General features: G+C 43.1%; 5 protein-coding genes across 45 annotated transcripts in view; 3 read left to right on the top strand and 2 right to left on the bottom strand.

The window, feature by feature from the left end:
- Positions 1-21,467: 21,467 nt before the first annotated feature.
- On the bottom strand, positions 21,468-71,311 carry adat1 (adenosine deaminase tRNA specific 1). Of its 24 annotated transcripts, none has more exons than XR_013299755.1 (12): positions 71,075-71,311; positions 70,833-70,979; positions 64,820-64,888; positions 61,084-61,138; positions 60,817-60,947; positions 57,145-57,814; positions 56,647-56,792; positions 55,977-56,076; positions 54,065-54,151; positions 31,702-31,787; positions 31,505-31,630; positions 23,041-24,615 (listed from the first exon to the last, which is right to left on the bottom strand). XR_013299755.1 is itself a non-coding variant. In XM_077597323.1 (11 exons), exons 1-11 carry the CDS (start codon positions 71,094-71,096, stop codon positions 22,859-22,861), a joined length of 1,599 nt encoding a protein of 532 aa, XP_077453449.1. In that variant the 5' UTR covers positions 71,097-71,311; the 3' UTR covers positions 21,468-22,858. The 24 variants fall into 24 exon arrangements, 16 of the variants coding, with proteins under 16 accessions (XP_077453449.1, XP_077453455.1, XP_077453460.1 ...); XR_013299757.1 differs by having other exon boundaries at positions 23,041-23,783; XR_013299756.1 differs by having other exon boundaries at positions 31,505-31,594.
- A 9,459-nt stretch (positions 71,312-80,770) lies between these two features.
- Positions 80,771-88,049, bottom strand: cotl1 (coactosin-like F-actin binding protein 1). Its single transcript, XM_077596497.1, has 4 exons — positions 87,787-88,049; positions 87,139-87,221; positions 86,213-86,370; positions 80,771-82,842 (listed from the first exon to the last, which is right to left on the bottom strand). The coding sequence occupies exons 1-4, from the start codon at positions 87,861-87,863 to the stop codon at positions 82,732-82,734; spliced, it is 429 nt and encodes a 142-aa protein (XP_077452623.1). The 5' UTR covers positions 87,864-88,049; the 3' UTR covers positions 80,771-82,731.
- Positions 88,016-110,319, top strand: LOC144071416 (uncharacterized). 3 transcript variants are annotated; one of them, XR_013299627.1, is made up of 2 exons: positions 88,016-88,242; positions 91,254-91,793. XR_013299627.1 is itself a non-coding variant. In XM_077596496.1 (2 exons), exon 2 carries the CDS (start codon positions 107,609-107,611, stop codon positions 108,185-108,187), a length of 579 nt encoding a protein of 192 aa, XP_077452622.1. In that variant the 5' UTR covers positions 88,016-88,242; positions 107,145-107,608; the 3' UTR covers positions 108,188-110,319. The 3 variants fall into 3 exon arrangements, 2 of the variants coding, with proteins under 2 accessions (XP_077452622.1, XP_077452621.1); XM_077596496.1 differs by lacking the exon at positions 91,254-91,793 and adding an exon at positions 107,145-110,319; XM_077596495.1 differs by lacking the exons at positions 88,016-88,242; positions 91,254-91,793 and adding exons at positions 95,354-95,863; positions 107,145-110,319.
- A 10,761-nt stretch (positions 110,320-121,080) lies between these two features.
- Positions 121,081-213,529, top strand: meak7 (MTOR associated protein, eak-7 homolog). Of its 11 annotated transcripts, XR_013299536.1 has the most exons (15): positions 121,088-121,334; positions 121,552-121,606; positions 123,278-123,359; positions 129,594-129,744; positions 140,658-140,781; positions 155,048-155,247; positions 155,358-155,612; positions 155,677-155,821; positions 156,077-156,288; positions 156,914-157,100; positions 167,191-167,309; positions 175,392-175,571; positions 188,281-188,441; positions 207,792-207,914; positions 211,532-213,529. XR_013299536.1 is itself a non-coding variant. In XM_077595846.1 (14 exons), exons 4-13 carry the CDS (start codon positions 129,733-129,735, stop codon positions 188,398-188,400), a joined length of 1,554 nt encoding a protein of 517 aa, XP_077451972.1. In that variant the 5' UTR covers positions 121,088-121,334; positions 121,552-121,606; positions 123,278-123,359; positions 129,594-129,732; the 3' UTR covers positions 188,401-188,441; positions 207,792-213,529. The 11 variants fall into 11 exon arrangements, 8 of the variants coding, with proteins under 8 accessions (XP_077451975.1, XP_077451972.1, XP_077451973.1 ...); XR_013299537.1 differs by lacking the exon at positions 188,281-188,441 and adding an exon at positions 178,291-178,416 and having other exon boundaries at positions 121,081-121,334; positions 207,792-213,529; XR_013299538.1 differs by lacking the exons at positions 188,281-188,441; positions 207,792-207,914; positions 211,532-213,529 and adding exons at positions 178,291-178,416; positions 191,376-191,680 and having other exon boundaries at positions 121,081-121,334.
- An 11,195-nt stretch (positions 213,530-224,724) lies between these two features.
- The window catches only part of vps4a (vacuolar protein sorting 4 homolog A), a 131,591-nt gene continuing 120,143 nt past the window's right edge, over positions 224,725-236,172 (top strand). For 5 of the 6 annotated variants that reach the window (XM_077595858.1, XM_077595856.1, XM_077595853.1 and 2 more), the window contains exons 1-4: positions 224,725-224,949; positions 225,335-225,446; positions 225,541-225,685; positions 231,076-231,137. In XM_077595858.1, coding sequence (XP_077451984.1) covers positions 224,923-224,949; positions 225,335-225,446; positions 225,541-225,685; positions 231,076-231,137 — 346 coding nt within the window. In that variant the 5' untranslated portion in view covers positions 224,725-224,922. The remainder of the gene's footprint in view (positions 224,950-225,334; positions 225,447-225,540; positions 225,686-231,075; positions 231,138-236,172) is intronic. The other variant, XM_077595860.1, reaches the window with a different exon arrangement.

Genomic DNA, 236,172 nt, shown 5'->3' with positions numbered 1-236,172 from the left:
ATGAATACAATACAAACTTACAAATTATGTACAAAAATTACAAATGCAATACAAACTTACAAATTATGTACAAAGGGAATTCACAGATGGGAGTTTTTATTAAAACAGTAAAACTTTCAAATTATATTCATTGACTATGAAAACCCGGATCAGTATGCAAACAAAGTCCAGTACCTACAAGCCATTGCGTATAATTTGTAAGTTTTACTGTTTTAATAAAAACTCCCATCTGTGAATTTGCTTTGTCTTCTTTTTTATAAAAAAATTAATAAAATAATTTTACTTATTGCCTTTTATTTTAATGTATAAGTTCCGGGCTAAAAGTATACTAAGACTTTTATTTGTTTGATAAAAATGACCATATAAAGTATTTCAACACCTTGCCACCGGATGTCCGGCTGCTATTGACGGCGGTAGACATCTGATTCATGTTGACTGCTGCGTTATATATCCACTTGATGGAGCTCTAATAACAGAAATAGCATATGCACCTCAGTCAACATGAATCGGACGTCTACCGCCGTCAATGGCAGCTTATTGATAATGTGTTTGATTTCGGACAATAATAGTATAAAAAAGGCAAGTTTGTCTATACCAGGGGTGGGCAAACTTTTTGACTTGCGGGCCAGAATGGATACTAAAATTTGACAGCATTTGGACACGCAATGTAATTTATCAAACCTGGCGATTGAAATATAAGAAAACGACACAATTGAAGGTGAAAATTTATTTTCAAATTTACTTTCAACATTAAGAACATATTGTTATTCAACGAAGGTGAACATTTATTTTCAAATTTACTTTCAACATAAAGAACATATTCAACGAAAGAAAGCAGTCTTTAAATTGAGAGTGATGAGCGGTATTGCAGGGCAAAGGGAAATGAATGAGGTCATTGATTTTTACTATAATTTGGACAACGTCGGCGAGCCGGATTAAAAAGCCTAATGGGCCGTATATGGCCCGCGGGCCGTAGTTTGAAAAACATGTACACGCTCCAATACGAGCGAATCCGGGGGCGGGGCGAGCGAGCGAATCCGGCGACGAGTGACATGTACACACGCCAATAATACGCAGATATTTAGATATTAATGCTCTTACATTGTCAATACAATTACAAACTCACTCTCTCATGATTATAATTTTGAGAGGGAGAGATTACCTGGTTGATCGCGATATTTAGATATTAATGCTCTTACATTGTCAATGCAATTACAAACTCACTCTCTCATGATTATAATTTTTAGAGCGAGCGAACCCGGCGACGAAACGTCCGTTTGACGAAATGTCCGGCGGCAAATCCGTCGACCAAACGTCCGTTCGACGAAATGTCCGTTTGACGAACTGTCCATCGACCAAACGTCTTTCGACCAAACGTCCGGTCACGGTTTTCTACACATCCCCACCGGCTACCATGGCTCGGTACCCGAGGACCTCACACACAGGGTCAGGAAGCTACAGTTTGTGGACGATGAAGTCCAGTCACCCTCCCTCCACAGAGGTAAGGTGCCTTCCGACTCATTTATCCTGAAATACAAACCAGAATCATCAATAGAAAAAATTGAAACCTTCTTCTGCCATTTTTTAGCTTTTTTTGACCAGCCATATGTACCAGTGGACCAGTGGGTCAACTGATCCATCACTACGGTGTGTGCCCAACACTGACTTTGCTAACTGATCAGCCGCATGATTACCTCAACACAACGGCCCACATCAAATGGTCCTGATGACCACAATGTGTCCGGAATAGTCTTCAGCAGATCCTCTGTCTGGTGGTGATCAGTCAATTCCCTGCCATGTTCTCGAGTCAAGATTTGTTCTTCCAAAATGGAGGAGTTTAACAATGGAGTCTGTGGGTCAATCTGATAAGAGTCATGCATTTTGGAATAAGTCAGTCCTGGGATGTCAGTAGACTGCCAGTCAGTGACTTTAAGAAGTCCCCTGACCATTGGACCGAACTGCCGAGCTTCATGACCAGGAGACAGAGCCAAAGAAATGTGTGGGTCGGCTGTGTCCGACATTTTTTACCACACTTTTTGTGATTTATCCAAATCAACATATGACGCTACACCTTCGGGACACAACAATGTCTTGCCTAATCTCCGACTTCTTTTTTTTGCCCTTTGACCATGACTACACCCACCTACCTTGTACCTTCGCTCTGGATCCTCTACAGAGCTCCCGGCTATTGACCTCCACGCCACATCACCAACCTGCTATGCTACTTCTCTTGTGCCTTCGCTCTATCCAGGCACAGTATAATAGAGATCGCACGAACAAAGCTGTGTTTGTGCCTGCTTCGGGGTCCTCCAACCACGAACATAACAAAAATAGTACATGCAGCTTTAATCAGGAATCGCAAGACCTTCAGCAATGAAGAAAATGAAGTAAGTATCTGCTTCTGTGGTCCAACAAAGAGTATAGGAAAGGTCTGCATACCCTGTGCATTAACCATCTGCCAGAGTGGATGAGTGAGTATAGAAAAATCAGTTGCAATGGCCAAGAAAAGCCAGCATGAATTTGACATTTGTTGGTTTTGGGTAATGAAGGATATCATCTTTGTGAGAGGGAGACATTCCTGTGCCCTGGTGTGAACTCCGGCATCTGAAAAAGGAGTCCTGTGGTCGGGCAATCTGAAATTTGGACTTGAAACACTTCAATCCAACAGAGGCCAAATGAGAAAGCAAAGACCAGGTGGCTTCAAGACAAGAGGTTTCAGATGGAGCTGCCAGCAAGAGGTCCTCCACCTTATGCACCAGGAGAACACCAGGGGGCATTTCAAGTGGAGACAGCAGCTGATGAAGACTATTTTTGAAGAGTCTAGGAGAAAGGACAAAGCCTTGAGCCAGGCAATTGTAGGAATAACAAACACCATTCCAAGTGAAAGTTGTTATGGGTGTGGGCGAATGGCCCCAAAGCAGGCACACACACAATAACGGTTTATATTTATTATTCTTATTGTACCAGGGCCGGGCAAAGGTACAAGGGGAGCAGAGTGGCCAAGTCGGAGAAGGTGGCATGGAGGTCGAGAGCGGTGAGGTCCGTAGGAGAGTCCGTGGTACAGGTAGAGGTATAGACAGGTGGGTGGCTGTACGTGTACAGGTACAGGAGACAGATAGTAGATCAGGCAGGTCGGTGAATGTGGCGTGGAGGTCAATAGTCATGAGGTCTGTAGGAGGATCCATAGCGAAGGTACAAGGTGCATTGGCGCAATAGTAGTCGTGGTCCTAGGGCAAAAACAGGAAGTTGGAGATCAGGCAAGACGAACAAGAATAAGGTACTTAACAGTGAATTGATTACATACCTGTCAACCTCGGCCAATTTCTTCTGTGATTGAAATTCCCCTTTTCAAGTGATAATAAACCGTACAAACACAACACAGCACATATTTACTCACATGGGACGCACTTAAAAGTCTAAAAAATCCCAAAGTTGATAGGATGCCCAATCAGTCGGTGCGCTATCTCAGAGTATGACGCTGACAGCTTGACTGTCCTGGTACATTGCTTGCTGACCTGCACAGTGACCGAGTCAATCTGGATTAGAGCCGAAATGGGTAAAATGAGAATGGTTTTACAAAAATCATAATTAAAAAAAAATTCCCGTACAAAAGATGTTATATGGCGTACACAATTTGAAATGGTCAAAAATGTATAAAACACGGGAAAACGTATGAATTGACAGGTATGTGATTAAGACGATCCAGCGAGATGGTCAAGCTCTGGGTGGCTTAAATAGGTATGTGATGGTTGATGAGCCACACATGGTGTTGCTTAACCCATCTGGTGCTGGACCTGTGATTGGGTGACAGTTGCATCCACCCACCTGTCTGACCCTAGGCCTGACAGAACCCCCCCACCACCACCACACGGGCCACCTAGCACCTCAGGGTGGTCCCGGCAGAAGTCCCGAATGAGGGACCGGCAGAAGTCCCGAATGAGGGACCAGCAGAGGATCTGGCGTGCTGGGATTCAAGTGGCCTGAGAAGGGACTGTGTGGGTAAACGGGCAGACTGGGGGTGTCAGAGTGAGACAGGCTGGATTCCAGGCTGTCACCTTGGGACCTGACCAGTCAATGACTGGATTGTGTTCCTTGAGCCATGAAGGGCCCAGAACTATGGGCATTTCACAGCAGTCCAAAACATAAAAACTTGCAACCTCCTGGTGGTTCCCAAGTAAACGGAGAAAACTGGCTCCGTCCGGAGTTCTACTCTGCCTAGGGACTGCCTGTTGAGTGTGGTAGTCCTTACAGGTACACCCAATAGGCGAGTACTGATGTCCAGTTGGGAGAGAATGGACCGGTTAATAAAGCTTTTGTCTGCTCCGCAATTGACCAGTGCAGTGATCGCATGCGTCTGGCCCTTCCAGAAGAGCGAGACCGGCAGGAGAAGACGACAGGAGGATTTACCGGTAGCGAGGCTCACCAACATCTCCCTCTTTATTGGTGAGCCCTTGCTTTTACCGGGAAAACCAGGCATGCCTGTACAAGATGATCATTTTTGCCACAGTAAAACCATGGACCTGAGCAAAGACGATGGGAGCATTCTTCTTCTGAGATCCTGCCGTGTGTGAGACCAAACTCGCCGCTGTCGTCAGCATTCTTGGAGTCGACAGTCTTTTCTTATGGCCAAACTGACCAGTGCGTCGAGGATCCTGGGCTCGTCACGGGATGCCAACTCATCCTTCTGGGACTCGCATAGGCCCCCAAGAAATACTTCCTGGAGAGAACTGTCGTTTAAACCGCTCTCACCGGCGAGGGTGCGAAACTTTATGGAATATTCTGCCATGCTTTGGATGCCCTGGCGGGGAGACATCAAGCGTCTTGCGGCCTCCCTGCTGCCCACTGGGTGATTGAATATTTTACGCATCTCCTCAGTGAAGCTGGCATACAAGGAACAAAGAGTTCAGCCGCTCTCCCACTCGAGGCTAGCCCACGACAGAGCTTCACTGCGAAGACAGCTGATGAGGTAAGCAATCTTGGCTCGGTCCGTACTATGTGTGAAGCTCTGTTGCTCAAACACCAGGCTGCATTGAACGAGGAAGGCATTCATGTCATATGGGGCGGGCGGCGGCACCATGGGTTCCCTACTGCGGGAGCGGGAGTGCTTGTGTTCATTGTGCATGAGGCAGCGGCGTAAATTGTGCCTGCATTGGATTGGAACTTTATTTCATCCCGTATTCGGGAAATTTCCTTGGTTGCAGCTTTGTTGTTCTGTGGCCTTTGCGACTGTACTGTCTAACTTATAACTGTGCATTTCCTGTATCTGCATTCTCATCCTCTTGCTACTGTCAAAAATGAAATTTCCTGAATACGGGATAAATAAAGTTATCCAATCCAATCCAAGCACAGACCAAGCCACGCGACTGGGTCGGGTCGAGTCGCAAAGGTCGAAAAACAACAAAGCAAAAAGCACAAAGTAAAAGGCAAAATATATGGGAAGCATTAAGAAATATTAAAATGCAATTAAAAAATATAGAAAAGCAGCAAAAACACAAAACGAGCAAAACTAGCAACTGCTACCGGCTTCCACTTGAGCTGCGCCATCTTGGTTGCAGTAGCAAAAACAGATACAGACACAAGAAAAAGACATTGTAGAGTTAGATAAAACTGGAACCAAAGACAGGAAGTCTTCCACAAGGTGGGGAACTTCTGCAGACTGAGACCGAGGTTGAAAATATGCAGAATAACTCTTCCAAGCTTATCCGCACAGTCAATCAGTAGTCTGGAGCTGTAGAAGTGAAAGTTGTTATGGGTGTGGGCGAATGGCCCCAAAGCAGGCACACACACAATAACGGTTTATATTTATTATTCTTATTGTACCAGGGCCGGGCAAAGGTACAAGGGGAGCAGAGTGGCCAAGTCGGAGAAGGTGGCATGGAGGTCGAGAGCGGTGAGGTCCGTAGGAGAGTCCGTGGTACAGGTAGAGGTATAGACAGGTGGGTGGCTGTACGTGTACAGGTACAGGAGACAGATAGTAGATCAGGCAGGTCGGTGAATGTGGCGTGGAGGTCAATAGTCATGAGGTCTGTAGGAGGATCCATAGCGAAGGTACAAGGTGCATTGGCGCAATAGTAGTCGTGGTCCTAGGGCAAAAACAGGAAGTTGGAGATCAGGCAAGACGAACAAGAATAAGGTACTTAACAGTGAATTGATTACATACCTGTCAACCTCGGCCAATTTCTTCTGTGATTGAAATTCCCCTTTTCAAGTGATAATAAACCGTACAAACACAACACAGCACATATTTACTCACATGGGACGCACTTAAAAGTCTAAAAAATCCCAAAGTTGATAGGATGCCCAATCAGTCGGTGCGCTATCTCAGAGTATGACGCTGACAGCTTGACTGTCCTGGTACATTGCTTGCTGACCTGCACAGTGACCGAGTCAATCTGGATTAGAGCCGAAATGGGTAAAATGAGAATGGTTTTACAAAAATCATAATTAAAAAAAAATTCCCGTACAAAAGATGTTATATGGCGTACACAATTTGAAATGGTCAAAAATGTATAAAACACGGGAAAACGTATGAATTGACAGGTATGTGATTAAGACGATCCAGCGAGATGGTCAAGCTCTGGGTGGCTTAAATAGGTATGTGATGGTTGATGAGCCACACATGGTGTTGCTTAACCCATCTGGTGCTGGACCTGTGATTGGGTGACAGTTGCATCCACCCACCTGTCTGACCCTAGGCCTGACAGAACCCCCCCACCACCACCACACGGGCCACCTAGCACCTCAGGGTGGTCCCGGCAGAAGTCCCGAATGAGGGACCGGCAGAAGTCCCGAATGAGGGACCAGCAGAGGATCTGGCGTGTTGTTCTGTGGCCTTTGCGACTGTACTGTCTAACTTATAACTGTGCATTTCCTGTATCTGCATTCTCATCCTCTTGCTACTGTCAAAAATGAAATTTCCTGAATACGGGATAAATAAAGTTATCCAATCCAATCCAAGCACAGACCAAGCCACGCGACTGGGTCGGGTCGAGTCGCAAAGGTCGAAAAACAACAAAGCAAAAAGCACAAAGTAAAAGGCAAAATATATGGGAAGCATTAAGAAATATTAAAATGCAATTAAAAAATATAGAAAAGCAGCAAAAACACAAAACGAGCAAAACTAGCAACTGCTACCGGCTTCCACTTGAGCTGCGCCATCTTGGTTGCAGTAGCAAAAACAGATACAGACACAAGAAAAAGACATTGTAGAGTTAGATAAAACTGGAACCAAAGACAGGAAGTCTTCCACAAGGTGGGGAACTTCTGCAGACTGAGACCGAGGTTGAAAATATGCAGAATAACTCTTCCAAGCTTATCCGCACAGTCAATCAGTAGTCTGGAGCTGTAGAATCAACAACAACAGAGTACAACACTTCACATACTCCGGATTTCCAGCGGCATCAAGGTGTTGCTCTTTCTGTTGCATATTGTTCACAGCTGATCCCATGTGTATGACAGTGTAGGCATGGCTAAATGGTTCCAAAAAGGAACTAGCAGAAAGAAACCAAGCTAATAGAACAAAGAAAATTGTAAAACCATTAAAGTAAAAAGTATAAAGTACAAAGTAAAGTAAAAAGGAATATATTAAGAAATATTAAAATGTAATTTAAAAAAAAGATAGAAAGGCTGTAAAACGCAAAAAAATAAATAAGACCGGACAGAGCTACTGCCACTGGCTGCCGCCTGATGGCGACATCTTGAAAAAAAAAACCCTACTGTCTGAGAGATCTGGGATACCGAGGTCATGAGGAATTGACTTTTGCTGGTCAATAAGTGAGGGTTGATGTGTGGGAGTTCGGTCTGAGCCTGTGGGGTCCATACATGGTTAGATCATGCAGTTACGTTGGCAAAGGGCCCCGAAGCAGGCACACACACACAATCTTGACCAGGCGGTTTCTATTTATTGTTAATGTACTAGGACTGGGCGAATGTACAAAGGGAGCAGCGTGAGTAAGTTGGTGAACGTGGCATGGGGGTCGAGAGCCGTGAGGTCCGTAGGAGAGTCCGTGGTGAAGGTACAGGAGACGTAAATCAGGCAGGTCGGTGAACGTAGCATGGAGATCAATAGTCTTGAGGTCTGTAGGAGGATCCAAAGCAAAGGTACAAGGTGCGTGGATGTGATCGTGGTTGTAGTCCTAGGGCAAAATCAAGAAGTCGGAGATCAGGCAAGGCGAAAAAGGAGGTAGCGCGAGAAGGTACTGATTAAGATGATCCAGTGATATTGAAAAGCTCTGTGTTGTTTAAAAAGGTGTGTGATGATTGATGAGCCACATATGGTGTTGCTTGATCCATCTGGTGCTGGACCTGTGATTGGGTGAGAGACGGATTCACCCACCTGTCCGGCCCTGGGCCTGATAAAAGCAAAAAAATTGCTCCATCATATGATGGAGTAGAATGCATAATCAAGCATTAGTCAAGATAATGCAAGTGAAATGAGTGTGGGCTGATGTAATTTAAGACAAGGCTCTGAGTGAGGGTTTGGGACAGGCAACGTTGCATAGACCAACATCAGTGGGATCCTTGGACCACAATGATGTGGGGAGGGAGTCAAGAATTTGACCAGTAAATTCGCTATCAGTACTTTCACGGCCATGGTGCCTATCCAGAAGCTGGTGTTTCAAAATAGAGTGGGTAGGATTGCGTTAGATTGAATCGAATAGGCATTAAGTGATAGGGAATAGAGCAATTGAGAGTGAAATGAATCTTGCCAATCAGTGGCCTGTTTACATGCCTGGACAAACGGACCGAGATCCTTTGCGTGCTTTCAGGTGAGAGCATCAGGGAGAAATATGGGTGTCAAGAACGGTACACGGTCGATTGGTCCCCGGTCTTTTGGTCGCCTGATCGGCTGCTGCCACCTACTGTCAATTTAATAAAAAGCAAATTCACAGATGGTGTTTTTATTGAAGCAGTCCAATGAACCTTCATTCTCTCTATGGAGAACTTGCAATGTTGAAATACTTTAGATTAGATGGTCATTTTTATCAAACAAATAAAAGTATTAGTATACTTTTAGTTAGACAGTATTTAGATCGTTTCAACAGTATTTAGACTCTAAATACTGTTGAAACGATCTAAATACTGTTGAAACGATCTAAATACTGTTGAAACGATCTAAATACTGTTGAAACGATCTAAATACTGTTGAAACGATCTAAATACTGTTGAAACGATCTAAATACTGTTGAAACGATCTAAATACTGTTGAAACGATCTAAATACTGTTGAAACGATCTAAATACTGACAGTATTTAGATCGTTTCAACAGTATTATACTGTTGAAACGATCTAAATATCTAATACCAAAATATCAATAAGAGCACTCATTTAACACATCGGCTGCTGCCATTGACTGTCAAAGGTGTCCAATGAACCTTCATTCTCTCTGGGAGAACTTGCAATGTTGAAATACTTTAGATTAGATGGTCATTTTTATCAAACAAATAAAAGTCTTAGCATACTTTTAGCCCAGAACTTTGACATTATAATAAAAGGCAATAAGTAAAATTAATTTATTAAAAAGAAGACAAAGCAAATTCACGGATGGTGGTTTTATTGAAGCAGTAAAACTTAAAAATTCTAGCAACCTTCATTCTCTCTGGGAGAAATAAGAGCACTCATTTAACACATCAGCTGCTGCCATCTTCTTCTTCTTCTTCTTTTTCACCTCAGGTGCCTGAGGATTACCCTCAGCAGCGCTAGAGCTGCCACTGGAACACGGATAAGTTCATCCAGGGAGTTGCCCAAGCCGCGATGGTAGCGTTCGGTCATTAAGGCCGGACAGCGGAGCCATAAGTGTTCAGACGACTCTGTTTCCTCGTCGCACAGGCGGCAGCGATCCGAGTCGGATTTCCCCACAAGGTGGAGCCAACGGCGGAGCAGGGGGTGGTGTCCACTGCGGAAACGAATCAGGTCTGTGCGGTCTCCTTTCGATAGGGCAAGTTCTTCCTCTGTGACTTTTGTAGTGTAGGTCTGCAAAAGGCGGGGGTGGGAGAGGGGGGGGATGATCTTCACGTTGGATGATGGCACGTCTTGTGGCTGCGTCCGGGGGGTTATGGGTTTGGTCATCTAACGAGCCAAGTTTAGCTAGGGCATCAGCCAGGTCGTTTCCGCATATGTTGCAGTGGCCCGGGATCCACAGTAGCTGTAGTCGCTTAGGCGGAGGGAAAAGGGCGATGTCACCCTGAAGTCTCCGAATGGCGGGGTCTTGCGTATGGGGGTTTCCCATAGCTTGGACCAGCGATTTGCAGTCACTGAGGATAATTGATGTCTGCCAGTCTGCTGTTTCCCTCAGCCAGGAGAGTGCCTCGGTCAGTGCCACTTTTTCAGAGTGGTAGGAGCTGCTGCGGGTGCCAGTGGCACCATGCCATTGGTAGATGATTGCAGTCTCCTTAATGACGACAAAACCTGCACCACCGTCCGCAGTGCCTTCTTTGGTGGATCCATCTGTGAAGATCTGTAGGTCCGGTTTACCCATGCTTCTAATGAGCTCTTCGGCCTTATCTCTTTGGATGATGGTCGGCATGTGTTTAGAGACTGCAGTAAAGGCGGTTTGGATGGGGGGGGGGGGAATAGCCAGGGTGGGCAGGGGTGGGAAGAGTATGTGCAAGGGGTATGGAGTTCGAGAGCGGTAAGACGGGGAAGGGTCGAAGATTGCCAGTCTGGCTTCTTTTGTAACCACATTTTAACGTTTTCATGGAGGAGGCGGTGTCGGGGATCAGAAGGAGGCAGCTGGTTCCAGGCATCTGCCTTAAGAAGTGCTTGTAACTTGAGGCGGGATGAGAGGGGTGTAAGATGTGCCTCATGTAGGACTGCTTCGGTGGGGGTAGACCTAAGGTAGTGGGTTATGGCGCGGGCTGCTTCCATTTGGGCGGTTTCAAGGGATTTGAGGTGAGTTTGGGCCAGCCAGGGGGCCCATGCCGGTGCTGCGTACTCTGCGAGACTTCTCTGGGTGGCAATATACACCGTTCTAAGGTCGTTTGGTTGCCAACCCCAAGATGTGCCACTGAGTTTGCGGAGGAGGTTCGTCCTTTTGGACATGGTTTGGCGGACTTTTTTCGCTTGCTCTGAAAACGTGAGTTGTCGGTCAAAAGATACGCCAAGGAAAGTGGGGGTAGGGTTATGCTTGAGGGTGGCGCCATTTATTAAGATCTTTGGTTGCCATTTGGCCTCAGCTGAGTCCAGGCTGAAAAATGACGCCTCACACTTGGTGGTGTTAAGGTTTAGGTGTGCCTCGGAACTCCACCTCCAGACTTTTTCAACCTCCGCTTGAAGTCTGCTTTCCACCTCCTCTTTGTTCCTACCCCGACAAGCAAGAGCCAGATCGTCTGCATAGGCGCTGACCAGGGTGGAATCGTTGAACTTGTCGAGGTCATTAATGCAGATGATGAATAAGAGGGGCGACAGGACCGAGCCTTGGGGGAGCCCTTCTTTGAAGGTTCTGCTCCTGCCGACGGTATTGTTGATCGTTGATTGTTGAACTGCGACAGTCGCAGGGCCTGGTCCGTCGTGCTTCTTCCCTTTCGAAAACCGGCTTGCCAGTGGCTGAGAAGCTGTTTATCTTCCAACCACCAGGCGAGACGGTTCACGATGTGCCTTTCCATCGTTTTGCTAAGCGTAGAGGTGAGGGCGATGGGTCTGTCGTTCCCAACGTCCTTTGGTGACTTCCCTTTTTTGAGGAAAGGGATGATGGTGGCCACTCGCCAAGCTTGTGGACACCAGCCCTCTAGCCAGCTGGTGTTGACGATATGGAGAAGTTCGGGAAGGATGTTTGCCGGAAGATTTTTTAGAAGGTCCGGGGCTATGTCGTCGGTTCCAGCTGCCTTACCCGCTTTAAGTTGGGACAGCGCTGTCTGCAGTTCAGTATCGGTGAACGGGAGCTCGAGGACTTGTCGCGGTGAGCCGAGCAGTCTGCGGGTAGCTGTACGTAGAGAACGCACTGCTCGTCTGCTCCGCTTGTCACTCTTGCGTCCGCTAACCGAGGCATATTCCCTGATAAATGCTGTTGCCTTGGCTCGGTCACTCACGTACTCCTTGTTCTTGTAGACCAGGGACTCGCCAGATTGTTGTGTTTTGGTGCCTGAGAGGGATTTTACTAAGGACCAGGCTTGTCCCGTAGATCTTGTCTCGGCGATCTTGGCGAGGTGTAAGCGCCATGCGTTTCTTTTCGCTTCAGTGGTTTTTTGTTTGATCTGTTGACAGAGTGCTATCCATTCTTTCCTATTTTGTTGGAGGTCTCGACGTAGTCGATTCCTTTCGCGGATGAGGTCCGCGGTCTTCAGGTCCTGTGTCAACCATGGGAGCTCCTTCTGGCGGATAACTTTGACCGGTATTGTAAGTGCTGCTGCCTCTTTCATGTGTTGCACTAAGAGGGAGAGTTTTTCCGGGGCTGTGGCTGCTGCGGAGATTACGGGTATGCGATCCATGAGGATGGTACGATACCTCTTCCAGTCAGCTTTCGAGAAGTTGGGTCGTACTCTTCTTTGTTGGCATTCGACACGGAGAGCACGGTTCCACCTAATCAGAATCGGTCTGTGGTCGGAGGTCATCTCGTCGATGGGTTCCCATTGCAGATGTTCGGCCGTGGTGGGGTCAGCGATCGTTAGGTCGGGGGCACTCATGGCTGCTCCTTGTTGGTATCTGTCAGTCCGTGTCCACACGCCGTCATTAAGGAGAGTTAGGTCATGGTCATCGACCCATTGATGGATTGCGTTACCCCTGGGATCTGTCTTGGCAAGTATATCCCAGGTCGGGTGGTGCGCGTTGAAATCCCCGCAGATCATGCCATGCTCTGTGGGGAGCCAGTTTAACCAGGAGAAATCTTGGGGGGCAGGACAATAATCCGATGTCGCCGGGGGGATGTAGGCGTTGACCAGTGAGAGGTGCCGCCTGCGGGCGATGGGAATGTGGATATGCTGGAGTTCGAGGGGGCCTGATGGGGACGCTGGAAGGATGGAGTAGGGGATGCCGCATCTCAGGTAGACAAGGAGACCCCCGCCTCGTCGCTGTTTTGTGCCTGAGCCCTCACGGTCTTGGCGAATCACATTATAACCGTCGAGCTGAGGCGTCGGGTCTTCGAGTCCCAGTTTTGTTTCCTGGAGGAGGATGTCAATTTTTAGACGTGCCGTCACCTCTTTCAGTTCGGTAGCCATCTGCTGCCATCGACTGTCATAGGCGTCCAATGAACCTTCATTCTCTCTGGGAGAATCTCTCTTAAGGTAGAAAAAAATGGTTAAGAATGCCCAGAAAAGTGTTCCAAAAGCGGAGTAATAGTTTTTAAAACAGCATTTAATGATTAAATACAAATACTGGAGCTTTTCAGAGATTAATTGGGGGTGATTTTCCCGGGGGAAAGACAGCTATAAACCTCGGCGCGACCAAATGCGACGACCATTTGCGAAAGGGCCTAAATTTGACTAAAACGGTGTAAAATACGCACTTATTGATGAAATACAAATACCGGAGCTTATCAGACATGACTACCGGGCTCTGGGGGTGATTTTCCCGGGGGAAAGACAGCGATAAACGTCGGCGCGACCAAATGCAACGATGTGCGACCATTCGCAAAAGTGCCAAAAATGCACTAAAATGCGGTAAAATCAGCACTTAGTGATGAAATACAAATACTGGAGCTAAAATGACAGTCGATGGCAGCAGCTGGTGTGTTAAATGAGTGCTCTTATTTCTCCCAGAGAGAATGAAGGTTCATTGGATGCCTATGACAGTCGATGGCAGCAGCCGATGTGTTAAATGAGTGCTCTATTGATATTTTGATATTAGATATTTAGATCGTTTCAACAGTATTTAGATCGTTTCAACAGTATTTAGAGTCTGTTGAAATGATCTAAATACTGTCTGTTTCAACAGCTAAAAGTATACTAATACTTTTATTTGTTTGATAAAAATGACCATCTAATCTAAAGTATTTCAACATTGCAAGTTCTCCCAGAGAATGAAGGTTCATTGGACTGCTTAAATAAAAACACGATCTGTGAATTTGCTTTTTATTCAATTCAATTCAATTCAATTTATTGGCAAGAAAAAGCACAAGGCTAAGGGCCATGTAACAAAGATACAAGAAATGTGCAACAAAACGCGGTGTAGTCACTGGTTCACGGCCAAAACGTCATCCAGAGCCCTCTTGAACTGGGCGACCATCGGCTTCTCGACCACACTCTGCGGAAGCCGGTTCCAAGGACCGGCGATGCGCACTGAAAAAGCAGCCTTCCGCCGATTCAACCGGAACCTGCGAGGATACAGCTTCCACGGATGACCCCTCAGACCACGATCAGGTGCGGGCCTGAAGAAGAGGTCGCGGGGCATGTTGTAGATACCGTGGAGGATGTTGTAGGCCAGTATCAGGTCCCCTCGCAGACGCCTAGCCTCAAGGGTCGGCAGGTTGGGTCGCTGGCATCTTTCTTCGTAGGACATTAAGCTGAGGCCGCGGACCATCCTCGTTGCAAGCCTCTGGACCCGGTCCAGATGCTGGATGTCTCTGGCGAGGTACGGTGATGCGGCTTGGATCCCATACTCGAGAATGGGCCTCACCAGGGAAACATACAACGGAAGGAAGATGTCTGCTGTGATGATGGCAAAGGACCGGAACATTAGGAACAGCACTCCGCGAGCTTTGTTGGCTGCTTGGATGCATTGGGCCGTTGGTTTGAACGTGTCGTCGACAATGATGCCCAGATCTTTGCACCGTTGAGATCATTCCAGTTCCAGGCGTCCCGGTTCAAAGTCAAGAGGAGCATCAGGAGGAGCCCCAATAGCCAAATGACTGCATTTCGTGATGTTGAGCTGCAGGTCCCACAGGTTCGACCATCTCCACACATGATGAAGGCACCTACGCAGGTCCTCGTAGTCGCTCCGGGGAGCAACTAGCTTCACATCATTGGCAAAGAGGAGAACCCGCTGGGAGATGTGCTCTGGCAGGTCGTTTACAAACACCACGAACAGCAGTGGTCCAAGAACGGAGCCTTGGGGGACACCGCTGGGGGCGTTGTGAGTCTCTGAGAGTATGCCGTTGACTTGTACCTGAAAGGTGCGGCCAGCCAAAAACGCATCAATCCACCTCACGACCGCTGGGTGAATCGCATACGCTTCCAACTTGCGGAGTAGCAAGCGATGGTTGACCGAGTCAAACGCCTTGGCGAAGTCCAGGAAGACCAGGTCGGCAATTTGTCGATCGTCCATTAATTGAGTGACCCATTCCTCCATCATCAGCAAGTTGGTGAGGCAGGATCTCTTGGACACGAAGCCATGCTGACTATCGGAGATCGCCGGACAGTGTGAAGAGATATGCGAGGGGAAGTGCTATGGTCGGAGCGAGTGCCTGGAGGACCCTCGGGTGAATACCATCCAGACCATGGCTTTTAGTGGCGTCCAGACACATCAAGGCTCGGTAGACTTCAGGAGGTGTAATGGCAACTGCAGGCATTGGGGGAACATCCCGAGCAAATGGAGGTGCTGGTCGCCCATCATCGGCTTTGTAAATGCCTGCGAACACCCTAGCAAAAAGAGAGCTTTGCCCCTCTGCATCCGTGACACCGATTCCATCAGCATCCTTGAGTTTAACCACTTGATTGTGTAGACGTTTGTTGGCTTGAACATGGGCAAAGAAGCATTTGGGGTTTGCACGAGATGACTGCGCTAACCTCAGTTCATAATTGCTCCGCTCTTGCCTTTCAGTGAACACTGCCCTATTACGTTGCTGCTTGTAGACCTCATATGCTGCTGCCGTGCCTCGTTCCTGGAATTCGCGCCAAGCAACATCTCTGAGAGTCAGTTCCCGCTTCATCTTTTGCGTCGCCCAGGGTTTGTGCTTCTGGTGCCGTGGCATCGACAATGGTACTGAACGCGCAGTCACCCAGAGTATGGATTGTTTCAACAATGTCCACAGCTCCCCGACTGAAGTGATCTCCATGAAGGAAGCCCAGTCAACAGCCTCAGAAGCCTCCGCCAGTGCGTGATGATTCAGGGCAGAAAACCTTCTCTTCGGAAGCATCTCACTCTGTAAGGCCGGAATTGTTGCGTGCCAGTTGAACTTGAGCACCACATGGTCAGACATGGAGAGCGGCAGGAGGATGATGAGAGACGATACCGACGACGGGTAGCACGTGAGTACCAGGTCCAGAAGAGACGGGCGTTGGTTACTGCGGAAGCGCGTCGGAGCTGCAACATGCTGTGTTAAAAAGCAGTTATCAACTGTGTCGAGGAGTGCCTGATCGAACCGGTCGGCTGATGAGCAGACGACATCGCTCCAGTCTATTGATGGTGCGTTGAAGTCGCCAATAATAAGGCAGTCCTGGTGTGATGAGACCGAGCGAATTGCACTGATTACGTGGTTGTCGTCTTCGGCGGTAGCTTGTGGGGATCGGTAGACACCCAAGATAGGCAGACAGACTCCGCCCACAGTTATATTGCATCGCACAACCTCAAAGAAGTCGGTCTGTTGAGCAGCGGGAGGGAGAGGACAAAGGGAGGGCTTTAGCTCGCCCTTAGCATAGATTAAATTGACAGTAGGTGGCAGCAGCCGATCAGGCGACCAAAAGACCGGCGACAAAAAAGACCGGCGACCCAAAAGACCGACGACCAAACTTCCGGGCGACATAAAGACAGCGACCAAAAGACCGGCGACCGAAAGACCGGCGACCAATCGACCGCACACCGTCAAGAACGCATAGTAGGATCTGGAGGATCTGCCATCATATATCATTTAAGTTGTTCAGGAGTCAGGGAAACCAAATAGGCGACACCTGGTTTGCCTGCGAACAAATCACCCATTTTAATTCCCATGTGTTGTTTTGAATTGTCTGAAATGCCTCGCTATAGATCTGATCTCCTGAGCTGTCGTAGTACAGTGCAATGCATACAATCAGTTACCATATCATAAGATTTGAGAATCTGAGGTTACGGACCCAAGGTGACCAGAGACCCCAAAAGTTTTCAGCTTTGAGCCAGCCAGAGGATTCAATATCCACTGGTCGACCCATGAATTAATCTGCTTGGATACATCATGCACTCGGAACCGACAGAGGGAGATGAAATCACAGCAAAAGCGGTTCCATTCTGCTTTTTCAGATTTTGTCACCCAAACAGCAAGTTGCGTTTATGTCCTTTTGTGTTTGGTCATCTTAGGCTCTTTGTCTTTAGCATGTCTCCTCGAATGGTGTTTAAGATGTGACAACCACCGGTCACCCTCCGCACTGGGAAGATCCGTATTGGCTTCCGTGGTCTGTGCCACAGACTTTGGAACTCCCTTCAAAATGGATGCTCAGAACACTTGTTTTCAGGGTGTAATCAGTGAGCACCCAGTCAACAAAGGCTGCGGCCTCCTCCTCTGCTTTGGGAGCAAACACCCGATCTGCCATGAATGTTGGGGCTTCATCCGGAAATCGATCACCATTTTCTTTGTCTTACTGGCGTTGATGTAGAGATGGTTTCACCCACACCAGTCAACAAAGGCTGTTGACTCCCCTGTACTCCAGTTCGTTCCCATCCAGCACTCGTCCAACAACAGTGGTTTTGTCAGCAAACCTTTGGAGGTGGCAGATGTCTGTGTTGTGTCTGAAATCCGATGTGTAGAGGGTGAAGAGGCACCGTGCCCTGTGGGGCCCCCGTGCTGCAAACTACCACATCAGACATACAGTCCTTAAGTATCACATTTTGTGGCCTTTCTGTGAGGAAGTCGATGATCCATACAGCCAGGTGGTGCTGTTGTTTTTGTTGAGTCACCCGAGGCGCCTGAGAATAATCCTCAGAAGCACTAGACTGGCAGTTGGGAGGCTGGTGAGTTCTTGGAAGGAAAAACCCAGCTGCCAATGGTACCAGGCAGACTGGAGTGCATGGCACCGAAGCCAGAGATGCTCGGCCGATTCTTTTTCCTCGCGGCAGAGTCGATATCGGTTGTCGTCACACTTCCCCGTCAGGTGTTGCCATTTTCGGAGGGTTGGGTGGTGTCCGGACCGGAAACAAATCAGGTTGACGAGGTCATGTTTCAGTAACTGGGCCTCTTCCTCGGAGTTAGATTTGGTAGACAATAGAGATTGGATGCGGGGGTGGGAAGAAGGTGGATGTTTGCAGCTCCTGCGGTGTATGGCCCTTCGAGTCTGGGTATCAGGCGGAATGGGAGGTTGGCGAAGGGCTGAGCCAAGTTTCGCCTGTTCATCTGCTAGATCATTGCCTAAGAGATTGCAATGACCAGGTATCCAGATTAGTTGCACCCGCTTAGTTTGTAGGAAAGCCGCAGGTTGGGATTGGATTAAAAGGATGGCGGAGTCTAAAACATTGGGGTTGTTGAGGGCCTGGAATAGCGACTTGATGTCTGTAATGATGGAGGCGGAAGACCAGTCATTGTTCTGATTGAGCCAGGTGACGGCCGTGTTCAGTGCAGCTTTTTCGGCCTGGAAGGAGCTGCTAATGGTCCCCATTGGCAGCTTTTTCGGCCTGGAAGGAGCTGCTAACTGTCCCCGTTGGCGCATACCAGGGGTGGATCGTAGAGCCGCCTCGTCGGACCACCATCCTGGCCCCACCATTCTCCGTGCTGTTGAGCGTGGAGCCATCAGTATCGACAGACAGATCGGTCGGGCCATGTGCCACAAGCGTTTCTTCCCTTGCGACCAGTTGCTGGGAGCAGGATGAGAATTTCGGTATGGGTGTAAAATAGATGGTTGGCTAGGGCGGCAACGGCCATGAGATATTAAGTTTCTTGGTTACAGTCTCCGTGGTGGTTCGTAGCAGATTGAGATTAAATAGGGTTGGGGTGGTAAAAGTTCTCCAGTCACCGAGTTTGAGGCGTTTCGGGACATGCTTATCGAAGAGCACCCTTCTGTCGTGGATAGGGAGGTGGGCCCAGTCTTCGGCCTTTTTGAGACAGGCCAACTCTAGCCAGGATGAGATTGGAGGTAACTGGGCCTCGTGCAGTACTGCGTTGGCAGGTGTGGTTCGCAGTTGGCCCGTGATGGTTCAAGCCGCGTCAAACTTCGCTCTCTCCAGCTTGTGGATTTTTGTGGAGGAGGCCCGGGGTGCCCAAGCAGGAGCTGCATATTTGGCGATAGATCTGATGGTCGCTATGTAGACTGATCACATATCCGATGGTCGCCACCCCCAAGATGTCCCAGTCAACGTTGCGCGTTGTTTCATTGTCCGGCTCAGATGGCGTATGTGGTTGTTGAAGGTCAGCTGGCAATCGTACCGCACCCCCAGGAAGGTGGGAATGGGATTCACGTTGAGGCTCGTGCCCCCAATGGTGATGTTTGAGCACCATGCAGATTCAGCAGCCTCCATTGTGAAGAATGCAACCTCTGACTTCGAAGCACTGAGTCAGATGGGAGTCGGCAGACCATTGGAAGACCTTGTCTACCTCAGACTTTAGTTTAAGCTCCACTTCGCCTTTGTTACGGCCGCTACAGACCAACGCCAAGTCATCAGCGTAGGCACAGACGAGGGTGGAAGACTCGAAGGACTCTAGCAGGTCGTCGATGTAGATTGTGAAGAGAAGTGGCGATAGCACCGAGCCTTGGGGGAGACCTTCCTTAAAGCAGCGGCAGCGTCCTGTTGTACAGTTCACCCTCACATGTGCCGTACGGTTGGTGAACCAGGCATTGATCCACTCAACGAATCGGAGGGGTATGACCATCGCGAGCATTTTCTGGAGTTTGGCACGCCACACTTGATCATACGCTTTGCTGAAGTCGAAGAAGGTAGCAATGGAGCGTAGACGTTGCTTGGACTCGAACCCATCTATGACGAATTGGGACAGTTGTAAGCATTGATCGGCAGTGCAGCGGAGTACAAATGTGTTACTTTGAAGGGAAAATCTTTTTAAAAAATTGCGCGTGGTATTTCTGAGATACTGCATGAATCAAAAGCACATTATTAGGGTCAATATCATAAGGAAATTAATGTCTGTCTTTGTAAATGCAAAATATCAAATTATTCAATTTGAAAAAAAAGTATCTTGATGAGAACCTAATGCTTTTTAATGACTGAAATTACAATTTTCTTACGAGATGTTTAAGATGTTATGGCAGCCATAATGCTTCTAATGTCAAAATATCTTGATTCTTTCGATGATCCATATTACTGCATTAGGTGTCACTTTCGAACAAAAAATAAAGCGAAAAAAACATCAAAGAGGATTTTTTTTTTCAAAAACACAAATGTACTAGCATGCAACTAAAGCTCAATTCAAAAGAGAATTCACATGAGCGGTATATTAATATACAAGAGGTGTGTCTGTAGCGGTCTAATTTTCACCATCTCTGTGGGTGGGTGCAATAATAGCATGAGATACACATTGCGCAGGTATCAAGGCTGATATTTTAGCGATCGAGCGCAGGACCTTCGATCAGCCTCAACAACGATTGGGATGTGCTGACATGGTAAACGAGCACATTTATCAAGGTTATTCGTGTCTGGCCAGTCAGAGCATGTTTAACTAGGTAAGACGGCGGCGCCCTAGGTAAGATGGTGACGCCCTGAGCGAGATGTGACAGGCACAAATGAGTTTTTTTTTAGGTTTTTATGTAAGATAGGTTTTTTCCTGAATTTATATCTTAGACGTTAAAATTAATTTTGTTTAGCATTTAATATCTGTTTATCTTTTCTCTATTTTGAAATAAATGACCGTATCAGGAGCATTGTCCTGCATCACGTCATGGCGTTATGGTGTTGTGGCGTTTCATATTGTCACCTTGCAGTTTCGTGCATGTCGTCTTTTTATGCGCATATATCAGTGGCGGGCGGTGCATTTTCTGGTAGCCCCTTCAACGTATCAATCCAACCCTCAAAAACTATTTTATGGCTATAAAACCTCTACTGCAGCTACAGCTGCAACACAAAAAATAATCAATAAATTAATGCACAAAAATGGGGTAAAATCCACTTCCTAGCAGCATTTCATGATTAAACACAAATACTGGAGCTTTTCAGACATTAAAACCAGGCCAGGGGGTGATTTTCCCGGGAAAAGACAGCGATGAACGTCAATGGCATACGGACAAACATTGCCCGAAAATGGGGTAAAATCCAGCCGAAAACAGCATTTATTGATTAAATACAAATACTGGAGCTTTTTAGACATCAGAACCGGGCCCGGAGTATCATTTCCCCGGTAAAAAGACAGCGATGAACGTCAATACGTCCATTCGTGAAATGACAAAAAATGCACTAAAATACTAAAATTAGGTAAAATCCACTTCCTAGCATCATTTATTGATTGAATACAAATACTGGAGCTTTTGAGACATTACAACCAGGCCAGGGGGGTGATTTTTCCCGGGAAAAGACAGCGATGGACGTCAATGGTGAAACGCCAAAAATTAAACTGGGGTAAAATCCACTTCCTAGCAGCATTTTGTGATTAAATACAAACACTGGAACTTAAATACAAACTGTTAGGTTCATCCAATTGTAGGTTTATCCTTAGGTTTTTCCGTATTCAGCTTTCAATAAAAAGGCATCTGTAGTCACATCCACATTTAATTCTTGCAAGAGAGAATACATCCATCCGCGTCTCCGGCCAAGATCATTCTCACAACTCGAAGTCCGTTTCGCTAATTTAATCATAAGATTTTCACGCCATGCCCCACAGAAGTCTAAACATTCGTAGAGTTTCACAACAATTTTGTACAGTTATCAAAACAATTGTAGGACCTGTTGAATCATCTCACAACAATTCTGTACAGTTATCAAAACAATGTAGGACCTGTCGAATCTTCCCAAGCGAGTTTCGATGCGAACCCTTCAGCGAAGAGGGGCTTCCCAAAACAGTCCAAGGTTCCCAAGAGCGCTTGTTGTGAGTCCGTCTTCCGAAGCCGAAAACAGTTCGCAGTTCCCAAGAGCACCTGTCGTGAGTCCTCCTTCCGAAGCCGAAAACAGTCCTCAGTTCCCAAGAGCACCTCTCGTGAGTCCTCCGAAGCCGAAAACAGTTCGCAGTTCCCAAGAGCAATTGTTTTGAGACCTCTCCCTGCCCATGGCCATTCCCTGTCCTCTCGATGTGAACCACAGTTCTTACTTTAGCAAGGCATGCATTAAAATGGCTTTATTAATGCCAATAACTCTAACATAAAAGCACAGCGTTCAACACATATATATATTGTTTAATATTGTTACACATTCAGGATGATCGTTACTATTCCTAATAAGCAAATATATTGATTAATATAGTAAGCATGTTTATAATAAGGCTTTCTATTCCTAAATAAGCATTGCAAACACATTTATAATAATGATTTCTCCAACATTCCCCCCTATATTATAAATTTGCACATGATCTCCTTAATAAAACTTCCTTTCGGCTTTATTCCATTAATTCATTTTATGGCAAAAAATAGAAATGGGGAGGAAATGTCCGTTTCCGTTGGCTTTAGTTTTACCCGCTCACTGGCACGGCTGGTCTGAAAAGCAAAAAACAGAATCATTTTCGCCCAATTCATCCTCGCAATTACCATGCTCTTGAAATTCACTGCTCCCCTCAGAATGTTTGATCAGTAGAGGATATAATTCATGTAATTTAGAATTTGTAGGGGCAATCGCAGTGGTTATAAGTCGGCTTATCAAAGATCTTAAGCAGGGAATAATACAACACCCACATAATGTCAAAATTGTAGCAAAAAGGCCTACGGACATTGCAACAGATTGGGCCAAATTTTTATACTTCCCAAAGGACTTCTGCCACCAGCTGTCCCACGCGGATTCACTGACTCCAGAATGCTTCTTCATATTGCGGTTGAGGGTCTGCAGGCCACTAATAGCCTGGGTGAGAGACCCACCGGGTGACGTGTTGTTCGGTATGAAGGTGCAACATTGATCTCCAAACATTGCACACACGCCCCCTTGCTCCGCAAGCAGCATATCAACTGCTATGCGATCCTGGAACGCCATCAGACTGGTGGCTGCCAATTGTTCCTTTATCGCCACAAATCCCTGTTCAGTATAATTTCCAAGTTTTTGGACATTGTAATGCAGGTAATTTATCCGATCAACATTTTTGTTTGGAGTAACTAAAAGAAAAATAGACTCCTAACCTGCTGCGATCTGATTAGCCAGCTTATACTCATCTGGTACGCCCCGGGGGATGCCAATCGCATCAATGTATGTCGGATCCCCCTCTCTCCATGCCGATCGACGCCGTCGCGAGGGACCCGCCAACATACTGGATTTCTGCGCAGCCAATTGTATCTCCTCCACTGTAGATGGAAAAACAGACACTGGTAAGAGCAGTGAGACCAAAGCACATAGTCCCGCCGAATTTCGGCAGGAATCGTATAATTTATTTCCACCACACCACCACCACAGGTCAGAACGTGGAATCAGGGGTGCAGTCTGTTTTAGAATTCGAGCGCACCATGTCTCATTTATCGCGCCCAGCTTCAGACCAAGCCCTGTAAGATGCAAGCAGGTAAAATGATCAAAGGCAATATGTGTTGAAAAGTTAGGTTTGTCCTTTGCTGCTCTTGTAACAGGGTATACATTATTCCATTTTTCACAATTGGGGCTTACATTTCCATTTGTCATTACCTCCATTACACAATCAGGGGTAATTTGCGCGGGCACTACTCGTAAGAGAGGGCGGGGCCCCATACATGTTATGCAGGTTTGATTTATAGTATTAGCTGCATTTTCCATCAACAGCAACCAATTATTGCCCGTTTGGGAAATCCCTGTTGCAGAAATGAATTCATCATCTCTGGTCTTCCCAGATTTCAATTTTACTACGGCAGATTCGGGTGTTCCCTTCTCTGACGCCCCAAACTCGGCCTCCATAGGCATGGTTATTTCTGTTGAGACACAAATGTAAAATTTGTAATAAGGGTCTCCCAGACTTGCCCATGGACTTAGGAAAAACGTCAGACAAGGATCTTTTCCACAAGTGAATTTGTCAGTCCGAATAACCATTTGTAATCCCCCCTTCGCATGGGTTAATTTTATCAGGGGCCTGATGGCTTTTGCGCACGCGTCCGACATCCAAGCTTGCCAATTTTTACCAGTTTCTGCAACAAGGTGGTCCCAACCCCTCCTCAGGGCCGTTATGTACCACACATATCCTTTACCATAGATTGATCCCTTAAATGGCAACCGGGATCTCTTTACTTCTAAAAATATTTTCTCCCATGAAAGGAAGATTTCCGTAGTCTTATTGTATGGAAGACAAAACATTGTTTGTGTGCTTAATTGTCTGGGGGTGTCATCTCGAATGCATGTTTGGAAATTTGATTCAGTAGGTAATGTTATGTCCCATTTTATTGTTGCTCGTTTTACCCTGCCGCAAGAAGGTGTATCCTTAGTTGAAACGCATCCGCCTTTCTCTCCAACTGGAGAAAGTAGCCCTACTGTGGAGAGGAAAAGAGTCACAATCGTTAACATTGCCCCAAGAGCAATAATTGTTTTTGCCATTTTTGTTTAGGGAGCTTGAAACGTTTCAACTGAGATAACCTTCTTACTGTGTGAAAGGTGGATCCAAGTTCCCCTCTCGGCTATCTTTATAGCTGTTGGTGTCGTTAGCAACACTTGGTATGGCCCCTCCCACTTTGCGTCACTCCAATGTTTCTTTTTTATGCTGCGTATCAGCACCCAGTCTCCTGGCACCACCACCGTCGTCTCGTCCGTTTCCTGTTGAAAAGAAAAATCCCCTTCCGGTAATTTAAGTTCGATGCGTTTTTCTAAAGATTTTCTCATGTAGTCAGCCAGATTTGCCTCGTCATCCAATTCCCATTGTGTAGTGAATAATGGCAATTTGTAAGGTCTTCCAAACAGGATTTCATACGGTGTTAATCCGTTTGTACTCGTGATGTTAATATATAATTTGACTAAATCGATACATTTCGTCCACGGCCTTTTTGTTTCCTCCATGCATTTCTTTAGTCTATTCTTTATAGTTCCATTCATCCGTTCTACAAGGCCCGCCGATTGTGGATGGTAGGTGCAATGATTTCGTAACGAAATATGGAACCTTTTGCCAATTCCATCAATTATTTTGTTAACAAAATGGGTGCCATTATCACTACAAATGGTTTCTGGGATTCCATATCGTGGAATGATATCTTTACATAGTGCTTTGGCTACAGTTAATGCATCTATGTTTTTTGTTGGAAAAATTTCAACCCATTTTGAAAAGGCATCTACAATCACTAAGCAGTATCTTTTCCCCTCACTTTTACTTAATTCAATAAAATCCATATGTATCCCTTGAAATGGATATGTAGTTTTTGGGAATTGCCCACGTTTTGGCCGTATCCCCCCTTGGGGGTTATGTCGAGCACAAGTCAAACATGCCCTACAAAAATGTTTTGCATATAGATTAAATCCATACGTTTTGAAGTGCCGTTGCACCAAAGCAACCATTCTCGCCGTCGAGATATGCGTTTTGCCATGACTCAAAATGGCCGCCCATCTAAACAAATTTTTTGGTAAGATTGGTTGGCCTTCAATGCTCGCATAAACCCCATTTTGCAATTTTGCTCCTTTGTCAATCCATGTTTTGAATTCCGATTGTGGGCTTTGTAGCTGCATTTTTGCTAAAATGTCGTCCGATAAGACATTTTTTTCATATACCGAGTCTGCCATTCCAATAAAGGGTTTCCTTGCAGCTTCCTTTGCCGTCTTATCAGCAAAGGCATTCCCCAAGGACACCCGATCATGTTTTGAAGTGTGTGCCGCACACTTGCAAACAGCGATTCGTTTTGGGAGCTGAACTGCAGCTATTAGCCGTTGTAACAATTTGGAATGCGTTACTGCTTTGCCGGTAGAAGATATCATACCCCTATTTGCCCAATAACTAGCGAAAACGTGGCAAGTTGAGAACGCATATTGACTGTCCGTATAAATTGTAACGTCCATGTTGCCCATCAAAATGCATGCTTCCGTCAATGCAATTAACTCTGCCGCTTGCGCAGAGTAATTGGACGGCAAAGGCTCTGCCTTTAATATTCTAGTTGCGGTTACAACCGCATACCCCGTCTGAGTTTTCCCCGTATCATCTTTTCTAGCGGAACCATCAACAAAAAGGACTTCACCGCTGTCCAGCGGTTGGTCCATCAAATCTTTCCTACACCTTGTAGCCTCTTCGGCTATCCCTTGACAATCATGACGTTCTCCCTCCCCAGGAAGTGGCAACAAAGTAGCTGGATTAATTTTAGCACATCTTTCGAGCGTGAGATGTGGTTGTGACAGTAAAATGGCTATACAAGATAAATGCCTCGCTGGAGATAGACATTTCATGTTAGTTTGTAACAACAATGCAGCCACTGCGTGTGGAACCCTAAGGGTTAAAGAATGAAAAAGCACTATTGTAGCACTGCTTTCTACCGCCATAGAAGCCGCCACTACCGCCCGTACACAATGAGGAAGTGCGCAGGCCACCCTATCTAATCTAGACGAAAAATATGCAACCGGCCGCATCTTCCCCCCGAATTCTTGAGTCAGCACTGACGTCATATACACTCCTTTACAGTCTACCATTTGTACAAAAGGCTTGTTATAATTAGGCAGCGCTAAGGTTCCGCTAGCTACTAGCATCTGTTTTAATGTACAAAACGCATTTTCCGCCTCTGCTGTCCAATTCAAAGTCGAGCACATTTTCAAACCATCATCATTCATCAATTTAGCAAGGGGAGAAACAATTTCCGCATAATTTGGAATCCATGCCCTACAGTAATTAGTGAAACCTAGAAACGACATCATCTGTTTCTTAGTTAGCGGCTTAGGTGCGTCTAAGACCACTTTTTTTTTTTTCTTCTAAGATTTTCTTCCCTCCTTTGACGAGATTATGTCCCAAATACTTTACTTGTTCTTTACAAAGCTGCAATTTGTTTTTGTTTATTTTGTGGCCTTCAGCTGCCAGGTGGCCTATCAACGCTACAGTGTCTATCTTACAAGATTCCAAAGTAGATGACGCCACCAATACATCATCAACATACACAATAATTTGGCTTCCCCCCGGCGGGTGGAATCTCGCAACACTGTTACTCATTACCTGTGAATATATTGTGGGGCTTTCACAATATCCTTGCGGCAATCTCGTAAAAGTATACTTTTTCCTTCCGAACGTGAAGGCAAACCAATACCGACTGCTCCGATCTAATGGGATGGAGAAAAAGGCGTTACTTATGTCAATCACTGTAAAAAATGTCGCATCTGGATCCAAATTATTCAGAAGTGTGTGCGTGTCCGGCACACAAGGTGCACGCTGAATTACTGCAGAATTTACCGCCTGCAAATCTTGAACCATTCTCCATCCCACAGAAGGGGTCGCCTTTTTTACTGGAAATATGGGGGAATTGCAAGGTGAATCGTCACATTCAATAATCACTCCTGCTTTTAACAAATCCTCAATTACCGGTTTTATTCCTTCCAAGGCATCAGGTTTTAATGGATATTGTCGGACACAAGGCCTGAATTCAGTTTTCGGTCTAATTATTATCGGTATCACCCTTTTTACGAGTCCCACATCAGAAGGCCCTTTAGACCATATTTCGGGAGGAACCGTCGCTAACAGTTCCTCCTCCTCGTCCGATAATAGATATATCTCCTTTGCCGAATTCACTAGTCATTGAAGGTATATTCCCACTCCTACGCCCGTAGTGAGAAACACTGCTTTTCTGTACGTTTCCGTATGTTCGCTATATTCAAGCCCTGTGTCCAACGTCGTCCAATCGGTTGCCCCGCGGGCCATATGTACAAAGTTGCGCAGCACCTCCTTTCTTTGATTGTATGGTTTGTATAATACAATGTGTGGAGGTGCCCACTCGAGAAAAAGATTTTTATACCCGTCAGGCAACTCAACACCCCCCACAACTGTAGAAATACCGTCCGTATAAAGGTAGTCTATTTTAATTTCGGCCGGAACGGCTTGTGCCAATTTGCTCTCATACGTCTTATCAGGCCCCTCCGTCATTTTGCACCACATCCGCACATAGAGGGAGTCAATGTTTTGAATATCTTCCCGCGCCTCAATCAGATCAGCACTCGTAGTCAACAGCCCGCTTCCAACCCCCGTCGACGTACTATCTGACAAGTCCAGCGTATAATAAAAGAACGCAGGTTGGCATCCCTGCAAAACATTTAATTGGCCACTTAGAATTTCCTTTCGCCTTTTAACCACCATATTACCACTAGAGGAGGGGACCAAAGCTAGGTCCAGCTGTAATAGACCATCTCTACCCAATAAATTGACCGGACATTCAGGCACCACCAACACAGACATCTTACATGTCTCTCCTTCCGGATCTCTTATCCAAACCGGAACTGTCTCCGAAACGGCGGCAACCTGACCACCTGCTGTTGTCACAAATACCCTCCGATCTGTATGTTTAGCTCCTGGAACACTCATTCGAATTGCAGTTTTACAAGCACCGGTATCACACAAAAACTTTAATTGTATCCCATTTACGAACAATGTAATCTCAGGTTTAATCGTGTCTAATGCCAGTATTTCCGCTAAATTTAGCTGAACTTCTTCATACCCAAAGTTTTCATTTACTGTACTTTGAGCAGGCCCGCCGGCTAGACATGCTTGCCTGGCCTCTTCTCTAGAGGCCCTGTTATCTGGGCAATCTCGCGATATGTGTCCCAATTTTCCACAGATCCAGCAGACGTTTTTACCGTAAAGCGTCCGTTGTTTGTCCACCCTCCCCATATATCTTCTCCCTCTGTTATTGTTAAAATTTCTACGTCCCCATCCCCTATCTTGGTAAAAAATTCCATCCTCATTTGAGGATGACCCCCCTTTTTTCTTTCCTTTTTTCTTTAGCTGCTCCTCAGCATGCAATGCCTGATTCACGTATTGGTCAAGCGTGCCCGTGGGCCGGTCCACCCAATGTTTCTCAATCCATTCTCTAAGGGCATATTTTGAATGAGCATGGAGCACATTTTTCAGCTGCTCCTGATAAAGGCTACCCACCACGTGGTCCTCAGCGATGCCGCTGTTAGCCTTAAAACAAGCTGTCATTCTGATTTTATACTCCTCGAAAGGCTCATCATCCTTTTGCTTAGCTCTGCCAATAGCGGTGTAATTCGCCTTTGTTTTAAATTTGCTCGTGGCCCGTTCTATCAACTCAAGTACCCTAAAGTTTAACTCACGGCTGTCGTGAACTAGGGAGCCCTTTTCACCTTTTGGGCTCCAAGCACCTCTAATAACATGCCAATCACCTTTCAATGCGGTCATCCAAATTTGCTGTGTTTCTACTCCATTTAGGTGATACGACCGCCTAATGTCCTCCATTTGTAAAACAAATTCATCCACATCAATTTTGTGCGACGTGATGCCGTCTATAGCCTTTTTCACGTCGTCCTGTGTCCAAGTTCTATGGACTAGGATTGTCGAGGGTTGTTTATCCTCTACATTAGGGTTGGCGACCTCGATCATGGGGTATTGTTCAGGAAAAATATCATTTATCGGTGGCGCCCCAGGCTGGGCGGACAGCGCTCCTCCCCACACTGGCGGCGCCTCCAGCTGGGGGGATAGCGCTTTTCCCCACACCGGCGGCGCCTCAGGCTGGGGGGACAGCGCTTTTCCCCACGTTTTTGACCAATCCCTCACGGGGCCCCCCGACCTGGTCACACGGTCAGGCTCATATGTCGGAGGGGGCAGCGTCGGATACAACCGCGTCTCCTCCGCTTTTCCCGACAATCCCCCCTCTAGCTTTTCTTTTTTAAGGCCCCCTCTTTTTCCCACCGCGGCTGTCTCATCGTCCTCCTTTCTGTGGAACAAGACAGAAGGCTCTGCTTTTCCGGCCCCGCTGTCATCAACATTTTGGCTCTCACTCCGCTCAATTTTCCTAACGTTCCCATCACAACGCTTTTTTGCCATCAAGAACCAATAATTGGTATCCTCATATCCATCATTATCCATTTTACACAGATTACTCTTGTGCTTAGCGCGCATTTTATCTTGTAAATCCAGTATTTTATGCATATTCAGCTGTCCAGTAAACCCATACTCGTTTATCCATAAGTTTAGGTGTTTAACTCTTGTAGCGCTTTGACTCTCAACAAACTTCCAATCTTTACACGGCAGACGCTGTTTTGGATCGTCGTCGCCAGCCGCTTTTACATTTGCGCTACCCATTTTAGGAGGGAGCGCGCGCGCACTTAGTTATCAGTTAGCAAATTCTTTTTCCGCGGAACGACACACGTAACACACGCAACACAAATGTATACCCTAGCCTGATATACTGTCAGAGTTATATTTGTACCTTTCCGGACCGCGGCACAGGACACCCCGAACTGCCCCAAGTTTTATAGACTCATGCTCTGTCTCTTCACCTGGCATCGACTAGTATACCCAGGGTTTTACGCAGTCCCCCTGGACGCGAGTCTCATTTCAAAAAATGGACCTCACGTGCAATGCCCCTTCAACAAACGCAGACATTCACGTGGACTTACCAGATATGACTCCAGATGTCCCTTTCAGAGTGTTAGCCGTCAACCGTCGAGAACCAAGTCGCCTCGTCGAATAATCCAGCCCGGAAAAGGGTATTTAAGCGCCGTGCACGGTCTTTCCAGATATCGAACGGAAGCGACCTGGATTCTGCTCCGGTATCTTGGCCACAGGCTCAAAGGACCAAATGTTAGGTTCATCCAATTGTAGGTTTATCCTTAGGTTTTTCCGTATTCAGCTTTCAATAAAAAGGCATCTGTAGTCACATCCACATTTAATTCTTGCAAGAGAGAATACATCCATCCGCGTCTCCGGCCAAGATCATTCTCACAACTCGAAGTCCGTTTCGCTAATTTAATCATAAGATTTTCACGCCATGCCCCACAGAAGTCTAAACATTCGTAGAGTCTCACAACAATTTTGTAGTTATCAAAACAATTGTAGGACCTGTTGAATCGTCTCACAACAATTCTGTACAGTTATCAAAACAATGTAGGACCTGTCGAATCTTCCCAAGCGAGTTTCGATGCGAACCCTTCAGCGAAGAGGGGCTTCCCGAAAGAGTCCAAGGTTCCCAAGAGCGCTTGTTGTGAGTCCGTCTTCCGAAGCCGAAAACAGTTCGCAGTTCCCAAGAGCACCTGTCGTGAGTCCTCCTTCCGAAGCCGAAAACAGTCCTCAGTTCCCAAGAGCACCTCTCGTGAGTCCTCCGAAGCCGAAAACAGTTCGCAGTTCCCAAGAGCAATTGTTTTGAGACCTCTCCCTGCCCATGGCCATTCCCTGTCCTCTCGATGTGAACCACAGTTCTTACTTTAGCAAGGCATGCATTAAAATGGCTTTATTAATGCCAATAACTCTAACATAAAAGCACAGCGTTCAACACATATATATATATATATTGTTTAATATTGTTACACATTCAGGATGATCATTACTATTCCTAATAAGCAAATATATTGATTAATATAGTAAGCATGTTTATAATAAGGCTTTCTATTCCTAAATAAGCATTGCAAACACATTTATAATAATGATTTCTCCAACACAAACACTGGAGCTTTTCAGAGATCAGAACATGGCCCACAATTGAAATATTATTTAGGAATATAGCCATATTTTACTTACCAAAAATCCTTTTTACACAATATCCATCTTCCTTTCTTTCTTCCTTCTTTCCTATCGCCTTCGAAGCTAATGATGAAAGTCGAGTCTGTCCTGTGATATTTCCGGCATAGTCCGTTTTGAAAATGGCTTTAAATCAAAACAACAATATAATATTTGCTTGTGGAGCTAAGTTAGCACACTGAAAGTGCCGCACACACCATTTTCCCGGCTGTAACAGGCTTGCTAGCTTCGGAGTTGACTGCCCTTTCTTAATGATGTCCATTTTTTTTCTGGAAAAGTCCGTCTGAAAAATAGCTTTGTGAGAGAAATCTGCAACAGAATCCATTTGTTTTTGCCACTGTCAGCCATGTGGGTGGAGTTTGCGATCTCTGGCTGCTTTGGCCCGCCTACTAGCCAATCATAGTTGGTGAAAGCAATGACATGTCCCAGCCAGCAAAATGCTAACGCCTATGAAAAATCATTGTGGGGTTGCCAACTCGAAATCTGATTGGTTAAAAGCAACAGTCTAGTTTAATGCAGCAGAGCCCGCAAGAACTGATTGTGAAGGCTTTGAGGCAGATCTGATCTGGCAACAAATAATGGCTGAAATGTGATTGGTTAAATGCTTCAATATGAAAACACACATCTGGAAGCAGTGCAACCAGGGGGAAAAGCAATGAAAGGAAGCTAACAGACCATTTGGAATAATAAGTATTGATGGACAAAATATAATGATTCAGATATTTCTTAGGCCAGCTGAGAAGGCCTTGAAGGCCCGCCACTGGCATATATTCAGTCATCATTTTTGTCCGACAAATGCGGCTTATATGCAAGTAAATATGGTAATATCTAAAAATAATGTATGTGTAAAAAAAATGTAAATACAGTTGTACCTCTACTTACAAAATTAATTGGTTCCAAGACTTTTTTGTAACTTGAAAATTTCATAAGTAGGTGTACTGTAATGTAAATTCTATTAATTTGTTCCACGGTCCTCACATGACTACCAACTAAACCCTTTTAAAATTGGTCAAAGTGTCCAAATTTTGTATCAAAGTTGCGAGGAAACACAAAAATGAGAGAAAATTCAAGGAAATTAATGATTAATGTCATAAAATAAATAAAGCATATGAAAGGTGCCCTGTGCCACTTAAATATCTCCCTCCGCGGCCGTTATAGATGTAATACCCGTGTTTGTCCACCAGATGCCGGCAAGAACCCGTTCTACCAGGGCCGGAAGCCATCCACTTTGTAGTACATTTTAGACTTTTATGTGTGCCCTATGTGCGGGGGTGAAAATATGTGCCACGTTGCATTTAATAATCTGATAATAATTGGACATAGGCCCTGTCGTCAACATCAACAACAAAAGCCTAATTGTCATTTGTAGTTTTTAATTGCTTAATAAGGTGGATTCAAAATAAAATGACCGATGCATTTACTTTTTGGGGGATTTCGTAACTTGGATCTTATTCATATCTCGAGTCACTCATTTGCATATGAAAGTTTCGTGCTTAGAGGCATTCGTAAGTAGAGGTATGATTGTACTTTAAAAACTGAGGGGGGCCTGTCGGCTGAGTGGTTAGCACACCGGCCTCACAGTGGGGGACCTGGGCTCAAATCCAGGTCAGTCCACCTGTGTGGAGTTTGCATGTTCTGCGTGGATTTTCTCTGGGTACTCCGGTTTCCTCCCACATGATTGCATACTCTAAATTGCCCCTAGGTATGAGTGTGAGCGTGAATGGTTGTTTGTCTCCTTGTGCCCTGCGATTGGCTGGCCACCAATTCAGGGTGTCCTCTGCCTCTGGCAGGTTAATGGGAGTTTTAGTCCAAGTACTTGAAGGGGTTAGTAATCCAGGCTTTCTGGTTGCTCATCCAGTATGCAGGCAGCAAGCCCTTGATGTTAGTTGTATTAAGTTCATTTAGTTTTATTTTGGCCATGTCTGGTCTAAATTATCTGTGATTTGATAACTTTATTCATCCCGTATTCGGGAAATTTCATTGTGACAGTAGCAAGAAAAGGCATAGTTATAAGTTAGACTAGGGGTCTCAAATGCGCAGCCCCCGGGACAATAATTTGCGGCCCCCGTCTTAATATGAAAGATTAATGTTCATGCGGCCCGCAAGATTGATAGATTGGCACTTGTGTTCGGAGCTGAATGAACCAGTCATGGTGAGATATACGGCTCTGGAGGGCGGGACATCGGCCGGGCTGTCCAGTGCCTCGCTCACTCACTCATTCATTCCTCCAATCAGCTGGGCGGAGGAGAAGACGTGAAGCCGATCACTCCGCTCGGCGCGCACAGTCCTCCGCTACTCTCAGCATAGAACTGAATGAGGCGCTATGATCCGTGATCCAGCCTGTGTCTGTAGCCATTTCCGCGAGTGAAACTGAAACTTAACAGTAAGTGCGTTAACATGAGACTTGAGAAATTCAGAGAACTGCCGTAATCCAATACGATCGGAGAGTGAAAGTGCACATGCGCCACAGACCCGCGCGACTGAAAGTTAAAGTTCAACCCGAGACTCATTCCATGTGGAAACACATATTACAGAGCCCCAGAGATGTCTCTTTCAAAGCCTGCCGTGAAGAGAAAGGTCGGTGATGAGCACAGACAGTTTCAAGAAAAATGGGGAGTGCAATATTTCTTTGTTGAACACAGGGGCACCCCGACGTGTCTCATTTGCACTGAAAAAGTTGCGGTGCACAAGGAATACAACTTGAGACGTCATTATACTACAAGTCTTGCTGAGGAGTATGAAAAATACCAGGGAGATGAGAGAGCCAACCAGGTTGCCAGTCTTAAAACACGTCTTCTGAGGCAACAGGATTTCTTCAAGAAGGCTACCAAAGACAGTAATGCAGCAGTCGAAGCTAGCTACGCCGTTTGTGAGTTGATTGCTAAAGCAGGAAAGCCATTCACAGAAGGTGAATTTATCAAAAAGTGCATATTACAGGCTGCACATTTTGTCTGTCCAGAAAAGAAAAGTCAGTTCAACCACATCAGCCTTTCTGCCAACACCGTGGCAGAGCATATTTCTGACCTGTCAAGTGACATTTATGACCAACTGTGTGAGAAAGCACAATGTTTCAGTGTATATTCAGTGGCTCTTGATGAGACCACAGACATCACAGCCACTGCCCAGCTCGCAATATATGTCCGTAGTGTTGATGACAATTTTGAAGTGATGGAGGAGTTGCTCACAGTAATTCCAATGCATGGCAGACCACCGCTAAGGAAATATTTCACCAGCCGTGTGATGCCATTGAGAATGTCAGTTTGCCATGGAAGAGCTTTGTTGGAATAACAACCGATGGAGCCCCATCAATGACAGGGAGGAAGAATGGACTGGTAGAACTTGTTCAAAAAGAACTGGAGGAGGGTGTGGAGGAGGCCATAGCTCTGCACTACATTATCCATCAGCAGGCCCTTTGCAGCAGATGCCTGAAGTTTGACAATGTGATGTCTGTCGTTGTGAAATGCATCAACCAAATCAGATCCAGGGGCTTAAAGCACAGAAGGTTCCATGCTTTTTTAGAGGAAATGGAGTCAGAATATGGGGGTGTGCTCTACTTCACTGAGGTTTATTTCATTATTTTTTTGTTAAAAAATAAAGATATTTGATAACGTTGGAATGTTTTATCAGCGCTTTTCTTGTGGAAATCCTGATGCGGCCCAGTCTCACCCAGACTCTGCCTCTTGCGGCCCCCAGGTAAATTGAGTTTGAGACCCCTGAGTTAGACAGTACAGTCGCAAAGGCCGCACAACAACAAAGCAAAAGTACAAAGCAAATCAAAGTAAATGGAAACTGGAAAATGGAAACAAAAATTGGAACCACACACAGCAAGTCTTCCACAAGATGGGGAACTTCTGCAGACTGTGAGAGAATATGCAGAGTCACTCTTCCAAGCTTATCCGCACAGTTCCTCAGTAGTCTGGAGCTGAAGACAACAGTAGCAGAGTAGGGCACCTCGACTTCGTTGCTGGTAAGCGCCGACAGATCTTCCATCTTATCCCACGATGGAATGGTTGGTCAGAAGCGTTGCCTCTTCTCCTGGCACTTTTGTCCAGCTCTGAATCCCCGGCGGCACCGAGGTGTTGCTCCTTCCGCTGCGTATTGTAACAGCTAGTCACATGTGTGTAACAGCTAGTCCCATGTGTGTAACAGCTAGTCCCATGTGTGTGACAGTGTAGGCATGGCTGAATGGTTCCAAAAAAGAAGTGGCCAAAAGAAGCCAGGCTAACAGAACAAGGAAAGTTGTAAAAACATTAAAGTAAAAAAGTCTAAAGAAAAAATGAATGTATTAAGAAATATTAAAATGTAGTTAAAAAAAGATAGAAAGGCTGTAAATCACGAAAAACATAAGTGTACAGAGCTACTTCCACTGGCATGAACGGCGCCATTTTCGAATCGAGGAATTACTGTACTCATGATGTTGATCTGTACGTTCAGTCAATCTTTGATTAAAAATGTCCGGGAAGACATCCTCTTCCATAAAAACTTACTCCGGTAGATAACCATTCTCTTCATTTATGTTAAGCAACTCTTCCCCTATGTACCATGTTGCTGCCTGTTCCCTGCGGGGCCGGATTGTGGGGCAAACCTCACTTGAGGCGGCGCACCCACGCCGCCAGATCGCTGGCCGAATATTAGTCATTCTTCTGCGATGAAATTGTTCTTCGGCGCGTCATTTTTCTTCTGTGGTAAAATTCTTCTTCTTTGGCGCTGAGCGCAATCCAATTCAGCTCCAAAGAAGAAGTGGAGCACTGACTCCCGCCATTTTTCTTTTGGTTGTGATTTCAGCGTGAATTTTGACATTTTTGAGATTTTTTATTTTTAATATACAGTCATTCCTCTACTTACGAATGCCTCTAGGTACCACATTTTCAGGTTACAAAAGCTTTTTATATGCAAATGAGGGCCCTGAGATACGAAAAAGATGTTATGAAATCCCCAAAAGTAAATGCATTTCCTTATCCGTTATTTGCCTCCCAAGAAAATTACCAGTGCGAATGAAAAGTGGTCAGCAAATAGGACAATGACGAGTTGGTTGAGGGGCATAAAAACTAACTGTAGAGTTAATGATACACAAGCCAGATAAGGAGGAAGCAGCGAGCATTTCAGCAACAAAAATCCACTGTTAGCTTCCTCTTGTTCCCGTGTGTTTCAACACGGATAGATTTTTTATGCTTGTTATTTATTTTAAGACATTAATAAATCGTTTTCTTATAATGTTCTCTCATTTTTGTGTGTATATCACATCTTTCATTCAAAATTGGGACACTGACTAATTTTAAAGGGTTTAGTTGGTAGTTGTGGAACCGTGGAACGAATTAGAGAACTTACATATAAAGTACTCCTCTACTTATGAAATTTTTAAGTGACAAAAAAGTTCTGGGACCAATTAATTTAGTAAGTAGAGGTAGTACGGCATCTCTTGGAATTTTACTGTGTCTTTTTGCTGAGAAGTCGGCTTGTCTGGTCATGCTGATATACAGACGCTCCCCTACTTAAGAACATTCAACTTACGAACAACGGTACATACGACCATGTCTGCAAATTGCGTTTAAGTCGAAAAATGTTCGTAAGTCCAATTTTGTATTTTTTTCCGAGTAGTGCTTCTTTCCGCCGCTAATACCGACGCCTGGCGCTGTGAGGGCTCAGCTCACCCAGCATCTACCTTCTTAGTTGCAATGCGGAAGTGCGTGAACGTATCTCCAGTGGGCAAAGAACCTTTTTCATTTGTATCATTAAATATCTCGTGCATCCATTATTGAATATGGTTGGTAAAAAGTGAAATGCTTCTATTGAGGGAGTTGCAAGGAAGAGGCAAGCCATTTCATTTGAAACGAGTGGCAATAATAACGAAGCTTGATGCGCGTCAGAAAGTGGTGAGCGTTGCACGCGAATAGAACTTAAATCGTTCGACCGTCAGTAACATTTATAAACAGAAAGATCGAGCAGAAGGACCCAAATATTGAACGTTGCACAAAGTTTGCAAATCAATTGAATGATACCATTCAGTCCTACCGCATCATTTATGATGAAAAAAAAAAGAAGAAAACTGTGCAATCGTCGTTAGATCGCTTCTTTCGGCCAGTTTCTAATACATAAATCTCTCTATACAGTACTGTACATATTCTCTCCATTTTATTAAATGTTTTTTCAGTACAAACCAATGCGTGTTACTTATACAAGCCTTAAACATACAAATGCACTTATATAAACTTTCAATATACTTATATAGGCCTTAAACATAAATTATAATACAAAATATAGCACTGAATCAACTTACAAACAAATTCAACTTATGAACAATCGCTCGGAACCTAACTCGTTCGTAAGTAGGGGAGCGTCTGTACTGTTGTTTCCTGATAATTTCTTGTCTGGGCAGTTGCGTGAAATGTAATTGTGTAATTAGGGACAGTTTTTTCCCAAAGCCATCAGGGCTCTGCACTTGCATTAATTTTTCTTTTATGGTTGCACAGTCTTCTTCCTACTTCTCTTCTCATTCCATACCCTCTGCTAAAGCCATATTTACTGTAACCGAGGCCATGGCCTTTTTTCTCATAATAGATTTCCCTTTCCTCTGTTAGAAACAGAAACTTTTTTTCATCTGACACTGCAGTGTTTGTGTGTAATGCTTGGTTTACATCTTGCTCAAGAGGCCCAGTTGGTCTATCTACCCTTTGTTTGTCTATCCATTGATTAATTGCATTATTTGAAAGGGGAATGAAAGACGTTTTTCAATTGCTCCTGATATACCGTAATACTTTGACATACGAATGCCCTGAGATACGAGCAATTTGAGATACGAGTAAAAATTTTAGCAAATATTTACCCTGAGAAACGATACAAATTTTGATATACAAGCATACAGATCAAATCAAATCATTCAAAAGTCTTTATTGTAATTATACACAGCTGCGTATAACGAAATTGGTGGTGCTACTCCACAAAGAGCGTTTTCACAGTAAAAACATAAATAAGTAATATAAAAATATAAAATGTCACGTCCGGGCAAGGTAAATTCTAAAATATTGCAGAATCTAAGATGTTGCGCATTGTTATTGCGTGCCAAGCTAATGCAAGTGCAGAGCTGATGGCTTTGGGGAAAAACTGTCCCCAAGTCTATTTGTCCGTGCTTTGTGAGACCTGTAGCGTCTGCCAGAGGGCAGCAGCTGGAACAGGTTGTGACCAGGGTGGTATGAGTCCCTAGCAATGTTCCTCCGCTGAGGCAGTGAGGGCTGGCAATGTCATCCAGTGAGGGCAGAGAGCAGCCGATGATCTTCTGGGCGGTGTTGATCACCACCAGGGTGGTATGAGTCCCAAGCAATGTTCCTCCGCTGAGGCAGTGAGGGCTGGCAATGTCATCCAGTGAGGGCAGAGAGCAGCCGATGATCTTCTGGGCGGTGTTGATCACTCTCTGCATAGCTTTTCTGTCGGCTACCGTGCTTCCAGCGTACCACACTATAATGCAGTATGCCAGGATGCTCTCTACAGTGGCTCTATAGAAGGTTACCAGAAGCTTAGTGTCCAAGTTGTTCCTCCTGAGTACCCTGAGGAAATGGAGTCGTTTCTAGGCCTTCTTCACCACTGCCATGGTGTTGGTAGACCAGGAGAGCTTGTCCGTGACGTGGACCCCCAGGAATTTGAAGGACTGGACCCGGTCTACACATACTCAATTTATGAGGAGTGGGGACAGATCTGTGTTGCGTTTGCGAAAGTCCATGATTATTTCTTTAGTTTTCGTGGTGTTTAGTGTGTGATTGTTCACCAAACACCATAAAGACAGTTTGTTGACCTCATCTCTGTGGGCAGACTCATCCCCCCTGAGATGAGTCCAACCACAGTGGTGTCATTGGCAAATTGGATAATGGAGTTAGAGTGGTGGGTCGGTGTACAGTCGTATGTGTACAGGGAGTATAGAAGAGGACTCAGTACACAACCTTGAATGTAATGGAGGAAGAGAGGTGGGGACCAAGTCTAACAGTTTGTGGACGGTTGGTTGAGAAGTTCTTAATACAGCAGCAGATGGAAGAGGATAGTCCAAGGTGGGAGAGTTTGTCAGCCAGAATGTCCGGAATTATAGTGTTGAGTCCTCACTGGACTTGTTTGCTCTATAAGCAAACTGGTGAGGGTCAACTGAGGGAGGGATTGTATCCCTGATGTGGCAGGCGACCAACTTTTCAAAGCACTTCATGATCACAGGCGTAAGTGCAACAGGCCTGTAATAATTCAGGCTGTCAATGGATGGCTTTTTAGGGAGAGGGATAATTGTGGCAGATTTTAGGTAGGAGGGGATGATGGATTGTTGCAGGGAGCAATTGAAAATCTTTGTGAAAACCCCAGTCAGCTGGTCAGCACAGGCTTTGAGCACCTTCCCAGGTACTCTGTCAGGGCCAGCAGGCTTCCTGGTGTTCACAGTCCGCAGTACCTGTCTCACTTCATGTTCCTGAAGCTTCAGTGTACCGCTGCAAAGTGGTGGATATGTTGAGACTGAATCCGATTTGTCAGTCTCAAAGCCGACAAAGAAACGGCTCTGTCTGTGTTAACATAAACCTTATTATTGTCATTGTAAGTGCTCCTCAATTTTCCTTGTATATATTGCCTTGGCCTTTTTAATGCCTCTCTTCAGGTCTGCTCTGGCAGCGCTGTATTGTAACTTGTTCCCTGACCTGAAGGCAGTGTTACGGCATTTAATGAGTGCCTGTGTCTGACTGCTCATCCAGGGTTTTTGGTTAGGAAAAACCCAGATACATTTATTAACAGTGACAGTGTCCGTGTAGTCCTGGAGGTTGTGGTGTTCAAAAAGTTCCCAAATTGTGCGGGAAAAACAGTCCTGCATCTGAGAAAGAGCATCCTCAGGCCATGTTTTTATTATCTTTATTTGTGGCCTTGTTAGCCTCCGGAGTGGCGTGTATGAGGGGGTGAGGGACAGGCAGAGATGGTCGGATCCAGCAAGGTGTGGGAGGGGTGTGGCTCTATAAGCCTGTTTGATGTTAGAATAAATGTGGTCTAGAGTTTTATTTGTTATTTGTTACCCTGTTAATAGATGGCGAATCAGAACAAATAAATAAAATTCCATTCCGATATCCTGTTTTTTGGTGTTTTTTCAGAGGGTTGGATCGAATTAATTTGTTTTTAGTTCATTTTTATGGGAAACTTTGATTTGAGATAAGAGTAAATCGATATACGAGCTCAGTCCCGGAACACATTAAGCTTGTATCTCCAGGTACCACTGTACACCACTTAAGGTGTGATTTGCTCAAAAACGTGCAGTCATCCTGGATCTGTACACTTCAAATGGCTCATTATCTTTTTGTTTTGCCCTCCCAATAGCTGTATAATTAGCTCTTCTTTAAAAAAATTCTGTGGTTTGATCTATAAGATCATGCTCTCTAACAGTTAACTCGATTGTCTTGTGTTAGTGCCTCTCGTCCTTTTGGATCCTATTCTCCTCTTATGTTATGCTAATCTCCCTTGAATGCAGCCATCCAAAGTTGTTGCATTTCTACCCTATAAAGATGGTAAGATCTCCTTATATCTTCCATCTCTTGGACAAATTCTGCCAGATATATTTTATGAGACTTGATGGCTTCTACTGCCTTTTTCATATCTTGCGTCCATGTTTCATGCACCAAAATGGTAGTTGGCCGACCCTCTTGTATCTTTGGATTTGTAACTTGGTATATTGTCCCATAAAACTTATTCATTTCTGGCAATTTATTCATTGGCGAAAGTACTGGAAGGAGATTTTCACTCAAAATCTCTCGATACATGGCCCCATTCATTCTTTCCTTTACACAGATCAGTCGTCCTGGTCCCTTTGCAGAAAAACAGCCCCAAAGCATGACGTTTCCACCCCCATGCTTCACAGTGGGTATGGTGTTCTTCGGATGTAATTCAGTTTTCTTTCTAATCCAAACACGAGAACCTGTGACACCATTGGGTGAGATCTTGCATGGAGCCCCAGATCGAAGGAGATTATCAGTGGTCTTGTATGTCTTCCATTTCCTAATAATTGCTCCCACAGTTGATTTCTTTACACCAAGCGTTTTACCTATTGGCGATTCAGTCTTCCCAGCCTGTCTCTGGTGTCCTTCTACAGCTCTTTGGTCTTGGTCATAGTGGAGTTTGGATTGTGAGCGATTGAGGCTGTGGACAGGTTTCTTCTATATCGATAATGAGTTAAAACAGTTGCTATTAATACAGGTAACGAGTGGAGACCTCGTTATAGGTTAGAAGAAGTTAGACCTCTTTGACAGCCAGAAATCTTGCTTGTTTGTAAGTGACCAAATACTTATTCTCCACTCTAATTTGGAAATAAATTCTTTTAAAATCAAACAATGTGATTTTCAGTTTTTTTCCACATTCTGTCTCTCATGGTTGAGGTTCATGTGGACAATTACAGGCCTCTCTAAGAGGGAGAACTTGCACAATAGGTGGTTGACTAAATACTTATTTGCCCCACTGGATATAGTTGTACCCCTACCTACGAAATTAATTGGTTCCAGAACTCTTTTCGTAACTTGAAAATGTTGTAAGTAGAGCAGTACTTTATATGTAAATTCTCCAATTCGTTCCAAGGTTCTCACACAACTACCAACCAAACCCTTTAAAACTGGTCAAAGTGTCCCAATTTTGTAGGTGTCAAGTCAACTAACAGGAACATATGTTTGCCCCTTCCAGACCTACTGGGGGCAGAGAAACCCCAATCGGAGTAAAACTTTCCACACTTCCTGCGGGTGGCCAGGGGCAGTCCTACTGACCACAGACAGTATAAGCTTGAGTGGAGCAATTAAAGCAAGCCTAGTGATTCAACCAACACCAACAGAACAAAGAAACAAAATAACAAACCCAAAACACACTTCAGGTCCCGGTCATACGCAACTGGTAGGAAACGGACTTGAATACCACTTGGTTAATGATCAGTTTGTTTCATTTCAACCACAAGCTGTATTCTTTGTGTTTTTTCCTTTACCTTTGGATTTCTCATCAATTTTATACACGCACATCACCTGACAGTCTGTTCCACCATTCTGGAGTCTGTGCCCCTATCTGGCAACCCCCAGAAAAAAAAATCCTAAACCTGTCCCTCTCAAAGAGAGAGCGGAATAAGGGCGAAAAGATTAGGTAAGAAAAAATTGATTGAGAATGCAGGGTATTTAACCTACAGTGGACAAACGCTTATTTTTTTGTTATGTGCAAAGAAAAGGCTGTCTGTTTCATTTGTCAAGAGGCGGTAGCGGGATTCAAAGAAAACAATCTGCGGCGACACTATGAATCCCGTCATAAAGCCAAGTATGATAGCTTGCAAGGGCAATTGCGAGTAGACAAACTCTCAAAGCTAAAAAGTGGACTGTTAGCTCAGCAGAATACAATTGTATGCAAATATCAGCTGAAACAGTCATCTGTTCGGGCCAGCTTTCGGGTTGCTCAACTGATAGCAAGCAGCGGTAAATCTTTCACCGATGGAGAGTTTGTCAAGAAATGCATGAACGCTGTCGCGGAGGAAGTGTGTCCTGGGAACAAAGATGTCTTTAATGCAGTGGGTCTATTAGCGAGTACAATCACCAGGCGCATTGAAGAAATGGCGGGGAACTGTTTCGAAGACGAAAAAATTTGATTTTTTTTCATTAGCACTGGATGAGAGCACTGACGTGTGGGACACCGCACAGCTGCTCATTTTTATTTGTGGAGTTAGTGCAAACTTTGAGATGTGCGAGGAGCTGGCAGCCCTCCAAGGTCTGAAAGGGACTATGACGGGGGAGGATGTTTTTGGCAAAGTGTACCAAACCATGGAACAGTTGAACCTGGACTGGTCAAAGCTGGCTAGCATCACAACTTACGGGGCTCCTAGTATGGTGGGCATGTCTCGGCGTCTAATAGGACACATGAACCGGGAGATGAAAGAACAGAGTCTCACCGCCTCGCTACAATCCACTGCCTATTTCACCAGCAAGCACTATGCTGCAAAGTGTTGACATAGGGTCATGTCATGAATGTTGTGGTGTCATTCATAAACTTCATCAGAGCAAAGGGACAAACACAGGCAGTTCCAAGAATTCCTGTCTGAACTGGAATCTGCGTATGGAGACGCGCTGTACTACACAGAGGTACGTTGGTTGAGCCGAGGCAGTTTTGAGGCGTTTTTGCCTGAAATTAACGCGTTTCTTCATTTACAAAACAAAACGGTGCCAGAGCTGATTCACCCAGCATTTTTAATAGACATGACAGAAACGCTGAACAGCTGTAACTTGCAACTAAAAGGCCAGGGGGAACTCATTTGTGACATGTATTCCCACATAAAAGCATTTGAGGTGAAACCAGAACTGCTTTTGCGATAAGTGAAAAAGCACAGCTTCATCCTTCTCCCTCTACACAAAACCTCTGCAGAGAACCCACCGGTCCCGTTTCCAGCTGAAAAGTGTGCGGAATTACTAGAAATGCTGAAGGCGTAGTTTGGTGTGCGATCCTGGGAACTACATATTTATACAAGATAAATATGTCTTTTCCAGAACCCATTATTACCGACATTGATGAAGCCCAGCCTTCTCATCAATTTGAGTTGGCCGAGTTACATAACTGGGATGTTCTGAAAGACGCATTCATTTATTTTCTGACTTTTATTCTGTGAAGAATCTAGAAGGGGTTATATGATTGGGGCTTTCTGGAAAACAATACATTTTTACATTTGGGCACTCCTGCAATTGTCACACTTCCTGTTACAAACTAACTCCGGCCCCACATCATAGAAGGGAAAGGTTGTGGCCCTCACAGGAAAAAGTTTGGGGACCACTGGTTTATTCAATCAGCTAATGTACCTATTTACTTCTACTTTATTACTTTGAAAACTTTACTGCATGTCTTTAGTTAGTTTAAGATGTGACTAGTAAACTCAAGAGTAATACTTTGATCTGCTAAGTAAATTGAATTTAGGATAATGTCACGTTTCTTTCTTTCCTCTTTTTAAGGATTTCAACCTGATCACCTTCCTATCATCCTAAACTACAATAAACTAAAAATGGAGGAAGAGTGAGTTGTTCATGCGTTAGGAAAACCAGGGCCTATTTCCAGTTGGGGCAAAACTGAGGGAACTACAAAGGAAGTTGACAGTATGAAAGATGTGAAAAACACACAAAAATTAGAGAAAATTATAAAAAAATGTGTTGAAATGCAGGGGAACAAGAGGAAGTTATTATTTGTCAACAGAGGCAGAGAGCACACGAACACAATCTAATAAACATACAATTAAGAATTCAAAACAACATTACATTGAACTTTTATTTTTTTTCATTAGCATTTTATGATTTTTGGCATCAACTTTTTCACACATTTTTGAATCGCCACTGCTCCTTACCTGTTTGGATTTAAGTTCCCCTTCGGCAGTGATTGTTGACAGACATTTTGAGAAAAATCAATCTAAAGACAATTGCCTTAGACGACTTTTAATAATTTTTCTAAAATGCACAAGACAAATGTCGTCCAAGTGGGCGATTGCTCGACTTGTGAACACTTTCTGAATGTTTTTTTTCCATGAAGTCGGGGAGAGGCATGACTATCGCTCTCTCTCTGTGTGAAGTACAATGCAAAAGGTAACAAAGAATACTACTAATACAAACAAATTAGTGATTCTGCTACGAAATGCCAAGCTGTTGAAGGTGGGTCCCAATAGACTCAGGAGACAGAAATCATATAAACAATAATATTTATTAACAAAGGGAGCACAATAAATAACGCAAATTACAAGATATGCAAAATAAAAAGGCACAATATCCAGAAAACATCCAAAAGGTGTGCAATGTATATGCAGGTAACAAAGTACAACCAAGAAAGCACAACCAAGTTTGCAAGAAAACTAAAGACACAAAACAGAAAATAGGAACAAAAAAAAAAAAGATCACAAATGAAAAACAAGGCAGGAGAACTCAGAGGAGACAGTCACTGCCTGTGACAGGAGCCCTTAAATATTGAGTGCTCCTAAAAATATGAACATTGAAAATATGATCATATTCGGCTTACTTTTAACAAACCATAAGAAAGCATGGCATACTATATGGTTGGTTTTCGCAATGTTGGTGTCACACCGTGGTGAGGCTGTTACTGCTTCACTTCCTGTTGTATTTTGCGGCCCGGTGGCGCGAGTGGCTAGCGCGTCGGCCTGACAGCTCTGGGGTCCTGGGTTAGGGCTACACCTCGGACATCTTCCCCTCAAGAGAATTTATTTTTATTTATTGGCAGCATACAGATCACCACAACACGCTTGCATCTCTAGATGAGAAGTACTTCCTGTGTCTCCATTTTAACCGCACGGCGGAGCCCATTAACAATTATGTATAAAATAATGTCACAGTGTAGATTCATTTATGCCACACTTGTGCTACTCATTTAGCATATCAAGGAACGTCAATATTTAGGAGGAATTTTCAAAGGCGACAAAAAAAAGGCAAAATTCACCCGTAACAAAAGAGGGATGGTAAGAAGCAATGCCGCCAGATGGCCGGCATGCGCCGCCGGATGGCCGGTCGGCATATACCGCCGGCCCACCGGCCGGGAAATTAAACTTCCACTTCGCTCCTGCGTGACGTCCAACCGTCAAATTGCCGTCCAGGGAGCTCTATTTTCGGATAAGTGCAATGACATCGGCCCACAGCCTGGACTGAAATGATATCTCAACTTTCACCGCGGCGTCCCGCCATCCTCGCCAGCCCAAGTGCTCTATTTTAGGACAAGGCCGATGGCGTCGGGTCGTAACGTCAGATTAACGCCCACTTTTCCCTCCTCAGAAAGGATTTAAAAACGAAGTCAGATAACAATAAGGTGTCATTTCATTCAATAAAGCACGCTGGTGTGAGAATTGACCCCAAGTCTGTTTGTCTTGTATGTCTCTGTATGGCTTCCAAAAATCCCCCAGAACAGAAGAATAGCACACGGCGTTGTAGATATGAGGTCAAAAAAGAAATAACGCTAATAATACATAGGACGTCGCGAAGGCAGCTAATCTTGTCATACCTGCAGGCTGTGTAATCTAGCCTTTAGAGATAGGGTGAGAAGCACGGTAATCTGGGAGGGTCTTGGAGTAGAGCCGTTGTTGCTCTGCATTAAGAGGTGCAAGATGAGATGGGTTGGGCATCTGATTAGGATGCCTCCCAGAGATATACCAAGTGCGGTTTTCCTGGCACGTCGCACTGGGGAGAGGGGGCTGACCCAGATATGCTAGGGAAACTATATCTCATGGCTGGCCCATAAACGCCTTAGGGTCCTACTGGAAAAGATGGGTGTAAAAGCTGGGTGTAAAGGCTGTGGATAGGAATATCTGGGCTTCCCTGCTGAAGCTGTTTCCCCAAGCGACCCGATATCTAATTAGCGAGAGGAAATGGATGGATGGAAGGAGTTATACCACCCAAAACAGCCAATGGATACTTATGCTAGCAGATTGCAAAATTCTCTAACTCATTATGGGTATGACAGTCTATTCTGTTTGGAGATTTTTCTTTTGTGGGCAGGGGCAAGATCGCTGAGAAAGAACAATTGATTAGGATTTCATTTAATATTTAAGACTGTCACTTTATTGGATGGTTTTATGTCTAAAATATGGTTTGCTATCACTTTAACTTGCTGTAAAATTTTATAGAACCTTTAACAAAAATACTTTATTTTATTTGAAAAGAAGAAGGTCTCTGTCACTGCGTGGCCAAAGGGGGAACGCCTGATTGCGAAGCAGCTGCCAAGCTTTCTGGTAGATCTTGGATGCATCTTTGTAGTCCAAGTAAGTGTGTAGATCATTCCTTCTGGAAAATAAGTCATATTTTTATTTTGTTCTGTTCTTGCCTGAATTTAATGGCAATCAAATGCATGTTAACTTCTGCCAGAAATGTGCAGCTCAATTAATTTTTGGGGGGCTGAAAACTGCAAGGTGATATTGATACAAGCAATCCTACATTTACGCGCACATTTATAAGCAGAAGCAAACTGCAAAAGATGTCACAACAACTCTTAGTGGTGCTCAGATAGATACGGGGTGGAGTTAAAAGCACAATAATCCTGGTTCTGTCACACATCTGTGTGGTAATGCATGACACAATATAGGAAAACAGCTCAGGTGGTGGACTACAGTTTGAAATAAAAAGATTGTGCCATTTTGCAACAAGGCCAGAGTACTTAAGGTGCTAAGAGAACTCAAGTATACCCACCAACTGTGTGCAGTATAGCGGGGGACCCATTGAATTGGTTGCCCATCAGTGGCAGGGCGCAATGAGACGAAGAACCATTCACATTCACACTCATATTTAGGGAAAATTTAGAGGGTGCAACCAGCCTACCATACATGTTTTGGGATATGGGAGGAAACTGGAGTGCCTGGAGAAAACCCATGCAAGCACGGAGAGGACATGCAAACTCCTCACAGGAAGGTCGGAATCCATTAGAGATTGAACCCTCAGAACTGTGACGCGGAAATGCTAACCACTCTTTCTCCATGCCGCTCCTTACATTATTATTACAGTGGCACCTCTACTTACATACAAAATTGTCAGGTTATGAAACACCTCAATAGGAACATTTTGTCTCTTCATACAAGAAACGCAAAGTCTCAAAAATTCAAACATCGCTGGAATAGTAAATTACTATACTGCATTATACTTGCAGCAGTCTCTTTACAGCTATAGGTAAAAAGTTGTTGTTCAGACTGTTGGTGCGGGCTCTCATGAAACTGAGTCTACCAGAGCATAAGATGGAGAAGGGTGTGTGTCCTGGGTGGGCGGGGTCATCGCAAATCTTGGTGACCTGACAGAGGAGCTGACTCGAGTGGATCTCCTCAAAGTGTGGAAGTGAAGAGCCTGTGATCCCCTGGGCCAGCTTGATGACTCGCTGCAATCGATTCCTTTCAGATACAGTGCTGGTCGCATTCTAAACTGTACATCCATAGGTCATGACACTCCCTACTGCGCAGTGGTAGACGTTTGTCACCAGACATGGGAGTTTGTTCCTCTTAAGTATTCTTAAGAAGAAAAGACCCTGCTGTTTTTTTTAATGATGTGGGTAGTGTTCACAATCTAGCTCAGGTACTCTGAGATGTGCAGTCCGAGAAACAAGTTGCTGACACGCTCCATTTCTTTCCCATTGATGCTCAGGCTTGTGTGTGATGTAGACTTTGTCTTCCGGAAGTTAATGGTGAGGTTTATATTCTTGGTGTTTGGTTGCACATAGTTGTCACTTCACTAGGCCGCCAGTGCCTGGATTTCCTCCCTGTATGGTACCTCGTTGTCGTTACTGATTGTTCCAACAATGGTTGTATCGTCCGCAAATTTGATTAGGGAGCCATAGGTGGCAATACAGTCGTGGGTGTAAAGCCTGTATCGGACAGGACTCAGAATGTAGCGCTGGGGAACTCTGGCGTTGAACAATGGTGAAAGATGTGGATGTGCCCATCATGAGATGTTGGGCTCTGTTACTAAGGAAGTCCTTAATCCACAGGCAAGGGGACCTTCAAAGTTGCAGCATGGGCTGATGGAGTTGAATGCCAAGCTCAAGTGAAAGAAAACATAGGTATGTCTTGGAGTTTTAGATGTGCCTGAGGGCATTGTGAAGACCAATGGAGAAGGCATCGTCTACTGATCTGTTGGACCTGTAGGCAAATTGATGTGGGTCCAAGCAGGTGATATATGGGCTTTGATGTAATATAACACTATTCTCTCCATACATATCATAACCACCGGTGTCTGGGCCACAGGCCGATAGTCATTCAGTCCATGACAACAGAGGATTTGGGAACAGGGATTAGGGTGTTAGTGTTTAGGCAGGTGGGGACTTTGGCTTGCTTCAGCAAACGGTTAAAGATGTTGGGGAACACAGCAGCATGCTGATGGGCACATGATTTCAGCACCCTCCCTTGAACTTCATCTGCTCCTGGTGCTTTGGTGGTATCAAAGCCTCGCAGTACCTGACATTGTTTGATGGTAAAGGGCTGGTCATCTTCTGGTGGTGTCGTGTCCTCTGTCTCAATTTGAAGATGTGTGTCTTGCGCATTGTAGGAAAATGATGAAATGTTGTCAGGGGTAATTGTTGTTGGATCTATATTTTACCGAACATAACATAATTTTAAGTTGTGTTTACATGGGTGTACGTATATTTTCTCAGCTGCCAAATGTTTGCCTCGTCCTCCCTCAGCCACCACGAACTTCACTCAAGGTGTCTCCCGAGAGGCCGCCTACCGCGGCCTGCGAATCCAACACAACCACCCAGAGCTGCCACCCAGGAATATGGCGCCCTATGTTTTTCATCCAGCCGGAGATGTCCGCCCTGCCCCACACCTCCGGTTACTCCTCCTAAGGGCAGGCGACGTCGAGGAGAACCCGGGACCTTCCTGCCCGGGATGCTCTAAGACGATCCGTCGTGACTTCACCCCACTGGTCTGCAACGCTTGCCGACGAAATTTCCACAGGACCTGTGGCGGCCTGACCCGAACCCAGATATAGAATCATCAAGGCTTTCTCTGCGGATCCTGTTCCGGAAATGCCGTCGTGCCGCCACTTCCGCGCACAGCCTACGTGGGACAGAAAGAAAAATGCTGTCTGCAAAATCTCCTTTTCCCCTACAATCTCCCCTATCCCCTGCTCGAACTGCCCCAACAAATCCCACCGCTCTTGCTCTGGACTACCTCGCTCCCAAACTAATGCAAACTGGCTATGCCCGACGTGTTCACCACCCCTGACACAACAATCCTCCACACACCAAACAGCCATAACAATACACCAACCTATAAACGCAAACTGCCCCACCTGTAATAACAAATTAATCGTTTCACGCTCTCCCCTGACATGTAGATCCTGCAAACGTGGATTCCACCTCAAATGCGCCCCTGAAACCAGACACGCTTTAACCATACTTCGCAGGAACAATAACTGGTGCTGCCAGAGCTGCCTGAACCTGAAACCCTCCCACCCTCAACAACCCACAGATAGGATTGCCGATCTACCGGAGGCACGGAAAGCCGGTCTCACCATCCTGCAATGGAACTGTGACTACCTGGCAACCAAGACTACGTACCTTCCTCATAGATCGCCTACCCTTAATCTCTGCAGCAGCCACAGCCCTGGAAAAAACTCTCCCTCTTAGCGCAACACATGAAAGAGGCAGCAGCACTTACAATACCGGTCAAAGTTATTCGCCAGAAGGAGCTCCCATGGTTGACACAGGACCTGAAGGACCTCATCCGCGAAAGGAATCGACTACGTCGAGACCTCCAACAAAATAGGAAAGAATGGATAGCACTCCGTCAACAGATCAAACAAAAAACCACTGAAGCGAAAAGAAACGCATGGCGCTTACACCTCGCCAAGATCGCCGAGACAAGATCTACGGGTCAAGCCTGGTCCTTAGTAAAATCCCTCTCAGGCACCAAAACACAACAATCTGGCGAGTCCCTGGTCTACAAGAACAAGGAGTGCGTGAGTGACCGAGCCAAGGTAACAGCATTTATCAGGGAATATGCCTCGGTCAGCGGACGCAAGAGTGACAAGCGGAGCAGACAAGCAGTACGTTCTCTATGTACAGCTACCCGCAGACTGCTCGGCTCACCGCGACAAGTCCTCGAGCTCCCGTTCACCGATACTGAACTGCAGACAGCGCTGTCCCAACTTAAAGCGGGTAAGGCAGCTGGACCCGAAGACATAGCCCCGGACCTTCTAAAAAATCTCCCGGCAAACATCCTCCCTGAACTACTCCATACCATCATCCCTTTCCTCAAAAAAGGGAAGTCACCAAAGGACGTTGGGAACTACAGACCCATCGCCCTCACCTCTACGCTTAGCAAAACGATGGAAAGGCTCATCGTGAACCGTCTCGCCTGGTGGTTGGAAGATAAACAGCTTCTCAGCCATTGGCAAGCCGGTTTTCGAAAGGGAAGAAACACGACGGACCAGGCCCTGCGACTGTCGCAGTTCATCTCTGATGGCTTCCAGTCGACTCAACGACAACGCACGCTTGAAACATTCTTTGACTTCAGCAAGGCATTCGACCAGGTATGGAGAACAGGTCTCTTACAAAAAAATCGCAGACCTGGGAGTCCCCTACCGCTTCATCAGATGGATCGCCAACTGGCTCACAAATCGCACAGCCAGGGTCAGGATCAACAATACCGTCGGCAGGAGCAGAACCTTCAAAGAAGGGCTCCCCAAGGCTCGGTCCTGTTGCCCCTTTTATTCATCATCTACATTAATGACCTCCTCGACAAGTTCAACGATTCCACCCTGGTCAGCGCCTATGCAGACGATCTGGCTATTGCTTGTCGGGGTAGGAACAAAGAGGAGGTGGAAAGCAGACTTCAAGCGGAGGTTGAAAAAGTCTGGAGGTGGAGTTCCGAGGCACACCTAAACCTTAACACCACCAAGTATGAGGCGTCATTTTTCAGCCTGGACTCAGCTGAGGCCAAATGGTAACCAAAAATCTTAATAAATGGCGCCGCCCTCAAGCATAACCCCACCCCCACTTTCCTTGGCGTATCCTTCAACCGACAACTCACGTTAGCAGAGCAAGCGAAAAAAGTCCGCCAAACCATGTCCAAAAGAACGAATCTCCTCCGCAAACTCAGTGGCACATCTTGGAGTTGGCAACCAAACGACCTTAGAACGGTGTATATTGCCACCCAGAGAAGTCTCGCAGAGTACGCAGCACCGGCATGGGCCCCCTGGCTGGCCCAAACTCACCTCAAATCCCTTGAAACTGCCCAACTGGAAGCAGCCCGCGCCATAACCCACCACCTCAGGTCTACCCCCACCGAAGCAGTCCTACATGAGGCACATCTTACACCCCTCTCATCCCGCCTCAATTTACAAGCACTTCTTAAGGCAGATGCTTGGAACCAGCTGCCTCCTTCTGATCCCCGACACCGCCTCCTCCATGAAAACGTCAAAATGCGGTTACAAAAGAAGCCAGACTGGTAATCTTCGACCCGTCCCCGTCTTACCGCTCTTGAACTCCATACCCCTTGCACATACTCTTCCCACCCCTGCCCACCCTGGCTATTACCCCCCCCCATCCAAACCGCCTTTACTGCAGTCTCTAAACACATGCCGACCATCATCCAAAGAGATAATGCCGAAGAGCTCATCAGAAGCATGGGTGAACCGGACCTACAGATCTTCACAGATGGATCCACCAAAAAAGGCACTGCGGACGGTGGTGCAGGTTTCGTCGTCATTAAGGAGACTGCAATCATCCACCAATGGCATGGTGCCACTGGCACCCGCAGCAGCTCCTACCACTCTGAAAAAGTGGCACTGACCGAGGCACTCTCCTGGCTGAGAGAAACAGCAGACTGGCAGACATCAATCATCCTCAGTGACTGCAAATCGCTGGTCCAAGCTATGGGAAACCCCCACACGCAAGACCCTGCCATTTGGAGACTTCAGGGTGACATCGCCCTTTTCCCTCCGCCTAAGCGACTACAGCTACTGTGGATCCCGGGCCACTTAAAAGTCAAATTTTGCGCCCAATCGGTCGGCGCGTTTTGTCTGAGCACTCGACTCAACTTTTGTATGGCCCTGACCGCTTGAGTGACTGGTTTTATTTCTTGCCAGTACGCTACTTATTGCGATCAACCCAGCAGACGTTCACCCTAAAAATAGCCTCCCCGCGCATTCCAAGCATTATGGTAAATCTATGCAAAACATCCCAGGGGAGTGGCAAGGCATTTGACTTCTGTGTGCTTGCAGCGCTTTTAACCCTCAAAAACAGTCTCAATACTTAAAGAAACAGCATATCAGAGCTATACAGAGGAAATGCCTGGCATGAATGAAAACACAATGCGGGTGTGAATGCTTGGAAAATAGACTGAAGCCATGGATCGAACACAATTTAACAGCTTTGCTAACGGATTGCTAACAGATTGCTAACGGATGGCCAACATTGTAGTTCGGGCAGGCAGCGTCGCACGAGGTACGTAACGATTTGGAATGAATTGTCGATGCCGATATAACAGCAAACAGAATCAAAGGCTTGGGAGTGATGCATTTCGCGAGTTACAATGGATTGTGGATGACTGAGCTCAAGTGTCGGCCAGCATTGTTCGAGCTTTCGCCAAAGCTGGTATCAAGTTCCCGGCATATACAACTCTGACTGACAGTGGAGCCTAGCATGTTAAACGCCGAACTTATATCAGTGTACCTTTGACCTCAATAAAGCATTATCAAACTTAGTTTTGCTCGTGCTGTCTTAAAAAAACACACTAGTGCCAAGCCTAACATACACTAGCAGCTAGCATAACATACACTAGAAGCTAGTATAACATACGCTAACGGCTAGCATAACATACACTAACCTAGTGTCATGCTAGCACCTTATCAGACGAGGCGTCCAATGTATTGACAAAAAACTGAAAATATACCTGCAAATGAGACTGCGCTCAATCACACGGTGCATTTTATAGGTGAAAATACGGTATAAATAAACATGTGAAATGCAACTTATAAGTAATATGGTGTCAATGAAATCAATGAAATGAATGACTGCCTTCCTGTTTTAGTATGTTTCAAAGATACTGTAATAACGATCTAAGAAAGATCATAAAGAGCCTACCTGAGAGAGTCGGGAAGAACAGAGGCATCAGTGGATGACACCAATGACAGGAATGAGTGGAACAGCTCCAGTTTACACAGTGCAGACCTAGAGATTGAGAAAATAGGCACATAAAATTACATTACTTCAAAAATAAGATCTGCGGTAATCGGACGCATTAGTTTTATTTCCATTATGAGAGTACAGTAATACCTTGGGAGACAAGCTTAAGTGCATTCCGGGACCGAGATCGTATGTCAATTTACTAGTACAGTGGTACCTCGAGATACGAGCTTAATGCGTTCCGGGACTGAGCTCGTATGTCGATTTTCTCATAACTCAAACGAACGTTTCCCATAGAAATGAACTAAAAAAAAAAATAGTTCCAACCCTCTGAAAAAACACCAAAAACAGGATATTGGATTGGAAAAACATTTTTATTTGTTCTAGTTCGCCATCTATTAACAAGGTAACAAATAACTGGTGGTTTAATAGTACTAAAATGTGTTTAAAAGTACTAAAATTAGACAGATTTCGAGACTTTCCATGGCAATGCGCTAGTAACATAAACAAATTTAAATGAACTTGGATTACGATGCAGACACACTCAAAAATAAGTTAAATCTAACCTTACACTAAACTGAATTCAAATTTTGTTTTAAATTTTGATACCTTTCTTCTCCCGGGTTGGCTCTATTTGCCCCGCCTCCACCCTGACTTTCAGATGCAACCTATCGAGGGTTGTTTGCTTTTGTCTTCCCTTCAAAATATTCCCAAAATGATGCACACAAATGTCCTCACAATAGGATAACGCACGACCACTTGCCAACGAGAAGTAGTGTACACGTCATTCGCACTGACTAACGGGAAAAAAACGCACCGCCCAGTGCTCGCAGAGACATTACACGAGGGAGTTGCGGGGAGAGAGACAGTGCTCATGATGTTCTTATGAGCAGCCTCTCGCGTCCGCTGTCTGCTCGTATATCAAAATTTGTCTCGTATCTCAAGATAAATATTTGCTCAAAATTTTACTCGTATCTCAAATTGCTCGTATGTCAAGGTACAACTGTACCTCAAAATCACTTTTCCCAGAGAAAATAACTAAATTGAAATTAATCTGTTCACCCCTCTGAACCCCCCCCCCCCCCACCACCAAAAACAGGATATTACCAATGGAAAAACATATTTTTATTTGTTCTAATTCACCACCTATTCACAAAGTAACAAATACCTATCTAGTGGTTTTGATCTCTACTAAAATGTGGCATTACTTAGTACAAACGGTACAGGTAGTGCAGCAGAGTGTGTGGACAAGAGAGGGAGAGAAAGAGAAAGGACAGGAGAGATTTGGCGGACGGCATGCGCTCGGAACATTTTTTTTTTTACTTAAATGAACTTAGATTGTTATACACACACTTAAAAATAAGTTTTAATCTTACACTAAATTTAAACCTTCTTGTGCGATAACTGAGGCAATATGTTAAAGTATTCCACCGCGGCTTTCGAGTCGGAACTTACTGATTCTCCATGCCTCTGAACCAAGTTTATCCCATTTTTTTTTACTATCGAACCAGCCATGACTCGGTTGGAAGGTTTTCAAATGGTGTCTTTTTCAGATGCTTGCTTTGCTTTCAAGTCCATTTAGAAATCCGCCGGCTTTGTCGCAGAATATCGAATCAGTCACGCTATCTCCAGCAAAAAAATGCAACCTGTACAGCCCGGTGCTCGTAGATATCTTTAAGGGAGGGAGGTGCAGCGAGAAAGAGTCTCTTGCATACTCGGCCACCCTGATGGCCACATCGGGAACCATCTCATATCCTCGTATCTCAAATTTGTCTCATATCTCAAGGCAAATATTTGCTCGGAATTTCTCAGATTTCTTGTATGTTGGGACACTCGTATGCCAAGGTATTACTGTATACTGAACAACTACCTCGCTTTAGATGTACCGAGGGCCCTCTTGGTGACTCCTTGTTTAATGCCATTGGCAGTGACATCGAGTGGCTGATCAGGCACATTACACCAGCTGACAGCTGAAACCCATAATCATTGAACATCATCAAATTCACATTTGTTTTCATCCTTACTGTCAAATTTTGAGGTTTGTCACAGAAGTGCAGGCCATCAAAAATGGATTGAAAAATGTTGGCTGAAATTTGGGTTAAGAGAGGTTGAATTTTCTTGGTTTTCATTTTTGTTTTTTAAATGTTCACGACTCACTTAAATTAAGTCAACATTACACTATTTCCTTATTTGGCTTAACAATTTTATTATGATCGGTCAAATATAGAATCGTAATCTAATATTTAATATCGCAATGGAGTTACACAAAACCACAAGGTATTTCAAAAAAGTATACTAGGACTTGGTGTCTCATCGTAATGCAGACAATCAAACTTCAGTCTTCCAAAAATATATTGGTGCATTTGCTTTGCTTAGTGCGTGAAACGGGAAGATAATACAGATAATTCCTCTACATGGATATTGGCATTGTGGAGATTACTTCAAAGAGGAAAAGAATAATATAGTTTATCAAATATACTTTCTGGCACCAGCTGTAGAGGTTTTCAAATAGGTTTTCTAAGATTAGTAGAGCACGCTACCTGCACCACAGGGTGTGACGCAGCCTTGTCCAGACTTGTGTTGGAGCAGAGTCTGGGCCTGGCTGAAGGGAAACTCCAATTTAGCCTGGAGAAAAACTGGTGGTGATACTGAGAAACCAGCAGGCAGATCTGATACATAGGAGCATCTAAATAGCATGGGATGAACAAAAAGTAAGAGCACTAAATACAACCTTGATTGTTGACATGATGCAATACCACTGTGAAAAGAAACAAACTATCATCCTTGTAGGAAGAATCATTTTTACAGGTAGAATTCCCATCAAACTCGTGAGGATAGGGGACACGAAAAATGAATGAATAAATGAAATTGAATTCATTTATTTTTCACAATTTCTATAGTGCCCCATATTTTTTAGAATTTGCAAATAGACCATTAGGACAAGCTGTTATAGACCTTGCATTGAATTGAGCTACAGTCTTAATGATGAGATAACTACGTAATGTACTAGTTTCTTATTTTACCACAGTTAGGCTCACCTTGTGATCAAAGCTCTTTGCATGGCATCTTGGCTAAAAGGGCACTTCCCAACCACCACAGTGCTAAAGTACAGTGCCTCCTCTAGATAATGGGACAAGAGTGCACCCTGGAAGCCCACCACCCCCCAGCGGGCCATTTTATCGCTGCAGGAGAGAGACAGAGTCGGCTCTCCTCGGCCAGGCTTTACCCGCAGTAATCCTGTGCTATGGTAGCCCAACCCTGGTTGAAGAGGGTCAGTGAGCCCACCTGGCACAGACTTGGCTCCTGTTCTTAGAGTATCATAAACTGGTGAATTAAAGCTCTCACACACCGTATGGTTGATGCTTGAAGCACTGCTAGTATTTCTCGCCAGCTCTGAGTAAGCTGAAGAATGTAAGATGGTTTCCTGATGTGTTTTGGCAGATGTATTCTGTGGGCACTCGTCACCAGTTTTAGATAAGGATGTAGGCAAAGGAGAAGCACGTTTTGACATCAAAATATCCTCTTGTTTTGTCTCTTCAGTGTCCTTTTCTCCTCGAGTGGGCCGGTTGAAGTTTTGCACCGAAATAAGCACTTCAGCTTTTCTTTTTAAGCCACCTATATCTGTACCTTGATTATTCTTTATAGATGTGACAGAAGCAGATGGTTGAAAGTGGCTGCCATTTACAGGGATTATAGATGCATCACCACCTAGTAAAACAATACAACCCAAATGATACATTAATCTTGTTGAGAATTTCAGAAATTAATTACATTTTACATTTTTAAATCCCTGTATAACAGAAAAAGGAATAACGCAGTGGTTCCTCTCCTTACAAAATTGGGTCCAGAAGTGTTTTCGTAACTTGGATTTTTCGTAGGTAGAAGCAAATTTCAAATTTGTATTAGCATAATTGGTTCCGCGATCTTTAAAATTACAGTAATACCTTGACATACGAGTGCCCCGACATACGAGGAATTTGAGATACGAGTAAAATTCTGAGCAAATTTTTACCTTGATATACGAGACAAGTTTTGAGATACGATCATTCAAGACAGCCAGGTGGCCAGGCCGCAAGAGGCTCTTTATGATTTCTCGCAGCATCTCTCTCGTGCAAAGATTTTTACGTGCACTGGGCAGAGCGTTGCATTTTTTCCATGTTTTTTTGCGTTATTCAGTGCAGAACTAAGGAAAACAATGGGTCCAAAGCAAGCCGGTATTAAGCACGAAATAATCGAAAAACATGAGTAGTGCACATGTGACTGAGCTGGCTCGCCAATACGTATGGAGAAGCAGGAAGTTCTCCTCGAAAACCGCGGTGGAATACATTAACCTCTATTCCTTGGTTATTGCACAAGAAGGTTTAAATTTAGTGTAACATAAGATTCATTGTGTGTATAGGAATCTAAGTTCATTCAAGTTAAATTCAAAGTTTATATTATGTCACGAGCACATCCGTCAAGTCTCTCTCTCTCTCCCCCATCCGCAAACCCTGCGTTGTATTAAATGTCTCATTTTATTATTAAACATCATAACCACTATTATTTGTTACTTTGATAGTAGATGGTGAATTACAACAAATAAAAATATGTTTTTCCATTGTAATATCCTGTTTTTTGGTGTTTTTTTTCCCAGAGGGTGGGAACGAATTAACGACATACGAGCTCAGTCCCGGAACGCATTAAGCTCGTATTTCAAGGTACGACTGTACACCGTAAACCAGGGGTAAGGAACCTACGGCTCTTTTGATTGGTGCATAAGGCTCTCTGCTAACCTGTGAGCCAACATATGGAAACCGCTGGTGAGAGCTCAGTCCTCAATGCATTAATAGGAGTGTCACGTCAGCACTGAGGACCAACACTATCTCTAGCCCCGCTTTTATCTTAATTCTTTTTTTTTCATTAGAATCTTTGGCATGTATTCTCACATTGATACTCATTGATTAGCAATAGTGTAACAATGTTGTCAAAAGAATTCAAAGACTGTTGGCACTTGTAAATTCTGAGTATGGCTCTCAAGGAATAACATTTAAAAGTATGAATTGTTTACAGCTCTTTGTATCAAAAATGTTCCCTACCCTTGCACTAAACCCTGTTAAAAATAAAAGTACAGACGCTCCCCTACTTACGAACATTCAATTTACGAACAACGGTACATACAAACATGTCTGCAAATTGTGTTTAAGTCGAAAAATGTTCGTAAGTCCAATTTTGTATTTCGCATCTGTTTCAGAGTAGTACTTCTTTCCGCCGCTAATACCGACGCCTGGCGCTGTGAGAGCTCAGCTCACCCAGCATCTACCTTCTTCTTCGTTGCAATGCGGAAGTGCGTGAACGTATCTCCAGTGTGCAAAGAACCTTTTTCATTTGTATCATTAAATATCTCATGCACCCATTATTGAATATGGTTGGTAAAAAGCGAAAGGCTTCTATTGAGGGAGTTGCAAGGAAGAGGCAAGCCATTTCATTTGAAACGAGTGGCAATAATAACGAAGCTTGATGCGCGCGAGAGTGGTGAGCGTTGCACATATACAACTTAAATCGTTCGACCGTCAGTACCATTTATAAACAGAAAGATCGAGCAGCAGGACCCAAATATTGAACGTTGCACAAAGTTTGCAAATCAATTGAATGATGCCATAGTGCTACCGCATCATTTATGATGAAAAAAAGAAGAAAACTGTGCAATCGTCGTTAGATCGCTTCTTTCGGCCAGTTTCTAATACATAAATCTCTCTCTCTCTCTCTCTCTCTCTCTCTCTCTCTATACAGTACTGTACATATTCTCTCCATTTTATTAAATGTTTTTTTTCAGTACAAACCAATGCGTGTTACTTATACAAGCCTTAAACATACAAATGCACTTATATAAACCTTCAATATACTTATATAGGCCTTAAACATAAATTATAATACAAAATATAGCACTGAATCAACTTACAAACAAATTCAACTTATGAACAATCGCTCGGAACCTAACTCGTTCGTAAGTAGGGGAGCGTCTGTATACTAAATTTGGATGAAATATGGATGTAAATGTATGTACCGTATTTATTTGAGTATAACCCGCACGCATAATTTCTGAGTAAAAATTGGTATGAATTTTCTTGCTCTACACTTTTTCTCAGCTCACACCAAGTATTGCACCGGTACTGATAATTGGCAAATGCTGAACACGTCACCCTGGGGCTGTTAGAAGGGCATTTTTAAGCATTTATTTGCTATGCCGGGGCTGGTTTTCTTCAGTGTCGAGGCCGCTTATCCTCCGTGGTGGGGCAGTTTATCCTTCGTGCCCTGCCCGGTCATCTGACCTTTCCCAGGGGATAGCCGCAGTTTTAATACATTTTTGGAACACTGACAGAACGCTGCCGGGGTGTGTGTAGTCCGCCACCTTGCTTTCTCCTCTCACCTGAAATCTCGGGCGTGACGAGAGTTGGGTCGAGAAAGGAAAATTCAAAATGGCGGATGTCCAAACCTCCGAAAACCTTGCGATTTGGTCATAAAAGCGAAGACCTCATGTATAACACGCACCCAAACTTTGCTTCAGTTTTTGGTTAAAAAATTGCGCGTTATAATCGAATAAATACGGTATGTATTTTTGCAAAAAAAGAATCTTCTTTTCTGGGTAAATATCAAAGATCAATGAGCACACTAAACACTTACGAAACAAAATCAAATGAACAGATATAATTTTGTATTAAAAAAAAACTTACAAGGTGTATGACTGATGAATAGGAGGAATGAAATTCCTGGTTGAAGTCTCCATTTGCCTTGATGCATTGACTGACAATACACAGAGCTTCCCTTTCCAGTCACAGCCCGGTGCAATTCATGGATTAAATACCTACAAAGACAGAAAAAAGTATTTTATCTACATTAAGCATTCAGAGCTTTTACTACACCACATCTAAGCATGGATTTGATAACAAAAATAGCTTTAGACTTAAAATATGGACCACAAATGAATATTTTGTACACACCTAATACAACCTCGTCTTGCAATGACTTCTGCATGGCTGTCATTGAGCACATCCCCTACCCAGAGTTGAAACAAAAGACAGTCAGAGAAAGATTCATAAACAGTAAACGCAGTACTAGTAGAACTAGACTCCTACTTTTTTGTATATACCGTATTTACTTGCATATAAGCCACTTTTGTTGGACAATATGACTGAATCAAGGGTACGGCTTATATGCGCAAAAAAACACGACTTGCAAAAAAACTGCAATTTGACGGCGTCGTGACACGATTATGTCCCTTCAAAATGGCGCCCATGCGTGCGCCGTGACGTCACGACGTAAGCGAATGTCGATACGGTAATTTATTTCAAAATAGAGAAAAGATAAAGCACTAAACAAAATTAATTTTGACGTCTATGAGGGAAATTCATGAAAAAAACGTATCTTGCATAAAACTCAAAACGTTCCTATCACTGCTCGCTTCGGGCACGGCCATCTTGGTGAGGTCAGGCCACAGCCATCTTAGTGAGGTCGGGGCACGGCCATCTTAGGGAGGTCGGGGCGCAGCCATCTTAGTGAGGTCGGGGCGCAGCGTCTACATTTTTTTCGCCAGACGCGAGCAGCCTTGATTTTGAAATAAAACAAAATTCCACCTTGATTTTTTTTGGGTTTTCTTTCTTGTTTGAAAGTGACAACAGTTGGAATAATATGAACCGTCGAAATAATTGAGATATTGTGACATTAGAAGCAATATGGCTGCCACAACATCTTAAACTTCTGGTAAGAAAATTTTAATTTCTGTAATTTGAAAGCATCAGGTTCTCATCAAGATAGTTTTCTTTTTTCAAATTGAATAATTTGATATTTTGCATTTACAAAAGACAGGCATATTAACTTCCTTATATTGACCCTAATAATGTGCTTTTGATTCATACATTATCTCAGAAATACCACTTGTGATGATTTTTCTTAAGATTTTCTCTTTAAAGTAACACATTTGTACTCTCTATTAAAACCATGAATATGGAGGTGAAAATTGGGAATCAGGGGGCGGCTTGTACGCGAGAAATTGTAAAATTCCAAAATTTCAAGGCAACTTTCATGGTGCGGCTTGTACGCGCGGGCGACTTATGAGAGTTAATACGGTATATATGCCGTATTTTCACACTTATAGGGCGCACGTAAAAGTCTAGAGTACGCTTGAGTACGTTCACGCTACTTATTGCGATTAACCATAAAAATAGCCTCCTGCGCATTCCAAGCATTACAGTAAATCCATTCAAAACATTGCAGGGGAGTGGCAAGGCATTTGACTTCCATGTGCTTGCAGCGCTTTTAACCCTAAAAAACACTCAATACTTAACGAAACAGCATATCAGAGCTATACAGAGGAAATGCCTGGCGTGGATGACAACACAATGCAGGTGTGAACGCTTGGAAAATGGATTGAAGCTATGGATCGAACACAATTTAACAGCTTTGCTAACGGATTGCTAACAGATTGCTAATGGATGGCCAACATTGTAGTTCGGGCAGGCAGCGTCGCACGAGTCATAATGGATTGTGAATGACTGGGCTCAAGTGTCGGCCACCATTGTTCGAGGTTTCGCCAAAGCTGGAATCAAGTTCCCGGAATACACAACTCTGACTGACAGTGGAGCTGAGCATGTTAAATGTCGAACTCATTATATCAGAGTGTACCTTTGACCCCAATAAAGCATTTTCAAACTTAGTTTTGCTCATGCTGTCTTTAAAAAACATGCTAGTGCCAAGCCTAACATACCCCAGCATCTAGCATAACATACGCTGGCGGGTAGCATAACATACGCTAACAGCTAACATAACATACGCTAGCCTAGTGTCATGCTAGCGCCTTATTCGGACGAGGCGTCCAATGTGGGTGTGAAAATACAGTACGTGTGTGAATATACGTACGCACACGCAGATATATACATATACGCACGCGCACGCGCACACACATACACGCGCACACACACACACATACACACACACACACACACACACACATACACACACACACACACACACACACACACACACACACACACACACACACATACACACACATACACACACATACACACACATACACACACATACACACACATACACACACACACACACATACACACACACACACACACACACACACATACACACACACACACATACACACACACACACATACACACACACACACACACACATACACACACATACACACACATACACACACATACACACACACACACACACACACACACATACACACACATATATACACATATACACATATATACACATATATACATATATACACATATATACATATATATATGTAATATATATATATATATGTAATATATATATGTATATATATATACCGTATGCATGCATGTACATTTATGTGTGTATGTATGTATATATGTGCTAAGCAACACGCTTATTTATTTATATATTTATTCATGTATTTATTTATTAACTTACTTATTACCTATCTATTTATGTCTAAAATGCCTTTCCTATTCCTGCATCCTCACCCTCTTGCTACTGTGACAACGAAATTTCCCGAATACGGGATGAATAAAGTTATCCAATCCAATCCAATATGTTAGAGTGGGCAGCCAAGCAGGAGGAGGACAACAAGCTCAAGCCAGTGTTGACGTGGATTCTGCGCGGCCGTTGGCCATCGTGGTATGAGTGTGAACGTGAATGGTTGTCTGTCTCCCCATGCCCTGCAATTGGCTGGCCACCAATTCAGGGTGTCCCTTGCCTACTGCCCTTGGTTAGCTGGGATAGGCTCCAGCACCCCCCGCAACCCTTAAAAGGATAAAGCGGTTCAGAAAATTGGATGAGATGAGGCTCCAGCACCCACATAACCCTTGTGAGGATAATTGGTAAAGAAAATGAATGAATGCAAGATTAACAATTATTTTAAAATAAAACAAAACTATGTAGCTGGTTTACGAGGGGAATAAATTCTGTAATATTTTATGGTTTGATTTTCCCACCCGGAGTCAGCTGGGAGAGGCTCCAGTCCCCCCCCCCATGACTCTTGTGAGGATAAGCGGTTCAGAAAATGAATGAATATTTTAGTCTGTCTTTTTTTTTTTTAATTTGGATTTTAACGGTGACCGTACAAACATAACTCAAGGACTCCTTATAGTCATCAAAATAAAGAAAACACATTGATTAAGGTGTGTCCAAACTTGTAGCATGTGGTGTTTTGGACATAAAGAAATATACCCAGTGGGCGTGTGGTTAGCTCGTCGGCCTCAGAGGGTTTGATCCCAGGTCCGGAAGGATTTTGATAATTTTACTTTAAACATTAGCCTTAAACTAATGTAAAAATATATTATTTAAACACTTTTTTTCATTGATTAACCTCACTAGGGACGCAGGGAGTGCTGGAGCCTCTCGTACCTGACTCCGGAGGGGCATGAGGCGGGGAACATCCTCAATTGATGGCCAGCCAATTGCCGGGCAAACTGACACCATTCGCACTCACACTGATACTCAACCAGCCTGATTTTCGGATGTGGGAGGAAACCGGAGTAAACATGCGCAAGCTCCACACAGGATGGTCCGGACCTGGGATCAAACCCTCAACCTTAGTCCCGTGAGGCTGGCGCACTAGCCTAGGGCCCCCCTATCAAAATACTTATCAATGAATTTGATAATTGCTTAAATTTTAGCAACTATAGAACATTTTTTTTTTTTTTAAAGCCCACCGACCTTTGGGGCTCATGGCAGTCTGTCCAATACATTTTGTCCCAGTTCCAAGAGAAACAACTTCTTTCTCAACTGTGACATAAAAGAGACATTAAATGATTAAATGAACAATGGGAGTAAAATAACTGTACTTATATAACTTTTTTAATGAGTGAAATCAATGTTATGTGACACAAACACTGCACAGGTTGATTGAAAAGTAACTACTGTAATCCTTCTTCACTTCAAGTTTACAACTTTCGCAGATTTTTTCTGAAGTATATATATATATATATATATATATATATATATATATATATATATATATATATATATATATATATATATATATATATAAATATAAAGAAGAGTTCATTAAAAAATGTCTAAATCAGGGGTCGCCAACTTGGGTCCTCGAGAGCCGTTATCCGGTCTGTTTTCCATATTGATAGGTTCACCAATAGGCATTCCCCAAATGCGTGCACAAATGAGGGGAAAAAAGACTGTCTCCTGGATTTTTTACTTGCAAGGAGAACGAAGCGTTGGTGCCAAGTCCCAACTCTGTTCTGGCCTCACACATCTTTTTTGTTGTTTCTTAAATTCAAGGACCCTAGTTACAATGGACATCTCAACTCTCAGAAGAGGGGCGGAAACAGAAGTGAGACGTCAATATAGTCAAAACAAATGAGTCTGAAAGTCATGTGCAGCTCAACGGGTTTTGGATCTTTGTTTTGTCCACTCCAAGCAGTCCAAGGCCTTTTGGCTTCTCTTTGTTTAGGGTTACGGTTATCAGGAGCAAAGCATTTACTCCGTTGAAAGCAAAGATGTATAAATATGAAACTAAGTTCAATAGCAAAGCATATTCTTCATTGCAAGCAAATATATAATAATGTGAAACTAATAATCCTGACACATATCTCCCCACTCTACCGCACCTGAATCAAATGATCAACAACTCATCACCAAGCTTTCCAGAAGGTTGATACCGATCCCAATTATTTGATTCAGGTAAGTTGGTGCTGCTAAACAAAAATAATCATGAGGTGAAGAAGTCTGAGGTGTAGCGGGGGGTCTCTTCGCCCAGGTTGCCATGCTGCACGTTGCAGTGAACGTTATTCTTCACGAAAAGCTGCTGCTTTTCGCTTGGCCACCGGCGCGCATGCGCTGCTGTTCACCGCCCGAAGCTCGCATCTTGCGAGGAGCAAATCTGCAAATTGTCATGTGGACTAAGACACTCCGCCTCCGAGTCCAAGGAATAAAAAAATTGATAAGCATTGAGGGATTTGCGCCACAGATACGATCGTGAAGCTGGCATGACAATTGGACATCAACACACTGCATGGGGCCACTCGGAAGGAGACTGATGACAACGTGGTCAACAGCCATTGAATTTGGCAATCGTCTTGACAGTGTCAAGACAACAACAACAGCAGCAATGTTTGAGCAAGAAAAATGCCTCTTGAATCGGACAAAGGGGACTTGCACTAAAGCTCCAACAACCTGTTTTTTATTATTTAATCAAGTGGAGAGGAACAATTTTCACTGCGAGTACAGTACTGAAAGTAGACCTGGGCGATATGTCAAAAATTGTTATCAGGATGAAAAAAATTGTCAATATTGATAATGATCATGATAACTATCACATCTTTTTTCTTACCAATTTTAAACTTTAAACTTCTGTGAATAACTAAATAAATTCCCTCCTTATTCAAATATGAAAGTAACTTTGTTAGCTTACTTTATAAGAAAAGAAAATATGAAATACAGTCATACCTCTAGGTGCGAAATTTCCAGGTTACGAAAACTTTTAATATGTAAATGAGTGCCTCGAGATAAGAAAAAAATATCCAAGTAACAAAACCCCCCAAAAAGTAGATGCATTCCTGATCCGTTATTTTATTTTAAAAATATTGTCGCGGATGCATTGGTTCTCGCTTGAGAAGCTCACTCCACCATATACTGGACTCTCATTGGCCGTCTCCCAACAACCGTCCATTTTCTTTAACCCATTGTCTGCTTAAACTTAATTATGCTTGGAGAAGCTGTGGTCGAGTGCCTCGGCCTGAACCGCAGCCTTCGGTGGGCGAAATTGTATTGCGAGGGCAGGCGATGGGCTATGTGGTCAGTAATATGGACGTTGATGAGTTACTTGCAGGGTATCTGCAGGTTGGAACAAGTGCAATTTTAGACTACTTTAGACCTTTTTAGACCATTGTGGGTTAAATTTAAGACCTTCACAAAGTATTAAAAATAAGAAAAAACAGACCCAGATTGCATTCAACTGACATTTATTGTCATAGAAACAAACGGAGACTACAACACGCAACATTTTGAGTTTTTTATTTATTTATTTTTTTCAAAATAATGCCTCTACTTAAAATGCTGAATGTTGAAAAGAACCAGATTGATACATATTTTAGTTATTGAGATGGGCAGAAAAAGAAAGAGCCCAGGAGTGATAGATGATATGGGCGGTCTTTTCTCTTCCGCACTGGAATATTTTCGCGATCGTCGAGCGGGAAACATTAGTTAGAACAGTTCCCCGATGTTGTCGTTTGCTCTGTATGAATGGTGTTTCGCCACAGTGTTCAGTGCCCACAAAACTTCGGCCTTAATCGTTTGTGTATAGCCCATTAGGTCGCGCATGTCATTTGAAGTATCATTTGAGGATGTGTCTGCCAACGAATAGAACTGGGCAATTCTACGAGACTCACGTGCTGATTTCAGAGAGGTCTGGTGTTTATTGGATTTAACGTGGGATTCGAGTGCCTTTACTCCCATGGTCCCAAGCTTCAATGGTCTTTTGCACAATGTGCAGTACGCCTGTGTCATTGTCAGGAACACGTTTGAGCCAGTCCGCAAAATCCTGTCGTTCGGGCCAGCAATAATTAAATCTGCATTTACCCATTGCTTATATTTTGTCCAACTGCCCTTCGTTTTGCATTACTAGACAACTATTTGCGCCTCGCGCCAATATTCTGTGACGACCTACACACTTCCGTTTCACGTCTGCAGTTTAATTCTGCTTTCCGCTAACAGTGATTTCCGCTAACAGTACTACAAGGACAATAAGCCACCCAAAAAACGGAACGACGTAATAAATAGATGCAAGAAAAATATTTTTAAAATGTATTCTACATCGACATTAAGCACTTTTGCACTAGGTCTTAAATGACACAAATGAGATTTTAGACTTGCAGTGGAAAATATCTCGGTATTTTAGACTTTTTTAGGCCTAAAATTGAAAATGTCTGGACACCCTGTAGTTGGTCGATGTGCACCAAAACTGATCTTGAGTAAATGCAACGCTCGGCAATACAGGAGGAATTCAACGATAAGGCAGCCGAGGAGGAAGCAGCAACCATCGCAACAGCACAAATCAGAAAAAAAACGCGGGAGAAACGAACTTTCCGACTTCGTGGAAAAAAAAACATCCTGAAAAAGTGTTCACGAGTCGTGCCCACTTTGACGACGTTTGTCTTGTGTATTTTAGAAACATTATTAAAAGTCATCAAAGGCAATCGTCTTTGTCACAAAATACATTCAAGAGATTGGTTCTTTTATGACTTTATTTTGGGTTAACAGAAAAAGTGATCAAATCTGCTGGGTCAAAAATATACATACAGCAACACGAATTAGCAATTTTGGTGACTTAGAAGGTTGTCTCAGTGAAATGAGCTTCATAGCATGGCCTCTTAACTTCTTGTGAGTGATTATGAGTGACTACAGCTGGTGACTTCTCTGAGGCCATTTAAATAGGGCTCATTGGATGCAAACGCCCACAAACGCTACAATGGGGAAAGTCAAAAGAGCTCAGCATTGCTCTGAAAAAGCGAATCCTTGACTTGAACAAGTGAGGAAAGTCACTTGGAGCCATTTCAAAGCAGCTGCAGGTCCCAAGAGCAACAGTGCAAACAATTGTTTGTAAGTATAAAGTGCATGGCACTGTTTTGTCACTGCCACGATCAGGAAGAAAACGCAAGCTATCACCTTCTGCTGAGAGTAAATTGGTCAGGAGGGTGAAGATTCAACCGAGAATCACCAAAAAGCAGATCTGCCAAGAATTAGAAGCTGCTGGAACACAGGTGTCAGTGTCCACAGTCAAGCGTGTTTTGCATCTCCATGGACTGAGAGGCTGCCGTGCAAGAAGGAAGCCCTTGCTCCAAAAGCGGCACCTTAAGGCTCGACTGAAGCTTGCTGCTGAGCACATGGACAAAGATAAGACCTTCTGGAGAAAAGTTCTGTGGTCAGACGAAATAAAAATCGAACTGTTTGGCCACAATGCACAGCAATATGTTTGGAGGAGAAAAGGTGAGGCCTTTAACCCCAAGTACACCATGCTTACCGTCAAGCACGGTGGTGGTAGTATTATGCTCTAGGGATGTTTGCTGCCAATTGAACTGGTGCTTTACAGAGAGTAAATGGGATAATGAAGAAGGAGGATTACCTTCAAATTCTTCAAGATAACCTAAAGTCATCAACCCGAAGATTGGATCTTGGGCGCAGTTGGGTGTTCCAACAGGACAATGACCCCAAACACACATCAAAAGTGGTAACTGAATGGCTAAATCAGGCTAGAATTAAGGTTTGCGAATGGCCTTCCCAAAGTCCTGACTTATACCCCATTGAGAACTTGTGGACAATGCTGAAGAAAGAAGTCCATGTCAGAAAGCCATCAAATTTAACTGAACTGCACCAATTCTGTCAAGAGGAGTGGTCAAAGATTAAACCAGAAGCTTGCCAGAAGCTTGCGGATGGCTACCAAAAGCGCCTAATTGAAGTGAAAATGGCCAAGGGACATGTTAACAAATATTAGCGCTGCTGTATCTATATTTTTGACCCAGCAGATTTGATCACTTTTTTTCTGTTCACCCATAATAAAGTCATAAAAGAACCAAACTTCATGAATGTTTTTTGGTGACAAAGAAGTATCTGTTCCAATCACTCTAGAGAAAAATCAGAGTTGTAGAAATAACTGAAAACTCAAGAGAGCCATGACATTTTGTTCTTCACAAGTGGATGTAAACTTTTGACCACAACTGTATATACATATACCTCTAATTGAACGGCACCTCTAATTGAACGGCACCTCTAATTGAACGTCACTGCGGGAAAAGTTTGAAAAATAAAGCGGCATGCCAGTGAAATAGAGGTTTTTCTCAACCTGAGAAGCTGGTCAGATACCTTCTTGCCTGGGATTCATACTGTTGTCATATTAGCGATGCCACCAAGAAGCAATTGAAGAAGCTCCATATTGATGTGGCCGTGATTCCAGGAGGCTGCACCAAATTTGTACAGGCCCCCGCGAGGTCTACAGCAACTACAGCAATTCAAGGCCAAAGTCCGACAGTTCTACGAGAATTGGACATTGCACGGCAAGAACAGCTACACCAAATTCGGCAACATACGAGCACCAACCGCCCTCGACAGCTCAAAGGATTTCCATATCCAGTTTCAGGTCAGACGGCCCGATTCAGACTGGTTTACAAATTCTCCAGGAAGCGCGAGCCAATGCTGGCGACGTTGAACGTGAACTGACTCAGACACTTGACGCTGATGCAGAAGGTGATGTGAATGACGAGGACAGCTACGTGTCACTTGATTTTCACCAGTGAATTTGTAAATACTTACCAGTAATCGCCTTGTAAATACAAGTGCCTTTTGTTAAATAAATATGTATACGTTACCTGGTTTCTCTTTTCATCTATAAAATTTACTGCATCTCAAAATTCTGACCAGCAGGCAACCTCTAATTGAACGGCACTACGGAGGAAAGTTTGAAAAATAGAACGGCATGCCGTTGAAAGAGGTTTTACGGTATATATATTCCATGCAACACGCTTATTTATTTACTTATCAATTACCTATTCATTTATGTCTCAAATGTCTTTTCCTGTGTCTGTATTCTCACCCTCGAGCTACTGTGAAATGTACCGAATACGGTATGAATAAAGTTATCTAATCTCAGCTAATGTGAATATAATCGAGGGTAGTCAAATAATTGTTTATATGTAGAATTAATCGTTCATGAACATACCTTTGTTAGAATTTGCACATTGGGACATTTTCACCACAGCAGCGAGCGGGGTCCACTCTCTGCCCGGCTCTGGCTTTCCCCTCCGTGGAAGCTCGTCGAAATGCTCGTAGCATAATTTAGCAATTTCATCAGGGGCCACCACGTGTCCTATAAATCGAGATCCACATTAATTATAGCATGATAAGATGATGAGATGACGTATTCATACGACCCTACATTTTCAAAGAAATTTAATGTCTTACTTGAGCCAGCCATTGTAAACATTCGTACTTGTTCTCTAATGTTTTAAAGAGGTTGGGGAGACGCGTTTAAGATTATTGGTGCCTCCTACTGGTATGGAAACTGTGTCAGATAGGTACTGTGCTCATTCTTCACCTCGCGGCTTCAACTTTCACGGCTTTACACATAGAGGATTTTTTTCTGAGGTATATATATTTAAAAAAGTTCATATTAATGTAATCTATGTTGAAATTCGCAACCGGAAGACAGATGAAAATGGCGGAAGTCAGAGCAGCACTTCATCTCCCAGCGCCGAAGGAATCTACATTAGAGGGAGAATGGGCGCCTCAAATATCATATACACAATGCCTAGATGCATTTCCTCTCACCATTTCCATTTTGTTGTATGAATTTTGCCTATTTTTTTTAGTTGCCTCCTAAATGTTGACCCTCCCTGAGGGGGCGAGGGAGAGGGACCTAGGGAAAGAGGGAGAGAGGGAGCGGGGGAGAGGTGGAGAGGGGGGTGGGGAAGAGGGGGAGATACTACATACTACTCACTACTACACTCTTGTGGTCCAAATAGGTAACAAAACACACCCTCTTGTACAGTGGTACCTCGAGATAAGAGCTTAATTCGTTCCGGGACTGAGCTCGTATGTCGATATTCTCGTAACTCGAATGAACGTTTCCCATTGAAATGAACTAAAAACAATTAATTCCTTCCAACCCTCTGAAAAAACACAAAAAAACGGATTTTGGATTGTAAAAAATGTTTTATTTCTTCTAATTCGCAATCTATTAACAAAGTAACACATAACTAGTGGCTTAATAGTAATAAAATGTGTTTAATCTAACTAAAATTGGGCAGATTTCGCCAACGGGAGACAGAGACGTTTGGGGGCGTGGGGTTCTTTTTTTTCCCCACGACAACGCACCCGTAAACGGAACAAAGTAACACAACTAGTGGTTTAATATTACTAAAATGTGTTTAATAGTACTAAAATTATACAGATTTCGAAGGGGGAAAGAGGGAGGGGGCAGAGAGGGGGGCGCTTTTTGCACGGCATGAAACGAACTTGGATTACGATGCAGACACACTCAAAAATAAGTTTAATCTAACCTTACACTAAACCCAATTCTAATTTAGTTTTAAATGTTTATACCTTTCTTCTTCCGGGTTGGCTGTATTTGCCCCACCTCCACCCTGACTTTCACTATCGATGGGCTGTTTGCTTTTGTATTCCCTTCAAAATATTCCGAAAATGATGCACACAAGTGTCCTCACAATAGGATAACTCACGACCACTTGCCAACGAGAAGTAATATATACTCCTCGTATTAGCGATCGCTCCGCCATTCGCGCTGAGTGACGGGGAAAAAAACACTGAAAAAAATGCAACGCTCCCCCCAGTGCTCGTAGATATCTGTTATACACGAAAGAGATGCGGCAAAAAAAGACAGTGCGCTAAAATCATAAACAGCCTCTCATTTCTTGGTCTTGGAGGGGGACCTTTAAATGGAGTCAGAACACAAAATACTTTGTCTTTTCTCTTACAAATAAACACTGTACTGAGAACTGACCTGGGATCCCATTTCTATTTTCCGTGTTTTTATCAGATAAAACCTCCAGGACAAAAAAGAACATGTGGTGTTGTAAGCACAAGGTCGAAAAGAAACAAACGCCATAACACACACTTTAAAAAAATTTAATCGTACGTTACACCAAATTTGAATTTTCTTGTGCAATAACCAAGGCAAAGAGGTTAATGTATTCTACCGCGGCTTTCGAGGCGAACTTCCTGCTTCTCCATGCGCATTGACGAGCCAGCTCAGTCATGCGTAAACTACTCATGTTTTTTGATTATTTCGTGCTTAATATCGATTGTCATCATATGCCTTTTCTTCGCACTACCCTTCATTGCACCGGCTTACTTAGGATCCATTGTGTTTACTTTAATTCTACACTGACTTACGCAAAAAACACAGAAATGCTCCGCCCAGTGCTTGTAGAAATCTTTGCACGAGGGAGATGCGCCGAGAAAGACATCATAAAGAGCCTCTCGCGGCCTGGCCACCTGGTTGTCTGGAATGCTCTTATCTCAAAATTTGTCTCGTATCTCAAGGTAAAGAATTGCTCGGAATTTTACTCGTATCTCAATTTCCTCGTATGTCGGGGCGCTCGTATGTCAAGGTATTACTGTAGCACGCAATTGCAGCATAAATGAATCTACACTGTGGCGTGGCGTTTTTTTGTACATAATTCAGCTGGTAGGAAGCTTTTTTTAATGTTAATGGGCTCTGCTATACGGTTTAAAATGACACAAGACGTGAACGCATTTCCCCTCTGGAGATGCATGCATTTTGTGGTTGTATGTTGCCAATAAATAAAAATAAATTCTCGTGAGGTGAAGAGGTCCGAGGTGTAGTGGCTGGTCTCTCCGCCCAGGTTGCTCAAAGAAGCATCGCCACTTTCCTTGGATACTGGTGTGCACGTGCCATTGTTCACTGCCCGAAGTGCGAAACTGCAATTCTCGTGTGGACGAAGAAACGCCGACTACAAGGAATAAAAAAGTTAACCAGCTTTATGATGAATTCACGCTATAGATACGGCCTTGAAGCTGGCATCACAATAGGACGTCAACACACTGCACGAAGAGAAAAGGTAATGCGGGTGCACAAACATAAGGTCTGGTGAAAATCCACAAAACGACCTCGGTTTGCTCACCTAGACCTGCCTCGGCATGGATTCGTCGTGCTCTCACGATTAAGGTGTCTTCACTCAGGGTCCCGTCCGGCATATGAGCCAACACCAATGCCGAGCAGATTTTATCATTCCCCTCAAAAAGAACCTTTCTTTTTTTATGTACAATCTCGTTATAGAGCATGGGTATTTGCTTTCATCTCACCCTACCTCTTTTGTCGTGAACGAAGTTGATGACGAGTTATAAACCGTTGTTGGGTTTGCAAATAACCTCCTTATTAGATTGAACAAGACGGGCGACTACATTTCGGAAGCCATTTGCAATGGTAGTAGGATCGTGAAAAACCTTTACGACTTCATGTTGATGAATGTCAGTATCAATCATCTCAATTTGGACAATTCGTCGATGTAATCGCATTGTCTATTTTAGGCTCAATATCACCCTGTACAATGTTGCTGAGTTCTACAAAGTCGTGAGTTGGAATGTCACCCGATGGTAATAATGGTTCTTATTTCGATATTCCCAAAACCAGCCCTAGTCAAGATTTTACCACCCACCTGAGTTGGCTCGCCATAGTCGTCTGCTGAAGCAGATGGCTCATTTACAGGTGTGTTGGATGGTGCACGTACGTCGGCCGGGACAGGTGTGGGCAGATTTAGTGTAAATAGGATTACTCAATGGTGCAAAAAAGGCAAAATTACTGTATTTTCTCGCATATAAGCCTCCCGCTTAGAAGCCACACCCTTAAAAGTGCCTTCTAATGGTTGAATTTTACAATTTCTTGCATATAAGACGCCCCCTGATTCTTTATAGGGAGTACAAATGTGTTACTTGGAAGGGAAAATCTTAAGAAAAATCATCGCAAGTGGTATTTCTGAGATGCTGTATGAATCGAAAGGATCGTCTGCTGGATTGCATTTGAAAAAAGAAATGTCTATCTTGTTGAGATCCTGGTGCTTTTTAATGACAGAAATTACAATTTTCTTACCAGAGGTTTAAGATGTTGTGGCAGCCATATTTCTTCTAATGTCAAAATATCTCGATTCATTCGATGGTTCATATGACTGCAATAGTTGTCACTTTTGAACAAGAAATAAAGTGGAAAAAAAAATCAAAGCTGAATTTTGTTGTATTTCATAATCACAGATGAACAATCATTTCCTTTCTGTCTTCCAAAAGGGTGTTGCCTGGACGTAGACAAATTCCAAAACAAATTCACAGGAGCAGTACATCAATGAAGTGTGTGGAAGTGGTCTACTTTTCATCTAGTCTGTGGGTGCAGTAATAGCATGAGATACACATTACGCAGGTATCAAGGCTGATATTTTGCTAACATGGTGAATAATAATAATAATAATAATTATTATTATTATTCACCATGTTAGCACATCCCAATAGATGTGCTAACATGGTGAACACAACAAACACATCTATTAAGGCTACTCGTCTGGCCAGTCAGAGCACGTTTAACTACGGTAAGATGGTGACACCCTGAGTGAGCAGTGGCAGGCACAAGTTTTTTTTTAAAGCAATATACAGTGGTACCTCGTCATACGACCGCTCGTCATACAAAATGCTCGTCTTACGGGGGAAATTTCGATCGAATAATTCGCCCGTGATGCGGTCAAAATTTCGTGATGCGACCAAGCCAGGTGGCCATGGCATTTTTTTGGGCATATCTTTTGTGTATAACAATATTTACAAGCACCGGATGAGCTACTCAGACCAGGAAACGCACAACGCGCATGCGCGGGGAAAAGAGGGCTTTCTGGGTAATGAAGTATACTCGTGCTCGCAACAGCATCCCTGGTAGCAACTCTATCATAGGCGCCGTTCGAGGGGATGCGAACACAGATGCTACAAGCTAAAAGGAGCCGCTAGCCAGCGCCCCCGAAGCTCCCATGAGCAGCGGGGCGATCGCTGATAAAAGACTCTGCTCGTTGGTTGCTCATAAGAACATCGGGGGCACTGGCTCGCAACAGCATCCCCGGTAGCAACTCTATCATAGGCGCCGTTCGAGGGGATGCAAACACAGATGCTACAAGCTAAAAGGAGCCACTAGCCAGCGCCCCCGAAGCTCCCATGAGCAGCGGGGCGATTGCTGATAAAAGACTCTGCTCGTTGGCTGCTCATAAGAACATCGGGGGCACTGGCTCGCAACAGCATTCCCGGTAGCAACTCTATCATAGGCGCCGTTCGAGGGGATGCGAACACAGATCGCTACAAGCTAAAAGGAGCCGCTAGCCAGCGCCCCCCGAAGCTCCCATGAGCAGCGGTGCGATCGCTGATAAGACTGCTGCTCGTTGGCAAGTGGTCGTGCGTTCTCCGATTGTGAGGGCATTTGTGTGCATCATTTTCGGAATATTTTGAAGGGAATAGTACGATAGCAAACAGCCCATCGATAGCGAATGTGAGGGTGGAGTGTTTGTTCTGTTTACGAGTGCGTTGTGTGGAAAAAAAAACGAAGCCCCCCGCTCCTTTTGTGCCCCTCTCCCCTCGGCGAAATCCGCCCAATTTTAGTTAGATTAAACACTTTATTTCTATTAAACCACTAGTTATGTGTTACTTTGTTAATAGATGGGGAAATAGAAGAAATAAAACATTTTTCCAATCCAATATCCTGTTTTTGGTGTTTTTTCAGAGGGCTGGAACGAATTAATTTTTTTTCCCATTCATTTCAATGGGAAACGTCCGCTCGAGTTACGAGAACCTCGTCATACGATCTCAGTCTCGGAACGGATTACGCTCGTATGTCGAGGTACCACTGTACAGTTTATTTTCTTTTTCTTGAATTTAATTCATAGACGTCAAAATACATTTACAGTTTAGCGTTTTATCGATCTTTTCTCTATTTTGAAATAAATCACCGTATCAGCCGCATTGTCTTGCGTTATGGCGTTTCATCTTTGTCACCTTACGTTATTCATGCATGTCAAATCTAATTTATGCGTATATAAGCCGTACCCTGGATTCAGACATTTTTTTGTGACAAATACAGCTTATATGCAAGAAAATACGGTATCTGTTGCGTAAATAGCTGCAAATGGGTTATCAGCAGTAGCTTTCTCAGCAGGTATTTCGGTCGGGGCGTGGCGGGTTCCTTTTGAACTATAATAGGCAGGGGCTGTGCGGCCGGTTGGTTTAGCTCTCTGATTGCATTATTCAATGGTGCAAAAAACTCAGAATTATCTATTGCGTAAATAACTGCGAATGGGTTATCATCAGTAGCATTGGTGTGAGTAATGTCAAAAGAGTTATAGGCTGGTGAGCATATATTTTGAATACGTGATAGTTTTTTGACGTTTGCAAATATCCCTTTCTGATGGCCACACATAAACTGTATTTGTTACAGGAATGTGGAATCCCTTGGTCCTTACGTATGTGTACGTTTTCTTCCTTAATCCTCCGCTATCAAATTTCTGCATTACTGGGTTTTCGTTTTCCCTTTTCACTTATTTTGATTTAGTTATTTGTTTATACATTATTTTTTTCAGCTGCTTGTTCTTACACACATGGACTAAATACAGTGGTACCTCGTCATACGACCGCTCGTCATACAAAATGCTCGTCTTACGAGGGAAATTTCGATCGAATAATTCGCCCGTGATGCGGTCAAAATTTCGTGATGCGACCAAGCCAGGTGGCCATGGCATTTTTTTGCATATCTTTCGTGTATAACAATATTTACGAGCACCGGATGAGTTATTCAGACCAGGAAACGCACAACGCGCATGCGTGGGGAAAAGAGGACTTTCTTGGTAATGAAGTATACTCGTGCACACAACGCCGACAGGCAATGGCACTCAGAATAAAACTTTACCCACAATCAATACGTGGGTAAGCTCAGCTGCTGCATATCCTGTTATTTTTATCTAATACGAGGAGTATTATATTACTTCTCGTTGGCTGCTCATAAGAACATCAGGGGCACTGGCTCGCAACAGCATCCCCGGTAGCAACTCTATCATAGGCGCCGTTCGAGGGGATGCGAACACAGATGCTACAAGCTAAAAGGAGCCGCTAGCCAGCGGCCCCGAAGCTCCCATGAGCAGCGGAGCGATCGCTGATAAAAGACTGCTGCTCGTTGGCTGCTCATAAGAACATCAGGGGCACTGGCTCGCAACTCCCCGCAATAGCAACCACGGTAGCAACTCTATCATAGGCGCCGTTCGAAGGGATGTGACCACAGATGCTACAAGCTAAAAGGAGCCGCTAGCCAGCGCCCCCGAAGCTCCCATGAGCAGTGGCGCGATCGCTGATAAAAGACTGCTGCTCGTTGGCAAGTGGTCGTGCGTTATCCGATTGTGAGGACATTTGTGTGCATCATTTTCGGAATATTTTGAAGGGAATAGTACGACAGCAAACAGCCCATCGATAGCGAACGTGAGGGTGGATTGTTTGTTCCGTTTACGAGTGCGTTGTGTGGAAGAAAAAAAAACGAAGCCCCCCGCCCCTTTTGTGCCCCTCTCCCCTCGGCGAAATCCGCCCAATTTTAGTTAGATTAAACACTTTATTTCTATTAAACCACTAGTTATGTGTTACTTTGTTAATAGATGGGGAATTAGAAGAAATAAAACATTTTTCCAATCCAATATCCTGTTTTTGGTGTTTTTTCAGAGGGCTGGAACGAATTAATTTTTTTTCCCATTCATTTCAATGGGAAACGTCCGCTCGAGTTACGAGAACCTCGTCATACGATCTCAGTCTCGGAACGGATTACGCTCGTATGTCGAGGTACCACTAGAGGTAAGATCTTAAGCCCGAGCTCGACCCGACCCGAAATTCGGGCCTAAAATGTCAATGGGGTCGGTCGGGCTTCTCTCTCGCATATATATATATATATATATATATATATATATATATATATATATATATATATATATATATATATATATATATATATATATATATATATATATATATATATATATATATATATATATATATATATATATATATATATACATATATATATATATACATATATATATATATATATATATATATATATATATATATATATATATATATATATATATATATATATATATATATATATATATATATATATATATATATATATATATATATATATATATATATATATATATATATATATATATATATATATATATATATATATATATATATATATATATATATATATATATATATATATATATATATATATATATATATATATATATATAATACAAGATCCAAGTTATGAAAACGTCAATACATTTCCTGTATCCATTATTTAATTTTGAAATTGTCGTGGATGTATTGCTTCTTGCTTGACAATTTCACTACACTCTAATGGGCTTTCATTGGCTGTCTCACAACAACTCTCCGTGTTTCTTTGACCGCCGTTCGTCATTGTGGGCTTGAACTTATCCTTGGAAGAAGCTGTGGCTAAGTGCCTTCGACAACAACTCTAAATGTTTTAAGACTCTTGATGTTTTTGTTTGCCATTGTGTGCTTGAACTTATGCTTGGAGGAACCTGTGGCCGCCGAGTGCCTTCAATGGACTCGCAGTCGAGCCTCACCCTGAAGCGCAGCTTGCGTTGGGGCTGGTGGTCAGTAAAAAGGACATTGTCGAGTTGGTTGAGGGGCACCAAAACGAACTCAATGGAGCACGAGTGAATGCAACGCTTGGCAATACTTGAGGAAGTATAAAAGAAGGTGGCTGAGGAGGAAGCAGCCACCATTCCAACAGCACAAATCAGAAAAAAAATGGGGGAGAAATTTTACTAACTTTCCAACTTCGTGGAAAAAACATCCTCAAAGTGCTCACGATTGATGACGTTTGTGTTGTGCGTTTTAGAAACAATATTAAAAGTCCTCAAAAGCAATTGTCTTTAGATCGATTTTCTCAAAACGTTCGTCCGTCTACAAGCACTGCCAAAGCCAAACTTAAACCCAAACAGGTAAGAAGCAGTGGCGAGAATTAAAATGGGTGAAAAATTGGATGCCAAAGAAATCAGAAAACATTAAAAGTTCAATGCAATGCTGTTTTTAATTCTTTATTTTATGTTTATTAGATACGTGTGAGCACGTGTTTGTGTGCTCTGTCTGTGCCTAACGTTAGCTTCCTGACAGTCGTGCGCCTGTGCTTCAACACGAATAGATTTTGCATGCTTATTATTCATTTTAATGGCTTATTAAATAATTTTCTCTCACTTTTGTGTCTTCCCACCTTAACTACAAAACTGGGACACTCAATTTTTAAGGGTTTAGTTGTTAGTTTGTGAGGACCGTGGAACAAATTAGATTATTTACATATAAAGAACTGCTCTACCTACAAAAAAAAGTTCTGGAACCAATTAATTTCATAGGTATTGAGTTAAATTCTTGCAAATATTTTCTCGCATATAAGCCGAATTTGTAACTAAAAAAAGATGGCTGAATCAAGGGTACGGTAAATATACGCACAGGATTTAGCGTTGCTATACTCTTTTTCACCAGTAGATGTCAGCAAAGCAACATTTACTATTTGTTGGTTATTTTCTCTTTTGCAGTAAGAAAACAACCATTGCTGGATGAATGACCAACTTCCTTACGATATTGACCCTAGTACCCTTTTGATTCATACAGTATCTAATACAATGTGTGATTATTTCTCTTGAGATTTTCCCTTCAAATTAAAACCGTCAGTATGGGGGTGAAAATTGTGAATCGGGGCACGTGAGAAATTGTAAAATTCAATGATTTTAAGGCCATTTTAAAGGTGATAGGATTTTAACAGCCCTTCTAGGGAGAGGCTTTGGAAATTAGCAATGAATGTGATGAATTAGATTACATTGGAGATTTGTAACGAAATATTAAGATTTATACCAATCTCATTTGAAGTACCTCAGAGCTCAAGATAAGAATGCATATCAAATTAAGTAGATTAATACAGTGTCAGAACGACGACTCATGGTATTGATTCTTACTAATTACGTTGCAAATTAACAAGTTAAGTTATAATAGAACAGTATTTCCAATTTCTCTGTGTCTCAAAGTTACTCCATCCAAAATTAAGACATTTATTCCTTTAAAGAACCGACAACAGCGTGACTGCTTTATACTACATGTGTTGTCATTTACATACAGTATGTTGCATTTCATCAATACATGTCATAAATCTATCATCCAGACTGAATTTCCTCTTAGTAATGTGATCAATCCAGTTTCCATATACAGTGGTACCTCGTCAGACGACCGCTCGTAAATACAATATTCTCGTCTTACGACGGAAATTTCGATCGAATAATTCGCCCGTCATGCGATTAAAATTTCGTGATGCGACCAAGCCAGGTGGCCATGGCACTGTCGTTTTTGCATATCTTTCGTGTATAACAATACTACGAGCACCGAATGAGTTCTTCAGACGAGTTGCGACCAGGAAACGCACAACGCGCATGTGCGGGAAAAAAGAGGGCTTTCTGGGTAATGAAGTATACTCGTGCACACAACGCCGATAGGCAATGGCACTCTTTCTCAGAATAAAACTTAATTACCCACAATCAATACGTGGGTAAGCTCAGCTGTTGAATTTCCTGTTATTCTTATCTAATACGAGGAGTCTTATATTACTTCTCATTCGCTGCTCATAACATCCAGCGGCACCGGCCCGCAATTCCCTCCTCGCAATATTTCCGGTCGCAACTCTCTCTCATAGGCGCTGTTCAAAGCGGTTGCGACCAGACCCATTACAACGAGGGAGTTGCGAGTCGGTGCCCCCGATCGCTAAAATGTACTACAAGACTATTTCTCGTTGGCAAGTGGTCGTGGGTTATCCTATTGTGAGGACATTTGTGTGAATCATTTTCGGAATATTTTGAAGGGAATACGTAGTACAACAGCAAACAGCCCATCGATAGCGAACGTGAGGGTGGAGGTGTGGCAAACCGCCAACCCAGAAAACGAAGGTAACAAAAGATTAAAACAAAATTAGAATTCAGTTTTGTGTAAAGTTACATTAAACGTATGTTTGCGTGTCAGTATATATTAATCCAAGTTAATTTAAATTTGTTTGTTCCGTTTACGGGTGCGTTGTCGTGGGAAAAAAAACGAACCCCCACGCCCCCAAACGTCTCTGTCTCCCGTCGGCAAAATCTGCCCAATTTTAGTTAGATTAAACACATTTTATTAATATTAAACCACTAGTTATGTGTTACTTTGTTAATAGATGGCGAATTAGAAGAAATAAAACATTTTTTCCAATCCAATATCCTGTTTTTGGTGTTTTTTCAGAGAGTTGGAACGAATTAATTTGTTGTCCATTCATTTCAATGGGAAACGTCCGCTCGAGTTACGAGAATCTCGTCATACGATCTCAGTCTCGGAACGGATTACGATCGTATGTCGAGGTACCACTGTATAGGTTTTTGAATCATTTTTTTACATGGATGCTTTTGGAATGTGGGCAGAAGCTGGCCAGGGTAGTAAGATAGCACCAAGATATGCAAGGAAAAACATGATATCCACTACATAGTCCTGACTCTGGGATAGGGTGTTCACAACTTTTCACAGTGCTGCTACATTGATTGAAACTCAAAAGACATTCAACTCTATGTACCCGTTTTGACAGTGAAATTGTCATTTCCAATCTGGCCATATGCATGATTAATACGCTAGCTTGTAGGTGCTTAACAGTGTTAAAAGTAGAGCTACCTACTACGTATCTACACAACCTAAAATAAACAACAAAAAGATGTTGAGCTCTTTCCTAATATGGAAATTATATATACATATATATATATATATATATATATATATATATATATATATATATATATATATATATATATATATATATATATAGATTTTTTTTTTTTTTTTTTTAATTATTTTTTTTTTCTATTCTTTATATTGTTGGCAAATGTGTTTTTGTCATGACTGTTTACCATCACCAAGTTAACCCATTCTCTCTCAAATAGAGATAGCCATTTTTAAAACCATTCTTCTTCCTTCTCACATGAAGCACTTCTTTACTCAGTTTGGGCATCATAGTTGGCACCGCCTGCTTTCTTTAGCTCTTCGCGAAGGTAGTCCTCATCCACTTCTTTTGGATCACTAATCATGAACTCCTTGGCAAAGTTCTGCAGGAATTGATGAGGAATCATCACTGAAAAATGCAGTTGCGTTCGAAAGAATACTATATTAAGAGACAGTACCGTATTTTTCGGAGTATAAGTTGCACCGCAGTATAAATCGCACCGGAGTATAAGTCGCACCAGCCAAAAAATGCATAATTTAGAAGAAAAAAAACATTTCGCAAGTCGCACTGGAGTATAAGTCACATTTTGGGGGGAAATGTATTTAATGAATTCCAACACCAAAAACATACATGTCATCGTGAAAGGCAATTTAAAATTAAAATAAAATAGAAAACAACAAGAACAGTAACGTACCTGGTAATGTCAGTCACGATGTAACATATTAAGAGTTATTTAGATAACTGGCATAAAGAACATGCTAACAAGTTTACCAAAATATAAGTTTCACTCCAAATCATAAAATCCAACGAAATCTTCATCCTCGGTCTCAATTTTAAACAACTCCCCCAACTCAGGAGGTAGACGATAGGCCGCTTCCTCTTACGTCAGTCGTCAGTCGCAGTTCCAATTATTCCAGCCTTTCTGAATCCCGACAGAATGGTTTTGGTTGCCACTGAAGCCCATGCTTTGTCGATCCATTCAATGACTTACAGGAAAGTTGTATGGCGCATTCTCTCGGTTGCCATGAAGCTGTGCTCTCCCTCCATCACCCACTTCCCACAGGTTACGCAATACTGCCTTAAAGCTCCTATTCACGGAGAGATCAAGTGGCTGGAGTATCCGAACTTCCTTTCTGCTACTCGAATGCCGTTTTCGGCTGCATATTTGACTTTGGCAGCATATAATCAGCAGAATAAGATTTTCTTTTCGGTGCCATTTTTGTTAAGCCCTTCTCAGTTGTTTTTTATGAATTAGCGGCAATGTTGAAATTACAGGAGGTGACGTTTGGATGCACATGTATGGTCCAAGTGTGTCGCAGCATCTGGTGCGGGACAAGAAGTGGGGAATTTGCCAAACTAAAAGAAGCTCTTATAGACTATAAGGGATCTTCTTTTAGTTTTGTGGATCCCCCGCTTCAGGTCCTGTGCTGGATGTTGCGATGTGCTTGGACCATCTAAGTGAATGTGAATGTTGTTGTTACGATCACGGACGGAGGACCCCAAAGCAGGCAAAAGGACAATTTGGGTGAGTGATTCTGTTTATTGAGGGATTTACAGAGATGGGCGAAGGTACTAGGTGAGCGGTGTAGGCAAGTCGTTAGTCGTAGTGAGGAGGTCGGTGGCCAAAGGTTCCATAGAAGCGTCCAGGGCGAAGGTATTATCTGTGCAATCGAGATCTTGGTCAGTCTTGTTGGTGCTGATTCACATAAGTCATAAGGATACTGAAGTCCATATACAGATTTTTCTAGCCATTCTAGCCAGTCATACGGACGTATTTACAGTTGTGATCAAAAGTTTACATACACTTGTGAATAACATAATGTCATGGCTCTCTTGAGTTTCCAGTTATTTCTACAACTCTGATTTTTCTCTGATAGAGGGATTGGAACAGATACTTCTTTGTCACAAAAAACATTCAAGAAGTTTGGTTCTTTTATGACTTTATTATGTGTTAACAGAAAAAGTGCTGGGTCAAAAATATACATACAGCAACACAAATTAGCAATTTTGGTGACTTAGAAAGTTGTGTCAGTGAAATGAGCTTCATCGCATGGCCTCTTAACTTCTTGTGAGTGATTATGAGTGACTACAGCTGGTGACTTCTCTGAGGCCATTTAAATAGGGCTCATTGGATGCAAACGCCCACAAACGCTACAATGGGAAAGTCAAAGGAGCTCAGCATGGATCTGAAAAAGTGAATCCTTGACTTTAACAAGTCAGGAAAGTCACTTGGAGCCATTTCAAAGCAGCTGCAGGTCCCAAGAGCAACAGTGCAAACCATTGTTTGTAAGTATAAAGTGCATTGCACTGTTTTGTCACTGCCACAATCAGGAAGAAAACGCAAGCTATCACCTGCTGCTGAGAGAAAATTGGTCAGGAGGGTGAAGATTCAACCGAGAATCACCAAAAAGCAGATCTGCCAAGAATTAGAAGCTGCTGGAACACAGGTGTCAGTGTCCACAGTCAAGCATGTTTTGCATCTCCATGGACTGAGAGGCTGCCGTGCAAGAAGGAAGCCCTTGCTCCAAAAACGGCACCTTAAGGCTCGACTGAAGTTTGCTGCTGATCACATGGACAAAGATAAGACCTTCTGGAGGAAAGTTCTGTGGTCAGACGAAATAAAAATCGAACTGTTTGGCCACAATGCACAGCAATATGTTTGGAGGAGAAAAGGTGAGGCCTTTAACTCCAAGTACACCTTGCTTACCGTCAAGCACGGTGGTGGTAGTATTATGCTGTGTGGCTGTTTTGCTACCAATGGAACTGGTGCTTTACAGAGAGCAAATGGGATAATGAAGAAGGAGGATTACCTTCAAATTCTTCAAGATAACCTAAAGTCCTCAGCCCGAAGATTGGGTCTTGGTCGCAGTTGGGTGTTCCAACAGGACAATGACCCCAAACACACATCAAAAGTGGTAATGGAATGGTTAAATCAGGCTAGAATTAAGGTTTTCGAATGGGCTTCCCAAAGTCCTGACTTAAACCCCATTGAGAACTTGTGGGCAAGGTTGAAGAAACAAGTGCATGTCAGAAAGTTATCAAATTTAACTGAACTGCACCAATTCCGTCAAGAGGAGTGGTCAAAGATTCACCCAGAAGCTTGCCAGTAGCTTGTAAATGGCTACCAAAAGCGCCTAATTGAAGTGAAAATGGCTAAGGGACATGTTACCAAATATTAGCGCTGCTGTATGTATATTTTTGACCCAGCAGATTTGATCGCTTTTTTCTGTTCACCCATAATAAAGTCATAAAAGAACCAAACTTCATGAATGTTTTTTGTGACAAAGAAGTATCTGTTCCAATCACTCTATCAGAGAAAAATCAGAGTTGTAGAAATAACTGGAGACTCAAGAGAGCCATGACATTATGTTCTTCACAAGTGTATGTAAACTTTTGACCACAACTGTATGTAGTCTTAGGTTTACAGGTATGTAATAATGATATAATAATGGGTTAATAATTCCACACAAAAGTCGCACCCCCAGCCAAACTATGAAAAAAAAACTGCGACTTATACTCCGAAAAATACGGTAATTGCTTTCCTATCTAAGTTAAAATGGTATGAATGTTTGGGCACCCTTTGGTTTCCTAAAAGTTTTTCATGGTACACATTGACACACTGAACCAAATAACCATATTTTAAACAAATTCATTGAGGGTTTTGGGTTGTTTCCTTATTTTGTATCAATTTGTTTTCATGTCTCATATTTTGTAGCCATAACTGTTACTTTCTCAATACCTGATCCACTGACCTGCACAATTTCTTTGACCAGTGCTTTGTCTGTGCTGATCTTGGCACGCTGCAACCCACCAATACTTTCACCTATCCAAGTAATAAAGGTGAACTTGGCTCGTTTGCTCATTGCATCTCCAGTCATAACACGTAGGAAGCAAAACAGTCGTGCGTCATCTAAAAGGAAAAGGGAATTTATACTACATTTCTCACTAAAACTATTGTCAAATTTCTGGTCTGCTGCATTAATGAAGTCTTTTTTTAACTCCTCATTTTTCGGTAGTTTAAATCACATCATCATGTTGATCAGCGCAATGTGGGATCTAGGGATTTTTCATATTAAAAGGCATTGTGGTATTGGTCCTTGCTAAAATGAAAAACTGACTAACTTATATAGTGGTAGTGGCAGGCCAGAAAGCAGTGGCGACAGTGGGGTTGGGTGCCTGACAACAACAATTTGCGTTTAAATCTGCCTAAAATAAAAAGAGCTTTGGCCTATTACTCAGAGATAAAGGACTCACTTGTTCCCAGCCAGTTCCCATGTTTTCAGGACTTATTTTCAAACACAATTTATGTATTTAAAGGAAAATCATCAAAACGACCTTACATCACATTTAAGTCAATAAGGCAGGGGTAGGGAACCTATGGCTCGGTAGCCACATGTGGCTCTTTTGATGGGTGCATCTGGCTCGCCGCTAGCCTGTGAGCTAAAATATGGAAACCGCTGGTGACAGAGCTGAGATACTACGTCTAGAGCTGCATTAATCTTCTTTTTTTTTTTTTAATTAGACTCTTCTGGAATGCATACTCTCATTGATCAGCAACTGCATAAGAATGTTGTCCAAAGTATTCAGAGTTTTTTTCCACTTTAAAAGTGGTGAAACTACTGAATTAATTGTTCACATTTAATTGCCCAGTTGGTTTGGCGGAATTGGTGTGACCAACCTCTGCACATCTTTTTGAACTCCTCATAGTCAGTTCCTTGGTCAGCTGGCACGATCGTGGAGCCTTGATATTTAAACACGGCCCTAGGTGAAAAATATACAATGAACATTCTTCCTCCAATGGTGGCACAATCTTATATTAAACCACAATAGTAGTTCATTGTGTGAAAGAGCGACGAAAATGCAGAACACGCCCATGGATTTGGTGCTTTAGGCTTTAGTGTCAACCATATAACATTTCGCACTGAATACCAGACAAATGGCTCTAGTTGTACTTGTCCAGGCCTGTAAATATATTGCCATTACCAAAGCGAAGTCGAACTTCAATTTGGACGACATGCGCAGTTCAAATTTACATTAACAATCGTAACATTTATAAAAAAAATAATAATAAAAAGTACTAAACGTCCCAGATACAATTATCGCGCGGCTATGTATAAATACTTGCTCATGACTCCTTTCTTAAGGCAAAACGCATTTTCTCTTTCATGTGGAAAATATTGCATCATGAAGGTGTTATTATCAAGCACGTTTGTGATAGATAAACAAAACATATTGCAATGTTGATTACATTGACATATTATCCCCAAATTTAAGCGTACGTTTATGGCGTATTCAAATTGTAAATGTTGATGCCCACAATGCTCACCAGTTGGTGTCCGTGTTGTCGTCTCTGACTTGATTGTAGGCCTCTCTACAACCCTCTTTATCAATCTGGGTTGCCATTCTTCAGAGGATACTTGTCGGTGAACGTTTGAAGAGTGCCTTCCTCTCATTTCCTGTATAAAGCGACCAAATGGCTTTGGCGATGTGAGCGAGTCATCCTAAAATGCTGGCTCAGCTATAGAGACACCCAAGTTCCTCCGCGCGCCTCTTTCTGTGAATTTGTATTATTATTTTGAAAGTTGACCGGAAATAATATTACCTGGATTTAAATTTTAAATAGATATATTGTAAGAAGGCGAAATGTCTTAAAGCCAAGATGACTGCTTTCGAAGCAAACGGCCATATTGAAACAGAAAAAATCCTGACGAGGTGTGGTGTAAGGCTGTAAACCAGGGGTGGCCAAATCCCGTCCACGAGAGCCCCTACCAGCATGTCTCTGGTTTGTGTTTCCCATTTCCTTCAAATGTTTCACGGAACATAGTACATTTTACAATGGTACTCAGACCGCGGCCTTGTAGCTTTTGGAATGTGTGCAAGGATGTACTTTTCGCCAGTGGCGGGCCGTCAGGGCCTTCAAGGCCTTCTCTGCTGGCCTAAGAAATATCTGAATCATATTATATTTTTATCATCAATACTTATTATTTCAAATGGTCTGTTAGCTTCCTTTCATTGCTTTTCCCCCTGGTTGCACAGCTTCCAGATGTGTGTTTTCATATTGAAGCATTTAACCAATCACATTTCAGCCATTATTTGTTGCCAGATCAGATCTGCCTAAAAGCCTTCACAATCAGTTCTGCGGGCTCTGCTGCATTAAACTAGACTGTTGCCTTTAACCAATCAGATTTCGAGTTGGCAACCCCACAATGCTTTTTCATACGCATTAGCATTTTGCTGGCTGGGATATGTCATTGCTTTCACCGACTATGATTGGCTAGTAGGCGGGCCAAAGCCATAGATCGCAAACTCCACCCACAATGGCCGACAGAAGCAAAAACAAATGGATTCTGTTTGCTCACAAAGCTATTGTCCAGACAGACTTTTCCAGAAAAAAATGGACATCATTAAGAAAGGGCGGTCAATTCCGAAGCTAGCAAGCCTGTTACAGCCAGGAAAATGGTGTGTGCGGCACTTTCAGTGCGCTAACTTAGCTGCACAAGCAAATAGTATATTGTTGTGTTGATTTAAAGCCATTTTCAAAACGGAATATGCCGGAAATATGACAGGACAGGCTCGACTTTCATCATTAGCTTGGATGGCGATAGGAAAGAAGGAAGAAAGAAAGGAGGATGGATATTGTGTACAGTTAAAAAGAATTTTTGGTGAGTATAATATGGCTATATTCCTAAATAATATTTCAATTGTGGGCCCGGTTCTGATATCTGAAAAGCTCCAGTGTTTGTATTTAAGCTCCAGTGTTCGTATTTAATCACTAAATGCTGCTAGGATGTGGATTTTACCCCAGTTTAATTTTTGCAGTTTCGCCATTGACGTCCATCGCTGTCTTTTCCCAAGGAAATCACCCCCCTGGCCTGGTTGTAATGTCTCAAAAGCTCCAGTATTTGTATTCAATCAATAAATGCTGCTAGGAAGTGGATTTTACCCCATTTTTGTGCATTGATTTATTGATTATTTTTTATGTGTCGCAGCTCAGTTTTTTGTCATTTCACGTATGGACGTATCAACGTTCATCGCTGTCTTTTTACCGGGAAAATGATACTCCGGGCCCGGTTCTGATGTCTAAAAAGCTCCAGTATTTGTATTTAATCAATAAATGCTGTTTTCGGCTGGATTGTACCCCATTTTCGGGCAATGTTTGCCCGTACGCCATTGACGTTCATCGCTGTCTTTTCCCGGGAAAGTCGCCCCCTGGCCTGGTTTTAATGTCTGAAAAGCTCCAGTATTTGTATTTAATCATGAAATGCTGCTAGGAAGTGGATTTTACCCCATTTTTGTGCATTGATTTATTGATTATTTTTTATGTGTCGCAGCTCCAGCTGCAGTAGAGGTTTTATAGCCATAAAATAGTTTTTGAGGGTTGGATTGATACGTTGAAGGCGCTACAAGAAAATGCACCGACCGCCACTGCTTTTCGCACTTCTGGATGTCCTGGGGGACTGGTTCACATATCTCACCTATCCTGTATACTTTCGCCAGTGCTGCCTGAAGACTCCGTTGAAAATTTTCCCTAGGTGTGTCAACTACCACTCCCTCGGTCTTGCAACAATCAATCAATCAAATCAATCAATCAAAAGCCTTCATTGTCATTATACACAGCTGCATATAACGAAATTGGTGGTGCTACTCCATAAAGTGCGTTTTCCCCGTAAAAACATAAATAAGTAATATAAAAATATACACGTCTGGGCAAGGTAAATTCTAAAATATTGCACAATCTAAGGTATTGCACATTGTTATTGCACACCCCGAAGTTATTGCACAGAAGGGATTGTGTGTCTTGCTAATGCAAGTTCAGAAGCCTGATGGCTCTGGGAAAAACTGTCCCTAAGTCTATTTGTCCGTGCTTTGGGAGACCTATAGCATCTGCCAGAGGGCAGCAGCTGGAACAGGTTGTGACCAGGGTGGTATGGGTCCCTAACAATGTTCCCGGCTCTGCTGAGGTAGCAAGGGCTGGCAATGTCATCCAGTGAGGACAGAGAGGAGACGATGATCTTCTGGGCAGTGTTGATCACTCAAGTTGTTCCTCCTGAGTACCTTCAGGAAATTTAGTGTGAGATTGTTCACCAAACACCAAGAAGACAGTTTGTTGACCTCATCTCTGTAGCCTCTCTTCAGGTCTGCTCTGGCAGCGCTGTATTGTAACTTGTTCCCTGACCTGAAGGCAGTGTCACGGCATTTAATGAGTGCCTGTGTCTCACTGCTCATCTAGGGTTTTTGGTTAGGAAAAACCCAGATACATTTATTAACAGTGACAGTGTCTGTGTAGTCCTGGAGGTTGTGGTGTTCAAAAAGTTCCCAAATGGTGCGGGGGAAAACAGTCCTGCAGCTGAGAAAGGGCGTCCTCAGGCCATGTGTTGGAATTATTGTAAATAAGTTATCCTGATTCTGGGTTAGAGTGTGAAAATGCTTTCTCATATAACTTGTAGGGTGTCCTGACCTTTAGGCAGTTCCGCCTTATTCAACAAAGAGGAACTGCTCCAGGGGTTGGGCGCCTGTTTGAACTATCGTGTGAAGATTGCGGGAGAAGGGGAAAGAGGATGTGGGGGTGTTACCTTGAAAGAGCATATGGTCATGCAACAAAGACCCTTTTGTAACTGGGAGATAACCCCCTCTTTCCTTTGATCAGCTTGAAACTTCCTGTAACTTGACACAATAAGAGACAAGGGAGCGGAGACTTTATTCAGAGTGTGTCGGAGGATTGTGACCGAGCAGTCCCCGACCCTCTCATTGCAAATAAAATGTAACTCAATTCTCTGTGTTTCCTTCTTTCAGATTGGTGATACAAATGTTTGGTGTTTAAACCTAACATTTACATGGTCCTTCGAGCCGGATCCAAGATACCTGACGATCCCAGCGGGTGAGCAAGATCCAGAAAAGTCTGTGTACACAGCATAAAGATCCTTTTCCAGGACTGTTTCTTCCTTACGGGCTGGGGTCCAAAGGTTGAAGGGATACCAAGGACACAGAGAATCGTGAGTAAATTTTATTTAAAAAAGGAATGAATGAGAAATGAAATAAAATAAATACAAACAACAAAATTCCGTAGGAGGGCAGACTTCCTTAGTTGAAACAGACTGATTAAATTCTGTAAAGGATGGCGGAGTCCTGGTTGTAAATAAAAACCCTGACAATCCTAGAAACTATCAGGTAAAATTCAAACAACAAACAAAATTCAGTAGGAGGGCAGACTCCCTTAATTAATCTATTTCAATTAGGGGAGTAATTGAAATGGATTAATTAAATTCTGTAAAGGATGGCGGAGTCCTGGTTATGTTGAACAAAGAAGCAAACTAAAAGGAATGAAAGTGTAAAAGTGTGAAAGGAAATACATTTTACCAATAGGTGATTTGTATCTCATACCAAAGTAACAGGAATCAAATGGTGACCTCCAGTGGATGTTTATAGACAAGAAACTCCACCTGAAAAGGTTGAAGCGAGTTTACCACTGAAGGAATTTATCACCATCCTGTTGACAAACCCAGTGTTAGTGCACTATAGGTGCAAAGACCCACTGGGACTAAATTTAATTCAAAATGGGGAAAGTACAGAGTAAAGAAATAAAAATTAAAATATGGATTCCCCGGTAGACTAATGATAAAAGCCATCGTGAACTACAACAAAAAAATCGAAAAATAATGTAATAAAAAACGACGTAAAATGCAAAAACAAGGTTCTGATCAAACCAAAACGTGGATGCAGATGGCAGGGCAAAGAGAAAAGGGGGAGAAAGATATTGTTATACAGTGCCAAGATACTGAAAGAGCTCGATATAAAGAAAAAAAATAGAATAAAACTATAAACGCATGCAAGTAATCTTTATATGAATAGATAGATATATATATATATAAGTACGCTGTGACGCGTTCATAAATCTCGATTGTCGCGCAATATAAGACTAGAAACGACTAAGAAATATACTTAGGCGGATAAATAAGATAAGAAGATGTATATATATTAGGCCTGTTAAGAAACAGTGGCCCCCTGTTCAGCCCACTCCTCGTAACGGGCTCCACTCGCAAGCAGGGAGCACGATGAGGGGGGGGGCCTGGAATGCAAGACACCTCAAGTAACATCTCCCCGCGCACAGCAACAACATGATAGCGCATGACTAGAATCGGAGGTAGCAAAACAAATGGCTAACAAAAGTAAGGATGAGATACCAATAGGGTGCAAGAGAGAAGTGGAATGTAAAAAAGAGAGAATAATAAGAGATAATAAATTGAGACGGGGCGCCCCTAGAACAAAAGAAGAGAAGCGAGGAGGGAGAGAGAAGGGGGATAGATAGATCAAAGAGAAAATGGCCGGAAAAAATGTGGAGCCAGGCAAGGAGCCCACTTTACGGCCAGCCCCCCTTCACAGATGCGGACACCCCTCACCCGCCAAGCACACCCGGTGCAAACAAAAAGAGGGGGGTCGCCCATAGCTCTTAATGCCCCTTTCACACCTAGAGCCAGGAGGAGAGAGAGGGATAGAGAAAGAAAGAGACATAGAGAAAGAAAGAGAGAGAGACAGAGAGATGTAGGTAGAGAGACAGAGAAATGTAGAGAGAGAGAAAGAGAGAGTTTCAGAGAGATGTAGAGAGAGAGAGAGATAGTTGACAGTGTTATGATATATTAGTGACAAATTATGGGTCCTTTATTAAACACTGAAATTTATATTAGGAAATGCATAGTGAAAGGTTATTTTCCCTAAATTTTAATTGAGGTAACAGTGAGCACAGAAAATTGCTCTTATTTTAAATAAAACCGCCTTCTTAGAGCGGATAGGAATTCAGCCAGAGCTTTAACTATTGGTTTTAGCAATATGAGAGTGATTTGCGATTTTGACTTAAGTAGTAAGAATCATCCAAATTATTAATGATATCAAACATGGAGAAAACAATGCAGAAATGGCATTCATCCAAATTATTAAGTAAATTATACCTGACTGGTTTAGATAAAATAATTAATTTAGGATAGGCATGATTTCCCTGAGATGGATTAAAGTATCATACATATTCAGTGCACGGGATATGTATCTTGTTTTGCCCATCAGCAGATGAAATATGCTTTGGTGTGGGTCATATTAATAACGATTAGAATATCACGGATCGCCCAAGAATCAAACAATTGATGCCAACCAAACAACATTAACCTATTTCTTTTGAGAATGGTTAGTGCTGATAGCACAGCAAAAAGGTGGTTAGCTGCCAAGGAGCCCCAGACTGGGGATGGCGCTCTCCACTAGTAAAAAAAATTGCAGACCACTGATGTCTGAAAATGAGTGTGAGCATGAATGGTTGTTTGTTTGTCTTTTGTGTTTCTAATTGGCCAACCACCAAGATAATTAATCAGATATCAAGGTGGAAAACGATTTAGAAATTTGAAATCAATTTTTGATGAAAATTATGGAAAATTGTTTAGTCCAATGAAATTTTTAATCGTAAAAGCAGCAGTACTCCAAACGTGAAACTTCAAGTGGAGAAAAAAATCTGCGATGCAAAATTTAGGAAAACTGAGAAAAAAAACAAAGACAGTGCTTGATACGAAATTCCAAAGTACTATTGATTTATTGTGATAATGGCATCCAAATTGTGTTAACAGAATAATTGACTGAATTGACAAAAAATTCCATATTTCGTTCCGGAAAAATATGGAAATCCAATTTAGTGGAATGTACCAAACACCATTATTCACTATACGATTGGAACTGGAGGATGAGGCTAATCATATATCTGCATAAAAGAAAAAGAAACTTTAAAGAAACGCATTAATTTTGGGTTGGCAGAGGGAGATTGCGCTTCTTAACAGGAAACATGGAGAGCACGCACGAGCAACCCAGGATAAGAGTGTCCGTGCAAGTGTTCCTGACCAACCAGCAGACATGAAAATAGCAGATCCACTTTGTGCACTGTAAGAAGGTTCTCTCAGTTGAAACGTATGAGGAGACAGGTAAGATAAACTTTTTGACGTAATCAGACAAAATGGCAAGCACTCCAATATTGATTGGAAAGATTATTGCTCGGGGAGCAATGCTGTAAGCCATAAGGAACTTTTTATATTGGTTTTATTGTCTCCATAAAAAAATGAAAGCGTTTCAATTGAGACCAAACCTTCTTACAGATAGTTAAAGTAAACAATTGAGACTAGATCTCCTTACAGATAGTTAAAGTAAACAATTGAGACTAGATCTTCTTACATATTTTTAAAGTAAACAATTAGAGAGAAAAGAGAAAATACAATGGATCGAAATGTAACTAGATTTTAATTTTATGCCTGACTATTGAAAAATATTGATTAAGAAAGTTTTATAGGAGATGATTGGCAAACTCCAAAGACAATGGAATGTTACATTTGATAAAAAGACTACTATTTTGGGATATTTTGAATTTCAAACAACTGAGGTTAATATGCAACGCGATACACATTGTTAAATGAATTGGGACTTGTTTAGTATGCATTTTAAAAGTAATGGGCTTTAATTGCTCTAAAGGACACAATTATGCTAGAAATATTGACCCTGACAAACAAGGGGTGGTTACAATTTAGTGGGTTCAATTTTTGTTTCTGGATATTAATTGATGTGAATCTAAACTGTTACAGAGAACGGGAAAGCTGTTTTCCTGAGGAGAAAGCAGCCTGGTTTGCTTTTTGTATTTTTCCTATTTTTAGTATGAACAGTGACAGTGTCTGTGTAGTCCTGGAGGTTGTGGTGTTCAAAAAGTTCCCAAATGGTGCGGGGGAAAACAGTCCTGCAGCTGAGAAAGGGCGTCCTCAGGCCATGTGTTGGAATTATTGTAAATAAGTTATCCTGATTCTGGGTTAGAGTGTGAAAATGCTTTCTCATATAACTTGTAGGGTGTCCTGACCTTTAGGCAGTTCCGCCTTATTCAACAAAGAGGAACTGCTCCAGGGGTTGGGCGCCTGTTTGAACTATCGTGTGAAGATTGCGGGAGAAGGGGAAAGAGGATGTGGGGGTGTTACCTTGAAAGAGCATATGGTCATGCAACAAAGACCCTTTTGTAACTGGGAGATAACCCCCTCTTTCCTTTGATCAGCTTGAAACTTCCTGTAACTTGACACAATAAGAGACAAGGGAGCGGAGACTTTATTCAGAGTGTGTCGGAGGATTGTGACCGAGCAGTCCCCGACCCTCTCATTGCAAATAAAATGTAACTCAATTCTCTGTGTTTCCTTCTTTCAGATTGGTGATACAAATGTTTGGTGTTTAAACCTAACATTTACATGGTCCTTCGAGCCGGATCCAAGATACCTGACGATCCCAGCGGGTGAGCAAGATCCAGAAAAGTCTGTGTACACAGCATAAAGATCCTTTTCCAGGACTGTTTCTTCCTTACGGGCTGGGGTCCAAAGGTTGAAGGGATACCAAGGACACAGAGAATCGTGAGTAAATTTTATTTAAAAAAGGAATGAATGAGAAATGAAATAAAATAAATACAAACAACAAAATTCCGTAGGAGGGCAGACTCCCTTAGTTGAAACAGACTGATTAAATTCTGTAAAGGATGGCGGAGTCCTGGTTGTAAATAAAAACCCTGACAATCCTAGGCACTATCAGGTAAAATTCAAACAACAAACAAAATTCAGTAGGAGGGCAGACTCCCTTAATTAATCTATTTCAATTAGGGGAGTAATTGAAATTGATTAATTAAATTCTGTAAAGGATGGCGGAGTCCTGGTTATGTAATAATACCGGACATTTTGGCTGACAAACTCTCACACCTTGGACTATCCTCTTCCATCTGCTGCTGGATTAAGAACTTCTTAACCAACCGTCCACAAACTGTTAGACTTGGTCCCCACCTCCCTTCCTCCATTACACTGAGCACTGGCTCCCCTCAAGGCTGTGTACTGTGTCCTCTTCTGTACTCCATGTACACATACGACTGTACACCGACCCACCAGTCTAACTCCATCATCAAATTTGCCGATGATACCATTGTGGTCAGACTCATCTCAGGGGGGGATTAGTCTGCCTACAGTGATGAGGTCAACAAACTGTCTTCGTGGTGTTTGGTGAACAATCTCACACTAAACACCACGAAAACCAAAGAAATAATCCTGGACTTTCGCAAACGCAACACAGATCTGTCCCCACTCCTCATAAATGGAGTATGCGTAGAGAGGGTCCAATCCTTCAAATTCCTGGGGGTCCACGTCACGGACAAGCTCTCCTGGTCTACCACACCACGGCAGTGGTGTAGAAGGCCCAGAAACGACTCAATTTCCTGAGGGTACTCAGGAGGAACAACTTGGACACTAAGCTTCTGGTAACCTTCCATAGAGCCACTGTGGAGAGCATCCTGGCATACTGCATTACAGTGTGGTATGCTGGAAGCACGGCAGCAGACAGGAAGGCCATGCAGAGAGTGATCAACACTGCCCAGAAGATCATCGGCTGTTTTTTCCCACAGCCATCAGGACTCTGAACTTGCATTAGCACGACACAATCCCTTCTGTACAATAACTTCGGGATGTGCAATAATATCTTAGATTGTGCAATATTTTAGAATTGACCTTAACAGGATGTGACTCTTATATTTTTATATTACTTATTTATGATCTTTTACTGGGAAAACGCACTTTGTGGAGTAGCACCACCAATTTCGTTATACGCAGCTGTGTATGATGACAAGGGCTTTTGATGATTTGAGGATGATGATAAAGCCTATGTCTGAACTGAACTGATATTCCGACTAACAAATACAATTTCAAAAATGACAGTATTTAGCCAATATCAGTGTTTTGTGCATTACAAACTTAACTGACGGGTTACACTCTCAATAACAGCATATCACCGTGCAGTATTCACATTCTACCAATATAATTGGTTAAAGACACTAATAGTCACAGTCACATTTATTACGTTTACACTGGCACACCTTTGGCGATAGACAGTGGCAGTCCGGCACAATAGGTAGATGGAAGAGTGCTCGGAGCCCTCTTGGAGGAGTCTCTCTGTGGGACGAATCATCCAGGGGCTAAGCTCTGCGGGGCGAGTCAACCGACAAAAGTCTTCCTGTGGGACGAGCCATTCACTGAGGTACACCATGAGAGCATCAGGGAACCACGAGGGGCGACGACGTCCGTCCAGGAGGGTGACGATGGGGAAGATGTGTAGCGAGCGTCCAACTCCTGCATGTGGCGTGCCTAACCACCATCTCAGGACAGCGAGGGACGACTTTCCTGACCTGGGGTCCCTTCAGCGGACACTTTGTTTGTCGGTCGAACGATTCAGGTGTATTCACCTGCAACGCTCACCTTTTTCTCACGCGCATCAAGCTTCGTTATTATTGCCACTCATTTCAAATGAAATGGTTTGCCTCTTCCTTGCACCTCCCTCAATAGAAGCCTTTCGCTTTTCACCAACCATATTGAATAATGGGTGCACGAGATATTTAATGATAAAAATGAAAAACGTTCTTTGCGCACTGGAGATACATTCACACACTTCCGCACTGCAACGAACTGGGCAGAGGAAGGTAGATGCTGGGTGAGCTGAGCTCTCACAGCCCCAGGCGTCGGTATTAGCGGCGGAAAGAAGCACTACTCGGAAAAAGGCGCGCAATACAAAATTGAACTTACGAACATTTTTTGACATAAACGCAATTTGCAGACATGTTCGTATCTTGAATATATATATATATATATATATATATATATATATATATATATATATATATATATATATATATATATATATATATATATATATATATATATATATATATATATATATATATATATATATATATATATATATATATATATATATATATATATAGACACCCTGAATCGGTGGCCAGCCGATCACAGGGCACAAGGAGACAAACATTCATGCACACTCACACCCATACCTTGGGGCAATTTAGAGTGTCCAATCGGCTGATTGGACACCATTCATGTTTTTGGAATGTGGGAGGAAACCGGAGTACCCGGAGGAAACTCACGCAGGCCAGTGGAGAACATGCAAACTCCACACAGATGGACATTACCTGGATTTGAACCCATAACCTCAGAGCTGTGAGGCCAACACGCTAACCACTCGCGCCACCAGGACTCCCTGATTTAGAAACCAAATCATAAAATTAAACCTGACGGGAGGACATGGGGAAACGAGGAACATGGAACAGGAAACATGGCGTAGTAACTTGACATGGTACAAAACAAAGCAGACGATCCGACAATGACAAAATAATCAGTGGGGTTTAAATAGACAATACGGGAACTAATTCAAAATGACGAGCAGCTGTGCGAGAGGACCAGAAAGTCAGGAGGGACAACCATGAGTAGGAAATTGAACATAAGAACACCAGGAGAAAACAATGAAATAACAGTAACAAGCCAATCCTAACATTTATATTCTCATGCAGTATGTTTTTTGTCTTTCGCGTGGACATATACAATGGCATCATCGGCATAAATTTGACAGTTAACAGTCGAAGGTCAACAGCTTGGCAGATCATTTCAGACCGAAGAGACCGATGTTGGCCTAACAGTGACCCCTGTGGTAACCCAAGACTGTTATTCCGTGAAGTACATTTTTTTAAATTTTTAATCCTGACGCACGGCGTCTTCCGGCGATTGTTTTTTGGAAGAGGATGCCTTCCTGGACATTCTAATTAACATAATGAACTGAAAGTGCCAAAGTTCGCAGGGATCGCATTTGTGTGGAAATTTATGCACAAATCCGACTTAAATTTTAACTTATTTTACACATCTGTCCTTCTCACTTTTCATTCTCGTTCAAATGACTTTTCTGCTGAACGTGTCACTTGAGATTGTCAAGTTTCCATTAATATGCAATATTTTTCCATGAGGCGTAGGGATACGTCATCGCTTTCACCAACTATGATTGGCTAGTGATTAGCCAGAGTTACCAAACTGTATTTGGAGCGAGCTGCACAAGCAAATATATTGTTACATTGATTTAAAGGCATTTTCAAGGCGGACTATGCCAGAAATACGACAGGACAGGCTCGACTTTCAGTGGGCCAAGTTCTAATATCTGAAAAGCTCCAGTGTTTGTATTTAATCTCCTGTGTTTGTATTGAATCACTAAATGCTGCTAGGAAGTGGATTTTATCCCATTTTGGTGCATTTTTTGCCGTTTCGCCATTGACGTCCATCGCTGTCTTTTCCCGGGGAAAATCACCCCCCTGGCCTGGTTGTAATGTCTGAAAAGCTCCAGTATTTGTATTTAATCAATAAATGCTGCTAGGAAGTGGATTTTACCCCATTTTAGTGCAAATTTTGCTGTTTCGCGTATGGACGTATATGGACATATCGACGTTCAGCGCTGTCTTTTTCCTGGGGAAATGATACTCTGGGCCTGGTTCTGATGTCTTAAAAGCTCCAGTATTTGTATGTAATCAATAAATGCTGTTTTCGGCTGGATTTTACCCCATTTTCAGGCAATAGTTGCCGGTACGCCATTGACGTTCATCGCTGTCTTTTCCCGGGAAAATCACCCCCCTGGCCCGGTTGTAATGTCTGAAAAGCTCCAGTATTTGTGTTTAATCATTACATGCTGCTAGGAAGCAGATTTTACCCCATTTTTGTGCATTGATTTATTGATTATTTTTTATGTGTCGCAGCTGTAGCTGCAGTAGAGGTTTTATAGCCATAAAATAGTTTTTGAGGGTTGGATTGATTCGTTGAAGGCGCTACGAGAAAATGCACCTACCGCCACTGGTATATATATACGTGTATGTACACGTATGTGTATATGTATACGTGTGCGTGTGCGTGTGCGTGTGCGTGTGCGTGTGCGTGTGCGTGTGCGTGTGCGTATGCGTATGCATATGCATATGTATATGTATATCAGTGGCGGTCTGTGCATTTTCTCGTAGCGCTTTCAACGTATCAATCCAACCCTCAAAAACTATTTTATGGCTATAAAACCTCTACTTCAGCTAGAGCTGTGACACATAAAAATAATCAATAAATCAATGCACAAAAATGGGGTAAAATCTCTTTCCTAGAAGCAGTTCATGATTAAGTACAAATACTGGAGCTTTTCAGAGATTAAAAGGTCCAGGGGGCGATTTTCCCGGGAAAAGACAGCGATGAACGTCAATGGCGTACGGGCAAACATTGCCCGAAAATGGGGTAAAATCCAGCCGGAAACAGCATTTATTGATTAAATACAAATACTGGAGCTTTTTAGACATCAGAACCGGGCCCGGAGTATCATTTCCCCGGTAAAAAGACAGCGATGAAATTCGATACGTCCATACGTGAAATGACAAAAAATGCACTAAATTTAGATAAAATCCACTTCCTAGCAGCATTTATTGATTGAATACAAATACTGGAGCTTTTGAGACATTACAACCAGGCCAGGGGGGTGATTTCCTTGGGAAAAGACAGCGATGGACGTCAATGGCGAAACGGCAAAAATTAAACTGGGGTAAAATCCACATCCTAGCAGCATTTAGTGATTAAATACAAACACTGGAGCTTAAATAAAAACACTGGAGCTTTTCAGGTATCAGAACTTGGCCCACAATTGAAATGTTATTTAGGAATATAGCTATATTATACTCACCAAAAATTCTTTTTAACTGTACGCAATATCCATCCTCCTTTCTTTATTCCTTCTTTTCTATCGCCATCGAAGCTAATGATGAAAATCGAGCTTGTCCTGTCATATTTCCGGCATAGTCCGTCTTGAAAATGGCTTTAAATAAACACAACAATATATTTGCTTGTGCAGCTAAGTTAGCGCAATGAAAGTGGCGCACACACCATTTTCCCGGCTGTACTAGGCTTGCTAGCTTCGGAGTTGACCGCCCTTTCTTAATGATGTCCATTTTTTTCTGGAAAAGTCCGTCTGGAAAATAGCTTTGTGAACAAATCTGCAACCAAATCTGTCAGCCATTGTGGGTGGAGTTTGCGATCTCTGGCTGCCTCCACATCCGGGCTTTGGCCCGCCTACTAGCCATTCATAGTTGGTGAAAGCAATGAAGTATCCCAGCCAGCAAAATGCTAACGCCTATGAAAAATCATTGTGGGGTTGCCAACTCGAAATCTGATTGGTTAAAAGCAACAGTCTTGTTTAATGCAGCAGACCTCACAGAACTGATTGTGAAGGCTTTGAGGCAGATCTGCTCTGGCAACAAATAATGGCTGAAATGTGATTGGTTAAATGCTTCAATATGAAAACACACATCTGGAAGCAGTGCAACCAGGGGGGAAAGCAATGAAAGGAAGCTAACAGACCATTTGGAATAATAAGTATTGATGGACAAAATATAATATGATTCAGATATTTCTTAGGCCAGCAGAGAAGGCCTTGAAGGCCCTGACGGCCCGCCACTGATGTATATGTATATGTATATATATGCACCACGACGCATGGGTTTATTATCCGTTCGATCTTGTAGGGGCCGATGAAGCGGGGGGACAGCTTCCGGGACTCGGTTCTTAGGGGAAGATCACGGGTGGACAGCCAAAACCTCTTGATCCACAACGTAGGCTGGTGCGGGGACACGACAGCGGTCGTGCCCTATCGAAAGGAGACCGCACAGACCTGATTCGTTTCCGCAGTGGACACCACCCCCTGCTCCGCCGTTGGCTCCACCTTGTGGGGAAATCCGACTCGGATCCCTGCCGCCTGTGCGACGAGGAAACAGAGTCGTCTGAACACTTATGGCTCCGCTGTCCGGCCTTAATGACCGAACGCTACCATCGCGGCTTGGGCAACTCCCTGGATGAACTTATCCGTGTTCCAGTGGCAGCTCTAGCGCTGCTGAGGGTATTCCTCAGGCGTCTGAGGTGAAAAAGAAGAAGAAGAAGATGACAGCGGTTGGCCTGCCCTTGGGCACGGTTGGAAGCGAGCTGAAGCGCGGCCCGGGCCTTCTCCCAGATACGGCCACATCTGGTCAGGTGTGCCTGGACAGAGGGCACGGCAATCTCTGCCTCCAGGGAAGGGAATAAGGGGGGTTGGTAGCCTAGGGCGCACTTGAAAGGGGACAGGTTGGAGGAGGCATTAGGGTGGGAGTTGTGGGCATATTCGATCCAGGGAAGATGTTCACTCCAGGTGGTTGGGTCGGCATGGGTGGCGCAGCGAATCGCTGCCTCCAACTGCTGATTTGTGCGCTCACACTGACCGTTTGACTGCGGATGATATTCCGAGGAGAGGCTTGCGGTGATCTTCAGGGCTGAACAGAAGGTAGACCAGACATGCGAAGTGAACTGTGGACCCTGGTCGGAGACGATGTCGGCCGGACTTCCATGCAGGCGGAAAACATGCTGCGTGAGGAGGGCGGCTGTCTCCTGGGCTGAGGGTAGTTTTCGGATGACGATGAAGTGGGCCGCCTTGGAAAACCGGTCGACTATGGTGAGTATGGTGGTGTTACCCTGGGATTTGGGAAGGCCCGTAACGAAGTCGACCGCAATATGAGACCAGGGCCGGCTAGGAATTTGGAGTGGGAGGAGTAGACCGGAGCTTGGTTTGGTGGAGGATTTGTTGCATGCGCACACATGGCAGGCAGATACGAAAGATTGCGTATCTGCCCTTAATGTTGGCCACCAAAAGCGTTGGCGCAATACCGCCTGTGTGCGAGCAACCCCCGGGTGGCAGGTCAGGCGGGAGGTGTGGGCCCATTCTAGTACCTTGGACTCCATTGGGGTCGGAGCATACAGGTCCTTATGCGTACCTCTTCTTGGGTCCGGCTCCAGTTCTTGGGCCCTCAATACCTCGGCCTCCAGCCCCGTCCTCATACTAGCCACCATGCAGGAGGGATGGAGGATAGTTGGGGGCTCCTCCTCCGAGTCCGGGGACTGAAAAACGTGGGATAACGCATCCGACTTCCCGTTCCTGGAACCCGGGACATAGTTCAGCGTGAAATTAAACCTACTGAAAAACATGGTCCACCTGGCCTGGCGAGGGTTCAGCCTCCGGGCCGACCTGAGGTATTCCAGGTTATTGTGGTCCGTCAGAACCGTGAACGGCTGGCTAGCCCCTTCTAGGTGGTGTCGCCATTCCTCCAGGGCTATCTTCACCACGAGCAGTTCCCTGTCCCCAATGCCGTAGTTGCGTTCAGCTGGGGACAGCCTACGGGGAAAAAAGGCGCAGGGGAGAGGACAGCGCCGCCCCCCACCTCTGAAGCGTCAACCTCCACCTGGAACTGCAATTGAGGGTCTGGGTGGGAGAGGACGGGAGCAACAGTGAAACGGGACTTCAGGTCACAGAACGCCGCCTCCGCTGCGTCTGACCAACGGAACGGGAGTTTCGTGGATGTGAGTGCTGTAAGGGGGGGGCGGCGACACGGCTATAGTGCCTGATGAAATGTCTATAGAAGTTTGCAAACCCCAAAAAAACGTTGCAACTCCCTTCTCCCCTTGGGCCTGGGCCACTGAGTTACGGCCTTCACCTTTTTGGCATCCATCCGCATCTCCCCGGCGGCCACCACGTACCCCAGAAAGGTGGTCTCCAAGACGTGAAATTCACACATCTCAGCCTTGGCGGAACAGGCGGTTCTCCAGCAGATGTTGCAACACCTGGCGCACGTGCTGCACGTGCTCCTCAAGGCTGCGTGAAAAAATCAGGATGTCGTCCAGATAAATGAATACAAATTGGTTGAGCATGTCCCGGAGGACGTCATTGATCAGGGACTGGCGGGGCATTTCAGAGTCCGAAAGGCATTACCAGGTATTCAAAATGGCCCTGGGGGGTGGAGAAGGCCGTTTTCCATTTGTCCCCCTCCCGAATCCAGACCAGATGGTAAGCATTTCGGAAGTCTAACTTGGTAAAAATCCAAGAGCCGTGTAGCGGGGTAAAAGCCGAGTCGATGAGTGGCAAAGGGTACCTGTTTTTGACCATGATCTTATTCAGGCCTCGGTAGTCGACACAGGGGCGCAGCGAGCCGTCCTTCTTGTCGGCAGGAAAAAAAAACGCCCCGACAGGGGAGGAGGAAGGGCGAATCTGTCCAGTTGCCAGCGCCTCGGAGATGTAGTTCTCTAGTGCCTCCCGCTCCGGCCTGGAGACGTTGTAGATCCGGCGCCTAGGAAGAGAAGCACTGGGCAATATGTTAATAGCGCAGTCATACGGGCGATGTGGGGGGCGTGTCGAGGCCTGGTCCTCGCTAAACACCCGTGAAAGGTCCCGATACCACTCGGGCACTGCTGATAGGTCAGGGGGGTCTTGCCTCGGAGGTGACACTGGGGGTAAGTGGGCTGCCTGGAGGGCAGTCCAAGATATAGCCACGGCGCCCACATGAGGGCGCAGTCATTAAAGCCGCTTTCGGCGGCTAAAATGCGGAACTCCACAGAAAATTCTAAAAATTGCTTTAGAGCTCTTAAGCGCCCGGCCACCGACCGGGTGGCCGAAGACCTTTCGCATCTCTGTGGTAAATTCGTCTTAGGAGGTGCATATGTGGGAGCCCCGCTCCCATTCGGCCCTCGCCCAGGCCAGGGCCTTATCACGAAGACAGCCGATCAGGTAAGCGATCTTGGCTTGGTCAGAGGTGTAGGTGAGGCATTGGTGTTCAAATACCAACTGGCACTGAACCAACAAATGCTGGCATGCGCCGAGATTGCCACAGTAGGAGGCGGGTGGCGGGACCATAGGTTCGCGGTGCGGCGATACCGGTGTTACCTTGGGAGCGGCTGGGGTTGGCTGTGCACTCGGTGAGTGAGGCAAGGGTGTGAGTTGTGCCTGTATGGACCTGAAGGTCTGAGTTATGTTCGATACTTCAGCCAAGAGAAAATTTATAGCTCGGGTGTGCTGGTCCACGACTTGCGCAGGTTGGTCGGTGGGGGCTTGGTCTGAGCCCGCGGGGTCCATTCTGGCTGGATCCTGCTGTTACGTGCGGGGATGGAGGACCCCAAAGCAGGCAAGGGTGCGAGTCTTTGTTCATACAAATCTTTATTTCGATCGTCCGCGAGGCGGGTGAGCACAAGAGGGGACGGCGAGTTGTCAGCCATAGGGGGAAGGTCGGTTGCCGTGGAGTCCGTGTGGAGGGTACAGGGTCGAAGGCAAAGTCGTTGTTCGTGGTCCGTGATCCGTGGTCGTTGTCCGTGGTCCGTGATCCGTGGTCGTTGTCCGTGGTCCGTGATCCGTGGTCGTTGTCCGTGATCCATGGTCGTGGGGGCAGAGCGTGGTCGGAATCCTTGCATAAAACGTGAAAAAAAATCATTTACTTGTGCCTGCCATTGCTCGCTCAAGGCGCCACCATCTTACCTTTTACTGGGAGTTAAACATGCTCTGACTGGCCAGACACGAGTAGCCTTGATACATGCATTCGTAGTGTTTACCATGTCAGCACATCCCAATAGTTGTTAATGCTGATCGAAGGTCTTGCGGTAGATCATTAAAATATCAGCCGTAATGTGAAGCTCATGCTATTATTACAGAAATACAAGTAAACAAGTATAGAGTATAGAGCAGGGGTGGCCAACTCCAGTCCTCGAGAGGCACAATCCGGTCTGTTTTCCATATCTCCCTCCACCAACACACCTGAATCAAATAATCAACTCATCAGCAAGCTGTCCAGAAGCTTGATACCAATCCCGATGATTTGATTCAGGTGTGTTGGTGGAGGGAGATATGGAAAACAGACCGGATAACGGCTCTCGAGGACCGGACTTGGCCACCCCTGGTATAGAGTAACAAGTATGAAGATTCCATCGACGATCCGATGCCTCTCGAATCTGATGAAAAGACCAAAGCCTCCAAAAACCTTATTTTAAAGCAATGAAAGAATACATGTGATTATAAGAAATATTTATCTTCATTTGGCATTAATCTTTTATCCACAATTTGTAGTGTCCCAACTTTTTTTTAATAAAAATCCAGTTTGTAAATGTAAGCATTCATGCTCTCAATATATTGCATTGATTTTTTTGTCAACAGTATTACATTTTCCTGTGCCTGACTAACATCGTATTTTTTTTGTGGTTTGTAAGCAAAGTTTGTAAGATGCCTTTATGGCAACGTACAGGCATTCACACGTAAGCTCACTAGCCACACAGACTCCAGTGTATTCTAGTGAATGAACACTGGGTCTAAAGTAATTGGTGGGCGCCGCAACTGCTTAGACACTATAAATGTGCTTTTTTGTGATATGAAAAGAGGGAAAGGAAAGTCATGGTTTGTGTTTGCTGACGTGCTAGTTACCTTCACAAGGTGAAATAGATTACAAAATGTTTGACGCAAAATTAACAGCATATAAATGGAATTTTGTGTTAGAAATGTCATCTTTATGTAGGCCCAAATACAAGTTATTTAAGAGGAATAAACCAGAATATAACACAAATTTTTAAGTGGCTGTGCAGTTTTTCCCCCCAGCTGCATACCTTCCATTACCTTTTAATTAAAAAATATGTATAATCTTTCCAATACTGAGTCTTTTTTTCAATTATTTGCTTTGCTTGCATGTGTGTTTGTGTCAGTGGAGTCCCCTTACTGGTTTGACGCAGTGGGGGAGGTTCTGTTCCTAGCACGTAGTGGCATGGATGAAAAGGCTTGTGTGTTTTTACGGGAGGGGTAGATATCTGTGGTTTGTGTTAACTAAATGCTAAGTCTTAATTTGAAGCTTGTCATGTGTGTGAATCTATTAGGGTACAATTTTAGCTCGGTGTTTGAATGCCCTGTACACACACACCGGGTTATGTTTTTTATTTTTCCGTGCCTACTTGTCTGTCTGTGTCTGTCTAGCTGTCGTCGTCATCATCTTCCATACCGCATCCTCGAAAGAGTTGCGGGAGTTGCTGCAGCCTAACTGAGCTGTCTTCAGGCAAAAGGCCAACTACACCCTAGACTGGTCGCCAGTCAGTGGCACACAGAGAGATAAACGACCATACACACTCACTATCAAAAGGCCACCAGCGGGAATTGAGCCCACAAAGAAGCGGCGAGTAGGCCCTTCAGGAGGTCGTCCCGGCCGGCCCACAAAGAAGCGGGAAGCTGGCTCGTCGAGATGTCGTCCAGTCAGGTCCGCTGAGCAGTAGCAGCACGTTTTGCCCTGGACAGTCCATGCAGAGGTTAGAGCGAGGTGTTGGAGCGACTCACCTAACACTAAGGCAATACTGCTGAAAGTATCGACCAGGAAGCCTGAAGGCTGATCCGCCCCAGTTATCATCGTCATCTCCGCCCTCGGCCTCCAAGTCCACGCCAATGGGATGGCCGCCCGCGGCCTCCAAGTCCACGTCAAAGGGACACCCCTTTGCGGTCTCCAAGTTTACTCCGTCGGCGTCTCCGCCTTCAGCCTCCAAGTCCACGTCAAAGGGACACCCCTTTGCGGTCTCCAAGTTTACTCCATCGGGGTCTCTGCCCTCGGCCTCCAAGTCACGTCAAAGGGACACCCCTTTGCGGTCTCCAAGTTTACTCCGTCGGGGTCTCCGCCCTTGGCCTCCAAGTTCACATTGTCAGGGTTTCTGTCCTCCCCCTCCAAGTTCACACTGACGGGATCTCCGTCCTCGGCCTCCAAGTTCACGCTGTTGGGGTCTCAGCCCTCGGCCTCCAAGTATAGGCCGTTGCGGTCTCCATCCGCGGCCTCCCAGTTTACGGCTTCGGGTTCCTCACCATTGGCCTCCAAGTTTACTCCGTCGTATTGGCCCCTGCCAAAAGGATGGCCTTCCGCGGCCTTCAAGTCCACGCCGCCGCCATGGGCCCTGCCCTCACTGGGCGCGCGAGAGCGGGGCGCCAGGACCCCTGCCAAGAGGATTGCCGTCACTGGGCACACAAGAGCGGGCCCCTAGTGCCACGAAAAAAATCTTAATATCTAAATACAGTCATACCTCTACTTACGAATGTCTCTAGGTGTGAAATTTTCAATTTACGAAAGCTTTTTATATTCAAATGAGTGCCTCGAGATACGAAAAAGATCCAAGTTACAAAATTCCCCCAAAAATAAAAGCATTCCTTATCCGTTATTTTATTTTGAAAATATTGTCGCGGATCCATTGATTCTCACTTGAGAAAATCGCTACACTCTAATAGGCTCTCTTTGGCTGTCTCACAACAACCCTCCATTTTTCGTTGACCCGTTGTCTGCTTAAACTTATGCTTGGAAGAAGCTGTGGCCGAGTGCTTTTGAGTCTAAGGCTTAGACGGACTCGCAGTCAACAACAAGTCAAGTTTCAAGATTCTCTTCTCTTTTTCACCGCCGTTCGTCTTGAAGTTCTTCTTGTAGGAAGCTGTGGCCGAGTGCCTTGACCTGAACCCAGTGGCGGTCGGTGCATTTTCTCGTAGCGCCTTCAACGTATCAATCCAACCCTCAAAAACTATTTTATGGCTATAAAACCTCTACTGCAGCTAGAGCTGCGACACATAAAAAATAATCAATAAATCAATGCACAATAATGGGGACAGTGATGGACGTCAATGGCGAAATGGCAAAAATTAAACTGGGATAAAATCCACATCCTAGCAGCATTTAGTGATTAAATACAAACACTGGAGCTTAAATACAAACACTGGAGCTTTTCAGATATCAGAACCGGGCCCACAATTGAAATATTATTTAGGAATATAGCCATATTTTACTCACCAAAAATCCTTTTTAACTGTACACAATATCCATCCTCCTTTCTTTCTTCCTTCTTTCCTATCCCCATCGAAGCTAATGATGAAAGTCGAGCCTGTCCTGTCATATTTCTGGCATAGTCTGTTTTGAAAATGGCTTTAAATCAACACAACAATATACTATTTGCTTGTGTAACATTTTCCCGGCTGTAACAGAGTTGCTAGCTTCGGAGTTGACCACCCTTTCTTAATGATGTCCATTTTTTTCTGGAAAAGTCAGTCTGGAAAATAGCTTTGTGAGCGAATCTGCAACACAATCCATTTGGTTTTGCTTCTGTTGGCCATTGTGGTTGGAGTTTGCGATCTCTGGCTGCTTTGGCCCGCCTACTAGCCAATCATAGTTGGTGAAAGCAATGACGTATCCCAGCCAGCAAAATGCCAACACCTATGAAAAATCATTGTGGGGTTGCCAATTCGAAATCTGATTGGTTAAAAGCAAGTCTTGTTTAATGCAGCAGACCCCGCAGAACTGATGTTGAAGGCTTTGAGGCAGATCTGATCTGGCAACAAATAATGGCTGATATGTGATTGGTTAAATGCTTCAATATGAAAACTCATCTGGAAGCAGTGCAACCACGGGGGAAGCAATGAAAGGAAGCTAACAGACCATTTGGAATAATAAGTATTGATGGACAAAATATAATATGATTCAGATATTTCTTAGGCCAGCAGAGAAGGCCTTGAAGGCCCTGACGGCCCGCCTCTGCCTGAACCGCAGCCTGCGGTGGGCGAAATTGTTTCGCGGGGGCAGGCGATACATGTGGTCAGTAATGATCAGTTGGTCCATGTGCACCAAAACAAATTCTCAACGGAGCATGAGTAAACGAGGAATTCAACGAGAAGGCGGCTTAGGAGGAAGCAGCCACCATTACAATCAGAAAAAATGGGGGAGAAATGAACTTTCTGAATTCGTGGAAAAAACAACATGAAAAAGTGTTCTTTGATGACGTTTGTCTTGTACATTTTAGAAACATTTTTAAAAGTTGTCAAAGGCAATTTTCTTAAGCTCGATTTTTCTCAAAACATCTGTCAACAAGCACCGCCAAAGGGGAACTTATATACAAACAGGTAAAAAGCAGTGGTGATAAATAAAATGGGTGAAAAATTAGATGCCAAGAAATCATAAAACACTAGTAAAAGACTAAAAGTTCAATGTAATGTTGTTTTGAATTCTTAATTTTATGTTTACAAGCAGCTTGTTTAGAACCAAAAGACAGTTGTTGCGCTATAAAAAATTCTGTTTTGAAAAATGGGTTGGATGAGAAAGGAAAATTTCAGTTTCACGCATAGCACAGCAAACGTGTATACAATTATGTACATGTATACAGAAGCAGGAGTATTCGTTTTAGAAAAAAGTAAGGAAAACTGACGGTCAATTTCTAAAAAAAAAAGGATGATAAATTTTACCTATTTAAGAAATGTTTGGATGTTATTTTTGTTAAAACATTGTAAACCAAAGTGAAAATGTGACCAAAATAAAAACTCAAAAAATAGCGGTGCTTAAGTAGTTTATGCAACTAACTTCAAGCAGAAATGACTACGCGCAAGCTCTGTAGTGTCCACTAAAAAGGTATGGATTTTTCAAATCTGCAGTCTAATGGTTAAAACCACCACAAGAGAGCAGCAAGTTAACATATTTCTAGTCAGGCATACTAATCGATAATACCTGAAAATGCTCAATGCTTGAGTTCACACACTTAGGGAAGGTAAAGAAATTCAATCACTTGTCAATTAGGATCCGACAGCCGTTTCTGGCCACCATAAAAATTTCCGCCAGCGAGTTTCCAGGTGCACACACCCACCCACATAAGTAGAGGTACAACTGTATATATTAAAAAATGTAAACACTTTAAATACTGTACTCACCGTGAAAATTGTTCTTTTCCACTTGATATAAATAAAAAAGGTTAATGATAGTTTTAATCCAAGTCCTTGAAGGGGAGCCCCATTTCAGCGAGGTACAGCTTCGAGTTCAGGATGAAACAGTTAGTGAAATTTTGTGATCCAGGCTCATCCAGTAGACCGGCGGCAAGGCTTTGTTCTTGTTTTTTAAAGCAGGAGGACGGTCTGACTTATTGCTTTACCATGAAGCCAGCCAGCAGCATCCCCACACATGAAGAGCGTCAGGCGGTCTATGTGAACTCTAGCACTTTCAGCGTGGATTTTGACATTATGAACTTTTGTTTAATAATTCAGAAAATAATCTGCGACATAGTGAAGCTGCAAAAGTTGAAGCCGGGAAGTGGTGAAGGATCACAGTACACCAGTGTTTGATGGTTAACATGAGGGCTACCTGCCCTAGTGAACAGCATGGGAAGAAAAACAACATGGCTTTAGCCAGCATTGTTTCTTCAGGCAGCATTGTAGAAAGTGCATTATTAAAAAAAATCATGGATTTGATTTTATATGATGAACTACAGTAATACCTTGAGATACGAGCTGAATGGATTCCGGGTCCGAGCTCATATGTCGATTTACTCATATCTCAAATTAACTTTTACCATAGAAATGAACTAAATACAAATTAATTCTTTCCCACCATCTGAAAAAACACTCAAAACAGGATATTACAATGGAAAAACATTTTTATTGGTTCTAATTCACCATCTACTAACAGAGTAACAAATAACTATCTAGTGGTTATGATGTTCAATACTAAAATGAGACATTATTCAGTACAACACGGACTGCACGGAGTGGAGAGAGAGAGAGAGAGAGACTTTTTGGACGACAAGGTGCTCGTAACATAACATATTCTGGTACCCTGAGATACGAGCTTAATGTGTTCTGGGACTGAGCTCGTATGTCGATTTACTCGTATCTCAAATCAACGTTTCCCATAGAAATTAACTAAATACAAATTAATTCATTCCCACCCTCTGAAAAACACCCAAAACAGGGTATTACAATGGAAAAACATTTTTATTGGTTCTAATTCACCATCTACTAACAGAGTAAACAATTACTATTTAGTGGTTATGATGTTCAATACTAAAAGTAGACAATAATCAGTACAACACTGAGTGCGCGGAGGGGAGACAGAGAGAGAGAGAGAAAACTGAGAGAGAGAGAGTGAGAGAGAGAGACTTTTTGGACGGCAAGGCGCTCGTAACATAACATATACAGTGGTACCTTGAGATATTAATATCTAAATATAATCTATACATTTAAAATAAAGTAAATACTTTAAGTACTGAAAATACGTGTGCGAGGAGGCGCGCGCTTGATTCCCGCTGGTGGTGGTATGATTGAAGGTACGGATGGTTTTTTGGTCTCTCTGTGTGCCCTACAACTGACTGGCGACCAGTCTAGGGAAGGGGTGGGCAAACTTTTTGATTTGCGGGCCACAATGGGTTCTAACATTGGACAAAGGACCAGGAGCAGATGGATGGATTGCTTTGTAACACCACCTCATTGGAGAAAAAAATACACATCTTGGGATATGGAGAAAATGTGTGCTTTAATTTCATATGAAAATGAAGATAAGCATTACAACAAAATATCGGACTTTGGAATGAGTCTGAAAACAAAAACATTAAATTAATAAAATGTTCCTTTTTTATTTACTAACCGTTTTTATTTTAAAGCGCAGAAAGTTCTGTTATGCTCCAGGATATCACCATCCTTGTCCTCCTGGCTGTGTTTTGTTTTCGAAAACGGTAGGAGATGCAGATGTACTTGTGCTGCTTCTTCTATTCTATTTGTGTCCCTGGTGTCAAAAGACAACAACGACTAGTGCATGGACAAAACAGTGGCAACAAGTCAATCTGTGGGGTGGAATTATATTTGAACAGCGCGCAGCGCACTGTTTATTTTGAGAATGTGCGCATCACGGAGACACTTTCAATATTAATGTGAACAGCGCCTCAAAGTCTGGATTTAGTTTTGTTGTGGCGATTCCCTAGAATGGATCTGAGGTGTTGGTCTGCTAACTTGCATCTGCGGCTGGCGTTGTTGATGTTCATGAGCCGAACAACGCCAGCATCTTCTGCGCTGCCCGCCGCACCCTTGGAAACACTGCTTTACTGAGTTAAGCATAAAAGTCATTTAGTTTCAGAGAGTTGAACTTCTCTTTTAAGACAGAGTCGCACTGAAGGTCAATCAGTTTGAGCTGCAGCTCCTCTGGAGACAGAGGACAGGCCACCAACTGAAGTGACTTGTGAATTTTGTCAAAATCCGAGAACCGACGGCAGAATTCTCCGTGCAATGCATCCAGTAACTCACTGTCTTACTTCACTTTTGCTCCAGCCTCTTTCAGTGTGGCTAGTGTAGAAAAATGAGTGAATGCCTTGTTCAAAATTTCCCTAGAGAATAAAGCCAGCTTGGATTTGAAGGCTTTAATGTTTTGTGTACATGTCTTGCACAAACAGATCATTCACCTGCAGTTTAGTGTTGAGCTCGTGTGAAAATATGTCCGTAGCAAACGCAAAATCAGAAATCCAGCTCATGTTGCTCAGCTCAGGAAATTCATCAGCCTTCCCAAGTTGCTCCAAAAATACGCCAATCTCCTCTGAGAGCTCCCACGTGCATTGAAACACTTTGGAGTAATAAAGCTTGTCCTGGTCCCGCATCAGTTTCCTCCAAAAACACAATGAACTGACGGTGCTGAAGTCCCCTTGCGCGTTTGTAGTCGACGAGTTTCACGACAGGATTCACAACATGATTCAGCTGTAATACCGATTTACATAGAGATTCCTGGTGGATGATGCAGTGGAGGAAAATGACATCCTGGGCAGGGTTTTCATGTTTCACTCTATTCTGGATTCTCCTCAGCAGGCCAACGATTTTCCCCGTTAAATTCGGAGATCCATCTGTGGTGACATTGACAAGGAAGCTTCATATTTTTGATGACAGCAGACACCCGGTCAAAGTCCTCTGCCGGTGTTTGTCCTTTCATAGACTCCATTGTCAAAAACTCCTCTGTTATTTCAAAAGTGTCGTTGATACCTCGGATAAAAATGAGGAGCTGAGCAGGGTCTTTGACATCATTGCATTCATCCAGCGCTAAAGATTACAACGTGAATGACTCCGCCTTTTGTTTAAGATGCTCTTGATATCTTCATCTATTAGTTCCACACGGCGAGTAACTGTCCGCCGTGATAAACTGATTTCCTCAAATTTATCTTTGGTATCCGGGCACAAAATACCTGCCGTCTACATCATACACTCACCCTCAGACATTGTTTTGCTGGCCATTGCTATTTTGAATGAAAGCATAAAACTAGCCTTGGTACTTCACTCCTGAATGGCAGTCTGATGATGAAAAAAACTTTGTTGAGCCTTTAAATTACCTGCCAACTTCTTTTGTTCTTCTTTTGTTGACAACTTGCTAGCATAGTTAGCATGCTTTGTAGCAAAGTAACAGGCTAGTAATATACTCTTTGAAAACCGCAACAGTTTCTTGGCATAATAGGCAAACAACAGATGATCTGTGTTTAGTGAAAAAATATTTAGTTGGCCACTCCGTATTGAACACTCGACATTCTTTGTCCACTCCGTATTGAACACTCGACATTCTTTGTCTACTCCGTATTGAACACTCGACATTCTTTGTCCACTCCGTATTGAACACTCGACATTCTTTGTCCACTCCGTATTGAACACTCGACATTCTTTGTCCAATTTCCGTTTCTTAGGTCCACTGATCTTTACAGCGGGGCTGATGGATCGAGAAGGGTCAGAGGGTAAAGTGCAAACGTGGAAGAATTGGCCTACGCGTTACCTCAACATAGCCAATGCATCTACAGTGCCATCTGTGGAAAAACATCGGAATTGCGGGAAATATAAAAAAAATAACAAGGTTGATTAATGTAATATTATCAAGTCCGGCGGGCCGGATTAAAACATTTAACAGGCCGCATGTGGCCCCCGGGCCGTAGTTTTCCCATGTCTGGTCTAAGGTGTAGCCTGCCTTTCACGCAAAGACAGCTGGGTTAGGCTCCAGCAATCCCCCGCAACCCTTTCAAGGACACACAAGGGATAATTACGAATCAAGCACACCTGGTCACATAAGGAAGGGGAACCCAGAGCGACATACATCACCCAGGCAGCACACAGGGAAACATTCACATACACACCTCCGCCCAACTCCCGAACAAAACGTGACAAATCCGGATCGTCTTGGTCACTGGTAGCAGATGAATACGTCATCGTCGATTGCTAATGTTGTCATGCTTTGAGCATGATATGCCCATGAGCGCCAGTCACTTCTGGCCTTTTCACTATAAAAATATAGCGCGCAAGCAAGCAATGTACCTTGATAGTAAAGCTGTCAGCGACATAGAGCGACATCTACAAAATATTGAATGTAGTGCATACAAAAGGCGCACCGAACAACAGTGCCACGCACAATATTTCCCATGCCGGCTGGGCCGCCAGTCGCACCCGTGCCGAAGCCACACACTATATTCCCCGTGCCGGCTGGACCGCCAGTCGCACCCGTGCCGAAGCCACGCACAATATTCCCCGTGCCGGCTGGACCGCCATTCGCACCCGTGCTGAAGCCACGAACCAGGTTTCCCATGCCAAATGGCTCGCCTAGTTCCTGCCCGCCAAGTTCCTGCCCGCCAAGTTCCTGCCCGCCAAGTTCCTGCCCACCAAGTTCCTGCCCACCAAGCTCCTGCCCGCCAAGCTCCTGCCCGCCAAGCTCCTGCCCGCCAAGCTCATGTCCACCAAGCTCCTGCCCGCCAAGCTCCTGCCCGCCTAGCTACTGCCCGCCAAGCTCCTGTACGCCAAGCTCCTGCCCGCCAAGCTCATGCCCGCCAAGCTCCTGCCCGCCAAGTTCCTGCCCGCCAAATTCCTGCCTGCCCATAAGTGGCGGCAACTCGCCGGGTCCCCTGGACAAGGGGGTCGGTGGCGGCGACTCTCCGGGCCCCCTGGACGAGGGTGTCGGCGGCGGTGGCTCTCCGGGGCCCCTGGACAAGGGGGTCGGCGGCGGCGACCTCCGGGCCCCCTGGACGAGGGGGTTGGCGGCGGCGACTCTCCGGCCCCCCTGGACGAGCAGCCATGGTAAGGTGCCCGACGACTTTTCTAAGATTCTGGTGTCTGTTAAGGCCAGGGGGCTTGGCCAGCACTTAAAGGGCCAGCGAGGATGCCCGCCGGACCGGCTACTCCCACTCCTCTCCAAATGCCGGCGTGGACGCCCGCCGGATCGGCCTCTCCTACCCCTTGTCACCGGCCGGCGCGGACACTTGCCGGACCGGCCACTCCAACGCCTCGTCACCGGCCGGCGCGAACGCCCGCTGGACCAGCCACTCCCACTCCTCTCAAGATGCCAGTGCAGACGCCCGCCGGATCGGCCTCTCCTACGCCTTGTCACCGGCCGGTGCGGATGCCCGCCGGATTAGCCTGTCATATGCTTCGTCACCGGCCGACGCGGATGCCCGCCGGACCGGCCACTCCCACGCCTTGTCACCAGCCGGCGCGGACGCCCACCAGACCGGCCACTCTCACTCCCACACTGCGTCACTGGTCGTCGCGTTGTCTTGGGCCGGCGCGGACGGCCGCCGGACCGACCACTTCCACGCCTTGTCTCGGGCCGGCGCCGACCCCCACCGGACCAGCCACTCCCATGCCCTGTCTCGGGCCGGCGCGGACGCCCGCCGGACCAGCCACTCCTTAGTCTCGTCACGGGCTGGCGCGGACACCCCCCGGACGATGTTAACTGGTAGCCTGCTTTTTTCTTCTCGTGGACATTCGGCATTGGGACGCCTGGAATCCGTCCCTTAGAGGGGAGGTACTGTCAGGAGTAGCCCTGCTGCTATTCCCACTCATTTTGGCCCTCCTGCCCTCCTTACTTCCTGATTTGTGTATTTAAAGACCACTGAGTTTGGTATTCAGTGTTGGATCGTCTGCGTAGATTACTGCGTAAATTCCTGCGTAGATTCCATTGCCATGCAGCCACGCTACCTTTCTCCTCGATGTCACTTGTTCTCCATGTTCCGGTTTGGTTTCGTTTTCGTTTCACAAGTCCTTGTTGTTTTGTAAAATCCCTTCTAAGTTATTAAAGTTGTTGTTATGAGCACAAATTGCCTCGTCCCCATCTTCTTCCCCGCGACTGGGTCCTAATCCTTCCAACCTCGCCGAAGACCCCTCACATGGATGTAACAGCAGAGAGTTGAATTTTTTTATGGTGGCCAGAAATGGCTGTCCGATCCTAACAGACGTGATTGAATTTCTTCACCTTCTCTATATGTATAAACTTTCATTTGTTAAAGCTGAAAGCAGAGTTGATGTATGAATTGTTGTTTTTTGCTAGCGAGTTTCCCGATATTCCCGAAACTTTTTTCCCTGTTACGAGAAAACTCGGTGAGACACGATGCTCCAGGCTCCACTGACCCAATTTTGTTGTAAGGTAAGATGCCTTTCCACGTCATTTACAAACGTCATTCTCGGAAGAATTTCCAGGTTTCCAGGTGCTCCCCGGAACACTTTTTTTCTGTCGTGATGTGAGTTATAAAACATACACCCATCCATAAATCACTTTTTATCTATTCTTTAATCCTTGTAAAGCGTGATTTATGGATGGATGTGCATGTGTGTGCACGCACCTGGAAACCACACTGGAGTGTTTCCGCTTAGTCATTTCCACTTGAGGTTAGTTGAGGGAACTAGGCAAGTACACCGCCATTGTGTCAGTTTTTATTTTCGTCATATGTTTACAATGTTTTACCAAAAATAACAACCGAACATTGCTTAAACAGGTAAAATTCATCAGCCTTTCTTTTGAAATTGACCATCAGTTTTCTTTACTTTTTCCTAAAAGGCATAATCCTGCTTCTGTATTCTGCATTCCTTTTTTGCATACTTTACATACGATTGCACCGTCATTTTCACCAATTATGCCAAAAAAGAGGAGTTCTCATTTCGTATCGAGTTGGGAAAGGCGGAAACAATTGAAGCGCACCAAGATGGCAGTGCAATCTTCTGCATTCCAAAGTGGTGGCGAGACTTCCACCTCGCCGGGAGCTCATGATTCTTCATCTATATCATGGTTACATAGCCCCGACCATGCTCAGATGCCTATTACTGAGTGTGGACAATATCAGCTGTGGGGCCCGCATGCGTGTAACTGAAATTTTCCTTTCTCATCTAACCCATTTTTCAAAAGAGATTTTTTTAATAGCGCAACAATTGTCCTTTGGTTCAAGACAATTGGCAAAGCCGGGCTCCCTGCTTGTTTCAAAATAAAGAAAAGATAAACAGATGAAACACTAAACAAAATGTATTTTGCCGTCTATCCAGTGGCGGGCCGTGCATTTCACACCTAGGCCTTCAGTAGTGCTATGTGTGAATCAATCCAACCCTCAATAAGTATTTTATGGCTATAAAACCTTTAATGCAGCTACAGCTGCGACACATATAAAAAAGAATCAATAATAACCTAAAAAAATTGAAATATTATTTAGGAAAATAGACATTCTACTCACCAAAAAATATTTTTATTTATACACAAAATCCATCCTCCTTTCTTTCCTCAAGAAGATTTCAATTACTATGTCATACAGATTACACGTGCGTTTCAGGTCCATCAAGAAGTTATTTTCTATCGCCATCAAAGCTAATGCTGACAGTCGAGTCGGTCCTATTGTATTTCTGGAATAAGTTTTGATTCTGTTTCGGGCTGAAAATGTCCGTTTGACAGAAGCAGTGACCACAGGGATTGTCACTGTCAAACCCACTAATGTGTACAGCCGCCCCATGCTTTCACTCAGATTTTTCTGCTGAAGGAAGTTAAGGAGATTAGTGGGAGATTTTCCTGGCATACATTACAATCAGTTCTGTTCTTAGCCAAGACAGATCGAAAAGTGTACCTTGGCTCTGCGTTAAGATGGAGAAGGCTGTATGTGGGAAAGTTTTCTGGTATTCCTGAAACTTCTGCGGGTCGAGGAGGGAGCGAAACATCAGTCTTTCGTGTTCTTGAAATCTGGTCCGCGTCTGGCAAATAATATTGTCCAGAATCCTGTCGTGGAGTTGGTGGTAGTGCGTGGGAGAATCTTGCGCTTGACCTCTTCGTGCGCTTGGAGCACCCGCACTGCGTTCAGTGGCCTCGTAGATTTCCTCATATCGTCTCCTCTCATGTTCAACTGTGTCACAAAACTCCTTTACTCTTGCAAGACAAAACTGTACATCCAGTTTGTTGTTCTGTAGTATTGAAAAAAGCACGTCTGAATGCTCAAAAATGCTTTTTTTTCTTTTTCTTTTTGTCCTAATCTGAAAGTCTAAAAGTTATAATAACGATAAACCAAACAGTCTGTGATTCAGATATTTCTTAGGCCAGCAGAGAAGGCATTGAAGGCCCTGACGGCCCGCCACTGCAGAACTGATTGTGAAGGCTTTGAGGCAGATCTGATCTGGCAACAAATAATGGCTGAAATGTGATTGGTTAAATGCTTCAATATGAAAACACACATCTGGAACCAGTGCAACCAGGGGGGAAGGCAATGAAAGGAAGCTAACAGACCATTTGGAATAATAAGTATTGCTGGACAAAATATAATATGATTCAGATATTTCTTAGGCCAGCAGAGAAGGCCTTGAAGGCCCTGACGGCCCGCCACTGCTGAGCCCTCATAAAGATCAACACACTCAGCCAAACCGGCTACAATCACTCAAGACGTGCACTGCACGAACGAAGCACTTTAGACTGAAACCTCTCCATGTACATTCAATCCAAGCACCTGAAGTACTTGGAACCACCCCGCCAAATCATACCATACATATCATACTCGGCCACATCGCACCCCTCAGCGCCTGAAAGACTCGATTTGGCCACAACAACTCAAAATTTGCACTGACGACACACGAAAGGCCATACTCTAAAACCCTAAAATTTATACAGTGCAGGCCAATGCAACTCAAGAACCTGAAGCACCCGGAACTACACCGCGGTTCAATCACTGAGCCCCCATTAAATTCAACCCATTTGGCCAAATCATCCCCCCGAGCGACCGAAAAGCACAGCCCGGCCACAACTACTCAAGACGCGCACTGCAAACAAATGAAGCACCACAGAGTGAAACCTCCCAATGTATGTCTTCTCAGATCCAAAGCAGAAAAGGAGCATCCAGATGGCTGTCAGAGCGAAGTTTAAAAGCCAGTGTCTGGATTACTTTGTTTGTCAACATTGAAACACATTGAAGGGGGGGGGGGGGGGGGGCACGTGGAGTATTGGTTGCCCCCCCCTACAGTTACAATGCACACAAGCACACGCACGCACAGGCACGCACACACAAAGACACTGGTAAAACCAGCAACATGGCCAGTCTTCGTCCTTAAACAAACCTTGTGCTCTCATGAATTCTTCATAATTTCCATGACCGCGAAACTTTAAATTGGAACTGTTTCTGTTCAGGAAACAGTATAATGTTGACATTTGGTCTTTCTACAGATCCTCGGGAAATCATAATTTCTTGGTGCAAAAACATGTTAAAAATCCAACCACAAAAACAAACTCATATTCCAAGAGGCTAGTGGCATATTGTCATTCATGTGCTTTGCATTTTGTGCTAGAGTTTTCATTGTTTGCAGCATGTCTTAACTCATGAACTATTAACATCTATTAAACATGATAAAAGATTGGTGGCCAGTTATCCCTCACAGGCATCCTCCAAGTTTGTTTTTTGCTTGTCTGGCAGGTGTGAGAGTTTCAGTATGTGTTAACATTCAAACCTACACATTGAATGACTGTTTGCCATGGACAAACTTTCCACTTCTTGGCACAAAAATGCTCTTTTCCACTGTGTGCGTATGCATGCGTGTGTAAATGTGTGTGTGTGTGTGTGTGTGTGTGTGTGTGATTACAGGCTGAGTAAACCCCCCAAAATGTATAAAGGTGCCTTTTGTTAACCCCAGGCTAAGTTGAGGAGGTAGAGAGGGTGGGGAAGGAGGGAGGCAGTCTGGAACAACCATGAATGTACCCTCAGTTCCCTCAGACATCACACATCCCTGACTACTTTCACAGCGGTACTAGAAGAGAGGAGGTGGACCTCAATGTGGGGAAGGAGTGGCATCAGCGTGAAGGTGGGGAGAGTGTAAAGTGTATCATTGAGTAAGGAAGTGGAAAGAGGGGTGTGTTTAGCAATAGAGGCAGTGAGCTCATTGGAACAGCAATGTTGTTTTATCCTCCTACCAAGCATGTCGATTTTGGAAGACATACAAACCACCAGTGTGCCAGCTCCCTCAGTCACCCCAGACCACTGCGGCAGAGAAGAGAACTCGTTGCAATCTTAAGCATCATCATATACTTCTGCCCACGCGACTTTCCTCTGTTGGCAATCAGATGTGCATTCGTGACACTCTCAGACTTGGAAGGCTTTTTGAGTGAGTTCATCAGTCATTTATTGTATTGTTTTCTGCTCTTTAATCTTTGACCTCACCATTTCCTCATTGTGCCGATAAGAGAAATAGGATGTTAAACTTTGCCATAAATACTACCTTGTAATTGGAATAAATTAGCTGAGAAAGCTAGAAGGGTGAGACCACACAAATAAGTGCCCTGATATGATTAATTTAGTTTCTTTGTGTGATTTTTCCTCAGCTGTTTCGGACTCCTGTCGAAAATGACCCTCCAGGTCCTTTGTTGCCAGGAAGGGGTAAGTATCCTACATTGTCCTGTCACTCCACCATATCTTTAACCTCGGCCAATTGCTCCACTTATCAATGATTGCAATTCCCCTTATTAAGCGATAAAAACCGTACAAATGCAACGCGGCACATATTTATTCACATAGGGCGCACATAAAAGCCATTTTTTTTCTCCAAAGTAGACGGGGTGGCCCAATCAGTCTGCACTAAATTTAAGATTCTGTAGATGTCGCTGTATGACGCTGACAGCTTGACTCTCTGGCTACATTACTTGCTGACGGGGAATGCGCGTGTGCATGTCATGCTTAAAGCATGACAATGTTAGCAGTCGACGATGACGTTTTCGTCTGCTACCAGTGACCGAAACAATCCGGATTAGAGCCGAAATGGGTAAAACGAGATAGGGGTTACAAAAAATTTACTTAAAAAAAAATCCCATCCAAAGTTTTTAGTGTTTGAATAATTGTACACAATTTGAAATGATCAAAAATGTATAAAATAAGGGAAAAATGTATAAATTGACAGATATGCTCCACAGAGACAAAGTTTGTTGAAAAAATACAGGGTATCTGTTTTTTTTTCTTAATTTTAGTTGTTTTACACAGTCATTTCAAACAGCGTGCAATTCAGATGAATAATTGGGTTGTTTGGTAGATAGATTGGTAAGTGGATAGCTAATGATACTGTATAACCCAGCACCACTCAAATTTTGAGCCCATGTCAGTAACCCCTTTATTCATAGTTCCAAAAATTACAAAGAATATTGTGATTTGTTCTTGAAATCTTTTGGTATTTGCCAAAATATGTAAATGATTTCATCCCAGTTAAATGTTGTGACATATATTCATGCCTAGAGATTTGTCCCAGGATCGACCTCTTCTGTGTTTTTGTGGCTTCAGAGCTTAGACATGTTCTATCCAAAAACTTTTGCCCTGCTCCTGATGAATTTTCATCATGTTGTGGTATTTCAGAAGAAAACTTCACTGCTGTAACATTGTGCCAATTTCACTTCTGTGGTTACTTTCCTTTTCCTTATTTTCTCCCTTTGCATGGTGTAAATATATGTCCAAAAGCAAAAATATATTAACATAGACTACAACGACAGTGAACAGGGGAGAATGTAAGTAAGGTTTTCACACTGTGAGCACAACTGTTTCTGATTGCTCCACACACTTGTGTTAATGAGAAAAATGTGAGCACAGCAGAGGGAGGTGAGGAGGACATGAACAACTTTGTTTGATCCATGGTCCCCAATAATTTACAGATTAACAACTGTACTCATTGTTCTAGGGTATTTTATTTTTATTTTCTTATTTTTAAATACAATTCAATTTTAATCTATTGTTCTACTGTTTCTTTTTTTGGTGCAGCAGGGACTGTTGGAATACAATCAAATGTAATCCTAATTTCCCATCATGCCAAATTTTGGCAACTCACAACGCTGCTATTAAAATACAACACCCATTAAGCACATGAAGTCACAAACCTAGTTGACTTGATTCACGCCATGTGAAATACCACACCAACTTGCTGGCTGTCTAGCATTATAGCGAATTTATTTTTTGATGAGAGTGCACAGTATTTCAAAAGTTTATGTGAATCCTCTTATTCCTACCACTGAAAAATCATTTTTAATAGAACATAATTTTAAACTTTATTCAACTTGTTTGTGTTCACAGAGGAGCGCCAAGACAATGGCAGAATATCCTTTGTCAATCACAACACACGAACTACTCAGTGGGATTACCCATGAACCCAAGGGTGAGTCTTTGGTTACGGAGTTGATATAGTAAAAGTGTATCTTTGTCACCTGCAGTAAGTGTTACTCCTTATACGGTTCTCCTTACCCTGAAAATGGGCTGGTTTTAATCACTCTAGTCCCATTGCCCCGTAACAAATTAGAAGAAGAAAAATCCAAGAAATGTTAAAATTTCTATTTTGTTCCTATATGTGTTCTTAGTTGTGTGGGATCCACTTTTTCCCCCTTATCATTCGTGAAACATTTATGGACTTTTTATTGCTGTGTCTTCACTGTGCTCTTACTGTTTATTTAAGTTAGTATAGTAGATTTTTTTTAAAGATCAGTGCATTAAATAGCAACACATCATCAAATCTAAGGTTTTCTCATCAATATTACAGAATTAATTATTGCTGATCAACTAACTAAATAAACAGCTGTAACAATGAGCCAAAAATGTAATTAGGTTTACAACAAAAATGTAGATTTTAAAGAGACACCTTTCCACCAAAAGATAACTAGTCTACTTTGTCTTCTTTGTATTTGTACAGTTCAAATAGTAATCTAATTTGCTAAAAATCCCAGGCCTTAACTTGGTCAACCAGAAGAAAATGTTGTCTTCTATAAACCGAAATTATGTACAACTATAGGTACAATACTACCACGCTAAAAGGGAATTGTACGAAGTGCCTAGGTCAATAATGCCTCTCCATAGACTCAGCCTGTGTTGTAATAGATTAGCATAGCACATTTGAACAGTTAGCTCTTTTACACACTTAGCATGGGTCAGTATGTAGGTTAATATACAATATAATATAATTATAGTATACACAGACAGGGGGCTTTCTTAGTCAAAATTAGACGCACATTTATTGGCAACAAGCAGAGGTTCTCAGCTGCGGCGATCCCACCTGCTTGTTTAGAACCAAAAGACAGTTGTTGCGCTCTAAAAATTCTCTTTTGAAAAATGGGTTATTTGAGAACGGAAAATTTCAGTTACACGCATGGCACAGCAAACGTGTGTATAATTATGTACAGGTATGGTGCAGAAGAAGTTCAGCACTTCAAATCAATCAAGCAAAATTTACAGATATGATATGAGAAGCAATTCAGCAGTTCAATTCAATCAAATTTGATATAGGACTTGAGCTGGGAAACAGCACCACCGCGTGTCTAAGCATGATTACTACTTACTGACATCAGCAGACATAGTAACTGCTGAGCTTTGTCATTGTCCCAGAAAAAAAGGGTAGATCGCGTAAAGTTGGCTCCTTGAAAAGTAGATCTTTGAGCAAAGAAGTTTGAGCACCACTGTTGGAGCGAGTGGTTAGTGCGTCGGCCTTACAGCTCTGGGGTCCTGGGTTCAAATCCAAGTCACGTCCACCTGTGTGGAGTTTGCATGTTCTCCCCGGGCCTGCGTGGGTTTCCTCTGGGTACTCCGGTTTCCTCCCACATTCCAAAAACATGGTAGGCTGATCGAACACTCTAAATTGCCCCTAAGAATGGGTGTGTGTATGGCTTTCTGTCTCCTTGTGCCCTGCAATCGGCTGGCCACCGATTCAGGGTGTCCCCCGCCTTTGGCCCAGAGTCAGCTGGGATAGGTTCCAGTAACCACCTCCGCAACCCTAATGATGATAAAGCGGTTCAGAAAATGAGATGAGATCTTTCATGGGGACCCTGAAAAGTGAAAGAAAACATGAAGCAGGTTTTAATTTTGTGCAAAATCAAGGGTTTTTGTCGTTTCGTAGCTTGACGGTAGAAGCCACTTTAAAAAGCAGATAAATGTCGCATGTGCGCCTGCGTAGTGCTGCAAAAACTGTCATCGTTTGTGGTCTGAAAGTTTTGCATGTGTTAAAAAACTGGGTCAAAGGTCAAAAATGCGACCTTGGGGTCAATTAGAATCGATTTTTTGAAGAACCAAAGCCGAAATTCAAAAATTGGACCATGTTATGACACAATTCACTATTGAAGCTAACCATAGTTGAAAACCGCATTAAAATCGGACGTCAAATGTGGAAATGGCGTCCAATCCGTATGAAATGGCTGTTTTTGGAAGTGTCCAAAATCGAGGGTTTTTATCGATTTTTAGCAGGATGACACGAATGACCTGGAAAATGATGCAAATGCAATGTTGTCCTTGTCGTGGTGCTTTTACAAAACAGAATGGTTTTGAACTGAAAGTTTCACAAGTACCAAAAAAGAGTTGCACTTTTCCGACTAAGTCTCATGTTTTTAATAGTTTGGCTGAGCCCCCTGACTTATACACAAGTGCAAGTTATACAGTCGTATGAAAAATTTTGGGCACCACTGATCATTTTCAAGATTTTCTTTATAAATCATTGGTTGCTTGGATCAGCAATTTCAGTTAAATATATCATATAGCAGACAAACATTGATATTTGAGAAGTGAAATTAACAGAGCTGCCAACTTCTCCGGAAATTCCGGAGTTTACTACGGACAAGCAACACAAACTCCGCGACTCCTGATACCCTCCCTAAACTCTGGAAATCCAAAAAATGGTCACTTAATTTTTTGGGGAAGCAACCATTTCAGAAAAATACAAAATTTCCAATTTAAATGCCTCGAAATTCATACCATCACATGGCTTCAGCCATCTTATTTCCACATTTGATTCGACTGCACTGTACACCGGATGAATTTGGTAACACGAGTGCATTCTGACAAATGATTCGTCTTGTGCGACTTCAGCGTGGCAATCGAATCGGAAGTGATAGCTGGCCTCTATCACTTTTCACATTTTCGTTTTTTCATAAGGGAAGCAAGCATTATTAAGTCTTTATGTCTTTAACGACGTCGAGCTTAAAAACGTAGAGTGGACCCAAATGCAGGGAAGCAGGCACTGGACGAGGATAGAGTGCTCTAAAAATACTTTATATTTCCTTAGGCAGAAGGGGTTTCACCAAACTTAACGACTTAGAGAAGAAGAACAAAATCAAACCTGACGTGGAACGACATGAGGTAACGAGGAACTTGGAACAAGGAACGTGGAAACATGGAGCATAACAAAGCAGAGAAAAGCAGGCCATCCGACCATGACAAATCAATCATGTGGGGTTTAAATAGACAGAACGAGGAACTGATTGTCAATCACACGCAGCTGGTCAACGAGAGGAAAAGGGAAGCCAGGAAGCAAACACACACACTCACACAGGGAAAAATGATTAACAAAACCCAACCAAACCTAACAGCACCCCACCACTAAGAGACAGATACCAGACATCCCAAAACCATGTGACCATAACAAAAAACGCAGGTGGGGCGAGTGTTATGGTGGCTTCGAAACTTAGTCCGGCCGGTCCAGCGTAAGGGAGCATTGGGCTGGCTGGTCGGGCCATCGTCCAGTCCGGCCTATGAGGAAGCGTTGGGCTGGCCGGTCCGGCAGTCGTCCATTCCGGCCTGTGAGGAAGCGTCGGGCTGGCCGTTCCGGGGATTGTCCAACCCGTCCCGTGAGGAAGCGGCGGACTGGCTGGTCGGGGCGTCGTCACGGCTGGCCCACGAGTCAGTAGCCGGGCGTCTTGCCCTGGACAGTTTCTGGAGCGGTGACGGCTAAGTGACAGAGCAACTCACCCAAAAGAGGGGCAACTTCGTCTCGACCGGGAAGCATGACGGGTTATCGTCTTCAGAGTCGTCGCCTTCGGCAGCGTCGAGGCCCCCGCTGAGAGAGTCGCTACCGTCAGGACCCCGGCCGAGAGAGTCGCCGCCGTCAGCACCCCCGCCGAGAGAGTCGCCGCCGTCAGGACCCCCGCCGAGAGAGTCGCCACAGTCTGGGCCCCGGCTAAGAGAGTCAATGCCGTCGGGGCCCCTGCCGAGAGAATCGCCATCGTAGAGCGCGCAGGAGCAGGGCGCCGGAACTGGAACATGGGAACGGGGCGTCGAAATGGGAACACATGGACAGCGAGCCGGAACGGGGACACGGGAACGGGGCACCGGAACGGGGACACATGGATAGCTAGCCGGAACACGAACATATGGGCGGCTAGCCAGAATGGGAACACGGGAACGAGGCGCCGGAATGGGGACACATTGGCGGCTAGCCGGAACGGGACCACATGGGCAGCCAGCCGGAAAGGGAACACAGGAACGGGGTGCCAGAATGGGTCCCCATTCTGTCGTCATCATGTGCGGCTAGCCGCAATGGTGAGCGAGAGGTCAGGAGTGGAGCTGGCAAACGGGGAGCTGACTCGGGGGCTCCAGCGTCCAGCCACTCCTCCTTTCTTTCTCCACACCGTGGTGCTCGCTGCACCCTCCAGGGAGACGGCGTAGCACGACAGTATCTGGCATAAAGAGATGGCCAACAATGCTGGGTTGCATAACATTGTCAGGGTCAGCATGTTTGTCGTGGGGTTTCGTAATAGTGATTTGACGAAAGCTCAAACTACAGTGTTTTTTCACACTTGTTTTCCACACAGTACTAAGCATATCATATCTTTTTCTTGTTCCTGCGCGTTTTCGTTATGCCTTAATTCTTGCCTGTCGACTGCCGACAGGAAACAGACAAAAGGAAAAGAGACAGACAGAGAGGGGGCAGGAAAATCGCACACACACACACAAACAACACACACACATGCACGGTAGCCTATAGTATTAAATATAAAAAATAATAATCCATCATTAATTGTCCGTACTCAGACTGTTTTGGATTGGATTGGACTTTATTTATCCCATATTCGGGAAATTTCATTGTTATAGTAGCAAGAGTGTGAGAATGCAGATACAGGAAAGGTATTTGGATTGGATTGGATAACTTTATTCATCCCGGTCAGAGTAGCAAGGGGGTGAGGATGCAGAAATAGGAAAGGCATTTAAGACATAAATAGATAGGTAATAAGTGGGTTAATAAATAAATATATGAATAAATAACTATTATATATATATATATACCACCCACAAATATATGAATAAATAACATATATATATATATATATATATATATATATATATATATATATATATATATATATATATATATATATATGTTATTTATTCATATATTTGTGGGTGGTATATATATATATATATATATATATATATATATATATATATATATATATATATATATATATATATATATATATATATATATATATATAGTCCAAGAACAGAGAGATGTCATCTGACTGTCCAAAGTGTGAGAATGGTATAGCTCTGTATGCACACTTGATGTTAAATTAAACCTCATTTGGAGTTTTATGTTTTCTCTTTGGACATTTCATGTGCTGGTAAAATTTCAGCAAAATACTTTTGAGATTTGCTTGATTAAAATCTCCTGCAATTATGTGTGGGGTACTTGGATAGGCGCTCTGGTGATTGTTTATCCTTACAGTCCGGTGGGATGTAGACACCTAGATCTCTAGACAGAAAGAAGGGTCTGAATCTCAACGACATGAATTTGAGGTCTGGGGAACAGTATCTATCCAGAAAAGTGCTATTGTTACACAATCCCTCATTTACATAGATGCAAAGCCCACCTCCTCTTTTTTTCCCCGAGTCGCTAGTTCTGTTTGATCTGAATAGCGTCGGGTATTTGTGGCTATAGCTATGTCTCTGTGATGATTAGCTAGCAGCATTCTCAAACCTAGTGATTAGTGGCGAGCTGTAATTCCAAATCGTCCGTCTTGTTTAGAATGGATCTGACGTTGGAGAGGTAGATTTGAGTGGTTGATTTTTTTTTGTTTAGTCAACAGGCCCACTCGACAGCCTTGCTTCTGTTTTCTCTCCCAAACCTGCCTCCTTTGCCGGCCAGGCCCGCTAACAATCCATGGAGGGTTTCTTTTGTTTATAATCAATAAATTGAAATACAGTGGTACTTACGAAATTAATTGGCTCCAGAAGCTTTTTGTCATCCTTGTATTTTTCAAAAGTAGAGTCATATTTTACATTGAATCAGCATAAACCTTTCCACGATCTTGATAAAAGTATACCAATGTATGTAAGCTTGTATGCAAAAATATAAGAACTATTTATTTAGCCATTAAAATGATAGCACAAAACTGAAATCATTATATGCAGCTCTTCAGACGTGTCTGTCTCCTAAATCAAATGGTGCGGTAGGAACAACATGTAAATAAAACCTGAAAATTTGAACCAGGTCAATTAAAATACATACACATGTACATAAACCTACAACTTCAAATTATGTTAGGCGCCTTAACAAAAACGCACCGCAAGAACTGATAAAGAGGTCAAATCTTTTTCTTTTGGTCAGATGGTCGCGCTCATACTGTCATTATTGCAGCTCTGGCATCCAGGTGCTTTCCCGTAAAAACGCCATCTTCTGGTTGGGCTGCCTTCCTCTGGCAAGATGACGCAAAATGGTTCGCATCTACAGCGCGCCACCCTTGTGCCATCAGAGAGCAACTGGTTCCTGCTAGTGAATGGGAGGCCAGGTAGGTGTTGGGAGATAGCTAAAAGGAAAGCAACTCCTGCGCAATTATATATGTATATATATGTATATATGTATATATATATATATATATATATATATATATATATATATATATATATATATATATATATATATATATATATATATATATATATATATATATATCAGTGGCGGGCCGTCAGGGCCTTCAAGGCCTTCTCTGCTGGCCTAAGAAATATCTGAATCATAATATACTTTGTCCATCAATACTTATTATTCCAAATGGTCTGTTAGCATCCTTTCATTGATTTTCCCCCTGGTTGCACTGCTTCCAGATGTGTGTTTTCATATTGAAGCATTTAACCAATCACATTTCAGCCATTATTTGTTGCCAGATCAGATCTGCCTCAAAGCCTGCACAATCAGTTCTTGCGGGCTCTGCTGCATTAAACTAGACTGTTGCCACGTTGTTTGAGGACTCATTTTGACAAGTGTTGACCCTGCCTCCTACTGCAATTAATAAGTAGTAAAATATTTAGTAAATTGTGTATATTTTTATACTTCATTAGATCATGAATGTGTAGCCATACGACCTTCATCGGAGACTTTAAATTATCATGAGAGGAGAGGAGGGCCTTGATTATGGTGGCATTACCAGGTAGTAATAAATTTAAAATAGAAATTAGAAATAAATAAAGAAAGAAAAATAGTATAAAACCAATAAAATGAACTAATTATTTGTAGAAAAAAAATCTATCATCGTTCCGGCAACTCCGGTTTCCTCCCACATTCCAAAGACATGCATGGCTGATTGGACACTCTAAACTGCCCCTAGGTATGAGTGTGAGAGTGAATGGTTGTCCGTCTCCTTGTGCCCTGCGATTAGATGGCCACCGATAAAGGGTGTTTCCTACCTCTGGCCCAAAATCAGCAGGGATGGGCTCCAGCACCACCCGCAAACCTAATGAGGATAAAGCGGTTAAGAAGATGAAAAATGAAAACAAAAATGAAATGTGTAATCGTGTCAGGATGAGTGAAATATATAAGCATCACCCATATCGTCTATAAAGTATAATGTCATCTGTGTCCTTCCTCAGTCATCCATCCAGCACATTGTCTTTCACTTTTCATCTATTATTATTTTTTAGATTTTTATATGTTGGTTTGCCAATTTTTAATCTGTTTTTCCATTTTGTCTCTGTCTCCGGTGTCACGTCAGTGGTTTTACCCTATGGTAGGTGACATCATGCTGTTCTACCACAGGGTAGAACCACGGACGGGTTGCTGAGAGGTGTCTGCGTCTGCCCGTCAATCCATCTTCTCTACATTTTGTGTCTCAAAGAGGCAGGAATTGAGTTTTTCATGTTGCTTCAACTGCACTGTAAACCAGATTAATTCGGTAACACAAGTGCATTGTGAATCATCCAAGTTACAAATTCTGATGAATGATTCGTCTTATGCGACTTCGGTGTGGCAATTGATCCGGAATGGATTGCATCTATCACTTTTACATTTTCGTTTTTTTCATAAGGAAATTAAGTATTATTAAGGCTGACTAAACCACCAGTCTTTTGTTTTGAAACAAATCCTATCATTTCCGGGGTTGTTCTAAAGGAAGTAGGAGTACACAGCTCTGCTAAGTCTCATCAATGTCCGTGCTCGGGTTAAGCTCAAAGTGGATGGCAATTTGGTTGAAACTTCTAAGAAAAAATCCACAGATCTGCAGAAATTTATTGGTTTGTATTCGACGAAATATCCTATGTTGAAGCCATCTCCAAAAGGTCCGACATTTGCACATTCCACAATTTGCAAGTGTGACTTCAGCGTGACACATTGTGGAATGACTGACTACAATGCATGTAGAAGGACCCAAACACGACTTCAGTTCATCCATGAGTTGCCCATGTTTGTAACAGAAAATGTCACTTTTTCTCATTGTATTCAAGATATTGTTTAGAAGTGGTACATGGTAAGCTCTGTAGATAGAAACTTTGCGAAGGGCCCATCATCAAACATACTCCAAAAATTAAGAAAGGATTAAAAATAAAATTCTCATTACATTTGTATTCCCAATGCGTTTTCAGCTTTAACTCAAATGCCTTTGTGTTGTTACCCTTCAGGGAGTGGTTCTTTCTACTGTCCCATTAGGTTTTGAATCCTATGTACTGCCTGCTTGATTATGCCAGTGGCGGGCCGTCAGGGCCTTCAAGGCCTTCTCTGCTGGCCTAAGAAATATCTGAATCATATTATATTTTGTCCATCAATACATACTTATTATTCCAAATGGTCTGTTAGCTTCCTTTCATTGCTTTTCCCCCTGGTTGCACTGCTTCCAGATGTGTGTTTTCATATTGAAGCATTTAACCAATCACATTTCAGCCATTATTTGTTGCCAGATCAGATCTGCCTCAAAGCCTGCACAATCAGTTCTTGCGGGCTCTGCTGCATTAAACTCGACTGTTGCTTTTAAGCAATCAGATTTCGAGTTGGCAACCCCACAATGATTTTTCATAGGCGTTAGCATTTTGCTGGCTGGGACATGTCATTGCTTTCACAAACTATGATTGGCTAGTAGGCAGGCCAAAGCAGTACCGAGGCAGCCGAGATCGCAAACTCCACCCACTATGGCCGACAGAAGCAAAAACAAATAGATTCTGTTTGCTCACAAAGCTATTTTCTAGACGGACTTTTTCAGGAAAAAAATGGACATCATTAAGAAAGGGCGGTCAACTCCGAAGCTAGCAAGCCTGTTACAGCCGGGAAAATGGTGTGTGGGGCACTTTCAGCGCGCTAACTTAGCTCCACAAGCAAATAGTATATTGTTGTGTTGATTTAATGCCATTTTCAAAACGGACTATGCCGGAAATATGACAGGACAGGCTCGACTTTCATCATTAGCTTCGATGGCGATAGGAAAGAAGGAAGAAAGAACGGAGGATGGATATTGTGTAAAAAGGATTTTTTTTTAGTAAAATTACAAATATGGCTATATTCCTAAATAATATTTCAATTGTGGGCCAAGTTCTGATATCTGAAAAGCTCCAGTGTTTGTATTTAAGCTCCAGTGTTTGTATTTAATCACAAAATGCTGCTAGGAAGTGGATTTTACCCCATTCTGGTGCAATTTTTGCCGTTTCACCATTGACGTCCATCGCTGTCTTTTCCCGGGAAAAATCACCCCCCTGGCCTGGTTGTAATGTCTCAAAAGCTCCAGTATTTATATTCAATCAATAAATGATGCTAGCAAGTGGATTTTACCTAATTTTAGTATTTTAGTGCATTTTTTGTCATTTCACGTACGGACGTATCGACGTTCATCGCTGTCTTTTTACCGGGGAAATGATACTCCGGGCCCGGTTCTGATGTCTAAAAAGCTCCAGTATTTGTATTTAATCAATAAATGCTGTTTTTGGCTGGATTTTACCCCATTTTCGGGCAATGTTTGCCCGTACGCCATTGACGTTCATCGCTTTCTTTTCCCGGGAAAATCACCCCCTGGCCTGGTTTTAATGTCTGAAAAGCTCCAGTATTTGTATTTAATCATGAAATCCTGCTAGGAAGTGGATTTTACCCCATTTTTGTGCATTCATTTATTGATTATTTTTTACGTGTTGCAGCTGTAGCTGCAGTAGAGGTTTTATAGCCATAAGATAGTTTTTGAGGGTTGGATTGATACGTTGAAGGCGCTACCAGAAAATGCACCGACCGCCACTGGGGCTCAGTGATTAGACCGTCAGGTCGAGGGGAGAAACACCTGTGATCCACTGGATTATGCTGGTAAGAACAACTACTGAATCATTGTTTTTACATGATGTCCCTTTAGCGCACCGCATGGCTGATTGGTCGTAAAGTAGGACGCCTTTCCACATCATTTACGAATGTCATTTTCGGTAGAATTTCAGCCAGTGAGTTTCCAGATGCTCCCTGAAACACTTTTTTTGACTCGTGACGCAGCGAGATATGATGCTGTTGGCCACGCTGACCCAATTTAGTTGAAAGGTAGGACTCCTTTCCATGTCATTTACGAAGTAATTTTCGGAAGAATTTCTGCCAGCGAGTTTCCAGATGCACACTCACATCCTGCAATAAATCACGCTTTATAAGGATTATAGTAGAATAGATAAAGCATGATTTATGGATGGGTGGATGTTTTATATTAACATTCTCACGCTACGTTCGTCCAAACCGTGCATCGTAGAGAGTTAAAAAAAAATGTTGGTGGCCAGAAACGGCTGTCGGATCCTAATAAATGAATGATTAAACTTCTTTACCTTCTCTAAATGATTTGAGCATTTGCAAGGATTATCAATGAGTATGCCTGGCCAGAAATATGTTAACCTGCTGCTCTCTTGTGGTAGTTTTAAGCATTACACTCTGCAGATTCAAAAAATCCATACCTTTAGTGCAGACTGCAGTGCTTCCGCTTAGTCATTTCCGCTTGAAGTCAGTTGCATGAACTACCAACAGCACCGCTATCTTGTGAGTTTTTATTTTTGTCATATTTTCACTTTGGTCTACAATGTTTTAACAAAAATAACACCCAGACATTTGGGTAAAATTCGTCATCCTTTCTTTTGAAATTGCCCCTCTGTTATCCTTACTTTTTTCTAAAAGACATACTCCTGCTTCTGTATACCTGTACATAATTGTATGCTGTGCTATGCGTGTAACTGAAATGTTCCCTTCTCATCTGTTGGAGTAATCATTATTATAAATGTGTTTGCAATGCTTATTTAGGAATATAAAGCCTTATTATAAACATGTTTACAATATTAATCAATATATTTGCTTATTAGGAATAGTAATGCTCATCCTAAATGTGTAACAATATTAAACAATATATATATGTGTTGATCGCTGTGCTTTTATGTTAGAGTTATTGGCATTAATAAAAGCCATTTTAATGCATCTCTTGCTAAAGTAAGGACTGTGGTTCACATCAAGAGGACAGGGAATGGCCTTGGGCATGGAGAGGTCTCACAACAAGTGCTCTTGGGAACTGCGAACTGTTTTCGGCTTCGGAGGGCTCACAACAAGCGCTCTTGGGAACCAAGGACTGTTTTGGGAAGATTCGACTAGACCTACAATTGTTTTGATAACTGTACACAATTGTTGTGAGACTCTACGAATGTTTAGACTTCTGTGGGGCATGGCGTTGAAGTCTTATGAATAAATTAGCGAAACGGACTTCGAGTTGTTAGAATAATCTTGACCGGACGAGCGGGAGGATGTATTCTCTCTTGCAAGAATTAAATGGAGATGTGACTACAGATGCCTTTTTTATTGAAAGCTGAGTTTGGAAATACCTAAGGATAAACCTAACATCATCTAACCCATTTTTCAAAAGAGATTTTTTTTATAGCGCAACAACTGTCTTTTGGTTCTAAAGAAGCAGCTGCTTGTAATTCATAAAGGGGCAAATTTTCACCCCACTTTTGTTGTTGGAATGCTTAATTTCTTTACATCTTTTTCTTGTACTTTATATATATTTCTAAATGCACGAGAGAATTTTAACCCACCCAGTTTGATTCTGAATCGGCTAAAAATCAGATTTGTGCTTTATGTGCTAACAGGGCCTAAAAGAGGCCCCCCCAAAAATTCTGTTGTTTTTCCAAACTTTTTTTTCTCGTGTTTTTGGAAATACTGCACAACACTCTCTACTTTCCAAAGAGAAGTAGTTCCAGACAGTGGACATGTTTGCCTAGTGGTTTGATTTCAGTGGCGGTCGGTGCATTTTCTCGTAGCGCCTTCAACATATCAATCCAACCCTCAAAAACTATTTTATGGCTATAAAACCTCTACTGCAGCTAGAGCTGCGACACATAAAAAATAATCAATAAATCAATGCACAAAAATGGGGTAAAATCCACTTCCTAGCAGCAGTTCATGATTAAATACAAATACTGGAGCTTTTCAGACATTAAAACCAGGCCAGGAGGGGCGATTTTCCCGGGAAAAGACAGCGATGAACGTCAATGGCGTACGGGCAAACATTGCCCGAAAATGGGGTAAAATCCAGCCGGAAACAGCATTTATTGATTAAATACAAATACTGGAGCTCTTTAGACATCAGAACCGGGCCCGGAGTATCATTTCCCCGGTAAAAAGACAGCGATGAACGTCGATACGTCCATACGTGAAATGACAAAAAATGCACTAAATTTAGATAAAATCCACTTCCTAGCAGCATTTATTGATTGAATACAAATACTGGAGCTTTTGAGACATTACAACCAGGCCAGGGGGGTGATTTCCTTGGGAAAAGACAGCGATGGACGTCAATGGCGAAACGGCAAAAATTAAACTGGGGTAAAATCCACATCCTAGCAGCATTTAGTGATTAAATAAAAACACTGGAGCTTTTCAGATATCAGAACCGGGCCCACAATTGAAATATTATTTAGGAATATAGCCATATTATACTCACCAAAAATTCTTTTTAACTGTACACAATATCCATCCTCCTTTCTTTATTCCTTCTTTTCTATCGCCATCAAAGCTAATGATGAAAGTCGAGCCTGTCCTGTCATATTTCCGGCATAGTCCGTCTTGAAAATGGCTTTAAATCAACACAACAATATATTTGTTTGTGCAGCTAAGTTAGCGCAATGAAAGTGGTGCACACACCACTTTCCCAGCTGTAACAGGCTTGCTAGCTTCGGAGTTGACCATCCTTTCTTAATGGTGTCCATTTTTTTCTGGAAAAGTCCGTCTGGAAAATAGCTTTGTGAACAAATCTGCAACCAAATCTGTCAGCCATTGTGGGTGGAGTTTGCGACCTCTGGCTGCCTCCACATCCGGGCTATGGCCCGCCTTCTAGCCAATCATAGTTGGTGAAAGCAATGAAGTATCCCAGCCAGCAAAATCTAACGCCTATGAAAAATCATTGTGGGGTTGCCAACTCAAAATCTGATTGGTTAAAAGCAACAGTCTTGTTTAATGCAGCAGACCCCGTAGAACTGATTGTGAAGGCTTTGAGGCAGATCTGATCTGGCAACAAATAGCGGCTGAAATGTGATTGGTTAAATGCTTCAATATGAAAACACACATCTGGAAGCAGTGCAACCAGGGGGAAAAGCAATGAAAGGAAGCTAACAGACCATTTGGAATAATAAGTATTGATGGACAAAATATAATATGATTCAGATATTTCTTAGGCCAGCAGAGACGGCCTTGAAGGCCCTGATGGCCCGCCACTGTTTGATTTACAGCAGCCAAAAAGCACAATGGTGTTGAAAAGAATTACTCGACCGGATCCAAACTTTTGACCAAATCTGATACAGCGACACCTCGCTACATCGCGCTTCAGTTATCGCTGCTTCACTACATTGCAGATTTTTTTCTGGGGATTTAAAAAAAAAAAAAAAAAATCATTTCATCTTCCATACCGTCCATGCTCGAAAGTGTTGCGGGGGCTTCTGGAGCCTAACCCTGTTGTCTTTGGGCGAAAGGCTGACTACACCCTAGACGGGTCGCCAGTCAATCGTGGGGCACACAGAGAGAGGTCCGACCCCACATTAAGCACGATAATCGAGGTATTACTGTACTACCTGATACTCCAAAAATAGTGGTTCCTATGCTAGTAGTTAGTATTGGACCATATTTACATTACATAGAGTCAAACAATTACCGTATTTTCTCACATATACGCCGTATTTGTCGCTCAAATGACTGAATCCATGGTACGGTTTATATGCATATAAATACAGAAAAGATAAATACCGTATTTTCACGACTACATGGCGCACCGCATTTAAAGGCGCAGTGTCAGTAACGAGTGCTATTTCTGTATTTGACACACACACAGGATGCACCGCATTTAAAGGCACAGCCAGGCATGGCAAAACATACACCAGATTAAACATAGGGACACGCTAAAAACACGTTTTTAAAAAGGCAACGGAAGCAAAACTGAGTTCGGTTGTACTTTATTTAGCCATTTTACAATGTACTCACGTCATCATCACCCACAAATTCATCGAAGTCCTCATTTTCTGTGTCCGAATTGAAAAATTGTCCAAATGAGTCATCGAAAATGCCGGGTTCCCTCTCTTCGTTGTCAGAGTCACTGTCATTGCCATGTGGTTCCACAGAAATGCTGCCGGCTTTGGCAAAAGCTCGAACAACCGTGCGAGCAGACACGTTCGTCCAGGCGGCCACAATCCATTCTCAAATTGTAGCGTAATTAGCCCGGTGCTGCCTGCCACCCTTCGTAAAGCTGTGTTGATGCCGATGTCTAGCGGTTTTCAAGCATCTGTTGTTAGTGCCGTTAACAACAGTGCAAGCAGACACGTTCGTCCAGGCGGCCACAATCCATTCGCAAATAGTAGCATAACTAGCCCGGCGCTTTAGTTAAGCCTCCGGGGATGATGGCAAGCTCAGAGTTCATTTTCGTGACTTGGTTTTTCACCGCTGCTTCGGAGGGCCTTAGAAACCAAACCAAATTGTTTTGCAATAAATACATGCCCACACTATACACGGGTACCTTGTAAGGGCGTGCCTTTAGCGTCTGACCCCACCAACGTCCGCCTTCTCTCTATATAAGAAGCATGTCAGCAAGAAGTGTTCTCAGTCAGGCTTTAGAGCTTACACACGGCGCTCCACATTTATAAGGCGCCCTGTCTATTTTGGAGAAAATTTATGACTTTTTAGTGCGCCTTATAGTCGTGAAAATACGGTAGATAAAATGCTAAACAAAATTAATTTTGACGTCTATGAATGAAATTTAAGAGAAAAAAAACGTTTCTTGCATAAAACGTGGAGAAAAAAAACGTTTCTTGCATAAAACGTGGAGAAAAAAAAACGTTTCTTGCATAAAACGTGAAAAAAAACGTTTCTTGCATAAAACGTGAAAAAAAATCACTTGTGCCTGCCACTGCTTACTCGGTGTTGGAATAATCCTTAGGTATTTCCAAATTCACAATAAAAGAGGCATCTGAAGTCATATCTTTGTTTAATTCTTGCAAGAAGAGAATACATCCATCCGCGACTCCGGTCAGGATAATTCTAACAACTCGGGGTCTCCCTCGCTAATTTATTCATAAGATTTTAACGCCATGCCCCACAGAAGTCTAAACAGTTTTAGAGTCTCATAACAATTTATCCCAGTTATCAAAACAATTGTAGGTCTGTCGAATCTTCCCAAGAGCGCTTGTTGTGGACCCATCCTGCGAAGCCAAAACAGTCCACAGTTCCCAAGGGCGCTTGTTGTGGACTCATCCTGCCCAAGGCCATTCCCAGTCCTCTTGGTGCGAACCACAGTCCTTACTTTTGCAAGAGATGCATTAAAATGCCCTTTGTATTAATGTCAATTACTCTTCGTTGCAAGTACATATAGTATAATAATATTGATGCACATCTATAATAATGATAAACCTAACATTCAGGTTGTCACCATCTTACCGTAGTTAAACGTGCTCTGACTGGCCACACGCGGGTAGCCTTGATAGATGTGTTTGTAGTGTTTATCATGTCAGCACATTCTAATAGTTGTTAAGGCTGATCAAAGGTCTTGCGATCAATCATTAAAATATCAGCCTAGATACCTGCATCATGTGTACCTCATGCTATTATTGCACCCTCAGACTTGGTGAAAAGTAGACCGCTACGTAAACACTTCCTGGATATACTGCTCATGTGAATACTTTTTTGAAATTATCTAAGTGCAGGCAACACCCTTTAGGAACACAGAAAGGAAATGATTGTACATTTGTGATTATTAAATAGAAACAAAATTCCGCTTTGATTTCTTTTCTTTTTATTTCTTTTTTGAAAATACCAACTATTGCAGTAACAGGAACCATCGAAATAATCGAGATATTTCGAGATTAGAACTAATATGATCGCCACAAGATCTTAAACCTCTGGTAAGAAAATTGTAATTTCTGTCATTAAAAAGCATCAGGTTCTCGTCAAAATAGACTTATTTCTTTTTTCAAATTGAATATATTGATATCTTGCATTTTCAAAGACAGGCATATTAACTTCCTTATGATATTGACCCAAATAATGTGCAATCCCGCAGATGATCCTTTCGATTCATACAGTATTTCAGAAATACCACGTGATGATTTTTCTTAAGATTTTCCCTTCAAAGTAACACATTTGTACTCTATTACAACCATGAAAATGGAAGTGAAATTGTGAATCAGGGGGGTTCTTATACGCAAGAAATTGTAAAAATTAACGGTTTTAAGGATTTTTTAAGGGTGCCGCTTGTATGTGGGGGCATCTTATATGCGAGAAAATACAGTACTCATTCATTCATCTTCCATAGCATTCATCCTCTCAAAAGGTGCAGGGGGTGCTGAAGCCCATCCCAGGCAACCAGGGACAGTAGGTGTGGGACACCCTGAATTGGTTCCCAGCCAATCGCAGGGCACAATGAAATAAACAACCATTCACAATCACACTGCCACAGAGTGGGAATCAAACCCAGACTGCCTGCACTGAAGTCAGTCGGAAGAACCATTGGATCATTGGCTGGCCCTGGTATTAAAAATCAGGAAATTCAGATTTTCTAATTATATATGATGTCCTGTGGACGTAATTAAGGTTCTCTCTGAAAAGCATTTACAATCAGATCATCACCAAGTAGAAATAGAATGCAGGCTGCCTACAGTGAATTCAGTTGGAAGAACCACTTTGAGTGTCTAAACATTGAACAAAATAATTCATTCTTGCCCTGCCATAATGTTTTAAAAATTTGGGAAAATCATTTTTTCTATTACTATATATGATGTCTTGTGGAGATATTAAATTTCTGTCTGAAAAAGTTTGCAACCTTTGAGTTTGTGTTGATACATTCCCAATAGTTTCATGAATTTGGATCGATTTAAATAATACAGCAATGTTACCCTATTCTAATGTCATTTGTGTGTGAAAATATGACCAACACATACAATGTGTAATCTCAATGGAATTGTTTCCTTGCAGGCTCTCTACCATGGTAAGTTCATTGACACTGGCTTTACACTTCCTTTCTACAAGCAAATGCTGGACAAAAAAGCATGCTCAAAGATTTGGAGTCCATTGACCCAGAGTTTCATAACTCCATCATGTGGGTTAAGTATAAGTATTACATTTTTTGTTTGTGTTACATTTTTGAACTGATAAAAAACAATAGATTTTTTTGTAGTTCTTAAATTTCATTCCTCTGTTCATACATAATGTGCAGCTTCATCTTACCCCACATCAATTTATTCAACGTACTCTTCCAAACAGAAGAATCCATGATTGGTGATGTGATTCGAGAACTGGAACGGCTGCTAAAGAATTTTTTTCAAAGATGTAAAATAGATGGAGCATGTGAAATCTGATGACACCTGACATAAGTGGACTTAACCAACAGGTGCCTACAGCATCAAGATGGCAGCCTTGCAGTTGGCGCGAGTGCTAGGCCTCTCTTCATAGACAATGATGATGAAAGCAACCTAAACATCACACCAGCAAAGGAAGCAATCTTCTTTTCGTCCCTGCGTGCTTTCTATGGGGCTGTTGTGATAAAAATGATCAACAAATTCCCCTTTCAAAATGCTGTTCTCAATGATTTGGTGGTTTTGTACTCAAGAAAAGATGTCGGTTATAGCCACATTGTGAGGTTGGCTGACAGGTTTGCACTGCACATGGATCAGGAGGAATTAAAGGATGAGTAGGAAGATTACCAGCTGCTACCTGATGCTCTCATTCCACAGAAAAGCCAAGATAGAAGACCAATTAACCCAGTGTCCTTTTGGCCACACATATTTAAAGAGTGCATTTGGAAAAGATCGCTTTCCATTGATGAAAGAGATTTACAAAGTTCTTCTCTGCCTTCCTCACACTAATTCCGACAGCAAGAGAGTTTTCAGTCACGTTAGGAAAATACATACAGAGTATAGGAAGACAATGGGGGCTGGTACTCTGACTGTTAGGGTTAATAATAATAATAATAATAATAATAATAATAATAATCGGACATAGGCCCTGTCGTCATTATCAACAACAAAAAAGCCTACTTGTCATTACACCCAGAAACTGCGTATGACGAAAGTGGTGGTGCTTCTCCATAAGCTGCGTTTACTCGGCAAAAGACCTAAATAAGTGATAGTTACGGACTTGTAATTTGGCATTCTGCTGTTATGGATACAGGTCACTTACCTCTCACTGTCTTTCACTTAGCTTCAGTCAGCTAGTAGGAGGCAGATCACCACCCAAACATCTTTTCATATTACCTCAGAAGGGGATGTGTGTTGTGTTACCGCAAATTTAGAGTTATGATGGATGTGGGGAAAAAACTGTCCTTAAGCCTATTTGTCTGTACTTTGTAGGACCTATAGCGTCTGCCAGAGGGCAGCAGCTGGAACAGATTGTGACCAGGGTGGTATGGGTCCCCTATGATTTTCCTGGCTCTGCTGAGGTAACGAGGGCTGGCAATGTCTTCCAGTGAGGGCAGAGAGCAGCCGACAATCCTCTGGGCAGTGTTAATCACTTTCTGCATGGCCTTTTTGTCTGCCGCCGTGCTTCCAGCGTACCACACTGTGATGCAGTACGCCAGGATGCTCTCTACAGTGGTTCTATAGAAGGTTATCAGAAGCTTGGTGCCCAAGTTGTTCTTCCTAAGTACCCTGAGGAAATGGAGTCGTTTCTGAGCCTTCTTCACTACTGCCGTGATGTTTGTAGACCATGAGAGCTTATCCGTGACGTGGACCCCCAGGAATTTAAAGGACTGGACCCTGTCTACACATACTCCATTTATGAGGAGTGGGGCCAGATCTGTGCCGTGTTTGCGAAAGTCCAGGATTATTTCTTTGGTTTTCGTGGTGTTCAGTGTGAGATTGTTCACCGAGCACCACAAAGACAGTTTGTTGACCTCATCTCTGTAGGCCGACTCATCCCCTCCTGAGATGAGTCCGACCACAGTGGTGTCGTCAGCGAATTTGATGATGGCGTTAGACTGGTGGGTGGGTGTACAGTCGTATGTGTACAGGGAGTACAGAAGAGGACTCAGTACACAGCCTTGAGGGGAGCCAGTGCTCAGTGTAATGGAGGAAGAGAGGTGGGGACCAAGTCTAACAGTCTGTGGTCGGTTGGTCAAGAAGTTCTTTATCCAGCAGCAGATTGGAGAGGATAGTCCAAGGTGGGAGAGTTTGTCAGTCAGAATGTCCAGTTTTATGGTGTTGAAGGCTGAGCTATAGTCAATGAAGAGCATCCTCACGTAGTTCCCATGGTGTTCCAGGTGGCTCAGTGCTGTATGTAGAGCAATGGCAATAGCATCCTCAGTGGACCTGTTTGCTCTATAAGCAAACTGGTGAAGCTCAATTGAGGGAGGGATTGTATTCCTGATATGGCGGGCTACCAACTTTTCAAAGCACTTCATGATCACAGGCGTGAGTGCAAGAGGCCTATAATCATTCATGCTGTCAATGGTTAGCTTTTTGGGGACAGGGATAATGGTGGCAGATTTCAGACAGGATGGAATGATGGATTGTTGCAGGGAACAATTGAAAATTTTTGTGAAGACTCCAGCCAGCTGGTCAGCACAGGCTTTGAGCACCTTCCCAGTTACTCCGTCTGGGCCAGCAGCCTTCCTGGTGTTCACAGACCGCATTACCAGTCTCACTTCCTGTTCCCGGAACATCAGTGTATTGCTGCAGGGTGGTGGTGGGGGTGTTGAGACTGGGTCTGATTTGTCAGTCTCAAAGCGGGCAAAGAAACGGTTTAATTCCTCCGCTAGTGAGGCATCTGCGTTAACAGACATATTATTGTTATTGTAGTTGGTAATATGTCGTATTCCTTGCCACATCTTCTTTGGGTTATTTTCTGTGAAGTGCTCCTCACTTTTCTTAGTATATGCTGCCTTGGCCTTTTTAATGCCTCTTTTCAGCTCAGCTCTGGCAGCTCTTTATTTTATCTTGTCCCCTGATCTAAATGCGGTGTTACGGCATTTGATGAGTGCCTGTGTCTCATTGGTAATCCAGGGTTTTTGGTTAGGAAAAACCTGTATTCGTTTATTTATAGTGACGTTGTCAATGCAGTTTTTTATGTAAGAAAGTACAGAGTCCGTGTAGTCCTGGAGGTTGTCGTGTACAAAAAGTTCCCAGTTGGTGCGGGAAAAACAGTCCTGCAGCTGAGAAAGTGCGCCCTCGGGCCAAGTTTTTATTATCTTTATCTCGTCAACCCGTGTCTGTCTATTAAAATCCCACTGATTGTTATGTCATTTGTCGGATCATCTGCCTTCATTTTTTTTCGTCACGTTTCCTCGTTACCTTGATCCACGTTCCATGTGCCTCGTTCCTCGCTTTCCTGTTTCTCCCATTGTCAGGTTTGGTTATGTGATTTGATTTCTAAGTCTTTGTTATTTTGCAAGATCCTGCCTAAATGATTAAAGTTTAGGTATTAGCACTACTTCCCTCGTCCTCGCCTGCTTCCCTGCGATTGGATCCTAATTCCTCATCACCTTGCCACGACGTCTTGCCATAGACGTTACACTGACCTCTTTGTTGCAAATTAAACTACTAAATTGTGACAGTTTCTGTTACAGAGCAAACCATTTTTAGGACAGATTAAGTCTGCGAAATCCTGCATGTTACTAATTATAAGCAACACTAAATTTTGTGCGGAAGGAATTGTTTGTTGTTGAGATGGTCAATAAAATCCCTCGTTTACACAGTTGTCTTTGTTTTTATTCTACATTGTCCGTCTTACATGGATGAAATAGGTGCCGCGTTGTGTTTGTAAGGTTTATCAATGCAAAATAAGGGAGAGTGTGTTACACCCTGCATTCGATCTTGACACACAGGGGGAAATAATCAGAACAGCGAGATGTTGTTGTTACTTCAATCCAAACTTTTACTGTAATGATTCAACACACCTCCCGTGCCTCAAGCTATTTGCTAAGACATCAATAATCGAATACCGATCTACTTTAACATGCCCCACACTTGCCATGTGGATCCAAGGATCACCAATCGAACACCGATACACACATTCAATCCAAACTCGTCATAGCTTCTTTACATGCAATCGTTAATAAATCAAACACTCTAGCATGTCACACTAATAAATCAAACACTCTAGTATGTCACACTAATAGATCAAACACTCTAGTATGTCACACTCTCCCCCACAAAAACAAATGTCGTCCCGACATCAGTATATTCCAAATATCTTCCCCTTGTTGGTTGTTATGCTGAACAGTCTAGCGAACTTGTCATTTCACATCCTCTTCTGTAAACTGATACTCATGAAAACTCCAGGCGGCAAGGGCCACAGTTCAAATATAATCCACAACTCGTACGGTCCACGTTCACTGGATGGAAACTGTAATCACAGTCATAACAGTCCATGTTCGCATAATACATGCCACCCTTGTAGGCTCAAGCCTGTTGGAGTCCATACATAAAGGGTGGTTGAATGTAATATGGCTGCAGGTGTACTAACCAAGGAACCACTCCTGGTGCAGGGTAAGCAGGTAGCAGCTGATGTGGTGACTGAGTACTATAACAGGAGGGGACACCAAGCTGATCATAGGTCGTTCGTCGTGGTGGATGTCTCTCCTTTCTTGGCCGTTCATAAGTCAACGCCTCAGGTTCATTCACAGTGGTTGGCGGAGAGGTCTCTGATAAATGATCATCACGAGGATCTTCAACAGCCAGATTTGTTCCCTCACCAGGCAGGTCCTCCCGCTGATAGTCATCTTCTGCTTGTACTGGTCCGGAAGCAGGGCCCTTCACTTCGAGTCTCTGATTTGCTGGCAGTGGCCTGTGCTTAGACTCCATCCCTTGGGCATCTCTCTCATTTAGCACCTGGAGGGGCTCATAGTGAAAGTCATCTTCGTAACCACTGTCTTGGTCTGTCTCTTGAAGATGAGATACCGGCTGCTGTTTATTTCTCTCCATACTCTTGTCAATTTTTCCTCCTTCTGGTGTCAGGTTTTTTATCAGGATGCGCTCTCCTGGTTGTAGCACGGAGCTCCTCACTTTGGTGTCATAGTGCTTTTTACCTCGTTCTGCAGCTTTTCGTACACTCACGGTGGCAATGGTGTACGCCTCCTCCATCCCTTGTCTCCCTTTCTCCACTTTGGCCTTGTATAACTCCAGCTTGTCAGCTTTGATTGCGCGTTCTCTCAGCGCATCCAGTTCATCACGATAGGCGCGGGCTGCACGGGCGTCTACGAGCAGCTTCAAATTCTCCTGCTGGAGCCTCTTTATTTCTTCCTCCATGTTTTCCTGCTGGTGTCTGTTGTCTAGCAGTTGTCTATTCCTCTCTTCTAGCTCTTGTCTAAGTCGTCTGATCTTTGCCTTTGAATCGGTAGGTTCCACCATCAGGTGTTGCTGAGTTCCCACCTGCTGCTGTTGCATGCTGGGAGGATTGACGATGGCCAGTGGACTGGGTGTGCCACAAAGCACACGAACCACACCTTCCCTTTCCTGAGTTAGCTCTGCTATTGTCTCTTCTTTTAGTGGTCTGCCTCCTCGGATTTTACATCCAGCTTGGAAATGTTCTCCACTCCCACACCGATAACAATGTGTGCACTTCACATCTCGCCCTCCCTGCTGACAAGCAAAACACCTTCTTGGGACATAAGCAGGGCGGCTAGTGTTCCAGGGGGGTGCTGGGGGCTTGCTGTAGTAATTTTGTTTTGCAAAAGGTGGCTGGGGCTCCCTAACTGGTCTTCTAACTGAAGGTGGGAGGTAGGACTGAGGCTGAAACATAGCCTGCTGTAGTGTCTCTCTGATCTGAGCTATCTCTGCACTGAGATCTTTAAGAGAAGCAACACTTGCCTTAAGTTCAGTCAACTCCGCTCGTACCTCACGGGACACTTTTGGTTTTTCTTCTCCAGGGCAATTGGTAGGTCGTAGTTCTTCTGAGTGCACCTTGCTAATATGTGTCGCTGCCTGTGGGGTACTAAACTTCTTTTTATTTCTCCTTTCTGTTTCATTAGCACAGGCTACATTTAACCGCTCTAGCAAAAGCTCATCTGAAGTCTTACAGTTCAGCAAGAGAGGCTGCATATCTACTCTAACACTGTCACTCTGGAGACCAGTGAGTATCGTGTGCAAGCACATACGCTGGACTAAACTTGGGTCATACTGGAGTCCTGATTCTGATTCTCGAGATGCAAACAGTACCTTCTGTTTAAGAACTAAGACTCGCATTAAGAAACTTTGAGGAGTCTCTTTGATATGCTGCACTTCTGAAGCTAACTGCACATAGAGGTCGGTAGCACTCCTTTCCTGAAAATGAGCGCGTAGGATGCGTTTGAGTGTGGGAAGAGTGAGGTTAGGTTTCTCTTCCAAATAATTACGTAGCTGCAAACTGGGGGAGATAGCTCTGATAACTGCATCAATAATTTCCACATCTAAGTAACCCCTATTCAGTCCATTTTCAATTTGATGAACAAGGCTGGAGAATGTCAGCTTGTCCCTCTGGCCTGGTTCACCTATTTGGCCAGCAATTTTAAAGTCCTTGCGCCAGTATGAGCTTGGCTGGGGCTGGGGAGACACACCCCCTTGAGGGTCCGCAGCATCTGGTAGCTGGGGCAAAGTTATTGGAGTCTCTTCCAATCTTGATCCTTGCTTTTCGTTTTCATCTATTTTGACTTCATGCTTCATATCTGATATTTTATCTTTCAGTTTCAACAATTCGGACATGCCTTCATCCTGCAGTTCCTCTAGTTCTTCTCTTTCTAGGTACTTCACAATGTGAGCCACTAATGATAGACGCGATTTCCGTCTAACACTTCTTAATATGTTAAGAAAATCACATATTTCCAGTAGGTTATTTTCCGTCAGGTTGTTCAATGTTCCTACCACCTCTTCGAGTAACTGTTCCATTTTGTTGACGATCTAGGAGCTCTGTTGACTGTACAGGAGTGAACTCTGAACTGGCACGTCTTTACTGTCCATCTGATGATCTCGTAGGCCTCAGATGACAAGTACTCAACCGCCAACTTCCAGTTCTTCTTAAACAGCAACACCTCCTCTCACTGCCATCGGCCTGGTTTTGTAGTGTTTGGGGGGATTTAGCTGGCTCAGAATTCAGTGAGCAGGTCTTGGACACTGGACATCTGAACAGCAATCCCAGCGGTGCCTCCAAAATGTTACACCCTGCATTCGATCTTGACACACAGGGGGAAATAATCAGAACAGCGAGATGTTGTTGTTACTTCAATCCAAACTTTTACTGTAATGATTCAACACACCTCCCGTGCCTCAAGCTATTTGCTAAGACATCAATAATCGAATACCGATCTACTTTAACATGCCCCACACTTGCCATGTGGATCCAAGGATCACCAATCGAACACCGATACACACATTCAATCCAAACTCGTCATAGCTTCTTTACATGCAATCGTTAATAAATCAAACACTCTAGCATGTCACACTAATAAATCAAACACTCTAGTATGTCACAAGTGCAATCAATTATAAGGGGAGCAATTGGGTGGGGTTGACAGGTATGTGATATTATCACATACCTGTCAACCCCACCCAATTGCTATTATCACAGTGATAATAATAACAATAATGAACTAAGGGTGAGCAAAGCATTCTTCAAGAGGAAGGCCAAGTTTATCCTTTGCAAGCAAAATTATAATAATATGAAATAAAAACCCTGACATCAAGTGTTGACTGGAAATCCTTGGGTCAGCCTTGACATAAGCACGAGCACTCCAAAGCACCTCGGTCTCTCCTTGTTTATACTAAACAATGTATTAGAGAGCAAAGCTTATACTTCATTGTGAGCAAATGTATGATAAATGATAATGATATACTCATAACTTCTACAGTGCTTCATGTGGAGTATGGAATGTATTCTTATGCTTTTTGTTAGTGAATTGGTTTATTTAGTGTAGTCACTAGAATAGAATTTTGGATGGCCTAGCGGAAATTTCCGTCCGTGACACCTATGAGTTAGGGGCGCGTCATCTACCAGGACACGCCCATTTCTTTGTTCACATTTTCCCGCCTAAAGTTTGTATCTATGTCACATGACCTTTGTCATTAAAACTGGTCGACCTGTTGGGGGGATGCAAGGAGTTCAAACTGGTCAGGCTAGAGGTTAGACGTGCTTCTGGCGCTGGCTGCTTTGACTCCCTCCTTCAGCTGAAGCTAGATAAAACTCATCACGGCTGACTCTGTGTGCTTCCTCTAATTCGAAGTTATTGAATGTTTATGAATTAGTTCCAACACTTCACTTGCCTGTTTTCGGTGGTGGTATGATTGTAAATGGTTGTCTGTCTCTCTGTGTGCCCTATGGCTGACTGGCGACCACTCCAGGGTGTAGTATGCATTTGCCCCGAAATTAGATGGGATCGACTCTTGCCACCCAAGCAACAGATGATGAATGATTGAATGTCATTTGGTCCTTCTGATCAGCAGCAACAGCTAGACCAGGGGTGGGCAAACAATTCCACAAAGTGGATGCGGGTTTTCTTTCCTTCATTCCAACCCATAAAGAGGACACCTTTTCACTAATCTGGTGTCCTACAAGTGCAATCTCTGCAGAAATCTCATTGGTTAAAGTGTTTGTGCTGCATCGGTTGGAACAAAAACCTGCACCCACAGCGGCTCTCGAGGACCGGTTTCCCCACCCCTGAGGTAGAGGAACCCGCATGAGAAAAAGCTAACATTCATGCAGATTTGAAGTCACTTATTTTAACTATCATATCATGGACTGATGAGTTCACATTTGTCTTTGTTCTTTTTTTAATGTGCATGCTTTTATCATGATTTATCATTTTTAAATATTGGTTTAATTTTGTAAACTGTTGAAGCAGCATTTGTGGCTCAAAAGGTGCACACTTTTAATTTTATGTAACTGTCTATGTGGGTGGCCTGGTGGGACGAGTGGTTAGCGTGCTGGCCTCACAGCTGTGGGGTCCTGGGTTCAAATCCAGGTTGGTCCACCTAAGTGGAGTTTGCATGTAATCTACAGGCCTGTGTGGATTTCCTCTGGGCACTATGGCTTCCTCTCACATTCTAAAGAAATGCATGGTAGGCTGGTTGGACACTTTAAATTGCCCCTAGGTAGGTATGAGTGTAAGCATGAATGGTTGCTAACCCTAACCCATTCTACCCTAAATAGGAAAATAAAAACCCTGACAAGGCAAGTTTTAATTTATGTATTTATTTTTAGACAATCTTAAGCAGTTGCTCACACATTTTTGCCATGCACACACGTTGAAAAAAAATCACAGTTCACAAGTTTTGAAAGGCCTGTCTCCCTCCACCCACAAGGTGGAAGTAGTGTTGTCTCCCTTGATGACTTTTGGCAAACGTGCCCTATCCAATATGGCGGCGATGTGAATCCACTTGTGTGACCTAAAAGACTGTCTACGTTTACATGTTCGTGAGCACTTTGCTTTAGTCGACAGAACCAGCTAAATTTGCTTAAAGGTTGGTGTAATTTCATTGTAAATTCATAGTGTGTCATGTCTATTTAGTAACCTTGCTCTTTCTTGATTAACAAGGCAAAACGGGGTTGGTTATCACAAATAGCCATTCAGTGAAGCTTAATTAATAGCTTGGGTTGGATTTGACATTTCTCATTCATTTTCAATTCATTTTTTCCTCTATTAATTTGACATGTTGACACGTTGTGAAAATCATCCCAATTGTGAAGTTGGTTGTCACTAGTTCATATAAGTTAATCTATAAAATTGATGACGATCTTTTGATATAAATTTAGGCGTTCTTTTCCATCTATATATTCAATGAGAAACATAAACAAAAGAACGTTATAACATTACCCATACATTTGAACATGGGCAACCCGGTGACGCGAGTGGTTAGCGCGTCGGCCTCACAGCTCTGGGGCCCTGGGACCAAATTCAGGTCGTGTCCTTCTGTGCGCAGTTTGCGTGGGTTTCCTCCGGGTGCTCCGGTTTCCTCCCACATTCCAAAAACCTGCATGGTAGGCTGATTGAACACTGAATTGCCCCTAACTATGGGTGTGTGTGTATGGTTGTCTGTCTCCTTGTGCCCTGCGATCGGCTGGCCACTGTTTCAGGGTGTCCCCTGCCTCTGGCCGGGAGTATGCTGGGATAGTCTCCAGCACCGCCCACGACCCTAATGAGGACAAAGCGGTTCAGAAAATGAGATGAAATGAGATGAGATAAATTAGAACATGTTTGTAATGTTGCTTCATCAGAATGGATCACATTCATGTCGCGTGATTGTGTAAAACCAAGAACTCATATAGAGGTATTCAACGTAGAGTTAAATTTTGTCCAGAACTGAAAATCTGTAGATATTATTGCCGTTGGTTTCTTTTCCACCTCGTACTTACAATGCCACGTGCTCTTTCCGGGAGGATTTATTTGATAAAGACACGGAAAACAGAAATGGGATCCAAGGTCAGTTCTCAGTACATTGTTTATTTTCCAGAGAAAAGACGACTTTCCAGTAGCTCTGACTCCATTTAAAGCTCCCCCTCCCGCAGCCCAAAGTGGGCGTTAGTTTTGAATATTAGTGGGTGTGTTTCATTTACCTATTTGGACCACTAAAGTGTAGTAGTGAGTAGACTGTGTTTCAAGACAAGTATGGGGTTTGTAACAAATACAAGACTTGAATGATAAAGGAAAAGAATATATGATTACAGTAATACCTTGACATACGAGTGCCCCGACATACGAGGAATTTGAGGTACGAGTAAAATTCCGGCAAATATTTACTTTGAGATACGAGACAAGTTTTGAGATACGAGCAGACGTGAGAGGCTGCTTATGATCTTTCTCGCTGCATCTCCCTCGTGCAAAGATCTGTTTTATTAAGGGAATTGAGGGAAACACAATGGGTCCGAAGCAAGCCGGTGCAATGAAGGGTAGTGCGAAGAAAAGGCGTCTGATGACAATCGATATTAAGCACCAAATAATCGAAAAACATCTGTAGTGTACACGTGACTGAGCTTGCCCGCCAATACGTATGGAAAAGTAGGAAGTTTTAGAAGGTTTAAATTTAGTGCAACGTAAGATTAAAACTTTTTTTAAGTGTGTGTATATGAATCTCAGTTCATTTAAGTTAAATTTAAAGTTTGTTATGTTACGAGCACATCCGTCAAGTCTCTCTCTCTCTCTCTCTCGCGCGCGCGCGCGCTCTCGCTCTCTTTCTCTCTCCCTCCCATCCGCAAACTCCGCGTTGTATTAAATGTGACTTTTTATGATTAAACTTCATAACCACTTTGTTACTCTGTTAGTAGATGGTGAATTACAACCAATAAAAATGTTTTTCCACTGTAATATCCTGTTTTTTGGTGTTTTTTTCAGAGGGTGGAAACGAATTAACTTGTATTTTGTTCATTTCTATGGGAAACGTTGATTTGAGATACGATCAAATCGACATGCTAGCTCTGTCCCGGACGGAACGCATCAAGCTCGTATCTCAAGGTACGATTGTACTGTGAATAATGTCCATAGGGATATAGTCTGGTGAGAATATACTTTGAATATATAACAATATTCACAGTATAAAATAATGATGGGATGTGATGGGGGTCTGCGGTCTTCAAATACAATATCCAGATTTGGTGTTCGCACTACACTAGACTTGATTATTATTGTTGATTATTCAATTACAGTGGTACCTCTCTGTAAAAAAAATAATTGGTTCCATAACTTTTTTCGGAAATAGAGCAGTATTTTATCTGTAAATTCTCGAATTCGTTCCACGGTCCAAAATCTACCAAATAAACCCTTTAAAAATGATCAAAGTGTTTCAATTTTGGATGAAAAATGTGAGAAACACGCAAAAATTGTCAGAAAATTATTCTAAAATTATTTATCATAACATGCTAATATAAATGTATAAACAACAAACATGCAAAAACTAAACTGCTCCTCCTGAATCCAAGATTCGACCTCCCGGCGGACCCTCCTCTCCAGTAACCCAGAATAGACCTTCCCTGGGAGACTGAGGAGTGTGATTCCCCGATAATTGGAACAAACGAGGTTGAGGTCAACAGCGGCCCATCCACACTATATACTGTGTCGATGGTGCACTGCTTCCCCCTTCGGAGACAATGGAGGGTGGACCAAACTTCCAAATATGGAGTTGCCTTCCGCTGATGGTTAGTCTTGGCAATTAAATTGTCTTACTGCTCAGGTGCTTGAGAATAATGGTGGGATCATCCTCAATGTTCCTGCCAACAAGGCCAAAGCTGTAGGGTCCTATATCTCACTAAGTCAAATTTTTTAGGGCTTGGATCCAAGGACGGACTGCAGAACAAAGGAGCACTGTGTTGAAAAGCAAATATAGTCACACCTCTAATTACAAAATTAATTGGTTCCAGAACTTTTTTCGTAAGTTGAAAATTTCCCAAGTTGAGCGGTACTTTATCTGCAAATTCATTAAACCCTTAAAATGGATTGAAGTGTCATCATTTTGTATAAAAGGTGTGGAGAGACAAAAATAAAAAAATGATCATAACATTATTTAATAAGCCATCAAAATGAATAAACATGCAAATTCTATTCGTGTTCAAGTGTCTGGAATTTAACAAAAGGGAACAGAGCCAGAGAGCACACATCTAATAAACATAAAATTAAGAATTCAAAACAACATTACATTGTACTTCTAAACATTTTCATTAACATTTTATGATTTCTTTGGGATCTAATTTTTCACTGATTTTATTTATCGCTACTGCTTTTACCAGTTCGGATTTAAGTTCCCCTTCAGCGGTGCTTGTCGAATGACGTTTTGAGGTCAATCGATCTAAAGACAATTGCCTTTGACGACTTTTAATAATGTTTCTAAAATGCACAAGACAAACGTCGTCAAAGTAGGGAATCGCACGACTAGTGCACACTTTTTCAGGATTTTTTTTCCACGAAGTCAGAAAGTCCGTAAAATTTCTCCCTCGTTTTTTTTCTGATTTGTGCTGCTGGAATGGTAGCTTATTTATCCTCTCACGCCTTCTTGTTGAATTCCTCATTTATTGCCGAGCGTTGGATTAACTCCTGCTCTGTTAGGAGTTCCTTTTGGTGTTCCTTACTGACCACCAGTCCCATCGCCTGCCCCCGCGACACAATTTCGCCCACCGCAGGCTGCGGTTCAGGACGTGGCTCGACTGCGAAACTGTCGAAAGCACTCGGCCACAGCTTGCTCCAAGCAAAAGTGAGCACACAATGACGAACGGCGGTACAAAAAAAAACCGAGAATCTTGAAACATTAAGAGTTGTTGTCGACTGCGAATCGGTCAAAAGCACTCGGTCACAGCTTGCTCCAAGCATCACTTCAAGCACCCAGTGACAAACGGTGGTCAAAGAAACAATGTGGGTTGTTGTGGGACAACCAATGAAAGCCCAGTATAATGTAGTGATTTCAAATTAAAATAACGGATACAGAATGTGTTGACATTTTCGTAACTTGGATCTTGTTTTCGTTTCTTGAGGCGGTGCTGGTGCCTATCCCAGCTAACTACAGGCACCAGGCGGTAGACACTCTGATTCGGTGGCCAGCCAATCGCTGGCCACAAGGAGATGGACAACAATTACGATCACACTCATACCTAGGGGCAATTTAGAGTGTACAGCAGCCTCCCCTGCATGTTTCTGGGATACGGGAGGAAACCGGAGTTACCCGCGCAAGCCCAGGGAGAACATGCAAACTCCACACAGGGTGGGGCCCATCTGGGATCAAACCCTCCACACCAGAACTGTGAGGCTGACGCGCTAACCACTCGAACACCGGGCGGCCTACAAAACAATCATTGCCATTAAATTAAAACAACTCTCAATCTCTTGTAAACAATTACTAATGCTTACGTACATTTGTAATTGTGCTCACATTTATGCTTTTCTTACTCCACACATACACATAGAAGTGATAAGATTAGAAAGACTTGATAGTTATTTTGGGGTTTGAAGACTTCCTGCATTCTATGTTAATTTGCCCCACATTTGCCTTCCTCTGCCATTTGCTTGTCACCTCCTGTTTCCTCAATAAATGCTACTCAGCGGAAGACTCTGATAGAGGACTACGAGAGAAGGCTCTTGCAACCTCTCTTCAGAAGACTCTAAGAGACTCTGAAGAGAAGGCTCTCGTGAAAGGGTCTCTGCGTCCTGTAGGTGATCTGATTATCAGGTGTAAGTCTTCTCATGAAAAGCAGATGCTGGAGATGTAGTTAGAGGCTCTAATATAAACTGTCATTTAAGGACGAAGTTTTCAATTAAAGATACACCCTTAGTTCATCAAGTATTTAAACTTTCTCAGTGTTTGATTCATCATTATAGAATCTTGTGGAATTCTATCTACATTTAGGAAGCCCAATAAGGACGAAGAAGCTTGCAGGAAATACAAGGAGATTGACCTCATATATTTTCTTTGTTTTAAAATTAGCATCCTACAACCAGTATATCAGTGATGTGACTCACTGCCAGCTCATCATGGGCAATGCAGAAAGTGCGGTTGTGCAGAAGCGACTGGCTCGCTTTCGTCCTGAACATCGGCCGATGGTTGAAGGAGTGTTTGACCGCTTACGGGACAATGTTGTTCCCCAAAAGATAACAGAAAACACCCTTACCTTTGAGATGTTGCAGGTGGTACCATTCACATAAAATATATATTGATTTTTTTAATGCAACAAGAAAAGCAAAAAACTGTATATTCTTTCTCATGCAATAGTGCAATGATTGTTGTGTGTTCCCAGTCCTCCATGTGCTTGCTCACAAAAGACTCCATGATAAGGAGATCATACCAGTCTATGTGTAGTATTGCCTTTGAGCCAACAAGGAAATCTGCCAAAGTCAGTATGACTGCAGCTTCAGGAGTGCACAGAGAGCAATTGGTCATCTTCCTTGCAGACACCTTGCAGGGTACTGCAGAAGAACAAGCTCCTCTTGTCATGGCAATGTGCCAAAATGAAGCATTCGACAAGGTTGTCACCAATGAGCAAGTAACTGAGGTGGGTAAAGGTCAGTAGAAATCATTGTTGTCGTAATCATCGTATATATGTTTTCCCTTAATAGTTCTTACAGGACCTGATCACTGCTATAGTTCAAATTATTGTCCATAAAAAACTCCTTCAAGGGTGGAAATCAGACAAAATGGGTGATGGCTCACAGGGTATCAACCTGTTGGCACAGCAGATGTTTTCAGAACTAAAAACCACGGGTAAACATTTTTTTGCTTTATTTTATTACTGTGATTCTAGAGATATCATAAAATTGCTTATGTCACTGAATGTTTTGTTTTTGATGAAACATTATACTAGTTTGACATTTCAGATAAAATTTATCTTTTTTGTATGTTTCATTTTTGATCATTTATTATCCATACTATGATTCAGCTGCAGTTGTTTTTTTATCCATTTGCTCAACCTAGTTGAGAGGTTATGTTGGTTGTAAGAGTTTTCATTTTTCCTCAAAGAACAGGGAAACTATGATGTTACCTGTCTGGAGGACTGGCTCTTTCGAGTACCCCAAATATCTTTGTACCTGCAGATGTTGGTAGCTGAGGGACTAGCTGTATGGCAAAATTCGCAGCCTGTCCAACCTCTTTTGCCTCCTTGTCAAAAGACATCTTGGAAAGATCTACAGTCTCTTTTTGATATACCTACTCTCATGTTTCTTGCTGCACAGGTTAGTGTCAGACCAAGAGAGATTTTCTTTTTTTCTTTTACTTTATTCATATCTTCTGAGACGTTCATCCACAAAGATCGTGGGGGTGCTGGAGCCTATCGCAATGATGGGCAGTAGGCAGGGTACACCTTGAATTAGTTGACAAATAACCATTCTCATACACTCATACACTGTGACAATTTGGAGTGTTCATCGCTGGATCTGGACTTTTAACAATTTTAATTATTTGATTTTATTATCTAACCTACACACTGTCAACCTCTGAAGGTTTAAAATGCTGGGCCTATCATACACAATAGTTTTTCAAATCAACCAATACTATGTATCAGGCACAGGTACCGTACACAGAGCTATATAAAGCCATATTGTGTGTAATAAGCTTCAATTAAGTCAACACAAGACCTCACAAAATCAAGGTCTGTCCCATTACTGATTTTGAAATTAGTAATATGAAGAACAAATCTCAGATGATAAGGTGTTGGTTAGACCAAATGTCTTCAGAGGGCAGAGGGGAGGGTATGGCCACTCATTATCATTATTTTTCATAACATCACTTTTAGTGTGTCAATTATTTAAGGAATCATAACAATAGAGACTCACATTTTTGTATTTTTTCAAATTTCAGTTGCCTGACAGATACAGTGCACCTTGGAGACTTGTGTTTTCCACACTGGTGCATGGTGAGAGCTTCACAAGGATGATTGCAGGCCTGAGAACGTGTGGGCCCACCTTGCTGCTGATTAAAGACACAAAGGGATATGTTTTTGGAGGTTTTGCCTCCATCAGTTGGGAAGTCAAACCTCAGTTTCAGGGTGAGAAGTGGATCTTTGAGGTTACCAATCTTACAATTTTTTTTTACTGTAGTAAGAATGATACCTATACGATGTGACCGACACAATTGCACAATTCACTGGAAAAAAAGTGGTAAGGTCTCAGCAATTTTAAAAATTTTTTTCTTTCTCTTATGGCATATCTTACCCCCTTTTAGTAAAAAAAAAACATTTAATAAATAGAACAAGGTGAGATCAAGTGCTGAATCTTTCAGTTATCAGTGCCATTTGACCTGTTTAAAAAAATAATTTAAAAAGATCTCTCCACTACTGAGATATAGTGGTCGATCCCAAGAATTATTGTACTCCAATCAAAATCTGATGTAGTATTTTTAAATAAAAGTACTTGAAAAATTATGATTACCGTGGATAACTTTATTCATCCCGTATTCGGGAAATTTTGTTGTCACAGTAAAAAGAGGGTGATCATGCAGAAATAGGAAATTAATGAACACCACATATTCTCGTACAGATCTCACTGCTCTTGACCTCCATCCACCCTATGTTCACCGACCCGCGTATGCTGCCTCCCTTGTGCCTTCGCTCGATTCTGGCACATTCCAATAAAGACAAATCACCACGATCTCCGCTGTCCTTGTGCCTGCTTCGAGGCCTTCTGCCCACGATCACAACACCCCAATCCAGACAAATATGAACCCCACAGGCTCAGACCGGACTTCCACACATCAACCAGCGCCACTCATAGACCAGCGCAACCAGGCAATTCAGTTTCTCTCGACCGAGGTATCGAAGATGTCACCGACGTTACTTGTATTGCAGACACAACTCATGTCATTGCCTCGTGCACAACAGACGCAATCACCCCCGCTTGCACCCACTCCTGTGGCAGCTCCGGCGCAGCCGCACCGTGAACCAATGGTGCCGTCGCCCGCTTCATATGACTGCGACCATGGCGCATGCCGGGCCTTCCTCATACAATGCAGCCTGGTGTTTTAGCAACAGAGCCTCACGTATAAAATGGACTGAGCCAAGATAGCTTACCTCATCGGCTGTCTTCGCGGTGAGGTCCTGTCGTTGGCCAGCGCCGAGTGGGAGAGACGCTCGTCCAGGTGCTCCTCACATATGCTGGTTTCACAGAGGAGATGCGTAAAATGTTTGATCACCCAGTGCGCAGCAGAGCAGCTGCAAGATATCTGATGTCTTTCCGTCTGGGCGCCCAAAGCCTGGTGGAATATTCCCTGAGGTTTCGCACCCTCACCGCAGAGAGCGGTTTCAATGACTGCGCTCTCCTGGAAGTGTTTCTTGGAGGCCTTAACGAGTCACTGATGGACGAGTTGGCCTCACTTGACGAGGTTTGCCATAAGGATAGACTGTTGACTCAGGAAACGCCAACGGCAATGGCGAGAAAGCTCACTATGGTAACCCCCCTTAGTGCTGATGTCAGAGCCCATGCAGCAGGGTCGCGCCAGCCTCTCAGGAGCAGAACGCTCCCATTGTTTTCGCTAAAGCAAAAGCACAAAGTACAAAGCAAAGCAAAGTAGATGGGATCATTAAGAATCACCAAATCAAATCATTAAGGCAGAAAAGCAGCAAAAACTGTGTACCTAAATTACATTCAGATATTTTCTCGCACCCCCACAGAGCACACAGCGCGTGTGAGGTGTTGCAACATCTCTTGCAAAACTGCCTTTAAGTGAAGGCCGAGAAGTGCGAGATCTATGTAATAATAATAATAATCGGACATAGGCTTTGTCATCATCATTGACTCAACAAAAGCGTAATTGTCATCATACCCAGCTGCACATGACAATTGTGCTTCTCCATAAGGTGCGTTTTCCCAGCAAAAGACCCAAATAAGTGATAACTTCAGACTCGTAATTTGGCATTCTGCCCTGATGGATACAGAAGGTTACCAGAAGCTTAGTGTCCAAGTTGTTCCTCCTGAGTACCCTGAGGAAATGGAGTCATTTCTGGGCCTTCTTCACTACTGCCGTGGTGTTTGTAGACCAGGAGAGCTTATCCGTGACGTGGACCCCCAGGAATTTAAAGGACTGGACCCTGTCTACACATACTCAATTTATGAGGAGTGGGGCCAGATCTGTGCTATGTTTGCGAAAGTCCAGGATTATTTCTTTAGTTTTCGTGGTGTTCAGTGTGAGATTGTTCACCGAGCACCACGAAGACAGTTTGTTGACCATCTCTGAAGGCCGACTCATCCCCTCCTGAGATGAGTCCGACCACAGTGGTATCATCGGCAAATTTGATGATGGAGTTAGACTGGTGGGTTGGTGTACAGTCGTATGTGTACAGGGAGTACAGAAGAGGACTCAGTACACAGCCTTGAGGGGAGCCAGTGCTCAGTGTAATGGCGGAAAGAGGGGACCAAGTCTAACAGTTTGTGGTCGGTGTCTCACAGAACAACTTTCTCGGATTCGTTGCCGCCGAAGGGGAATTGCAGATGGATCCCACAAAGGTGAAGGCTGTTGCTCAGTGGCTCAAGCCGAGAGGAAGGAAGGAATTTTGGGGTTCGCAAACTTCTAAAGACGGTTTATCAGAGACTATATTGATTTCATGCTGTCTTATGTCCCAAGTTCTAGACAGGAGAAACCCGATGCACTGTCCCGTATTTTCCAACCCTCAGACTCTGAGGAGGAACCCACAACCATCCTTCCACCCTCCTGTTTAGTTGCAACCATGATAACTGACCTTGAGGGCTAAGTCCTGGGGGCCCAAGATGTGGAGCCTGACCCCAGAGCAGGTACACAGAAGAACTTATATGGAGTTCATGAACCAACCTTGGTTCGTTCCAGGGTACTGCAATGGCCCCACACATCTTGCACGCTGGCAGTGTTGAACCAAAGCTTCTGGTGGCCGACAATGAGGGAGGATTCCCACTCATTTGTGTCCCCCTGCCACGTGTGTGCCCACAGTATTTCCTCCACCAAGCCCACTTCTGGTCTACTCCGCCCATTGCCGATCCCTAAGTGCCCTTGGTCCTTCATTGCTGTCAGCTTCGTCACAGGCCTCGCCAAAATCTCAGACAGGTCAATAGCCCACGATCACAACTGAGAGGTGTTGGACATGATAATGAGGAAAAAGATTGTGTTCAATTGTGTTGTGTGTCCACGTGAAAACAAAGTGTTGGAGGAATGAGTGTATTTTCCCCCGTGGGATTGTTTAATTTGGGTAATGAGAATGTTTACCAATTTCGTCATACGCAGTTTCTGGGTGTGATGACAATTAGGCTTTTGTTGTTGATGATGACGACAGGGCCTATATCCTATTATTATTATTATCCGAATACAGGGTGGAGACGGTATGCTCCGCAGGTAGGAAGTGAGTAAGAGGAGTAATAGTTCTGGAATGACTTACTATGACAACTATTGGAGTAATATGAACCATCGAAAGAATTAAGATATTTTGACTTTAGAAGCAATATGGCTGCCACAACATCTTAAACTTCTGGTAAGAAAATTGTAATTTCTGTAGTTAGAAAGCATCAGGTTCTCATCAAGATAGACTTATTTCTTTTTTCAAATTAAATAACTTTATATTTTGCATAGCATATTAACTTCCTGATGATATTGACCCTAATAATGTGCTTTTGATTCATACAGTATCTCAGAAATACCACTTGTGATGATTTTCCCTCAAAGTAACACATTTGTACTCCCTATTAAAGCCATGAATATGGAGGTGCAAATTGGGAATAGGGTGGCGGCTTACACGCGAGAAATTCTAAAATTAAAACATTTCAAGGCAACTTTCAGGGTGCGGCTTATATGCGAGTAAATACGGTATATAGAAATGGAGGGAGGAGCACACAGGTAGACATTTTGCGTTGATAGAGCCGCTGAAAGGAGGTTGGTGACTGTAAGTCTTCATGGTAGGAGAGAGTGTAGCCAGCCAACATACAGTGCCGTGAAAAAGATTTCCCCCCTTCCTGATTTCTGTGTTTTTTGCAAATATATCTCACACACACAGGTTTCAGCCCATCAAGTCAATTTTCGTATGGCACAGACAACCCAAGGAAACAGAAAATGCAGTTTCTAAATGACAATTTCATTTACCAAGGAAGAAAAAAATACAAACTTGCTGGCCCTCTATGAAAAAGTAATTCCCCTTTGTTAAATCACAAAATAACTGTGACTTATCACAATTATAGGAAAGCTGAGTTCAATTTCACAGGCCACCCACACCTGATTACCACCACATGTCTTGAATCAAGAAAACACTTAAATAGAATGTGTCAGACAAAGTGAGGTATGCTACACAATCAGGGCATCTTTCCACGGTCCAAAGAAATTCAAGAAGAAATAGGAAAAAAAGTGATGGAAAAGATTACAAAGCCATTTCCAAGGCCTGGGGGCTTTAGCACACAACTGTCAGAGCCATTATCCACAAATAGAGAGAACTGAGAACAGTGGCAAATCTTTCCCGGAGTGGTCGACCACCTAAAATTACTCCAAGAGTGCGACAACGGCTCATCCTGGAGGTCACAAAGAGACCTAGAAAAACACTACTATAACAAAAACTGGCATCCATGGGAGACTTCCAAGGCGAAAACCATTGAGGTCCAAAAATAATGTAAAGGCTCCTCTTACGTTTGCCAAAAAAACATCTTGATGGTCCTCCACAGTTTTGGAAGAACATTCTGTGGACTGATGAGTGAAAAGTTGAACTTATTGGAAGTTGTGTGGTCTGTTAAATTGGCACAGCATTCCATCAAAAGAACATGATAGATAGCATGGTGGTGGCAATGTGATGGTCTGGGGCTGCCCTGCTGCCTCAGGACCAGGGTGCTGTAATTGATGGAAGAATGAATTCTGCTGTCTACCAGCAAATTTTGAAGGAGAATGTCTCAGTCCGTGCACTCAAATTCCAGCGCTGGTCCACCTCTGAATGGCCCAAAAGAAGCAAAGTTAAGATTTTGGAGTGGCCACATCAAAGTCAAGATTTAAATCCTTTTGAAATGCTGTGCTGGTGTGATCTGAAATGGGCTGTTCATGCTAGAAAACCCTCTAATATATTGAAACAATTCTACACAGAAGAGTGGGCCAAAATTCCTCCAAAGCGTTGTGAAAGACTCATCACAAATTATCGTAAATGCTTGATTTCAGTCATTGCTGCCAAAGGTGGCACAACCCGTTATTAGGTTCAGGGGGCAATTACTTTTTCACAGAGGGCCAGACAAGTTTGTATTTTTTTCTGCCTTGGGTTGTCTCTGTGTCATACTAAAATTGGTTTGATGATCTGAAACCTTTGTGTGTGAAATATGCCCCCAAAAAATACAGGAATCAGGAAGGGGACAAATACTTTTTCACGGCACTGTAGGCTAGTTTTGTGTAAGAATAGTGAAGAAGATGAAGATGATGGAGGCAGAGCAGAAGACAATGGTGGAGGCTGAAGAATGAAGAGTGTGATTTGGCTTTAAATGAAGAGGTGAGGCAGGCTATGGGTGGACAATCGGGGCTCCCAGAAAACTGGAATACAACAGCTAAGCAGATCAGGGAGACAGGTAGGAGAGTACTGGGTGGTGTCTTCAGAAATCAAGGAAGATAGGGAGGCCTGGCGGTGGAACAAAGAAATGCAGAAGTGTATTCAGGAAAATAGATTGGCTAAGAAGAAGTGGGACATTGAAAGGACAGGCGTGAGTACATAAAGGTACAGGGAGATGAGATTTAAGGCAAACAGGCACCATATGACGACCTGTATGCCAGGCTGAACAGCAAAGAGGGAGAGAAGGCTCTGTACAGGCTGGCCCGACAAAGTGAAAGAGATGGTAAGTGGTTGACCGAGGCCATCTGGTGTACAAGGAATATTTTTTGAGTTAATCATGAATAAGGAGATTAAGAGAGAACAACGTGTAGTAGAGGCAATTGTGGTGGACCAGGAAGTGTCAAAGATTGGCAAAATTCAAGTTATACAAAGAAGACCATGAAGAATGAAACGGCAGCTGTCCCAGATGACATGCCCGTGGAGGTATTCAAGTTTTTAGCAGAGGTAGCTGTAAAGTTTTTAACAGAATTGTTTAATGCAATCCTAGAAAGGAAGATGCCAGAGGAATGGAGAAGTGTATTGGTTCCCATCTTTATGAAGGGAGGCTTACAGAGTTGTGGAAACTATAGGGGAATAAACCTAATACAATTTCATGCAATGACATTTTTAGGAAGAGTTGATAAGTCTAGACCAGGGGTCTCGAACTCAATTTACCTGGGGGCCGCTAGAGGCCGAGTCTGTGTGAGACTGGGCCGCATCAGGATTTCCACAAGAAAAGCACTGATAAAACATTCCAACGTTATCAAATATCTTTATTTTTTAACAAAAAATAATGAATTAAATAAATTAACTTAAAGATGAATAAAAAATAAATCAATCAGTAATACAAAACCAAATAATACTAATGAGCATACAGTAGATATACACTGGCTGGCTAAGTAGAGAAAATGAATTATTTTTATTCCGTTTCAAATGTCTGTATTAACAGCTCTTTAACCTTTAACTTTCTGAACTTGAATGGAACATTGAACATGAAATATTCTGAACACGGCTTCTCTTGCCTACTCCTTGCTGCTAGAGACCTGGCAGCGCTTCTTCTCACATAGTCACATTTGGCTTGAGGGAGGAAGCAGTGGAGACCCTCAGTAGAGCTTGAAGATGCTCATCAGTAAGTCTGGACCTGTACTTGGACTTATTGAAGTTCAAGGTGGAGAAGAGCTTCTCACACAAGTATGTGCTCCCAAAAAGGCACATGGTCCGCTTGAACCTTCGGGAAAGTTCAGGGAAGCTGGGGGTCAACTCTCTCAAAAATTGCCCAAGCTTGTCTGCTTCTCCACTCACCTCCCTGAACTTGGCTTTGAGTGCAGAGTTGCACTGCAGGTCAATGAGCTCCATTTGAAGCTCAGGAGGGGCATCTTGCACATCAAAGGAGAAGGGGTCCGCAAAAATTTGAAATGTGGCTTTGTGTGTCTTGAAGTCTGCAAATCTGTGATCAAATTCCTCCTGTAGCTTCGAAATGGCCTCAACATACTTCTCACCACTGAATGGTGTGCCTGCATCCACGAGAGCCTTGCATGCTGGGAAATGGCAAAGGTTTGTCTGAGAGAGCTGGGCTTTCCATAACACAAGTTTAGGGCAGAATGCTCTCACGTTGTCATAGGCAGCACTGACAAGTTGCCCCTGGCCTTGTAGCTTCTTGTTCAGTACATTAATCTCATGTGTGATATCAACAAGAAAAGCTAAGTCCATGAGCCATTTGGGATCACTTAGCACAGGATCAATCAACTCACAAACGGCGTAGCTAGCTTTGACTGCTGCATTACTGTCTTTGGTAGCCTTCTTGAAGAAATCCTGTTGCCTCAGAAGACGTGTTTTAAGACTGGCAACCTGGTTGGCTCTCTCATCTCCCTGGTATTTTTCGTACTCCTCAGCATGTCTCGTAGTACAATTACGTTTCAAATTGTATTCCTTGTGCACCGCAACTTTTTCAGTGTAAATGGGACACGTCGGGGTGCCCCTGTGTTCAACAAAGAAATATTGCACTCCCCACTTTTCTTGAAACTGTCTGTGCTCATCACCGACCTTTCTCTTCACGGCAGGCTTTGAAAGAGACATCTCTGGGGCTCTGTAATATGTTTTTCCACTTGGAATGAGTCTCGGGTTGATCTTTCACATTCAGTCGCGCGGGTTTGTGGCGCATGTGCACTTTCGCTCTCCGTTTCAATCGCGGAGATGGCTACAGACACTGACACAGGCTGGATCACGGATCATAGCGCCTCATTCAGTTCTATGCTGAGAGCAGCGGAGGAGTGTGCGCGCCGAGCGGAGTGATCGGCCTCACGGCTTCTCCTCCGCCCAGCTGATTGGAGGAATGAATGAGTGAGTGAGCGAGGCACTGGACAGCCCGGCCGATGTCCCGCCCTCCAGAGCCGTATACCTCACCGTGATTGGTTCATTCAGCTCCGAACCAAAGTTCCCTCTAATTTTTTGTTGGTCTGAGCAGAAAGACAACCTCCCTGAGCGCACTGAGTACCAGTGTGAGCGACATCATCGGTACTCGGATGATTCGCCTAAAGACGTTTCGCCGACGGACGTTTGACAGACGGGCAGGTCGCCGAATGGACCTTCCACCGAACGTTCATTCGGCCGAACGGAGGTTTCGCCGAAACGGGATTCGAACGCTTGCCCCGCCGGATCGTGTGTGTACAAGTTTTTCAACCTCGGCCCGCGGGCCATATACGGCCCGTTAGGATTTTTAATCCGGCCCGCCGCCGGTGTTGTCCAAATTATAGTAAAAATCAATGTTCGTCTACCATCAATGTCAGCCCGGGAATAAGCACTCTTGGGCGGGCATGGCAGTCCGGGAATAAGCACTCTTGGGCAGGCAGATGTAGCAGAACCGAGCCGTAAAATGACAGCAATCGGGTCAAATCCATCCTAAAACAGCATTTAATGATTAAATACAAATACTGGATGATATCGCGATGGAGGCAAAAAAACGTCTATAGACGTCCATTCGCCAAACGGCTCAAAATGCTCTCAAATTCGGTCAAATCCAGCTGAAACCAGCGTTTAATGATTAAATACAAATACTAGTATTTGTATTTAATCATTAAACTAACAAATACTAGTACGACCTGTCCGTCTGTCAAACGTCCGTCGGCGAAACGTCTTTAGGCGAATCATCCGGTCACGACATCATCATTGCTCGCTATGGGCACACCAGTATCACACCTGCCACAAGCAGGTGCATGTCAATGTTCCCTCTAATTTTTCATGTAAAACATGCTGTAAAACACGAAAAACATGAGTGGACAGAGCTACTGCCACTGGCTGCCACTTAAACGGCGCCATCATGGGGAAAGGGGTAAAAAAAAAAAAAAAAAAAATTAAAAAAAAAAAAAAAATTAAAAAAAAAAAAATCGATTTTTTTTTTTACTGCGTGCCATATGATTGCTACTGCGCAGAGAAGACGAGAGTAGTGGCCAATTGCGCACGCGTGCAGCTTAGAGGGAACATTGCTCCGAACACAAGTGTCATTAATATCAATTTTGCGGGCCGCACGAACATTAATCTTTCATATTAAGACGGGGGCCGCAAATTATCGTCCCGAGGGCCGCAGTTGGCCCGCGGGCCGCAAGTTTGAGACCCCTGGTCTAGACTAAGGACAGAATTACATATTTGTAATCAGCAGTATGGCTTTATTCCAAACAAGAATACTATGTGTTGAGGCTACCAATAGACAGATACTGGGAAGATCAGAAGGAGCTGCGTTGTGGCTTTGTAGATCTTGAGAAAGCCTGTTAAAGGGTAAATAGAGAGGAACTGTGGTCTGCATGTGTAAGTCTGGAGTAACAGAGTATTTCAGAGTAGTTCAGGGGATGTATGACAGTTGTACTACAGCAGTGGTCTCAGAAGGTCCCAGATATAACAGTGAAGTTACAAGGAGTAGATTTAAGGAAGGTAAAGGACTTGAAGTTCTTATGGTCAACAGTCCAGGCTGATGGAAAATGTGGAAAGGAAGTGAAGAACAGGCAGGATGAACAGCTGGAGAAAATTATCAGGTGTGTTATGTGATAGAAGAATGTCACCAACGGTGAAGGGAAAGGTTTACAGGACAGTGGTAAGTCCAGCCATGAAATATGGCCTAGAGACAGTATCTCTTTGAAAAACATAGGATTTGGAACTAGAAATGGGGAAGATGAGGATGCTGAGGCTCTGCTTTGGAGTAACCAGGTTGTATAATATTAGAAAAGAGACAATAAGAGGGAAAGTTCAGGTTTGACATTTTTGAGTCAAATTTAAAAAGCCCAGACTTCGATGGTTTGGGTGTGTCCAGAAGAGAGGACTAGATTGGTAGAAGGATGTGGACGGCGGAACTGCCAGGGAACAGGGCAAGAGGTCGACCTAGGAGAAGATACATGAATGTAGTGAGGGAGAACATAAAAGTGGTTGGTGTAGAATAGGACCGGTTGAAATGGAAAGTGTTGATTCGCTGTGAATCAACGGGACAACCCGAAAGTGCAGTAGTTGAAATAGTTATCCTTTGGCCCCTCTGCTGTATCTTTATATTGTGTTTATGCTTTGACTCTCTTTGTGGGTCCTTCTGCAGGTGACTCCAGATGTTTCCTGTTTTCAGTTTTCCCCAGATTAAGTGTTTATTCAGCGACAGGTTACAACCAACACTTCATGTACCTCAACCAGAATCAGCATACCATGCCCAACGGACTGGTGAGAAGAATTGACAAAGTTTTTCTAAAACTTAATCTGTACTCTGGCATATACAACATTTACTTTTAGTTCATTAGATCTGTAGACTGTGGTAACTGTACTTGACTGCTAGACTGTACTTAACCCATTCCGTTAACAACATTCCAATTGCTCCTTACTTCTTTTTGGTCAGATTAGAATTCTTTAATAAAAGTTTGTTAAAAGTTAAATATAAGTGCCTTGCTCATATTTAATTGAAGACATATTTTGGCTGTCCTTTGAAGAACAAGGGTAAATTTAACGTGGCACTTATTTTATTAACATTATTTTCCATAACCTTGGTTAGCAGTTTACCGTATCTGCATGACATTTTAAAGTTGAAAGTTGGTCGTTGAACAAAAAATGTTAATACAATTTTTTTCTGGTTTATTTAGATTTGCGAAATAATTATAAAATGGCAGTAAATAACTGACTCAGTGAGGCAAAAAAAATGCCTGACTTGCAGCAGAGGGTACCTATCATTCGTGCCCGATAAGCCTATGATACCCCGTGAACTGAAGCGCAGCCTTCTTCACTCTTGAACCTGGTCCTATTTTATTTACAATCCTTCAAAATGGAACAGTACATTTCCAAATTGAAAAGTTTTGCAAATCTGTATTGTCAAGTAAAGGAAGACCAACACCAAAGCTGCAAGGTTTGCTTCAGATTATGGGAAAACTCCTTACTTGTTCTTTTCAAAGTTTGTGGTGCAAGTGAAAAATCTGTCTGTGTGGATATCCTACAAAAATGCCTTTTCTCCTTACATTTAAAGTCTGGTATCGCTGAAAAGTTACTGTGGTGTAGTCACCCTCCACTTGGAAAGTCAAGCTAAGGTACCACTCATTTGGACCCTTGTGTTACAATCGCGCCGCGTCGTTGTGGCACGAACGGGAATGGATTTGGACCCAGGCGCGGGGAAGTAGGATGTGACGAGGTATTAGTTTCAAAACAACATATTTAATAACTCAAAAGGGCGTTACAAAACAACAAAGGCTTGGAACCAAAACGGGAGCATGCAGGAATATGCAGCAGCATGCAGGACGCATGCAGGAATGATCCGACAATGATACTAGGACTCATTTATGTTTAAATACCAAAACAGGAAGTAATCAGCAGATTGACCGCAGCCGCTCTGCCCTGACGGCACGCCAGGAGGGACAAACGGGCCGCTCCTGACAGTACCTCCCCTCTAAGGGACAGATTCTAGACGCCCTAATGCCGGATGTCCATGAAAAGCGAAAAGCAGGCAGGGATGGCGTGTGGGAACTTGGCAGGCTGGAACTTGGCAGGCTGGAACTTGTTAGGCTGGAACTTGGCAGGCAGGAACTTGGCGGGCATAAACTTGGTGGGCCAGCCGGCACCGGAAGCCTGGTTCGTGGCTTTGGCACGGGTGCGACTGGCGGCCCAGGTGGCAAAGGGAGTATTTTGTGTGGCTTTGGCACGGGAATTTGGGAAGCTTGGAACGGTGTGGTCTGGACAGGCGTGGTCGGGCGAGGTGTCTGGAGGGGCGAGGAACTTGGACGGGCGAAATCGAGTGAGGAACTTGGATATTATGACTTAGCTGTGCTGGTAGCCCAGTGCGACGGGCTGAGCAAAGGGTAAGTTTAAAGGTGGATGGAGGCTCAGAATTACCTCCTAGTCGGGATTCCTCCGCTGCCAGAACGTCTCTGAGGTGCCTCCACAACGTGTTCATTTTAAACTCACTAAAAGATCTTGGGGAGCTTACCGTTAAATCCATGTGGTCGGGGGGCTTCGAGAAGGGTGGCTGGCGTCGATGAGAGCGTCGGCGCGAGCGTGGGTGGCTTCCCGCTGGGTCCATGATGGTCGGATCGTTCTGTTACGATTGCGGCGCGTCGTCGTGGCACGATCGGGAATGGATTTGGACCCAGGCACGGGGAAGTAGGATTTGACGAGATATTAGCTTCAAAAAAACCTCTTTAATAACTCAAAAGGGCTTTACAAAACAACAAAGGCTTGGAACCAAAACGAGAGCATGCAGGAATATGCAGCAGCATGCAGGACGCATGCAGGAACGATCCGACAATGATACTAGGACTCATTCATGTTTAAATACCAAAACAGGAAGTAATCAGCAGATTGACCGCAGCCGCTCTGCCCTGACGGCACGCCAGGAGGGACAAATGGGCCGCTTCTGACACCTTGTTCCAATCACATGCATTATACTAATGCATCATGGTGGCTTTAGAGTGAAAGTTCATATACAGTCGTACCTCTACTTACGAAATTAATTGGTTCCAGAACTTTTTTTGTAACTTGAAAATTTCGTAAGTTGAGCCGTGCTTTATACTTAAATTCTATAACTCATTCCACGGTCTTCACACAACTACCAACTAAACCCTTTAAAATTGGTCAGTGTCCCAATTTTGTATGAAATTGGTGAGAAACACAAACATGAGAGAAAATTATAATAAAATTATTTATTAGTCTTAAAATGAATAACAAGCATACAAAATCTATCCCTGCTGAAACATGATATACGCACGGGCATTTCCCTATGACCTGACGGTGTTGGAGGGCGGGCGGGCGAGAGCACGTGGCAAGCGGCGAGCGGCGAGTGCGAGAGGCCAGAGCAATGGCAAGCGGGCGACGACGGGCGAGGGCGGGCGGGCGAGAGCTTGTCCGTCTCCTTGTGCTCTGCGATCGGCTGGCCACTGGTTCAGGGTGTCCCCCGCCTCTGGCCCGGAGACAGCTGGTATAGTCTCCAGCACCCCCCACGACCCTAATGAGGATAAATCGTTTCTGAAAATGTGATGAAATGAGATTCTGGTGGTGTTGAAGGCTCCCCTTTTTCAGATCTTTGCTTTGCTTTTAAATTCATGTAAATTCCCCTGGCTTTTTCGCAAATTATCATTTTATGCATATTAAAAGAAGGCTCTCCATCTCGTTATGAATGTCACTGCGCAGCTTGGAAATCATCGTTAGTCTTTGGAAGGTTTGATTATCCTTAATAGCATCCTTCTGCTTCAGGATTGTGTTTATTGTTGAAAAACTCCTCTCATATTGGCGAGCCAGCTCCGTCACGCGTAAAACACTCATGGAACAAAATGCAACGCTCCGCACAGTGCTTGTAGAGATCTTTACATGAGGGAGATGCGGCGAGAAAGACTGCCGAAATCATAAGCAGCCTCTCACGCCTCTTATGCTCATATCTCAAAATGTGTCTTGTATCTCAAGGTAAATATTTGCTCAGAATTGTACTCGTATCTCAAATTCCTCGTATGTCAAGGTATTACTGTACTGCTTCTTTGCATCTGTATGCCGTTCTTACCTACATCTCCCTATACCGGTGTCCTTACAATAATGTTCTTCTACCACTACTCTGTGATCAAGCACACAAATTATTTATTTTGTGCCCTTTTATTAAAGGCTGATTATTATGAACTACCGTATTTACTCATATACATTTGGGCAAATAAGTATTTAGTCAACCACCAAGTGTGCAAGTTCTCCAACTTGAAAAGATTAGAGAGGCCAACAACATGGGTAAACCTCAACCATGATAGACAGAATGTGGAGAAAAAAAAACAAAACAGAAAATCACATTGTTTGATTTTTAAAGAATTTATTTCCAAATTAGAGTGGAAAATAAGTATTTGGTCACCTACAAACAAGCCAGATTTCTGGCTGTCAAAGAGGTCTAACTTCTTCTAATGAGGTCTAACCTGTAACCTTACCTGTATTAATAGCATCTATTTAAACTCTATATATAAGGTATAAAAGACACCTGTCCACAACCGCAGTCTCTCACACTCCAAACTCCACTATGGCCAAGACCAAAGAGCTTTCGAAGGACACCAGAGACAAAATTGTAGACCTGCACCAGGCTGGGAAAACTGAATCTGCAATAGGTAAAATGCTTGATGTAAAGAAATCAACTGTGGGAGCAATTATTAGAAAATGGAAGACATACAAGACCACTGATAATCTCCCTCGATCTGGGGCAAGATCTCACCCTGTGTCGTCAAAATTATAACAAGAAACACTGTAGTAAACTGTCGCTCTCGCTTGCCCCACTGTAAGTCCAAGCATTCAAACATCTACAAATCTGTCGAAGTCCTCATCTTCTGTATCCGACCAAAAGTTTGGCCAAGTAGGCGAATTGGCCCTCCAACATGGTTGGTTCCATTTCACTCTCAGGGTCAGAGATGTTGCTTTGTTGTTCCGTAATAGTGATTCCAGCGTTGGCAAAAGCTCAAACTACAGTGGTCACCGACACTTTAGCCCAGGCAACCACAATCCCTTCCATTTCATCACGTGACATGTGCGACGCTGCCTGCCAGCCTTTGTATAACAATGTTTGCCATCCGACATTCATCGCCCCCAAGACGTTCGCAACCTTGGCTGCTCTTTCATGTTCGATTCATGGCTTGAGTCCATCTTACAAGCTTTCACACCCATATCCTGTCGTCACTCACGTCAGGCCTTTCCTCTATATAGTTATATGGTGTTGTTTCTTTGACTATTGAGAGTATTTTTAGGGTTAAACGTGCACACGGAAGTAAACTGTGTAAACTGCCTCGCCACTCGTCTGGGATTTTTGAATGGGTTTACCGTAAAGCTTGGAGTACATCGGCGGGCTATTATTTTGGTTCTGCTCATTTGACCACAAGAACACAGACATCCACTAGGTTTACTACACGTAGTGTTGGCAAGAAATGAGTCAATCAGTCGGGTTAATACAGGATTTTGAATTTAGTGCATACACAAGGCGCACCGAATGCTCATACTTGTAAGGCTTCAAAGCAGTAGAAAGCAATATCACCCAGTTGATATTAACTCTTCAATGCTGATGCAATCCGTAAATATTCTAATAGGCTTCAATATGACACATGGTAAAGTACATTTCACCCGCCCAGGACAGAACAGGGAATGCCTTGTGTGCACTAAAGACACTGCAAGTCTCTCCCGTCCTTGGGAGTTTCATGTGTTTGGAGCCGATCCTAAAATATATTAATTTCTCTACAAAAGCCAACTATTATTTGCTTAATTGTTTAAATCTAATTTCTCACATTTCTGCTTTATCATGTTCATGTCCCTCTATTGTTTAGTCGTTCCGCATTATGCTCACCCCAAGTTAGATTACCCAAGGAGGGCACTGGCTGATTTCCTCATGCAACCGACTCGTCTCACCGAGTAGACAATGTTTATGTAAGATAGGAGCCATACTGAGGAGCAAGTTAGAACGTATAACAACCAAACTAGAGAAAAACAATCCTTCACTAGGCGTGTCGCAATGACAAATTTTAGTTTTCATTAAAATCACTCATGAATCATTGCCAAAATGCGATATTGTCAATTTTTCCTTTTCTCTTTAACCAACGAACGACTAATGTTACAATTTTAAAAAAATAAACTGCCCATTTAAAAAATAATACATATTTGACAACTGAAAGCTAGTTTAGCTTTAAATATGAAAATAGTAAAAACCCAATGCCACATTTGTTCACTGTTGATTAAAGCCCATCAAAAGCATTGAATTGATCCAAAATGACTGTCATCTTGCTCTGTTACCAAGTTTGAAGCCAAACTATTCAGTCATTGAACAATCAGACTTTTCATAACGGCAGTAACTCCAAAGATATTCTCCCTCCGAAACATGCAAAAGTAACCTCAGTAACTATAATTTTTGTAGACCATAATTTGGTCTTATTCTGAAATCTTCAACGAAAAACACTCTAAATGTGAGCCTGAAACTGCGTAAGACACAGACTTGATGATTTTTCCTCACATAGACAGAATATCTGTCGCACATTCTTTGATGCTTTTCTTTGTTTACAAATGCCTTAAACCAGTGAGGTATCATGTTTGATGAGTCACCTTTTAGAACACAAAGATTGCATTTTGAAGACTACCAGTTGTTCATTGCAAGCTAAACTATTTTTTACTATTTTTCTCAGCATTTTTTTGCAGTGTTTTGATGAACAACAAATAAGTGATCAGAAATTAAGCCTCTTATGCATTCAATTGGTGAAGTTTAAACACAGTTGTCTGCCGTGATCATTGGGACACACAAACCCCATCACCTCGATAGATAGCTGACTCATCGAGGGCTCAAACCAAATATAATGTATCATAATATAATTTTTTGATATCTATCTTTTTATACTCAAATCAAATATAAAATATAAAAACAAAATATAGTAAATACACACTCTATCCTGTATAATTTTTTCTTAATTGTTTTGGAGGAGTTGCTTTCCCATTAGCTATCTTCCTACACCTCGATGGCTTCCCATTCGCTTGCAGCATTATGAAATGATTCTTGCTATTAAGCTGTATGCATATGTGACTTAAGGCATGTTGCCCTATATCGGTGGTTGATACATTTCAAACATTATTCCTTGAGTGGAATACTCTGAATTTAAAAGTAAAAATAAATGGAAATGTGTGCATTCATTAATCATTTCACCACTTTGAAAGTAAAAAAAAGTGTGTTCTTTTGAGAATTTTTTTTCACTGTTGATAATCAATGAATATCAATGAGAGTATGCATGCAGAAGAGTAATGAAAAAAATATATGATAAAAAGGCGCTAGAGATAGTGTCGGCGACACAGTGACGATCCCATTGGTGCGTTCGGGACTTTCTCTCTCTCACCAGCGGTTCCCATATTTTACAACATAGGTTAGCGGAGAGCCATATACACCCATCAAAAGAGCTACATATGGCTCCCGAGCCAAAGGTTCCCTACCCCCTTTATTATGACTAGATCATTTATTGGTAGTAGACATGCACCTGCATATGGTGGGTGCCCATAGTGAGCATTTATGATGTTGCTCACACTGGTCCTGTGTGCTCAGGAAGGTTGTCTGTATGCCCAGACATATGAAAAATTAGAGGGAACATTGCCTGGGAAGAACATGCAAAATCCAAACAGTGAGCAGCGACTTAGGATCGAACCCTCAACCCCAGAATAGTGAGGCCGGCACGCTAACGACTCGCTCACTGGGTCGCCAATATGCTTCCACTTACAAAAAATCAAATTCATAAAACCACTTCTGAAACCAATTACAGACGCTCCCCTACTTACGAACATTCAAGTTACGAACAACGGTACATACGAACATGTCTGCAAATTGCGTTTATGTCGAAAAATGTTCTTAAGTTCGATTTTGTATTGCGCGCCTTTTTCCGAGTAGTGCTTCTTTCCACCGCTAATACCGACGCCTGGCGCTGTGAGAGCTCAGCTCACCCAGCATCCACCTTCCTCTGCCCAGTTCGTTGCAGTGCGGAAGTGCGTGAATGTATCTCCAGTGCACAAAGAACCTTTTTCATTTTTATCATTAAATATCTCGTGCATCCATTATTCAATATAGTTGGTGAAAAGCAAAAGGCTTCTAGTGAGGGAGGTGCAAGGAAGAGGCAAGCCATTTCATTTGAAACGAGTGGCAATAATAAAGAAGCTTGATGCGCGTGAGAAAGTGGTGAGCGTTGCATGGGATTACAACTTGAATCATTCCAGTACCAGTTATAAACATAAAGATCGAGCAGCAGGACCCAAATATTGAACGTTGCACAAAGTTTGCAAATCAATTGAATGATGCCATACAGTGCTACCGCATCATTTATGATGAAAAAAAGAAGAAAACTGCAATCGTTATTAGATAGCTTCTTTCGGCCAGTTTCTAGTAAATCTCTCTCTAATGTATGTATACAGTACTGTATGTATTCTCTCCATTTTATTAAATGTTTTTTTCAGTACAAACCAATGCTGGTTACTTATACAAGCCTTAAACATACAAATGCACTCATATAAACCTTCAATATACGTATATAGGCCTTAAACACAAATTAAAATACAAAATATAGCACTGAGCAACTTACGAACAAATTCAACCTATGAACAATCGCTCGGAACGTAACTTGTTCGTAAGTAGGGGAGCGTCTGTAATTTCATAAGTGGAGACTTTAACTTGTGTCATTTCCAACAATTCCCTCTAAACAGATGCCACGAAAGTTCACATTCTTGCTTGAAACTTGAATAACATATTGTGTCTTCTACAATGTGCTTTGGTCTTTATTTTCTGTTTTCTTTCTTTCTCAGGGCATGGGCGGTCAGCACAGTTACTTCGGGCTCTGGTTAGATAGTGATTTTGGACATGGACACAGCCGTGCACGGCCAAAGTGCACAACCTTTGGAAGCCCTCAATTGTCAGGGGACGAGAACTTTATTTTGGACTCAATGGAAATATGGGCAGTGGGAAAGGCCTCTGAGCCAGAAGAGGTAAGAGCTTTATTATCGTGACTCAAATAGTTTCAAATATTATCTTGAAACAATGTTTTAATGAATGACTTTATGAATTAAAAAATACATTTTTTTCAAAAAATTTATATTCATGACCAAGAAACGGTCTAATTGAACCAAAATGCTTACTGAGGGTCATTTCATGATTTCAGAGCATCAAAAGCACAAAATATTTTTTACATTATAGGTACTGTAAACTCAAAGTAAAAATCAAGAGATTGTTGGATTGGGTGAAAGTAGAGACTGTTGTTAGCAAACTGGCCAAATTTGAATGAAAACATACAGTGCCTTGCCTGGCAAAACTATTCACCCCCCTTGAACTTTTCAATCTCTTGCCACATTTCAGGGTTCAAACGTGACCGGATGATTCGCCTAAAAACGTTTCGCCGACGGACGTTTGACAGACGGACAGGTCGCCGAATGGACGTTCCGCCGAACGTTCATTCGGCCGAACGGAGGTTTCGCCGAAACGGGATTCGCGCGCTCGCCCCGCCCCCGGATTGTGTACAAGTTTTTCAACCTCGGCCCGTGGGCCATATATGGCCCGTTAGGATTTTTAATCCGGCCCACCGAGTAGGTAAATTGTATCCCTACGGTCATCAGAGGGGTTTCTCCCCGGGAACAGTGCTTCGTGGGCGGATTTTAATGACACGTGCTGAGTTTCATTATCGAGCTCCATATATTTCCTGAATTTGAGCACTTTAAAAATCGGCGTGGGTTCCCCCCGAGCCTATCCGAGAATAGTGCACCGTGAGCGGACTGGGTTGGACGACGCCCCGCTGAATTTCTGCAGCTCCAGAAATTTTTCAAATTTGAGCCCCACACACCGGAGGGGTTTTTCACCGAGCACAGTGCTCTGTGGGCGGACAGGGGTGACACATGCCCCGCTGGAATCCTGAGCACCATATTTTTTTTCTAAGTGTGAGCACCACACACATCGGCTGGTTTTTTCCCCGAGCGTATCCGAAAAAACGTCTATATACGTCCATTCGCCAAACGGCTCAAAATGCTCTCAAATTCGGTCAAATCCAGCCGAAAACAGCGTTTAATGATTAAATACAAATACTAGTATTTGTATTTGCGACATCAAATGTCAGATAGGCACTGGGGAAAACACCGTTGATGTGTGTGGTGCTCCTACTTTGAAAAAAAAATCTGGAGCTCGAGACTTCAGCGGGGCTTCAGCAACCCATATCCGCCCATGTGTCACTATCCTCGGATAGGCCATGGGGAAAACACCATTGATGTGTGTGGTGCTCACACTTAGAAAAATTTATGGAGCTCAGGATTTTAGCGGGGCATCAGCCAACCCAATCCGCTCATGTGTCACTATCCTCGGATACGCTCGGGGAAAAAACCCCGCCGATGTGTGTGGTGCTCACATGCCAAACATGCTACCAAATTCGCCCCACATTGAGGTGTCGATTCCAGAATGTTCTTTCATCTTGCTGTTGAGGGATCGAAGGCCCTCCAGGGCCTTGGTTAAACTTCCGTCAGCTGCTGTGTTGTTTGGGATGAACGTGCAGCATTGGTCGCCAAAGATGGAGCACACGCCACCTTTCTCTGCCAGGAGCATGTCAACAGCAATTCTATTCTGGAAGGCCATCAAGGAGGTTGCCGACAACTGTTCATGGATGGCTGTAAACCCTTCCTCCGTCCTGTTCCCCAGTCGTTGCACATTGTAATGGATGTAGTTGATTCTGTCCACATTTTTGTTAATAGGACACCACCAACACAGGAATGATTCAAAACCAGCTGCCATTTGGTCAGCGAGCTTATACTCATCTGGTACACCTCGGGGAACCCCGATGCTGTCGATGTAGGTTGGGTCCCCGTCGCCCCATCCAGGAGCGGACCGCTTGGCTCTGCCATTCCAGTGGTGAGGCAAGATGTTTCCTGCCACAGTGACCAACTCAGGAGCAGACATCTTTGTTATGGAAACAGGCAGGAGCAATGACACAGATGCACAATAGCCAGTAGTGTTGAATGGCAACCTGTCGTACAATCTATTATCACCACACCACCACCAGATGTCGCTACGAGCTACCGGTTTGAATGTTATATCAACCGTCACCACTTGTTTACATTGTATACTATTAAGTCGTCCCAGAATCAACCCTTTTCCTATTCTCTTAATGCACGTGAAGTTGGCCCGTGCTATTTTCTTTGAAAACACTGGTTTCTCCTTTTCTTCATCCGCCATTGGAAAAACACTATCCCAGTACAAACAATTTTGAGATGGTACTGGTTTGTTCATCACGTCTACCAGGCAGGTGGAGCTCAATGCTGAGGGTATTACCTGTAGCATTGGTCTGGCCCCCATACATACCACACAGTCTGCTTGCGTTACTTGAGCGGCTTGTTCCGCCATCAGGAGCCAATTGTTATCTAATTTAGAAATTCCTGTCGCAAATTTAAACAAATCATCCACCTCTGGTTCAACGTATATTTGTGGCATGTCTGGAAACTTTGATTTCGGCCCAGGAGTTATTTCTTTGCTAGGTTCAACAATTGTGGTAGTGACGTTTGGACAGAACGTTATGGGCACGCATGGGTCTTCCTGATGTTCTCTCCAGACACAGAGCATCAGCCCGTGGCATTGATGTTTGTTTGTGTAGCCCTTCAATTGTTCGGGCTCGCCGAGTGGCACCTGAGTGGTATTCAAATTTAACAACAAACTGCTTTTTGTTCTTGTCAGGGTTACCTGTTTTTTCCACCTGGCCCCTCTCTTGGAGAACCCATACGAACCTCTTGACCACTTCCCAGTTGTAGCCGCCACGTCACCCCACCAGTGACCCGATTGCTTCGCCCCAGCACTGTCCAAGTAAAAATCATACCCGCTCCAATCATTCAGCCGATATCCCCCTATCTTGAAATTTTGGTCAAATGTAATTACTGCCTCAATTCTGTTGGTTTGGTAACAATAATACAATTGGTAAGTATGGGTATCATCTTTGCTATCTGTCGTTTTGCATGGATTCTTTATCACCTTCCGTTGTATTCTAGAGGGATTTTGATAGTAATGTCCTACCCTTCGTTTTTGCAAATTGAGTGACTTTTCATGTAACAATAAAATTACTACTATTATTATTCCGATTGTTCCTCCCACCGCCAATCCTATTTTGTGTACCCGGGTGAATATCATGCTGGTAGATTGTAATCTTTCCTAATGCCAGAACGGAGCTGTTGACATCTTCACCGGGTTTGAGATGACTGTAAACTAAAATTACAGCCCCCTTTGTAGTCGGACTTCCTCCGGAGGCGGGTGAAAGATTACAATGCTACTACAGCAGATACCACAGCGCGATCACTAAAACACAAATAACGATGGCTAGGTTGAACACAATGATTGAAATCGTTAACTTAGTCATACTCGATAACCCTTTTGCAATGTGCCAGGTGAATCCAGGTATTTCGTTCTGCTATTTTAATTGCCGTTCCTGTGGTTAATAAAACCTGATAGGGTCCTTCCCACTTAGGCGAGTGCCAGTGTTTCTTCTTTATACTTTTAATCAGGACCCAGTCACCTGGTTCAACTAATTGGTCTTCCTGCAACGACACAGATGGCGTATCATCATTAGCTTGTTCTGTCAATTCTTTTTGTTTTTGTAGCATTTTTCTCATATAATCTGAAGATTGCTTTCGTCATCTGTTTCCCAAATATTTTTAAAATAAGGTAATCTGTACTGTCTGCCAAATAAGGTTTCATACGGGGTTAATCCGTTTGTGCTGGTAATGTTTATATGTAGTTTTACTAAGTCTAGGCATTGTGTCCAGAGTCTACCAGTTTCTTCCATACATTTTCTGAGTATTTTTTATGGTGCCATTCATTCTTTCCACCAGTCCCGCACTCTGTGGATGATAGGCGCAGTGATGTTTTAAATTGATGTGAAACGCTTGTCCTATTTTTGAAATTATTTGGTTTACGAAATGAGTCCCATTATCACTGTAGATTATTTCTGGAATGCCATATCTCGGTATTATGTCTTTGCATAATGCTTTTGCTACTGTTATGGCATCAGGTGTCTTTTGTCGGAAATATTTCTACCCATTTTGAATACGAGTCTATTATTACGAGACAATATTTTTTACCTTCACACTTATTTAGTTCTATATAATCCATATGTATGTGTTGAAATGGATATTCTGGTTTTGGGAATTGACCCCGTTTTGGTCTAAGGTTACCTTGTGCATTGTGTCTTGCACATATTAGACAGGTTCTACAAAAATTTTTTGAATAGTTATTAAATCCATAGGTTGTATATATTTGGTTTAACATTCTTATCATCCCTCCTCTTGAGACATGTGATTTACCATGGCTCAAAATAGCTGCCCATTTGTATAGGTTTTTTGGTAGGATTGGTTTACCTTCTGGTCATATATATATTTGGTTTTTTATTCGCGCGCCTTTCTTTTCCCATTGTTCTTGTTCTTGTTTGGGTGATTGTTGTTGCATTTCTATGAGTATTTTATCATCCATTTTTTGTTGGTCATTTTCGCTATTTACTTCCATGTTTAGAAATGTTATTTCCCCTTGTGCTGCCTGTTTAGCAATCTTGTCCGCGAAGGCGTTGCCCTTTGTTATGGGATCGGTACCTGATGTGTGTGCAGTACATTTACATATTGCTAATTGTGTCGGTAGTTGCACGGCTTGTAATAGTTCAGTTAGTAATTTGGCGTGAGTCACTGGTTTTCCAGTTGATGTGACCATACCCCTATTTTTCCAGTGTTGCGCAAACGTTTGAGTGGTTGCAAACGCATATTGGCTGTCCGTATATATTGTGACCGCCTGTCCTTTCATTAATTTACATGCTTCAGTAAGTGCCACTAATTCTGCAGCTTGTGCTGAGAAATGTTGCGGTAACGCTGCTGCTTGTAGTATTACTGTTTGAGTTACTATGGCGTAGCCGGTTTTTGTTTTCCCTTTATCATCTTTTTTCCAGGACCCGTCTACAAATATTATTTCTCCATTTTCTAGCGGTGTATCTTTAAGGTCTGGTCTATTTTTACTCTTTTGTTCTGCTAATGCTTCGCAATCGTGTTTTTCACCTTCCTCCTCTGTGGGAACTAGTGTTGCTGGAAAGAGCACTGTGCACCTTTCTATTTTTAGATGCGGCTGAGACAGTAGTATTGACATGCAAGACAGACGTCTTGCCGGTGACAGAAAACTCATTTTTGTTTGTAAGAGTAGAGCTGAGACCGCGTGGGGAACTTTTAAAACTAATGGGTGGAACAATACCACCTCAGCGCTTGCGGTTACCGCTAGTGATGCTGCGACCACTGCTCTAACACAATGTGGCAGTGCACAGGCCACTGCATCTAACTTTGTGGAATAATATGCCACTGGTCTCAGCTTCTCGCCATATTTCTGAGTCAATACCGATGTCATGAAATAATTCTTACAGTCCACCATTTGTACAAATTCTTTAGAATAATCAGGCAACGCGAGTGTGCTACTACTCACTAGCGCCTGTTTCAAATCGCAAAATGCCGTTTCTGCTTCTGGCGTCCATTTCAATTTGTCTGACATTTTTAGTTCTTCTTTATACATCAGGGCTTGCAATGGCGCTGTTAATTCGGCATAAATTGGTACCCAACATCTGCAGTAATTTGTGAGCCCTAAAAAGGACATCATTTGCTTTTTTGTAAGTGGCTTCGGTGCTTTTAGGATTGCCACCTTTCTTTCTTCTAAAATTGTTCTGCCCCCCGCACTTAACTGGTGACCCAAGTATTTTACCGCTTTTTGGCAGAATTGTAACTTATTTCTGCTGACTTTATGACCTTCTTCAGCTAAGTGTTTTAGCAACGCTAATGTGTCTTTTTCGCATTGCTCCTTGGTTTCTGATGCGATTAAAATGTCATCTACGTAAGTCATTATTTGGCTACTTTTTGGCGGCTCGAAGGTTGCTAAATTTGCGTTTAGAGCTTGAGAATATATAGTCGGACTCTCGCAGTAACCTTGCAGCAGTCGAGTGTATGTATAACGTTTTCCTTGGAACGTGAACACAAACCAAAATTGACTGTCCTTATGTACTGGTACCGAAAAGAATGCATTGCTGATGTCCACTACTGTAAAGTATTTTGCGTTTGGGTTTAGCGAGTTCAACAATGTATATGGATCTGCCACTGTTGGGGATCTTTGAATTACTGCATTATTTACCGCTTTTAAATCTTGGACCATTCTCCATCCATTTGATGGAGCAGCTTTTCTTACTGGGAATATTGGTGTGTTACACGGAGAGTCGACGCATTCTATTAATACCCCCGCTTTGAGTAGGTCGTCTATTACAGGTTTTATCCCTTCTATTGCATCAATTTTAAGTGGGTATTGTTTTACGCAAGGTTTATATTCAGTTTTAGGTCGGATCATTACAGGTTCTGCACCTTTTATGAGTCCTACATCTGTAGGCCCTTTAGACCATAATTTTGCAGGTATTTGTTTTAGCAATTCTTCTTCGTCTTTTGAAAATAATATTTGTCACTTTCGTTTTGGAACTAAGTGTACCCCCGCCTCGACAGTTACTGTCCAAAAAAGCGATTTCCGCCACAGCTCAGTTGACGCACTATACCATGTATTAGGCCCCGAGGGCTCCCAGTCATGTGCTTTCTCCCCTATTTCCACTAGCCTGCCTAAGTCTTTCCACTGGGTGTGTTTGGGTTTACACAAGGAGATGTGTGGTGCCGTATGTGATTTAAAAAGGGCTTGTGCCTTTTCAGGCAAGGCGACTGCGGTTGCAGCATCTGCCAACCCGTTTGTATATAAGTAAGTGACCGTTATTCGAGTTGGGGTGACTTTATCAATGCTTTCTTGTACTTTAGATCTGGTTTATTTATATACCACATTGTGACATGTAAATTTTCTGGGGACATACGGTCCCCTTCAAACTGCACCAAATTTATTCCCTCTTCTATTAGACTACCGTAATTACTCGAATATAACGCGCACTCGAAAATAACACGCAGGTAATTTTGGGCCAAAAAAATCTGGAAAAACGCAGTACTCGAATATAGTGCGCACCTAAAATTTCAGAAATCTTACCTTTTTTTTTCGTTTCACGATTGTTTTGTTCAAAACCGGATAGAGAAATCTTCAGGTACGAGCGTGTCGAGTGTCGTGGAGTTGGTGGAGTTATGCGTTTGAATTTTAGGGCAATAGATGATACACAGAGTGGACAAACATATCATGCAGACATGTTATGTTGCAATACCTTTTAGACTTCCTTGAACATTGACTACATTTCAATTGACAATACCATGTTTTAATTCAAATATCTATTGTCATTCTCAAACAAGAAAAGGAACATACAAATTGAATAAATAAATGATTTGAAGATATGCACAATGGAAAAGACTATCACATGTAACAAGGGAATGTACTGCCCCCCGCTGGACATATTTCTAAATACAAGTACGTACTACACTACAGTGTAGTATTCTACTTTCCAGCTTATTAATGCAGGATTGTGATGTTTGTGAGGCTTGACGATCTTTAATATGCGTGTATTTTGAATTCAAAGTTGGAAATTGCACAATGTCCGTGCGTCAAAGTGAGTTTGACAATGCTTTTTTCGATCGAAAATTTGTAATTTATTTTAGTTATTGATTATAACACGCACCCCCAACTATTGGAATTAATTATATAGCAAAAATATGCGTGTTATATTCGAGTAATTACGGTAGTTCCTGTTTGCATCGGTGGCTTGTTTGGAATGTCCAGAGAATAATAGTAACTTGGCTGTCCCATCCCTTGTAACACGAACACTTGTTCTGGTTTATGTCTAATTATTTTCATGCCATCTGACGTTGGCAGAACGGCCAGGCCTAGCCCCACAAGGCCGTCTCTGCCCAAAAGGTTTACTGGACATTCAGGTAGTATCAAGATCGATAACTGGCATGATTTGCCTTTTGGATCCCTAAGCCAGACTGGTTCTGTCATTTGTACTGATTTTGTGGCGCCCTGTGCTGCCCTAACTATTGCGAAATTTGGGCTTGGTTTTAAGTTTGGTATTGATTCTCTGATCATGGTTCTACATGCTCCTGTGTCACAAAGGAATTTTAACGGTTTGCCTTGTACCCATATTACCACATGCCCTCTCCAGGTCAGGGACCAGGTGGAAGAGTTTAAGTATCTTGGGGTATCATTTACGAGTGAGGGAAGAATTGAGCGGGAGATCGACAGGCTGATCAGTGCGGCGTCTGCAGTAATGTGAATTCTGGACCGGTCCGTTGTGGTGAAGAAGGAGACGAGCCAAAATGCGAAGCTCTCTATTTACCGGTCGGTCTACCATTCCACCCTCATCTATGGTCAGGCGCTGTGGGTCGTGACCGAAAGAGCAAGATCCCAGATACAAGCGGCTGAAATGAGTTTCCTCCGCAGGATGTCTGGACTCTCCCTTAGAGATAAGGTGAGAAGGTCGGTCATCAGGAGGTGGCTCCGAGTAGAGCCGCTGCTCCTCCGGATTGAGAGGAGCCAGATGAGTTGGCTCGGGCATCTGATCAGGATGCCCCCTGGACGCCTCCTTTGGGAGGTATTCCGTGCACGTCCCACAGGGAGTATGCCACGGGGTTGACCTCGGACGGTGTGGAGACTATGTCTCCCGGCTGGCCCGGGAACGCCTTGGGATACTCCCGGCCGGAATAGCTGGATGAAGTGGCTGGGAAGAGGGAAGTCTGGGCTTCCCTACTGAAGCTGCTGCCCCCGCGACCCGACTTTGGCTAAGCGGAAGAAAATGAGATGAGATATCCAGAAAAAGTCTCATTTAAAGTTTACCACAACCCACCTGGGAGACACACCAAACATGTGGGAGAAGGTGCTCTGGTCAGAGGAAACAAAAATCAAACTTTTTGGACACAATGCAAAACGATATGTTTGGCATAAAAACAACATAGCTCATGACCCTGAACACACCAACCACTGTCAAATATGCTGGTGGGAGCCTCACTGTTTCGGCCTGCTTTTCCTCAGCAGGGACAGGGAAGATGTTCAAAATTGATGGGAAGATGAATGGAGGCAAATAAAGGATCATTCTGGAAGAAAACCTGTTGGAGTCTGCAAAAGGCTGAGACTGGGACGGAGATTTATCTTCCAACAGGACAATGATCCAGAACATGAAGCCAAACCTACAATGTAATTGTTCAAAAATAAACATCCAGGTGTTAGAATGGCCAAACCAATGTCCAGACCTGAATACAATCGAGAATTTAAGGGCAGCGCTGAAGACTGGTGTTCACAAACGCTCTCCATCCAACCTCACTGAGCTCGAGCTGTTTTGCAAGGATGAATGGGCAAGAGCTTCAGTCTCCCAATGTGGAAAACTGATAGAGAAATACCCTAACCGACTTGCAGCTGTAATTCCAGCAAAAGGTGGCGCTACAAAGTATTATTGCAATGGGGCTGAATAATATTGCCGCCTCACTTCTCAAGTTTTTATTTGTTAAAAAGTTTAAATTATGCAATAAATCTCATTCCACTTCACAAGTATGTCTCACTTGTTGATTTCTGACAAAAAAAAAGTTTTGTTTCAACCCTAAAATGTGGCAAAAGGTGGAAAAGTTCAAGGGGGCCAAATATTTTTGCAAGGCACTGGACAGACATCCCTCGAATATTGTGGATAATGTAGATGTGGCATAATAATGAAAAAATAAAAACAGGTTATTGTGAGCTTTTGTCCAAGCCCTCTTCGTCAGATTCGAAAGACATAGGATCATCGATGGAATCTTCAGAAGTCGCCGTTGGGGAGCTTTTCAGGAGGTGGTTCTTTCTGCGAGAGGTTTTCGGCACACAATGAACATGGTGGCTGCCATTTCCTTTCTTGTACAAATATGCTTTTGGGACAAGGACAGGATACTTTCAAGACGATTGCCAAATTCAATGGCTCCGACCATGTTGTTATCAATCTCCTGGACTCGTTGCAAACTGCAAACCACGTTCATCATCCTCGCCATTCTCCGCTGCCACTATGGCGCCTCCTGAAGACTCCATCAATGTTCCAATGCCTCTCGAATCCGACGAAGAGGACTTGGATTAAAGGTCACAATAACCCGTTATTTTTTAATTATTTCGTTCTACCAGGGCCAAAAGCCGTCCACTTTGTAGTACATTTTAGACTTTTGATTTACGCCCTATGTTTGTGTGAAAACATAGGACATAAATCCGCTACCACAAGGCTCCCGGAGTCCGCTGAGTAAACTCTATTTTCGGGTTACGACCACGACGTCGCACGGGGCTCTGCTCAGAAATCTCTACTTTTAGATAGAAGTGACAGCCACCGGCCACTACCCGCCATTTCTTTTCTCGGTGCTGAGTTAAGTGACAGTCCTCAGTCTTCCACCATTTTCTCTGTGGCAAGCGGAACAAAGGGAAGTGTCTTCCGCTTACGAGTTTCAGTGTGAATTTTGACATTTTTGTGAGCTTTTTTAAAATACTTAATTTACACAGTATTAACGCAATGTACTTAATGTTGAAGCTGCGAAGTGGTGAAGAATCACAGTATCTGCCAAAACTGTTTTTTCACATTTTGTGCAAGATACGTACGTTTTTTTCTTGAATATCATTCATAGACGTCAAAATACATTTTGTTTAGCGTTTCATCTCTATTTTGAAATAAATGACCGTATCAGCCGCATTCGCTTGCATCATGATGTCACGGCCCCATTGCATCGTGAAGTGACGGCGCCATTGCGTCGTGACGTCATCGTGATACGCCATCATCAACTTGCAGTTTCGTAGATGTCGTGTTTTCACGCACATATAAGCCGTACCCTCGATTCAGTCATCATTTTTTGTCCGACAAAAAAAAAGAAATACTGTATTTACTCGCATTTTAGGCGGGAAATATGCGAGTAAATATGGTATTTCTTTTTTAAAATTGAATACTTTGATATTTTACATTTACAAAGACCGGCATATTAACCGCCTTATGATATTGACCCTAATAATGTGCTTTTGATTCATACAGTATCTCAGAAAACCACGTGTGATGATTTTTCTGAAGATTTTCCTTTCAAAGTAACACATTTGTATTCCCTATTAAAACCATGAATATGGAGGTGAAAATTGTGAATCAGGGGGCGGCTTATATGCTAGAAATGGTAAAATTCAACAATTTTAAGGCAATTTTAACGGTGCGGCTCATATGCGCGGGCGGCTCATGCGCGGGCGGCTCATACGCGAGTAAATACGGTAACTAACTATGGGTTTATTATTTTATATTATAACTCAAAGAGATTAGGTTGCCATATTGTGTGTGATCTTAAGGCCGGGCTAAAGATCTCAGCTCTACTGCGGGGGAAGGTCAGATGCCAATAGTCACATTTGGATTGGATTGGATTGGATAACTTTATTCATCCCGTATTCGGGAAATTTCGTTGTTCCAGTGGCAAGAGGGTGAGGATGCAGGAATAGGAAAGGCATTTTAGACATAAATAGATAGGTAATGGATAGGTAATAAGTAGGTCAAGAAATAAATACATGAATAAATATATAATTAAATAAGCGTGTTGCTTAGGACATATATACATACATACATACACATAAATGTACATGCATGCATACGGTAGGTCTTAACACACAGCCATTTTTTTGTTAAAGAGCCTGACAGCTGATGGGAGGAAGGATCTGCGGAAGCGCTCCTTCCTGCAATGAGGGTGCCGCAGTCTATTGCTAAAGGAGCTTCGGAGGGACTCCACAGACTCATGCAGGGGGTGGGAGGTGCTGTCCATGATGGAATTTATAACAAGAAATGAACCAGTGATACAAGTCCAAATGGCAGGGAAACAAATACCTATGTTATTTGACACTGGAGCAACCTACACTTGCGTGAGCCCTAAATACGCTTCAGACCTTCCGATGTCTGGCAAATTCGTCAAAACCGTGGGATTCTCGGGAACACTTCAAACAATTCCAATGACCGCTCCAGTTCAACTAACGCTGAGGGGAGAAACAACTACAATGCCGGTTCTGGTATCAGAGCAGACACCCGTAAATTTGTTGGGAAGAGATGCCTTGTGCGAACTGAATGTAAATATTTCTTGCACACCCGAGGGAGTGGTGGTTGACAAATTTAGGGAACATTTTCAAATGGTTCTTCAGCACTGGCAAAAGTATACTGGATAGGTGATATATATGAACCAGTGTTCCAGGCCGTCTACAAGTCGAAAAAATACATCCTTAAAATACATCCAAATTCCAAAAGGTACAGGGCCGCAGTCTGAGTACCATTATACAATGTACTATGGTCCGTCATGCCGTGAACCATTTGAAGGAAAATGGGAAACACAAACCAGAGACATGCTGGTGCCACTTACCACTCAATATATCATCGTTGGGAAGGAGGGTGCTGCCTTAAATGCTGAATTAAATCAATTTCTTGCGCGATGGTATCATGTACCTAACTCCTCGCCACGCATAACTTTGTTGGTCAATGAGGATTTTGTGTCCAGAGATTTGGAACCAATGATGTGGTAATAGGGTGATCCTACTTCGGTTTTTCGATTATCGTAGCCATGTCTACCTTATCTGCGGTATTCGAGGGATTAGTGTATATTAAATCATTAAATAGAGATAAAGAGTTTGGAAAAGAAAAGTGTAATAAATGTCTTTGAGGTCTTATCAATAGTATGTTTCAATCTTCAACCTGTGAAACTAATTCAATGCACTCTGGTGTTTTCTTTTTTTTTTGTATTTCAGGATGAGGAAGCTCATATTAATAAGAGTGTCATGGACAAGGTTCCAGAAGTTCAGTCCATGATGGAGATGACTGGAAAAAAACTTCACAGTCTGGGTCTCAGGGAGCCAGATGAGAATTGATAGCGCCAATCTACCCATTTTATCTACCATTGCTAGATCTGGTGCTGATTTTAAATGATCTTTTACAAATACACTAATCCCTCATTTTTCGCAAATAACGTAGACCAGATAATCGAAAAACTGTGACGTAGGATGACCCCTATTATTACTACATACTATGTTTTCACGCTTATATGAAAATACAAGTGCACAAGTCCAATGATCAAGAAGTACCGTAATTTCACACCTATAGGGCGCACTTAAAAGTCTAAATTTTTCTCTAAAATGGTCAATGCGCCCAATCCGTCGGTGCGCCTTGTTTGTGCACTACATTCAAATTTTTGTATGACCCTGGCTTGAGTGACTGGTTTTATTTCTTGCCGACACGCTACTTATTGCGATCAACCCAGAGGACGTTCACCATATTCCAAGCGTTACAGTAAATCCATTCAAAACATCCTAGGGGACTGGAAAGGCATTTGACTTCCGTGTGCTTGTAGCGCTTTTAACCCTTAAAAACACTCAATACTCAACGAAACAGCACTTTAGATCTATACAGAGGAAATTCCTGACGTGAATGACAACAGAATGCGGGTGTGAACGCTTAGAAAATGGACGGAAGCCATGGATCAAACACAATTTCACAGCAAGGAGGAACAGCTTTGCAAACGGCTTGGGAGGGATGAATGTCGAATGGCCGCCAACATAGAAGTTCCATACAAAGACAGGCAGGCAGCGTCGCATGGGTCACTTGACGATTTGGAATAGATTGTCGATGTCTGGGCGAAAGTGCCGGCGAGCATTGTAGTTTGAGCTTTCGTCAAAGCTGGAATCACCATTACGAAACTCCACGACAAACACGCTGACTCTGACAATGTTATGGAACCCAGCATTGTTGGCAAACTCTTTATGTTGGATACAGAAGATGAGGACTTTGATAGATTTGTAGATGTTTGAACACTGACTTATTTTTTCGCGAATACAGTAATTCCTCGATTACTGCGACTTCACTTATATTCACTACTTTGCAATTTTTTCCACTATCGATTAATTATCTTTTTAAAAAGTTTGCAAACAAGACAGATGAAAATTGCGGCGAAAATTGGCGGAAGTCAGGCTACTTCCTCCTCTTCTGCGCTTCAAAGATTGGTTCTATTCATACCACAGAAGAAGAAATCAAAAGTATAAATGCCTCTGCGGACACGTGTGCCGAACTTTCCCGTTCCCTGCGAGTAGCATTTAGCATCGCGTACGGAGAGTGAATTCCAGCTTTCTTTGTTCTGATTTTACAATTCTACACCACAACGGAAAATGGGTCCCAAGCGTCCTGGACTACCCAAGGCTTCATTCGATGCGAAGAAAAAACGGAAGATTATGACGGTTGCTGAAAAAGCTAAGTTGCTCGACATGCTGAGAGCGGGAAAAAGTACCGTATTTACTCGCAAATAAGGGTTACGAAAGCTTTTTAGATGCAAATGAGTGCCTCGAGATAAGAAAAATATCCACGTTACGAAACCTCCAAAAGGTACATGCATTCTATACAAACGGGGGAGAAACTAACTTTTCGACTTCGTGGAAAAAACATCCTGAAAAAGTGGTCAAGTCGTGCCCACTTTGACAAAGTTTGTCTTTTTCATTTTAGAAACATTAAAAGTCGTCGGAGGCAATCCTCTTTGTATAGTTTTTTTTTCAAAATGTTTGTCAACCAGCATTGCAGAATCAGGTAAGAACCAGTTGTGACTTATAAAATGGGTGTAAAATTACATTTTAAAGAAATCATAAAACGTTAATTTGTTTGTTGTTGATTAATGTTGTTGTTTGAATTCGTAATGCTGTGTTTATTAAATGTGTGTTCCTGTTTGTGTGTGTCTATGTTGCATCCCGGTAGCTTTCTCTTGTTCCCATGCGTTTCAACATTTTTTTTATATTATACATGTTATTCATTTCTTGACATTAATAAATAATTTTATTATCATTTTCTCTCATTTTTGTGTTTCTCACATCTTTCTTTCAAAATTGGGAGATGTTGACCAATTTTAGAGGTTTTAGTTGGTAGTTGTGCGAGGACTGTGGAACGAATTAGAGAATATACATATAAAGTACTGCTCTACTTACGAAATTTTCAGGTTACGAAAAAAGTTCTGGAACCAAGGAATTTATTTTTATTTTTTCCCAGCATGCAGATCGCCACAACATGAGGGAAAGTGCGTTCACTTCCCGTGTGTCATTTTTAACCGAACGGCGTACCCTATCAGCACTTAACAAGATTGAAAAATGTACAAAAGAACGCCATTTATTCCGCAAGGGCGTGCTACGCCTTTAGCATAGCAAGGAATGTCTATATTTAGGAGGCATTTTTAACGGCGACACAAAAAAAGCCTCTTTCCACAGGTGATATACGCGATCTAAAATTCAATCGCAACAAAGGAGGAAATGGCAAGACGTAAAGCATCTAGGCACTGTATATATGATATTTGTGATGCGCATTCTCACCTCTATTTATTGTATATTCGTTTTAAGGCGATGGGAGATCTGTCTTCCGGTTGTGAGTTCTAGTGTAGATTTAGACATTTTTCTGAACAGTATTATCAATTTACAGTGCCGTGAAAAAGTATTCGCCCCCTTCCTGATTTCTGTTTTTTGCATATTTATCACACACAAAGGTCTAAACATCATCAAACCAATTTTAGTGTGAGACAGAGACAACCGAAGGAGAGAGAAAATGCAGTTTCTAAATGATGATTTTATTTACCAAGGCATAATTTTTTTTCAAACTTGTTTGGCCCTCTGTGTAAAAAGTAATTGCCCCCTGAACCTATTAACAAGTTATGCCACTCTTCTGGGGGACTCTTCTGTGCAGAATTGTTTCAATCTTGCAATATTAGAGGGTTTTCTCGTATGATCAGCTAATTTCAGATCACACCATAACATTTCAATGGGATTTAAATCCAGACTTTGACTTGGCCACTCCAAAACCTTAACTTTGTTTTTTTTAGCCATTCAGAGGTGGACCTGCTGGTGTGCTTTGGATTGTTGTCATGCTGCATGCTCCAAGAGCGCTGGAGTTTGAGTGCACGAACTGAGGCCCGGACGTTCTCCTTCAAAATGTGCTGCTAGGGAGCAGAATTAATTCTTCCATCACTTACAGCAAGTCGTCCTGATCCTGAGTGAGCAAGCAGCGCCAGACCAGCACACTTCCATGCTCCACTGTGGGCATAGTTTTCTATTGATGGAATGTTGTGCAATTTTTTGCCAAATGTAACGGGCCGCACACCTTCCAATAAAATCAACTTCTGACTCATTAGTCCACAGAATATTCTTCCAAAAGTGGGGAAGATCATCAAGATGTTTTTTGGCAAACCTAAGACGAGCCTTTATATAATAATCCCCCGATTATCACGTCTTCTCTAATCGCAAATTCACCATATTGCAATTTTTTCCCCACATTTAAATTTTATTTTTTTGTTTTGTAAAGTTCATAAAAATGTGAAAATACACGTTGAAACTTGTAAGATTAAGCCACTTTTGCTACTAGGACTCAGCACAGAAAAAAAGTTATAATAGGGGTGATCTTAGCGATTTTTTTATTATCTCGGCCATGTCTGGTCTCAATTAACTGCGATATTCAAGGGATTACTTCATTCTTTTTGGACAGCAATGGTTTTCGCCTCGGAACTCAAACTTGTTTTTCTTATACAGTAATACCTTGACATACGAGTGTCCCAACACACGAGAAATTTGAGATACGAGGAAAATTGCGAGCACATTTTTGCCTTGAGATACGAGCATACAAAATGGTTTCCTGTGCGGTCGTCCGGGTGGCTGAGTATGTGAGATGCTGCTTGTGAAAACAGCATGGCTCTGTCTTTCTCGCCACATCTCCCTCGCATAAAGATATCTACGAGCATCGGCCGGACACACAGGTTGCATTTTTTGCATTAATCAATGCAGAATTAAGGGGAAAACAATGGGTCCAAAGCAAGCAATGAACGGCTAAGCATAATTTCCAAGCTGCACAGTGACATTCATAATGAGATGGAGAGCCTTCATTTCATTTGGTTAAAAGATAAACAATTAGCGGGAGATTGCATGTTCCGACCCGAAAGCCGCGGCGGAATACATTAACACCTTTGCCTGTTATAGTACAACAAAGTTACACCCATTTAAGTCTGTGTATCATAATCTAAATTCATTTTAGATCAATTTAAAGCAGGGGTCTCCAAACTGTCCCAGAAAGGGCCGCAGTGGTTGCGGGTTTTCGTTCCAACCTGTATCGTTCCACCAATCTGGTATCTTAGAAGTGCAGTCAGTGAATTGCAGTCAGGTGTTTCTAGTTTCAGCAGAAACCTCATTGGTTAAACTGTTTGTTTTAGATGGGTTGGAACAAGGATGGCCTGTAAGCACGAGTGGTTAGCGCGTCAGCCTCACAGCTCTGGGGTCTTGGGTTCAAATCCAGGTCACGTCCACATCTGTGGAGTTTGCATGTTCTCCCCGGGCTGCGTGGGTTTCCTCCAGGTAGTCCGGTTTCCTCCCACATTCCAAAAACATGGATGGTTGGCTGATTGGGCACTCTAAATTGCCCCTAAGTGTGGGTGTGATTGTGCTTAGTTGTCCGTCTCCTTGTTCTCTGCGATCGGCTGGCCGCCGATTCAGGGTGTCCCCCGCCTCTGGCCCGGAGTCAGCTGGAATAGGCTCCAGCACCCCCCGTGACCCTAATGAGGATGAAGCAGTTCAGATCATGAGATGAGATGGGTTGGAACAAAAACCTTCACCCACAATGGCCCTCGAGGACCGGTTTGTAGACCCCTGATTTAAAGTTTGTTATGTTACGTTGCCGTTCGTCAAGTAACAAGGCTCTCTCCTGTCCTCGCTCCCTCCTCCCCCTCTCTCCCTCTCTCGTCCGTATACTCTGCAGTAAACCGCTACCGTCTGTCTTTACTGAATAATATCACATTTGAGTATTGAACATCCATACCTGTCAACCTCTGCCGATAACTGCCCTTATAAATGATTATGATTCCCCTTACAAACCCCCAAAAAACCTTACAAACACCGTACGACTCGTACGGTGTTTGTAAGGTTTTGGGGGGTTTGTAAGGGGAATCATAATCATTTATAAGGGCAGTTATCGGCAGAGGTTGACAGGTATGAACATCATAGCCACTAGATAGCTATTTGTTACTTTGTGAGTAGGAGGTAAATTAAAACAAATAAAAACATGTTTTTCCATTGTAATATCTATTTTGTGGTGTTTTTTCAGATGTTGGGAATGGATTTATTTGTATTTAGTTCATTTCCATGGGAAAAATTGATTTGAGATACGAGTAAATTGTCATACGAGCTCGGTCCCGGAACGCAATAAGCTCGTATCTCAAGGTATTACTGTATAGTTATGAACTTTGACCTTAACTGAGGCCAGTGAGGCCTGCAGTTCTTTCGATGTTTTTCTAGGTTGGGGTCAAAAAATAATCGCGCGATGAACTTCAATTGCGGACAATCTAGTCGATGAGGATTTTATATTTATAGTTTCTTTTCTTTATTTGTAACCATGATTAACTATATTGTATGGTCTGGTTTTTCTTTCTTGTGTACGTTAAAATTGAGAAAGTTTTTTTAATCATACTGTGTTTTATTTTCTGACTTCATTTAATTCCTCTGAATGACTGTTTTGTAAAACAACTTTACTGTCAAAACTGTTAGACAATGAGTTTTGGCATCTGACCTCAACGGCTAAAACTGTGACTTATCGACCTAACAATAGTGGATGTTCAGCATCGGAAGAGAGACGACCAGGGTTCGACGGGTTAATCCACAGATAATTTATTCCTGACAAATTGATCTATACAGAGCTCTGGGTCTTGGGCCCCTAACACAAAACAGCTGTGTGTCTTCGTGACCATCGAGAGACAACACTCAACCAGAGTTGCCCAGTTTTCATAACACAAATATGAGTAATGCATTATTAGCTGATTAAAGGTATGACTTTCACTGGGCCACGACTGTCTCCGAGGTCCCATCCTCTTCTTCCTGGGATTTTTCCACTCGCCTCCGTATCAGTTGGCCTTGGGTGAAGCCGTCTGTAATCAACCTCTAAAGAATATCTCGTACTGAAAGCTTCCTCTATTCATTGTGCAAGCATTAATATAAGGGAACATTCTGTTCGCGTGCGTCATCAACTTGAAAACGTTTTTAATCATACAGTAGTAATATATAAAAATAAAGCCTTGTTTTATTGTAATGATTCATCTGTAATAAAATATATGATTAAAATATGTCATAGTCTTCAAAACGGGGGGGGGGGGGGGGTTATCTACTCAACTGTTTACACTCGCCGGCCTGTGGCCCTTTTGGTTCCTGTTGGGTTTATTATGGAATGTTCTATATGTGTTGTAAGCATTTTCAATAAGTAATAAGGCTATAAACCAGGGGTCTCAAACTCAATTTACCTGGGGGCCGCTAGAGGCCGAGTCTGGGTGAGACTGGGCCGCATCAGGATTTCCACAAGAAAAGCGGTGATAAAACATTCCAACGTTATCAAATATCTTTATTTTTTAACAAAAAATAATGAATTAAATAAATTAACTTAAAGATGAATAAAAAATAAATCAATCAGTAATACAAAAAGAAAATAATAATAATGAGCATACAGTAGATATACACTGGCTGGCTAAGTAGAGAAAATGAATTATTTTTATTCCTTTTCAAATGTCTGTATTAACAGCTCTTTAACCTTTAACTTTCTGAACTTGAATGGAACATTGAACATGAAATATTCTGAACACGGCTTCTCTTGCCTACTTCTTGCTGCTAGAGACCTGGCAGCGCTTATTCTCACATAGTCACATTTGCCTTGAGGGAGGAAGCAGTGGAGACCCTCAGTAGAGCTTGAAGATGCTCATCAGTAAGTCTGGACCTGTACTTGGACTTATTGAAGTTCAAGGTGGAGAAGAGCTTCTCACACAAGTATGTGCTCCCAAAAAGGCACATGGTCCGCTTGAACATTCAGGAAAGTTCAGGGAAGCTGGGGGTCAACTCTCTCAAAAATTGCCCAAGCTTGTCTGCTTCTCCACTCACCTCCCTGAACTTGGCTTTGAGTGCAGAGTTGCACTGCAGGTCAATGAGCTCCATTTGAAGCTCAGGAGGGGCATCTTGCACATCAAAGGAGAAGGGGTCCGCAAAAATTTGAAATGTGGCTTTGTGTGTCTTGAAGTCTGCAAATCTGTGATCAAATTCCTCCTGTAGCTTCGAAATGGCCTCAACATACTTCTCACCACTGAATGGTGTGCCTGCATCCACGAGAGCCTTGCATGCTGGGAAATGACAAAGGTTTGTCTGAGAGAGCTGGGCTTTCCATAACACGAGTTTAGTGCAGAATGCTCTCACGTTGTCATAGGCAGCACTGACAAGTTTCCCCTGGCCTTGTAGCTTCTTGTTCAGGACATTAAGCTCATGTGTGATATCAACAAGAAAAGCTAAGTCCATGAGCCATTTGGGATCACTTAGCACAGGAACAGCAACCCCGTCTATCTCCATGAAGTCTTTTACTTCTGCACTCAACTAAAAAAATCTCTTCAACACGTCTCCCCTGCTGAGCCAACGTACCTCAGTGAAGTAGAGCACATCCCCATATTCTGACTCCATTTCCTCTAAAAAAGCACGGAACCTTCTGTGCTTTAAGCCCCTGGATCTGATTTGGTTGATGCATTTCACAACGACAGACATCACATTGTCAAACTTCAGGCATCTGGTGCAAAGGGCCTGCTGATGGATAATGCAGTGCAGAGCTATGGCCTCGTCCACACCCCCCTCTTCCATTTTTTTTGAACAAGTGCTACCAGTCCATTCTTCATCCCTGTCATTGATGGGGCTCCATCGGTTGTTATTCCAACAAAGCTCTTTCATGGCAAACCGGCATTCTCAATGGCATCACACAGCTGGTGAAATATTTCCTTAGCGGTGGTCTGGCCATGCATTGGAATTACTGTGAGCAACTCCTCCATTACTTCAAAATTGTCATCAACACCACGGACATATATTGCGAGCTGGGCAGTGTCTGTGATGTCTGTGGTGTCATCAAGAGCCACTGAATATACAATGAAACATTGTGTTTCTCACACAGTTGATCATAAATGTCACTTGACAGGTGAGAAATGCGCTCTGCCAAGGTGTTGGCAGAAAGGCTGATGTGGTTGAACTGACTTTTCTTTTCTGGACAGACAAAGTGTGCAGCCTGTAATATGCACTTTTTGATAAATTCACCTTCTGTGAATGGCTTTCCTGCTTTAGCAATCAACTCACAAACGGCGTAGCTAGCTTCGACTGCTGCATTACTGTCTTTGGTAGCCTTCTTGAAGAAATCCTGTTGCCTCAGAAGACTGTTTTAAGACTGGCAACCTGGTTGGCTCTCTCATCTCCCTGGTATTTTTCGTACTCCTCAGCATGTCTCGTAGTATAATGACGTTTCAAATTGTATTCCTTGTGCACGGCAACTTTTTCAGTGCAAATGACACACGTCGGGGTGCCCCTGTGTTCAACAAAGAAATATTGCACTCCCCACTTTTCTTGAAACTGTCTGTGCTCTTAACTGACCTTTCTCTTCACGGCAGGCTTTGAAAGAGACATCTCTGGGGCTCTGTAATATGTGTTTCCACTTCGAATGAGTCTAGGGTTGAACTTTTAACTTTCAGTCGCGCGGGTCTGTGGCGCATGCGCACTTTCGCTCTCCGATCGTATTGGATTACGGCAGTTCTCCGAATTTTTCAAGTGTCATGTTAACGCACTTACTGTTAAGTTTCAGTTTCACTCGCGGAGATGGCTACAGACACTGACACAGGCTGGATCACGGATCATAGCACCTCATCCAGTTCTATGCTGAGAGCAGCGGAGGAGTGTGCGCGCCGAGTGGAGTGATCGGCTTCACGGCTTCTCCTCCGCCCAGCTGATTGGAGGAATGAATGAGTGAGTCAGCGAGGCACTGGACAGCCCGGCCGATGTCCCGCCCTCCAGAGCCGTATACCTCACCGTGATTGGTTCATTCAGCTCCGAACACAACAAGTGTCATTCATATCAATCTTGCAGGCCGCACGAACATTAATCTTTCATATTAAGACGGGGGCCGCAAATTATCGTCCCGAGGGCCGCAGTTGGCCCGCGGGCCGCGAGTTTCAGACCCCTGCTCTAAACTTGCCAAATAATGCGTCGACTGCGGGGGAAACACTCTGTTTTGGTGCAGCTGATTTGACGGTGTTAGACATTCAGTATAGTATGCGCGCGGACCGCACAAGCAACAAAAATTTTTGGGGGACCCCTTCCGTGAAGACATTACAATAATTGGCCTTGGGGGTGCTGAAGCAAACTTGAGGGCAGAAATGGCTTTTGCTATGATATAGTTATGCTTGGAGCATATTGTGATTATGGGGTCTAGGAAAAATATTACAATAATTGGCCTTGGGGGTGCTGAAGCAAACTTGAGGGCAGAAATGGGTTTTGCTATGATATAGTTATGCTTGCAGCATATTGTGATTATGGGGTCTTGGCAAAATATTGTGATATAGTTGGATATCGGGAGAGGAATTAATTTAGTCTTCTCTAAAAAGCGTTGTAATTGTGCACAGGAGGCGAAGCATTGTGGGCAGAAAGAAAAAGAGGTCGCTTAGGAATGTCAACATTGATAAGCTGCTTGGCAGCATTCGTGAAGGTCACAGTTAGCGGCTAAGAGCGCGCTTCCGTTAAACACTTCATAATAAAAGCAGCAGGGTTTCCGCAATGACCTTCGCACTTATTCTTTGGATTTAATCAGAAATGTCTTTCGAGGTGATAGAAAATCTGTTTGGCAAAGATTGATTTGGTAAAAGCTTTGGAATTGGGAATAATGCTATTATTATTATTTTATTTTTTGTTTTGTGAAGTTCAAAGGGCTCTTAATTGAAGAGAGCTAGTTTTGGAGGATAAAACGATATGAATACTGTTTTTGAATGGTTGGATTGTTCAAAATACTTTAATATAGGACATTGGTTGGTTAAAGAAAAATGAATGGAATTATTTTACAATATTATGGCATATTGGTGACAATTTGTGGGTCCTTTATTAAGCATTGAAAATTGTAATTAGGAAATGCCTAGTAAAAGGTTGATTTCTCTAATTTAATTATTGTAGATTTTTCTTGTGGTAACACAGAGCTATAGGAAATAGCTCTTATCTTAAGTAAACATAGTATGGGGTGATTTGCAATTTATGTCTTAGGTATTAAGTTATTTGGTTGTTAAAGAGATCAGACATGAAATTAACAATGCAGAAATGAGAAATTTCATGGCATTCGTCCAAAATGTTAGGTAAGTTGAACCTGGCTGGGGTAGATAAGATAATTGATTTAGGATAGGCATAGTTTCCCTAGAAGAAACATGGAGTGTCTTTAAGTGCACAAAAGACATTCCCTGTTTTGCCTGAAGGGGGAATATGCTTTGGTATAGGTCATATTGATGACTATTGGGACGTTACTGTCTATTACTTTAGGGGCATACAAATTAAGAATTTAGCCAAAACTTACTGCATTGCAATTATGGGGTTAATACACCTAAATGTTACGGTGATAACGATTGGCAATAACAAGCTTAGATAAAGGGGAATATCTACAACAAATTCTGGTGGGGCCTTTCATGGTGTGAAACAAGTGATGAAATAATGTCTATGTTTAGAAAATAACATCTCCAAATTATAAAATATCAACCTTTGAGAAATGCTTTAAGTAGAAGGGTTGACTAGAATGGGCAAAATTCGATAGCGTTGAAAGGGGGTGTAACTTAATGCAGAACATGGAGATAAAGTTTTTACAAACGGTTAAAATACTTAAAGGGGGTGTGTGTGTTTCAATGTGTCACAACTTTTCCGTTATTGCATTATTGGCGAATAGATAGTTAATCACAGCCACTCGCATGGCAGTACACATGCTGACTGACTGGGGTAAGGGGCGGTGGCAATTGAACAAATTTCTATTTTTAGATATGTGGCATGTGAATCTAATACATTAATTATCTAGTTTCTTCAGGCATCAACCTTGCGGTTCGAGGATCTACTAATGCGGAGTGGATCCAGACCTTCCGGAGTGTGGAGTATTGCTGGTGTCCTCAAGAATTCGTAGGTTTTCTCTGGGTACTCCAGTTTTACTCCAACAAACCAAAATTATGGATGATTGGGGGAGCACTCTAAATTCCTTGAGTATGAGTGCGAGCGTGGATGAGTGTCTGTCTTTTGTGTTTTAATTGGCTAGCCACCAAGATATATCAATATTCTAATATCAAGGTGGAATATTTCTGAAATCGCTGATAAGCCTTTCGAGGACGGCGGTGGCATAGTAGGACAGAAACAAAAAGAAAAGCGACTCCTGCCAAAATGCAGCAGGACTTTGTGCCTTGGTCTCACTGCTCTTACCAGTGTCTGTTTTTCCATCTACAGTAGAGGAGATACAATTGGCTGCACAGAAATCCGGTATGATGGGGGGCCCCTCGCGACGGCGCCGATCGGCATGGAGAGAGGGTGATCCGACATACATTGATGCGATTGGCATCCCCCGGGGCGTACCAGATGAGTATAAGCTGGCTAATCCGATCGCAGCAGGTTGGGAGTCTATTTTTCTTTTAATTACTCCAAACAAAAATGTTGATCGGATAAATTACCTGCATTACAATGTCCAAAAACTTGGAAATTATACTGAACAGGGATTTGTGGCAATAAAGGAACAGCTGGCAACCACTAGTCTAATGGCGTTCCAGGATCGCATAGCAGTTGATATGCTGCTCGCGGAGCAAGGGAGCGTGTGTGCAATGTTAGGAGATGAGTGTTGCACTTACATACCGAACAACACGTCACCCGGAGGGGGGGGGGTCCCTCACCAGCGCCATTGATGGCCTGCAGACCCTCAACCGCAATATGAAGAAGCATTCTGGAGTCGGAGCATCCGCCTGGGAGAGCTGGTGGCATAAGTCCTTTGGTAAGTATAAGGATTTGGCCCAATCTGTTGCATTTTCCATAGCCCTTTTTGCTACGATTTTGACATTATGTGGGTGTTGTATTATTCCCTGCTTAAGATCTTTGATAAGCCGACTTATAACCACTGCGATTTCCCCTACAAATTCTAAATTGCATGAATTATATCCTCTGCTGATGAAACGTACTGAGGGGAGCAGTGAATTTCAGGAGCATGGTAATTCCGAGGATGAATTGGGCGAAAATGATTTTGTTTTCTGCTTTTCAGACCTGCCGAACGAGTAGAGCCTAAGCGGGTAAAATTAAAACAGCCAACGGAGATATCCCTCTCATCTCGGATTTGCCATAAAATGAATAACACACGTAGTAAAAGGAGGGAAATGTTGGGTTTATTATGGAATGTTCTATATGTGTTGTAAGCATTTTCAATAAGTAATAAGGCTATAAATCAATTCTTGCAAGTGTAAGCAGTTATGTTGAAATATGTTTTCCTATTTTAATTAAATATTACTAATAATGATTTAAAAGGTTTTAATCATTATTCCAACAGTTCTGCTCACTCTAATCAAGTGTCTTGGTTGTATTGTCACTCAAATTGCGTAAGTAGTCACACATATGTCCTACTTCCTTACTTGGTCCTTCTATTTGCATTTCAAAAGAGATGTTCCTTTGAACTGCAAATTGCAATCCACATTTTAAAACCATTTGTGGATAATGGCTCTGACAATGGTTCGCTGGAGCCCCAAAGTCTTGGAAATGGCTTTGTAACCTTTTCCAGACTGATAGATGCCCATCACTTTTTTTGCATTTCTTCTTGAATTATTTTGGATTGTGGGATGATGCTCTGATCGTGTAGCCTCCGTCACTCCGTCTGACACATTCTATTTAAGTGTTTTCTTGAGTCGACACGTGGTGATGATCAGGTGTAGGTTTGGCCTGTGAAATTGAGCTCAGCTTTCCAACAATTGTGATTAGTCACATTTATTTTGTGATTTAAAAAAGGTGGGCAATTACCGTATTTACTTGCATATAAGCCGCTTTTGTCGGACAAAAAATGATGACTGAATCGAGGGTACGGCTTATATGCGCATAAAAACACGACATGCAAAAAACTGCATGTTGACGGCGCCGTGACACGATGACGTCATGACAAAATGGAGCCGTTGCGTCATGATGTAAGCGAATGCGGCCGATACTGTCATTTATTTCAAAACAGAGAAAAGATAAACATAAAATGCTAAACTAAATTTATTTTGACATCTATGAATTAAATTCAAGAAAGAAAACGTACGTATCTTGCATAAAACGTGATAAAACTCACGTTCCTGTCACTGCTCGCTCAGGGCACAGCCATCTTACCTAGGTCCCGGGCTGCCATCTTACCTAGGGCAGTGCCTAAACCTAGTTAAACGTGCTCTGACTGGCCAGACGCGAGTAGCCTTGATTTTGAAATAAAACAAAATTCCCCTCTGATTTTTTTTCGTTGCATTTCTTGTTCGAAAGTAACAACTATTGGAGTAATATGAACCATCGAAAGAATTGAGATATTTTGACATTAGAAGCAATATGGCTGCCAGAACATCTTAAACTTCTGGTAGGAAAATTGTAATTTCTGTCATTAGAAAGCATCAGGTTCTCATCAAGATTGACTTCTTTTTTCAAATTGAATTATTTTATATTTTGCATTTACAAAGACAGGCACATTAACTTCCTTATGATATTGACCCTAATCATGTGCTTTTGATTCATTCAGTATCTCAAAAATACCACTTGTGATGATTTTTCTTAAGATTTTCCCTTCAAAGTAACATTTACTTCAGAGTACAACATATACTTCAGAGACACACTTATTTATTCATGTATTTATTAATTAACTGACTTATTACCTATCTATTTATGTCTAAAATGCCTTTCCTATTTCTGCATCCTCACCCTCTTGCTACTGTGACAACGAAATTTCCCGAATACGGGATGAATAAAGTTATCCAATCCAATTTCTACTCCCTATTAAAACCATGAATTTGGACGTGAAAATTGGGAATCAGGGGGTCGACTTATACGCGAGAAATTGTAAAATAAAAAAAAATTAAGGCCATTTTCAGGGTGTGGGTTATATGCGTGGGCGGACTACATGCGAGTAAATGTGGTAATTTTTCACAAAGGGACAGACAAGTTTGTATTTTTTTCTGCCTTGGTAAATAAAATCACAGAAACTGCATTTTCTATTTCCTTGGCTTGTCTGTCATACTAAAATTGGGTTGATGATCTGAAACCTTTGTTTGTGATAAATATGCAAAAAAAAAAGAAATCAGGAAGGGGGCAAATACTTTTTCACGGCACTGTATAAACTATTAACGTGAAAATTGCGGCAATTATGATATGAAAAGAAAACTCCCTTAATATTTATGGGTAAACCGTTCCTTAGGAACATTTACTAATTTATAAAACGTGTAATATCCCCTATAGTGGCATCTAATTGTCATAGTCCGCTCATTAAATCTGAACAGAAACCATTTCAAATCGCCTTTTAATCCAAATCTCCAGCATTATTACCACTTTCTACTATAGTTAATTCCAATTAGTACCAAATAAAAAATGCTTACCGTATTTTCAAGACTATACGGTGCATCATATTTTTAGCCACAGTGTCTGTAACGAGTGCTATTTCTGTATTTTAAACACACAAAGGACGCACCGTTTTTTTAGACGCAGCCAGGCATGGCATATATATATATATATATTATATGTGGATGAATATCGAACCGCAATAGCGCTGGCTACGGGAAGCAGCCCCAGACTATTTCCAGTTTCCGGTGCGCAGTGACTGCTGGGATAGTTATTTTGTCAATACACCCAGGATGACGGCGAACACACTCATTTGGTGCTACATGCACCAAATGCACGCTACACCCACACGCTAAAAACACGTTTTTAAAAAGACAACGGAAGCAAAACTGAGTTCGGTTGTACTTTATTTAGCAACTTACTCACGTCCTCATCACCCACAAATCCATCAAAGTCCTCATTTTCTGTGTCCGAATTAAACAATTGCCCAAATGAGTCTTCCAAAACGCCGGGTCCCCTCTCTTCGTTCTCAGAGTCACCATCATTGCCATGTGGCTCCTTAGAAATGATGCCTGCTTTGGTAAAAGCTCGAACAACCGTGCAAGCAGACACGTTCGCCCAGGCGGCCACGATCCATTCGCAAATCGTAGCGTAAGAAGCCCGGCGCTGCCTGCCACTCTTCGTGAAGCTGTGTTCGCCAGCTATCATCCACTGCTCCCACGCCGCTCGTAACCTTGCTTTGAAAGCCCGGTTGATGCCGATGTTGAGCGGTTGTAATTCTTTGGTCAAGCCTCCGGGAATGACGGCAAGCTTCGAGTTCATTTTCATGACTTGGTTTTTCACCATTGATGTGAGATTAGCATGCATGGAGTCGCAAATAAAAAGTGACGGCGAGCCGTGAAAAAAATCCATCCGGTCGCTTGACATAGACCTCACGTAGCCATTCTCTCATTTCTCCTCGTCCATCCAGCCCTTTGGATTCGCATTCACAATGACGCCGGCTGGAAACTTTTCTTTCGGCAGCGTCTTTCGCTTAAAAATCACCATTGGTGGTAATTTCTGCCCATTAGTATGGCAAGCGAAAACGACAGTAAAAACCGACTTCTCGTGCCCCGTTGTTCGTATCGCTACCGTGCTGGTCCCCTTCTTCTCGACAGTGTGGTTCATCGGGATGTCGAAAGTAAGCGGTATCTCGTCCATGTTCGTTATGCGGTTTGGCTGTATAGGTTTGTGGGTAATCCTCTTGGTGCAGTAGGTGCGGAAAACGGCTAACTTTTCAATGTAGTCTGCCGCAAGTTGCTGCCTCACGGTTGTCCTCACTCTAATCACCAGATGGTGCCGTTTCATAAAACGAAAGCACCACGACGGTCCTCCTTGGAAATGTTCAATTTTCAGTTCTTCCACAAGCGCTTTTGCCCTCAGTCAAATGGTGACTGTGGAGACGTTTCTCCCAGCTGCTCTTAGACCAAGAATCCACCGCTCCAGTTGTTGTTGTTGTTGTTGAGTCACCTCAGGCGCCTGAGGATTACCCTCAGCAGCGCTAGAGCTGCCACTGGAACGCGGATTTTGTTTGTTCATCCAAACGTAGGGCACCACGTTCCTGGGTAGCAGCTCTGACTGCTCCAGTTGATCTTCCAAGCCGGGCCACCTTGCCTTGTTCCCACGGAAACTCAGCTTCCTCTTATTGACTTGGCGAAGCTACTTCTCCTGCTTTCTCCATTTGCGAACTATAGATTCATTTATGTTGTATGCCCTTGCCGCTGCTCTTTTCCCATGCTCCACTGCATAATCGATGGCTTGAAGCTTGAACTGAGCTTCGTAAGCATGACTCTTTGTATTATTATTCATTCTTCGTTTTGCAATTGAGCACATGCATGCCCACACTAGTGTATATATAGGAAACTTGTAGGGGCGTAGCTTTAGCGTCTTCTCCCACACACCTCCTCCGCAAGCCTTTCCCCACCAACGTCCGCCTTTAGCGTCTGACTCCACCCACGTCCGCCTTTTCTCTATATAAGAAGCATGTCGGCAAGAAGTGCTCAGTCAGGCTCCGGAGCTCGGAGCTCACACAGGGCGCTCTGCATTATAAGACGCCCTGTCTATTTTGGAGAAAGTTTTAGACTTTTATGTGCGCCTTATAGTCGTGAAAATACGGTACATTCACACACAAAACAATTATCTGTTCCCTCTTTGGTGACTTACAAATTAAGTTTTGTTATGACTGATCTCAGTGATATTGACAAAACACCATGTGGCATACTCTCAGAACATTCACATTTACGTACATTAAATACAGTGGTACCTCGTCATACGACCGCTCGTCATACAATATTCTCGTCTTACGACGGAAATTTCGATCGAATAATTCGCCCGTGATGCGATCAAAATTTCGTGATGCGGCCAAGCCTGGTGGCCATGGCACTGTCTTTTTTGCATCTCTTTCGTGTATAACAATATCTACGAGCACTGAACGATTAATTCAGACGAGTTTCTCCTATGCATCGACCAGAAAACGCACAACGCGCATGCGCGGGCAAAAAGAGGGCTTTCTGGGTAATGAAGTATACTCGTGCACACAACGCCTATAGGCAATGGCACTCTTTCTCAGAATGAAACTTCATTACCCACAATCAATACGTGGGTAAGCTCAGCTGTTGCATTTCCTGTTATTTTTATTATCTAATACGAGGAGTATTATATTACTTCTCGTTCGCTGCTCCTAAGAACATCAGCGGCACTGGCTCGCAATTCCCTCTTTGTAACATTTCTGGTCGCAACTCTCTCTCATAGGCGCCGTTCAAAGCGGCTGCGACCAGAGCCATTACAACGAGGGAGTTGCGAGCCGGTCTTTATGAGCAGCAGAGCGATCGCTAAAATGTACTACAAGACTATTTCTCGTTGGCAAGTGGTCGTGGGTTATCCTATTGTGAGGACATTTGTGTGAATCATTTTCGGAATATTTTGAAGGGAATACGTAGTATAACAGCAAACAGCCCATCGATAGCGAACGTGAGGGTGGAGGCGTGGCAAACCGCCAACCCGGAAAACAAAGGTAACAAAAGATTACAACAAAATTAGAATTCAGTTTTGTGTAAAGTTACATTAAACGTATGTTTGAGTGTCTGTATATATTAATCCAAGTTAATTTAAATTTGTTTGTTCCGTTTACAATTGCGTTGTAAAAAAAGGATCTGCGGAAGCACTCCTTCCTGCAATGAGGGTGCAGCAGTCTATTGCGTCTACATGCGATCCAAAATTACATTTTAGGGATATTAATCTTTTTTTTTCAAATTTATATATTTAACCAAATGTCCCCTGTGAGTAATAAATCAAATTAAATAACCAATTTGAACTTCAAAATCTACAGCAACTCATCCACCTAAGCCAAAACCTGGCTATTCATGACCCAGGCAAAGTTTCAGTTTGCATGGTTGAGCATTGTTGGATGACAACAAGGCGCTAAATTCATAAATTACTATTATTATTTTTTTATTTTTCCAATTCATGACAGCAGACTATTACTTTTGATTTCTTTTTTTGATTTTCGGAATGTATTGTGATCCTTCACCACTTTGCTGCTTCAACAATCGCGGCTTCAGTACATTGCTTTCTTTTTATTTTAAGTATACAAGAGTTCAGAAAAATGTCAAAATCCACGCTGAAACTCGCAAGCAGAAGACGGGATAAAAATGGCGGAAGTCACAGCTCAGCTTCTTCGGTGTATAATAGGGTGGCTCTCAGCACTGAAGAAGAAGCAATATTTCACCATAGAAGAAGAATGAGGGTTAGGCCGAATATTATGTAAAGGCCCGCGATGCACGACGTCTTCCCATTTTCTGTTTTGTTGCGAGTGAATTTTGCATCACCCACATCACCTGTGGAGAAAAAATATAGTTTTGAGTTGATGTTGAAAATGCCTCCTAAGTATTGACGCTAAAGGAGTAGAGCAGGGGTCTCAAACTCGCGGCCCGCGGGCCAACTGCGGCCCTCGGGACGATAATTTGTGGCCCCCGTCTTAATATGAAAGATTAATGTTCGTGCGGCCCGCAAGATTGATATGAATGACACTTGTTGTGTTCGGAGCTGAATGAACCAATCACGGTGAGGTATACGGCTCTGGAGGGCGGGACATTGGCTGGGCTGTCCAGTGCCTCACTCACTCATTCATTCCTCCAATCAGCTGGGAGGAGGAGAAGCTGTGAAGCCGATCACTCCGCTCGGCGCGCACACTCCTCCGCTGCTCTCAGCATAGAACTGAATGAGGCGCTATGATCTGTGATCCAGCCTGTGTCAGTGTCTGTAGCCATCTCCGCGAGTGAAACTGAAACTTAACAGTAAGTGCGTTAACATGACACTTAATGTGAAATATGAATTGTATTCTTATATTTAATCTTGCACCCTTCTACACTCTTATGAATTTAGTAACTAGAATAGAATTTTTACTGACACCTACAGGTCAAGGCCTGTCATCACTTTGTATATACACACCCCTTTTCGTGTTCCCGCCTAAAGTTTGTCTCCGCCTAAACTTCTATTAAATACCATCACCGACCAAGCGGACGGCGTATCTGGTTGGGGGATCTCGGCGTGGACGCTGGCTCTGTCCGTCTGCTCGCCCCCTTCTTAGGAAGGGTGGGGGCTAGCCAAGGGGGCTAGCCAAGAACAAAGGAAGCGGACCGAGCGGCGACCATTTTGAGAGCGGTCGAGATGAGGCCTCCCTTCCAGATAACCTCCTTCGGCCGGGAGTTAAAAACTACCACGTGTTTTGCTGCTTCCTCTGTATGAAGATTATTGTCGTGGCAACCCAGCTTTGACATTTTGGTGCCTGAAACCCGGGATTCTTCTCTGCTTTCCGGCCATGGCAGATCGACAGAAGGATGGATGGCTCGACGTCGGCTACTCCAGCCTTGAGAGAGGGCGATCTGGCCTGCTGGCCCGGGAAACGGATTACGAATTATCCTTTCGTACAGAGGAGGCACCAAAAAACGGTAAGGCACTTTTTTAAAATTAATTTGTAGAATCCAACCCAGCATAAGGCCCCGTTTCCCTTCGAGGAAGGGAAATGCTTCATTCGTAAAAAAAAGAAAAGAAAAGTTGCGTATACTCTTCTCTGTGTGTCAGAGATTCTTCTTTCTGTGTGTCGGAAAGGCATCTTTCTGTGTGTCGGATTGATGTTTAATAGTATACAGCAGGATAAAAGGCTGTGTGTCGGCCTATCTGCCTGGAAAGCAGACAGAGGAGGAGGTCGCGCCTCCCCGCCAAGGCACTTCGAGGGTTGTGTTAAAAATATAGAAAAAATATATTGTTATACAGTGCCAAGATAATGAAAGAGCTCGATATAAAGAAAAAAAAGAAATAGAATAAAACTATAAACGCATGCAAGTAATCTTCATATGAATAGATATATATATAAGTACGCTATGACGCGTTCATAAACGATATAAGTATGATTGCCGCGAAAAATAGGAGTTTAATCGGATAAAAATAAGTATTTAAGAGAGGGTGAATTGAGACAGGATGGTGGGGGGGTTGAAAAGCAGACCACATGTGAGAGGAAACAAAGGAAAAAATGGCGGCGAGCCAACTGAAGTTAAAACTGCCTTTCTTCCCCAGCTCACTTTCCACTAACCCAGGAAGATATATATATTAGGCCTGTTCAGAAACAGTGCCCCCCCTGCTCAGCCCACTCCTCGTGCCAGGCTCCACTCGCAGGGGCCAGGAGCACGGGGGGGTATTGGGAGGCTGGAATGCAAGAAATCTCAGGTTACATCTCACGTTCCACACATGAAGCAAGGAGGAGCAGAGACAGTAATAGAAAGAAAAGAAGAGAGTTAGAGACAGAAAATTGACAATATAACATATTAGTGACAAATTATGGGTCCTCTAATAAACACAATCTTGGAGCAGAATAGCAATTCAACAAAAGCAATTTAGCTATTTTACCAAAAAGAGAGTGAATTGCGATTTAGACTTAAGTATTAAGAATTATCCAAAGTATTAGGTAAATTGTACCTGACAAGTTTAGATAAAATAATTAATTTAGGATAGGCATAATTTCCCTGAGATGCAATAAACATCATGACATGTCATCAGTGCACGGATGATATGTCATTGTTTTGCCCATCAACAGATAAAATATGCTTTAGCGCGAGTCATATTAATAACGATTAGAATATCACGGATCGCCTAAGAATCAAACAATTGATGCCAACCAAATAACATTGACCTATTTCCTTTTAGAATGACTTGCCATGACACAGCGAAAGGTGGTTAGCTGCCAAGAAGCCCCAGGACTGGGGATGGCGCTCTTCACCAGTAAAAAAATTGCACACCACTGATGTCTGAAAATGAGTGTGAGCGTGAAAGGTTGTTTGTCCCTTTTGTGTTTTTGATTGGCCGACCACCGAGATATGATCAATCGGTTAGGTATCAAAGTGGAAAATGATTTAGCAAATTGGAATCGATTTCGGAATTTGCCAATAAGCCGTTTCACGGATGGCAACGCCAAATTATGGAAAAATATTTAGTCCAAGGAAATTTTTAATGGTAAAAGCAGCAGTACTCCAAACGTGAAACTTGAAGTGGAGAAACAAATCTGCTATGCGAAATTTAGGAGCACTGAGAAAAACAAAAAACAGACAGTGCTTGATATGAAATTCCAAAGTACTATTGATTTATTGTGATAATGGCATCCAAATTGTGTTAACAGAATAATTGACTGAATTGAAAAAAGGTTCCATATTTTGTTATGAAATCATTGCGCCTACATAACGAGGTCAACCGGACAACAAAATATGGACATCCTATTTAGTAGACCATACCAAACGCCATTATTCACTACACGATTGGAACTAGAGGATGAGGCTAATCTGGCTATCTGCATAAAAGAAAAAACTTTAAAGGAACACACTGAATTTGGGTTAGCAGGAGGAGACTGTGGTTCCCAACAGAAAACAGACTGGACCAACGGCGGTCCCAGGAGCCTGGGTGCTCAACACACGTGTTCCTGACCAACCAGCAGACATGAAAATAGCGGGATCCATTTTGTGCACTGTAAGAAGGTTCTCTCAGTTGAAACGTTTGAGGAGACAGGTAAGATAAACTTTTTGACGTAATCAGACGAAATGGCAAGCACTCAAATATTGATTGGAAAGATTATTGCTCAGGCAATGCTGTAAGCCATAAGGATTTTTTATATTGGTTTTATTGTCTCCATAAAAAAGTGAAAGCGTTTCAATTGAGACCAAACCTTCTTACAGATAGTTAAAGTAAACAATTAAGACTAGATCTTCCTACAGATTTTAAAGTAAACAATTAGAGAGAAAATAAACTACAATGGATAGAAATGTTACTAGATTTTAATTTTATGCCTGACTATTGAGAAATTTTGATTAAGAAAGTTTTATAGGAGATGATTGACAAACTCCAAAGACAATGGGATGTTACATTTGATAAAAAGACTACTAGATTGGGATATTTTGAATTTCAAACAACTGAGTTAATATGCAACGCAATACACATTGTTAAATGAATTGGGACTTGATTAGTATGCATTTTATAAGTAATGAGTTTTAATTGCTTTAAAGGATACAATTATGCTAAAATATTAACCTTGACAAACAAGGAGCGATTACAATTTAGTGGGTTCAATTCTATTCAGAATGATAAATGTGTGCATTTTGTTTCTGGATATTAATTGACGTGAATTTAACTGTTACAGAGAACGGGAAAGCTGTTTTCCTGGGGAGAAAGCACCCTGGTTTGCTTTTTGTATTTTTCCTATTTTTAGTATGATTAGTTAATTTGTGTAATTACAGGAAAGGGAAAAACAAATAGGGTTCTTGATCTTAACAAGGAAGCAGTGATCATAATAGAATACCAGCTAGCATTTTTGATTTTGACTGATAAGGCATTTAAATTTTCACAAACTATAGTGATGGAATAAGTAAGATTGGTGCGATTTTTGTTCATTGGGGTATTAAGCCGAACCAAATAGCCGTAAGCAAATGTTAAGCACGTGTTGAAGACAACGACAGAACACAGCAGCATACACAACAACAAAACTGAGCCGATCTCAAGAACAGTCAGCAGACGAACTGTACACAGCTAAAGGCCTACCGTGCCTACCAAAAATTTATTCCAAAATTGAGCCATAAATGTCTCAAAAGGGAGGAAGATATGATGGACATCGAAATACCTACTTTTAAAATTTTTGTAGGAACTGTTTAATTTGTTATTTTATTGATCTGTAAAGAACATGGGATCTCCAGAATCAGCTGGAGTAACAATGGAGCTGATTTTGCAAACAGCATAGTGCAAAACATGGCAAAACACCTAAGTAGAGCGAACAAATGGTACGATAAAACCAAGGCTTAAGAAAACCATGGGGGAGATAAATAAGCCATGGCCAGAACGCCTAACACTGGCCAAAACATATATGAAGATAGTACCAACTAGCTCGGGATTAACACCTTTTTGAGATAGTTCATGGAAGACCATTCCAACTTCCTCTATGGGAAGATGAACCATGACGAGAGACTAAGGAAGGAGAGAAACTTATCCAAAGAACATGTAAGCTGCCGTGATCCTTTTCTCTATCTTGCAGGAGGTGGTGAAGCCAGGTGACTGGATCCTGATCCGAGTCATAAAAGGAAGTCCTGGTTCTCTCCACGATGGGAAGACCCATTCGTGGCCCAACTCACCAACCTCCACAGCAGCAAAGATCACTGAAAAGTCAAAGTCGATTCAAGGTCGTTCGAGACACAGGTGACTTTTGAGTAGACTGTAAGTCGGACGGTGTCAAAACCCTTGTCCGTGAAGAAACTCATCTAACGTCTACTCACCTGCCACGAGCACGCCTCACTTAACCCTGACCTCCCATAGACTTTGCACCTCTATACAGAAGTCACAGTGAAAGCTGTTGCCACCCACATCACAGTGACTGGATTGTCAGTGACAGCCTGGGCGTATCTGAACGCCCCGCCCACAGAGACTCGACTTGGAAAACAAGTGCAGGAAACGTCCTGCCTCATCACTGGAAAGGCAGAGCCAAGCGGTCCGCTCTTGGATGGGGCGATGGGGACTCAACCTACATCAACAACATCGGGGTTCCCCGCGGCGTACCAGATGAGTATAAGCTCGCTGACCAAATTGCACGACTCCAGAACAGGACGGAAGAAGGGTTTGCAGCCATCCATGAACAGTTGTCGGCGACCTCCTTGATGGCCTTCCAGAACAGAATTGCTGTTGACATGTTCCTGGCAGAGAAAGGTGGCGTGTGCTCCATCTTTGGCGACCAATGCTGCACGTTCATCCCGAACAACACAGCAGCTGACGGGAGTTTAACCAAGGCCCTGGAGGGCCTTCGATCCCTCAACAGCAAGATGAAAGAACATTCTGGAATTGACACCTCAATGTGGGGCGATGATGTTCCTGTTGACCAAAGGTTGTGGTCCACCCCCCCAGAAAATCATGTGTAAAGACATTGAGCTGTTACATGAGTGTTCATTAACCAAACAGTCAAGGCCCTACAGGGTATAGCAGATGATTTAAAAGCCCTTAGGGAAGTTGCAGGACCGATAGTCCTGGATCTGATAACAGCCAAAGATGGAGATGTGTGTGCCATGATGGGAGAACACTGCTGCACCTTCATCCCAGATGAAACCAGTACATTACTCGTGCCGTAGCTGAAATAAAGGCCCTAGTCAACACCATGGCCCAGGATCATTCAGCCGTAGGTGTATCATTGTGGTCGTGGTTAATAACCGGGTCATGATTCTCAATTCTGTTTAAAATTGCAACCTTGCGGTTTTTGCTACTGTTCTGTATTTTTTCTATGTGTGTAATCCCCTGTATGAAAGTTATGATTCAAAACACAATCCAGCACACGCTAGTAGCTTATAGTGACACAGTATCCCCGCATGACAGACCATACTGGAGATTATCGCATTCTTTCGAAGTGTGACGAGTACTCTATGCAAATGTGTTTGTCTTGATTTAAATATTGGGTTCGCTCATTAAGAGGGACGTAGAGGAATTTTTACCACTGATTACATTATTTCTCGCCTCTGCTTTGACATGTGATTTTGTTATTTTCCATACCCTGTTGAGTAACTGTCAATGATATTTGTATTGTAGAACCTGGAGGGGAGGGATACAAATTGATATATTTAATGAAAATTCTTTCAAGTCACAACAGGGGGGAAATGTGAAATATGAATTGTATTCTTATATTTAATCTTGCACCCTTCTGCACTCTTATGAATTTAGTAACTAGAATAGAATTTTTACTGACACCTACAGGTCAAGGCCTGTCATCACTTTGTATATACACACCCCTTTTCGTGTTCCCGCCTAAAGTTTGTCTCCGCCTAAACTTCTATTAAATACCATCACCGACCGAGCGGACGGCGTATCTGGTTGGGGGATCTCGGCGTGGACGCTGGCTCTGTCCGTCCGCTCGCCCCCTTCTTAGGAAGGGTGGGGGCTAGCCAAGGGGGCTAGCCAAGAACAAAGGAAGCGGACCGAGCGGCGACCATTTTGAGAGCGGTCGAGATGAGGCCTCCCTTCCAGATAACCTCCTTCGGCCGGGAGTTAAAAACTACCACGTGTTTTGCTGCTTCCTCTGTATGAAGATTATTGTCGTGGCAACCCAGCTTTGACACTTAAGAAATTCGATACGATCGTTGAGCGAAAGGGTGCATGAGCCACAGACCCGCACGACTGAAAGTTAAAATTCAACCCGAGACTCATTCCAAGTGGAAACATATTACAGAGCCCCAGAGATGTCTCTTTCAAAGCCTGCTGTGAAGAGAAAGGTCGGTGATGGGCACAGACAGTTTCAAGAAAAGCGGGGAGTGCAATATTTCTTTGTTGAACACAGGGGCACCCCGACGTGTCTCATTTGCACTGAAAAAGTTGCGGTGCACAAGGAATACAATTTGAAACGTCATTATACTACGAGACATGCTGAGGAGTACGAAAAATACCAGGGAGATGAGAGAGCCAACCAGGTTGCCAGTCTTAAAACACGTCTTCTGAGGCAACAGGATTTTTTCAAGAAGGCTACCAAAGACAGTAATGCAGCAGTCGAAGCTAGCTACGCCGTTTGTGAGTTGATTGCTAAAGAAGGAAAGCCATTCACAGAAGGAGAATTTATCAAAAAGTGCATATTACAGGCTGCACATATTGTCTGTCCAGAAAAGAAAAGTCAGTTCAACCACATCAGCCTTTCTGCCAACACCGTGGCAGAGCGCATTTCTCACCTGTCAAGTGACATTTATGATCAACTGTGTGAGAAAGCACAATGTTTTAGTGTATATTCAGTGGCTCTTGATGAGACCACAGACATCACAGACACTGCCCAGCTCGCAATATATGTCCGTGGTGTTGATGACAATTTTGAAGTAATGGAGGAGTTGCTCACAGTAATTCCAATGCATGGCCAGACCACCGCTAAGGAAATATTTCGCCAGCTGTGTGATGCCATTGAGAATGCCGGTTTGCCATGGAAGAGCTTTGTTGGAATAACAACCAATGGAGCCCCATCAATGACAGGGAGGAAGAATGGACTGGTAGCACTTGTTCAAAAAAAACTGGAAGAGGAGGATGTGGAGGAGGCCATAGCTCTGCATTATCCATCAGCAGGCCCTTGCAGCAGATGCCTGAAGTTTGACAATGTGATGTCTGTCGTGTGAAATGCATCAACCAAATCACATCCGGGGGTTTAAAGCACAGAAGGTTCCGTGCTTTTTTAGAGGAAATGGAGTCAGAATATGGGGATGTGCTCTACTTCACTGAGGTACGTTGGCTCAGCAGGGGAAACGTGTTGAAGAGATTTTTTTAGTTGAGAGCAGAAGTAAAAGACTTCATGGAGATAGACGGGGTTGCTGTTCCTGTGCTAAGTGATCCCAAATGGCTCATGGACTTAACTTTTCTTGTTGATATCACACATGAGCTTAATGTACTGAACAAGAAGCTACAAGGCCAGGGGCAACTTGTCAGTGCTGCCTATGACAACGTGAGAGCATTATGCACTAAACTCGTGTTATGGAAAGCCCAGCTCTCTCAGACAAACCTTTGCCATTTCCCAGCATGCAAGGCTCTCGTGGATGCAGGCACACCATTCAGTGGTGAGAAGTATGTTGAGGCCATTTCGAAGCTACAGGAGGAATTTGATCACAGATTTGCAGACTTCAAGACACACAAAGCCACATTTCAAATTTGTGCGGACCCCTTCTCCTTTGATGTGCAAGATGCCCCTCCTGAGCTTCAAATGGAGCTCATTGACCTGCAGTGCAACTCTGCACTCAAAGCCAAGTTCAGGGAGGTGAGATGGAGAAGCAGACAAGCTTGGGCAATTTTTGAGAGAGTTGACCCCCAGCTTCCCTGAACTTTCCTGAATGTTCAAGCGGACCATGTGCCTTTTTGGGAGCACATACTTGTGTGAGAAGCTCTTCTCCACCTTGAACTTCAATAAGTCCAAGTACAGGTCCAGACTTATCTGCATCTTCAAGCTCTACTGAGGGGTCTCCACTGCTTCCTCCCTCAAGCCAAATGTGACTCAGCTATGTGAGAAGAAGCGCTGCCAGGTCTCTAGCAGGAAGAAGTAGGCAAGAGAAGCCGTGTTCAGAATATTTCATGTTCAATGTTCCATTCAAGTTCAGAAAGTTAAAGGTTAAAGAGCTGTTAATACAGACATTTGAAACGGAATAAAAATAATTAGTTTTCTCTACTTAGCCAGCCAGTGTATATCTACTGTATGCTCATTATTATTATTTTTTTTTTTTTATTACTGATTTATTTATTTTTTATTCATCTTTAAGTTAATTTATTTAATTCATTTTTTTTTGTTAAAAAATAAAGATATTTGATAACGTTGGAATGTTTTATCAGCGCTTTTCTTGTGGAAATCCTGATGCGGCCCAGTCTCACCCAGACTCTGCCTCTAGCGGCCCCCAGGTAAATTGAGTTTGAGACCCCTGGAGTAGAGGGAAGTGAACGCTCTTCCCCTCTGGAGAGGCACGTGTGTCGTTGCATGCGAAACCTCTGCCTGCTGCGAATAGTAAATACAAAAACGTTTTCTCATATGGACTGAGACACCCTACCTCCGAGGAATAAAAATTGAACCAGCATTATGAGGGAGTTTCGACGTAGATGCGGCCGTGACGAGACGAGGTCAACACAATAACCATATCCCTTCCTCATCTCATCTCATTTTCTGAACCGCTTTATCCTCATTAGGGTCCCGGGGGGTGCTGGAGTCTATCCCAGCTGACTCCAGGCCAGAGGCGGGGGACACCCTGAATCGGTGGCCAGCCGATCGCAGAGCACAAAGAGACAGACAACCATGCACACTCGCATAACTAGGGGCAATTTAGAGTGTCCAATCAGCCTACCATGCATGTTTTTGGAATGTGGGAGGAAACCGGAGTACCCGGAGGAAACCCACGCAGGCCCAGGGAGAACATGCAAACTCCACACAGGTGGACGTGAACAGGATTTGAACCCAGGACCTGAGAGCTGTGAGGCCAACACGCTAACCACTTGCCCCACCGGGCCGCCCGAATGTGAGAGTCTACAGTGGGGCAAATAAGTACAGACGCTCCCCTACTTACGAACATTCAACTTACGAACAACGGTACATACGAACATGTCTGCAAATTGCGTTTAAGTCGAAAAATGTTCAAAAGTCCAATTTTGTATTTCGCGCTTTTTTCAGAGTAGTACTTCTTTCCGCCGCTAATACCGACGCCTGGCGCTGTGAGAGCTCAGCTCACCCAGCATCTACCTTCTTCTTCGTTGCAATGCGGAAGTGCGTGAATGTATCTCCAGTGTGCAAAGAACCTTTTTCATTTGTATCATTAAATATCTCGTGCATCCATTATTGAATATGGTTGGTAAAAAGTGAAAGGCTTCTATTGAAGGAGTTGCAAGGAAGAGGCAAGCCATTTCATTTGAAACGAGTGGCAATAATAACGAAGCTTGATGCGCGTGAGAGTGGTGAGCGTTTCACGGGCATTGAATCGTTCGACCGTCATAAAAAGTGAAAGGCTTCTATTGAAGGAGTTGCAAGGAAGAGGCAAGCCATTTCATTTGAAACGAGTGGCAATAATAACGAAGCTTGATGCGCGTGAGAGTGGTGAGCGTTTCACGGGCATTGAATCGTTCGACCGTCAGCTGCAGGACTGCTTTTCCCGCACCAACTGGGAACTTTTTGTACACGACAACCTCCAGGACTACACGGACTCTGTTCTTTCTTACATAAAAAACTGCATCGACAACGTCACTATAGATAAACGAATACGGGTTTTTCCTAACCAAAAACCCTGGATGACCAATGAGACACAGGCACTCATCAAATGCCGTAATTCTGCCTTTAGATCAGGGGACAAGATAAAATATAGCGCTGCCAGAGCTGAGCTGAAAAGAGGCATTAAAAAGGCCAAGGTAGCATATACCAAAAAAATTGAGGAGCACTTCACAGAAAATAACCCAAAGAAGATGTGGCAAGGAATACGACATATTACCAACTACAACAACAATACTATGTCTGTTAATGCAGATGCCTCACTAGCGGAGAATTTGAACCGTTTCTTTGCCCGCTTTGAGACTGACAAATCAGGCCCAGTCTCAACACCCCCACCACCACCCTGCAGCAATACACTGACGTTCCGGGAACAGGAAGTGAGACTGGTAATGCGGTCTGTGAACACCAGGAAGGCTGCGGGCCCTGACGGAGTACCTGGGAAGGTGCTCAAAGCCTGTGCTGACCAGCTGGCTGGAGTCTTCACAAATATTTTCAATTGTTCCCTGCAACTATCCATCATTCCATCTTGTCTGAAATCTGCCACCATCATCCCTGTCCCCAAAAAGCCAACCATTGGCAGCATGAATGATTATAGGCCTGTTGCCCTCACGCCTGTGATCATGAAGTGCTTTGAAAAGTTGGTAGCCTGCCATATCAGGAATACAATCTCTCCCTCAATTGACCCTCACCAGTTTGCTTATAGGGCAAACAGGTCCACTGATGATGCTATTGCCATTGCTCTTCATACAGCACTGAGCCATCTGGAACACCCTGGGAACTACGTGAGGATGCTCTTCATTGACTACAGCTCAGCCTTCAATACCATAAAACCGGACATTCTGACTGACAAACTCTCCCACCTTGGACTATCCTCTTCAATCTGCTGCTGGATAAAGGACTTCTTGACCAACCGCCCACAGACTGTTAGACTTGGTCCCCACCTCTCTTCCTCCATTACACTAAGCACTGGCTCCCCTCAAGGCTGTGTACTGAGTCCTCTTCTGTACTCCCTGTACACCTACGACTGTGCACCCACCCACCAGTCTAACGCCATCATCAAATTCGCTGACGACACCACTGTGGTCGGACTCATCTCAGGAGGGGATGAGTCGGCTTACAGAGATGAGGTCAACAATTTGTCTTCGTGGTGCTCGGTGAACAATCTCACACTGAACACCACGAAAACTAAAGAAATAATCTTGGACTTTCGCAAACACGGCACAGATCTGGCCCCACTCCTCATAAATGGAGTATGTGTAGACAGGGTCCAGTCCTTTAAATTCCTGGGGGTCCACGTCACGGACAAGCTCTCATGGTCTACAAACACCACGGCAGTGGTGAAGAAGGCTCAGACACGACTCCATTTCCTCAGGGTACTCAGGAAGAACAACTTGGGCTCCAATCTTCTGAGAACCTTCTATAGAACCACTGTAGAGAGCATCCTGGCGTACGGCATCACAGTGTGGTACGCCGGAAGCACGGCGGCAGACAAAAAGGCCATGCAGAAAGTGATTAACACTGCCCAGAGGATTGTCGGCTGCTCTCTGCCCTCACTTGAAGACATTGCCAGCCCGCGTTACCTCAGCAGAGCCAAGCACATCATAGGGGACCCTTACCACCCTGGTCACAATCTGTTCCAGCTGCTGCCCTCTGGCAGACGCTATAGGTCCCACAAAGCTCGGACAAATAGGCTTAAGGACAGTTTTTTCCCCACATCCATCAGACATCTAAACTCGCACACATTCCCTTCTGCGGCATATGAATAGATGTTTGGTTGGTGATCTGCCTCCTACTAGCTGACTTGAAGGAAGGTAAGTGGCAGACAGTGTGCGGTAATCGAGAGGTAAGCGACCTGTATGTAATCGAGAGGTAAGCGACCTGTATCCACAACAGCGGAATGACAAATTACAAGTCCGTAACTTACACTTATTTAGGTCTTTTGCCGATTAAACGTAGCTTATGGAGAAGCACCATCAATTTCGTCACACGCAGTTTCTGCGTGTGATGACAAGTAGGCTTTTTTTGTGTTGTGGTAATGACGACATGGCCTATGTCCGATTATTATTATTAAACAGAAAGATCGAGCAGCAGGACCCAAATATTGAACGTTGCACAAAGTTTGCAAATCAATTGAATGATGCCATACAGTGCTACCATTTATGATGGAAAAAAAGAAGAAAACTGTGCAATCGTCGTTAGATCGCTTCTTTCGGCCAGTTTCTAATACATAAATCTCTCTCTTTCTCTATACAGTACTGTACATATTCTCTCCATTTTATTATTTTTTTTTTCAGTACAAACCAATGTGTCTTACTTATACAAGCCTTAAACATACAAATGCACTTATATAAACCTTCAATATACTTATATAGGCCTTAAACATAAATTATAATACAAAATATAGCACTGAATCAACTTACAAACAAATTCAACTTATGAACAATCGCTCGGAACCTAACTCGTTCGTAAGTAGGGGAGCGTCTGTATTTAGTCAACCACCAATTGTGCAAGTTTTCCTACTTGAAAATATTAGAGAGGCCTGTAATTGTCAACATGGGTAAACCTCAACCATGAGAAAATGACATTGTTTGATTTTTAAAGAATTTATTTGCAAATCATAGTGGAAAATAAGTATTTGGTCAATACCAAAAGTTCATCTTAATACTTTGTTATGTACCCTTTGTTGGCAATAATGGAGGCCAAACGTTTTCTGGAACTCTTCACAAGCTTTTCACACACTGTTGCTGGTCATTTGCCCCATTCCTCTAGACCAGGGGTAGGGAACCTATGGCTCGGGAGCCATACGTGGCTCTTTTGATGAGTGTATATGGCTCTCCGCTAACCTGTGTGGTAAAATATGGGAGCCGCTGATGAGACCTAAGTCCCGAACGCACCAATGGGAGCGTCACGCCGACACTATCTCTAGCGACTCTTTAATCATAAGATCTTCTGCATGCATACTCTCATTGATACTCATTGATTAGCAACAGTGAAAAAATGATCTCAAAAGAATTGAGATATTTTTTTTACTTTCAAAGTGGTGAAATGATTAATAAATGCTCACATTTTCATGTATTTTTATTTTTTAATTCTGAGTATGACTCTCATGGAATAATGTTTGAAAATATGAATTGTTTATGGCTCTCTTCGTCAAAAAGGTTCCCGACCCCTGCTCTAGACCAGTGATGTTTTGAGTTTGTCGTTGGGCAACACAGACTTTCAAATCCCTCCACAGATTTTCTATGGGGTTGAGATCTGGAGACTGGCTAGGCCACTCCAGGACCTTGGAATGCTTCTTAAGAAGCCACTCCTTTGTTACCCTGGCTGTGTGTTTGGGATCATTGTCATGCTGAAAGACCCAGCCTTGTCTCATCTTCAATGTCCTTGCTGATGGAAGGCGACTTTCACTCAAAATCTCTCAATACCTGGCCCCATTCATTCTTTCCTTTACACAGATCAGTCGTCCTGGTCCCTTGCAGAAAAACAGCCCCAGAGCATGATGTTTCTACCCCCATGCTTCATATTCGGTATGGTGTCCTCCGGATGCAATTCAGTATTCTTTCTCCTCCAAACACGATAACCTGTGTTTTTACCAAAAAGCTTTGTTTTGGTTTCATTTGACCATAACACATTCTCCCAGTCATCTTCTGGATCATCCAAATGCTCTCTAGCGAACCGCAGACGGGCCTGGATGTGTACTGGCTTCAGCAGGAGGAGACGTCTGGCAGTGCAGGATTTGAGTCCCTGGCGGCACATTGTGTTACTGATAGAAGCCTTTGTTACTGTGATCCCAGCTCTCTGTAGGTCATTCACTAGGTCCCCCGTGTGGTTCTGGGATTTTTGTCCACCGTTCTTGTTGTCATTTTGATGCCACGGGGTCTTGCATGGAGCCCCGGATCGAGGGAGAATATCAGTGTTCTTGTATGTCTTCCATTTTCTAATAATTGCTCCCACAGTTGATTTCTTTACACCAAGCGTTTTACCTATTGCAGATTCAGTCTTCCCAGCCTGGTGCAAGTCTACAATTTTGTCTCTGGTGACTGATGTCCTTCGACAGCTTTTTGGTCTTGGCCACAGTAGAGTTTGGAGTGTGACCTCGTTAGAAGAAGTTAGATCTTTTTGACAGCCAGAAATCTTGCTTGTTTGTAGGTGACCAAATACTTTTCTTCCACTCTAATTTGGAAATAAATTCTTTTAAAAATCAAACAATGTGATTTTCTGTTTTTTTCCCCACATTCTGCCTCTCATGGTTGAGGTTTACCCATGTTGACAACTATAGGCCTCTCTAATCTTCTCAAGTAGGAGAACTTGCACAATTGGTGGTTGACTAAATACTTATTTGCCCCACTGTGTGTGTGAATATATGTATCGTCGCCAGCATTGGCTCGCACTTGCTGGAGAAGTTGCAAACCAGTCTGAATCGGACCATCTGACCTGAAACAATGGATCTGGCAATCCTTCAAGCCGTCGTGATCATTGGTCAATCCGCATCCCTTGAACGACTTGTTGATTAGATTCTTCAGCAGATGATACCAAGCATCGACAATCCATTTCAGATAAACTTCCTTTGTTGGTGCTCGTATGTTGCCGAATTTGGTGTAGCTCTTCTCACCGTGCAACATCCAGTTCTCGTAGTTTGTACTTTGGCCTTGAATGGGGCGTTCCAGTAGAACTCGGGGGCCTGTATAAATAGGTGGCATCGCTAATGTGATGTATGAATCCCAGGCAAGAAGGCGCTTGCCATCTGACCACCTTCTCAGGTTGAGAAAAACCTCTATTTCACCGGCATGCTGCTCTATTTTTCAAACTTTCCCCCGTAGTGACGTTCAATTAGAGGTGCCGCTCAAATAGAGGTTTTACTGTGTGTGTGTGTGTGTGTGTGTGTGTGTGTGTGTGGTGTGTGTGGTGTGTGTGGTGTGTGTGGTGTGTGTGGTGTGTGTGGTGTGTGTGGTGTGTGTGGTGTGTGTGGTGTGTGTGGTGTGTGTGGTGTGTGTGGTGTGTGTGGTGTGGTGTGGTGTGTGTGGTGTGTGTGGGGGTGTGTGTGTGTGGGGGTGTGTGTGTGTGGGTGTGTGTGTGTGTGGGGGGGTGGGTGTGTGTGTGTGTGGGTGTGGGGGTGTGGGGGTGTGTGTGTGTGGGGGTGTGTGTGGGGGTGTGTGTGGGGGTGTGTGTGTGTGGGGGTGTGGGGGTGTGTGTGGGGGTGTGTGTGTGTGGGTGTGTGTGTGTGTGTGGGGGGGGGGGGGGTGTGAGTGGGTGTGTGTGTGTGGGGGGTGTGTGTGGGGGTGTGGGTGTGTGTGTGGGGGTGTGGGTGTGTGTGTGGGGGTGTGGGGGTGTGTGTGTGGGTGTGTGTGTGTGGGTGTGGTGTGTGTGTGGGTGTGTGTGTGTGGGTGTGTGTGTGGGGGGGGGGTGTGGGGTGTGTGTGTGTGGGGGTGTGTGTGGGGGTGTGGGGGTGGGGGTGTGTGGGGGTGTGTGTGGGGGGGGGGTGTGGGGGTGTGTGTGGGGGGGTGGGGTGTGTGTGTGGGGGGGGGTGAGGGTGTGGGTGTGGGTGTGTGTGTGTGTGTGTGTGTGTATGTATGTATGTATGTATGTATGTATGTATATATATATATATATATATATATATATATATATATATCAGTGGCGGTCGGTGCATTTTCTCGTAGCGCCTTCAACGTATCAATCCAACCCTCAAAAACTATTTTATGGCTATAAAACCTCTACTGCAGCTAGAGCTGCGACACATAGAAAATGATCAATAAATCAATGCACAAAAATGGAGTAAAATCCACTTCCTATCTGCATTTCATGATTAAATACAAATATTGGAGCTTTTCAGACATTAAAACCAGGCCAGGGGGTGATTTTCATGGGAAAAGACAGCGATGAACGTCAATGGCGTACGGGCAAACATTGCCCGAAAATGGGGTAAAATCCAGCCGAAAACAGCCTTTATTGATTAAATACAAATACTGGAGCTTTTTAGACATCAGAACCGGGCCCGGAGTATCATTTCCCCGGTAAAAAGACAGCGATGAACGTCGATACGTCCATACGTGAAATGACAAAAAATGCACTAAAATTAGGTAAAATCCACTTCCTAGCATCATTTATTGATTGAATACAAATACTGGAGCTTTTGAGACATTACAACCAGGCCAGTGGGGTGATTTTTCCCGGGAAAAGACAGCGATGGACGTCAATGGTGAAACGCCAAAAATTAAACTGGGGTAAAATCCACTTCCTAGCAGCATTTTGTGATTAAATACAAACACTGGAGCTTAAATACAAACACTGGAGCTTTTCAGACATTAAAACCAGGCCAGGGGGTGATTTTTCCCGGGAAAAGACAGCGATGGACGTCAATGGCAAAACGGCAAAAAATGCACTAAAATGGGGTAAAATCCACTTAGCCTAGCAGCATTTTGTGATTAAAGACAAACACTGGAGCTTTTCAGATATCAGAACTTGGCCCACAATTGAAATATTATTTAGGAATATATTTTACTCACCAAAAATCCTTTTTACACAATATCCATCCTCCTTTCTTTCTTCCTTCTTTCCTGTCACCATCGAAGCTAATGATGAAAGTCGAGCCTGTCCTGTCATATTTCCGGCATAGTCCGTTTTGAAAATAGCATTAAACAAACACAACAATATACCATTTGCTTGTGGAGCTAAGTTAGTGCGCTGAAAGTGCCCCACACACCATTTTCCCGGCTGTAACACGCTTGCTAGCTTCGGAGTTGACCGCCCTTTCTTAATGATGTCATTTTTTTTCTGGGAAAAGTCCGTCTGGAAAATAGCTTTGTGAGCAAACAGAATCCATTAGTTTTTGCTTCTGTCGGCCATAGTGGATGGAGTTTGCGATCTCGGCTGCCTCGCCCGCCTACTAGCCAATCATAGTTTGTGAAAGCAATGACATGTCCCAGCCAGCAAAATGCTAACACCTATGAATAATCATTGTGGGGTTGCCAACTCGAAATCTGATTGGTTAAAAGCAACAGTCTAGTTTAATGCAGCAGAGCCCGCAAGAACTGATTGTGAAGGCTTTGAGGCAGATCTGATCTGGCAACAAATAATGGCTGAAATGTGATTGGTTAAATGCTTCAATATGAAAACACACATCTGGAAGCAGTGCAGCCAGGGGGGAAAGCAATGAAAGGAAGCTAACAGACCATTTGGAATAATAAGTATTGATGGACAAAATATAATATGATTCAGATATTTCTTAGGCCAGCAGAGAAGGCCTTGAAGGCCCTGACGGCCCGCCACTGATATTGATATATATATATATATATATATATATATATATATATATATATATATATATATATATATATATATATATATATATATATATATATATATATATATATATATATATATATATATATATATATATATGTATACACACACGATATGACGTCATTCTAATTTTATTTTGAAATAAATTTGCTACAAACAAACAACAGCTTTGAAGGTGCAAACCGGATGTAGTTGAATATGCTTCCTTTATCTTCAGGGCGGAGCTGTTCTTTTTGCTAACCAACTGCACTGGAATTAGTCTGGCTTGTCATATAGTATCAATGTATCTGTTAAAATCCCCGCACAGTTAATCTCAGACTGTGTTCTGTTAAACGTTCGGAAATTGAAGAAATAAATCTGGGCGGAGAGCAAAAGTGTGTGATGAAATGTCAACGTCAACGTCAACGTTGCAGGTAGACTGCTTTTCATGCTAGTTGTTGTTAATAAGAAAATGCCGTAGGAATAGTCCAGTTCAGCCAACAGCAGGCGCCACAATGAGCTGTCGTCTTCAAACATTTTTTTTAAACCATAGCATAACAAACCTGCCATTTTTTGTTTAGCATGTTAAAGTGCAGGTTGCCTTGTGCTTGAAGTCGTTGAGCGCGCTGCAGAGCCACCCGCTTTTCGGTTGTACGTGCTCGCATGTTACATTATTTACGGATTAATCTGCAATATATTCATGGACATGTAGTACTGAATGTTAATGATTATTTATTTTTGGGGTTATGGGAACAAGATACCAACCTCGGTTCATGTGTATTTTTGTTTATTTATGATATGTCCCTGCGTCATTTTCAGAAAGCTATTGATCTGGTGACCAAAGCCACCGAAGAAGACAAGTCTAAGAATTATGAAGAGGCATTGCGTCTTTATCAACATGCTGTGGAGTATTTTCTTCATGCCATTAAATGTGAGCAGTAGCAGTCGGCTCAGCACGTGTTCATTACGCTGGAGCTAGCAGGCATTTATTTTTAGTGTTGTCTGAATTTTTTACACACACACAGATGAGGTTCACAGTGACAAGGCGAAGGAAAGCATTCGAGCAAAATGTATGCAATATTTGGACAGAGCAGAGAAACTTAAGGATTACTTGAAGAATAAAGAGAAACAGAGCAAGAAGCCTGTAAAGGAGTCACAGAACAATGACAAGTAAGTGGTCTTTTTCCCGATTTATTTAAAGGGATAGACAACACCTTTATCACATGTATCCCAATGCAAGCAATGTTCCCTCTAATTTTTAGTTTGTCTGGGCAGAAAAACAACCTCCCTGAGCACACCGAGTACCAGTGTGAGCAACATCATCATTGCTTGCTATGGGCACACACCAGTATCACACCTGCCATAAGCAGGTGCATGTCTACCAGTGGCGGTCCCATACCTGTCAACCTCTGCCTATAACTGCCCTTATAAATGATTATGATTCCCCTTACAAACCCCCCAAAAACCTTACAAACACCGTACGAGTCGTACAGTGTTTGTAAGGTTTTTGGGGGGTTTGTAAGGGGAATCATAATCATTTATAAGGGCAGTTATCGGCAGAGGTTGACAGGTATGCGGTCCGTGCATTTTCTGGTAGCGCCTTCAACGTATCAATCCAACCCTCAGAAACTATTTTATGGCTATAAAACCTCTACTGCAGCTACAGCTGCGACACATAGAAAACAATCAATAAATCAATGAACAAAAATGGGGTAAAATCCACTTCCTAGCAGCATTTCATGATTAAATACAAATGCTAGAGCTTTTCAGACATTAAAACCAGGCCAGGGGTGTGATTTTTCTGGGAAAAGACAGCGATGAATGTCAATGGCGTACGGGCAAACATTGCCCGAAAATGGGGTAAAATCCAGCCGAAAACAGCATTTATTGATTGAATACAAATACTGGAGCTTTTTAGACATCAGAACCAGGCCCGGAGTATAATTTCCCCGGTAAAAAGACAGCGATGAACGTCGATACGTCCATATACGTCCATACGTGAAACAGCAAAAAAAGCACTAAAATGAGGTAAAATCCACTTCCGAGCAGCATTTATTGATTTAATACAAATACTGGAGCTTTTGAGACATTAGAACCAGGCCAGGGGGGTGATTTTTCCCGGGAAAAGACAGCGATGGACGTCAATGGCGAAACTGCAAAAATTAAACTGGGGTAAAATCCACTTCCTAGCAGCATTTAGTGATTAAATACAAACACTGGAGCTTTTCAGATATCAGAACCGGGCCCACAATTGAAATATTATTTAGGAATATAGCCATATTATACTCACCAAAAATCATTTTTAACTGTACACAATATCCATCCTCCTTTCTTTCTTCCTTCTTTTCTATCGCCATCGAAGCTAATGATGAAAGTCGAGCCTGTCCTGTCATATTTCCGGCATAGTCCGTCTTGAAAATGGCTTTAAATCAACACAACAATATATTTGCTTGTGCAGCTAAGTTAGTGCACTGAAAGTGGCGCACACACCCTTTTCCCGGCTGTAACAGGCTTGCTAGCTTCGGAGTTGACCGCCCTTTCTTAATGATATCCATTTTTTTCTGGAAAAGTCTGTCGGTAAAATAGCTTTGTGAGCAAATCTGCCACAAAATCCATTTGTTTTGCTCTGTTGGCCATTGTGGGTGGAGTTTGTGATCTCTGGCTGCCTCACTATGGCTTTGGCCCGCCTACTCTCTATAGCAAGCCAATAATAGTTGGTGAAAGCAATGATGTATCCCAGCCAGCAAAATGCCATTGCCTATGAAAAAGCATTGTGGGGTTGCCAACTCGAAAACTGATTGGTTAAAAGCAACAGTCTTGTTTAATGCAACAGAGCCCGCAGAACTGATTGTGAAGGCTTTGAGGCAGATTTCTGATCCTGGCAACAAATAATGGCTGAATTGTGATTGGTTAAATGCTTCAATATGAAAACACACATTTGGAAGCAGTGCAACCAGGGGGAAAAGCAATGAAAGGAAGCTAACAGACCATTTGGAATAATAAGTATTGATGGACATAATATAATATGATTCAGATATTTCTTAGGCCAGCAGAGAAGGCCTTGAAGGCCCTGATGGCCCGCCACTGATGCTTACTACACATAAATGATTTAGTAATAATAAAATGTAATGATTAATATCTATGAATTGCGCGCGTTGGCCTCACAGCTCTGGGGTCCTGGGTTCAAATCCAGGTCGGTCCACCTGTGTCGAATTTGCATATTCTCCCTGGGCCTGCATGGGTTTTCTCTGAGTAATCTGTTTTCCTCCCACATACCAAAAATATGCATTGTAGGCTGATTGGACACTCTAAAATTGCCCCTAGGTATGGGTCTGAGTGTGCATGGCTGTCCGTCTCCTTGTGCCCCGCGATCGGCTGGCCACCGGGTGTCCCCCACCCCTGGCCCAAAGTCAGCAGGGATAGGCTCCAGCACCCCCCGCGAGTGATAGTGGATAAAGCTGTTCAGAAAATGAATGAAAAAATATCTATGAATAAAACATGTTCATAAATGCCATTAGAATATGCACAAATCCGACTAAAATTTTACCTTATTTTACACATCTGTCCTTCTCACTTCTCATTCTCGTTCCAATGTATTTTCTGCTGAACATGTCACTTGAGATAGTCAAGTTTCCATTTAAATGCAATATTTTTCCATGATTTTGCTTTCATTTATTTAATAAGGTATAGCACATATTAATGAACATATTTATAGTCATGTTAATGAACATATAGATGTAAGATTGTTGCCGAGGGCTAATTTCCATTTATAGTCCATTGTGTAGGTTCAAGACAAACGATCACACATACTAGACACGCACGCACGCACGAAAACACGAAAAACATAAGTGGACAGAGCTAATGCCACTGGCTGCCGCGTGAACGCCGCCATCATGGGTAAAGGGGTTTAAAAAAAAAAAAGGATTTTTTTTTTTTACTGGGCGCCATATGATTGCTGCTTGCTTACTTGCGCATTTGATTCAACTGCTCTGCAAACCGGATGAATTCAGTAACACTGGTGCATTGGGAATCATCTGAGATACAAGTTCTGATGAATCGATTGCATAGGTATCCTCTATCACAACAATTACACTTTTTCATAGGGGAAGTAGGTATTATTAAGGCTGACTAAACCACCAGTCTTTTGTCATCTCAAACAAATCCTATCATTTCCAAGTTTGTTCTGAATGAAGTAGGAGTACACAGCACTGGTTAAAGTCAATATTATCAATAAACCTGTGGAATAAGTGTAAAATGGCATTTTTTTCATTATGCTGTACTTTTTCAATAGTTTGCAAAAACACTTTCAATAAATGTAAAAACATGCTAATAAATTGTCCTATGTTATTTTTTCTCACATTTTATATTGAGCGCGAATCGCATTCACTCCTGATGAAAACATAAAACTCCTGAACTAGGACAAGGGTACTCCTGAAATCAAGTCAACAGCGGTTGGCCGCTGGTGTTGATGTATTCTCCCGCAGCTTTCAAATCGGAACTTTCTGCATTCGCATGCCTCAAAATCGAGTGCATCCAGTTAGTTTTTTAGTTATTGAACCAGCAACGACTCGCTTTCAAGGTTTCCGCTGCTGTCAAAGTATCCACTTTCTCAGCTGCTTGTTTTACTTTCAAGTGGTCGTAGATTCCGCTAACTGTTTCTCCTTTATTCATAATAAAAGAAGCCCTTCCCCATCGTCCTGAATATCACTGTGCAGCTTGAAAAGGACCTTATCTCTTAGCTCTTGTCTTGTATCTCAGGGCAAACATTTCCTGAAAATGTTCCTGAATTTTCTTTGTATCTCAAATTTCTCTAATGTTGGGACACTCGTATGTCAAGGTATAACTCTATAAATGCCATTATCATTTTAGCCAAATCCATGCAAGTATACCGCACAGCCAGCCCTTCCTCGTGATATCAGGAATACTAATTGTCCCATTCGTTATATCTATTTACAAGCAGGGGGCCCGGCTTTGCCTGTCCCACCTGCTTGTTTAGAACCAAAAGACAGTTGTTGCGCTATAAAAATTGAATGAATTGAAATGAAAAATGGGTTAGATGAGAAAAGAAAATTTCAGTTACATGCATAACAGCAAACGTGTTTACAATTATGTACATGTATGATACAGAAGTTCAGAACTTCAAATCAATCAAGCAAAATGTACAGATATGATATGAGAAGTAATTCAGCAGTTCAATTCAATCAAGCCAAAGCATCAAAATAAATCAAATTTGACATGGGACTTCAGGTGGAAAACAGCGCCATCGCGTGTCAAAGCATGATTCCTACAATACTTAGGGTTTTTACTGGCATCAGCAGACATAGTAACTCTGAGCTTTGTCATTGGCCCGGAAAAAAAGGGTAGATCGCGTAAATTTGGCTACTTGAAAATTAGATCTTTGTGCAAAAAAGTTTGAGCACCACTGATTCTAAGGAATAAGTCGAAATAGAGGGCGGCTCGGTAGAGCGAGTGGTTAGCGCGTCGGCCTCACAGCTCTGGGGTCCTGGGTTCGGATCCAAGTCACAACCACCTGTGTGGAGTTTGCATTTTCCCCCCGGGCCTGTGTGGGTTTCCTCCGGGTGCCCTGCTATCGACTGGCCACCGATTCAGGTTGTCCCCCGCCTTTGGCCCGGAGTCAGCTGGGATAGGCTCCAGGAACCCCCCCCCCCCCGACCCTAATGAGGATAAAGCAGTTCAGAAAATGAGATGTCCAAATGGAATTCTCTTTCATGGGGACCCTGAAAAGTGAAAGAAAACATAAAGCTGGTTTTAAGCGTGTCCAAAATCAAGGGTTTTTGTTGTTTCGTAGCTTGATGGTAGAAGCCACTTTATAAAGCAGATAAATGCCGCATGTGCGCCTGCGTAGTGCTGCAAAAACTGTAATGGTCTGTGGTCTGAAAGTTTTGCATGTGTGAGAAAACTGGGTCAAAGGTCAAAATGCGACCTCGGGATCGATTTAAATTGATTTTGTGAAGAAGCAAAGGCGAAATTTAAAAATCGGGCCCTGTCATGACACATTTCACTATTGAAGCTAACCATAGTCGAAAACCACATTATAATCGGACCTAAAATGTGGAAATGGCGTCCAATCCGTATGAAATGTCTGTTTTTGGAAGTGTCCAAAATCGAAGGTTATCGATTTTTAGCAAGATGACACGGATGACCTGGAAAATTTTGCATGTGCAATGTTGTCCTCGTCATGGTGCGTTTACAAAACAGAGTGGTTTTGATCTGAAAGTTTCGCAAGTACTGAAAAAAGGCCAAAAGTTTCCGACTTTTTTTTTTTCCGACCTAAAAAATGCGACACCCTGGTACAAATATCGATTTTCTCAAAAACTGAAGTCCAAATTCGAAAATCGGCCGCAGTGCATCCCTAGAGGTGTAAATTTGCCAACTTTTGGTGAAAACCGCATTCAAATGGGACTTACGGTCTTGTCTCCATTTTACTCAGACCTCACAGACAGGCATAAACACTTGCACACACAGAAATAGTAATATGTATAGATATCAGGTGTTGTTAGAGTCAAACTCTAAAGTTGACATTTGCGTGTTCTGTGCAGAAGCGACAGTGACAGTGAAGGGGAAAACCCAGAGAAGAAGAAGCTTCAGGAACAACTAGTGGGTGAGTGAACAAAAAGGAAAAAAGTTACATGCCGCAGTTATGACTGCACGTCTTATTATCAGACTACTACAAGTTTCATAGATAATATACCTATGTATTCAATATTAGGCCTATCACGATAGCAATTTTTAGGATAATATACAGTCCGTTAGATCTGTATTTGATCACCCTGCTTTATTGCAAGTTTTCCCACTCAGAAATCATGGACGGGTCTAAAATGTTCATTGTTAGTGCATGTCCACTGTGAGGACGATAATCTAAAAATAAAAATCCAGAAATCACGATTTTTTTTTTAACAATTTGGGTGATACGGCTTCAAAAAAGTATTTGAACACCTCTCTATCAGCTAGAATTCTTACCCTCAAAGACATGTTGGTACGTCTGTAAAAGTCCACCTCCATTCCATGTATTATCCTGAGTCAGATGCACCTCTTTGAAGTCATTTGCTGCATAAAGACACCTGTCCACAGCATACAATCAGTCAGACTCAAACTACTAACATGGACAAGACCAAAGAGCTGTCCAAAGTCACATGCCGGTCAATCTCAGTTGGAGTGGGAGCCATACAAAATAACACCTTGTGGTGTCTCAATGATCCTAAGAAAGGTGAGGAATCAGCCCAGAACTACACGAGAGGACTTGGGCAATGACCTGAAAAAGGTTGGAACCACTGTTTCCAAGGTGACTCTTGGTAATACAGTGGGGCAAATAAGTATTTAGTCAACCACCAATTGTGCAAGTTATCCTACTTGAAAAGATTGGAGAGGCCTATAATTGTCAACATGGGTAAACCTCAACCATGATATACAGAATGTGGAGAAAAACCCAGAAAATCACATTGTTTGATTTTTAAAGAATTTATTTGCAAATCATGGTGGAAAAGAAGTATTTGGTCAATACCAAAAGTTCATTTCAATACTTTATGTACCTTTTGTTGGCAATAACGGAGGCCAAACGTTTTCTGTTACTCTTCACAAGCTTTTCACACACTGTTGCTGGTATTTTGGCCCATTCCTCCATGTAGATCTCCTCTAGAGCAGTGATGTTTTGGGGCTTTCGTTGGGCAACACGGACTTTCAACTCCCTCCACAGATTTTCTATGGGGTTGAGATCTGGAGACTGGCTAGGACACTCCAGGACCTTGAAATGCTTCTTACGAAGAGACTCTTTTCTTGCCCTGGCTGTGTGTTTGGGATCATTGTCATGCTGAAAGACCCAGCCTCGTCTCATCTTCAATGTCCTTGCTGATGGAAGGAGATTTTCACTCAAAATCTCTCGATACATGGCCCAATCCATTCTTTCCTTTACACAGATCAGTCGTCCTGGTCCCTTTGCAGAAAAACATCCCCAAAGCATGATGTATCCACCCCCATGCTTCACAGTGACGTGACCGGACATTTAGTCGACGGACACTTGGATGATCCAGAAGAGGACTGGGAGAATGTATTGAGGTCAGATGAAACCAAAATAGAACTTTTTGGTAGAAACACAGGTTCTCATGTTTGCATCCGAAGAACACCATACCAACTGTGGGTACCCGGACATTTCGTCGCCGGACGCTTCGTCCACGGACGGTTCGTCGAACGGACGCTTCGTCGCCGGACAGTTCGTCGACCGGACACTTGGTCGACGGACAATTCGTCGCCAGACAGTTCGCCTAACCTTAATCACTATTAAAGAAGACAAAGGAAATTCACATATTCTTAAAGAAGACAAAGGAAATTCACATATTCTTAAAGAAGACAAAGGAAATTCACATTCTTAAAGAAGACAAAGGAAATTCACATATTCTTAAAAAAGACAAAAAAAATTCACATATTCATTATTAAAGAAAATAAAACAGCAAAAACTCGCTCGACAACACAAACATTAACATTTGGGCGTGTGCATACTAAATGGGCTCGTCTCTAAACACACTACGCACAAAACAGTTCCTACGTTAAACGGTTCCTACGTTGAGCGCTCAATTTTTAAAACAAAAGGCAATAAATAAAATAATTTTATTTATTGCCTTTTATTTTAAAAGAGACGAGCCCATTTAGTACGCACACGCCCAAATGTTTGTGTTTGTGTTGTCGAGCGAGTTTTTGCTGTTTTATTTTCTTTAATAAAGAATATGTGAATTTTCTTTGTCTTCTTTTTAATAAATTTTTTAATTAAATAATTTTATTTATTGCCTTGTATTTTAAAATTGCAGCGCTCAACATAGGAACCGTTTAACGTAGGAACCGTTTCGTGTTTAGAGACGAGGCCATTTAGTACGCCCACGCCCAAATGTTAATGTGTTTGTGTTGTCGAGTGAGTTTTTGCTGTTTTATTTTTTTTAATAAAGAATATGTGAATTTCCTCTGTCTTCTTTAATAGTGGTTAAGGTTAGGCGAACTGTCTGGCGACGAAGTGTCCGGTGACGAATTGTCCGTCGACGAAGTGTCCAGTCGACGAAGTGTCTGGGTACCCACAGTGGGTATGGTGTTCTTCGGATGCAAACATGAGAACCTGTGTTTCTACCAAAAAGTTATATTTTGGTTTCATCTGACCACAACACATTCTCCCAGTCCTCTTCTGAATCATCCTAGCGAACCGCAGACGGGCATGGGTGTGTACTGACTTCAGCAGGGGGACACGTCATGATTAGAGTCCCTGGTGGTGCATTGTGTTACTGATAGTAACCTTTGTTACTGTGGTCCCCGCTCTCTGTAGGTCATTCACTAGGTCCCCGTGTGGTTCTGGGATTTTTATTCACCGTTCTTGTTATCATTTTTACGCCAAGGGGTGAGACCTTGCATGGAGCCCCAGATCGAGGGAGATTATCAGTGGTCTTGTATGTCTTCCATTTTCTAATAATTGCTCCCACAGTTGATTTTTTTTTTTACACCAAGCGTTTAACCTATTGCAGATTCAGTCTTCCAAGCCTGGTGCAGGTCTACAATTTTGTCTCTGAGGTCCTTCGACAGCTCTTTGGTCTTGGCCATGGTGCAGTTTGGAGTGGGAGAGACTGAGGTTGTGGACAGGTGTCTTTTATACTGATGAGTTAAAACAGATGCTATTAATACAAGTAACGAGTGGAGACCTCGTTCGAAGAAGTTAGACCTCTTTGACAGCCAGAAATCTTGCTTGTTTGTAGGTGACCAAATACTTATTCTCCACTCTAATTTGGAAATAAATTCTTTAAAAATCAAACAATGCGATTTTCAGTTTTTTATTTCCACATTCTGTCTCTCATGGTTGAGGTTTAAACATTCAATAACTTCGAATTAGAGGAAGCACACAGAGTCGGCCATGATGAGTTTTATCTAGCTTCAGCTGAAGGAGGGAGTCAGAGCAGCCAGCGCCAGAAGCGCGTCTGTCCTCCAGCCTGGCTAGTTTGAAATCCCTGAATCCCTCCAACAGGTCGACCAGTTTTATTGACAAAGGTCATGTGACATAGGTACAAACTTTAGGCGGGAAAATGTGAACAAAGAAATGGGTGTGTCATGGTAGATGACGCGCCCCTAACTCATAGGTGTCACGGACGGAAATTTCCGCTAGGTCATGCTAAATTCTATTCCAGTGACTACACTAAATAAACCTATTGACTAACAAAAAGCATAAGAATATATTCCATACTCCACATTTACCCCCTGTAGTTACTTTGAAAGAATTTTCTTTAGACATCAATTTGTATCCCTCCCCTCCAGGTTCTAGAATACAAATACCATCAACAGTTACTTTCAACAGGGTATGGAAAATAATAAAATCACTTGTCAAGGCAGAGGCGAAAAACTCGAGCTATTTAGCGTCATTCGAGAAAAATTCCTCTACGTCCCTCTTAATGAGCGAACACAATTTTTCAAGTCAAGACAAGTACAATTACCCCGACGACCCGACAAACTGAGACTCGTCACACTTTGAAAGAGCGCGATAATCTCCAGTATGGTTTGCCATGTGGTGATACTGTATGTCACTGTAAGCTACCAGCGTGTGCTGGATAGTGTTTCGAATCATAACTTTCATACAGGGGATTACACACACAGAAAAAATACAGAACAGTAACAAAATCGCAAGTGAGGGAGTTGCAAATTTAAACAGAATTGACTGGTTTCATCTGGGATGAAGGCGCAGCAGTGTTCTCCCATCATGGCACACACACCTCCATCCAGTCCTGCAACATCCCTGCGGGCTTTGACAGTTTGGTTAATGAACACTCATGTAACAGTTCAATGTCTTTACACGAAGCATAACTTTATCCACCCCAAAGTAGCCACTGTATGATTTTCTGGGGGGTCAACCACAACTTATGGTCACCAGGAACATCACTACCCCAGATTGCATCACGTGGTTTGAATTGCACTGATTTTGATCTCTTATCTCTTACTGCTATGTTCACTCCCCTTAAAAGGAATGCATCTCATCTGCACCACTGCAGATTTAAGTGTGACGCCTAGACCCAGTGAATTCAGGTTGTCAGGATACCGGCGGAAATGGGTATACGGCTACACACAACTTTCATTCACAACAATCAGTTTCTTCTTGTTGGGTTCATCCAATTGTACGTTTATCCTTAGGTATTTCCAATTTAGCTTTCAATAAAAAAGGCATCTGTAGTCACATCACCATTTAATTCTTGCAAGAAGAGAATACATCCAGCCGCTCGTCCGATCAAGATTATTCTAAAGAGCGGCATTCTGGAACACCATGAAATTATACCACACATCTTCTCCATATTAGTTCTCCAGATTCTTCTTTCCATACCACTTCACTCTGCTCTGTGATAGGAGTATGTCACCATCTTGTTTTCGAACTCAAGTCTCTGTGGGCGGGGCGTTCAGACACGCCCAGGCTGTCACTGACAGTCCAGTCACTGTGATGTGGGTGGCAACAGCTTTCACTGCGGCTTCGTGTAGAGTGCAAAGTCTATGAGAGCTCAAGGTTAAGTGAGGGGTGCTCGTGGCGGGTGAGTAGACGTCAGATGAGTTTTTCACGGACAAGGGTTTTGACACCGTCCGACTTACAGTCTACTCAGAGTCACCTGTGTCTCGAACTACCTTGACCTGAG

Source organism: Stigmatopora argus, chromosome 3 (assembly GCF_051989625.1).
Source record: "Stigmatopora argus isolate UIUO_Sarg chromosome 3, RoL_Sarg_1.0, whole genome shotgun sequence".
Lineage (NCBI taxonomy): Eukaryota > Metazoa > Chordata > Actinopteri > Syngnathiformes > Syngnathidae > Stigmatopora > Stigmatopora argus.
Note: the sequence above shows the minus strand (reverse complement) of the source record. Positions and strands in the feature narration are given on the sequence as shown.

What these genes read in the sequence shown, in the direction of transcription:
- LOC144071416 (XM_077596496.1), top strand. Translation starts at nt 107,609, where the DNA reads ATGGCCGCCCGCGGCCTCCAAGTCCACGTCAAAGGGACACCCCTTTGC.
- cotl1 (XM_077596497.1), bottom strand. Translation starts at nt 87,863, where the DNA reads ATGGCAACCCAGATTGATAAAGAGGGTTGTAGAGAGGCCTACAATCAA. An exon ending in GTTCAAAAAGATGTGCAGAG is followed by an intron (nt 86,371 to 87,138) that starts GTTGGTCACACC and finishes TTTTCCTTTTAG; the next exon opens with ATGACGCACGACTGTTTTGC. An exon ending in TGGTCAAAGAAATTGTGCAG is followed by an intron (nt 82,843 to 86,212) that starts GTCAGTGGATCA and finishes CAATTCCTGCAG; the next exon opens with AACTTTGCCAAGGAGTTCAT.
- adat1 (XM_077597321.1), bottom strand. Translation starts at nt 71,096, where the DNA reads ATGTTTACAATGGCTGGCTCAA. An exon ending in ATGTGCAAATTCTAACAAAG is followed by an intron (nt 64,889 to 70,832) that starts GTATGTTCATGA and finishes TTTATGTCACAG; the next exon opens with TTGAGAAAGAAGTTGTTTCT. An exon ending in CTCGGTACATCTAAAGCGAG is followed by an intron (nt 54,152 to 55,976) that starts GTAGTTGTTCAG and finishes CTCAATCTCTAG; the next exon opens with GTCTGCACTGTGTAAACTGG.
- meak7 (XM_077595846.1), top strand. An exon ending in CCAATGAGCAAGTAACTGAG is followed by an intron (nt 155,613 to 155,676) that starts GTGGGTAAAGGT and finishes TTCCCTTAATAG; the next exon opens with TTCTTACAGGACCTGATCAC. An exon ending in AGGCCTCTGAGCCAGAAGAG is followed by an intron (nt 175,572 to 188,280) that starts GTAAGAGCTTTA and finishes TTTGTATTTCAG; the next exon opens with GATGAGGAAGCTCATATTAA.